Raw genomic sequence first — 238,314 nt, forward strand, 5'->3', positions numbered from 1 at the left:
CAGATGAAACTTCTCAACTATCTAAGCTAATAGATTGTGTAAAAAATGTAAAAAATTGCAAAACCAATAATTTCCTCCTATTAAATTCAGATAAGACAGAGATATTACTTATTGGACCAAAAAACAGTACACAGAATCTCGTGGATTATAATTTGCAACTAGACGGATGTACTGTTACGTCCTCTAAAGTCAGAAATCTGGGTGTTATATTAGACAACAACTTGTCCTTTGAAAATCATATTTCCCATGTTACAAAAACAGCATTCTTCCATCTCAGAAACATTGCCAAGCTTCGAAAAATGCTACCTGTTTCTGATGCAGAAAAGCTAGTCCATGCATTCATGACCTCTAGACTGGACTATTGTAATGCACTACTAGGTGGTTGTCCTGCATCTTCCATAAACAAGCTACAGATATTCCAAAATGCAGCGGCTAGAGTTCTTACCAGATCAAGAAAATAAGACCATATTACTCAAATTTTACAGTCTCTGCACCTATTAAGTTCCGTATCATTTACAAAATATTATTACTTGCCTATAAGGCCCTAAATGGTTTAGCTCCTGCGTACCTAACTTGTCTTCTACCACGCTACAATCCAACCCGCTCCCTAAGGTCGCAAAACTCTGGACTTTTGGTGGTACCTAGGATAGCAAAGTCCACTAAAGGAGGTAGAACTTTTTCACATTTTGCTCCCAAACTCTGGAATAGCCTTCCTGATAACATTAAAGACACATTAAAGATTAAAGACACATCTCTTTAGCCAAGCATTCACATAATGCATATTATAATCTTGTACTGCAGTTATATCTGATCAAATGTACATTATTATTATTCTTTAGCTTGGGTTGAACAAATCATTTTTGCTTAGATGGAACAGCAGCTATGCTAATCATGTCTCTGTTTGTTTCTCCGTTTCTATATGTATATCTGTATGTGGCCCTGATCGTAGGCGGAGGCCAGACACCTGGATGAGTGCCAGAGACAGATCCCCATCGAGGACCCTGCCACTTAGACAGCCATCGGGAAAGACCACTGGAACCAGCTGAGCCCTTACAATCTGACTTTGCTGGAGTTTGGAATTGAACTGCTGGTTTGCTTGGCCTGAGGAGAACTGGCCCCCTGACTGAGCCTGGTTTTTCCCAAGGTTTTTTTCTCCATTGCACGTTGGATGGGTTAAATGCAGAGCACGAATTCCGAGTATGGGTCACCATACTTGGCTGAATGTCACTTCACTTCACTGAACCCCTCTGTGCTGGATTCAGGGTTTATTCTGGTTCCTCAGTGTCGCTGTGTGATATTAAATGATAGAGAGACTCTCTGTATTAATGTAATATTTTGTCATTGCAACATTTTATTGTAATTTTCACTAGCAACTGCAATTGATTTATATTGTTTACCTAAGTTCACTGTTATCCCAGCTGTCACTATTGTGACCATCAACATGTATATATGTGAATTCATAGATTAATACTAGACACCCTAAAGAGGGTGTCATGTGGACCACAAATCTTTGTCATATCTTTATGTTAACATATTTTACTAGCCTTTTGTTTTGGAGCTTTGATGCAGTCATCATCTTCTCAAGATTCTGCTCTGGTCATGTGACAATCTGCACTAATCATGTGACACTGCACATATTTAAATGAAGAATTTGACACAGCAGCCAAACACAAATACAAGCCACAAACTCCATCAGACCTTCATTGTTGAGAAGTACGCGTTAAACAGCGTTTCATTCAGAATTCATCAAACGTACCTGTTCATGCTGCTGGCTTAATATCATCAATATATGTTTATTTGACTGTATTGTAGATCAATATTTCTGAAATCAGAGTGAAATACTACTCTTTCAACTCTTCCCATGCGTCGTGCTCCAGACGTATATGTCTTCAACAAAGACCAGGTCAAATCATCAGAAATGAGCTCAAGATATCTGTCCATCTTTCTCATATTTACTTCAGTATATTCAAAACTCATGAGACACGCATTGACTGTTTTTCACATCTACTCTGACTCTTCACCATTATTAATATCTAACATCTTTCTAATCTCAGTCGTTTTGTCTCCAATCATCTGTCTGTCATGTGTGGACTTTAATTAATCAATAATAAAAACATGACAAAAGCTCAGTTTTATTTCTTCATTGGTTAAACTACAAAATATTGTGCTAAAGGTTGACAGAACAATAATGAAATGTGATCAATAATAAAAATAGTCTGCTCTTTTCCTTCTGTCTGGTGCTGTTTGACCCTGTAAGTGAAATGAACAGCAGTAACATTCTTGGACTGAGCAGTAATTAAATAAGTAAAAGTTCTCATACTTATGTGAGTATGAGATTGAAGCTTCCCTTCTAAACTCTTCTGGAAAAAGTCAAGCATTTCTCTGAATAATGTCTTCTATATTCACTGTGTCTGAATATACGGTCATGTCTTGACTTCACTGTAAGAGCAGGACAAAAACACAGGATTTCCAGAGACATCCTCATTCTGACCTATAAAGAGAAACAAGGAACTGAAAACAGCTGAATACAGTCTGGATTTGACATGAATTGAGTTGATATTAACAACAAAAGAGAGAAAAACTGAATCAGAATTAGCTTTATTGCCAGGTATATTTGCACAAACAAGGAATTAGTTTTAGTGACAGTAGCTCCGCAGTGCGACAGAATGACAGGACACATAATAATAATTAAAAAAAAAATAAAAAATAATCATAATAATGTACAAATATACAAAATGGGCAATATGCAAAATAGCACAAACACAATATACAAAATAGACAATTCAGTATGTCCAGGTATGTTAGGTGCAAATTTGAAATGTAATAAGTATGTGTGTTAAATCAAAACATAAAAGTATGATAGTGTTGTGTGTTTCATGTTTATTGTTAAGAGTTCAAGTGTTCATGAGATGGATTGCCTGAGGGAAGAAACTGTTTCTGTGTCTGGTCTGTGCTCAGAGCTCTGTAACAGTTCAAAGAGGGAGAGTGCTGGATGTTGCTCTCTACTGAAGAGACTAGATTATATAGAGACCTGCATTCAGGTTTATTGATGCATTTCTGATCTCAATCCAGAAAGATCTGCTTATAGTTCCTCTCTCTAGTCTTCATCCAGACAGACTGAACAAGTACGCTGAAGAAACTAATATTTCCTGGTAAGCTGATGGGTGAGAGACTTTGACTAGTTAGTTGTCTGACCTGATGAGCAGATCATGTGTTTATTAAGAAACAGATCACAGCGGTTCCTGCTCCTAGAGTCTCTAACAATCAACTAAATAATACTACAGACAAACATATTTATCTCTGTATGTGTGGTTATTTAAACACTGAAGTTTTCTGAATTATGTCTGACAAATTCCTGCTGACTTTATTATCCTCAAAAGAATGAGATGAATGCAGAGTCCCTCGTTCATGAATCGCAGAGAAACTCAAACACAGAAGAAAAACATACATTTATTTTCACATTATGCTTGTTCATATCAGCATATGTAATAATTATTTCTGGTTTTCCATATTACTAGTGGTAAATGGCTGTGACTAGAGATGGGTCCAGTCCAATCAGAATACAGTCAATCAAATACATCTGTGCAGCTTTAAGAGAATAAGCATCATGAGTATGTTTCTGAGGATCATAAAGCAGCTTAACATCATAGATCCATCACTCACTTTAACATAGATTCTATAAACTAAGGACTATGAAACAACAAAATTCCGCGCATGCGCATTCTTCACTCATCTGAAGCGAAACCGAAAGGAAACTCGAAAAAATGCAGAAGTTTTAAAGACTTAAAAACTGTCATAAACATCACACTAAGGTAAGTTAAAATCTCGGCTTCTGATATAAGTTAATATTATCGTAGTTTTTCTCTGTCGAGTCAAATCCGATCTTTAAACTTGAACACATTTAGTGATTTGTGTCGCTTGTAAAAGTGGATGAAGCTGCACAAGTTCATCTTCAGGATTATAATGATATAGAGCTCTAGAGATTCTGTTTTTAGTGGAGATTATTTGACGGATTCTTTACAATCGGAAATATAGGTGATCAAAGGAGGAAATAAAGATTTAAACAGAAAACATGAGCTTCTGTAGATCAGCTTTACTGAGAGTTTGATTCTGACTTATAAATGTATTTCTGCTATAAAAACAACACACCCTCATTAAAGTGTTTGAGATATTTGAATGATGATGTTGAGATAACTTTTAAACTTTTAGGAGAGGAAAACATAAAATAAAAGACTTACAGTAACATGTTAATAAGCGTTCAGAATTTAACTTTTTCCAATATTAAATATCACTCAGTTTCTTTCCAGTTATGATACTGTGTGATATCTCAATAATTAGGATTGCTGGCCTCACAGAAATTGCTTTATTTATACAGTGGGGAAAATGATAATTTGATCCTGTGCTGATTTTGTAAGTACATAACCGTCAATCTCCCTTGGATTGGGGCTCCATGCAAGATCTCACCTCGTGGAGTTTCAATAATCATGAGAACAGTGAGGAATCAGTCCAGAACTACACGGGAGGATCTTGTCAATGGTCTCAAAGCAGCTAGGACCATAGTCACCAAGAAAACAATTGGTAACACACCATGCCGTGAAGGACTGAAATCCTGAAGCACTCGTAAGGTCCCCCTGCTCAAGAAAGCACATGTACAGGCCCGTCTGAAGTTTTCCAACGATTCAGAGGAGAACTGGGTGAAAGTGTTCTGGTCAGATGAGACCAAAATGGTCTTCCAGCATGACAATGACCCAAAACACATGGCCAAGGCAACAAAGAGTGGCTCAAGAAGAAGCACATTAAGGTCCTGGAGTGGCCAAGCCAGTCTTCAGATCTTAATCCCATAGAAAATCTGTGGAGGTAGCTGAAGGTTTGAGTTTCCCTTTGAGTTTCCAAGAGACAGCCAAGAAACCGTAATGATTTAGCGAGGATCTGTAAAGAGGAGTGGACCAAATCCCTCCTGAGATGTGTGCAAACCTGGTGGCCAAATACAAGAAACATCTGACCTCTGTGATTGCCAACAAGGGTTTTGCCACCAAGTACTAAGTCATGTTTTGCGAAGGGGTCAAATACTTATTCTTAATTTTTTTTTAACGTTTGTATGCTGCTTTTTTTCTGGATTTTTTTGTTTGATAATCTGTCTCTATCAGTTAAAATAAACCTACCGTAAAAATGATAAAACTCTTCTTTTTTTAAGTGGGCAAACTTACAAAATCAGCAGGGGATCAAATCATTATTTTCCCCACTGTATATAGACTGATGAATATAATATACAAATAAGAGGCACCTGCACCTTTTTCACAAAAAAATAAATAATAAATAATAAAATGTGCTAATAATATGATTACAGTGAAATTTGGGTTAACATAATTTGTATTATTAATTGTTTTACTGATCTTGTTTGTTTGGTGGAAACAGTGAAACTCATTGTGGAGGAAGAGCAGCTATCACACATTTGAGAAATATAATGGGCTGCATGTCTGAGATTTGAGGGGTTTTCAGCAGCGCTTCAACAATGAAACATCAGCTCTGAAAATAATCCTCATCAGATGTCATGATCAGTTAGTTGATATGTGTTACAGCAGCAGAAACACATCAAGCTCTGAACAGATTGATGCTTTTCTCCTACTGCTGAAGTCAAATATGTTCAGTAAGACACAAGAGCATTAGTGAGCTCAGATACTGACGATGCTCATGAGGATCACTCTTCAGATCTTCTTCACTACAGTCAGTAAAGCATCACTTTATGGATTCAGAAGAAAAGGATCCTCCACAAACTGCTGCAGCTGCTGAGTCTGAAGCTCCACATTCTTTTCAATCTCCTTGTGTGTGTAGTGTTAAGATGTTTTTTTCACTGCAATTACTGCAATAATAATCACAATATTATGTGTGTTTGTTCCCTTATGTTTACATATGCAGGTCTGAAGTCAGTTTGTCATTATGGAGAACAGAGAAAGCAGTGAGAGATCTTCATCTCCTGATCACAGCTGTGTGTCTCTGAAGAGTGACAGATCTATGGGTCCTCCTCCTAAATTCAGTGTTGATCCAGTGACCTCTGACCACAGGTGAGACACAACACTACTACTTTAATAATGCAGGGATCTAATAATTTACAGTCGATTGAGCTCATTGTCATATGAGAGTGTGATCAGTGGATTGTGAAAGGTGTTTGAATGAATGTTTATGTGCTGCATGTTTCGGAGTCACACACTCAGATCCTCTCATGACTCAGTGTTTTCAGACTGGATTCGTGTCCTACTGTCAGACTTTATTACAGTCGCATGAAAACCTTGTTCTGTAGCAAATGCTCAGGTTTTACTTCTCTTGTAGTCTAACAGTAAGAGGGAATTTCAGTGAAGATTCAAGATGGACCTTGCTGTAAAAACCACATTATAAAATTAGGGATGGGCATTTTTGGAAATCTCTCATTTCGATCATCAATAGGTTTCCAAAATGAATAATTTAGTATGTATATATATTTCCCCCACATACAGTGGGGGAAAAATATATATTTGATCCCCTGCTGATTTTGTACGTTTGCCCACTGACAAAGAAATTATTAGTCTATAATTTTAATGGTAGGTTTATTTGAACAGTGAGAGTAACTCACAGAATAACAACAACAAAATCCAGAAAAAGGCATTTCAAAAAAGTTATAAATTGATTTGCATTTTAATGAGTGAAATAAGTATTTGACCCCTTCGCAAAACATGACTTAGTACTTGGCAAAACCCTTGTTGGCAATCACAGAGGTCAGACGTTTCTTGTAGTTGGTCATCTGATTTGCACACATCTCAGGAGGGATTTTGTCGCACTCCTCTTTGCAGATCCTCTCCAAGTCATTAAGGTTTCGAGGCTGACGTTTGGCAACTGAAACCTTCAGCTACCTCCACAGATTTTCTATGGGATTAAGGTCTGGAGACTGGTTTGGCCACTCCAGGACCTTAATGGGCTTCTTCTTAAGCCACTCCTTTGTTGCCTTGGCCGTGTTTTTTGGGTCATTGTCATGCTGGAATACCCATCCACGACCCGTTTTCAATGCCCTGGCTGGCTTCAGTGCCCTGGCCCCGACAGTACATGGCCCCATCCATTGGCCCCTCAATGCAGTGAAGTTGTCCTGTACCCTTATCAGAAAAATACCCACAAAGCATAATGTTTCCACCTCCATATTTGATGGAGGGGATGGTGTTCTTGGGGTCAATGGCAGCATTCCTTCTCCTCCAAACACGGATTCATCGAGTGATGATTAACCATTATTGAACACACCTGATGTTAACAAGCAGAATCACCAAAGAAGAAAATCACGTTTTAAAGTCACCATTATAGTGTTCAGTGTTCACTTTAATTGGGCTCGTGACCCTTGAAAGTCATCAGGTGGTGGTGCTGATGATTATGTTTTAACATAATTGTTTTGGCTTGAATCACAGAACTCATTTAGAGTCTAATGTTTGAGTTAAATTTCCTTTATTGAATACAACAGCCTTGTGATTCCACAGCGAAAAAAAAAAAAATTAGGCACACACGGACATCAAGTATCAGGGTATGAATCTCAAAAATGGTGACAAACAGCTTATTTAGATAAACAGATCAACTCTGAACATCACAAAACAAGCTACTAAAACATCACATAAAACAGCAAAACTAAAAGAAATGAGTAAGAATAAAAGAAATTACAAAGAAAATTCTACTCATAATTTATCCATGATCTGATCCATGAATCAGTTTTGATTGGCTACAACATGCTTTTTTTTGATGGCCACCGTTGTTGTGATTCTCACGCTGATTCTTGATGTCTGTATGTCTAAATTAAAAACAATTCTTAAATTTTTGATCAAAATAAGTTTTAAAAACATCCGATTATACTGAAAATGCCAGATCTTCTGTTGTGCACAGTGTTGCCATTACCAACAAAGAAAATCTAAATCAGTTATTCAGGTCACTACAGGATGATTATGTCAAAATACAGTCATCAACAACCAAAGACTTTCACTCTTTGCTTGTCTGGCTGCTATAATTCAATTATAACAGCCAAACAAAATGTAATACTAAAAAGTCAAGGGTCAAGAGCACAACTAGAGTAAACACTGACCACTATAATGGTGACTTTAAAAATTTTGATTTTCTTCTTTGGGGATTCTGCTTGTTAACATCAGGTGTGTTCAATAATGGCCAATCATCACTCAGTGAATCTTTTAATAACCTCATTGATTTTAATGCCGCTGCAGTGTTACTTTTAACACTCTGTAGTGTGGACACATATAGACACAGAGCAGTGTTAATTTGATTTTGCTGTGCATGAGGTGAGATCTTGCATGGAGCCTCAGTCCGAGGGAGATTGACAGTTATTTTGTGTTTCTTCCATTTGCGAATAATCTCACCAACTGTTGTCACCTTCTCACCAAGCTGCTTGGATATGGTCTTGTAGCCCATTCCAGCATTGTGTAGGTCTACAATCTTGTCCCTGACATCCTTGGACAGATCTTTGGTCTTGACCATGGTGGAGAGTTTGGAATCTGATTGATTGATTGATTGCTTCTGTGGACAGGTGTCTTTTATACAGGTAACAAGCTGAGACTCCCTTTAAGAGAGTGCTCCTAATCTCAGCTCCTTACCTGTATAAAATACACCTGGGAGCCAGAAATCTTGCTGATTGATAGGGGATCAAATATTTATTTGACTCATTAAAATGCAAATCAATTTATAACTTCTTTGAAATGCATTTTTCTGGATTTTTTTTGTTGTTATTCTGTCTCTCACTGTTCAAATAAATTTACTGTTAAAATTATAGACTGATCATTCCTTTGTCATTGGGCAAACGTATAAAATTAGTAGGGGATCAAATACATTTTTCCCCACTATATATATATACATATATACAGTGGGTAAAATAAGTATTGAACACGTCACAATTTTTCTCACTAAATATATTTCTAAAGGTGCTGCTGACATAAAATTTTCACCAGATGTCGGTAACAACCCAAGTAATTCATGCATACAAAGAAAACAAACATATAAGTTCAGAATTTAAGTTCTGTGTAATAAAATGGAATGACCCAGGGAAAAAGTATTGAACAGCTTACTCAAATTTATTTAATACTTTGTACAAAATTCTTTGTCGGTACTGACAGCTTCAAGACGCCTCCTGTAGGAGAAACTAGTTGCATGCATTGCTCAGGTGTGATTTTGACCCATTCTTCCACACAAACAGTCTTCAAATCTTGAAGGTTCCATGGGGCTCTTCTATGAAGTCTGATCTTTAGTTCTTTCTATGGATGTGGGTGAGTTTCATGTAAAAACAACATTTTGAACAAAAAGCTGAGAAAACTGTGTTTTTGTCAAAGACTATGCCTGATCAGATTCAGAATGATGATCAAAACATAGATAATAATAATGTTACATGTTATATAGCACTTTTCTGGGTACTCAAAGCGCTTTTACAATGTGAGGGGGGATCTCCTCAACCACCACCAGTGTACGGCATCACCTGGATGATGCAACGGCAGCCATATTGCACCAGAACACCCACCACACACCAGCTTATTGGTGGAGAGGAGACAGAGTGATGAAGCCAATCACTGCATGGGGATAATTAGGAGGCCATGATGGTCAGAGGCCAATGGGCGAATTTGGTCAGGATGCCAGGGTTACACCCCTACTCTTTTTTTAATGACCACAAAGAGTCAGGACCTCAGTTTAACGTCTCGTCCGAAGGACGGTGCATTTTCACAGTATAGTGTCCCCATCACTATACTGGGGCGTTAGGACCCACACAAACCACAGGGTGAGCACCCTCTGCTGGCCTCACTAACACCTCTTCCAGCAGCAACCTAGTTTTCCCAGGAGGTCTCCCTTCCAGGTACTGACCAGGCTCAACCCTGCTTAGCTTCAGTGGGAAACCAGTCTTGGACTACAGGGTGATATGGCTGCTGGTAATAAAGATGGAGCAGATCACTTCATTAACACCCACAAAACCTCACAATCAACCACTTCCCATGAAAGAGTAATTTGTTTTGAAAATTAACCTGAAATTAATTAGAAAATGCACTGAAATAAAAATGTGTTTTGATTTACATTATGATTTATATTTTAATTTTATGTATTTAAATACTTTATTATACATTATTATTATTATCATCATTATTATGTTTCTGCAGATGGAATAGAGATGATCAGACTAGAGACCTGGATTTGCCTCAACCAGTGAATGATGAACTACAGAGAGTCAAAGAGCAGCTCAAAACCAGCATGAAGAACAAGTATGAGAGATTATTTGAGGGACTGAAACTCCAGGAGAATGAAAGCTGCCTGAACAGGATCTACACACAGCTCTACATCATAGAGGGAGAGAGTGAAGGAGTGAATGAAGAACATGAGGTTTTACAGAAGGAGAAAACAGCCAGAACACAACAATCACAAGACACTCCAATCTACTGCAATGACATCTTTAAAGCCTCAGCTGAACCAGGATGCGAGGAGAAAGACCAGATCAAGACTGTTCTTACTAAAGGCATCGCTGGAATCGGAAAAACCGTCTCTGTGCAGAAGTTCATTCTGGACTGGGCCGAGGGAAAAGCCAATCAGGATGTAGATTTCATGTTTGTGCTTCCATTTCGAGAGCTGAATTTGATCCGAGATCATCAGTACAGTCTTCACAGACTTCTGCTGGACTTTCATCCTGAACTTCAAGATCTGGACTCAAAGATTTATGAGGAGTGTAAAGTTGTGTTCATCTTTGATGGTCTGGATGAAAGCAGAATCACACTGATGTTTTCAGACACTCAGAAAGTTTATGATGTGACTGAGACTTCATCAGTGGGTGTGTTGATGTCAAAGCTCATGAAAGGAGAGCTGCTTCCTTCTGCTCTCATCTGGATCACCTCCAGACCAGCAGCAGCCAATCAGATCCCCTCCAAATACATCAACCGTCTGACAGAAATTCAGGGATTCACTGACCCTCAGAAGGAGGAATATTTCAGGAAGAGAATCAGTGACCAGCATCAAGCCAGAATAATCATCTCACACATCAGAAAAGCAAGAAGCCTCCACATCATGTGCCACATCCCTGTCTTCTGCTGGATCTCATCCACTGTGCTTCAGAAGCTCCTGGAAGAAGATCTGAGTGCAGAAATCCCTCAAACTCTGACTGAAATGTACATCCACTTCCTGCTGATTCAGATCAACATGAGGAACCAGAAGTATGAAGAGAGAAATCCAGAGAAACTCCTGCAGTCCAACAGAGAAGTGATTTTGAAACTTGCTGAAGTGGCTTTCAAACAGCTGATGAAGGGCGATGTGATGTTCTATGAGGAGGACCTGGTTGAGAGCGGCATAGACGTCACTGACGCCTCAGTGTATTCTGGGATTTGCACTGAGATCTTTAAGCAGGAATCTGTGATTCATCAGAGGAAAGTCTACAGCTTCATTCATTTGAGCATTCAGGAGTTTCTCGCTGCTTTCTATCTGCTTTACTGCTATTTAATGAAGAACAAGGAGCCACTGCATGAAGTCAGATTTTACAGATTTGATAAAGCCTCTCTGTATAATCTACTAGAATCAGAAGTAGATAGAGCCCTTGAGAGTGAGAATGGACATCTGGATCTGTTCCTGCGGTTCCTGCTGGGTGTCTCACTGGAGTCCAATCAGAGACTCTTAAAGGACCTACTGACACACACAGAGAACAGCTCAGAGACCATCAGTAAAACCACACAGTACATTAAATGCAAGATCAAAAATGAGGATGTTGATGATTATTATGAATGTTATCCTCTCTCAGCTGGTCAATCCATCAATCTGTTCCTCTGTCTGCTGGAAGTGAAAGATCAGACTCTGTCCAGAGAGATTCAGGAGTTTGTGAAATCAGACAAACACTCAGAGGAGAAACAGTCTGTTGCTCACTGCTCAACGATCTCCTACATGCTTCAGATGTCAGAGGAGCCGCTGGACGAGCTGAACCCCATGAAATACAACACATCAGCTGAGGGCAGAAGAAGACTGATACCAGCTGTGATCAACTGCAGAAAAGCTCTGTGAATGTTTCATCATTAACTAAACTATCATATTTAATAATGAATCTGACACCTTTATAATAAATGTTCCTAAATGAGAGATTTTCTCCTAAATAACAGGACAGAATCTTAAAGGAGTCTCGACAGGTCTTTTTAATCCAGTAGATAGTAGGGATGTGAAGATTCCCCGATTTGCTCGGTGCATCGGCATAAAAAGTTAAAGATGCGATGAAACGGTTTAAAAAGTGTGCAACGGCTACAAGATGGCATTTATATTGCGATGCACAGTGGTGGACTAAGTACCCAAATCAAGTACTTGAGTAAAAGTACAGATACGTACTATAAAATATTACTCCAGTAAAAATAAAAGTACTGCTTTTTCAATTGTACTCGAGTGAAAGTACAAAAGTACTAAATTTTTTATGTACTTAAGTAAAAAAGTACTGATAGATTTATTCGCAATTTTATATAGACTACTTGATTTAATTTTATATTAGCGCATATTTTTATAATCCTATTGCTCAAAATACCTGGGATTTTCCCAAAATAACAACTATATGGAGTCAAGAGATATATGTTGTTGTTGATATGGACTATGTTGACGAGAGTGATGTAGTCATGTTCACTGTGAATCTTATATTGTGATGTACCTGAGAGAAAACTGATCTGACCATCTAATTTTCACCAGTAAGAAAAAAGTGTTTTAAAGTTTGTTGTTTTGCAGAATGTCACAGTTATATATGACATGAGAATAAGGCCTGAAGTTAGGAAGAACATTTTAAGGAAAATATAATTATATTTTCATAATTACTTTTTTTCTTCTCAAACCTTGTCTGTGGTGTAAAAACACCCCTGGCCAAATGCCCCAGAGGGCATCATTTCCCACTCTGATAATTACTGTAGTTACCATGTTCTGAACATCACATCCTTTCTTTTTCCCTCAGATGTAATCTATCTAGGTGGTTGAATAAAAATATTTGGACTTTATATCTAAAAATTTCCTCAACTTAGCACCAGCAAGCTTGCTAGCTAGACAGTTCAGCTAACAATATTTACTTATTTTCAGTATGGTTATGAATAAACATTCATATCTGTCTACTCGGCTAGATGATCTAAACAATATAAAAATTTATACTGTTGATAAACAATATAAAACACAGGGCTAAATGTGTAGCATTTTAATAAAACTGCTAACGTTACAGCAGCGGGGAATATGAACGTGCATCAGTTATTTTATTTAATCTGTGTTATTTTAATGTTTCCTTTTTGGCCTAAAACAGAGACACTGTCATCGATCTGTTTGCATTCAAGCATTTCAGTGGGCTTAAAAAGATCACCCTTTACAGCAGATTTGACGTAAATATGATTTTCAGTTACAATAATTAATCCTAAAATTCGACATTAGTAACTTTTCGCAGCATCAGTTGCACTCACAAGATCTCTCGGTTCTTTCTTACTCGTGAGTTCAGTTCACTGGAGACTCGCTCTAAACGGATCATTTGAATCAGTGAGTTGTCGACTCGAGAACAGCTGCAATCGGATCGTTCCAATTCGTGAATGTTTCTAACATATTTGCATCAGTAAAAACAATTTATTAATATATAATTACTAGTGGATGCGCTATAATTTTTTTTATTTAGAAAGTGACCAATAATCTGTGACCAATATTTTTAGGGGTTCGAGCACGTAGTGCTGAAACCTATTGTAATTGTAAGGATGTTTTTTATTATTACTCTTCTCCGGTAAAACTGATCGTGCAGCCCAAACTATAAGGCCTAGAGAGCTGAAACTTGGTCAGATCGTAGTAGTATTGCTCGCTACTCAGATCCAAAGGCTCGCCCCAATCGGCCTAACGGAGTCGCTACAATGCAAAAAACTAAAATGTCAGACATTTTTGGCCGTAGCTCATAAACCGTTTGTCGTAGACGCAAAAACTTTACATCGTTGCGATCCTTGGAGTTTCTCTACGATTCACAGTTTTTCTGCAAAATTGACCTATATCCGAAACCTACTTTTGCGATCTAGTCCTAGGTTTTTCGCCCGATCGGAACCAAACCACTGCTGAAATGTTCTCTGAACACTGAATATCACTCTCTGGACACTATGAAAAAAATCTTTGATTCGCGCGAAACAGTGTGCCAAAAAGCATCTATGCTAACGTTAGCCAAATGTTAATTGAAACATAACTCTTGAACAGAATGAGATATCTTCACCAAACTTGGTACACATATGTATGAGCTCAATCTTTGGTCAAATAAAAAAAAATTGCGCAGCTCTGCCACTTCAGACAGAAATAAGACAGAGCTATAAGACAGAAAAAAAACATAAAATCAGCTATTACTAGGCAACCGTTGGTCCGATGGGCTTGAAAATTGGTATGCAGTGTCTTGGTCTAAATCGGCACAAGTGTCTATGAGGACATTCGCATATCTCAAAAAGCATGGCCGCCATTGGCCAAACAAATTTAAGCACCTATAAAACAAGGTTAACGGAGGTCGATCGGAACGAAACTCGGTGGGCATGTTTGGCTCATCGCCCTAAAGGTCTGTACGAATTTTGAAAGAAACCGGCCACTAGTTGAGTTTTTTGTCTTTGTAATCAAGTGTTGTTTCACACATCCACACAATATGCATATCATTTGATAGATCTCCTCATAATGCACAACTCTGCCTCAAGAACCATTGCCGTCAATCAAATCATTCATTAATTATTCACAAATATGTTAAAAACCTACTTTTGCGAACTAGTTCGCTCAAACTCGATCAAACTACTGCAGTAATATTCTCTGGACTCTCTACAATAATGATCAAAAAAAATTTGAATTTTGTCCTTTGGTTACCTTTATCATTTAGAAAGGGGGTGTGGTCAATTATACCCAGAAGCCGAAAACGAAAACGAAAAAAAAAAAAACTAAAATGAAAAACTTTACGAAACTTAGTGAAAGCATGTGGAAGATGACTCTTAACAGCCATGCAAAGTTTAATGGAGAATGAAACTTAGCTGGCACTATAACAGTTAAAAAGGCCTCAAAAATAAAATATTTGTATAGAAAATTACCTCAAATTGTAGAAAATGTTCATATATTCACACAAACACTAGATCTTCATATCATATGATAGAACTCCTCATTTTGAGCAACTTTGCCTCTTGGACTAATGCTGTCAATCAAATTGTTCATTTAATATTCACAAATATGTTAAAATCCTACTTTTGTGAACTAGTCCTAGGTTTTTGCTCAATCTCAATCAAACCACTACAGAACAATTCTCTGGACTCTCTAGATCAATAATGATCAAAAACTGTTGAATTTTGTCCTTTGGCTAGCTTTTCATTTAGAAAAGGGGGGTGACTACATGTACGTTGTGTGAACATGCTGTTACTGTAGTTCTATACTAAATGTGAATGTACATTAATTCATCTCACAGATGACAGATTTAGTATTCATCAAAATTAATTAAAACAGTGAAATTCAAACTCAGAATATGACGCAAACTGCAATAATTAAATATGTTAAACAACACAAATGTATCTAATCCCATTTTATTAACCAATGTCTTTGCTGCTGACCTTTGATTTTCCAGTTCAACCATACTAAGCAAAAATGACTTTAGATAAACTAACAATTGTGCTTCATTGTTTTTTTATTGCTGAAGAGTGTTGAACCTTCTTCTCCTGCGTTCTAATTTACAGACGTGAATTTACTTTTCCTTCAGCCTGAGGTTTATTCATTACACTTTTTGGTGTGAAAGGGCTTTTACATTTGCTATAATTAGAACTTCTTGTATTAAAAACAGTCAAGCCTTGCTCATATTTAAAAAGTAACGCAAAAGTAACACAAAAGTAACGTAACGCATTACTTTTTAACGTAATTAGTTACTTTTTTAGGGAGAAACACAATTTTGTAATGCACTACTTTTAAAAGTAACTTTCCCCAAAACTGTTTATCACACACCAATCAGAACCTTCGATGGAGATAAAAGTGCCAAAGTCAGCTTACAGTTTTTCTCAGCAGCTTTGGTGCATTTCTCAGATCAGAAATTAAATTCTCAAAACTACTTGTTCAACCTCCACATCATCTAGTCACTTGTGCACATCATAAAAATGTTCGCATTCTTTTGAACAAGTTGCGATTGCTTTGGTACATTCATGCAATTGATTATGTGCATTTGTCTGTGGTTTCCTACATCATCAGTTGCTATTGTCATGTTGCTCAAAATTTATTATATAGTTCTCTGTGCTATAGTCTCACCCCTCAAAACATCCAGTCTTTAGTTCATATAAGTCATTATGGTAAATGCAAAATGGTTGATCTAGTTGTCATAAACTGTCAAGCATATTTTCTACACATTTCTATTAGACGTTTTTTATAAATTATCCATGAATTGTTCAAGGGAATCTTGACTTTCACTAATGAAGAGAATATAGATCAACCAATGACAAAACAGTTCTCTGAAATAGCTCAAAGGTACATCTCAAGAACCTTCAATTGGAAAGTATATATAGACAGAGGACAAAACAAGAGTTACAAATTCTGACAGTGGACTTTCAAATTTTTATTTTCACCTTTGTGCCCATATTTCTTTTTCCTTTCTATTTCACAGTTATATTGTAATGTTTTTTTATTTATTTATTTTGGTCAAACCACTAGAAAAAGTTTAACTGTGAATCATATCCATTCTTTTTCAATCAATATCCCACATGCAGTAATGTGTAAATTTGTACTTTTGAAATGGATATATGGCATACATAATAAGTGCAGGCTTCTGCATTTCAGTACAGTAACTGTCATCCAAACTGTTGCCATAGTTTACAGCAGGTAATACTAACAGAGTGCACTGTTATATTGACAACATGACTAAGCATTTTGCCTATCTTATTTGTGAACAATGACACAAGGACTTTTCATTCTGATGGCACTGATATGTTCATTGACAGATACTCTTTTGAGAGATGAACTAAACATTTTGAGTAAGTTACAGGCTTTTGCAGGTAATCCCTTGTGTGGTGCTGTTTGTACGAATTGTTTTGAGAAATGCACATACTTCTTTGCAAATATTACAGTAAGGATGATTCGAGAAATGCACCAAATCGACAAACTGTATTCAGGTTTGAAATAATGGATCCAGAGAGACGTGAAGGAAGAGGTCAACCACAGAGGAGGAGAAGGAGTAGGGAGTAGAGAAAGAAATGAAGGAAGAGGAAGAGTAGGAGGTGGAGAGGGAGAGGGAGTACAGAGAGGAGGAAGAGGAGAAGGAGAAAGAGGAAGAGGAGGAGAGAAGGAGAAGAGGACGACAACATGGAAGAGAAAGAGGAAGGGCAAGAAGACAAGCAGTCTCAGATATTTCAGTTGATGCGTGCCAGGGTTGGATCAGGCATGCAAGAAGATTTTACCCCGCTGTCTGGCCAGGGCCAATTTAGCCTAATGTCCCAGACCAAAGACGGGATGCTGGGGCAGAATAATTATTTTTGTTGTTGTTTGCTGTATTCTGCTGTATTCATTAAATTAAGAAACAAAATACTTGGGGTGTACCACAAGCAACACTTATTACCGGTTTTTGTAGTATTGTTTTGAATTTATCTCATCAGTGTGTAAGACTGTGTTGTAGTGTGTGTGTTTTTGAGGGTTTGTGTGTCATGTCTGAAAGCAAAGTTTGGTTTTTCAGCAAGATTGAGTTGTTTTGAGTGGAGAGCTTCATTTTGACCTGAATATAGGAAGTTTGGGGAATTGAGTTAGAAGTTACCCAGATAGCACACGTACTGTACCAATTGAAGTTTGTTTTTTTAAGATGATCCAACTGTTCTCTTTTTACAGTGTATCTATCATAGACTATATAAAAACAGGTATCTATTTACAATCGTTTAAGACATTTACACTTTATAAATCAGTGAAATCCAAAAAAAAAAAAAAAATTTAAATATGGTAACACTTTCTATGAAGCCCATATTTATAATACATTATAAGGGTATTCTTAAGGCATTATAATGAATGAATAATGCATTATAAACAACCTTATAATAGGTTATATTGTGAATTTTAATACATTATAATGCTTACACATTTGTGCATATAACTTTTAAGATTATGATTATTTAGAACACAATGAACACCATATTAAATCTACTTTTACACTGATAATGGACTATATATCTTGACATTTGTTACGAATCCTGGCCATGCACTTCAGTTTACTCACCACCAGAGGTCACCCGCTCACCACATGGACTTTTACACTACACAAGCACATTGGACTCCATTTCCCACCATCCATTGCACTCCCTAATCAGGCACAGCTGTTTTCAATTATCACACCCACACCTGATCACCATTTCACAATCACCACCACTCACTACTTAAGCCTGGGACTTGCTCTTGCACACCGCCGAGTATTGTTAGCCTGCTACCTTACAAAGCGTTCCTAGTTTTCATAGTCTTGCCTTGCCTTGTTTTCCTTTCCGTGTCTGACCCTGCCCGTGTTTTCTGGATTTACCCCTTTGCCTTGCCGTTTGGACTGTGTTCGCTCCCCGTTTGGATTATTGCTTTCGTTTCTGGATTATCTCTCTGCCTTGCCCCTTTGGATACTGTTCGCCGATCGTTGACCCCCGCTTGCTCCGCGAATTGCTGTGTCTTGCCCTTGCCATACCTGTTTGCAACTGTCTGACCCTGCCTGTTTCTGACCATGTTTAATAATAAAGCTTTGCATATGGATCCACATGTCTCACGTCTCGTCAGCCCCGTAACAACATTATTAAAGATCTGCATAGTATCTTACTACAGTACATCTTGTAAGTGGTTAGGTGGAGTGTTATTTGTTCCCTGTGAGGCTAATATTAATTTTGATGTGAGCTAGTTAATAATTTCAACAGAAAAAAAACAAAAACAACCAAAACAAAAAAAAAAATGTTTATATGTTAGGTTACATTTTATTTTGATGTCCCCTTTGTCTATTGACTATAAGCAACTTTGCAACTACATGTCAACTAACTCTCATTAGAGTATTAGTAGGTTTAGGTTAAGGTTAGGTTGCTATAATGTTGACGTACTCGCAAAGTTGCTTATTGTCAGTTTGTCTGTTGGGGAACCATCAAAATAAAGTGTTAGCATATATTTAGCAGATAACATACTACTAATACTCCAATGACTGCTAGTTGACGTAGTTGCAGAGTTACTTAACAGCTGTCTAAAGGGTACCATCAAAATAATCAAACTGATATTAAAACAGAAATAGTTCAAAGCAATCTGATCTGATATCTGATCTTATGGCTTTTTAAGAGAGAGAAAAAAATACTATTATTATTACTATACCTATAAGTGGTCATTGATAGCTTTAGGTAAAATAGCATAAGAAAGGTGGCAAGATATGAGACTTATAATACATTATAACTATGAAAAATATGATCCATTGTAACTTAAGTGTATGCAACCTGTTCACTGTGTGTTATAAATCATCATACTCTTAAAAGCTATAACCACTAATAAGTAAATATTATAATACTAATACTAATATAATACTAAATTAATACATTAAAACTGTTCTTATATTCACAAGATGATATAACATATTATAAGGTTGTTGTTTTTGTTTTTTTATAATGCATTATGCATTCATTATAATGCCTTAAAAATACCCTTATTATGTATTATAAATATAGGCTCAATAGAAAGTGTTACCAAAATTACAATGTCATGCAATTCATTACCTGCTTATGGTCTTCGGTATTCATAACCTGGAGAGCAAATTTGTTGTATGTAGGAAAAAACAAGATATTGTCAGTCAGGCACATTACAGATTGTAAGCTGTGTGTGATACTAAGAAAACGTTGTACAAAAGCCACCAAGAAAATGCACTTTTCACAGCTTGTAATACTTTTTACAAAACAACTGTACATCACGCTTACCTCTTCCATTCATCTACCGTGCCATCTCTGAAAGATGACCGCAAAAAAATTCGCCCACTACCGCCACCAGGGGTGTGAACTGATACTACAACCCACATGACATTAAACAAACCAATCAAAATCATCTGTTGGTTTGTACAGCCCAGTTGCAGCTTAAGTCCCACCCACCTGCGGCTGGCTCCGACCTCCGTTTATTAACAAATCAATTGACACCTTTTTCAGAACCTATGTCTCGATCTTTATTCACCAAGCCTTTCACTTCCTATTTTCTCCGTGTTACCCATAATTCCCCCAGACCTCGTACGTCATCTCTTGTGGACAACCACAGGGAATAATAACAAGTAACCATTAATATAATCTACATCCCCCTTCTTAATGAGGAGTATATCTGGATATTTAACATGAATATAAAATTTAAATTGGATTAACAAAAGAAAAGATTTTAACAGCTATAACATGGTTTACCCTTAGCTTTACCTGCTAAATAAGTGACAGTGAACAGTGAAACTGGCAAACATTGTGCAACCTGACAGTGTATAAACTGACATGCATACCAAAACAGAATGCAACATTGTTCCCACAATACTGTTTTTTTTTTGTTTTTGTTTTTTTTCACACAGCCACAAGGAACAGGACTGCTGCGCTAAAAGTGGTATGAACAGTCTGAGCTTATCTAGTGTAGTCTTTGTATAGAGAGTTGGGCTTTGATATTCTCCCTGAGTGGGTGACCACCACAGATGGTTCCTGCACCTGTTCTTTTTGCGGCTGGTCAACGTTAGCCTGGGGTTCTGGCAGAGGTTCACTATTGGTATTAAGTGGGACCTCTGTTGTTGTAGGCGGGGTGTATTGTTCAGGTGTATGCAGGAGGTGGCGCCTGTTTCTCACATGTGTGGCACCTCCGGCCTGGACCTGGTAGCTGTTTGGCTGTGGTGGGCTTCCTATTACCGTGGCCAATCTGTCATATCCCTTGTCCGTCTGTATTCTCACTGTCTGCCCTGCTTGCAATGAGGCCAATGGTCTGGCTGACCTATCATAATGTGTCTTTCCTCTCTGCCTGGACCTGTGTTTCTACCTTTGGCACATACATGGCTTTGGCCATGGGAATAAGGGTCTTGGTGCGCCGAGAATGCAGGCGCTGGGCTGGTGAGGGCAGCCCATCTCTTGGTACGTTACGTAGACTGAGCAGTGCCGCATATACATCTGTTCGATCACGTGCGCATTTTTCTAACAGGTGTTTGGCTGAGCGTACAGCCCTCTCAGCTAGCCCATTTGATTGAGGGTAATGGGGGCTGCTGGTGACATGGAAGAAGTCCCATATGCGGGCAAATTCTTGGAACTCCCTACTTGTGAAATATGCTGCGTTGTCAGTCATTAGCTGCTGAGGAACTCCATGGGTGGCAAAGTGGTGCTTTAGCCTGGTTATAATGGTCGCACTGGTCATGTTTGGGAGCTGGTCTATTTCAAACCAGCCAGAGTACGAGTCTACGAGCACCAGGTGTTCTCCCCCCCCCCCACTCAAAAACATCGGCTGCTGTAAGGGCCCATGGCAAGTCTGGTATATCATGCAGCTGAAGAGGCTCCTTTGTTTGGTGTGGTCTGAGGGCATTACAAGGAGCGCACGTGGAGATTTCATGTTTGATGTCCTGGTATATGCTGGGCCAAAACATGGTTTCTCTGGCCCTGCGTTTTGTTGCTTCCAGGCCCGGGTGACCTTGATGCAGCTGTCTAATATAATAGTGTTGCAGTGAGTGGGGAATGACAAAACACTGACCACGGAACAGTAGGCCATTATCAACTGTGAGTTCATCTCTTATGGCATAGAATTGCCTGAGGTCATGTGGCAGCTTCTTTGATGAGTCAGGCCAGCCCACGGCAACGACCTCATATAAGCGCCTGCATACATGATCTGCCTGTGTTTCCTGTCTTAGTTCCTCAATTCTCCTTGAGGAGAGGACTTCCACTGTCATCACATCATAGTCCTCACTAGTTTCGTCCCAGTCAGTGGAGGGCAGGTGTGCACGTGAGAGCGTGTCTGCTAGGTATAGCTCTTTGCCTCTCTTGTAAATGACATTGAGGTTATAGTGCTGCAGCTTTAGCATCATCCGTTGAAGGCGTGCAGAGGCTGAGTGCAGTGGTTTCTTTAGGATCGTGATGAGGGGCTGATGATCAGTTGCTGATGATCAGTTTCGACGGTTACTGGACGGCCATATACGATATGTAGTCGTGGAATTTCTGACAAGCATAGACAAGGGCCAGCAGCTCCTTCTCTATCTGAGCATAGCGTGACTCAGTTTCTGTGAGTGCTCTTGAAGCAAACGCCACCGGTTTGTTGTTCTGGAGGCAGACAGCACCCAGGCCGTGCTGAGAGGCATCTGCAGATAACACCACTGGCTGGTGCACATCAAAGTACTGGAGTACAGGAGGACTTGTGAGGAGTTCTTTAAGTCTGGTGAACGCTGCCATGTGGTGCTTCTGCCAGCTCCATTCCACATCCTGAAGCAGGAGTTGACGGAGGGGTGCTGTGTTTTCACTATAGCCCGGGATGAATTTTGACAAATAGATTGTCATACCCAAGAACCTTTGAACATCATGCTTGTCCGCTGGGATTGGCATAGATCGGACTGCATCTGTCTTTGTGGGGTCAGGCTTTATGCCCTGGTCAGTTAGAAGGTGACCCACGTACGACACCTCAGACACCCGGAAACGGCATTTGTCAGGATTCAGCTTAAGATTTACGGCGCGTATTCTGTCCATGACCTGCCGGAGGCGCAGATCATGCTCTTCTCTTGTGCTGCCCCAAACAAGGATGTCATCAACAACGATTGCACATGGCTGTCCTTCAAAGAGCTGCTCCATACACCTTTGGAAGACTTCACTGCCCATGGATATTCCATAAGGCATTCGGAGGAAGGCATATCGGCCTACTGGGGTCATAAAGGTGGTCAGCTTTGAGGATTCCTCACTGAGTGGCACCTGCCAGAATCCACACTTTGCATCAAGGATGCTGAACACCTTGGCTCCTGGCATGTCAGCGATCACCTGTTCTACTGTTTTCATGGGGTGATGTGGTCTGAGGAGGGCTTTGTTGAGGTGTACGGGGTCAATACATAGTCTTACGGCACCATCTTTTTTACATGCAGCCACCATAGACGACACCCACTTAGTGGGCTCCTGAACTGGCTTAATGACTCCTAGTTTAGTCATTCTGTCGAGTTCTTTGATTATTTTATCTTTCATTGCCAATGGCGGCCGTCTGGGAGCGCATATTGTAGGGTGCACAGAGGGTTCCAGGCGCATGTGATACACTAAAGGCAGTTTGCCTATAGTGCTGCAGTCAAAAAGATCTTTGTACTCTGTGAGCTCAGGGGCCTCCTGTTGGAGAGCGTGCACATTCGGGCCAAGATGTACAAAGCCTAGTTTGACGCTGTCTCTGAGGCCCAATAGAGGTTTTACATCACTGTCAACAACATGGAACTGTAGTGTCCCGCATGTGAAGTTTACATCAGTAACACCTAAAGTCCTTATGATCTGACCACCATAAGCCACGAGGTTGACTACATGGCTGTGGTCGACATGAGCGTCTGTGTCGATGTGCTGGAGAATGCTTCTGGACAGTACATTGCACTGGGCTCCAGTGTCAATCTTCACTTTAAGTTACTGCCCTGTGTTGGAAGTGGACAGGATGGTAAATATCTCTCCTCTATCAGCTGGCACCTCTACACTTTCACAGTAGAATAGATCTGCTGGTTCATATGCAATCTGTGCATCAAGTTCACTTATTCTATGTGTCTCTCTTCCTCTGCATATGGTGTGGGGTGCTCTGCTTGACTGAGATGGACCTTGTCCTGGTCTGCTGTAGGTGCGTGTTTTGCTTGATCTGCAACATTTAGAGAAGTGGTTCCATTTTCCACACGCGTTGCAGCGCTTGTTGAAGGCTGGGCAGCTGCTGCGGTCAGATGAATGCTGGCCACCACAGTTAGAGCATGTAAAATATTGCACTGCACAAACTTCGCTTTCCTTCTTTAGTTCTTTGATGACTGCTTCTTTTTTATTTCTTTGTTTCCTTTCTCAGACTGCTCATGTAGCATGCATATTTCGATAGCTGAGTTTAGAGTTAGATTTTTTTCTTTCAGCAGCTGTGTGCGGATATTGTCATTGTGAATGCCACATACTAATCGATCTCTTATCAACTCGTCGTGCAGGGTGCCAAATTCGCATTTTCTGGCAAGTGTTTTTAACGTGGCAACGTACGACTGGATCGTTTCATGTGGCTTCTGGTTCATTGTATTGAATGCATGTCTGTCCATAATTACATTCTTTACAGGCAGGCAAATTTCCTCAAATTTCCTGACCAGTTCCTCTGAATCCTCCGGATCTTCCTCCTCCTCGAAAGTGAAAGTGTCATATTTATCTTGAGCATCAGGACCAGCGAGGTTGAGAAACGTGTACGCTTGCACTTTTTTTGTTGCTGCTGAAAGACCGGCGTTGCGGTATATGTGCCATTCGCGCTTAAACTTCGTCCAGTTTTCCGCAATATTTTCGTCAAAGACAAGGGGGTCAATCTTACGAAATCCTTGTGCCATCGTTACTACAGGCTAACTTCTGACACCATGTAGATGTGTATAAACAAATCAACTGACACGTTTTTCAGAACCTATGTCTCGCTCTTTATTCACCAAGCCTTTCACTTCCTATTTTCTCCGTGTTACCCATAATTCCCCCAGACCTCGTACGTCATCTCTTGTGGACAACCACAGGGAAAAATAACAAGTAACCATTAATATAATCTACAATCACGAAGATGAACTATATGTTTATACGTCAAATTCTGGATGTCGGATGGCGTCGCGTGGTGATGTAATGACACATGCCATTAATCGATCTATGTACTATAACATGTAAAACGGGAACATGACAGGATTATTCTAAAAGCAACTCATGTAAACACCTTAATCATAATATTGTCTTATTCAGAATAAAGTAAATAATTAGATTACTGATGTCCATGTAAACGTAGTCAATGTTAATATCTCTATCTACCTTAATAGATATAGTTAATATCTACCTTCTTGTTTGGCTCTGTTCGAAGGCGGTCGCATTTTTCTACCCTCCCTATCCTGAACTTCCCTGCTTGCTCTCTCGTATTGTCTTGTCCTTCTTAAGAGACTCTCGCTGCACTATTTTACAAAACCGAAATTATGGATCTGATCAACTGGTCTCTTAACGCAATTGACACCATCTTCTCGACTAGAAGATCGGGATCTGGAGGACCGGAATGTCCTGCTGGGACGTTTGCTGCTGGCTACACGATGGACGCATGGGAGAGATGGCGGGTCGTGTGTCTGGCGGCTCTCTCCGTGGAGGACATTGAAGACATCTTCTTATTCGGAACCATGATAACTGGGTTTCTGCTGTTTGGATTAGGTGTTGCCCTAAACTATCGGAAAATTAAGGAGACGGGATTGGCTATCCAAAACCTCTCAAAGCTGCCCGTCATGATTGAGGCTGTTGGCAGAGCGGTCGGCTCTGAAACAGAGTCGATTAACCGCAATATGGATTCGATCACGGCTAAGCTCTCGGCTTTGGAAAGGAAAATTGATGGACAAGGAGATCAGAATGGACAATGAGAATAGCTGTGAAACCAGAAGACAGCTGTTCGCCCAAAGTCAAAACAATCTTATCTCTTTCCGGCTTCCCAAAACAGAACGGCTTGGCAAGGCCGCTCTGGTATCAACTCTCCTGTGAATACTGCAGGGAGACGCTCTTTCTTCCCTCCCCCATCAAACACCTTGTTATTGTCGGGCACTTGGGCTCTGGCCAAGGTCGTTTCCATGGCAATTGCTATGTCGCACCATAACCTGCGAACTGAGACAACTGGTTTGGAGTACTGGCGCAACGGATTTCAAGGCATACGAACTCACACGAACTTACACATACACACACTCATACACCTCCCTACCCCCATCCCATGCCTTCGTCGCTTCATCCCGTCAGTTGATAACGGGTCTGCAGCCATCTCTGCAGGCCGGATGGCTGTTTCGTCTGAACTGGATTACTATGCAAGTTATGTTCCTGTGTTGACTGTGCTCTATGCTGAAGTTTTTGTCTGTTCTCACACTGCACTCTCTTTCAGGAGCGTAGTGTGAGGACTATTTTTTTCTCCTCTCTTTCCTCATGTTGTGCTGTATTCTTCTTCTTTATTGCATTTCGTTGCCTTGTACCTGCATGTGCAATGACAATAAATTGAATCCAATCCAATCATCGTGTCCCTATTGGTCAGTGCTAGAGGAGCTTAGCTTAGTCTGACAGTGTGCCTGCTTTAGATCAGGTTAGTTTCCCCAGCATAAGTTGCCACAGTGACTGAGCTTGATCTAGGCCTATGTTAAATTTGCTTAATGGAACCAAATCATTTGACAATGAGTCAGACTAACTGAAATAAGCCTGGCTTATTTGTTAAACTTGTTTTATGAAACAGGCCTTGAGGCATTAAAAGTGATCATATTTTCTGCATTGCATTGTATTGCATCGAATCGCATTGTGTTGAATCGAATTGAAATCGGATCGCACTGCATCAGTACATGCTTCATATGTATTTTCAGTGTATTGTATCGTTTGCTATGCATCGAAATGCGTATCGTATCGGCCTCATGAGATGCACATCCCTAGTAGATAGTGGAGTAAAATGTCTGTTATCACCATGGTAAACACGATGATAACAGATGATTTGGTTTGGTTATCGGGGGGCAATTCAGTCGCCATAAGCATCATTGTGGAGCTGAAATACAAAGCTGTGAATCACTGCTCTTTCATATGGAGAGTGTCTGATGCTGATGAGTGTTTCTAACTGCAGATAAGAGCCACTTCCAGAATTAAATCACTGAGCTGCTTCTGAAATTACTGAGCTGCTCTAGTCTTAACACACATCTATTTCCACATGCTATTTTTGTCCTGTTCATTGCTATGGTTATCACTATATCAATCATTTCAATATCGAGTGAATCCTGCAGATGTAATTCCTGAAACTCTGCAGTGTGTATGTGGCCGTTAGTCCTCTTAGCAGCATGAAAAACGAGTTTATACAAATTCTGAATGGATTATATCCAGCCTAGAAAGCAGACAAAGAGTGCTCCCTTTATAATCACTAAAAAGCTGTAACTCACTTCAGTTCATCACGATCGCACAGACTTCTGTAATAATCAGTGAAGCACTACACTGCACAATCAATCTCTTATTTACATCACATGTTGATTATAATGAGAGAACTACTGAGTTTAAACATGAGGACGTTTTATTAATCCTTTCCTTCTATTTAGTTCCAGTGTTTTAGCTAAATTGTGGCCATGTTTTATTTATTCATTTTTTAATTAAATAATGGGACATTTTTTATATATATTTATTTGCTCCTTTTCCATTTTGCATTTACCTGTACTTTCACTTTCAATATTTATACGTTTGATTAAAAAAACTTTTCATACTCAAGTACAATTAATATCACATACTTTAAAACTTTAACTCAAGTAATATTCTAGAACTTCTACAAAGTCATTTTCTGGGAAGATATCTGTAGTTTTACTTAAGTGTGGCTTTCAGATACTTTATCCACCACTGCGAATAAAAAAAAATATTTTTGTGACATGTTAAAATACATGCAGTATTATTAGCAGAATTATTAAATGTAAATATCAAACATTTGTATTTTTGTAAATAAAGGCCGGATGGCTGTTTCGTCTGAACTGGATTACTATGCAAGTTATGTTCCTGTTTTGACTGTGCTCTATGCTGAAGTTTTTGTCTGTTCTCACACTGCACTCTCTTTCAGGAGCGTAGTGTGAGGACTATTTTTTCTCCTCTCTTTCCTCATGTTGTGCTGTATTCTTCTTCTTTATTGCATTTCGTTGCCTTGTACCTGCATGTGCAATGACAATAAATTGAATCCAATCCAATCATCGTGTCCCTATTGGTCAGTGCTAGAGGAGCTTAGCTTAGTCTGACAGTGTGCCTGCTTTAGATCAGGTTAGTTTCCCCAGCATAAGTTGCCACAGTGACTGAGCTTGATCTAGGCCTATGTTAAATTTGCTTAATGGAACCAAATCATTTGACAATGAGTCAGACTAACTGAAATAAGCCTGGCTTATTTGTTAAACTTGTTTTATGAAACAGGCCTTGAGGCATTAAAAGTGATCATATTTTCTGCATTGCATCGTATTGCATCGAATCGCATTGTGTTGAATCGAATTGAAATCGGATCGCACTGCATCAGTACATGCTTCATATGTATTTTCAGTGTATTGTATCGTTTGCTATGCATCGAAATGCGTATCGTATCGGCCTCTTGAGATGCACATCCCTAGTAGATAGTGGAGTAAAATGTCTGTTATCACCATGGTAAACACGATGATAACAGCATTTACCTGTACTTACATTTATTCATTTAGCTGACGCTTTTATCCAAAGCGACTTACAATTGCTATATATGTCAGAGGTCGCACGCCTCTGGAGCAACTAGGGGTTAAGTGTCTTGCTCAGGGACACATTGGTGTCTCACAGTGGATTCGAACCCGGGTCTCTCACACCAAAGGCATGTGTCTTATCCACTGCGCCATCACCACCCCACTCCACTCCACTTTTACTAATAAAGTGGTAATTTTTTTGTTTTTTTGTTTTTCCCCTCAAAAAGAGCTTCACAAAATTTAGTTTAAACCACTGGAGTCACAGCTGATGAACACAGCTTGTGAACTTTTATTCACAACATGCACTCATTCAGGGCTCTTTTATTTCATTAACCTAAAATTTTAAAGGATTTGATTTCCATATAAAAGACTCTTTCTTCATTCTTCTGTCTCTTACTGTGAAGCTTAATCTACATATCAAGCATTTATTCAACACGTCTCATTTGATCTTGAATGGCTGTGACATTGAATAAAGTTAATAAAGCAAAATAAGGTACGGCAAGTTACTGAAGCACCAGATAAAAGGGAAAGTAAAAATATCGATCAAATGAACAGTTAAGCAGTAAGGATTTAAACTGCACAGTTTTATTAACTGCACAGCTGTCTGGACAATCTCTCAAAACTTATCAAGAAGGCTTTGCTACATTTTGCAAAATTTTAAATATTCTTTAGCTGAAGAAACAGTCAGGAGCTCATCTGATCTAATATATGAATCAATCTGAATGATAAAATGATCAGATTATCTCACTCTCAGGAGCTCATATTATTGTGATTCAATGTTCAGATCATGTCATCCTCTGTTCCCTGAGGACAGAAAACTGGCAACCCTCTGTACATGTCTTCATTGTTTTGTTAATTCCTAAATTTTATTTATTCTGTGTGTCTGTAGATGATCTGTCTGTGTGTGTTAATTCTTAAAATGTATTTAATCTCTTCCAGATTTTGTGGCTGTTATATCTCAGATCAGCATTGTGAAATTATGTCTTCAGCTCTTCAATCCTCAAACTCTGTCCTGAGAGAGCTGGATCTGAGTAACAATCACCTGCAGGACTCTTGTGTAAAGTTTATTTCTGATGGACTGAAGAGTCAAAACTGTCAGCTGCAGATACTGAGGTATTAAGAACAGTGGCGTCATGCACTGATTATTTTTGAGGGGGCACGAGTGTGTGTGTGTGTGTGTGGTGGTGGTGGTGGTGGGGGGGGGGGGGGGGGTTGTCATGTGTCACACAGCAGCCACAATAGCACTTTACTTTTTTTACTTTTTATTCAAAACATTCCTAAACGCATTAACTATATCATGAAATATCTCGATTCTCACCTTTATAGACTGTTAGTTGATCTATAGTGGTCGATGTTCAAAGTAACCCCATAATGTAATCTATTAACTATGCATAAAAACCTGTCAGTTTACTTAAGTAACAGATATGGGCATCATGCCATAACATAGTTTTAATACGACTGACATTATATTTAATGTGAATCTGACATTATATTTAATGTGAATTTAACATTGAAAGTTAGGCTACTTATCATAACACGTTCATTGTACAGAAAGAGAGCAAAGAACATTTACATTATCAAAGAACATTTCTAGAGTCTACAGTCTGCAGTTCAAGCACTCTCAAAAACTCTCAATAAAATCACTGAAGCTGTTTACACTATGAAATGAATATCTTACTTACAGATTCATACACACATCTGCACTTAATTGTTTCTAATGACAGAATCGCCAGAAAGAGGTATTCAGTCAGCGAACGAGTGAAGAAAACACCGGCATTTAAGCGATGACTCATCTGAACACCTCTAATTGGTCACTGCTCTCATAAGCTCAACAGCATCGTGTGTGATTGGTTATAATGCAGTGCTGTAAAAATGCATCTTTATCCGGCTCACCGCCAGCCAGCGAACACAGATTTTAATTTAGCAGCTGATGATATGATGCGCTAAATGATTCAATCACGCTGGTGTGATTTTATCAAATATAGAAAATATTATTCGGCTATTTTTTATCTTTTGGAAACTGCATTCAAAATCCACTTGGTTCAACAATCTGAGGGGGCACGTGCCTAGAGCCCTGCATTTCGGCCCGGGCCCGACGGGCCCCGACTTTTTTACGCCTCTAGGGCCGGGCTTCGGGCCAATTTCCACGTCATAGTTCAGACGCGGGCTGGGCATCGGGCCAGTTTTGGGTTTCTCATTTTATATTGTAGACATCCATCGATTAGTGATGAAAAAAATTGCCGCGCTGGTGGAAACAACGAGAGACCGTGCTGCCGCGACTGAGAGCAGCTCGACGGTGTTTAGTGTCCCGCAGCAGCAGCAGGCACGCAAGTGACTTCAGCGCAGATGAAGAGATCTGCGTTCAAATGCACGCAATAGGCTAAACCTTGCTGCAAAACCCCAGCAAACATAACCATGAATGTGTCTGCGGGAAATAGTAAGGAGATATTTGAATTATTTACTAATAAACTAATGTTTTCTGAGTCCATGTCGCAAGGATGAAGTTGCTGATCCTGTCAATCACCATTTGAAAGTAGGAGTACATTTCGTGAATTCTCAGCACTTAAAACTAAAATGGCACTTTGAGAAGCTTGACCCAGGGGCCATATGTATAAAGCCACTCAGAGTAAAGTTTTAGTCCTAAGTGTGTCAAAATTCTAAGAACGACGTAATTTTACTCTCATTCCTAGACTTGAGAATAAGAGTGATTCATAAAGGTTCCTAAGTGTTGAGACTAGGTCTCAGCTCCTAAATTATTTAAAAGAGCTGGAGAGGTTAGTTAGGAGTTAGGAGTAACAAGATGGCAGCAAAGAGGAGGAAACAAACACTTTCCAACAACGATATTACATATTGGAGTTACAGTATATGGTGATATGGAGTTGATAAAACGTAATTTTTTTTTGTAACTTACAAAGTAAGAAATTTAATAACTTCCTCCACTCTACAAATCGATGCTCTAACTGCAGAAATTAAAGTAGTAATACAATTTTTTTGGCTGAAAAAATGCAGCAATGCACCAGTGATGATACTATAAAGCAGGGTCTTACATATTGTGGCACTAACCCCACCAATCACAACAGTGGCCAAAAGTGATGTTTGGAGGGTTTTTTTATGACCCCCTCATTTCACTTAAACCATCAAAATATGAATAAATATGAAGGGAAAAAACACTGACCAGTGCTGCCAACTGCTTTTAATTGAAAGCAGCTAAAACAGTCGCTAAATGTTGCTAGATTACGTAATAATGGCGAGTTCACTGATCTATATAAATATAAATATAGATTGGTAGAAGAGTCTCGAAATCTAGATATGGTTGGGCCAAGAAATTGATTTTGATTTTGTTTAAAAAATTCTCAAAAGGGGTGAGGAAGTCACTAAATCTAGTGACAAAATCACTAAATTGGCAACATTGACAATGGCTAATCAATTATTAATATTGCATTGGTCCTCTCTTGTTTTTGCATGTGTTAATAATTTCTTTGTATGACAGCATTGCCAAAAATTATAACTGCACAATTTGGCATGTTTCATTATAACAAATAAAACAATTGACTCCAGGCAATATGCTTACAAAATCTTTAACACATTTAATTAAGGGTGAAGATGTCAAATTTCCTAGGCCGGACATCACTTTTGTCCACAAATATATGGTCCACAACTGACCATCAAACCATGCTGAAAAAACAAGCCACTTTTATGAGGATTGTGGGCTTTCCTAGATTTATTGGAGCCATGATTAATGGAACTCATGTTCACATCATTGCTCCAACTGTAAACGAGGAGACATACCAATAGAAAACAATTTCAAGGCAACAGTAATAATTTGTGATAATTTTGCACAGTGCAAACCATTAAAGAAAATATTTAAATATTTCAGTGTCTTAATTAAAAGATTGTATTATACATTAATTGGTGTTGTGCTGCTGTGACTTCACATGAGCAGGCTCGCTATTGGCTGTTTAAGAGGTTGAGGGCGGCCATTTTTGGTTGACATCATTATAGTCCTTAGTTCACAACACTTAAGTGTCACCTCAGTCAATACTTAAGAATCAGTCGTAGACTTTACTGAAAGTTGCTTTTAGCTTCTTTATAACAGTCGCCAACTTTTAGAAAAGTCCTACTTTTTACTAAGATTTTTTTGACACTTAAGTCAAAGCTTAAGTCTATTCTTAAGAGCATTTCTGAGAAGTTTTATACATACAGGCCCAGATGTTGATCTTTCAACAATGGTGACAATCAACAAAATGCTTCATGCTGCATGCTGGGTAACACCATTGTAAAAACTCCCACGTGCTCTGCAGTATGAAAAATTGTCACCACTGTTGAGGATCGGATGATAAGTGTTCATGTCTGAAAGCCTGAGCCAATATTTATTTCTTTTTTCATTATTGAAGCATTATGGCAGCATGCTTCATAGTATTTATTTTTTATTTTATTTTTTTGCTCTTCAGTAATACCTGAACGTCAGCCAATAAACCAAAAAGAGACATAAGAGTTATAAACAAAAAGCGTGAGTTAATCTGCTAAGGTTTGATTCAGCAATGCACACGTTTGCTGTGAAACAATATCGCAAATTACTTTGAATTGGTGAAAGGGTCAAGAGACCAACTAAAGTTGAATCTAATCTAATCTAATCTAAAGCAAACCTTGACCACGATTATGGTGGCATCTTATGTTTTTTTTTTTTTTTTTTTCAGTTGATTCCATCCAAGACTTTGGCTGAGGTCAGATGTAGTTCTTGTGTTTCTCTTTTCTTCAGTGATGTTGATTGTTAACAGCAGATGTTCATCACTAATGCTTAATCAACATTTAATTAGTCACTTAATTATCTCATTATCTTTAACTCTTTGAGGACTTGGGATATGACTTGAAGACTTGCTTGTGACTTGAAAGTCCCATCTCTGTTAATAACTGAAGCTGGTAATGCTGTTTGTGGAGTTGTTTAATCAGATCATGAGAGATTTAATATCTTTTATGTTCAGTTCATCTAAGGGTATGGCTGAAGAAAGTTTTTTGTATGTTCTTGGAATATTACAAATCAACGTTCCTAGATTGTTGAATTTTTTATCAAAAAATTAGATGTTCCTCAAACGTTCTTTCAACTTAATTTTATGTTCGCAGAACCAACACTGAATATTTAAAAAATTCTTAGTGTGGTGGCTTCTGCCACTTCTGTGAGGAATCATTCTCAAAGTCTGATGCCAGAATTTAGATTTTATTATCAGAGACAATCTCCCGAATCTGTCGAGTCTGCTTTCAGGAAGCGGACAGGAGGCATCCATTTATGTTAAAGAAGAAGCACCATCATATATTTTTTATAATATGTCTAATATCACAACAGGATGTGCAGTTTCAGCACAGACTGTATGTCTGCACATCCTCTTCTCATGCTGGCATCTACATACAGGCAGATACATGTTTATAATAGTAGAATAACTTGATACATAAATGGCTATATTCACATTGATTATACTTGATTAATATTATATTATCAGAATCAGAATGAGATTCATAGGCCAGGTCATACAATGAATTTGTTATAGTGACAGAAGCTCCACAGTGCAACAGAAAAACAGCAACAGGACAGGACACAGATAATAAAAGAATAATATACAAATAGGCAATGTGCAAAATAGCAAAAACACAATATATAATATGGACAATTATGCGTGTACACGTCTGATATGTGCAAATTTGAAATGAAAAAATAAGTATGTGTGGTGAATAAATAATGCATAATAGTGTTGTGTTCCACGTTTTATTGTCAAGTGTTCATGAGATGGATTGCTTGAGGGTGTAGGAAACTTTTTCCTCATCAAAGCAGAGACCAGGAGACGTTGGGATATCTTTCAAGCAGAAGTTACTCTTTATTGAGAACTCGCTGTGCGCCGCTGCAGTCATCCAGTCTGACTATATTTCAGCACAGTAGAGTTTATACCTTTCAAAGGGGCGGGATACATAGAGGTGGAGACAATCTAAACAAAGCATGCAAATGCAGTACAGAAATCAGGCCATTACCATAATTTCCCCAGACCTGACCTCATCAGCATAACCGTGTCATTCAAATGCATAGGTGCTAGTCCAATCAGCCTGACAGTATCGCCCATACCTTCACATTATCATAGAGACAAAGGCACAGCTGTGCCTGACCTTTAGCATTCACCTTAAACTTGGGACCCTGTCATATGGTCATGAAGTGCATAAAGACAAAAGGTTAATGTCTCAGACACCTGGGCTGCCTGACTTGATCTTCTTAGGATGTCATCTTTACCTCAAAATGTAAAACACAATGTTTCAGTTTGTATACTATTACATTGGAACCTAGATTTATAATTTTATAAATTTGTAATCCAACAGTTCCCCCTTTGAGAGTTCTAATAACTCTCACAAAATACAAATTTAGACACTTAAAAGTTCATTCTTGTAACCTGTGATCGTTACAGGCACATAGCACTTGCTCTGTGTTGATTGTCTGTAATGACGAACGGCATGCTGACACAGAAACAAACATGCAGCAAGGGTCCATGAAGTTCTTACGGGTAATAGTCTTTTCTGGTTGGAACTGTAATTTCCTCGTGATGGGCATGGGTCATTTGTTGAATGAAACACTTGATACTAACAGGTTTCCGAACCATGAAGAATTATCTTCAGTCATCTGGTGTAATTTTGCTGAAAGATCACGGCAATCTTGATCATGCTGATGGATGACTGAATTTTTCGTATGTGATTCTCTGCGTTGTGCATTTTTTAGTTTTGTTCTGTCTTCCGTGACAGTTGGCTCGTCAGTGGGTCTAGTTGTCTTTTAGAGGTTGTGGCTTCATACGCAGGTGAGGAGGTCAGTGCGTATGGGTCTCAGGACAGCCATCGAGTGGTATCTGCACAGAGTAAGAAAGAAAACAAAAGACGACAGAGCTGTATTTGTTGTAAAATACTGCAAACACTAGGGTTGTATCCTTTGTTCGATCTGAGTCTGCTATTGTAGTTCCTTCTTTCCCTATTTCTTAATTCCTGCGACACCTAAAGAACAGTGAGGTAAGGATTGGCTAATGGATGGGGAAAGCCTATGAGGGAGTCTTCACCTCAGGGTTGGCCCCCAAAGCCTGTTGCATTCAGTTCTTCCCTGGGCTCCTCACTGGTCCATGTGTCCAGTGGCGGAGCCAGAGGGGTGTCCAGGGTGCACTGGACACCCCTGACATCAGATCGGCCACCCTGGGTGCCACCCCAAAAATTAATATACTACGATTTCATTTTCTTTGTTTAATCGCACTGAAATAAGCGTTTATTTTAGCCTCGAACTCAAGGATGTGACACGTTTGGTGTTCCGCATCGCGCTTCGACTCGTCCATTTCCAGCCTCTCACGCACACAGTGAAAAACAGCGCAGAGCAGAGAGGACATAGACAACGAGCTGACGGACACGACAGAACAGGTCACTTATAATAACATGAAACAAAGTCTCAGCGTTCAAATTCTGTTAGTTTTATTAAGAATTTCAAACGATAAAAACTGTTTTGGAGCTGTTCAGTGGCTGGCGTGACGGATCATGCGCGCTCCCGCTTTTTAAGTTCAAGCGAAGCAGGAGTGCATTCTTATTAGCATGAAGTAAACATTTAATGAACGTCCGATCCATGTTGAAAGATACACTACAACTTACTGAATGTGTAGTGTCTCATGTAATCACTCAATGATTGTTACAACCGCGGAAAGATAGCAGCTAGAAAAGAAATAAAAGAAAAAGAAACATAAAAGAAAATCCACACAGTGTCCATAAAAAGAGAGAGAATTTTGCAAAAATTACATTTAAATATTTACTCAATTGCTCTTTTTTTATTATAATTAATAAAAATGAATAGATATAACGTTATTATAAAAATGGTCTAATATGAACTTGTATACAAACCAATTGTTACTTTAACCTTATCAATAGTTTAGTTTAGAAAACATGAGAAAAAAATAAAGTATACATTACCAGTCAAAAGTTTTTGAACAATAAGATTTTTTAATGTTTTTAAAGAATTCTCTTCTGCTCACCAAGCCTACATTTATTTGATCCAAAATGCAGCAAAAGCAGTAATATTGTGAAATATGTTTACTATTTAAAATAACTGCTTTATTTGAATATATTTTAAAATGTAATTTATTGCTGTGATCAAAGCTGAATTTTCAGCATCATTACTCCAGTCTTCAGTGTCACATGATCCTTCAGAAATCATTACAATATACTGATTTGCTGCTCAAGAAACATTTTTTTAATCATTATTATTATAAATATTTAAAACAGTTGAGTAATTTTTTCAGGATTATTTTAATGAAATAAGTTTTTTTTAGCTTGGTGTCAGTATAATTATTTATTTATTTATTTATTTTGGGGGGGTATTATAGAAATTAATACTTTTATTTAGCAATGATGATAAAGACATTTATAATGTTACAAAAGATGTATATTTCAGATAAATGCTGTTCTTCTGAACTTTCTATTCATCAAAGAAACCTGAAAAATTCTACTCGACTGTTTTCAATAATAATAATAATAATAAATGTTTTTTGAGCTAAAAATTCAGCTTTGAAATCACAGGAAATAAATTACATTTTAAAATGTATTCAAATAGAAAGCAGTTATTTAAATAGTAAGAAATATTTCACAATATTACTGCTTTTGCTGTATTTTGGATCAAATAAATGCAGGCTTGGTGAGCAGAAGAGAATTAAAAAACATTATAAATCTTACTGTTCTAAACCTTTTGACTGGTAGTGTTAATCACAGGCTTGTTAATTATTCATGAATAATTCTCACTCCAGGCTGCTCCAGCCACTGGTTAATGAGGTGAGAGAATTAAGAGAAATAAGTTTCAATAGACTAACATTTGAAGTTACGGTAGGAATGTATAGCTAATGTGTGGTAATGTGAAGTAATTAGCAATTGTATGATTTATTAATGCTTTTTTTATGCCAGGTTGTAGTTATAAACTGATTTTCTGTCATGGTCCATGGACCCCCTGAATTAGCCTTGACCACCCCCTGGCCACCCCATGTATAAAACTCTAGGTCCGCCACTGCATGTGTCCTATCCTATCCCTGTAGGTGGGGGGACAACTTTACAGTGTGATACATGAGTCCAGGATTTCCTTCCCTGACACAACACTGCAGCTGCTGTAATCAACATCACTAGATGTGGTCCGTGCCACTTAGGCTCTAATGGCTTGTTTCTGAATGACTTTATCATGACCCACTGACCTGGGATGATTGTGTGTCCACCTTCTGGTGGAGTCTGCCAACACGACTCGACTCTCTCTCTGGCACTCTGTACTGCCTTTGTGAGGTTTTCACAGTAAGTGATCAGGGCATCTGAGGCAATGTGTACATCAGCATTTTTAAGATCAATCACACCTGGCATCTGCATGGGGCGTCCAGTAATAATCTCATGAGGGCTCAGTCCTACTGATCTGTTAGGTGACGCTCTCATACTACACATTAACGCTGGCAGCGCTTCGACCCATGGTACTCCTTCCTGATGCATTTTGCTTAGCCTGGTTTTGATTGTTCTGTTTGCTCGTTCAACCTGTCCTGATGCTTGTGGCCTGTATGGGCAGTGAAGATTCCACTTAATCTTCAACATTTTAGACACTTCCTTGACTACCTGTCCTGTGAAGTGTGTACCTTGATCTGAGTCAATGCAATCTGGTAATCCCCATCTGGGAATGAAATCAGTGACAAGACATTTAGCAGTATGTGCAGCTGTAGCACGCCCTGTTGGATAAACTTCTATCCATCTGGAAAACATGTCTATTACATCCAAAATGTCAGTTGTTCTCTTACAAGGAGGCAACGATATGTAATCAACTTGCAGGTGATGAAATGGTCCTGGTGGTGCTGGGGTATGTGTTGCTGCTATAGTTGCTGTTGGCACATCATTATTTTTCTGACATGTAACGCATCTCTTGACTGTTTCGGTGGCTACATTTCTGAATTTTGGATTCCACCATTGATTTGAGAACCTGTGATTCATCGTTGCTGGACCACTGTGACCCAAATTGTGTATTTGTTGACCCAAATATGGCAGCAGTGATTCGGGAGCGACATACTTTCCCCCTTTGGTCCAGCAGCCGGATGAATCCACTGTGGCTCCTTTGTCTAACCATGTCCATGCTTCATATAGATTCAAGATTCAAGATTTTATTCGTCACATACACAATTATACAGCGTATAACCAGCAGTGAAATGTAGGTCAGGTCCGCTCCAAGGACAGTGCAATTATAAAGTATACTCTTTAGTTTTGCTCACATTCAGAGAGAGACAGTTGTCCTGGCACCATGATGTGAATCTCTCTACCTCATCCAAGTATGCGGTCTCATCGTTGTTGGAGATGAGGCCCAGAACCACAGTATCATCAGCGAATTTGACGTGGAGCTGTGAGAGGACACGCAGTCATGTGTGTTGAGAGAGTAGAGCAGGGACTCAGGACACAGCCCTGTGGGGCTCCTACGTTCAGAGTGATGGAGTTTGAGGTGAACTGGCCAACTTTCACCACTCGAGGTCTGCCGGTGAGGAAGTCTTGAATCCAGTCACAGAGTGAGGAGTTTAGGCCGAGGTCTGTGAGTTTAGAAGCCAGCTTGATGGGGACTATAGTGTTGAAAGCTGAGCTATAGTCAATGAATAGCAGCCTTACATAATTCCCATTGTTGCTGTCCATGTGTGTGAGGGAAGAGTGGAGGACGTGAGAGATGGCATCGTCAGTGGATCTATTTGGGCGATAGGCAAACTGAAGAGGGTCCAATGTATCAGGGATGGAAGAGCAAATGTGGCTCTTTACAAGTCTCTCAAAAACCTTCATGACTATAGATGTGAGGGCAACTGGGCGATAGTCATTCAGGCAAGAGGGTTTATTGTTCTTTGGCACAGGGATAATGACAGATTTTTTGAATGAGGTGGGAACCACGGAGGTAGCAAGGGACTCATTAAAGATGGAAGTGAACAAACCAGCGAGCTGATCGGCGCAGGACCTCAGAACACGGCCGGATATCCCATCGGTCCAGCTGCTTTCCTGACGTTCACTTTCTAGTGCGTCTATACAGATTATAAGAGTTTTTTATGGAAAAGCAGATCGCTTAAGTTACGCCCTGCTCAGATGACAGCTGCGTCACAGCCTGCGTCACGCGCTGTCTGGAGAGAGCGGCAAATTCAAATAAACTATATTCCGCTTTTCTGAGACTTTTTTTCCGTGTATGGTGTCACTCTGTTTGTAAAACTGTATGCTACAGCACCGTGTTTTTTTTTTTACCACCAAGACGCTGTTTTTGAGCGTAATTTATTCCATAACGGACGCGAACAATAACTCTCCTGAAGAAATGAAATGTAAACAAAGGAATATTCATCCTTATTACAACGTTATTGTTTCGCTGGACTAAAAGTGCTCGCTGGGATGTTGTTCTGTGGACACTTACCTCTCTAACTAAACTGGGATTTCAGCAGTGGACGCATTTGTGGCTCGTTATTACAATGATAATGGTACGTACTGCTTTTTTACTCTGCATGTTTTGATGTGTACTGCTTACACAAATGTAGCAAATACATTCCTTATAAGCTTTCCATCGAAAAACAGCGATCTGTCGTTGATGCTTGAGGCTTAGACCTTCAGAATGATATATAGTTTGTCAAGATTAACTTTGTCCCGTTTCATTTATTCTATTAGAAAACAATGACACATGCAAACAAAGAGCGTTCAGTGCGACATCACTCTGGCAAAGGTTAACAGGTTAAGGCTACTAGTTCTGCAGCTTGAGCTGAAAAATGATCTGGAAGACGACCTGAAGCTACCACTTCAGTGGTGGAAGTTACTGCGTAACCTGCTCGTCTGTTACCTTCAATGACTTGAGCTGAACCATCAACAAACAACTCCAAGTCTGCATTCTCTATAGGAGTTTCTGTTACTTCACTCGTAGGAGCGTATGTAAGCGTAACACAATTGTGAGTCATTTCTCCTTCATCCTCTAACACAACTTCAGTCATTGCAGACATCATACATGAGGATGGGTTCGTGACTGATGCACGCTGTAAAACAATGTTCGGGGATGTGAGGGTTGTTAACCAGTTTCCCCAACGAGAGGAGGTGACAAAAGTGACTTTTGCTTGATTCATTAGTGCGGACACTGTATGAGGGCATCTTATGTTTACAGTCTGTCCTAACACCATTCCTGATGAAGCTGGAAGAGCTATATGAACTGCCTGAACTGCTCTAAGATATGGGCCCATACCTTGAGCGACTATGTCAAGTTTACCAGAATAGCAATGAATTGGGCGTAAACTGCCCCCATGATCTTGCATTAGACATGCAGTCATAAAGCCTAAGTGTTCATGAACATAAAGCACAAAGAGCCTATCAGATTGTGCAATTCCTAATGCTGGTGCTTGACATAGTGCTCTTTTCAAATCATTGAAAGCTTTGAGATGAATTTCTTCCATACAAACAGTATCGGACTCTTTAACCTGGCCTTTCAACAAGTTATAGAGGGGCTGAGCAATCGAGGCATAGTTCTTCAATCCAAGGTCTACAGTAACCTGCTGTTCCTAAAAATGATCGGAGTGTTTTAATGGTAGTAGGCAGAGGTATGGCTTGGACTGAAGCGGCTCGATCCTGTGTAATGGATCTATTTCCTGTACCAATTGTTTGACCCAGAAATGTGACTTGGTTTTTAGTTATTTGAGCTTTGTGAAAGCTGGATTTGTGTCCTCTTTTCTGCAAATAGTCCAACAATGCTGCCAATTCAGTTTGATGTACCTCGTGATCTGTTGAGGCAATCATAATATCATCATCATATTGAATCATAGTGGACTGTTTGACTGGACATTCTGGGTCACACAAATCACATCTGACAGCCTGATGGTATATGGTCGGGGAATTCTGAAATCCCTGTGGCAACCGTGTCCATGGTATTGCTCATAGTCAACTGTGAAAGCTAACCATGTCTGGCTGTCAGAGTGCAAGGGTACAGAAAAGAATCCATTAGACATATTGATTACTGAAAAAACCTTACAATCTAATGGTAAGCCATTACAAACTGTAGATGGATAGGGGGGTGATTTTATCAATATGTTTATTGGCCACTCTGTATTCTATGGTACGTCTCCATGTCTCATTGGATTTCTTGATGGGCCATATGGGTGAGTTACAGGGACTGTTGGTTTTAACTAGCACTCCTTGCTTCAGCAATTTTTGTACAATAGGTTTGATTATACCCTGTATAGCTTCCTTGCTGATCGGATATTGTTTGGTAAAAGGAGGTGGAGTTCCTGTCAATTTGACTGATTCTACACCTGTCAAAAACCCCCAATCATCCTTGTCATTAGCCCAAATTGGATAATTCTGTAACAAAGCACACTCAGGAGTGGTTGCATTATTGGTAGAAACTTTTGCTGAGGAACTTTTTATGCTAGCAGATTCTGAGGACATGTCTAAAGTTAGACGCACTTGTCTCGGTAGATCCATGCCTAGAATTGCACCTGTATTTAATGGAGCACATAGAAATTTTGTAGTCAGAGTTTCCGGGCCTAATTGTACCTCTATGGGCGGGGTTTCATACAAAACAGAATCTTTACCTATTACACCAGTTAAACACAGTTTAGTTTTCTTGTACGGGATGTTTAAACCTTTAGCCAATTTTGTAGGAATTATTGTAATTTCTGCACCTGTATCAAGCAAAAAGTCAATCTCTTTCTCTTATATGCTACCTTTCACAAAAATTATTTTGTCATTGTGATGGATTACAGGGGAAAGGTAGCTACTCACAGCCCCAACAATTAGTTTTTTCCTGTATTGTTGTGCTCTTAGAATAGCCTGAGCTAGCTGTTGTAGCATTTTGATCAATCAGACACACAATTTTGCATTTGATTTAACAAATCAATTAGTTATTAGATTAACAAATGGTTACATGTCGATACCTATGCAACATATTAGTGTCCTAAGAATCTTTAGAAGTTTGTGCATTAACCCAGGCAAATTACCTATGCAAATTACCATGTTCAGAGAGAAAGGGTCATAAAACTTTCCCTCCAAAAATCCAGGACTCCATTGGGTATTTGACACCCCAGGGGTGTAATAAGCTCTCACTGAAGTGAGAGCTCTCAGATAAGCTCTCACTTCAGAGATGCCCAAGCATCCTCTTAGGATTGTTAGATCCTAAGAGGATGTGAGCTAGAATTTTTTCTGAACCCTCCAAGTTTTGTGCCGGGCCTTGTGGCCTCGTCTTTCCATTCAACCAAGCTCCTTGGACCTCAGCAGATCTTTTTCTTAGCTCCTTTTTCCATTCAATAGCCGGAAGAACATTTCTACCTGAGAACATCTTTGGAATTCATCACTCTTCAACCCGGAAGAACGTGATCGGGAGTCCAAAACTTTGAAACCATTAAGACTTTCATCTGAGACTGCATTCCGGACACTCAACCCGACCAAAGGCAGTGCAAGTATAACATTTAACTAAACGAAACAGAGGTTTTGTATACGTTATAGACCCCATTATAAATGGTTCTGATGGTTTTACTCAGGTGGTTAAATGACTTTCTGCATAACTGCATTCTTTGGTTTTCCTGATGGTTTCATCTATCAACGCTCATTAGCCTTTCCCATGTATGAGTGATTGTATGTTTGTTTGTTAGTTTGTTTGTTTGTTTGACTAGTCTGCGTTAGTGTTTAGTTAAATAAAAGTTGTGTGCACAAATTACATGAGTTTCTGATTCTGCCTTGCATATTAAATGTCCCTTTACGATTTTGACCCTTGCTACAATGCTCTAATGCATGAATAGGAAAGTATTTTCTGTGGCCAAGGAAATACCCTTTCTTAGAGTTGATACGAACTTACACTGAATGTTCACTGGACGGACAGATCAGCTGATGTCAATTTAATTCTGTGACAGTTATTACTGTCAGCCGATACAATTGTAATTAATCATAATTAATCGTAATTATTTATATACAATTCCCTTTTGAGCTTATAAATTGTTACACTGTCCTAAAGTTTCAGTGTACACTTGCGGAACTACTTCAGGGTTGTAGGCAGGCTGAGAAGGAGCAGAATTATGCATAGTATTTCTTCTACTATCTTGCAACTTCTTCCTACACTCTTTCTCCCAATGCCCCAATTTTCCACAGTAGTTGCATTTGCCTTCTCTTTTAGGCCATCTATTGCCTTGATTCGTTGTGCTATACGTAGCTGCTGCTACTCTCACTTTTGCCTTAACATCAGCATCTTTTTCCCATGTAGCTAACCTGTCTAGGTTACTTCTGAGAGTTCTGTTAGACCAAGTTAGATCTAGGAATGGCAAGGCTTTTCTGTACTCGGCTACAAGGCCATCTGACCAGATGCGGACTAGGGGTCCCTTGTCATCTAGCACACTTTCACGATCATCAACTATTCCACTATAAGTTACAGCTGATTGACAAAACTTATCAGTGTATTCACTCACAGTTTCTTCTTTCAATTGGACACAGTTAATGATTCTGGACCAGTCTATTTTGGGTCCCATGATATTCTTTAGAATTTTCAAAACACCCTCTCTCAAATTGCCTTTACTGGCATGTTGTAATTCAGAAGTAACAGCAGACTCAAAACTGTTGAATTCAGATTCAGTTAGAATTTGTGACATCGGCTGTGTGACTTCTGCTAACGACACATCGTAGAGACGCATTTTGCTGATCAATGCTCTTCTAAATTCAGAAAAATTTTGCGTGCTGTGGGTAAGCTCTGGGACTTTTTCCACATCAGTTTTTGCTGAAGCTTTGTTGCGGTTCAATTTCTTAGTCAAAGAGGATACTCTAGCACGGAGCTCTTTGTTCTATTCCTCTAGCTCTGAGTAAGCTGAGACTGTTGTGTAGCTAGCGCTAAACCAAATTCTCTGTGGCAGCAGATAATGCCTTTCACATTGTTCTTGCGAATACATGCTCCTAGTACTTTTTTACACTCATCTACTGACCAAGTCTTGTCTGGATGCATCTCATATTTCTGAGTTAGTTCTTGTCTAAATTTCTCAGTGACTATTAGGTTCATTTGCACTCCTAAGAGTGATTTGAATTCGCTATCTAGTTTTTCACTAACCACGCATAAACATTGATTTCTGAAAACACAATCATGTACATAAATGCTGCTAACATAATATTGTAGCCCAGTTTGTGCTGTTTACAGTGTTATTAGACTTTAGCCATTTATATTTTTATAAGCAACTGAAAACAGCACAAATGTCAGGGCATGTCGAAAGTTCTCCAGGCCCCCAAAACACCCTCAGGGCCATGAGGGTTAACACAGTTACATCTGTACACCACCTCTCATTGATGTAAAAGCACGTCCCGCAGCCGCGCGGTTTCCCCGTTGATTCCGCATCACGATCTGCTGTGATCAGCATGAAGTTGCATGGACGCCGTGCGGACCCCGCTTCACCTCCCTAGCCTCTCCCAAGATCGCAAGCAGGAAGTGTGGCAAGCCCGCCGGCAAAAAGTATGGCAAGCTCGCCTGCAGAGAATATGGCAAGCCCACCGGTCGTTGCTTTCCCAAACCCAGTGCCTGCTCCTCGACAGTCCCCCCAGAGTCCGCGCTGCCAGAGCGCCCTCCTGCGTCTCCTACGTCTCCGCTTGTCCCATCCAGCTCTGCACTTCCAGAGCGCCCCAAGTGTCTGTGCTTCCAGAGAGCCCCCAAGTGTCTGCGCTACCCGAGTGCCCCAAGAGTCCGCGCTTCCCGAGCGCCCCCAAATGTCTGCACTTCAAGAGCACCCCCAAGTACTAGATCGAGCCCCTACTTCACCCAAGGATTTTTTTGGGGGGTGGTAGTAGGGCCCCTGCCAAAGAAGCCGAGGTGGGGGCTGGGGCCGCGGTCTTAGAGGCAGACCCGCCATGCTCCCGGATCCGCTATGGCCTCCCAAGTTCAATATTTGTTGCAATATTTGTCAGACTTTGTTTACCTGTGTCTTGTGTTTCCAAGTGCTCCCTGTGTTTCCTTATGCCCTTATTTGGTTTTGTTCCTGTCCCCGTTTTGGTTGTTTAGTTTATTAGTCCCCAGCCCTGTGTTATTAATTATCTAGTTAAGTCCCCCCTTCATAAGCCCTGTGTTTCCCTGCCTCTGTGTCCGGTCTTATCGTCATTCCATGTTCCTCTGTGTCTCCAGTGATCCCTGAGTTTTGTAAATAAAGATCTGATGTAATTCAAGAAGTTCCTAGCCTCCACGTTTCCCTTCTCCAGAGTGTGTCGTGCCAGTATTACTGTAAAATGTCCTATAGCTTTTGAATCAAAATTTCTATGAATTTGGTCACCCAGTCTTGCTCTCATTCAACATTTCACCACACAAGTTATCTTTAGTTAGCTCAAACCCAAATCTCTGAAACTCGGTAATAGATTCACTTTCATACTGTCTCCCAGGGATAACAAGATACAAATTTGAGATGACTTCAGATATTAGATATAAAGTTTTAAGCATGTGCAATATTTTTATTCATCTAGTAAGACAAGTCATTAAATAAATGTATTTTAATTAATCTATTATTATTTAAATAATCTGCAAAGTCCATATCTTGGAACATCTTTTTAAAATAATATTCATACAAGTCCCTTTATTATTTAGAGCTCATACAATCATCCTTTGTCCCTTTTTTATTTATGGCTCATATATTCATTCACTCTTCTCGAGCGTAACACCAGCTGCACCCATCTCCGCTGCCTGACCACACTCAAATGATGGTCCAGGCGGAGTGCGCACCTTTTGTTCCACCAGATATAGAGATATAGATTTTATAGATTTACAAAACCACAACCATAGTCACAAATACACTCAGACATTGACACATACATTTACACAGACTACACTGCACCCTTCCTGAGTGACCTGTCAGCACTAATAACTCTTTCACTGATACACTTCCTCAACACAGTAAAAAAGCACCCTGCAGGAATTTTTGCTTACCCGTGCAGACCTCTGTAAAATTCCTTTATGCCAAGAGAGCGGTATCTGTAGGACTTTGCGCGCTTCCTTATACTTTATCTGCTTAAAGTTTACGTCATCCATCAAGGCCCTCTTGACAGTAAACAGATTTTTGCATGCACAATCTGCCCTAATTCACTATTATCAATCAAAGGCCCTCTTAACAGTAAAACAGATCTATGCATGCAATTATTTCTTCTGGACTCAAAATCCCCATTATCTGTTTGTTCTTTAAATTTGGAAGAGTAATTTTTAAGAGTCCTTACCACAAAGAGCTAACTGACAAACAAGACAAACTACTTATATAAACAAAAACTGCTTACCTTTAGTGGCCACAGAATCTGTGCCGTTTGCCAAGCCAGCCCAAAGTGGTCTTTCACCCTCTGCTCCTTTCCAATCCTGTTCATGACGCCAATTTGTGGTGGCTTCTGCCGCTTCTGTGAGGAATCATTCTCAAAGTCTTGGGGTTTTGATGCCAGAATTTAGATTTTATTGTCAGAGACTCTGCAGAGCAATCTCCCGAATCTGTGTGCACACTCTTATATACAGTTTTTTTTCCCTAAGGCGTGTTCAATACATTTGAAGCGGACAGGAAGCCTCCATTTACGTTAAAGAAGAGGCACCATCATATATTTTTTGTCTAATGTCACAACAGGATGTGCAGTTTAAGCACAGAACGCATGTCTGCACATCATCTTCTCATGCTGGGCTCTACACACAGGCAGATGCATGTTTATGGTAGTAGAATAACTTGATACATAAATGGCTATATTCACATTGATTATACTTGATTGATTTATATTTTGATTAATAAAACTTCTACATTAGCTGGGAAAAGCTTACGTGCAGGGCGTTGCATTCATATTGTGGGGTATTCTGCTTTATTAATAGTAATATTATTAAAGGTTATTAATATTAGCCTAATCATTTTGTTATTATCGAATTAGGTCTTCCAATGTCACCGTTTTAAAACATTAAGCCACATTAAGTGTTTTAGAATGTCCCAAATCGTGCCTTGAACTAAGCACTGATATTTTTATTTGAGTCCAAGTTCAAAATAAAACTCTATGAACCGCTCCATTATGAGCATACACAGCTGTATGAACCACTGCAAGCTGTAAAGTAAACAGGAAGAGTTTGTCCGAACTCAACTGGTTTTGTGAGAACACAAATATCTTTGCGAGAGAATGCAAACGTTTTCAGAGAGAATGCAAAAGTTTTGCAAGAGAAGGCAAAAGTTTTGTGAGACAATGCAAAACATTTGAAAAATATTTTTTCTTCCCACCCCAAATTTTTCCCACTACCATGGGAAAAAAAGGGCTCTGTACAAGTTCAATAAACAGTGCTTTTCAAGTTTTTCAACTCAGTCTAAAATAACTTTTCAGGTTCGCTACAGAAATTTAATAATCAAATGTAAAATAACTACATAGTCTTCACTGTATAAATTAAATATAGATTAATCATTTTTGATGTTATAAAGGTTATTTAGTCAGGAGCAGTGAGCACTTGTATTTTTCTTTGACAGCATTAGATTTATTATTAGTTTGCTTTCACTTTACGAACCAAAGCACTGATTTAATATAGTCTCTACTGATACACATGCGTTTTCTTTCTCAACTGTTTACTTTGAGACATATGCTTAACCATCTGTGTTTACTAGGATATTATCCAAAACGCGCATTTTGATGTAATTTTGTCTGTATTTATTCATCCATGCACAAAAAAGCGGAAGAGAGCTCAATTTATTATTCATGCGGTGCCGGTGTAGACACGTGGCTGTCTGTGTGCGTACGCTTCAGATGTGTGCGCAGAAAACTCACACAGCGCTCGACTGTTCCGCAAATAATCCCAAGCGTCTTTTATGCTCGCCTTGTGCCTTCAGGCAGTCCTTATATCGAGTCCTGTATACGCGAGTTTGAACGAAAATGCACGCGTTGGCGGTAATGCATAGATGGACATTATGTGAAAATGTGGTCAGTACCATAATAAAGATGCCTATTTATACTACAGATATCGATATTTTATGCTTGGTAACGATGCATCGTATCGTCAGATATCGTATTGATGTATCGATCCATCTCGATGAATTGTTACACCCCTAGTCTGTAGATGATCTGTCTGTGTCTGTAGATGATCTGACTGTGTGTCTGTAGATGATTGATCTGACTGTGTGTGTCTGCAGATGATCTGACAGTTGATGTGTGTGTTCTTCTCTCTTTTCAGTTTTGCTGGCTGTGATCTCTCAGATCAGCATTGTGAAATTGTGTCATCAGCTCTGCAATCCTCAAACTCTGTCCTGAGAGAGCTGGATCTGAGTAACAATGACCTGCAGGACTCTGGTGTAAAGTTTATTTCCGATGGACTGAAGAGTTCAAAATGTCAGCTGCAGACACTGAGGTATAAGGACATGTAAGAGATTATTTACAGTGAACTGGTCCCCATGTTGATGAGTGTCTGTAGATTATCTGAATGTGTCCGTAGATGATCTGACTGTGTGTGTCTGTAGACGATCTGTCTGTGTGTGTATTGTAGCGGGCTGATGGATCACACGACAGAGGGAAGTACAAGAAATGCCCCGGAGTGTGTATTTATTGAACATAAAACTCAAAAGGTGCAAGTGCTAACAAATCCAAAGTCTGTGCTGCGTGCTGGGTGCGCGGTTCCTTCTGTGGCTGCTGTGCTTGGTGATCCGTGAAACAGTGCGGGAGGAGTAGGGCTGACCGGTCACTCGCTGCTTTCTGCGGGAGAAAAGACAGGCTTGTTAGCTTCCTTGCTTCTGGAGACATTGCTCACCCGAGTGTGCTTCCACACGGCTTTTGTAGCCGTCTGTGAACTTGTCTCAGCTGTGACCGATCAGCCCGCGGTGATTGGGAGCAGGTGTTTCTCCTCTGTTGCCAGGGCGACGCTGATAGGTGCTCGGGACACGCCTCACAGTATGTAGATGATCTGACTGTGTAAGTGATCTGAATGTGTGTGTCTGTAGATGATCTGACTGTCTGTAGACGATCTGTCTGTCTGTGTGTGTCTGTATATGATATGACTGTGTGTGTCTGTAGATGATATGACTGTATCTGTAGATGATCTGACTGTGTGTGTCTGTAGACGATCTGACTGTGTGTGGCTGTAGACGATCTGACCGTGTGGCTGTAGACGATCTGACCGTGTGGCTGTAGATGATATGACTGTGTATCTGTAGATGATATGACTGTGTGTCTATAGACAATGTGACTGTGTGTGTCTGTAGACGATCTGACCGTGTGTGTCTGTAGACGATCTGACCGCGTGTGTCTGTAGACGATCTGACTGTGTGTGGCTGTAGACGATCTGACCGCGGGGCTGTAGACGATCTGACCGTGTGGCTGTAGACGATCTGACCGTGTGGCTGTAGATGATATGACTGTGTATCTGTAGATGATATGACTGTGTGTCTGTAGACAATGTGACTGTGTGTGTCTGTAGAAGATCTGACTGTGTGTGTCTGTAGACGATCTGACCGTGTGTGTCTGTAGACGATCTGACCGTGTGTGTCTGTAGACGATCTGACCATGTGTGTCTGTAGACGATCTGACCGTGTGTGTCTGTAGATGATCTGACTGTGTGGCTGTAGGCGATCTGACTGTGTGGCTGTAGATGATATGACTGTCTGTAGACGATCTGTCTGTCTGTGTGTGTCTGTATATGATATGACTGTGTGTGTCTGTAGATGATATGACTGTGTATCTGTAGATGATATGACTGTGTCTGTAGACAAAGTGACTGTGTGTGTCTGTAGACGATCTGTCTGTGTGTTTATGTAGATGATCTGACTGTGTAAGTGATCTGACTGTGTGTGTCTGTAGATGATCTGACTATCTGTAGACGATCTGTCTGTCTGTGTTTGTCTGTATATGATATGACTGTGTGTGTCTGTAGATGATATGACTGTGTATATGTAGATGATATGACTGTGTCTGTAGACAATGTGACTGTGTGTGTCTGTAGACGATCTGACCATGTGTGTCTGTAGACCATCTGACTGTGTGTGTCTGTAGACCATCTGACTGTGTTTCTGTAGATGATCTGACCGTGTGTGTCTGTAGAAGATCTGACCGCGTGTCTGTAGACGATCTGACAGCGTGTGTCTGTAGACCATCTGACTGTGTGTGTCTGTAGACCATCTGACTGTGTTTCTGTAAATGATCTGACCGTGTGTGTCTGTAGACGATCTGACCGTGTGTGGCTGTATATGATCTGACCGTGTGTGGCTGTAGACGATCTGACCGTGTGGCTGTAGACGATCTGACCGTGTGGCTGTAGACGATCTGACCGTGTGGCTGTAGACAATCTGACCGTGTGGCTGTAGACAATCTGACCGTGTGGCTGTAGACAATCTGACCGTGTGGCTGTAGACAATCTGACCGTGTGGCTGTAGACAATCTGACCGTGTGGCTGTAGACAATCTGACCGTGTGGCTGTAGACGATATGACTGTGTGTCTGTAGATGATATGACTGTGTGTCTGTAGACATTGTGACTGTGTGTGTCTGTAGACGATCTGACTGTCTGTGTCTGTATACGATCTGACTGTCTGTGTCTGTAGACCATCTGACTGTGTGTCTGTAGACCATCTGACTGTGTGTGTCTGTAGACCATCTGACTGTGTTTCTGTAGATGATCTGACCGCGTGTGTCTGTAGACGATCTGACTGTGTGTGTCTGTAGACCATCTGACTGTGTTTCTGTAGATGATCTGACCGTGTGTGTCTGTAGACGATCTGACTGTGTGTGGCTGTAGACGATCTGACCGTGTGTGTCTGTAGACCATCTGACTGTGTGTGTCTGTAGACCATCTGACTGTGTTTCTGTAGATGATCTGACCGTGTGTGTCTGTAGACGATCTGACCATGTGTGTCTGTAGACCATCTGACCGTGTGTGTCTGTAGACGATCTGACCATGTGTGTCTAGATGATCTGACTGTGTGTGTCTGTTGAAGATCTGACCGCGGGTCTGTAGACGATCTGACCGCGTGTGTCTGTAGACGACCTCCCAACACCTACCCTAACCCTACCTGATACTTCATTTTCAACCTTTTGGTTATTTCTTTAATTTTTATTAAAAATAAATGCCTTTACGATGTGATATGAGATTTGAAAAGGGAGAAAAAAAATTCGGCAAAAGGTGGGTTCAAACCCTAGTCGATCGCATCAAAAATACAACAGTTCGTGCTTTACCATCTGTGCCACTGATGCTGTTAGTTTATAGCAGCTTTTTATAATCTTGACAGTCCCAATCACACTTGGTGGGTGGAATTATTGTAAATAGCCTCTGCCAAAAGGTGGGCTATTTGCACTAAGTGTAAATAGACACTCCATTTACATTATCAAAGAACATTATCATTGATTTAGCCAGAGTTAAAGCACTCTCAAAAACTCCCATTAATCACTGAAGTTGCTTACATTGTGAAATTAATATCTTGCTTACATCGTATGCACTTCTGCACTTTGTTGTTTCTGATGAGAGAAATCGGCAGAGAGCAGAATTCATTCAGGGAGCGCGTGCACTGAACAAAACAGCTGTTTCAGCAATGACTCATCTGGACGCCTCTTATTGGCCATTGTACTCATAAACTCAACAGAATCATGTGTGATTGGTTATAATGCGCAGTGCTGTAGAAAAACGCGGATGTCTCTGGCTCCGTGCCAGCCAGCGAAGTTGAGCGAACGCAGATTTTAATTTAGCAGCTGATGATGTGCCGCACTGAATGATACAATCACACCTGTGTGATTGTTTATTAAATATAAAAGATATTCTTCTGCAGTTTTTTTTTGTTTGTTTTTTTTGTCTTTTTGGAAGAAATCAAAATCCACTTGCCTCAAAAATCTAAGGAGGCATGGTTGAAATCGCATTCTGGGAGTATCTGTATTTCGGCTGGGCCCCCCTCTGGTCCAGTGCCCTGGGCACGTGCCCAGTAGGCCCATGCGTTAATCCATCCCTGTGTGTGTGTCTGTAGATGATCTGTATGTGTGTCTGTAGATGATCTGACCGTGTGTGTCTGTAGATGATCTGACCGTGTGTCTGTAGATTATCTGTCTGTGTGTGCCTTTAGATGATCTGACCGTGTGTCTGTAGATGATCTGACCATGTGTCTGTAGATGATCTGACCGTGTGTGGCTGTAGATGATCTGACTGTGTGTCTAGAGATAATCTGACTGTGTGTCTGAAGATGTTATGACTGTTGATGTGTCTTTAGGTTGTCTGGCTGTATGGTGACAGAGGAAGGCTGTGGTTATTTGTCTTCAGCTTTGAGTTCAAACCCCTCACATCTGAGAGAGCTAGATCTGAGCTACAATCACCCAGGACAATCAGGAGTCCAGCTGCTCAAACACAAACTGCAGGATCCAAACTATAAACTGCAGATACTCAAGTATGTCAAACAGTAATACTGACATACTGAACGTGTGTGTGAATGATGCAGATTTACATTAATGTGTGTTTGTGTGTTTATAGTGTGAATAATGTAGGAGAGATCTTGATGACAGCAGGACTGCGAAAGTGTAGGTCTACAAACACACACACACACACACACGCACACATCAGGCACGGCGCCAGAATTTTTTCTCTACCGGGGCTAAAGGGGGGCTAGAGCAATATGTGGGGGTGCTAAGAAAATAATCCATATTCATAAAAAAAAAAAAGTTTGTGTATGAGCACAAATACACTGTATATACAGTCTGTCTGCACAACTGATGAACTTTACACTTACTGAACTGAATCAACACTGAACTGACTTGAGCTCTAGAATCACACTATTGGCTTGTTAGAGCTGCTTTACACAACACTAGTCTGCACTGTTTTAGGCCTGACAGGGTTTTTCACAGAGTTTTGTTTGGGCTCCAGAAGTCTAGGACCAGCACTGCTAGTGAGATCTGAATCACTAGTCGCTCTTCAACAGCTTTCACTATATTAGTGAACACATTTGTGAAGAGTGAGGACAGTTTGGACTTTAGCTGTAAACACACACAGACATCTTCACTGTTGTGTTGTTCTTGATGTTTCTCTCTTCTTGTGTTCAGATGCCTGTGATCTCACACTGGATCCAAACACAGCAAACACTCGACTCATTCTGTCTGATCAGAACAAGAAGATCACACATGTGAGAGATCATAAGCCGTATCCTGATCACCCAGAGATATTTGATGAGTTTCTTCAGGTTCTGTGTGTTGAGCGTCTGACTGGACGCTGTTACTGGGAGACTGAATGGAGCGAAGAAGTTATTATATCAGTGTCATACAAAGGAATCAACAGGAAAGGAGTGAGTGACTGTACGTTTGGATTAAATGACAAATCCTGGAGTCTGTGGTGCTCTGGTATCAGATTCTCTGTCTGTCACAACAAGAACATCACTGATATACCTGCTGACCATTCATTCTCTAATAGAGTAGGAGTGTATGTGGACGTGCCGACCGGCTCTCTGTCCTTCTACAGCGTCTCTGACACACACACACTCACACACTTACACACATTCAACACCACATTCACTGAACCCCTCTACGCTGGATTTGAGGTTTATCGTGGTTCCTCAGTGTATCTGAGTGATATTAAACGATAGAGAGACTCTCTGTAAATCATCTTTCTGATGTTCACATGCACACAAACTCATCAAATCTCACATCATTACATTTGTATTAATTCATAATTAAATAGTTTTTCATTCTTCATCTAGAAGTTATAAATCTAGATCAGACACATACTGTTCTGAATCTTAAACAGATGAATAAGTTTGCTTTAATATCTCTATTGTAAACTGATGATCAGCTGTAATAAAAGTGTATTAGTGACTGATTTAATGATGAAGTGGTTTCTGAATCTCTGATGTGAACTGATGACAGTATGAATAATGATGAATGTGATTGAGATCAGCAGAATGAAACAGAGGCTGAATTCACTCAGAATGAATCTGTCTCCTGATCGTCTGCTTTATTTTTCTGTCTGCGCTGATTTAAGCATATTCATTACTTACTACAAAACAGAAGTCAGAAGAACACAGACTGCAGGAAAGCAGGTTGATGAATGATGATTTGCATCAGTCACTGAACCACTGAGGAGACTGACAGGGCTGGCTTTAGTTCACGACTGATTATATTAAAATAATATCATTAAAACCTCAGTATATAAGTCTGCAATAGTGCACTGTTCTCTACAGCCTTGTAATGCATTGTATTTTTCAAAAATATCATCATTTCCTGTTCAGTGCTAATACAGTACAGTGGCATAGCCACGAGGGGGCCTGGGGGGAGCCTTCTTTCAAAGCGCTCTGTAGCTTGCGCTCCAGTGGTAGCACAGCATATTTATGTAGAATTCAACACAGATACGTTTTCTAAAGACACCAATCTCAGTTTACAACAATTAATTGAGTATTATGAAACCAAGGAATATGTTGTGAAGATATCCCAATGCATATTTCGTAACTTAAACAGAAGTCTGATCACCTTATTTCATCACAGAACAGCGAGAAAACTATACAACAACATATCACATTAAAAATCATTAGAATTAGCTAACGTTATGACTGAAGGCTGCATAAAAGGATTAAATTAAAAGTGTAGGGCAAACTTGTATTAAATATAATGATCACATTTTTCATGCGCTGACTTAATGATTTAAATAAGGAAATATTTCAAGCCTATAGACAATAATTAAAAATAAGTTAGATCATCTTAATCGAGTTATATTCTCCGTGACTGCGTGCAACGATTGAATGTCAATATACTGTGACAAGAACAGGAGGTTAATCACAATAAATATACTGAAAAAATAATATTAAAAATCAAATTAAATCAGTCTGAGTATTCCTCTGGCAGTAACTTGAGCAGTGTCTGGCAGTGACATCAACGCTGTAGAGAAGTAAGTCGCCACCACAATAAATTAATATTTTACCCTCATTTGTTTTTTCTAGGTTTTCTTATTTAAATTGTTATCTTTATTATCAATCATTAACTTTTTTTTTTTTTACTTTCCTGTGTTCTGATGACATTGAATATATCCTTGATACAAATTGTGTATTTCATACAAAGTTGTATGTCATTAATGTCATCCCTGTACTGTTTAAAAACATAATAATAAAAAAAAAAAAAGAATTCACTTTCTCGTGGAGATTAAATGACTGCAAATTATACACCATCAAAGTCGCAATTTTATGGTATGTTCATGATTATTTACTTCAAACTTCAAATATAAACACATAAATTTAATCATTATAATCTATAAACATAATATTCTGGGATATGTCATTCAGAGCTTTTACTTTTGATGGTGGTAAGAATTTTAATTAACACAGCTGACTATACAATGTGTGAATACATTAGCTCACAATATCAGACCATACGCGATATTGTTTTCAGGAGATGAAGTCATTTTTATAGCCTATTGTTTTCAAGAAATCAACAATGACAAAATATATGACAGGAAAATATTCTAATCACAAATTTCAAAACAAATGTTTTATCTAGGGCTGTCAGTAATAATTATTTTGTTAATCATCTGCTAAAGATTGTATTTATTATTATTATTTATATTATTAACAATAGCTTTTAGTACGAATTAAATACATGTAATAATGAGGCAATAATAATTGGTTGAAATAAAGTATCAAAAGTAAGTAGTCATATTGTTTTACTGATCAACACTATTAAAATACATTAAGAAATGTATAAAAAATAAACGTACGTATTTTTGTGTATTACAACAAATACCAGCAGAGGGCTCCAGCGGCCTGACGATTGTTAGAGAGATGGTAGTGCACTATGTGTCCAAAATTTGATTTATTGCCCCTCATATAAATTCCTCCCCCACCCATAACTGAACACCTGTTTGCACAGCTGTTTGTGCACCCCACCACCCTGTCTAAGTGGCCATCTGTTTTATCCACCCAGTGATCACAAAGAATTTATGACAATGTGTTTTGTGTGGGGCCATTGTTATGTGGTTTAAACTTTAAATGGTGAAAAATGTTAAATGGATAGAGGGGAGATTTTATTAAAGTTTTTCACATACATATCAAGAAAAAGCATCAAACATACACGTAAAATGAGCAACGGCTGTTCTTCCCTACGAGTCAAGACGAGCTAGTGTTGTTAAAATAATTTAAGACTAGTTAGAGTTTGTCACAAGTTAGAAAAGTTAAACAAAAATAAAAGCCCTGATCATCTTACGTTGATAAATCAATGAAAAGTGCTGTATAATATAAACAGTTTTTAATACAGAATGTTTTAATTTGCTGTCAATAATATTTTTATTTTTTGGATGGATATAAGGTGGGTATAGTACACATGTTCATATGTATGGAGGCTCGTTCACACAGTGTCCTGTTCACTGAAGCTCTGGGGGTTTATGAGCGCTCCGTTCACCCTGGTGCTGTTTAATTACTCAAGATACCGTTCCTTAGCACTTCACACACCCACGGGCACACTGTGTGAAATCATACACTCTCAGTGAAATCATCCTTAGGTTAATGTGACCATGAGCGGGTTTACTGGAAAGCGGACTGAAATACAGTGGTATGTTTAATAAATAACGTTTTCAAATGTTTAAATGGGTAAATAACCATAATTTCAACAGCTAATTCTACGTGCATGTGTTCTTTTGATTTATTTTTAATGAAGCGTGTGGAGCTGCATGTTTTTTATGTACCCGATGATCAGTTTGATCGGAGGTTGAATAAAGTATCAGCTGAAGCTGTGGACACTTTCATCTCAGCTGGATTTATCAGGTTAGTTGCTGACCTCGTCTACTGTTAGTCTGGAGCTAGTTGTTTCACGGTTTACACTATTTTTGAAAGTTATTTGGTCTTGACCATAAATTAACTTCATATTAAACCGTAAACATGTAAAAAGAATTGCCAAATCATTGTTTTAACCAGACAATTGTGAGAAAAATAATGCAAACCAACTTGCCATGTCCTGATATTTATGATGCTCTTGAACAGAGTTCAACTTGTTTAAAAATCTATCATCAAATATTTTATTCTACAATCTGGACTGTATGCCCGTGTGGATATTATATGATGATAATGACATTTTTATTCGCATAACAACAAATTACATAGAATTCACATAGCAATGGCCTACATTAGCTTGGTGTTTGAAAGTAACAAAAAATACTGCTTGGAAGAAAAAAAAAACTAGAATTTGTGTAATTTCGCTTATTTTCATAAATATGAAACATATATTTCCAGAACATTTTAATCCATATATAAATGTAAAGAGATACTTATTATTCTACCTTCATAGCCTTACTCAGATTGTTCATGTGTGAGTCTGTCTGGTTTAATTGCTTTTTGTTTCAGAGTCGATTCAGATGCGAGTCTGTCTGATCTCAGATCTGATCTTGGAACATTTCTTGGGCTGGACAGGATCGCAGATAGATATGTTTTTTAAATGTGTTGGCAGACGTTTGGCTCTTGTGAGTAGCTATCATTCCCAAATAATAAACAATTTAGTAACCTAAATGACTATAAGTGTACAACCAAAGGTTAGAGTTGTTTGCATTAGACTAAATCAAGCACATAGTGTGATGGTGATGATGACTATGATAATTAAAAGTTTGATTAGACACAAGACATAAATACAATGATTCATTTTCAATGCAGACAATCTACAATGGCAAAATATGAGATAATTACCCTTGAGTAGCACAGAAAAATTTAAAGCTAAAATAAATAACACTTTTTCCATTTGATCCCAGGTTCAGACAAGAGGGTGAACTGACAGTAAAATCCTTCACGCCACCATTTGTAAGTGCTTGTGAAATAAAGGCAATATAAGTTTAGTTGTATTTGCTGTAGTCAGCTGATTTAAGCTTCTTATGATTTATTGCTTATGCCTTGTTCCCTTGACCCCATTAGGCACCTTTTCCTGAGCTGTACCTTTTACCCGTGGGAGAGAATGACAGTGGCCTTTGCGCTAGCTCTCTGACCCCTGATACTTTAATTAGCAACACTGACCATCACAGTCACGATTTGCCCAGACCAACATGTGCACCTGGCAAGATAATAGAGCATTAAATTCCCCTCAATCAATAAAGGACATTTAAATATTAAAATAGCTCTTGCAGCAGGAGGTTGAACAGTTTTCTGGACAATGCTGTGAGAAGCGTTTAGTGAAGATTTTATGTGTTTCCACAGGTTCTTATGAGTAGACCAACCTCTCCACTCCCAGCAGAGAGAAGTTCTCCACTGTCTGTCTATTCCCTTGAACTTTATATACAACAAACAACCACTAGTAAGACAGTTACTAATTAGCAGTTACTAATGCTTGCTCATTCTTGCTCTTGTATACCATACTCAACATTTCATGCATTCAGAAAATAAACTGACAGAGGAAATCAAGCTACTCAAAGAGCAAAGGAAGGAGCTTGAACAAACAAGGCAAGAGCTTTTGAAAAAGGGCAGAGAGCTTTTAGCTTTTAACAGACATCGCAGGAACCAAGGTATAAAGTCATCCAGAATTAAATATGTTCTCAAATGTAAGTATGTGCCTTCCAGGTCTTGCCAGAGCATGTCAGTGAGGTTACATTTGGACTTTGCTCTGAGATTGTGTTAAAACATCACCAAACCATCACACTAACACCACTGTTTGTTGCTATAAAGCTTTTCTATGAAATTAAGCATTTTCTGACAAACAGGGTGCATGCCTATACCAAAAGATTCCACTTTTGATTCATCCGCCTATGAAACATTTTTTCAGAGTTTGAGAGGATCATCCAGGTTCGTCTAAGCAAACCTGGGAAGTGTTTTCATTGTTCTTTGAAATATATATTTTTAGAGTGCAGACCTTTTTGATCTTTTATTCTTTTGAAATATGTTTTACCTCAGCACCTGAAAAAAAGTTGTGGTAACAACCTTTGACTGTATTTTTCTTGGTTTCTGTCGTGCTGCTCTGCCATGGATCCCAATTGTTCCCATCAGTGTCTTTCTGATGTTAGAGTCATGTACTCGAACATTAAAGATCTTCTATCAGCCTGAACGCTTTGCAGAAGAAACCATGAAATAGCATAAAGCAGGAGACAAAGTGATGATAAAATGAGAGCAGGGTGTATGGATTTATTTAGTTAGTGGCATTTTTCAGTGCACAGACCTAATAATTATTCCAAACTCTAAACATTTTTGTCAAGTATAAAAAAATAAAAATTCTAGTAAATCACGAAAGACCAGAAAATTCATTAAAAAAGAAACAATTGGTTGAAAACCACTCTTCTATATATTTATTATGGGAGTGGGGAAAATTACTTGTGAATAATCTTAGTTTCATTGTCATGATCATCACTAGCTGTCTTTTTTCCTGTTTTGTGCAGATTTGGCCATTTGGGGCATTATAATTGTAATACAATCAGGAATACAATCTATAGCAAAAACGTTGTCTCATTCCGATTAAAACTTTGATTCTGAGAGCTGGAGAGTCTACTGTTGAATTTAATTATTTAAACTCTTCATATCGGGTATTTTAGGATTTCTGGCTCTCTTTAATCTGTCATATTTTTGGTGTGAAATGGGTATTACTGTATGTTAGGTTATGGTGTATGAAAGATATTTTTTTTCGTTTGCCTCTGAAGCACGTGACCGGTGGAAGAAAAAGTATGCTATTTATTCAGTTTGTGATAAAACAAAATAAACATCATAAATATGACAAATATTTAGAGTAAGCACAACACCTTCTGTCATTCAGACCAACTGTGTATATAGACAACAAGAAATGATGCTAGGGGACGGCAGCAGACTCCCTGTGTTCACTGGGTGTAAGGGCGTGCCACATGTCCATCGTATGTTGATGGGCGATTGGGTCACTACTGTAGTCCAAGAGATTTCCGTTCCACATTCCAATTCCTTTCAGACCATGTTGTGCCACATAGGCAGCTTTCAGAGCAATGCTTTCAGGGTCATCATACACACCTGATGGACCCTGCCTTCTGTGTCCTGTAAATAAAATCTTATAAATTTTAAGGAAATAACTGGTCTGTGAACAGTGAAACTGTCCACTTGAAAATGCTGTTTTACAAAAGTATTTCAGTAAGTATTGAACTTTTGATACAGAAGTGATACAGTACCTTGTAATTATAATATGGAGCTCGCTGGTTCTCATCCCACAGTCGTCCGGATATTGAGCTGTTGATCTGTTTCATCATGATGCTGTAGGGAATCTGTTTGCCGGATGCATCGCTACATGGAGCCCCTCTGAATGGCACTTTTGGAATTGTACATATTCCACCCTGTTATAAAAACAAAGAGCGTGCCGAACAGCATAGCAGTTAAAAATGTCATTTATTCTGTCTATTCTAACTCAACTCAACCTAATTTAAATACCATTACTTTTGTACTATATCAATGAATCAGAGATGCAGTGTTTTTACTCCTATACATGAATGTGTATTTGTGTTTAGTCAAGGGTCAGATTTGCATCATAGTCAATTCCTTATTGTTGTCCATCTGCAGGCAATTGTTTACTGTACGTTTGCGTGGAAATATTCTGTGTATGGTTCATTTAAAGCACACAACTTAAACTATTGTATAATGAGGTGTTGTGTGAATACGCCGAAATCTTGGCCAACAGAAAATATGACCAAAAACTGCATTACCAGATCTCATAACATAAACCTTTGACAGAAAAATTGTGAAATTTATAGTATTAAGTACCAGCTTGATATTTTTCTAAAAAAGCTGATGAGTCATGAGATTCATGTGGGAAATATTCAAGACAATGAGCACAGCTGCAGTCTCAGTCTCAAAATTTGATTTAGTTTGCATTTGCTATTCCAAAGTTTGCATGCACAATGTTTAACAGTGTTTGTATGTTGGATCTGGTCATAATAGTAATCATTTATGTAAAACTGTAAGAAGTTGTAGGAGCTAGGTTGTCTTACAACCCAAACCTAAACCTCACTATAATCAACTATAATATAAAAGTCATATATTTTGTATGATATCATACAATTTCGCCAAGAATGGTGAAAGAAATCGCAAGTGCTGCAGGTGCAGAAGATGATATGGTGCCAAAACAAGAAAGGTTGTTTGGAAGTATATGGGTTTTACATGCTATGACCATATTCAAAGAGAAATGGCTACTCAGAGAGGAAATACTATCTTCCCAAAGCAAGTTCTTTGCAACTTTGTTTATTCCATATATGCAATAAACTAGATAATGTATTTTAATCTAAAATGAAAGTTTATTGCACTGCATATCACAACTTCTTCTATTTCGAACAGCTCTAGTACTGCATGTCATTTCAAATCAAGTACTGAAAATATCAAAAATAAATTGTTACCTTTGTAAAATTCAGGCAGCTATAGTCATAACCATACCATGGAACACCCATCACAAGTTTCTTTGGCTCTATGTTCATGCGGATGTATTGATCATAGGCTGAAAAACAGATGTCTAAACATTAGGTGTGCATTATACAATGGTTTGTAACATGAAAACAGGCTTAAGTTTATTTTTGGCAATATTGTCGACTTGATTCCAAAGACACTATTGGAAGAGAACTGCACTGGCTGGATGATGACATTACTTAATCAACGATAAATTTTAACTGAAAAATTGACTGTTAACTACTGTCCTCTTTTTAGAGCTGCTCTACAGCAGAATTTTATTTTGTTTGCATTACTGATTACTGATTGCATTTTGTTTACTATTTTCTTGTTTAACACTGTACAGCTGCTTTGACACAATCTGTATTAGGTAAGTTGACTTGATATGTAATAATCTTATGGTCTAACCAACTGTTGTTCAATGAACATAAAGAGTGTGTTTCAAACGTTATGTGATGATTATGTGATGAGAAGGGAAATTTTGGAAATGTCATCAAGAAAGACATGTCAGATTTGACATTTGTGGAAAAGGGCAAACTATGTAGACACCGGTTTAGAAAAAAGTGTGCTCACAAGTACAAAAACAGGGTTTCCTTCAAGTTTTGCAACATGTACAAAAGCTCTTTAGTGTATTATTTTAATGCACATCCCCTATGAAAAACATTTTAACCATCACACACTAGAAAACACAATAGAATAAAAGAATGTCAGTTTGATCACTGATAGTCTGCTCATACAAAAAAAAAAAAAAATTTACTTTTTAGTTTTACATTTTGGCACATATTGCCTAGCACCCATTCTGCTAAAGACAAATGCAAATAATGCAGCTTGTTAAAAATCGTTAGTTTTTTTTTCTTAAAACAATTCCCTTTAGATATACACTAAAGGAGGGACAGTACACCCTAGAAACACCCTAGCAACTAAATAACAAGGCCCTGGCAATAACATACAATACCGTAGCATCATGGTGGTGGGCTTTGCAAGGAAAAGTGGCACACACACTGTTTAGAAAATGTAAAAATCTTGTTTGATTTGATATATGCCTATAAAATGTGAAACTTTGCTATATGTTCAGTCGAACCCTACCTTTCAGGACCACACAAGCTCCTTTAGAGTGAGCGTAACACTTGAGTTCAGCATCATATTCTCCAAAAGCTGCAACCGTTGTTACTTTGGTCCAGTCATAAAACTTCCAAGCCTTTTTCCTAACATCAAATACAAAAACCTGGAAAAGATGCATTAACTACCTGTGTTTAGCAGCTTTCGCTCAGTATAAAGATAATAGGTTTTGGTCTTAATTGCAGTGTCTTTATTGCATGATACAATGTGATAGAGAGTATTTTAAATTTAAACATTAAACAAATTTTATGTGGTTGTGCTAATAATTTATTAACTTCAAATCAGGCAACTTATCAATTGCTCAACAATACAGCATCCAGCAGTAATTGGTGATGATAAAATGTTGTGCCTGTTAAAAAAAAAGTAAACAAAAAATAAAAAATGGAAAAGCAAAGTTAAAAATATAGTTAAGCAGGTAGTTCACATAAATAAAATTTTGTCATCATTTACTCACTCTAAATTTATTCCAAATCTGTATGAATTTACTTGACTTCCATAGTAATTTTTCCATACTATGGAAATCAATGGGGACCATCATCTGCTGTTATTCACATTCTTTAAAAAATCTTCTTTTGTGTTTATTGATCAGAAGAAATAATTTTCATTTGACAGAATTTTCATTTTGGGGTGAACTATACATTGGAATTAATTAATTAATTAATTAAAAATAAACAAATAAATACTAACTTGCTTACAGCCACACTTAAAAGTGTCTGAATGTCATGGGTCCAGACTGACGGTCACTCACCTCAAACCCCGGCTGGGATCGGATGGGCTTGACAGAGCTCCTCAAGTGCTGGACCACACCTGCGCGGTCAAAGTTAGCACGAAGAGAGATACAGTAATCCACGTTGATGCTAAAACAGATGATAAATCACTGTAATGAAAAACATAACTCCTGTCTACAAATCAACAAGACAGAGACAATACTAACATGTGACACTACTGAATTTAAAAGGGATAGATGAGAAAAAGTGGGTGGGGTCAACTGAATCAGACTGCTTTCATTGGTTTGATTCGATAACATGATTTCCATCACATGAGACGTTACATGGTAAAGAAAGAAACTGTTTGATCCTTTAATGTATAATTCTAGTTTAATGTTTTTGCATATTATTTTTTATTAAAATGCGCAGCTATTCTAAGCGGATGATGTCATTAAATCTTATCAAATTATTTCATAAAGCCATGTTAATAAAACCGTTTATTAAGTGTTTATTCTGTTTGGTTTTAACTAGGCACTCTCTATTTCTATTCTACCTACTTGTTATCTTTTTATATATTAAAAAATAATAATAATAATTGACCCTCTAATGTTAGTAGGCTACTCTCTATTATATTTCTGTTTTATCTACTTGATTTATTTTATTATATATATATATATATATATATATATATATATATATATTTAAACTTCACCCTCTAACACATCACCTCTAAAGTGGACCTCAAGAGCCAGAGTTAAGAACCACTACTGTATTCTATTTCTATTCTATCCCTACTTGTTTTCTTTTTATTTAAAAAAAGACACATTAACACTAGCGTTCTCTATTCTTTTTCTATTCTTTCTACTTGTTTTCTTTAATTTTTTATTTAAAAAACCTTGCTACATATACTGTATTAGACTAACCGGGTCTTGTTACAGCACTTGCATATTATTGCCCTTTTGTTGGTTTTGACTGCTTCTACTCATTTGTTTGTCACTTTGGATAATAGTGTCTGCTAAATGATTAAATGTAAATATAATGTCCCAGTTCTTCTCCTTTTTATTTACATTTTTTTATGTTATGTTACTGTGTAAGTGAATAGCTGAGGATCATTAAGTGTAACAACCTAACCACGTTTCACATGATCCCTTTAACACACAACCCACACTGTAAAAAAAGTTGAGTCAACTTAATATTTTAAGGCAACCAGCTTCAGCAGCTTTTTGAGAAAACTCAAAAATCTGCTGAAGCTGGTTGCCTTAAATTTTTAAGTTGGCTCAACGTTTTTTTTTTTAACAGTGCAGCAGCAGCAACAGCAACTGAAGTGTGAATGGTGCTTCATGAGCCACAGTACGCCCTCTGTAGGAGAAACACACTTCTGGAGTCCCATGTATCTATCAGTCAGCCATTCTGCTAGTTTCAGTTCATTCAGCACAAAGAACTTCCTCATACATGCCAACAGGGAAGTTAATGACTTTAATTATACCTTATGACAACATACTGCCTTCCTGAGGTCATCTTGAGGTTTCAGTCAAAAAATAAAAATGTACACTACAGTCAAATGTTTGGACACATTTGTGACTGATAATATGCTTGAAAAGATAAAAGTTTGTTCAATTAACTTTTCTTTTTTTTTTGCCCCTGCACAGTAGAATATCAATTGTTTAGTCAAGAGTTTGTAGTCAAGAGTTGGTCATGGTTAGTCAACAGTTACAGGAAGTACAATAATAAATGAAAAAATACAATATGTAAATTCATAATTACATAACATGCATTGTTTTCATGCATTAATTTTATTTTATTTATTTATTGCCAAACACCTTAGTTGTTTGGAATTTGCTTTGGTAAGCTCATCAACAATAATAACAAACATTAAAATACAAACATAAATATATACATACATAGACGGCTATATATGTCCCATCAATTATAAGGAGTGAAATACAGATGCATAGACAGCAGAGGAATTAAGAGCGTGAACAATCCTACAATAAGTGCTGTTCAAAAAAACGTGTAGACTTAGTTTTATTTGCTCTAAGGCGTCTGCCTGAAGGAAGAGGCATAAAGAGGTGTCTGGCTGGATGTAAAGGATCTTTCTGGATTTTTAAGCCTTTTTTCTGCAAACGTGAGACATAAATCTCATCAATAGTGGGAAGATCATAACCAATAATTTTCAAAGCAACCCGAGTTATATTATTAATCTGACTTCTCTGCTGAGCTGTGGAGCTACCAAACCACACTATAAGTGAAAAAGTCAGCACGCTTTCAATGACAGCTCTATAAAAATTCAACATACCAACTTTAGATATGCCAAACTTTTTAAACTGTTTTAAGAAAAAAGCCTTTGATGAGATTTTTTTTGAAAATGCCTCTTAGGTTGTCATCCCACTTTAACGTTGCAGAGATGGTAGTCCAGAGAAACTTAAAACATTGAACATTTTCAATGTCCTGACCATTAATAGTCAATGGCAAAACAGCATTTGTCCTCCGTCTGAAATCAAACACCATTTCCTTTGTTTTTAGGACATTCAACGTCAAATTATGAGTGCAACTTCAATTAAACAGTATAGAAACCTCCCTTCTATAGTCCAATTCGTTATCATTTGTTATTAAACCAATCAATGTTGTGTCATCAGCAAACTTAAAAATTTGCACTGAATTACAATGTGAAACATAATCATTAGTGTATACAGAGTATAATAATGGTGACAATACACATCCTTTTGGGGACCCCACACTTATTGTCTTGAGACTATAAGTATATTATTAATTTTAACTACTTGGGTTCTGTTCTGCAAAAAATCCAAAATCCAGAAAGCAAGGGAGTGTTGAATCCCCAATTGCTTTAATTTATCAAAAAGTTTAACTGGAATAATTGTATTAAATGACGATTTATAGTCCACAAAAAGGACTCTGGCATAAGTATTGGGGTCTTCAAGATGTTGCAGAATTGAGTGGATACACAGAGCCACAGCATCATCAACCGACCTATTAGCCTTATAGGTGAATTGGTGAGAATCCAAACTGATTTTAGAAATTAGATACCTAAGCACCAATCGCAGATTTTCATAGCAACTGAAGTTAGGGCCACTGGTCTGTAATCATCTAAGCAACTAATATTCGACTTTTTCGGCACTGGTATTATAACAGCTGCTTTAAAACATGCTGGAACTCTGCATACTCTTAATGACCAGTTGAATATATCAGTGAATACTGGGGCAAGCATGAACGCACACCTCTTCAATGTTGCAGATGATATGGAGTCAGGGCCTGCTGCCTTTCTGCTGTTCTGCCTCTGCAGCAGATTCCTGACTTCATATTCCTCTATTTTAAAAGAAGGACTCATAGTACAGGGCCAGGAGGGCAGCATCGCCTGACCAGCCTGTGCCTCCATTGTGTTTTCAAAGCGACTGTAGAACGCATGAAGTTCATCAGGCAATGTAATATCATCAGAGATAACAAGATTTTATCTTATAGCATGTGATCTGCTCTAAACTTTTCCATACACCATAGGTGTCATTGATCTTCAACTTATTTTCTAACGTACACTTATAATTTCCTTTTGCCTTTTTAACAGCTTTTTCAAAGTCGCCTTTAATGATTTTATAAAGCTCTTTATCCCCACTGTTAAATACCTTGTGCTTCTCCCTCCATAATATTTTAATTTATTTATTAAACCATGGCTTATTATTGTTATATATAGTCACAGCCTTAGAAGGCACACACACTGTTTAAAAAGTCATAGTCACTTTTGTAAAGGGTTCAACTGGAAAAAAAGAGAAAAGTATAGGGTATAATAAATATGACTGTACAACAGTTGTTCTGGACCTCAGCTTTTGATTGGCCAAAGCTGCACTTCTATCAGCCAGGGGTGCGTTTCCCAAAAGCGTTGTAAGTTCCATCGTTACCAATAGAGTTCAGTGGAACTAACGACCATAGTTAGTTAACAATACTTTTGGGAAACGCACCCCAGGTCAGTATTCACGATATAAAAATCTGTTATTTCTAATTTCTAACTCTATGGCTACAAAAAGATGACAAAACTCAAAAATGATAGCACTGATAATGTTACAGATCAACTAGCAAAGAGATCTAAAATACTGAATACTAAAATATTGAAATAACTTTCACCGCCCCTATTTTTTAAACAATACGATGAAGCCCACATAAAAGATCCTTCTTGCCAATGAAACCTGGAACATTACCCAAGACCAAAAGCTAATTTAAATGAGCACTGTGGCGTTCCTATGACAACATGTGATATCACTAATGGGAATATAAAACCAGCAGTGGGAAGTAATCTGAACAGATATCATTCGAGGTACACATCCGTGCTTCTTACCACTGTGGAAATGAACAGAAGAATATAAAGAATTTAGATGTTGTAGACTAAACAGAACTGAAACAGTTGTTATTAAATCTAACAAATGTTGGTGTTGATGTTCAGATAAAAATTCAAGATTAATAAAAACAGTCATTTGTAACACTTTATTTTACAGTGTCCTTATTACACATTAACACTAACCTCTAGCGTTCTCTGTTCTTTTTCTATTTTATCTACTTGTTTTCTGTTTATTATACAAAAAATTATTATACACTTACATATTGTTGCTCTTTTGTTGGTTTGTTTGCTTCCGTTGTCCTCTTTTGTAAGTCGCTTTGGATGAAAGCATCTGCTAAATGACTGTAAATGTAGCAAAATCAAGTGTGCAAGCAAGCAATCCTAACCCTATACCTAGAGTATTACTAATAGAGTATAATTAGTATTACTCAGTACTTATTGTGTAATTACACTGTAACAGGGACACCTTAAAATAAACCTAATCCTTCAATAAATGCCTTATGAGATATTGTTGCATCTGTCTGCAGAAAAATTAAATCAGGGGACATATCAGCATATTTTGAGAGCTGTCCAAAATTTCAGATAAGAGTTCTGGTTTCTGTGGTCAATCTGGTGCAACTTTAATGTGTTGCTTCAAGATGTTTGACTCAACAGTTAACAGATTAAGCCAAATTGACACACAAGAGACAGCAATAGCACTGAACTGATGTAAAGAAGGACAGAGAACTACTTGATTTCATAAGGACTCAAGCTACAGTATGATCAGTATCAGACTCAAATAGATGACAACATTTAAAAGTACTAAATTGCTCAATGTTACAGCATTTATTTTCTGATGAGGAAACAAAAAGTTCTATCTAAAACACTTTCACATTTAAGTTTTAACATGATCTTGATATGCAAAGTATTTGCGCATGTTGCGCATGAACTATGACCATGCAGTTTATTTATGTAAACAAACTACATTATACTGTAAAAGTACATACCTGTAAAGTCGTATATTGTCTTCTGAAGCTGTTAAAATAACCCTCACAGTTGTGAATAGCTCACCCGAAAATAAAATGCTTGTTAAAGTAATTTCATTTGAACATGGAATGCAAAATTGACGTTCCCCATTCATTGACATGAGGATGATTAAATAATGACAGAATTCAATTTTTTTAGGTGAGCTAATCTTTAATCTAAAGCACATTTAAGGACAATAATGGAACATAATAGATGAATTAATTCTGTAACAAATCTGTTGATATTGGTACACTGATACCAGCATTTCCTTCAAAAAACCAATACAATCTCCATGTTTTAATGTTAGCAAGTGCTTAACGCTCATTTACATAATTGATTGTATCTAAATACATTCCTACATCAAATCCTATATCACTTTTGATTTATAGGTCTCAAAATTAGGAAATCCCAACCCTCATATGTCCAAACTCCGCATTACCAAGCTTAGCAAATAAATAATCTAGTGCATGACCGATCTAATGAATTGCACTATATAAATATGGAACAGATTGCATGGCATATGGTTTAACAAGAATCTTTCGAATCCTTGAAATACTTACAAAATAAACAAATGTTGGAGTCCCACTGCGAACAAATATTAAATGAAGTAAATAAATGTAGAAAACTACAGTATAACAGTCTCGGAATAGAAGTAATAATTGACCAACAGTAACAGATGGACACTTAGCAGGAGAGCTGCTAAACACCCCAAAATACAGCTTCAGGAGACCTTTCTAAGATGAAACTGCACATTATGAGCTTCGTAACTCTCAGGCTGAAAACCAACCAAATGTAAAGCTGTTTAAATAGCTCAAAACCTCTCGTTGGTGTTTTTGAATCTTGTACTGTGTACAAGAAATACAAAATATCATATTAAAAAAAAACATAACCCAGACAAAAATTCCTTATGCATTATGGCATTGGCAGCAAAGAAAGATGGTTGGTTATATCTTGGGTTTGGTCTTTGTTTAGTAGGAAGGTGGTCCAGGTTTGCCAGCCTCTGCAGAGCTGCCAGACTGGTCCTGGTGGTCAATGGACTGGTAGGCATCTCTGTTTTGAGCTATCCTTGGAAAACCTTAAATTAAAAGATAAAAAACGCTGAACCTTTGCATACTCAACAGTAATTTCAGTTTGCATTGTTAAAATATATTGTGACTATAAAATAAATCAAAATTACACTAGTTCAGAAATTGCATTCTAATAAAAAAAAGACTCAGACTGCACAAATGGAACATCGCAACACAGTCAGTTTGTAACTGTTTTACGTTTTTGCGAATTGGTAGCTAATTTTTATGAATACAATCTCATTCCTTCATTTTTGCACATCCCATTGACGTTTATGGCTCTGTTTAGAGGTGGACCTTCATGTCTTCATGCTTTTTTCTAAAAATAGTACTTTTTTAGTATGATTCACTTCATATGAATTCATGTTTTCCCATGAGATCGGGTTAAATATTCAGGCATGAGGTTATATGAATTAAACGCACTTATTGCTAAACGAGAAACATAAAGATTCCTATAATTCCTGGACAGCTGCAGCATATGCGATTTACTCGGGTAGCGCTGGAGCAATATGCGCCTAAACTTGTTTATTCAGCCTCGGGATTCCTTTTATGATAGATTAACTGAAGAAATCCCATCGCACATCAACAGAATACCAATGAAGAGACGGTTTCACTGCATTGTGAGCAATTCAGGCACAGAGGTAAATGTTTTCAATTACATTATAGGCCCAATATCTCAAGCATGAGAAAGTGCTTTGTAAAAACAAAACATCATTCAAGAAAAAGGATCAATTTGCTATTGCTTCCATTTATTAAAACACAGCTTGAGAAATCCAATGTCAATAAATAATTTAAAATAACACAATTCCTTTTATTGCGCAATAAAAACCCAGGCAAATATTGACTGCTAAGACAGTGCAGTAAATCAGCACTTCTGTGACCATTCAGGCAGAAAATACCACTACACCTAGAAAATAAAACCTTGTGTAACACGTGGTGTGGTTCTTAATAATGTTCTTGGAAGGCTTCAACACAGAAACGCACAACCAACCCAAAACTAGATTTCCCTTTCAACACAATAATATCTTACATTAACAAACAATATTATGGTCAACATAAATAAGTTTTAACCTAGTTTCTCAATCAAAGGTGCACTCTGTTTATTTTTATTTTTTTTATTTAAAAAACATGTATTGTCATACGGAGAAATCCTTGCTTTTTCAATAGATGTTGCCCTCAGTAGAGACAACTGAACAAACAATTTTAAGACTATGTAACAGGTTGTTATAAAATAATACTTCAAAAAAAGTATACTAAATATTTTATCCATCTGTTTTCCACACCACATGTCCTATGTTGAGTTGCGAGGATGCATGGAGCCGAGCGTTCCAGGCCATAGGCAAGGAAATTAAAATGATAAACAGTTAGACGTGCATTATACCGCTTATACCATGGTCATTTTTTCAGACAATGAAGTTGTGAGTTTAGTTACTTAAACAGCAATTTTAATTCCTTGTTGCTGAAGAATATAATGTAGCGATCTAGTAACTAAGCTATTTTAATAATACAAGTTGTGGGGCAGCATTGACAACACGTTTCTGTGCATTGTCCTCTTGTATTACTGAAACTATTTTTCTGTTGACACTGTAAAGCTGCTTTGATACAATCAATATTGTATAAAGCGCTATATAAATAAAGGTGATTTGTCTTGACTTGACTTCTGTGCTCCTGAATATTTTTTGTGTGTGCAGCGCAATCTCTCTCTCTCCCTCTCTTTCTCTCTCTCTCTGTGTGTGTGTGTGTGTGTGTGCGTCAATGAAAGCAGTGTATTAATATAGAACTTACATGTGCATACCTGCCAGCTAATCTAAAATCAGAATCTAGTATTCAGACAAACCATGGTGCAGCATGCAAATTATATAATATAATATTATTATCCATGGTGGTCCATGCTTTTGTAACAACTCGTTTAGACTATTGTAATTCACTTTATCACTTTATTTATTTCTCAGTCTTCCCTCTCTCGTCTACAACTAGTGCAAAATGCAGACATATCTATTCTCTCTAGCTTTCAGTACTCCTTGATCATTGGTTTAATTGTTTTTTTGTTATTGGTGTGTTTTAAATATGATAGTCTTGTTTTATTCATCTTATTTCTGAGTTTTTATTCTATTCTGTACAGCACTTTGGTCAACTTAGGTTAAATGTTAAATGTGATTGTAAAATTACTATAAACCTACAAATATATTTATAAACTTTCTGTAGTAAATTCTGAGCATTGTGTATTAAAATTATGACACAGAGACTTCTAACAAAATTGATTATTCTTCTGAAACCACATGTAAACACACACACACACACACACACACACACAAACACACACAGAGTAAACAAATGTAGCTATACGCATTATTATAACATCAAGCAAAAATAAATGCACAAAGAATGAAAAAAAAAAACACTTGCACAAGACATTAAAATGCAGGAAATAATATGAAGTGCTAAAAAACATAAATACCAAGACATTATGTGAAGAAGAGCAAGAAAATAAGTCGACATGAATTGCACCGCAGCAGCTCAGAGATGAAAACTCCTTGTTTTAGAGAAAGCTAAACAGGACTGCAGGAGGAAAAGGAGGGAAGGTTCAGTAGCGACGGCTGAGCAGTGTGCTATCAGCACTGTCTGTGGTGCAGCGACTGTCCATGGATGTTTCCAGGTCTGAGAGACAGAAGACAGCGAGACAGCAAGCAGGGCAGAGCATGAAGACAGGAAGTCACAGAAAGAGCATGAAGGAGAGGAACAAACACTAGATAAATAACAAACACACAAAACAGGCCTGAATCTAGAATTAAAAATGTGTCTTGAGTAAAATATCATTACTGGTTACAGTAAAACAATCAAGTAGAAAATTATTAACAGTCAGTCAGTATAAACCCCAATGGATTTTGTATCTTGAAATCTAGAGTTTCTGAAATACTCAAGATTGACTGTACACTGTTCTGATTATTGTACAGTATAGATACTTACCAACTGAATAAATGTAGATGAAATGCTGATTTGAGTTTAAATTATGTTTTATGTTTAAGCATTTTTTTTCATGTTTTTTTATGTTGCTGCCTTATGTTAAATTGCTTTAAATTGCTTTTTTTCCCCACATCAAGTATAAATATGAAATATGTCAGCCGCATACCAGATACGCTGTTTTCGTTCAAATCAAAGCATAAATATACATAGAAGGCGTATCCTTGTGGCGCGGCTGACTCTACAGAAGAGCTCTCGTCGTGTTCTCGTCGCTTCATTAAATTCAGATTGAACCACTGATGGCAGATGGACTATTCTGACGATGCTTTTCATACTTTTCTGGGTCTATAGACAATGTTATTTACTTGGCAGTCAATAGGACAGTCACAAGCCTCCCGGTTATCATCCAAAATATCTTAAATTCCGAAGACAAACAAAGCTTTTACGAGTTTGGAATGACATGGGGGGTAAGTGATTAATGACGAAGTTTATTTTGGAGTGGAGTAACCCTTTAACAGTGAGGAATCAGTCGAAACTGGCCTGATCCCTTTCGGCCCAAGCCCTGTTTTTCAGACTGCAGAAATCAGTAAAGCTGTCTGACTCTTTTCTTTTCTGTGGGCCACTCTGTCAGGCATCTGCCTTGTGACCAGCCCTAAAACTCAATTATCTGCTCCTCTTTTAACTAATTTTGCTTGCCATTCTGAATTAAATACTCTGCTTGTGCTCCACAATCAGTAACCTAAGAATTACAATGCCTAAAATAGGCTCAATAATGCTTTAAACAAACCAAAGCGAACAATGCTGGCATTTTAACCTCACAGAAAGACTTTGACATGCGTCAGAAATCAGTCTGGACCAAAATGAATCAGTCACCCATTATTCTTTCTCCCCCAGGCCTTCACCCACTTACCGAAGCTGACGTTGTATTCGCCACCCCGCTCACGGTACATCTGGTAGACAAAGAAGCAGGAAACAGGTTTGAGCAGCAGGCTCAGGATGGCCATGCCGCCACTAAAGCGGAACAAGCTGCTCCCAAAGTTGGCTTCAGCAGCCGCATAGAGCAGCCCAAAATGAACAATGTCAGTCAGGATGGTCACTGCCAACCCAATCAAGAACTGAATGAAGCAGAGCAGAGATCACATATTAGTAGACAAAAAATACTATGTGCAAACACATAAGAAGGTCAAAAAATAATCTCAGTATGCTCATGGGCCATCTTGTAAACTCTAATCTGATCGGCTGGCTTTAAACAACTGTAATTTCTTGCTTTACACGTCATTCAGATGCTCTTTTCCTGTCTAAAAGGGTTGTTTTTAACCGACAGTTAGCTGTAACTCTCAGTCAAAATTCTGGCTATGCAAGACTCAAGTTGTGGATTTATTATCTGTCATCGTGACCTCAAAATCATGTTCTTCTTGGATGTAAAAAAAGTCACACCTACCATTAATACAGCATCAATGGAGTCTCTCTGCGCAATGGCCCACACTCCCACTGCAAGAACACTCACGTTCCCCAACACATAAGAAGTAGGAAGCCAGGGATGCAAGCATGCCCTGCATACAAACATGCATTCAAATCTTTTAAGACTACTATTTTAATTAGGGCTGTCAATATAACTCAGTTTGCTAAAATAAATAAATAAAACTATAATGTGTGTGTGTTTTGTTTAATATAGCAAATGAGCACTTAATTGTCCTCTGATCCAAAAATACATTTTATAATAAGCAATTTTCTACTGTCAGAGCATTCAAGCTTCAAGTACCACCTAAATGCAAAGCATATTTCCGCAACCTCCAGTTGCTACTACAGACATTATGCCACACTAACTAAGAGAAGATATCAATTAAAATTAATTCAAAATAATCTATTGCATAATTTGTTTATACAATACAATATTTACATGGCTTCAAATATTTACATACACACACATTTACAGGCGTGACTTTTTTTAGCCTGAAGAAGAAATGTATTTCCATTTCTGCTGAACTGAGAACTGGTGAAATTCCTCAGGTTAGTGCGGGAAAACAGAAAAGAGAAAGGCAAATGCTCCATAACTCTCACCAGACTGTCAGTAACCAGTGAAGCAACACGATGGCCTGCAGAGAAATCACACACACACACACACACACACACACACACACACACATGTTGGTTTTTGTGGTTTATGGGGACTCTCCATAGGCGTAATGGTTTTTATACTGAACAAACTGTGTGTGCTATTGCCCTACACCAACCCTACACCTAAACTTAGCCCTCACAGGAGACTTTGTGCATTTTTAGATTTTCAAAAAAACACCATTTAGTATGTTTTTTAAGCCTTTTGAATTATGGGGACATAGGCAGTGTCCTCATAAACCACCTTCATATTGTAATACCTCTGTCATACCCATGTCATTATACAAATTTGTGTCCTCATAAACCACATAAACATGCACACACAGACACAGTGCAGCTCATGAGTAAAAGTACAAATCTGTTCCCTAGACATAGAGGCCATGACTCAGACCCGGTAAGTATTCAGTCATGGGCTTTTTTGGGCCTACATGCCCAAAAATCTTGCTCCACCTATGATCTGGTACATTTCTAAAAATCACTGTGCCCAGAACAAATACAAATACCTTTAATAAAGGCAATGTGTTTCTAAAATGATGAGGATATGAACCCATACAAAAGAACAATTCTGTCCAAAATGAAGAATATATATGTATTTACAACACTACTATATCCATTCAGAATATTGCTGGTTCCTGTTTATAACAAAATAACATTACCGGTTTTGAAACACACCCATTGACATACAATAGTAAGAAGTGGAATTAAAATCAAGGAAGTAGGAAGCCAGCTTGTAACAAAACTTTTTCATGATAAAAAAAGTACTAATAAATTATTTAACAAATGTAATGTTTCCTGTGTCATAAAGTGTAAAAATATTTTTAAATAAAAGAACAGTTTCCTTTTTTCTTTTGATCTTTAAAGTTTTTTGATGGATCATTTAGCAATGAAATTCTTTTTATCTCAATGTACTCACTATACAACACACATAGTGTAACTTAAAAATATTACCTTGAGATTTATGGCTGGTATTTCCATAGTATCACTGCCCCTTTCCGATTTATTGTCCCTCTGTAGTTTTCAGTGTTTCACAAAGGAAGCCTGAAACACTTTCATCGTAACTGTGTGCAACAGAAGTTTGCCCAGCTCTCTGAAGTGACTGCAAACATAAACCATGTGACAACAGCCTGACCAGAGCCATGTGACTACACCTCCCTCTACTCATTACTCCATCTGAACATATGAGAGCAGAAGTGGACAACCTGTGTGTCTATGCATTTATGTCACTGTAAACAATGTTTTAATTTCTACTGTGCATATTTACTATAACGTTTTCTGAATGTTATAACAGAGATCAGGGTATGTTGTCACATTTGGAAGTTTAACTAACTAGGAAATGTCTCAATACAGTAAAGGGTCACACGGATTTCAACCATCCATAGGGTTTTTTTTGTTTGTTTGTTTTTCCTTTTCCTTTATGTGTTCTGTCATTGTGCATGTTGTTTGGCACTAGAAAAATATAAATTCATCTAATCAGAGTTTAGACAAGTTACTCTTCAGCTCCCATTGATTTGTGGCTCATGTTATTTTAATACGCAGCCCTTTAAAGACTTGTCATAGCAGAAACAACCAAAATAAATTGCACAAACCTCTTGGCACATTCATTATATCTAAATTAAATATAGCCTGTGCTCATAAATGATTTGTCCAATGCTCCTATACACACACACACACACACTTATGGACATGAAATTACTAAATACAACAAAGCTGAATTTGATAGATCATGCTGCTGGTCCAATTAGCCAGCTGTGGTCCATGATTTTAATAACAGCTGGGACAGTTCATTGGAAGAATATGTCACTATCTAAGTCTGATGAATAGCCCAGATTTGCTCAATTAGCTTAGAGGAACCAAAATCTGCTTTGGAAGGTTTTCATGTCATATGGGAAATTAGTTCCTTTGTTGTTTGAGTGTCTGGAAGAAAGGTTCATCTTCCTTTTTGACCTCTGATATACATTACGCTTGTCTTCACAAATTACAGTGTTATGATGCACATAGGATGTAGTGTGTGTGTTTGCTGAAGCTAGTTTCACTATTAAGCCACAGTCACAACAGACTTTGAGCAAGCAAAATTTCTGTGGACATTGGGTGGTTTGTAATACATCTAAAATGTAAAAATATGCAATCTACTATATTTTACACAAATGCTGCAAGAACTAAAGGTTTCGTTATTTTATTTCTGCCTAGAGGTCACATTGATATATCAACCTCCTATTGGTCAGACATCTTCACTTGATGCAAATTTGCAGGACAGAGTTCAACAAACATATAATGCACCAAAATTCCCATGAACGTGCCTTTCCTATCTCCAGCATTGGAATATATATGAATAGTCAATGTAGAAATAGAAAAACCAATGTAACGAAAAGTGTAGTGTGACTGCACCTTTACTCTTGTTCATTCTTAGGGTATGAACAAACCCCTAATTTGAGTTAATTAGAGCATTTGTATGCCACTAATTCCAACTTGTTGGTGCTATGGTCATGCAGGATACCTTAAAACGTGGAGAAAATGTGCTATTCGTTTTCACTTATTTAGCAATGTCCTGTCAACCATGAAAAACACTGTAAAATCATGGCATATACTCCACTTAAATGTTCTACAGAATATGTTGAAAAACATACAATCTGCACAATCCTGTACTGATACACATTTGATGTTTAGAAAAAAGGGAAGAATCTTCCGGATGTGTTACAAAATGTACTGCTACCACGCAATACAGTAAAATTTCCTGTGTTACTTAAATCACAGATTTCTTACGTTGAATATCATCTACTAAATGTATATGAATTATTGAATATCATCTACTAAGGAAACATCCATTTTCTCACTTATCCCATGCATTATTGACTGTTTATAGTCAATGCAGCTCCTGGGGTAACAGTGTTGTGCAGTGGGTGTGCAATCGGGATGTGTGTGAATGTGATATATCATTTCTGTGGCCTCACTCAAAGACCAGCCAAGCCCAGTATGTATCAAGCTGTATCAAAACTGTATCAAAAATACATCAGCTCGATCTGCTTAAAAGCACAAGAGTGTGATGCTTTTTTTCAAAGCTGGATTACATTTGGTAAAGGAGTAAGGGAACATGTCTTTTGATTTTATCTTCATGGCAGCTACTTTTAAACAGTTCTGTATGCAGTAGATAATACTTTTTACATTGAATTAAAGTCATGTGGTGTGACCAACCTGCAGAAAACAACACACGTATAATGTGACCCTTTATACGTGCAGACCCTTATGTCCATAATTTGAGCCTTTTAAGACAAGGTTGTAAAATGTCAATGGTGCAACTCCTCAACAATGTAATTAATTAATTAATTATTGAAACAAAACAGACATTTTTACCTTTATCCTATTTAAATTGGATATCCTAGCTTTCGCCAGTAGGAATATATATATATATACAGTATACATATATATATATATATATATATATATATATACCTGTATGTGTCCGCCGACGATCAGGCGCCGATCCACCATCTGATCCGAACACAGACTGAGAAACAGATAAAGGAAGAAACAGACAAATATTAGAGTGGATGCCATTCTTCTTACGACGTAACGAGTACATCGTGTGTTATGGGGAGTATTCCCGGTTCCGGTTGATCTAATTAATGCAGCCTAACAATCCTTTAACGGATTTGAATGGCCCGTGGAGATCGGTATTGTGAACGACCTTTTGCTGGGACGAGACTGGCCGGGCTTTGAGGCCCTGCTCACCGCAGCCACACAGCCTGCCAGCCCAAAGGGGGTCCGCTGAGGCATCACACAGCCAAGAAACCTCGTCGCCGCCCCATTCTCCTGGCCTCCGTGGCGATGGTGAGTCCCCTTCCCAGAATCCTAACGTCTTTTATGATGTCTTTCAACAGGTCACGGGAGGGGGCTCGTTTGGCCGAGCCCAGCGGGAGGACGACCGCCTGAAACACTGCTGGTCACAAGTGTGTGCAGTGGAGGGAAAAGATACGCGGCCAAAACCCCATCCTCTCCCACATTTCATTGTTGAGAACGGCCTGCTCTATTGTGTCGCCCAGCGTAGGGGGGAGGAAAAAAGGCTACAGCGAACCCTCGTCGAGCATGTCGCCGAAATGAGGCAAAGGATAGATCGCGTCATGCCATTAGTCCGGGAACACCTGGCGAAGGCTCAGCAGGCCCAACAGCGCCACTATGACCGAGCGGCACAGCCACGGGAGTTCCAAACGGGCGACCGAGTGATGGTACTGGTCCCCACTGCAGCCTGCAAGTTCCTGGCCACCTAGCAGGGCCCCTACACGGTAATAAAAAAAATCGGTCCAGTGACGTACCGGGTGCGACAACCGGGGAGGCGGAGCCCGGAACAGTTATATCATATAAATTTGCTAAAGAAGTGGGTTGGGACCAGGCCACGGCACTCGCTGCCATGGGGCCCATGCTGGTGGATACTAACCCCGCCCTGTCCGCCGGACAAAAAGCTGAGCTACAACATCTGATTTTCTGAGCTAGAACATCAGTTCTCTGATGTGTTCTCCACGGTCCCCGGGCAAACTCACCTTCTCCAACATAACATCAAAACGCCACCAGGAGTCGTCGTTAAGCAACGGCCCTACCGAATACCTGAGGCTCGCCGGCAGGCTATTGAAGAGGAAATTCAACAAATGCTGAAGTTAGGGGTGATCGAACCAGCCCAATCATCCTGGTCCCCAAGCCAGATGGCACCCTCCACTTCTGCAATGACTTTCGTCGCCTCAACAAAGTCTCAGATTTCGACGGGTACCCAATGCCTCGAGTGGATGAGCTTCTGGATCGCCTGGGAAGGGCCCGGTACATTTCCACACTCGACCTCGCCAAGGGCTACTGGCAAGTACCACTCTCTGAAGAGGCCAAACCCAAGACAGCATTCTCAACGCCTAGAGGCAATTTGCAGTACCGGACCCTTCCCTTCGGGCTACACGGGGCTCCGGCCACATTCCAGCGTCTAATGGACATTCTCCTACGGCCACACCAGCAGTACGCTGCTGCCTACCTGGATGATGTGGTCATCCACTCGGAGCGTTGGGAAGACCACCTGGATTGGCTGCGGAGAGTGCTGATGGAACTTCGAAGGGCTGGACTCACCGCTAACCCTCGTAAATGTCATCTGGCGCTCTTTGAGGCAAAGTACCTGGGTTTTCTGGTGGGACGGGGCCTTATCAAGCCCCAGGAGAAAAAGGTAGAAGCCGTCCATGCCGCCCCGAGACCCGGCACGAAAACCCAGGTACGAGCGTTCTTAGGGTTGGCAGGGTATTATCGCTGCTTCATCCCTAACTTCTCCTCTTTAGGGTTAGGGTTAGGGTTCTGGTCAGCTTTCGCAGGTCTGTCAGGGGTCACTCCCCACCCACCCCCAGTCTCCCCCTTGGTATCACATCTTTCCCCCAGGACTAGGACAACGCTTAGGGTGGGGGGTGGAGTGTGGCGAGCATCCCGAACCCTCATCAGCGTTGCCCTGGAGACGGACGAGAAACAGCTGATAGCTGTTTGCCTGCGGCCAGATAAGCCATGTGAGGCTGGCTGGAAGTGAGTCTGAACTCCCTTATGCTGAGAACTAACGTACCTTCTCCTCTTGATTTCCAGAAGCCAGTGTGTGACCGATCAGCACCGCCACGAGCACCGCACGGAATCACCACTCACAGGAAACCCTCACGGAGAGCACGTATCCACCTCAGCGACCCACTCTGCACCTTACCACCCTTGTTGTGAATAAATCCACCCTCCGGGGTATTTATTTTGAGCTTTCCTTGTCATGTGATTCTTCCACCCCGTCACAAAATATATATATATATATATATATATATATATATATACAGTGCCCTCCAAAAGTATTGGAACAGTAAATACAAAATTGCTCTGTTGGCTGTGGAGTCAAGACATTTACAAACATGATTAAAAGATGAATATGAGACAAAACTACAGAATGTCACATTTTATTATTAGCCGTTTCAACACATACATGTTTTACCAAATAAAAAGAACAGCACTTTTAGAGTTCATCCCACTCACTGTTCAATACTTTTTTCTTCTCCTATTTCACTTCATTAAATATAACTTTTTTATGGATTGTAATATTCAATATTTTTTCTCTGTGTAGATTTCTTGAGTTAATACCAACATCTGGTCAAAATTTCATATGAATTGCTGCACTGGAAATGTGTTTAATAAAATATTTGTTCAAGTGTTGAATACTTATTTCCCCCACTGTATATGTATACAGTATATGTATATATATATACACACAGTCAGATCCGGAAGTATTCGGACACTGACTGAGTTTTTGTGCATTTGCCTTTATACACCACTACAGTGGATTTGAAATAAAACAAGATCAAGATGTGATAGAAGTGCAGACTTTTAGCTTCATTTTAAGAACTTCCACAAAAATATGACATTCACCATTAAGGAGTTACAGCCATTTTAAGCAAAGTACCTTCATTTTCAGGGGCTCAGTAGTATTTGGACAAAGTGACATAATTGTAAATACTGTATAAGCACAATTTTAATACTTTTAAATAATATAATTTGCAGTCAATGACTGCCTGTAGTCTGGAGTCCATGGTCATCACCAAATTCTGAGTTATCTCCCTGGAAATGCTTTGCCAGGTCTTCACTGCAGCCACCCTGAGTTGCTGCTTGTTTGTGGGTCTTCAGTAACTGAAAAGCATGCTCTACTGGATTGAGATCAGGCGACTGACTTGGCCATCAAAGAATATTCCATTTCTTTGCCTTCAAAAAGTCTTGAGTTGCTTTCGTAGTACGTTTAGGGTCATTATCCATCTGCATTGTGAAGCTGCGTCCTATAAGTTTTGTAGCATTTGGCGGAATGTGAGCAGAGAGTATAGCATTAAATACCTCAGAATTCATCCTGCTACTTCTGTCAGCAGTTATATCATCAATAAACACCAGTGAACAGGCATACATGCCCATGCCATAACATGTTTGACACTTGATGTGGTGGGCTTTGGATTGTGAGCTGTTCCTTTCTTTCGCCATGCTTTTCTCTTCCCATCAGTTTGGTACAAGTTAATCTTGGATTAACATCAATCCAAAGAATCTTATTCCAGAACATGGGAGGCTTTTTTTTAGATGTTTTCTGGCAAAGTCTAATCTAATCTTGCTTTCCTGTTCTTAAATGTTACCAGTGGTTTGCACCTTGTTTTAATTCCTCTGCATTTGCATTCATGAAGGCGTCTCTTCATTGTAGATTTTGACATTGATGTACCTACCTCCTCCAGAGTGTTCTTGATTTCTGTTGATGTTATGAAGGGTTTATTCTTCATCAAGGAAAGGATTCTGCGATCATCCACTTTAGTTGTCTTCCATGGTCTTCCAGGCCTTTTGATGTTGTTGGGCTCAGTGCTTTATTTTTTCTTAAGAATGTAGCCAACCGTTGATCTGGCCACACCAGGTATTTGCTAGCCCCTGAAAAATGGAGGTACTTTGCTTAAAATGGCTATATCTCCTAAACGGTAGACTAAATGTCATATTTTTGTGCAACCTCTTGAAATAAAGCTAAACGTCTGCACTTCAATCACATCTTGATTATTTCAAATCCATTGTAGTGGTGTACTCAAGTCAGTGTCCGAATACCTACGGACCTACATATACACACACACAGTATATGATATACAATATATATATATATATATATATATTAGTATATCAAGAAAGATGCTAGAAAGAATTTAATTGAGAAATTGAGAAGGAAAATATGTAAAAATATTATTTATTTATTTAGTCATTTAGCAGAAGCTTTATCCAAAGCGACTTACAAATGAGGACATAAGAAGCAATCAAAACCAACAAAAGAGCAACAACGTGCAAGTGCTATTACAAGTCTTGGTTAGCCTAATGCAGTACAGAGAATTTTTTTTTTTTAAATAAAAAGACATATAGATCAAATAAAATTAGAATAGAGAGTGCTAGAGTTAGAGGGTCAAGTACAGATGGAACAGATGAGTTTTTAGCCGTTTCTTGAAGATGGGTAAGGTTTCGGCTGCTCGGATTGAGTTGGGCAGGTCATTCCACCAGATGGGAACAGTTAATGAAAAAGTCTGTGAAAGTGTTTTTGTGCGTCTTTGGAATGGCACAATAATGCATAGTTTACTTGAAGAACGCAAGCTTCTAGAGGGCACATAATTCTGAAGTAATGAATTTAGATAAAGGGGTGCAGAGCCAGTGGTGGTTCTGTAGGCAAACATTAATGCCTTGAATTTAATGCGAGCAGCTATTGGTAGCCAATGCAAATTGATGAACAGAGGCGTGACGTGCGTTCTTTTCGGCTCATTAAAGATTAATCTTGCAGCGGCATTTTGGATTAATTGTACAGGTTTAATAGAATTGCTGGATGACCTGCCAAGAGAGCATTGCAATAGTCAAGTCTGGACAGAACAAGAGTCTGAACAAGGAGTTGTGTTGCATGTTCCGAGAGAAACGGCCTGATCTTCTTAATATTGTATAATGCAAATCTGCAGGCAGTTTTAGGTCTGAGAAATTCAGCTTATCATCAATCACAACTCCAAGGTTTCTGGCTGTTTTTGAAGGAGTTATGGTAGATGAGCCTAACTGGAAGGTGAGATTGTGATGAAGCGATGGGTTAGCTGAAACTACAAGCAGTTCTGTCTTAGCTAGGTTGAGTTGAAGGTGATGGTCCATCATCCAGCAAGAAATGTCTGTTAGACATGCTGAGATGCAAGCAGCTATCGTCGGATCATCAGGATGGAATGAGAGGTAGAGTTGAGTGTCATCAGCATAGCAGTGATATGAAAAGCCATGTTTCTGAATGACAGAACCTAGTGATGCCATGTAGACAGAAAAGAGAAGTGGTCCAAGAACTGAGCCCTGAGGCACCCCATTAGCTAGATGTTGCGACCTGGATACCTCACCTCTCCAAGATACTTTGAAGGACCTATCAGAGAGGTAAGACTCAAACCACTGGAGTGCAGTTCCTGAGATGTCCTTTCTCAATAGGGTTGACAAGAGGATCTGATGGTTGACCGTATCAAAAGCAGCAGACAGATCCAGCAAGATACGTAAAGATAAGTAATGAAGACTTGGAAGCCGCTCTTGCAAGTCTTAGGGCTTCAACAACAGAAAGCAAGGCAGTTTCGGTCGAATGTCCACTTCTGAAGCCAGATTGGTTACTGTCCAGGAGGTTGTTCTGTGTGAGAAAGAGAGAGACTAGGTTGAATACAACTCGTTCAAGTGTTTTTGCAATGAAAGAGAAGGATGTGAACGAGTGTATGCTTGCTGGTAAGATGTGTTTGATAGATTGTGGTGTGGAAAATTGTGCAGTGAGGTTTGTAATTTTATTAATGAAGAATGTGGCAAAGTCGTCAGCTGGATGCTGTGGAGGGAGGGAGGAAAATGTTTTAAAGAGCATGCGAGTCATGATAGTATTTCCTTTTAGCAGTGGAAACAGCAGAGAAGTCAGAGAGGAGTGATCGATATAAATTAAGGTCAGTATGATTTTGTGATTTGCGCCTTACCCTTTCCGCAGCCCTGAGTTTAAAACAATGTTTTTGGAAAACATCAGATAGCCAAGGGGCAGAAGGGGTGGTACGGGCTGGCTTGGAAGATAAGGGGCAGAAAGTATCTAAACAAGACGTCAGAGTGGAACAGAAAGTATCAGTAACACTGTTAGATTAGACTTGAGATCAAAAGGGGCAAGCAGAGTGTGGAAGTCGGCAGCCTGAGGTTTATCTAGGTGGATGTTGAAGTCTCCAAGTAAGACTAAGGGAGTACCATCCTCGGGAAAGGTTGAGAGCAATAAATCTAATTCTTCCACAAAGTTACCTAGTGATCCTGGAGGATGATAACAACTACAAAATGGATTTTTAGAGGGTTGGTAATAGTAACCGAATGTGATTCAAAGGAGCTGTTTATACTCAGAGATAGTAAAGGAGTAAATTTCCAATTATTAGAGATGAGCAGACCAGTACCTCCACCTCTTCCAGTCAAACGGGGGGTGTGGGAAAAGGAGAAATTATTGGAGAGTGCTGCAGGTGTAACATTGGCCTCTGGTTTGATCCAGGTCTCTGTCAGGGCCATGAGGTTTAACTTTCAGTGGTCAGCTGTATGCACCTAGGACCCCAGTGTTAAGTTTCCTTTTGCAGTCTGGAGCCATGCAGCCTGTGGCTTTAAGGCCCCTGGCATTCAAAGGCCTTGTGTGGCACTAGCCTGGTCCATTGAATAGCACTAATGTGCCAAAAAATTGTTTTGGACTCGCAAATATTGATATCAGGTAATATATTGAAGGTGAAAAACAAGAAACAGCGATCCTCAGGAAGGAAGTGTGACTTAGAATACACAAAGAGAATGGGAAGATAAATAAACAGCAAGGAAGGTAGAAGGTCACAAAGACAGCGAAAGCAATGTCACCTGCTCTGCAGAGAGCTTTCCAGTCCCTGGACAGAGACAATGCCACAGACTATTAGTCAGTTTAGAGGACACATCCATGCATTATAGAGCTCTCTGAGGAAGTTTTTTTCAGAGGCATCAAACACTGCATGAGGTTCTAGATTCAACGGCAAGCCCAGGCTCTACCACCAGTGTTCAACGTTTTGTGTCATTTTGCTAATAAAATTTTCATTAAGACATACATATAATGCATTTTTGATTAATATCAATATTCTTGTAGTTCAGATAAATCATGCGATTCAGTTCGAACTAATTATTTTGCAAACCATCCTGCAGCACAATTTTAAAATAAAAACCTAATCAAAAGTAATATGAATCTTCTTTATCTTCTCCTGCCTGTTTAGATAACATTGTTTCATCATCACGTTTCATTATAATTCACTGATGCGTTATATGAGAATGGTTTGATGTTTCAACTTATTATGGCCAGCATGGTCTGAGGATAAATTTGCACTCCAATGAGTGCTATAAAAGAAAGTATGTACACAAGGAATCTAATGCAATTATGTTTTTGTTTTTTTACAATTTTGTGACATATTTTGTCTACATTTTTTGTCAACTTCTCATGTACTCTCAGGGTATGGTGTTGATGATACATTTGTCACAAAACGTCAATGCATTGATAAAACAGCATTTTACAACAAAATTTAAAATGAAAACAATATGGCTAACCTAAGAGTGTGATGTTTTTTATTTATTTTTCTCCCTCACCAGTTAATCACAAACTCCATCATCGCACAACTAATTTTATTTCAACTCAATCGAGCAGTCACCTGTTCAGATTTGTTGTATGCATTTAACACTTACTGTAATTGCCAGCAACATCCTCGGCTTGATTGCACAGATACTATTTAAACTGAACCGAGCAGGGTATAACATCACTGAATTCAATGATGAACTACCTTTAACTGAAAATTGACTGTTTACTATTGTCCTTCTGCATTATTGACACTATTTTCCTATTTAATACTTTGATACTGTAAAGCTGCTTTGACACAATCTGTATTGTTAAAGGCGCTATATCACATCTAAGAGCAATGAATATAATGCTAAGAGTAAGATGGTAGTATGCTATCATAAAAAAGCCAAGAAAAAGATTAGAAAAAAAATAACCTATATTATTTTCAGCTTAATCATTGTTGCATTGTGGGATACAGTACCAAGCATAGTTTGCTTTTGTGTATACTGCACATATTAGCTAGTAAGTAAAGCCATCAGTGTATCCCATGCTTTTAGAACATAACTTTTGTCTTTACTAATCGCAGTTTTCAAAGGTTGTAGGGAAACTTAATATTTTTTGTGACCTAAATATTTGCAATAATATGTACAATATATCACAGTATGTTATCGTCTCAAAAGCATCTGTGATAGAGAAAAAAAAACTGTTAGGATCCTAGCGTCCTTAGTTCAGTTTATTTCTAGTGTATCAGTTAAAAATAATTGACAATTTATGGAGCTTGAGAAATTTCAAGCTGAAAACAAGGTGACAGAAAAAAAAAAAACTTTACAAGACTAAAGCATATCTACAGCCCCACTAACATAAAAGTCTAATAAACAGTTAAAACAAGACAGTGATGGGACACAGATGTGTGTCAGACCATAAAGAAGCTCAGTGATATAAGTCATCCATCTCTCCCTCAATCTCCTCTGTCCATCTCTATCCCTCTAACCCATACAGGTAGCAATCACTCACTCAACCATCCATCCTTCTGTCAGAACACACAGTCGTTAAAGAAGAGCACAATCCCTGTCCATGATAACATCTCTCAATAAAAGAAGCTGTTTGGTACTTGAATAAATAAAGCATATATTACAAATAAACCAAGCAAATCAATATCCATTAATACAGGAGTAGCAGTAGTTATTGACAGTAGTATAACAATAATCAGTAGAAAAAGGCTTCCTTTCAGACACAAATGATTATGTTCGAACTTAAAAGTAACTTTTGACAAACAGCAGGGTTGGGCAAAATTCATACTTTAAAGAATCGGCTTCCTTGAAATCCGTAAGTGTGAATTGCTAAATTCAGCTGGCCACAGTCACAATGTTGAATTGGTATTTGAATAACAGAGAGAGGAATTGACTGAATTGTAATTCAGACTAAAAATTTAAGTTTTATGACACGGCATAAATAACTGCATCGTCAAATTTAATCACTATTATTGTATAATTGTGCCTATTTAATCCCTGATACGCACAAATAATTGTTCTTTGAACAGACATATTTCTATAAAATGCATTGTTTAACTTCCAACCAAGGCTGTGTTTTATCTTGTGTTTCATGGAACTCATAGCTGAGCACTCTGCATCGTAAAGTGCAGTGCTGTACTGGGTGAGATACTGAGCAAGTTTACTATAAAAGCCATACATATGGAGCTGGTTATTGTGATGTCAAAAAGTATGTCAAAATGTATTTATTTACAAATCATGTGCTACGGTAAGAGCATTTTGAGGTTATGCTATATTACTACGCAAGGAACCACACACAAATATTTGTTTATTAATAGATAATCTGTCCCCATAATCATCATTTTGAAAATAAAAGTTGCTGCCATTTTACTGCCTCTAGTGTTCATTTCAGTTGGAAGCTGTGATGAATTATATGTAAAGGCTTTTAGAGTTTTGCAAAATTGTAGGTAGAGGCAGTTTTTTCAGATTTTAATTATGCCACCCTGCATCACAAAAACAAAAAACAAAAACTTTTTTATAAAAAATAAAACTGACCAAATTTGAATCTATCAATTAAATAATATATTGAGCTTATCCACACAAGTGCACTAATAATAAAAGTATATTAGAAAATTCAGTGGTCCATTAGTTGGCTTTGATTAATTCCATGGTCCAAAAAGGTTATTTGATTTTAATAGGTGGCATTTCAAAACTGTATAATTGATATAATCTAGTGTTTCTAGTAATATCCCATATGTTATGCATGTGACAACATTCATGGTTAATTCAAACTGAAAAATAAAATTCTACTTTCTGTTTCAAATTACAATTCTGTATACTGATTGCTACCTCTATTCAAATTCAAGAATTAAAAAGCCATTCTAAATTTAATTCTGAATGGTGCACAACCCTGACAGGCAGATGAACAGTGTATATACATTTGTACTATGGGCTGAGGACGTTTAACGTTGACCCACATTCTTCAAAGCTCAGTCCATCATCAGTCGCGGGGTATCTCTCTATATGTCAGATGGTGATGAAGGCTCCTTGGTTGTTGTTGGCTGATTCTGGCTCCACACAGCGGCCCCGTCTTCGGGTCACTCTCCTCTTGCGGTGGAACTTGGCATAACAACGCAGACCTAAAGAATTTTACATTTACATTTATTATGTTTCGTTTATTACATTTTCCCAGGTTAGGGCCCTGATGTAATGTCCAAAAAACTTTATAGTTCTTAAAAATAAACATTTATAAAAAAAGATTTTCTTCCATAAGAGAACCAGTCATAAGAGTCAATTTCTTTGAAATTGAGATTTATACATCATCTGAAAGCTGAATAAATAAGCTTTCCATTGACGTATGGTTTAAAGTTGCATATGTCCTTAGCAATGCATATTACTAATCAAACATTACATTTTGATATATGTATGGTAGGAAATTTACTAAATATCTTCATGGAAAATTATATTTACTTAATATCCAAATTTTTGGCATAAAAACAAAATCTATAATTTTGACCCATACAATGTATTGTTGGCTATTGCTACAAATATACCCATGCTACTTATGACTGGTTTTGTGGTCCAGGGTCACATTTATTTATTAGTGAAATACTGTATGACCCAGACATGTTCCTAGACAGGTTTTATGAGATTCCTTTCTACATTATGTTACCTTCTAAAGAAACCAAAAAAGTCATACCCACCCTCCTCACACATGCAGTCATCATAACACTTGTTGTTTAGGCCACGATTGTGAGGTTTGCACTCATGTTCTCTCAGGTCACAACAGGAACCTGGTCGTAGCACAAGATCAACCACAAATATAAACACTGGCAAGTATTTTATAGTATTTCTTGCTAATACATAGTTCATTGAAAAAAAGAAAAGAAAATTAAATTCTGTCATAATTTACTCATCCTCATATAATTCTAACCCAATAGGCCTATGACTTTTTCTACTGTGAAACACAGAAAATGTATTTTGGGGAAAAGAAAGAAAGAAAGGCCACACTTTTCTATAGAAGGGCTATATTATAGTGTTTTAGTTCATTAATTCCTGAAACCATTGTTCCAACAAACTTTTGCAAACATCATCGTAATGTTATGTGGTTGAAACTACTGAATAGCTAACTCGTGGTTAGAAGCATGTGGCATGTGGAATTAATGCTCTTGAGCAAAAAAAGACAGCTTTTTTATGTGTTCGTCATAATACAAACTTGGAAATGTTGTTTATTGTTTGTCACAGCAGGTTAGGATAAAAGATATATATGGAATAGGTTTTAGAAGAGAGCTTTTTAGTGCCTTGATGTAATGTAAAAACTTCTTGTTAACAGTACAAAAGTACAAAGCAAAATACAATTTCTTGTTTTTTTTCTTTTGATTTATTGGTGAAATGACCCAGACTTATTCAACAACACATCATACTAGTTAGGCAGAGAGTTATGTCACTGAACCCCAATCAGATTTGTGAAGGAACTATTCTTATTGAAAAGATCAGACTCAAAGTTTTTTTTTAATAAATGTACCTTCTGTGTTCCATGGAAAAAATACATACAACATGAGGAAAAGTAAATAATGACAGATTTGTAATGTTTGGGTGAACTATTCCTTTGATAATTGTAATATAAAAACAATCATAGCGGTGCACTGACCAGGGAGGCAGTCGAGATGATGGTCACATGGGTCAATAACATCAGCATCAAGTGTTGCGTTTCCATTACTTTTGTTTTTGCCACGACGTTTATCTTTATTGGGGAAATAGATAGACAAAGCCTCATATGAAATCCTTTATTCGGAAATCAGCTGTGAGTTTGCAAATTATTTACACTTAGAGGTTTAAAGATCTGGGAGAACTACATGCAAACTTATAAATCAAATATTTATCCAGATCTTTCAGTATATCTTGGCCTTATCACCCTAAAGATTTTGGTCTTGAATATCTGGAAAAACAAATCTGCTGCAGGAAAAAAATCTGACTGATTGTAAAATCACTGTTATTGATTAGACTTGAGAATGTACATTCATACCTTTTCTTTTGTTGGATGGCCAAGTGTCTACAGGCTTCATATCCTCATAATCAGTCCAGTCAAAGAGGGCCATGTCCAGAGTCGGCATCACCTCCCCTTGAGCCTTCCCTCGACCCGACTTCTGAATGAGACAGATTTAAAACATGGTTTTAGAAAGGTTTATTCTGGGTGATCCACTTGACGTCACTTTTAAGCAAGGTGCTAATTCAAAACCTGTGATATAACAACTATGCATTGATTTATATTACAGGATAGCTGTACTAACAACACTAAAATACAGCTAAGAAATTCTTAAGGATACTAAATAAATAGTATCCAGAATGCTAACTTCTGTGAAGTGACATATTGTGCTTGTCCTGGCTCACACACAGTCAGAAGAAGCGTCACATAGGCCAAGTTTAGTGACAGCGCCACCTTCTGGACAAAAGGCTTTTTGTAGTTTAGTACTAAAAGCATTTTCTTCATAATTCAAAAAGCAATATGCAGTTATGCCATCACAATCGATAAAGCTCTGTGCTTATAACTACAGTTTATAAAATCAAATCCCAGATGGGATGATCTTGAGATTGTTCCTCTGTTGAGACTGACTTTGTCTGGCATTGCATTTAGTGGAATGTAGCCTGTGCTTGTCTCTTTAATTGTTACGTACAACTATATTGTTTTTGACATTATGCACTGCTTTGGAAGCTTTAGAGATGGAGAAAGTTATTATATTTTGATAAGATGTTTTTAATATTTTATTTTTGAAATAATGTACACTGATAAATATTGCATGCTAACATTTAAAACCATAAATAGGCTCAATGTTGATATCATGTTGATATAATTAACAATCAACTGCCTGGCCTCACACCATTATTCCAATTTAAAGGGTTCTTAATGTCCAGTTTTCAAATATTTTTTTTAAATACAAGTGTATGAAAGACATGAAAGGTTCAATGTCCAGTCATTTTATTAGTCATCGGACCAAAATACTACTCCACGCTTTATAAGATCTAGGTGTTATACTGGAGAGCAAATTGTTTTTTCAAAATCATATTTTCCATGTTACCAAAACAGCCTTCCACCTTTGAAACAATGCCAAGTTACAGAACATTACCTGTTTCTGATGTAGAAAATCTCCATGCATTAATGACCAGATTACTGTAGTGCACTGCAGAGTGCCTGCCCTGCATCCGTAAACAAGCTGATTCAAAATGCAGCTCCTAGTGTTCTTGCCAGGTCAAGAAAATATTATCTTATCACACCAATTTTATAGTCTCCAGACTGGCTACCTCTCAAGTTCTGCTTTAGTTTTAAAATATTGCTACAGATGAAGCCCTAAATAGTCGAGCTCCTGTGTATTTATCAAATCCTCTATCTCATTACAATCCATCATGCTCTTTAAGGTCACAAAAGTCCACTATAGAAGCTTTTTCACATTTGGCTTCTAAACTCTGGAACACCCTTCCTGATAATGGTCGGGTTATTCTTTTCACTCAGTTTCAGTGTAGATTAAAAACATCTCTTTAGTCAAGCAATCACATAACACATCTCATAATACAGAATTCCAGTTATATCTAATGAAATTGTGACAAATGCACAAAATCTTTGTCTAAAATAACATGCACAGCAGTTATGCTAATCTTTTTGCTTCCTCGTTTCTAAGAAGCCCTGATGTTGCACCAACTCCAATTTGGGTCCAGCCTTGCATGTGAAGACTAACAAATATTATCCATATGTCATAACCATTACGATCACAAGCTGAATCATCACCTTAAGCGTGATTTTGTTTCTTTTCTTTTTTATTATAATTGCATCGCTGTAATTTATAGTGCAAATTTTAGTGAATTGTGTTAAATCCACCTAGGGTCAATTTGTACATAATTTTAGAACGTCAGCATAATACAAGGGTTAGAAAGATTAAAGCAGATGCAAGGAATTTAAGGAAATGTTCCCCATACTGTATTTATTAGATCCCAAAGACACTGAAACATGCATTTTCCGTAAAGCTGATTTGAAATTTTATGTATTGTGAAAAGCACTAAACAAATAAATGCAAGAAAGCACGGAAGAAAGAAAGAAACGCTACAAAATCAATGTGAAAGAAATAAATGTAGACCTAGATTTACAGTCTACAATATCCATATGACTGCAAATCCCATTTCTAAAATTCCCTTGGATTTTCCATGTCCATTGAAACCCTAAATAGAGCTGTATGAACATTCAAAATCTATGCTTTTTTAGATTTACTAAACAAGGCAATAGCGTGAGCACTGATGGGAAGTTCTGCAAGTGATCTAGTGACATTGCAAAATTAAAGAACACAGACGCAGCTAACTTATTTCCATAATGAACAACACGATCCAAAAACCAGTAAACTGACTACCACAAATTTTAGTAAAAACAATATATAATTCATTTAAATACTCTCCTCACATCTATTTTCCTAAAATCAGCCACAAAAGTGACTTTTCATTGTTAATTTTTCACTGCATGTCTTTAGCAAATGCTGACACTAGTTGTTTTAACCACCAAAAGAGGGTTTGCGCTGGTGCAAGCTGTTAGTAAATCTGTCCCCTAGATGTGTATAAACTGAAGCCTGCACTCTAAAGCTTCTGGCATCACGTGCTGATATGTGTGTGTGCTCCTGTAGAGTCTGTGTCTTTGCCAGCGGCTGGAGCAGCAGCGGCACTGACGCAGTGCAAGTGAACAGCATTGAGGACGGTGCTCTTCTGGGAGTTGAATGACTGGAGAGGAGAAGGACAGAGAGAATCTAATCAGAGTAATAACTGACTTCTGCTGCTCTTTCCCTCAGCAATACAAGCACAAAACCTTGTGTGCTATTCAAAATAATTGCTTTTCCATCATGTTTGAGAACTGGATAATTTATGACATGCCATCAAGATACCACATTCTCTCAGTTTCCCTCTTGAAATTTTATTTCATGATCAAAATATACCTTATAATTAAACTAGATTGAGTAGAGATAGATGGATAGCTATTTAGATTGTCTCTAAAGACTACAGTTGATCTACTAGAGGAATGGCAGATAGATTAAGTGTAAACTAAAGATCTGTCTTTGTATTTCTTTATCTAAGGCTGTTGGTGATCGAAGCCTAATTAGAACTGTCCACAGTACTTTAAGTCACTGAACTGCAAACCACAGCATTTGAGTAGCAGCTGGGGGTTTGTTTGTTAGTCTCAATTCTCCAATGACACAATCCGTCTGTATCCATACCACTAACACTTGTATACCATTTAACATTTTATAGTGCTAGCAATGCAATACTGTTTTGGAATTCTTTAGCATTTCTTCTTTTTCTTCTACATCATTTTCTGCAATTCATTCAGCCTGATCCACGTCAACAAAATTGACTGATAAAGTTGGGATCAGGGTAAAAAAAAAAACAAGGCCAATATTTGGATTTATGAAAATTAACAAACAAATGTGCACCCTCAGACCATTTTCCAAACCACACCAAAGTTTTAAAGTGAACTACATGCAAGAAGACCTTCTGGTGTGGTTATTTTGGTGTATTCGCATGATTTTGTTTTGTCTGAAAAGCTCTTGCACCACGTACATCAGTGGTTGTGCCACTGAGCTTCTCAAACATGCAGCTTTGACAACTTTTTTCTGTCTGTTCATCAAGATGTAATAAAATGTGTTTCTTCAAGCATGTCTGTTGCTTGTATCTGAGCAACAGCATTTCTTGTTAAATTTTCGAGATGTCTCGCAAGTCACACAACATAGTTGCCAAAAGATGAAAAAAATAAATAAAAATGACATAAGCAGAATTACAGATGTACCACAAGGTTTGACAGACGTAACAGTGTTTTGCTCTTATATTGATATTTTGTTCTGGTGTTTATAAAAATAAACAATAGTATCTATCTCACCTCTGTTATTTCACCATGAGTGGGTCCACTGACATGTAAATGTGTACCATACAGGTCTGTAACCATCACAGACATTAGATATGGCCAAACTGTCTACAACCATTGGCAATGCAACTGCTTCACTTTTCGGAAAAATTTTGCAGTTGTGAATTGAAAATATAGGCATTTATGTGAATCATGTAATTCACAACTGAATGTGAGAAGACAAGAAGCATTTCTCTATTTTCAACATACTATGCACACAAAACAGATTGCATGGGTGAATATTTTGAAATAAAATTATTATTTTAAAACAGTTCAATTTGATTACTTTACAAAAAAATCTTTTTTTTGTTCTTTCACTGTTCTTCTTTCTTTTTCTTTATTTCCCAAAAAATCAATTTATTTATTTAATTTAAATAAAAAGACCATTAACGTTGTGGTATTCTAAATAAAAAATGAAATAAAATAAAATAAATGATTCCTCAAGATTTAATCTATTTAAGATTGAAATTTGGAAATCACATATTGACTCAAATCATATCATTTTCACCAGTATCAGTTTATGCTCATCTCTGTGTCTCGTTCTGGCAGCTTACTTTCCTTTCTGGATTATTTTTTAAAACACTATTCTTTTGCTGCCTTGTAAGCGTTTGCATTTGCATTTCCTTAAGTGTCCAGGCCTAGTGATGCCTCTCAAGAGAATCTATATATATAAGGGGAGTGGTAAAAAAGATATCCAGGGAGGAGAATGGAGCAGAACAGATGGCTGTGAAAAAGAGGAGCAGGAGGATGGGCGAGCGACATCTCACCCCTCACTCACTCTGGTGACAGCTCCCCTCCTCCACCTCCTCCCCCTCCTCCCTAGTGCAAAGCGAGCTGGGTAATTTTACTCGTGTATGATCCAGCCCCAGGCGGCACTCAGTAATAAGCACGGCACAGAAGCACAGGTAAATAAATCTGTGTGATGAAGCGCTGCACACCACAAGGATGACAAGTACTACCTCCACTACTGGTTCCAAACAGCATTTCCGTATCTATATCTGCCACAGTGTGCGGTTCAAATGAAGATGTTCGTTTCTGGGATCTAACAACAAAATGACAGAGTGGAAAAAGACTCAAGGCAGTTTAACATAGTCTGAAAGCAGCAAAATGTCCCAAGAGTAATGCCACAGACTAAGTATTTCTAACAGTAAAATCAGGATGCTGGTGAAATGCTTAACAAAAAAAAGGAATCCAGGCAAAACAATGCAAAAATGCTTTTGTACATAGTCCTCTGTGTATATGAATAACAGCATTTTAGAAAACTAAACACTGAACAACACAACAGACCTTCATATTCAAGAAGGACGCTTCTGCTTGCCAGGGTACCTGGGGTTTGGTGGAAGCTGGGGACAGTGTTGGGGGATGCTCGTTGATTGCCGTGGTTACCAAAATGGGAAAGAGAGGGGAGGGAGCTTCAGTGAGTGGGGCATTGTCGTGATTGGGCAGAGAGGTGTACAAATCATCCTCAAATGCATTCATATCCTTCGACAAGAAGCCTAATTCTGGTTCAGGGTCATAGAGATCCCCTAGAAGAAAAAGAGAGAGAAACTATGGTCAATCTTTAATAAAATTAGCATTCGTAGTTTAGACCTGGCAAACATCTCATATGGCCACTTAAACGAACCCATTGTTACTCTACTCCATAGGCCTATTAAACATCTCAGGGCTTCATTGTTAAATATATTTAATACTATACGGTGTACTATATACACTACTGATCAAAAGTTTAGAATATTATGATTAAGTCTTTTATGCTTGCCGATTAAGGCTGCATTTATTTGATCTAAACAGTAAAAACAGTAAAACTGTGAAATATTATTACAATTTAAAATAACATCTTTTACATATACTTTGAAATGTGTAATTTTTTTTTCATATATTCCTGCAGTAAAGCTGAATTTTCAGCATAATTACTCCAGTCTTCAGTGTCACATGACCCTTCAGAAATCATTCTAATATTCGGATTTGTCACTCAAGAAATGTTTCTGATTATTATCAGCGTTGAAACAGAAAGCTGTGATACACTACCATTCAAACATTTATTATGTTTCACTGTTAGATATTTATTTTACTTTCTATTATTCAAAGAATCATGCTGTTTTTGACATTTAAGAATCATAATAAGAACCACTATTAATAACTGATCACCAAATCAGCAAATTAGACAGTACTGAACCAAGCAGTGTATGTAACAGACCTACATATGGTAAATAGTCCTTGTTCTTTGAATGTGGTTTGAAGCTGGATTGTGTTTAGCTGAATAAATTTGAAATTACTTGGGATACATATTCTATATCTACCTGCCAGTGAGCAGGGAAAGTTTAGATATGTCACTCTGCAAATATAAATGAATAAACCTCACCCCAAAAATAACAATTCTGTCATCATTTACTTTCTTGTGTTGTTCCAAACTAGAGTTTCTTTCTTCTGCGGAACACAAATGAGACATTTAGAGGAATCTCTGTTCTTTAAATAGTTATAGAATATTGTGAAAAGGTGCTGCCAAGCTCCAAAAAAACATCATGAAAGTAGTTTTAGGTGCTATATTACCACTTAAGTGTGTAATTACATGTTCATTCCTGTGTCATTCCTGCAGATAACAACTTTTTGGCCATTCTCTTCAGCTGACTTTAAGTGTATTTGTAAATGTCTTGACTCCACAGCCAACAGAGCAATTTTGTCTTTACTGTTCCAATACTTTTGGAGGGCACTGTATATATATATATATATATATATATATATATATATATATATATATATATATATATATATATATATATATATACACACACATGTACATACATACTTTTTACAGATTATGCATTTTTTTCAGATTACTAAGTGTTTACAAACCTGTTGTCAACTAAACAGACTTAAAAGACTACCTGCTGTTTTTTTGCCAAATGTTTAGCTTTTGAAACAGACTTTAGTAAAAGTAAAAATTGTTTCCATTTTTTGTAATTAGCAATGTTTTTGTGATAACCGAAAAAAGTCTTAGTTGATTCTTGTAAAGTCTTAACCCTTAAAAAACAACTATTGCCATTGGCACCAGTGTGATTCATTTGTCCTTTTTGCAAAGATGTTTAAGCAAACAGAAATATGGGGGATGATTTCTTATGAAATAAAATGCTTACCATATTGCTAATTGCAATGACTCATGTTAACTAAGAAAAAAATTCAGCAAATCTCAATTACCTTTAGCTTGACCTTTGTCTCTTTTGCCTCCCTGCTTTCTGTGATCAGCCTGATGCCCATGGCCATGTCTCCTGCCTTTACGATTGAACTCTTCCTCCAGTGGATGATTGCCTCGCCGCATATGAGCAGGCCCCCTCACCGCCTCATGAACCTCCGTCCTCATACTGTCCCCAGGCCCCATCTCCAGCCTTACAGGGCTCAGACCCTCCAGACTTGTCCCGTCATCCTCCAGTCGATCCAGAGGCCTTTGCGAGTGAAGCCCAACACTATCCCTGTCTTTACGTGGCCAGTGTCTCCGTAGTTGGCTGCCACCCAGAAGTCCCATATCTTGTTCTTGCTTGGAGTCAGAGGTGGAAGACCGGGTCAGACTCTTTTTGGCATTTTCAGATGGGATCTCAGAGCTGTACGAGGTGTAGGACAGTGTGATGAGGAGCACAGCCAAGAGACGACAAAAGCCGGGAGCCGCCATCTTCAAACACAGCGCCACCTGTTGTTTAGGACAAGATCAGGTCAGACTTTTACACTTTTGCACTTTGAATACATGCAAGTGTACACACCTTTATTATTTTGAGAAATGAAATTAATTTTTTTTCATATCATAATTCATTCCTATATAAATCATCAACACCACATGACATTTAGGTCACACTTTATTTTAAGGTCCATTTCTCACTATTAACTAACTATTAACCAAGACTTTTGCCTCAATAAACTCCTAATCACTGTGTATCAATGGTTAGTAAGGTAGTTGTTAAGTTTAGGCAGAGGGTGGGACTTCGTGAGCTTCGTTCGTCTTCGGAACACAATTTAAGATATTTTGGATGAAAACCGGGAGCTTTGTGACTGTCCCATTGACTACCAAGTAACCCTTTAAGGGACGTAGAATATGGTCATGCAGAATATATGCTTTATAACTACTACTAAGTAGCCAATATGCTAGTAATATGCATGCTAATCAGGGCAGTTGTGGCCTAATGGATAGAGAGTTGGACTTGTAACCCGAATGTCGTGGGTTCGAGTCTCAGGTCCGGCAGGGATTGTAGGTGGGGGAGTGAATAACCAACACTCTCTCCACCTTCAATAACACGACTGAGGTGAGAAAGTCACTGAACCCCCAACTGCTCCCTGGGTGCCGCAGCATTGGCTGCCCACTGCTCCGGGTGTATGTTCACTACTGTGTGTACACTTGGATGGGTTAAATGCAGACCACAAATTCTGAGTATGGGTCACCATACTTGGCCACACACCACTTCCCTTTCCCTAATAAGCAAGTCATTAATAGAGAGAATTGGTCCCTAAACCACTACTACAACATTTTACAACAAGAACTAAGTTTAGTGTGGTTGTAAATGATTTGATACTTATGGAGCTTAGTACAAAGGGTCTGCTGGGTTCCTCTTTGATATTTCCTTTTTTTTCTGTTGGTTGAACCATTTCTTTGTTGCACCACATTCCTCTTTGACATCATTTCCTTTTTTTCTGTTGGTTGAACCATTTCTTTGTTGCACCACATTCATTTGGCAATATTATGAATACTTAAATTTCATTAATATTTCAAATATTAAGAAAGTCCCCCACCCCCACCCAAAAAAAACAAATTACAATTATTTCAAAAATTAAAAACATGCTCATCATGTAAAAAGTATTTTTGGTGTATGTATGAATTACATTTTTTATATATTATTGAATAAATTAATAGATTAACCATCATTTACACACTGGCAGATAAATGATGTAAACCAAGTAAACCAACAGTAAACCAAGCCTGTTCCTGGCGATCGACTGTCCTGCAACGTTTAGCTCCAACTCTAATCAAACACACCTGAAGCAACTAATTAAGGTCTTCAGGATCGCGTGAAAATTAAAGGCAGGTGTACCTGATTAGAGTTGGAGCTAAACTTTGCAGGACAGGAACAGGGTTGGGCACCCCTGATTTATAACATCCAGTTTGTATCCATGACATAAAAGTTTGGCTATTATAGCCAATATGCCCTGATAATAATGTTTATTAAAACTTATCTTAGTTAGCTAAGCTTAAATTAATAAAAACTGAAAAAATCTGACAAAATTTCAAGGACTTTCAAGGAAAGTTTTACATTTTAAACCAGGACACAAACCAGAGCATCACGTTACACCCAGAAATATACTTTCATATTTAAATAATGGCTTTGCTTTGCTTTGACATGAAATAAACAAGCGCTCAAAGGCAACCTAAATGTGTTGAGAAAACTTGCCAGACTAAATATCAGGTTTGGATTCCCATAGGCCAAGAATAAGAGGATCCAAAGGAAGAATCTTTCCTCAGGTGGTATATCAAAGTTAAGCTCATGAGGAGGTTCTCAGCATGCAAATCAGTGACATGGGTCTTACTTTGATCATTCGAGGTCTGCTCTCATCCTCAGAAGCTCCCCTCAGTAAATCTAGCCCCCTTTACTCTGTCTTTTGTCCCCGAGAGCTGCTCACATTACCTCAAACGGCAGACATCCATCCTTGCATTTAAGACTGGCACCAGTGTTACTGATACAAACATGATCATTTTACATATAAGATGTCTTTAGATTTCTGATGATTTGTCATGTTTATGGATCAAGGCTATTCTCGATGGCTTCAAGTCATTGTATTTACAAGAATGTCCGCAGTAATTACTTGTGGGTTGCATTTATATGCATTTTGTATGTTGTAGATGAGGTATTGCAATGAGACCAGAAAATAATAATTTAGCCAGTTTATGATGTTTCTGGCTTGTGTGACCAAACCACATTTCCAGTAGTGATAACCATGCTCAAAGAGCAGATCAAGGTGCAAGAAATGCCAGTGTCATGGGTTTGATTCCCAGGGAATGCATGAACTGATAAAATGTATACCTGTGAATGTTATCGGCAAGTGAAAACAGCAAGAAATCTAAAACTGCCCAACTGCCCTTTTATTCCAAATGAAAATCACTTTACGCTAAAAGATTCCTTGCAGGTAGTAAGACTGTTTAGGCCAGTTCATGCATCAGATGTAAAACTGAGAAGATATCTACTAGAGATGAACCTGAAGCTCTTATTCAGAAGGCACAGAAAATAACTTCAAAACAAATAATGAATTTTCAATTAATTACTTTCTATTTAAGCCCAGTCCAGATCCAGTTTTATCTTCTATCTATTGTTTACGTTTCAAAAATGGAACATCTTTTCCATTTTTAACATATGTTTCATTCTGGTGCATGGCTGTCTTCTGAATTGCAGAGCTTTGCCAAAAGCTCTCTTCCGATTATGTCAGATTGAGGCTATGTAGCTGTTTTACGGACCAAATATTATGTGTGTCACAGCTTGTTTAATTGATGTTAAAGCAACATTTTACTTTTCCACTCAGAAAGTAAAATTATTATTATTATTTGTATTAACAGTATATAGTACCTCAGACGTCAGATTACTTAATCTCAACATTCTAGATATGACTGGACTGGATATGTGAGTGTGCATCATGTATTTCACAAAAGCACTATTTCTTTATATGCAAAATTTACTCAATAGGAAATGAATGAGTATAATTCCTATAATACATTTGGGCTGGATGAATAAAGGATCATCCTGATTCCATACAGTACATCCAAAATTTAAGATGCAAGTTAAATGATCAGAGGAGAACATTACTCTTCATTGCCTTTGCAACTGGAGAGCACATTAAGATGGCAAAACTTAAATTGCAGCTCCATCTCTCACCATTATTGCCTTATAATTGGTATCTCAGTGCTGTGATTTAGGTAATGAATCAAGCTCAATGAAATAAAGCAGAATTTAATGAGAAGGGTTTGGTACAACTGGGCGGTAATGAGGAGTGTTTGATATGCCATGGTTTATATTATCCATCTTTCACTTTCATAATCAGATTAAAAAAATGTCTTTCATGCACACAAAGCAAGGTTTAGGACAACTTTCTAGCACCAATCTTTTCTACATACTCTAATCCAGAGATATGGCAGTGTACATATAGGTTTTAGCGTTGTGTTAGTGCTACCATTAGCATTAGTATCAATTAGTGCTTGTGTTGAGTTATTGCCCATGCTTTTATGGACTTAGGGGTGTGTGCTTACATTGTGTTGGTGTCAGCATTAACGTATTTAGGTCTCTCTGAGACTTTCTTTAATGTGGGCGGGGGTAGTTCATCAACCTGGCAACCCGCTCTGTGTAGACAACAGCGTATGATAAATCAATGAGGATGGGGTATTGAGCTCGTGTGGATCGATAGTTGGACCAGCCTTATCAGCCACAGACACAAATGCACCTCACACCCTGCAGAGATCGTTATGTACGGTTGCTAGCTAGGGGACTTTATTGTGGGCCATTTAAGAACCCATCCACAAAGACTGAGTGAAGGAAATTGCATATGAGGCTGGGTAGCAAAACTCCAGCCAGACGAAATTTGTATCAAGATTGCAGGCGCTTCATTTGGGACACACACTGACTGCTTTGGGCTGTATCAGTCAGTTGTATGCACTGTGCACTTTTCACAACCAGAGAGAGTTTAGAGCGACCGCTAAGCTTTAGTCTCCACACAATTGCTGGTCTCTATTCAGTATGAGCACTCCCCCGTAGACTTTGTTAGTATGAAAAGTGTGTTCGTTGGTAGTTCATTAGTCTCTCATCCACCACACAAAAAACAACAGTAAAGATACCAAAAAAACAGTGTAAACAATAAACAAACAAATAAACCAAAATGTTTGGAAGCTTCTAAGACTCCTGAAAAGTCTTTATAAATGAAGGCTCTGGGTGATTTGAGTTCATGCTGATCCCATACAAAAACTGCCTACTGTCATGTGACTAACAGGTGGAGCTTTGAGGAAGCTGAATGATGGGATGAAATTAAGTCTTGAGATGTGGGAGCCGTGCACCCTGCTGGGCTTGGTCGGACCTCACCCACAAAGACCACACACTATTTAAATAGGAGCCATGGATAACATATACAACATCTGGCATGACATGGCAATATGCCCAGGGCTCAGGCTTAAGGTGAGATGCTGACCGTGAGATAACAAGAGGGGGTGGGGAACCTAATGTGTCCCACTGCACGATTTATAAAAATGCTGGGCTGTGCAAAATCAATAATACAGCAATTTGGCTAAAATGTTGCCTATTTGTTCTATATACAATGGCTGTTTATCAAAATGTGATTTCTAGATTTTGAAAAGGCCTTTATCAAAACAAGAGAGTAAACATGTATTTTTTTGATAAATCTGCAATTAATTTTTACTGTGACTGTAAGAAATAGCTTTACTGCTGATTTCACCTTTTCAGGAGAATGCTGTATGTTTTACCTAGAAAAGGTGAGTACCACTGGGTTCTTTGTGATTACAAGTGCGTTACTATCTTATGGTGTTCTTCTGAGTGGCTTATACAGTACCATGCTACTATGGTTAGGTGTTTATTATCATGTTGTTATGTGGTTGTTCAGGGTGGTTGCTAGGACGTTGCTGGTCAAAAAAAAGAAGAAAAACAGGTAACACTTTACTTTAAGGACCAGGTCTTGCTATTAACTAGTGTCTTTTAAGCATGAATATTACTAGCATATTGGTTGTGTGGTACTTATAAAGCACATATTAATGCCTTATTCTGCATGACCATATTTTATTAACTTATTAACTATTAATAAGCAGCAAATTAGGAGTTTGTTTAGTGAAAACTTAGTTAATAGTGAGTATGTCTTCCCTCTTCTAAAGTGTTACTATATATATAATTTATGTTTGTGGCAAGTAAAAACTATGAATTATCATATAATTTACAGTGCAAAACAGTGAAAAGATCCCTCACACATGATTATATTTTATTTCAGCACTTCTTATTTTTGTCAACAGTTATGTGCTACACATTAGATTGTTTTATGTTACATTTTGTGTTTAGTTTATGTTTATTGCATTAATTAAGTGTTGTGTGCATTCGTGTGGTGTTCGTCTTTGTTTGTATAACCCCGTGCACCAGGGCCGTTGCTAGTGGGGTGAAAGGTGGGGACAATTCTAGGGGCCCCCACCGCCCAGGGGGCCCCACAAAATCCAGGAATTATACTATAAAGGCCCATGTTGTGTGAATAATTCTAATATTTTAGTAGTTGTATAACTAAGATATTATGAAAACCACAAAAAAAGCATGCAATTTGGTTAAAGAAATTGTCTACCCTCTATCCTCCTGAAAAATGGTTTAGTCTGATACGAAGTATTCTCAGAAGTCCCACCCCATATAGTGAACAAGACGACCAATCAGAGTTGAGACCGGTGGGCCGCTGTACAATGTGGACCGGCCCTTTGCGTAATATATATAAAAAATTGGATTGTAGTAAATGTACGTACAGTCAGGTCCATAAATATTGGGACAACGACACACTTCTAACATTTTTGGCTCTATACACCACCACAATGGATTTCAAATGAAACGAACAAGATGTGCTTTAACTGCAGACTGTCAGCTTTAATTTGAGGGTATTTACATCCAAATCAGGTCAACGGTGTAGGAATTGCAACAGTTTGCATATGTGCCTCCCACTTGTTAAGGGACCAAAAGTAATGGGACAGAATAATAATCATAAATCAAACTTTCACTTTTTAATACTTGGTTGCAAATCCTTTGCAGTCAATTACAGCCTGAAATCTGGAACGCATAGACATCACCAGACGCTGGGTTTCATCCCTGGTGATGCTCTGCCAGGCCTCTACTGCAACCGTCTTCAGTTCCTGCTTGTTCTTGGGGCATTTTCCCTTCAGTTTTGTCAGGTGAGGTGATTGACTTGGCCATTGCATAACAGTCCACTTCTTTCCCTTCAAAAACTCTTTGGTTGCTTTTGCAGTATGCTTTGGGTCATTGTCCATCTGCACTGTGAAGCGCTGTCCAGTGAGTTCTGAAGCATTTGGCTGAATATGAGCAGATAATATTGCCCGAAACACTTCAGAATTCATCCTGCTGCTTTTGTCAGCAGTCACATCATCAATAAATACAAGAGAACCAGTTCCACTGGCAGCCATACATGCCCACGCCATGACACTACCACCACCACCATGCTTCACTGATGAGGTGGTATGCTTAGGATCATGAGCAGTTCCTTTCCTTCTCCATACTCTTCTCTTCCCATCTCTCTGGTACAAGTTGATCTTGGTCTCATCTGTCCATAGGATGTTGTTCCAGAACTGTGAAGGCTTTTTTAGATGTCGTTTGGCAAACTCTAATCTGGCCTTCCTGTTTTTGAGGCTCACCAATGGTTTACATCTTGTGGTGAACCCTCTGTATTCACTCTGGTGAAGTCTTCTCTTGATTGTTGACTTTGACACACATACACCTACCTCCTGGAGAGTGTTCTTGATCTGGCTAACTGTTGTGAAGGGTGTTTTCTTCACCAGGGAAAGAATTCTTCGGTCATCCACCACAGTTGTTTTCCGTGGTCTTCCGGGTCTTTTGGTGTTGCTGAGCTCACCGGTGCGTTCCTTCTTTTTAAGAATGTTCCAAACAGTTGTTTTGGCCACGCCTAATGTTTTTGCTATCTCTCTGATGGGTTTGTTTTGTTTTTTCAGCCTAATGATGGCTTGCTTCACTGATAGTGATAGCTCTTTGGATCTCATCTTGACAGTTGACAGCAACAGATTCCAAATGCAAATAGCACACTTGAAATGAACTCTGGACCTTTTATCTGCTCATTGTAATTGGGATAATGAGGGAGTAACACACACCTGGCCATGGAACAGCTGAGAAGCCAATTGTCCCATTACTTTTGGTCCCTTAACAAGTGGGAGGCACATATGCAAATTGTTGTAATTCCTACACCGTTCACCTGATTTGGATGTAAATACCCTCAAATTAAAGCTGACAGTATACACCACCACAATGGATTTCAAATGAAACAAACAAGATGTGCTTTAACTGCAGACAGCCAAAAATGTTAGAATTGTGTCGATGTCCCAATATTTATGGACCTGACTGTATATCCTTCCATGGGTCCAGACGAATGGCCCAGGGCATTCTAATTAATTCTAATTAATTTAGCATGCTCCAGCACAGTGCAGCGGCTCAAAAGCGCTCGTCAATGTCAAAATGTTTCAAACAGCCAATCAAAGTGTAGAAGGCGGGATTTACTGTTCACAGATGCTGAGCTGCGCGCGACTTGAATGCCAGCTGAGGTAAGATGTAAGCAGCTAAACATGACAAGACAATTCAGCAATATTTGCCAACCGTTTAGTTAAATAACAGACATTAATTTTTAGGAATGCAAACTATTACTGGCCTTTTCAAATGTCTCATATTTTAATGCCATTATTTGAATTGTCACCATGTAGGCTATAATGCAGTTTTCAGTCGACACGAGATAAGAGTTCTTGCAAATCTGCTTTGTTCCGTGATTTTACGTGTCTAAGAAAATTTTTAAATATCTATAAAAATCATTCTCAATCTTACTCTAGAACACTGTAAATCTGAAGACTTTTGCTTTCGAGTGCTGTGCATAGGAAAGTGATTTATTTTATAGGCCTAATAAAAATATAATTTGCTTAATAATTCACACCCATTAGCATATTTTATATACACACTGGTAATTAAAAGTTTGAAATAATTACGTTTTTTTATTTTTTTATTTAGTTATTTGAAAGAATATTGAATTTATTTGATCAACAATACAGTAAAACAATAGCCAAATATAATGAATTATTACACTTAAAATAGTGGTTTTCTGTTTAGGATGTTTTAAATGTAATTTATTGCTGTGATCAAAGTTGAATTTTCAGCATCATCCAGTCTTCAGTGTCCCTTCAGAAATAATTCTAATGATGCCTAATTTGCGGTTTAATTATCGGTTATTAATAATGGTTTTATTATTGGTATAATGGTTCTCAGTTAAAGAACCGCATTTATTTGAAATATAAGTACTTTGTAATAAGTGTAAATATATTTACTGTCGCTTAAATCAATTTAAATCAAAGTCCCTTTTTGTATTCTATAATCTTTGATTTAATGCAACATTGTTGAAGAAAAATATTAATTTATATTTTTAATCTTACCCAAGACTGAATGGTATCACATTTTCCACAAAAATATGAAGCAGCACAATAGTTTTCAACATTGATAATAATCAGAAATGTTTGTTGATCAGTAAATCAGTATATTAGAATGATTTCTGAAGATCATGTGACACTGAAGACTGGAGCAATGATGCTGAAAATTTAGCTGCAGATCACAGCAGTCAACTATATTTTACTATGTATTTGCATAGAAGACAGCTGTTTTAAATTGTAACATTATATATTTCACAGTACTGTTTAGTGTATTTTTCATCATCAAAATAATTAGTATACTCTTCTCCACAATTGGAGCTCTATTACTTATAATGATAGATGTCAAGCTCCTGCAAAAGGACAAATACTGTATATGACCAATAGAAAGGCCTATTAAAACAGTCCACATTCTGCACTATTTAAGTCTTCTGGACGATACCAGAGCATTGTGTCATTTGGACTGATAATATTGGTATTTAACTTTAGTGATATTAAACTGTCCCTTGCAAAAATTCTTTAAAATTCTTTACTATTTGCCATATACACCAGAAAAGACAAATTATAATGTCAAGATTATGCCACTCATTTATGGTGTGGTGTGTTGTGGACAGGGTTTGGTGGGTCGCTCTGTGCCAAAAAGTCCAGGGCCACTTTTTGGCCCCAGTCCGCCCCTGTATACATCTGTATGTATTGATGTGGGGGTCAACATCAATATTTTTTCAGGGGGCCCCCAATCCTCTAGCTACGGCCCTGCCGTGCACCATCCACAGAGATGCACTGGCCATATTTTATTCTTACCATTAATTCTGCTTTACCATCTGTTACGGTGGGTATCAGCACATTTTAAGGGGTAAAAAAAGCTGGGTTTGGTATTTCAAGTAAATCGGTATATTAAAATTAAAATAAGTTACTTAATAAACAACTATATAACTTAAAAAGTTGTAAAATACACAGGCGCCAATATACCATCCTGTAATACCTGAAGCATTGACACAATATTTTTAATAGAATTTTTGGAAACCACAGCTGCCAGTTTGTTGCCAAAAATATAACAGGATTTGAGATATCATGTCAAGTTTAGCCGTTATTACTTAGTAGTTAAATTAGTGTAAATGTTAACAGTTAGTAGTTAAATGTTCTTATTCCATGGTCTGTCTTAATACTCGATTCTGATTGGTTGGCAGGGGTTGATTAAATTCGTTTAACTGCACAGGTAGTTCCAGGTCAGTTTAATCAACAATCCATATTAATGCGCTGCTTTAATTGATGCACACTAACCAACACACATCATTCGCTCGCGCACACACACACACGGAGAAAGAGAAAGAGAGGTCTGGAGATCGCAGATTGCGCTGCACACACACATAAACTTGTCAACGCTTCCCCGTGATTTTTATTACTAAAATAAAAGACAGATACTAGATCGCTACATTATATTCCCCAGCAATGAGGTGGGGAAATGGTAAGGAAATGGGGGGGTAAAAATGTATGCTTATATTCAAGAAAACCGATGACCAGTCATAGAAAAAACATTCTTAAAGATTTCGATTTCAAATAAATGCGGTCCCCCCCTTAAATGCAGCCTTGGTAAGCACAAAAAATGTATATAAATATATATATACAGTCATGGTCAGAATTATTGGCACCCTTGGTAAATATGATCAAAGGAGGCTGTGAAAATTAATCTGCATTGTTAATCCTTTTGATCTTTTATTTAAAAAATTCACAAAAATCTAACCTTTTATTGGATAATAAGAATTTAAAATGGGGGAAAATATCATTATAAAATAAATGTTTTTCTCTACTACACATTGGCCACAATTAATGGCACCCTTTTATTCAATAATTTTTGAAACCTCCATTTGTCAGTTTAACAGCTCTGACAGTGTTTGGATTATTGTCCGGTTGGAAGATCCAAACATGGCCCATTATAAGTTTTAACTTGTCTATAATTTAGCAAATGACCATGGAATTCGCGTTGGGCGGTTCTTTGCCTCCTCGTCGTTGATTATCCCTTACATAGCCTATCACCCTAAGTATGAGCAATAATAGTGATGCTTAATAATAATAGTGATGTTTGAGTTGATGAAATGCTAATAATTCTTGAAATCATAGAATTTAAAGTTAAAAATAAATAATTGTGAAAATTTAAATAAAACACTTGAAATCATTTATTTCTTTACTTGCATGTCATGTGACTGACATTAAAAAAATCTCGAACATGTAACAAATATTAACATAATATCTCCAGTGTATAAATCAAGTAAATATTTCAGTTCAAAAGTCTTCGGCTGACAAAAAAGTTTGTTAAAAAAATCACTAAGCTAAAGTATATCTTGAATATATATTTTTTTATTTAATTTCTTTGCTATTTCCAGTCCATCCAACAGAAAAAAATCAAATACACATCCTGGAGGCACATTCCAATTACCAACTGATAGTCCTCTGTGGTATCACAAAAACAAATCACAAACACATGCTTCAGTGTCAGACACATACATATGAGATACAAGACACAGAAGTATAGCCAGAGGTCTCCGTGGATTCATGTGGTAGTACTTCTGCTGTTTGTGGAATAACAGCAGGCAAATTTAGATGATATAAGATATTCAGCAAAGGGTCACAACATGGAGCCCAGCATGGCGCTGGAAATTCAGCAAAAGACAACGAGACCCAGACCCAGAAAGAGAATGAAAAAAAATCCCAGAAAGAAAACAGCGAGGCGGTGGAGTTACCACAGAGGGTATGTGTGAGCACAACATGGTGTTCAGACACTTCAGATCCTACTACTGTGTGAATAACTGATAAAAGCCTCCACAAGCGACTTGGATGATACAGTGAAAAAGTTTGAAAAGAATGTGGAGCTCACTAATGAACTCACTGACATCTCAAGAGGAGGGAGAGCTTCCACTGTGAGGTCTTCAACATCTCCTCCTGCTGAGATCTGGGGCTTCATAAGCCATCTGTTGTACCCCTGCTACCTCCAGAAAGCAGAAGAATAAAAAAAAAAAAACCTTTTCAACAGGATGAAAGGTTGAAGCTTTTTCTCTATACATACTTTCTCAACTGGAAGATCTAAGAAGGTTATATCGTTCTGTAAGTTTTCTGATGCTGAATGAGGCGAGTACAGACCACGTACGGGACACAGAGAACATTTTCTCAGTCAATATCAGCTAACTCTAATTACTTTCTATTCCGGGAATCATATGTAGGTCTACCTTAGGTATCATGTTTAGGATCAGGTCATGTTTGGTGTGTAGAAGCAATTAACTGCACTCCAAATAATATGAGGGGATACTGCCCACGGCTGATTCACACCTACAAAATCTGCAGGTCCGCAAAGACAATCATAGCCATCAAGAAAGGATGAAAGGCCGTCTTTCGGATGAGACGTTAAACTGAGGTCCTGACTCTCTGTGGTCATTAAATATCCCATGGCACTTCTCGTAAAGAGTAGGGGTGTAACCCCGGTGTCCTGGCCAAATTCCCTCTACTGGCCCTTGTCTATCATGGCCTCCTAATAATCCCCATACACTTGATTGGCTCAATGACTCTCTCTCCTCTCCACCTGTAGCTGGTGTGTAGTGAGCGCACTGGCTCCGTTGTGCTGTGGCTGCCGTCGCATCATCCAAGTGGATGCTGCACACTGGTGGTGGTTGAGGAGAGACCCCCCCCCAATTGATTGTAAAGCGCTTTGGGTGTACAGCAATACACAATAAAGCGCTATATAAATGCATCATTCATTCATTCGTTCACTATTGAGAAGCATCAAAGATATTCTGTTACAAGCCAGCTGCCTTGCTCAATGCAAAAAAATGCCTTGTCTTCAGCCAAAATATCTAAAAAAACTTAAATGGATTTTCTAGAAAAGTACAAATTATTGTCTTGTTTTCAGAAAAACAAGACAAAATTAAGTGAGTTTTTGGTTAGAACAAGCAAAAACTCATTTATTAACGTTTTTTCTTAGAACAAGAAACATTTTTACTTCTTGATTAAGAATTTTTTTATATTTTAGCTGGAAACAAGACAATAAAATCTAAGAAAGAAAAGCATTTTTTGCAGTGCTGTCTAATAAAGCAGCATCTTACACACAGCACTCCTCAGGCAAAGAACATGGGAGACTTGACTTATATTTGATTTCATGTTAGCATGTTGCTAACAATAAGCTTCTGTTTAGCACAGCTCAGCACTTCATGCAAAGTGAAAGGACATGAAAGCAAATGCTGGAGTTTGGCTTTCTGTCTAATTGGAGTGTATTTGAGCTAATTGTTTATTGAATTATTTGTTGTTTTCTCTTTAATTACAATATATTTTAAGTTCTGGAACATAACTGGAAAATACGCCGAGATGCACCTTGATAATTTGATTATGCATTGATATATATTTGTTTTATTACAGAGTTATTAAATAGGTTTTATTGGCTTTTAAGGTCATTAGTTGTTCATTATATGACCCTGATTTAAAGATGAACTTAATCTGCCTAGCTATATGACAGCATTTTAATCATTAGATCTGTAATTGTGTCCATTATCATGCATATTTAACAGTTTACATACTGTTGTTTTGTATTTAGATACTGATTTAGTATCAATACTGAGGCACTCAATACTCAAATCTTTGGATTAAATGTGGTAAGACTGAAAAACAGGCACCAATAATATCAATGTTATACAAATATCATAAGTACAATGTCATACTCCATTCAGGTAAGGGGTATTGCTTTGTCACAATTTCTGTTTAATGGAAGTCAGATATTGCACTGCTGGTGTGTCAGTCTGTATAAGCACATTATATGTGACTAAGATCAATCAGAGGGAATAAACAAGTGCTTAGCTTCGCAAATTGCATCGTTCCAATCTTGCTCTGAGAATCTGAGATAAGGTTGGATGAAACATTAAGATTTCACATCAAGCAGCCTCCTAAAATGACAAAAATCAAACAAAAGACTGCTTCAAAAGATGGAAATAAACCCCTCTACACAAATGAGAGCACCCATCTCTTGACAAACAGTTTCAGCAATTTCACACCTCACATTGTTCGTTTTGGCAGCTCTAAAAGTGTCAAGGACACAAAACGTGTAACAACAGGCTAAGTGTTAAAACTGCCATAAGGAGGATCCATCTGGTGCCAAGAAAGCTGAGGGAAAGATAGAGAGAGATCCTGTCTCTGATGTGACTGCTTACAACACGAGGTGCTCCATCAAATATCGCTTTTGTTTCGCAGTATCACAACTGGCTCCCTGCAATGTGTCTCCTTATCTTCAAGCTGGGCATCCTGGCAGAATGCTCCTCATCCTCACAGCAGGGAAACCTCCTTCATCCTGTCCCAAGAGCAGTCAGACGCACAAGCACACACAACTGAGCGGGCGCGCGGTCTTTATAGGCACGTTGTGAGTTGTGAAGACAACAAAAAGAAGGGAACGTGGAAAACCACACCAAATGACATCAACCGTAAAACTAGACCACACGGAAACCTCTCTGTTGAGTCAAAGCAGTTTCCGTACAAGATAAGCGTGAGAGAAAGACAGTGTCTCATTTGTTAAGCAATAGACCAGCTGTCTCCTGACTGATTCCCAGTTAGCCAGCAGGAGATGGAGGCTGGAAAACAAATCACACAAAGGTCTTTATTGATCTGCTTTGAGGTCTCTTAATAGCCGAAACGATTGGAAGTGTTTTAGGGATGGTCTACATTTGGAGCGCCTGCTCTCTCTTAACAATCACCCTCAGCAAGAATCAGCAGAAGGTCATTCAGACTTCTTTGACATTCATTCAGCATTGTGCAGTCAATGTCTTGATACCACTGTATGGCATGATCAATAAAGTGTCATCTTTAAAAACATCATTCTTTAGGAGTGTGGCTCTGTAATTAGAACACACATTTGGAAAATGGTTTACAAAAATGCTGAAAACATTGTACCAAATGATGGAAACGTGTGACCAAGAATATCATATTAATAAGAAAAATATTTACGAGCTGTGTTAGTATGACAATACAGCCCGCATGAGATTCAAGCATTTATTGGGGCTTAAAAAACGCAAAACAATCTTCTAAAGTCACAGAATCACAGTCTTGCAGGACTGTAAAAAAATATTTTGGTTACATTTACTGTAGAAACCTGTGGTTGATGGTGGTGATGGTGTTATAAGTAGCCTACTACTGGATGGCATTTTTGTTCCTGCATATGTAGCAGTAGCTCATTAAATTATATCATGTTAATTATATCTACCTATTTGATCTATTAAAATCTGTTTATTACCATAAAATGGACTGACAGTAACACAATAGAAGACCACATGATGACTTAAAGTTCCTAAAAACTAACCACATTCCAGCAACTGTGGCCAAATAAAACAAATGATCAAATTAATTGCAACAATATTTGACTGTAAAAGTATTTAACTTATACACACTTAAAAAATAAAGGAGCTTCACGATGCCATAGAAGAACCTTTTTTTTTTGCCTAAATGGTCCCATAAAGAACCTTTAACATCTGAATATAATATAATCTGGTTCTTCAGATTATAACAAGGTAAGAAAGAGATGGTTCTTTAAAGAACCTTTGACTGAACAGATCTTTACCAAAAAAGGTTCTTCTATGGCATCTCTGTGAAGAACTTTTTAAGCACCTTTCATTTTTAATTTTTTTTATATATATAAATATACAAACACACACACTGTATGTGATAAGGCAACTTTACTTAACAGGTTATTACTATATAATTTTAAAAAATTATAGTTGTTTGTGAGTGCAGAAAGAGAAAGAGCCTTATTTGGAGTCTAATTGAAATTCATATATAATTGCATGCTTTCAAACTCAGCTGCCCACTCAATTCAAGACACAATTATGAACATCAAGACATGATGCACAGACGCACTCTCTTCCTCCTCATAAAATAACATGGAAATTTTACGGAAAATCGCTTATAGATCACTTATAAAGAAGAGATAGCGATTGCTCACGGGGTGTATCCTGCATAGACAAACGTGACAATGCTTATCTTAATTGTTAAGTTTTAAAAGAAAGCTGTTTTCCACAGTTTTTATGAGAGAACCATTATTTGAAATTTTAAAATAATACAAATAAAAAAACACACTTAAAAGGGAATACGGATAGAAAATGAAGAAGCAAAAGTTGTCTTTTTGCCATGATCGTCAATAATAACAGAAACCCCCGAGCGAATTGTACAGAAAAAGCTTCGTAAGGTTTCCGTCAAAATATTTGCGCAAACAAACACGATGTAAGATATTCTTTAAAGCATGAGAACGAGTATAAGAGCAGTACTGACCGTGTGTTATTCCGCTGAGAAGCAGCCGAGTGAAGAAGCGGATCACAGATGAACTGTCTCTGGCTCTGAAAGTCGAGCGCGCTCCCTGAACGCGCGCCGCTGTGAAGTCTGATGTCAGTGACGAGAGAAAAATCAGCTTATTATCCCACAGGAGAGAACATTAAACAAACATGCATTCCCACACATCTGCTCAGAAGTCAAACTGAAAAGGGGACTAGCAACAGCCCTCAAAACAGGGAACCTTTTTGTTGAATTACAAACTTTATAAACTAAACAAATGAATTCAGTTAAAGGTAATACATTTAGGCCTACTATATGTCACTTGCATTGTTTAACTAGTTGTTACCTTTTTAAAACAACTGTAATATATATTATTAATTTATATTTAAAAATTAATAACTTGCAGAAGTCAGCGGACCACAAGGTAGAGGTTTACATCTAGCAAATAATACTATATCATATCTAATAGTGTTATATCACTATATGTGGAATACCCTGTGCAGTACTAAGCACAAGCTTCTCAAAAGACTGCAACTGCAAGATGCTTTTCATTCAGTAAAAAAAAAAAACCTTTTCAGTGTTTGTACATTGTAGCAATGCCCTTATTCACAGGTTTTACCAAGCTAAAATAATTATTACTTGGCTGGTCATGTGATTCATGAGGCTGTCCAGGTCGAGGTTAAGATTTTGCTGGATAGCTTGATCCATCAAGCCCCTGTTGGTAGATGTTGTAATTACACCATATGGACAGCAAAAAAAAAAAACTAAAAACTTTCTCTACTAGATTTTTTTTTTATCATTAAAGTTAGATTTTTAAAAATCTAACTATTTTAAGGTGTCCTCGTTACACGTTACATGTACTTACTATTATAATTGCTTATAATTATGAATAATTACATGCAAGTAACCCTAAACCAAGCCCTAATCCTAACCTTAACCATATAGTAAGTACATGTAGTTATTTAATATTACTCAGTACTTAAATATATAATTACACTGAAACAAGGACACAAAATAAAGTGTACCATCTTGTTTTGCTTCTTATAAGATAAATGTTTTGCTACTAACATATAAATCAGATTTATTGCAAGATAGCATAGATGTTTAACCAGTGCTCTGCCAAATCCTTAGTCATTTCGTAAACGTAATACAAATGCAGAAATAAGACATCCGAACTGAGTGAAGACAGTGTAAAATATATTTGACATAGAATTATATATGATTGTCAAGTGAGCATATTTTTTTCTAAAATCTTGAGAATGCATCAAGATTTGCAAATAAACAGTACATTCTATGTACAAGTTTACGTTATATTTACAACCGATTTTACAAAATTTCACAGAGTTAATGCATTGGTAAAGTACGTTTGGCCAAATAATAAATGAGGACTGTACAATTTGAGAGAGATCCTTGTTTTCTCGACTTCTGTGACAAGCATATTTCAAATCTACCACCCAAATGAATGACTCCTACATATTCTAGACCATTAGTATAAAACCTTTAGTCAGAATGATGTAGAACACACTGTGTTTAAAATACTGAAATGACATATTATCCTGTCAATCTGTTAGTTTTTCTGGGCCACACACATGTACGCAATACAAACACATATGATACATGAAGAGAACCAACCAATCAATCAGAACGAAAAAAAAAGCAATTAACGTGCTTCTTACTCTATAACAGAGCCCTGAAATACTGTGCTTTAAAGTTTAGTCCTCACAAACTAATTGATTTATACATTCTCAAAGATTTGAGATTTTTCTTATTCACGCAAACACTCACACAAACTGTCGGTCTCTCTCAATCAGAAAGAGCTGTGATAGTGAGGCAATGCTGTGCTGTAGAGCCCTGAAATGGATTTTAGATTACATTTAGATAACTGCATCACACTTGAGGACAAATACATTACATTATAATGGTGCAATATCTGAAGCAGGCATTGCAGACTTAAAAAAAAAAAAAAAAAAAAAAGTATTTCACAATACTATCTGCCTTTAGCAAGAAATGTAACTGTTTTGGACCAATTATAATACAATACTGACATCTAGTGTTAATGGCTACTTAACCCATTATAAAAACTGCCTTTTGTCTCTTTATATCAGAGTATGTTCCAATAGTTACACCACTTTTTAATCACATCCGGACAGTGGCCATACAAAACAAAACAGAACAAAAAACTACCAGAACTGTTACTCAAAGGCCAAGTTTCTATTTTGTTCAAGAAGCTTTTGTTCTGTCGGGTGACCATTGCTAATGTATTAAAAGAACAAAATCATTGTCACTACAAAATGTTGTCATGGGAACAAAGGTGCTAGTCATTAAAAGACAATGCCAGCTGGATGAGATATGATTCAATATGGCAGTAATAAATGCAGTGAGTGAAATTAGAAACATACCAGCTTCATTTGAAAGCAGATTTTGTGTCAAAAATGAAAATACACAAAATATGCTCAATTGAAAACACTAAATGAGAGAGAAAAAAATCTGCTATGTTTTCAATGTTTCAAAAAAAAGGCCGACATTTAATAAAGAGAGGTTTATACATTTAAATATATTGTTAAATCCAGCAGGAGAAAAGCATAAGACCTCATTACTAGGACTAATTCAATTTGAAAACCGTTCATAAATGTTATATTTGTCATTCCAAGCCATCCTGAATCCAACAGAGTATCCATCAGCAACCGAATCTGGTCTGAGAACAATAGAATTAAATTTCATCAAAAAAAAAAAGCCCCTACAGCTGTCATCCAATTGTTATGAGGGAGGCTACAGCAGACGTGCACATTCCATTTCAGAGCAGGCACAGACGACTGCCCCCTTATTATTGATTTTGATTAAAATAAAAAGGAAGCAAAAGCAAAAGAAAACCCCCAAATACAATCATTATGTCAATCTCAGGAAAAAGCACTGAGGACCCTTGGTAGTGCAATTTCCTTTCAGCACTAGCCATTTTAGCTCTAAAAGTCTCTTAATTTCCCTAATGTTGCCCTTGGGCTTTGGAAGGGACCTCGTATTTGAAGACAACACTGAAGATCTTGCCTCCAAGACGCTCGGCCAGCCAGGAGTTCTTTATGACGGCTAGTTTAAGGCTCTCGCAGCTGAGCATGGCGTAGTAGTTGGTGTGGATGGCCCGACCCATTCCTTCAATGATCACCAGATCTGTGCCACGCTCCCTGACGACTGTGGCCAGGGCTTTGTCCAGGCGACTGAAGAATGAATAACAAAGGGAGAGACCATGGTTTTAAGCAGAGGGAACTCGCATAGCATTGGCTCTCTGTTTCACTCCAATAAATGAAAATACAAATACAGACAGAACGCATTATACCTCAGGTCTAAACAAGGAGAACTAGAACCATTCTGCACCAAAGCGAGTCTGTCCTCTTTGAGTGCAGTGCTGAAAAACAGAAAATAGAAACATGTTCAACCTTCTGTTACTGTTAGTTCAGCATGATGTAAAAAATAAGGGTGTATTGGTTCACAACATTATTATCTTTAACCCTTAAAGCCTACTGTATCATATTTGATACACAACATTCTATGGCCTCTAAAGTATTACCATAACAAATCAAAACGTTGCTGCAAAATCTGTTGTTCACAATCTTCTACCCTATTGCATATTTTTGTTCAGTTTGGTCCTCTGAAAACAAAAAATAAAGTTTTTTCTTTTTGCTTTCACAATAGGTCAATATTCACCATTAACCAAACGCTTTTCACCTCAAGATCTCTCGCTGTTTACACTCCGACTGATGCACGTGAGTGAACACAGTGCAAATCTAGGCATCGGAAATTCAAATGCTAAAGGAATTGTGATTCCATTTGAGTTTTGGCAGGTTACATGCACAACGCAGAGACGGTAAAAAATCAGACGATAATTAATATTGCTATTTAAATATGACAGGCTCACAACTTGTAAGACATGGGAAATACATTTGCAAATGGACTTTGCTTTTCCATTTGAAATTTGGAAGTCACTATGCATTCGCAATATTGCATTATATACAGTAATGCAAGATTTGAAATTACATTTGGATTATGTCACAATTTATGCATCCACATATGGAAAACGCAAGTGAAAATACAATTTGCAATTCCTTTTGAAAATTGTCCAGAATATCCTTCCATACATGTGCACAAAGGCTGCAGTTGTCATGTGACATATATACTCATATTTACCTTCTACAAAGGTGAGAGACTACTAGGGTTGGGTATCATTTGAATTTTATCAATTTCAATTTTGATTCTGCTTATCGATTCCAAGTTTTGATTCCAATGTGGTAAAAAAAAAAAAAGTAAAATATTTAATTGCTGCTGAATACCATGAACAAAAATCAGCCGGCTACATAAAAATTGGACTCAATTAAGCGCTGTCAAAACAGAACGGCACGATTCTGGATAAACTGAGACTCTTTTTTTTTTTTTTTTAATGGAGGTTGTAGTTCTCTCACAATTCTGAAGAAAAAAACTAAATCTCGTGGAGTTTATGAATGGAATGATTCAATGACTCATTCAAGATTTAATTTTCTTTACTGGATGAATCAGTGTTTTTGAATTAATCACTTGAATGACAAAAAAACAGCCCCTTTTCACCACCTAAAAAAAAGATGTGCACACATTTTGAATTTTACAACAAGGTTCCGATTCCTGACCTTAAGTATCTGATTCTGTAATTGGAATTGATTTTCGATTCCCAACCCCTAGAGACAACACAATCTTATTTTAACCATGGTTAAAGCACCAGGGTTCCTGGTGAGCACTCACTGAATGACAGGGTCCATGGCAGCTATTCTCTCCGTTAGGATCTGCAGCTCACTGTTAGTGACGTCATTGAGGGCAGGGCTTGAGTTACTGGCAAGAACAACCTAAAAGCCAACATAATTGCATATGTCACTAAAAATTTAAGAACACACTGAAAAGACTCTTATTAAAAGATTTTTAATAATTGTGTATTTTTGTTGACTTACCTCTGTGCCTCTGATAAGAAGTTCTCTAATGAAAGGGAAAACCCCAAGAATAATGTCTATTCCACTATTATCTACGAAAAATAATGCACATTTATGAGGAGGACCCTGTAAAAGAAAACCAGTAGGTACACCTTCAATCAAGACTTCATAGATTGTTCAACATGCTTTCAGACATAATAATACATTCATAGTATGCACAATGTCCTGAAACAGATGCAAAATATATGTTTTTTGTAAGGTTTAAAAGCAGGCCAGGGTAGACATTAGATGCAGCATGTACGTTCAAAAAGTTACAAACTCCACTTTCAAATTCCAAGCCAAATTGGAGGATAGAGTGTCAGTAATGTATAATAATAAGATGAAACACTCAATTTTCAGTTAAAGGCATTTTATTATTGAATTCAGAGATGTCATTGTCTAGCTCAGTTTAGTTTAAATAGTATCTGTGAAATCAAATTGACGATAATCGCTAGAAATTAAGTGTCCCCAACTGAGCAAGCCAGAGGCGACAGCGGCAAGGAACCAAAGCTCCCTCTGTGACAGACTGGAGAAAAAAAAACCTTGGGAGAAACCAGGCTCAGTCGGGGGGCCAGTTCTCCTCTGGCCTTATGTGCACCTAAAACGATCTTGGACAAAATGTTTGTTCACATAAATTTGCTCGGACCATCGTTCTAATGTTGATGGCTAAGTAGAAGCATAATGACATATTGGTTTTACTGATTACCTTTTAGTGAACTGGATTTTTGGAACTATTAGTTTTGGCATAAATCAATGCATATATCTGATGTTTTGTTTTTAATTCATCCATAATTCCTCTATATCTACAATTAAAAGTACATTTTAAAATTTAAAAAATAAATAAAATTAATCCTATTTTCACTCTCCCTTTCTTATACATTGAAGCTGAAAAAAATCTGTCAGCAGTATCATTTCTATTTTATAATGACATAACATCATCAAGATGTTATTATTGTTATTATCAACATATATATATATATATATTTATTTTGCATACGTGTTTTTGTTTAATATTGTATTTCATAAGGTTTTTATGGCTCATATGTACAATTCATTGCAATTTAGTGATTACTGAGAGATACACAAATAAACCTTCCTGAAAATCCTGTTGTGCCATGTTTAACATTAGCTTTTTAACATGAGAAAGAGAAAAAAAAATTAAACAATTTTTAGCATTAAAAAAATGATATATGCATAATCAAGAAAACACAAGCTGGTTCAGCCCAGTACATGTTCTTCTTGAATTATTACTAACAATATAAAAGTTATTCTTACATTCACATTATAAAAATGAAAGATTTCACAGCAAAAACACTCAACTTGATAAAAAGCAGTATCAATCAGAGAGCAGAAGGCACAAAGTAAATTGTGTACAACAGGTTTATCAGCAGTTTTGATCATGTTAATAATTTATAGGCCCTAGAAATTTGCATACCAAATGTGATACAGTAGAATTATATATATATAGACATTGTAATTATTGTTTTACACAATAATACAACAAATGTTTACTGTAAGTTATGAGAGAATAAAATGATGCTAAAATGTGGTAGTGTGCTTTGCCAAACAAGCATTCTGTTTTCAATCAATTTATACCCTCAAAGGAACGACGTATTTAAAGATTAAAATAAAATAAAAAAATTTTTTAAATAAACAAACGTGTGTCCTATAAGACGCAAAAATTCATTTTCTAATGTCTCTTTATGGTCTTGGCCTTTTTAGGGTTAAAATTGAAGAGATATTATCATATCACACCTGGTCAGGACAAAGTGCATGAATGCAGCTTAATATGAAGCTCAATATAGCATTTGAGAGGCCTGTTAAAGACATTGTCGATTTAAGATCTGACCTTCATTCTCTCGAGCCACTGGTTGTAAGCATCCACAAGCCATGGCCTCTCTGGGAATAAGAAATGTATATAGATTAGATAAAAATATAGGAAGAACAAATAATATATTATTATTCTTATTATATAATTTTAATAGTTTAAAATAAGCTTTCATACCTTGTAATTGCTGTTTTGCTTGTTCAAACCCAAACTCTGGATCTGATTCAAGCACGCTAAAGAAAAATTAAAGGTAAGAATAAACCCAATGTGTGTGAAAAAAATAAATAAATAAATAAAAATCTTCTAGCATACTCGTCAGTACACTCACTCTGACACGGCTTTGGCTCCCCAGTCAAAAACATTGCCAGCCAGAAGGCCTTTGACCAAAGTGAACTGTCTCTGTTCCCAGCTCAGCTCCTCTACAGACTTCACTACCTTCAGATAGTATTTCAGGGCCATGTCATTCTCCTTCTGCTTAATCTGCAGACAAACAGAGAATCAGACTGAGTCTGATAAACTCGATCAGCCACTAACATGGTTAACCACTTGAAAATAGACACACCGATGCATAGAGAGAGAGACTGAAACAATCTAATTAAAAGAAAAAAAAGTTTACAAGATATGAGATATTTAAATATGAGACTATGGGGAACTGATGTAATCTGAAGCACCACAGGTAACGTGAAGGATGATTCAAGAGTCAATGTAAACCTTAGAGTAGGGGTCAGGAAAGTTGAACTCGTTTAAACAGTGTTCTCTTGTGTCTAAAAGACTTCTGACGGTGAGGGATCCATAAGCACTAGAGATGAGAGGAGAGGCAAGCTACATTAGAAGAGAGAAACACTCACCCAGCAACACTCAAGCACACACACACTACAAGAGTATAACTCGTAAAACATCCTAATATCTACTAAGATCTTGATGAATATTAAGCGACAGATATATCAGTCCAAGCTGAAGAATGAACCCTTAATGAGCCATGGCATGGAGACTTAAGGTTCATGATTGCTCTTACAAAGGCTGGTGTCGAAGTGTCTGGAGTTTATGACGGTATTTCTGGCGAAACTTCTCCGCCCTTTCCAAAGCCTCTGGTTGATCTTTCTGGCTAGCTATGGCTCGCTTCACCACCTGGCGAAAAACAAAATGAGTTCATGAACATTTATGATTTCTTAGTTTTTCTTAAGTTTTGTTGTGGAAAAATCTTAGAATAGAAGCTATGAAATCTAACGATAACAGAGTCCAGGACTCCCTGGTAGAAGAGATATTGTATCTCAATGGGACCTTCCTGGTTAAATAAATAAATGAAATGAAATGAGAGTGCATCTAGTGTACAGCAAACCTGACACTTCTAACCTTAACCTCTAACTACACAGCACCAAACTGCTACACATTGTAATACTTGGAACAAACATCATGGATTTGATTCACAGAAACGGTCTCACTTTATATTAGGTGGCCTTAACTACTATGTACTTACATTTAAATTAATCATTTGATACAATGCACTTATTGTGTACATACATGTTTTCACATTGTACTTATAGTTTTAAAAATACCTATATGTAGTTACATCTGTAATTAATTTCTGTAATCCCTTACACCTTAACCCACCCTTAAACCTACCCATACCACCAAACTTGTCCCTAACCTTACCCATATCCCACCTCAATAGCAGTAAAAGTGTTTTGCAATCCAATAAGTACATTGTACTTATGGCCACCTAATATAAAGTGTGACCACAGAAACATAATTATTGTAGAAATTTATGTTGTGTCCACACGTTGATTTGGATCTTAATGGCTGGCTTTGTACAAAATTCAGGAAACAATGTAGGAAACTAGCCAGCTAACACAGTAATTTAAATTTTATGACTTACTATATAATGAAGTAACTAGGACATTGGATTCTCATAATGCCATTACCATCAAATTGCCAACTCCTACGTTATAAGATAACCAAGAATGTTCTAGTTACAGTATGTACAATATATTCATAATAAACCACATCTCCACCAAGCGCGAGCAGTGCAATATGACTAAAGACAACAGAACCCATTAATGATTCTGTCTAGAGGTCTTGTCGCTTCCTAAAATCTGTACCCAACCTGAATCACTTTTTAACTAAACCCGATGTGAATAATTTTTTTTTTTTAAAGAAAAACCTGACCTGAGACAGACCCTATAAAATTAGATCCAAGTCTGACCTGATGGCATTTATTTTCAAACCCAACTGGACCTGAACTTAAACAGCATTGACGTGCACAGCCTGAAGCCCTGCAGACAGAAAAAAACAATACTGACTGATTTGTCCTGCTGACTGATTTGGCCGCTGCTCCATTATTTTCATTTATTTATTTATTATTACTTTATTTTATTGTCTGCCTGATAGATACAAGTTATTTCTTATTTCTGGATTGAAAAAATAAACATGATCGCTTAATAAAAAATGAAATTGATAGCCAAAAATAAATAATAGATTCGCTAGTGTTGTCTGCAACGCTATTTACGTTGTGTTGCCACAATAAAAGTTTGGTCCTATTGTTTTTTCTGTACAACTTTTAATGTAATTATTTATTTAAGATTTTTATTAATGCTTTGGGGTAAGTGTTGTGTTCATTTTGATGTTTTTTTTTTTTTAAATACATGAAATTAATTAATTAGTCTGCATTCTTCATTCATTTCTCACAAATAAGCCTTTAAATTAGTTTGAGCAAATGAGGACATAAATGAGGTTAAACTATTGCATGTCTGCCCAAAGGGGAAAATAAATTTAATCCAAAAAAAAAAAACAACTACGGATCCACGATAATGTCACAATTACTAACTGACAGAGCATGTGAGCAGAGCGGGGTGGTAATATTTCCTCCAGAGCGAAGAGCACCTTTTTGACTCAATTAGTCCGCTCTGGGCCACTCTCTCAACCCAGAATGCTCTTTGTGATATGCTGGTAAAATAAACAATAGGTCTCAGGTTATGGAGCTCAAATATTGTTTTAATAAAGCTAAATAACCTAAATGCACAGTAAACATCAACGTCAGGATAGTCTATCTGCCATCAATGGATCTGAATTTTATGATGCGATGAGAATACTTTTTGTACGCAAAGAAAATAAAAATAACCTTTTTCCAACAATTTGTCTCCTCTCTGTCTCTCCGCGTCACCGTAACACCATTTTAGAGATTATCCACTGGACGCAAACTGCGTACGCTCTTCTGCATCAGCCGCAACACAAGGATGCGCAATTTTTTTCAAATCAAAGCGTAAATACACGTAGAATAGCGCATCCTTGTGATGGACTATCCTGACGATGCGTTTCATACGTTTCTGTGCCTTGACAGTGGTTACTTGGCAGTCAATGGAACAGTCACAAGCCTCCCGGTTTTCATCTAAAATATCTTAAATTGTGTTCCGAAGATGAATAAAGCATTTACGGGTTTGGAACGACATGGGGGTACGTGATTAATGTCAATATTTTCATTTTGGGGTGGAGTAACCCTTTAACGTTCTGCTTGAGCAGATGAAAACTGTATGAGTATGATAACCAGAAAATGAACGTTTTCATCATCATTGAGATTGGGGTTTAATGCTTAGGAATATTTTGCTGTTTTGTTTGGGTTTAGGAAATGTAATAAAATTAATTCTATTGCCTATCCTCTCAAGATAAGGATCTTCCTATGTTTTTCTATGGCGCTGAAACCTTAAGATGTCCGAGTTCTGCTTCCCGTGCAATTGATACTCGACTGCCATTGGCTCATCTGCATTTGAGGGGAGGGGCTTACCGATAGGTCAATCGCGCAAAGTGCACTGGAATAGAGCAGATTATTATGCGGAGCATCACACCTCTTTGCTTTGCTAACTGACAAAATGACACAAAGTTCTGGAAAAGAACTGTGTGTCATTCTTTTTTGGAAAAAAATTCAGAAATTAAATTTTTCCAGTTATGACAACGTAACATACAGTATCTCACAGAAGTGAGTAAACCCCTCAAATTTTTGTAAATATTTTGCTACAATGCAAAGTAGTGAGTGTACAGCTTGTATAACAGCGTAAAATAACTCAACACACAGCCATTAATGTCTAAACGCTGGCCACAAAAGTGAAAATGTCCAAATTGGGCCCAAAGTATCAATATTTTGTGTGGACACCATTATTTTCCAGCACTGACTTAACCCTCTTGAGGAATGGAGTTCACCAGAGCTTCACAGGTTGCCACTGGAGTCCTCTTCCACTCCTCCATGATGACATCCCGGAGCTGGTGAATGTTAGAGACCTTGCACTCCTCCACCTTCCGTTTGAGGATGCCCCACAGATGCTCAATAGGGTTTAGGTCTGGAGACATGCTTGGCCAGTCCATCACCTTTACCCTCAGCTTATTTAGCAAGGCAGTGGTCGACTTGGAGGTGTGTTTGGGGTCGTTATCATGTTGGAATACGGCCCTGCGGATCATGCTCTGCTTCAGTATGTCACAGTACATGTTGGCATTCATGGTTCCCTCAATGAACTGTAGCTCCCCAGTGCCGGCAGCACTCATGCAGCACCAGACCATTACACTCCCACCACCATGCTTGACTGTAGGCAAGACACACTTGTCTTTGTACTCCTCACCTGATTGCCGCCACACACGCTTGACAACATCTGAACCAAATAAGTTTATCTTGGTCTCATCAGACCACAGGACATGGTTCCAGTAATCCATGTCCTTGGTCTGCTTGTCTTCAGCAAACTGTTTGAGGGCTTTCTTGTGCATCATCTTTAGAAGAGGCTTCCTTCTGGGACGACAGCCAAGCAGACCAATTTGATGCAGTGTGCAGCGTATGGTCTGAGCACTGACAGGCTGATGCCTTCAACCTCTGCAGCAATGATGGCAGCACTCATACATCTATTTCCCAAACGCAACCTCTGGATATGACACTCAACTTCTTTGGTCGACCATGGTGAGGCCTGTTATGAGTGGAACCTGTCCTGTTAAACCGCTGTATGGTCTTGGCCACCGTGCTGCAGCTCAGTTTCAGGGTCTTGGCAATCTTCTTATGGCCTACGCCACCTTTATGTAGAGCAACAATTCTTTTTTTCAGATCCTCAGAGAGTTCTTTGCCATGAGGTGCCATGTTGAACTTCCAGTGACCAGTAGGGCTGGGTATCGAGTTCGATACTTTTTAGGCACCGACCGAATTTTACTTTACTTTACTTTTTTACTTTTGTCATTTAGCAGACGCTTTTGTCCAAAGCGACTTACAAATAAGAAAAAGTAACTAAAACCAAAAAGTTACAACTCTATAAATACTATCTACCCACATATTTAAGAAAAGAAAGAAATTAAATAAAATTAACACATGCATATAACAACAACATTTCAATAATAAACATATCAATGAAAAAATTAAATAAAAAGCTACTACTATCCCTTGCCGGTGTCCCTGCCCGGTGGAGTCGCACGGTAGAGTCGATGGTCTTTACACTCTTTGGTCTTCACACTAAGAGGGCTTCACACGACGACTGCCGCGACCGCTGCCGCGGTATAATAACCTTTATTATACCAATCTAACAAATGATCATTTCAATTCAGCTGGACCCACTTTCCTGTTTATCAACTACAAATGGCCAAGCAAGTGCACACACTGACAAGATACACAATACAGTACGAGACCAAACGCGATTTCAGCAACTCTCATCCTAGTAAACAAAATAAGCGTTTCCTAGCAACGGCAAATGCGCTAAACACTGAGACAAGTAAATACACTTACGAGCTGATTTTAAACTTCCACTGATAGACTGCTTCTCTTAAAGACCACTTCCATTACACTGCCTTCTGCTGGCGCTTGAACCCACTTTCCTGTTTATCAACTACAAATGGCCAAGCAAGTGCACACACTGACAAGATACACGATACAGTACGAGACCAAACGCGATTTCAGCAACTCTCATCCTAGTAAACAAAATAAGCGTTTCCTAGCAACGGCAAATGCGCTAAACACTGAGACAAGTAAATACACAAGAATTGCCTCGATACCACCGAGTATCGAAAAACGTCTTGTCGTTCGGTACCAAATTTCGATACCTAAGGGGTTCATTTCATTAACGTCAGTGAGCCAATAAGCCTGCAGCACTAGATGTGTTTGACTAGAAGTGACGCGGTGCTGATTGATCAATGTTTGACATCCGCGAGAGCAATTAGAAAGCGTAAGGAGCAGTCTGCTCTCTATATCGAGCAGTTTCGCTTACTTGACACAGACTGAAGCTCGCGTGACATTTCAGCGTCTGCCGTCTCACTAAATGAGGACATAAACACATGAACAGCTCTAGAACTGCTCTGAGAGTCACTTCATGAGCATTTTACCGTTTGATTTGAGTAAAACTTGCGTCATATATACACACAGAACTGTAATCCACTTGGGCATCACTGGGATTCCACTTCGCTGGTTTGAATCCTATCTCACCGGTAGATCCTTCAGGGTGGCCTGGGGAGGGGAGGTATCCAAACCACATCAACTGGTCACTGGAGTTCCTCAGGGATCGGTTCTTGGACCCCTCCTCTTCTCCACATGCACTACATCGCTGGGTCCCATCATACATGCACATGGCTTCTCCTATCACTGCTACGCCGATGGCACACAGCTCTCTCTTTTCAACCAGATGACCCAACGGTAGCTGCACGGATCTCAGGCTGCCTGGCGGACATCTCGGCATGGATGAAAGAACATCACCTACAGCTCAACCTGGCAAAGACGGAACTTCTGGTCTTCCCTGCCACTCCGACTCTACGGCATGACTTCACGATTCAATTAGGCTCATCAATGATTACCCCATCAACTTCGGTCAGAAATCTTGATGCAATCTTTGATGACCAGCTGACCTTCAAAGAGCACATTGCAAAGACTGCTCGATCCTGCAGGTTTGCACTACACAACATCAGAAAAATCAGGCCCTTTCTGACAGAGCATGCTGCGCAACTTCTTGTCCAGGCCCTTGTTGTTTCTAGACTGGACTACTGCAATGCTCTTCTGGCTGGTCTGCCATCAAACACAATCAAACCTCTACAAATGATTCAGAATGCAGCGGCACGACTGATCTTCAACGAGCCCAAAAGAGCGCATGTTACACCTCTCTTCATCTCCTTGCACTGGCTACCAGTGGCAGCTCGCATCCAGTTCAAGACACTGATGCTTGCGTACAGAACTACCACAGGTTCAGCACCCTCCTACTTCCACTCACTATTACGAACCTACATCCCCTCCAGAAGTTTGAGATCTGCTAGTGAGCGACGCCTTGTGGTACCATCACAGAGAGGCTGAAAATCACTCTCCAGAACATTTTCGTTCACTATTCCTGGCTGGTGGAATAATCTTCCCACCCCTATCCGGAACGCCGGATCCCTGGCAACCTTCAAGCAACAACTGAAAACTCATCACTTTCGGCAGTACTTGACTTTTTTTGACTTTACTGAAGAAAAAAAAAAAAAAAAACTTTCCCTCTATCTTTCTCTCCACCTACTAGCTTGTGCTTATTTGAACAATGACTGAGACTTGGTGTTACGAGCACTTCCTCTGTCTGATTGCCTCTTCAAGATTAATCGCTTTTTGTATTCCCCAATTGTAAGTCGCTTTGGATAAAAGCGTCTGCCAAATGACTAAATGTAAATGTAAAGGTATTCCCGGAAACCCGTCAAAATAAAAGTTTGGATTAACTTGGAAGACACTGCGGCAGAAATAAATTAATATTGTTCAGCAGAGTGTACATACTGCTACTACTAGGCTACTATTAAATTATTAAAACTCTTATTTTTTTTAATTAATGATCACAAAACATTTCTTCCATGTTTTAATTTTAATAGTAAAATTTTGTTTGCCAAAATAAATAAATAAAGTTTTATTTTCAATAATTTAAAAGAAAAATTAATGTTTTATGCCTTCATTTGAAAACCAGATACAGAACACAGAATTTCTGAGGAAAAAGAAAACATTTCATAAGGCTGTTTTATGAATAAATTTGAATAAACTAAGTAGTTTTTATGCATTCAAATAATTAGACATACTACAACATAGAATTTAATAACAATAAAACATTTTGTGAAAGAAAATAAAACATCCACTTATGAAAGTGGATAAAGATTTTTAATTTCTTTAAGTCTTTAACAACCTAGAATAAATGAATAGAAATGATGATTCTGTGCCCAATTTGGACATTTTCACTTAGGGATGTACTCACTTTTGTGGCCAGCGGTTTAGACATTAATGGCTGTGTGTTGATTGTTGTGTGTTGTTTTGAGGGGACAGCAAATTTACACTGTTATACAAGCTGTACACTCACTACTTTACATTGTAGCAAAGTGTCATTTCTTTGTCACATGAAAAGATATAATAAAATATTTACAAAAATGTGAGGGGTGTACTCACTTCTGTGAGATACTGTATGTTGCCATGACGAAAGACTGGTCATCATATTACACTGAAGTTATGCAACAGTTACATATCATATAGGTTAGGTGTGTAGGTACTGAGCTAATCACCTCAAAGCTGCAGTCCGTACGTTTTGCTTCTTTGTTGCAATCTGTTTGAAAACCTTCAATTGCAGTTTTTTACTGAATTATCTTCATTGCATGGGTTGTGCTCCGGCACAGCTCCAGCACGGATTAATCTAATGTTTTGAGGAGTATGTGTGGCTGTCAGTCACCGCACTGGTGTGGATACTGTACTTAGCAATCAAGCCTACGTCTTGGAATATATGACCCAAATAAGAATTTTCACCGGATATTGTCATCTAAACAAGAAAGTAGCAAGTCTACCACGTTTGTTCTGACCAACTGAGGAAAAAAGCATTACAACAAATTGCGCTACCAATTGTAATTAAATTTAACGATTGGTTAGCTTAGTGCTTCCCAAACCTGTCCTGGAGGTCCCCTAGCCCTGCACATTTTGTATGTCTCCCTTATCTAACACACCTGATTCCACCCATCAGCTCGTTAGTAGAGACTGCAAGACATGAATTAGGTGTGTCTGATAAGGGAGACATACAAAAAGTGCAGGGCTAGGGGTCCTCCAGGACAGGTTTGGGAAGCATTGGGTTAGCTCATATCACATCAAACCGTGCAAATGATTATTATCGTTATACTTTGCTCTCAAATTGCTAATGTTAACAACAACAGCATTGCGTGACTAACATTGTGTATATAGTGTGTATTACCATGTAGATTTCAATTTCTGTACAGTCTAATCTCTAATTGTCATACCATTCGAATTTCATATTAAGAAATTCTTTTAACGCCAAAATGCAATTTATTCTTCCTTCAAAATGGTTCTCTTTAAAATACAAATCTTGTGTAATCCCAGGCTATCTGTAACCAGATGCACATTTAAAACTGGAATATAATTTAATTTCAGTCACGTGTGTTTGATAAACACATAATCCTTTCTGGGTTACAGTCCGCCATCAAAATGATCAATTTAATTATTCCAGCTGCTGTGAGAAAGGGCTATAAAGGATCCGCCACCTGCAGCATCCTCACATGCGATAGCCTATTAGCTGGGACAACTTTATGTTTACAGACGTGACGTAATGATGTGGCAGCATGCTCGAATTTCCCGCGAATTCCAACGAGTACCACTCAAATTAGAAAACATTATTATAAGCTTACCAGTGTGAGTCGGGCTAAAGTAAGGACATAGTTTTGAACACTGGCTGGTTATATACTTGCTGAAATATTGATTTTGGATAATTTTTTACCAAAAAAAGTGACGGACTAAAGCTTTAATCACTCTTACAGAGTTTGCCAGGTTAGTGACATCAAAACATCTACATATCAACATATACCCAACCAGAAATTTATTTCTGTGACACTTCTGTGAAATTTATTTCTTCATTTGAACTAACAGAAATTCAAGTCCCAGTGGGTGGTTGTTGGTAAGAATAAATCCACGGTCACACTTTGAGCATGCAAAATTTCCTTGAATGCTGCAACAGTTGTGATATGATGTCATGCTCTGCAGCGTCTTTTTAAAAACTTTAATTCAACATAACATGTAATAATACACCTAAAATATAAAAACATACCATCTACTCCACTTTCCTGCAGCGCTGCAGCTTTAAATTTAACGTGATGCAAATTTGCAGGTCACCAAGCATGAACTTTGGAACGCAGTGAAATACTAAACTTTCACATGGGTTTTTGCGTTTCCGGTCTGATGCATTTGCATGCTTATGAATGGAAGTCGATGGAATGAAAAGCACAGTGTGAATGCCCCCACCTTTATGCGGAGTTGTGAGATTACATATTTATTTTCTAAAAAGTTAGCATAGCAAATTAATAATCAAAGTCGCAAAATGAAAGACAAAAATACAGAGCCTGGAGGACTTACCCCATCCAATGCGTCCTCAAAGCAGTAGAGCCAGTACTCCCGAGCCAATGCATCCTCAGTCAGGTCCATCGTGTCTGGAATATAAGAGGTCGGGTCCTGCAGCAGGGGGAGGTTGACTAGCTGCCTCTCCAGACGGTCCATCTCCAACATGTCAAACTGGAGACAATGAATAAAGAGGAGTAAGTACACAATGCATTGAATGGCAATTTGTGCATTCATCTGCACAGGAGAAGCTATAATTCCAAAGCAGACATTTGATGATACCAAGAAGAGGTTCAAAAAATAAAACAGGCATACACACCTAACTTAAGGGTTCACTCATGATATAAATATTCATTCTTTCCTATAGAATGCTGAAGTGATCAATTTTTGTAGGCCAACCCAGAAGTTATCATTACCTTGGATCTCTTGACAAAAGCCCAACACATTTACATTTATTCATTTAGCAGACACTTTTATCCAAAGTAATTGCGAAATGAGACAAACAACAAGCGATTCATCATAAGTACTAAACGAGAAGTGCTAGTAATACATTTCTGACATTGTTCAGAAAAGTATCAGCTAGAACAGGGAGGAATTAAGGAAAAGTGTAAGGAGAGGATTTTTTATTTTTTTTGCAGGATGCAGTTAGGTGCTCACAGAAGAGTTTTCAGGTGTCTCTTAAATATTATCAGGTATTCTGTGTGCCAGATGGGGATTGGAAGATCATTCCACCAGCAAGGAATATGAACAAAAACGTTTTGGAAAGTGATTTTGTTCCTCGCTGTGATGGTATCATGAGGCGTTGCTCACTTACGGATCTCAAGCTTCTGAAGGGGATGTAGCCTCATTAGAGTGAACGGAGGTAGGAGGGTGTAGAGCCCTTGGCTGTTCTGTATGCAAGCATCATCCGGTAGCCAGTGCAGAGAGATCGAGAGGTGTAACGTGGGCTCTCTTGGGCTCACTTAAGACCAGTCATGCTGCTGCTTTCTGAATCATCTATAGTGGTTTGATTGCACATGTTGGAAGCCCAGCCAGAAAGTTGAGCAGCATGCTCCGTCGAGAAAGGGCTGAGCTTCCTGACGTTGTGCAATGCAAACCTGCATGATTGTGCGGTCCCTGCAATGTGGTCTTTAAAAGGTCAGATTGTTATCAAAGATTACCCCTGAACTTGATGGGATTATAGTTGATAAACCTAACCTAACTGTATGGTGAAATTAAGCTTTACAGTCAAAGTGGCAGGGATAATGAGAAGCTCTGTATTTTCCAGGTTGAGCTGGATGTGATGTTCTTTCATCCAAGACGTCCACCAGGCAGCCTGAGATCCGTACAGCTACCGCTGGATCATCTGGTTGAAATGAAAAATAGAGCATAGCAATGGCACCAGAAACCATGTGCCTGTATGATGGTTCACAGTGCTGTAGTGTATAGGCAGAACAGGAGGGGGTCCAAGAACTGACCCCTGAGGAACCCCCGTGAGCAGCTGATGTGCTTTGGATCTCCAAGCAACCCTGAAAGACCTACCTGAGAGATAGGATTCAAAACTGTGAAGTGGAGTTGCTATGATGCCCAATGATGAGAGGGTGGGATGAAGGATCTGATGATTGACGGTGTGAAATGCGGCAGATAGATGAGAATGAGAACTGATGATTTGAATTCAGCTTTCGTAATCTGCAAAGTTTCAGTGTCCGACAGCAAGGAAGTCTCAGTTGAATGGACACTTTTAAAACCTGACTAGTTCTCATTCAGCTGATTATTTTTTGAAAGGCAAAGATGATACTTGGTTGAAAATAAATCGTTGAAGAGTTTTCTCTATAAATGGGAGGAGCAAGGTCTGTAACTGTCTATAAGTAAAGTGTTTAGTGTAGTTTTGTTTAGGCAGTGGGGTTACCCAAATCTGCTTGAACATGGTGGAGAAAGAGCCTGTGTGGAGAGATGTGTTGATGTGTGCGAGTGTTGGTAAAAGTGTAGGAGAAATGGCTTTACAGTGCAGTGTGAAGGGACAGGGGCTAGAGGGTAGGTGGTAGGATGATTGCAGAGAAGAATTTTAGATACTTTTGACTCTGTGAGGAAAGAAAAAGGAGAAGAGACTGTTGGCTGTAAATGTAGCTGGTCTGAGTTCTTGTGTGTGTGGAGCTGAAAACAAACTACTGGTGGTTATTGTTTTTATACGTGAAGAAATTAGCTAAACCATCAAGTGTTAAAGTGGTGGTGGGAGGGGGCAGAGGACAGAGTTGAATGTTTAGGAGTTTGTGTGCATTTGAAGCACTGTTAATCTTGTGGAAATAAGAAGTTTTGGCAGCGTGGACCATAACAGAAAAATATGAAAACAGAGACTGATACATACTCAGGTCAGCTGGATCTTTTGATTTGCATCATTTTCTCTCTGCAGCCCTGAGTTTGGACCAGTGTTAACGGAGAACATCGGATACCAGGGATTAGAAGGGGTAGTACACGCTGCCCTGGAGGATAGAGGACATATATTGTCTAGACAGGAAGTCAAAGTGATGATAAAGAGTCTAGCACTTTTCACATCTAGTGGTGAGAATTGGGTGGGAGACAGAAGAGAGGATGAGCGTAGGTTTTGTCGGAATGCAACTGGCAGGGGGTTGGTGGTGCATAAGAAGTTGAAATTAAAAGTAATAAAAACACAAGAAATGTGTTTTACCAAAAAGTTTTCTGTGATACAGCTGGATATGTAAATGAGGCTGAGCTGGTTGCCTGATTTTTCAATTCCTGTGGTGGTGAGCCATTTAAAATTGAAAAAGGATAGAAGAGAGTTGAATTTTGCAGCCTAAGGCTTCTCCAGTTGGATGCAGAAGTCACTAAAGACAACGAGTGGGCTGCCGTCCTCAGGGAATAAGGACAACAGCACAATTGACCAGGAAGGCAATAAATTACTACAATATGGAGTTTTACAGAACGTGTTACAGTAACGGCATGAAATTCAAAATAATTATTGCATAAAGAAGGGTAAGTTGAGTATTTCCAGCTATTAAAAATGAGAAAACTGGTGTCTCTGCCCCTCCCAACCTGACAGGGGGTGTGAGAGAAAGAGTTGTTAGAGAGAGCAAGCCCAAGATTGTGACTGAAGACAATGCAATTGAGTTAGAATAGTCTGCAAAACCACGATTATAAACACAATGAGGCACTGAAAATTGACTAATAAGTGGATGAGTTTTGCTCATAATTCATAGTAGGTATTACTGATGTATATTATGCCATAGAATCATTTTTTTTTTTTTTTTTTTAATCCTGAGCTTGTGTTAACCACTGATCTTATTTCAGGCATTTAACCAAAAATCCATTCAAAAAACTCATTGACTTCGGGACCATGGAACCAGAAGTCCTAAAATGGTTTCTGGGGTTTTGACCTACACTCTGCAGGGCACCGGCCCTCCAGGAACGAGTTTGGACAGCCCTGCTATAGACCATTTCAAGGACGTAAACAATAACAAAGGTGAAGGAACGCTACTGCGCATGTCTGGTCCAGAAGCATTTCCAGTAGCGCCATTTTTAAATGTCAGATCTATCAAAACCTACAGCACGTACATTTTAAGTCTTTATTACCCTTTAAATATGACTGAGGTGCAAACTTACAAAGAACATTAAAAGTAGTCTTCTGGACAGCTCAAAGCGGTTCTGATTGATGCTGCGTGTGTGTACACGAGAGATGGCGGTAAACGCGTATCGCAGTCTGGATGCTTACAATTAACTCCTGAGCGGAAAAGTTGGGATCATTTGTTTGTACAATGGATGACATCAGTCTTATGTTCAGTTAAACTGAAGCAAGACAAACAGTGTTACTTACAATCTTATCATGGTTTGTGCTAAGATGTTTTTGGTGGACATTTCACTTGCATTGCTGGGTCACAGTCTGTATGCCTACGCAAATATTCATATTTATTTGTACAGCGCTTTATACAAAACATATCGTTTCACTGCAGCTTTACAGAACATGCATATTACAATGCTAAATGAACACTAGTAAGCTAATCACTTCATGCCCTTATTGCTGATTTCATTTGTTTTAAAATGTGTGCTTAGTTTGGTCAAGTTTTTTGCTGTGGAACAGTGCTAGAAAGCATTTGAATGCTCTGAGCCATCATGTGGTCACAAATAAACAAGATAAATGCAATTCAATGCTGGCTACCGTGTTTTGCATAAACCTTTATTATTATTTTTTTTGTTTTTTAAGTATAGCGAACATGCAGATTAATAAATGCACACACACTACATACAGTATATATGTGGGTATGTATGTTTTTTATGCACATTTACTGTAAACACACATACAGGTAAAAAGTGTGGGCACTATTACTATTTTTTATGTTTTTGAAATAAGTCTCCAATGCTCATCAAACCTGCATTTAATTGATCAAAAATATAGACAAAAACAGTCATATTTTGAATTATTACATTTTAAAATAATGGTTTTCTATTTTAATATGCTTTAAAATATCATTTATTTCTGTGATCAAAGCTGAATTTTCACATGATCCTTCAGAAATCTTTCTAATATGCTGATTTATTATCAGTGTTGGAAAAAGTTGTACTGCTTAATATTTCTTTATAAACTGAGAATATTTTTGTATTCTTTGAATAAAGGAACAGCATTTACTTATAATAGAAATGTTTTATAACAACATGCACTACTGTTCAAACGTTTGGGGTCAGTATTTGTTTTTTTTTAAGAATATGAATACATTTATTCAGCAAGGATGTTAAATTGTTTTTTTTTTTTCAAAGTGATAGTAAAGACATACTGTTAGGATATATTTCTATATTTTTAAAATCCCTGCCAGGACTCAATTGATCAATCCTGTATAAAGTATCACAGGTTCCAGAAAAAATATTAAGCAGCACAATTGTTTCCAACACTGACAATAACCAAATATCAAATCAGCACCTTAGAACGATCTCTGAAGGATCATGTGACACTTGAGACTGGAGTAATGGCTGATCAAAATCCAGCTTTGCATCACAGAAATAAATATAAAGAACATTAAAACAGAAAACCATTATTTTAAATGGTAACATTTCACAATATTACTGATTTTGTCTGTATTTTTGATCAAATAAATGGAGGCTTGATGAGCATAAGAGACAAAACCATAAAAAGTAATGTGTCCAGGCATTTGACCAGTACTACACATAAACAAAAGACAGAAACTGTTTCCAGCAAATTTATTAACGTGATCAATGTCAAAAGAAGCAGGCTGACCATGAGCAGCTTTGAGTACTACATTGCATTTCATCCTCAAGTTCTCAAACACATCTGGGTGTTCATATGATCACATGTGGTTTGGCACTGTCCTGTCTCCCTGTAGCCTTGCAATAGGTGTCTTACATTACAGATGATGGCTTTCCTAAAGACAAAAGTAGAAAAACAATTATTTTATTTAATGCACAATATTTACAAATAATACTATTATTGTTTAATACATCAGTACATTTGGAATTAACATTAGACAAGCTTAAGTGATGAAAAATATTTACCATTAGCTTTTGTAAACTATTGCACTTAACTGTTACACTATACAACATCTTGAATGTTGAATTTACAGAATAAATTTCTATATTGTGTTACTCACTACATTTAACTGTAGACAAGATAGCTAGACAACTAATGTGAAATCATTTAATTATAGCCCACATATCGAATCAAATGGAAAAAACAAGAACTTTTCCTTACCTGAATAGAAATGTGCTGTATATCCTAGAGTTGCTAGTGGCTATTCTGCTTCTCGCTTCACTGCTGCAATCCAGGCGCGTTTCTTGTACATCTAAACCCTTTCATTTTCAATTATTTCTAAATTAATGATAGTTCCAGGCCAGAGGGAACACCCAACCACCGAGCAACAAGGATCTAATTTCAATTTTGACATTTTAAACAGCAGGATTAAATAAATGAATCGCAATCCCACGGTGCATCACGCGCCTGCCGCCATTGTTTTGAATGCGCTCGAACGCTAACCGGAAACATCCGAGGAACAAACACTTCCTTATACCGCCGAATATCTGTTGAAATTGTCTATAGCCCAAAAGGGCCATTCACACTGATGCAATAGTATCCAACTGCAGAACTACAGGGCTGCTAAATGGAGCCTTCAGACACATCTTTAAGAGCTTAACTTCTTTTAACTTTACACACAGTCTTTATGTCTACAGCCCTGAACGTCAGTGGAGATCAGGGCACCTAGATGAGCCCCAGAGACAGATCCCCAGTGAAGACCTTGTCACCTAGACGGCCATCGGGACAAGACCTTGGGAACCAGATGAGTCCTTTACACAATCTAACTTTGCTGATTTCCTGGTTTCTCCCATGGTTTTTTTCTCCATTCTGTCACTGATGGGAGTTCTGCTTCCTTACCGCTGTTGCCTCTGGCTAGCTTCCAGCGATATTGTTGACTTGATTGCACAGATACTTTTTAAACTGAACTGAGCTGGACGATGAAATCATTGAATTCAATAATGAAATGCCTTTAAATGAAAATTGAGTGTTTAATCTTGTCGTTTTATATTATTGACACTATTTTCCTATTTTGATATTGGAAAGTTGCTTTGACGCAATCTGTATAGTTAAAAGCGCTATATAAATAAAGGTGACTTAACTTGACTTATGTGGTGCTAGTGTGAGACACTGAAAAAACAATGACAAGTGGTGCAACAGTTAAAGATGTCTGTTTAGCGCATGTTTGCATTAGAAAACAAGTAAAAAGTAGCACAATTGGAACACAACAACGTGTTCTGTGTAAAGGGGCCCTTACAGTGCAATCAAAATGCTACCTTTATGACAAATTTCCCACAGCAGCAACTGTCAAACATTCCAGGCAGTGATTTCTCATCTACAACTAGATAATTTGCACCGTTTACACTCATGAGAAATAAGTGTATCACACTGAATAATATCTATGGCAACATCGCATTCATAATGATAATAAAAACCTTCTGAAAATGCTACCAGAGATTACTTTTTTTTTTTTTTTTTTTTTTTTTGAAAGGAAAGAGCATGCAGAGAAAACCACAAGAAAACCTGGTTGGAAATGTACTTACTGGAAACTGAAGGGAAAATATTAGGGTATAGATAGAGAAGATGGATGGATGAATGGACGGATGGAGAAGTGGAAAAGAAAAAAGAAGAGATGAAATAAGAACATTACAGAGAACATAAAATAGGTCATGAAAGATAAGTAGCATGCATCTCAATTGGCCAAATCCATAAATATAATGCATTTAAATTCAACTCCAACTACAATCGACTTTGTCTTTCAAAAAATATATGCAAAAAAAAAAAAAAAAAACACCGCAACAGCAAATTTACTCGAAGCCTCATCTTTTGTGCAAATTACCGTTCCACTACGAGCCCGCTGCACAGGATTCAGCTCCGGAGATACACTCATGAGACCAGAGCTGCCAGCATAGTTCTCTCCCCAGCTGTACTGGTTAGGATCTAACACAAAGAAACAAGTAGGTTAAACAAACTACACTCACTGCAGCAAATACTAAAGTTTGATTGTGCACACAACAATAGCTTACTGTCTTCTTCTGCCCCCTTCAAAAAGGCCCCAATAGCACCAAGATATCCTTCATGTCTTAGAAATAAAGCCTGGACCTCCCCCTACAAATAAACACAATTCTTTATCCAAAATGCTCACATAACACAGCAATATGTAATAAGATTTATATCCTGAAAATGTAAGCAGTATTGTCATTGTATTACACATGAAGAAAGAGAATTGGGTGATAGGAAATTGAGTACCTGAGGCAATGATAAACACAAAATATTTGACAGAATTTGACAATATTAATAATTGTATCAAACACTTGTGTAATTATTGATACAGTATTATACAAATTATAATTAAGAAAAAAAGGCTGGAGACCTTAGTGAAGAAATTGATGCTATAGGTGATGGTGTGCATGGTAACGGGATGTCCTCGTATGAAAAATCCTCCAAAATAGACCCTGGTAAGGTTGTGAAGTTTGGCATAGAGGCAGGCAAGCTGTCCAATGTCATTGCTTATCATGTGCAGTAGGCTCTTTGCCATGTCTTCTTTGGAAAACTCTGAGCAATATACAACAAAATGCCCAAGTAATTGAGATCTGCCATGTAAACTTTTTATTGAATTCATGGTGCAAAACACTGCAGATGTTACTTTAGATCTTAAAAAGTAACACTTCAACTCTGTTACACTTTCCTCATGTATGCCTTTGTGAAACCAAAGACCTTTGGCTTCATTTCACATTAATAACACTAGGTGAAGGGTCAAATGACTCTTCCTGGCTGAGGAAGACCGGCCATACAATAAACTGCCTCATATTACAATCAAACCACTTTTGTATTTATTCTTCTGCTTTACCTTTGTCTGTGGTGGCTGATTTCCCAAAGCTACTTGCAATGAGGTCGCCAGTTAATCCCAGGGACCCGTAAGCACCTCCATAGATGTCTTTAACAAGCATATCCACATTTGTGTGTTGTCCTTTGGATGCTAATTGCAAAAGCTCATCAAACCTCTAAGACAGAGAATGGGAAGGGATAATAATAAAAAATTAAGTGAAATAAAGAAAAAAAAACTAAAATGTAGAAATTCCTAGTAACACGTCACAAAATGAACCACCTTGGTTTTTGTAAGTAAAGCTCCAAGGCCCCAAAAAGTGCCACCACCTATAGAACTGCCACCAATACGCTCAAATTTGTCCTCTGCTTCAACCTTCAAAAACAGGACATGGGTGCTCCCTTTAGAAAGTCTGCAAACTCAGGATTTGTTTTGTTTTGTGTGTATAATGCAACAGAGGCATCTAGATCCAGTGCAGTACAGATATACCTTTACTATTGAGACTCCAGAGCCAATATTTATAAGCAGGTAAGGGAAGATGTCCGGATGTGTATTCTGGAACCGGAATTCAGAATCAGCATGTTTGGCATACACAAAAGCTTCATGGGGGATATTCTTCAGAACAAAGTTGCATCCCTTAATCAGACAAGTCATTTCATCCTCTTTGTCCACTCTAAGAAAAAAAAATGCAGTTGAATTACCATTACAATAAATCCTTGAACTCCAAGCATGTCTGTATCATCAAATTTCACTTACTTTAGCTTTAACTTCTTCTCTATCAGGTCCTTGAATTTGTGTGCCCCTCCACCAGTTGCTTTGATGACTTTGGTTTCTGTGTTGACCAGGTGGTCTTTAATGAAATCTAGGCAGGTTTCAATGTAAGCATTCTCAAACTTGATAAAGTGAAGACGGGCAGTGATCTCTTCCTGTACAGATATCTCATAAAGAGGGTCACCATCTTTTTCCTAGAAAGAAGTCAAATAAAAAAATATACAATTAAATAATTATAAACCTTTTGTTTTAACTAATGTTAACTAAAAGTAACATCCATGAAACCTTTTTATTCTATAAATTGTTCTTTACACAAAGGATTTTTTATTAACTCTTCAGGGTTCTTTGGGAAATCCAAAATAGTTCCTCAATGGCATTGCTTTTAAATTTTAAAATCCATTAAGTCATGATCATGAGAACGCTATGCAGTCAAAAAGGGTCTCCAATACATCCTGCAATACCTTGAAAGACATATGCCATATGGATCATATGCCATTAACGTTGTCTATAACAGTTAATGACCACTATGCTCTTTTACTTTTCATTGTGAGAAATTCTGTTGAGAAATACACAATAAAAATGTACATAATGTGCATACTTACATGACGTATGTTCTATATTTGGCACAAGTATTCAAGTGGGTGTTAAGACCACAAGTGTGTGTAGGACTTTTAAATAAACAATGGAACGCATTGTTGAAATGCAAGCAAAGTTTTGAGTTTACACATTGTGTACATGTAATACTTTGCACTTTAAAATAAAAATCTAAATTTCTGTTCATTAGTGAATGACCCAATTTAATTGCGGTGCTTCTAATCAAGTGATAAAAAGCAGTTCCAAATGTTTTACATAATACACATACACATCTTTGTAACAATAAAATGTGCAACACTTTACATTTTACACAAATGATGTGTGATATCTAATTAACTTGGAGCTTGTGAGTTCCTGAACATGATGAACAATGATGGGATACCACACCGAAGCTGTATTAGAAATAGTGTGGATTAACGGCACTGAGAATTGCCTTTTTTCTTTTTTTTTTTTGGTCATGTGCATGCGTTCTCGAGACCAAGACTGCAAGTGTAGGTATTGGGACAGGCCCAGAAACTTTTGGAGTGGACCTTGTGCTTTGTAACTTTGCAGATCGTTTTCATGCAAAAACAAAAACAAAAAAACAGCTACATTATGCACTAAAGGAAGTTGAAAGTGTAAACAAGAATAATAGGAGCCCTTTAAATCTAGTAAGATGTAATATTTGTTTTGTTTTACTTTTTGTATAGTACATTTGTTTTATTGTGTAACGATGTCTTATAGTGTGGTTTTCTGTATTGTATTATTTATTATATCTGTGAGAAAGTGCCTGAACTTATTCATTGAAACCTAATTTACCTACGGGTATGAAATAAAGAAACTCTGAACTCTGTACATGACTTTCTCATCAGATTTTCTGACACTGACTCCCTTGTCTCCAAAAAAAGGCCCCTAATGTTATGTGTAATCATGGGTTAAATGAAAAAAGTCTTACCTGCAAGCTTACCTTCGCTGAATGATCAAACGACCTGACTTTGGCAACTTTATGCTGGACAGTGGAGTAATATGCCAGTTTTGTCAAAGAACCACCTGTCAGATAAAATTAGGTAAATTATTTCTTTATTCTATGTTCATATACATTTAACATGGTCTTACACGATTACTATTATGTTATTAACATATTACATCAGGTTGTTTAGGTTTATTAAAACATATGACATGTTTGCACGTGCAGCCCAGTAGTACAAAAAAAACTGTCCTTGTTCCGCTCAGCTATATGTCTCTAATGAAGATTATTCAGTGGATATTTACAGCCTCAAAGTCTTCATAAATAATGTTAGTGTTGTTATTCCGCACGTGTAATTAGATTAGCAGCACACGCTAACAGGTTTGACCGCAGCCCTGCCCAACAAACTCTGACACGTCCAAACTCCACAAGTGACTGTACTACATTTGAGAAAAAAAAAAACAAGGGTACGAGTTTGCATGTGATAATACCTATATCTATAGCGAACCTCTTGGCATTCTCTAAATTGCGGAAAATTTCATCTGGGGGGAGTGTAATGCTCTTATCCATGCTGTGGGATCCTCTGTCCGCCCCGCCAGACAGCGCCATCTTACTGCGATTGTTTTGCAAACTGCTACGCAACGTTAATGACGCATCAACGCTCGAGAGACGGCGAAATTATACAATAAAAGTCCCATTCCGACGCAGTATAGAATAGAATATTCATTAAAACTGTTTTATTTAAAAAAAAAAAAAAAGTATTGCTTTTCAAACAAGTAAATAACCAACATCAATACCTTCATTAAAAGATAAGCTTTATAGATTTCTGAGAATTAAATGGGAACTACAGTATTTAATATAAAAAAACACTATTAGCATTTAAATAATCAGATTGCTATTTACAGTATATATTTTTAACATATTTACATGGATTTACATGTTTATATTTATAGTCATATAATTTATATTATATTAAAATATATTAAATATATAAATATAACATAGTTTTCTTAAATATATACATGCATGTGGTTGTATTTATATATACATAATAAATATACACAGTACACACACATATAATATATAAACAAAAACATTTATTTTGGATGCGATTAATTGTTTGACAGCACTATTATATATATATATATATATATATATATATATATATATATATATATATATATATATATATATATATATATATATATATATATATATATATTTATATATATATATATGTGTGTGTGTGTGTGTGTGTGTGTGTGTGCTCGTACTTAAGTATATATAACATATATAACATATGCTCATAATACCATAAAATATGTATATAGTAGTATAATAATACTATTATAATAATACTATAATAGTATAAACATAGTATAATAGTAGACTAGAAAAAAATGTGCTGTAGTTTCACTTTTTATATCAAATTTGTTCACAATATAGACTCGGTTTGTGACCCTAGGTGCATCTGTAAATTATTAATTAAACTTTCTCTTAGATGATGACAATTTGTTAATAAGTTAATAAAGTAAATAAATAAAAATAAACCTTTGCAATATTTAGACAAACTGACATTACTTTAATGTCATTCAGTGATTTAAAAACCTTTGGTTAAACAACCAGGTGAAACATCATTTCACTGTGTAAACATGTTAAACATAATAAAAAGGCAAATCAGATTGCATATGATGTTTTATGGCATATGGACTTTGAATAAGCCAGGGGACCATCTCTGTATCCCAATGTTCACACTATCCGTCCTAAATAGTATGTGAGATTAGAATTAGTATGTCCCAAAGCATAGTAGGCTATGTTGAAAAAAGTATGCCAAAAGTCTCCGGATGGATGATTAGATTGAGAACTACAAACACACGTAAAAGCGTTAAAAAACTACAAACATGGCGGATGTGCGCGACCGGTGTAGATGGTAATATTCAAAATTTAAACTGGTAAAAAAAATAAAAATTTAAAAATTTAAAAATTGTGATGTATTTATTTAAAAAAATATGTGATATATTTAATATGCAAAAACAATGTGAGCTTTATAAACATCCGTTTGGCCATGTATCTTTATGCAAAAAATATGAGTTCACCGCATAAAGACCCGCGGCTACAGATGAACGTGCTCCTTCTTTTCTCTCCAATACTGCGGGAAGTTGAATTAAATGAAATGTTGATAATGTTTACTGTGACAAGATGATTGACAGGCCAGTTTACAGTGACATTGTGCGTGTAACTGCGACAGAGAGGTATGATGTGATATTATGTCCCAAAGCTTGCCTACTCCACACTGAAAAGTGTGTAATCCTTCTTCACAAAAAATAGTATGTATCAGGGTATTCGGAATTTGTGTGGCTGTTGGCAAATGTAAAGTGCATTACCGCCACCAACTGGTAAGCAGTATTTGTTTATTTATTTATTTCGTAAGCAAAAATATATTATTTTATCTAACTCCGATGCCGATGCTTTCAAATATTGTAATAATAATAATTAAAAAAAAAAACATAGCCTTCATCTTTTGAATTCCTTTTCACAGTGTTTGTTTACTCACAATTCATTTCCCCCCAGTTTCACTTAAGCCTAGTCCTAGACTAAAATGTAAATCTGAGCTGTTTCAACTGAAAGAAACTTGCACTGACTGAGCTTAAAATATATCAGTGCCTTTGTTTTGTCTCAAGATGCACACCAGTAATGTTTTTTTTTTCTAAGCATGTTTATAAAAATGGCTTAAATGTCCTAATTGAACTACGGCCTAATCCTGGGTTTGTCTAAACTCTGTCTGTGAAACCGGCCCATAATTTACCTTTGTTTTAGAAATCAGATTCTTCTTTTCATTATCATATTTGGGACAGATTATCATCACAATTTCTACTGTCCCTTTGTCTATTTCCCTATGTCATGTTTCCCTGCACAGTGTAGGCTACTAGGAGATTTGTGTTCGAATCTAAATTTTGAGTTTATGGTTTCTTCTCTTTTATTCCTAATCCTGCATTTCTTTGAATGCCATAAAACCATCTACCTGTTCTGTCCTCCTTCAATTGTTTTTGCTCTTTATTTGTTGTTGATTTATACTGTTTGTTTCAGTCTTCCTATATTTAATAACATTGATGTTCATATCTCTTTTGTATATATTTTTCTTTGCACTCCTATCTCTCATCTTGTTTCCTTCTTTCCCCACATGAGCTGCTAATCATAAAAATAAAAAACTTTATCCCATCATCTGAATCCTGTAAAAGATTTGTAGTGTTTTAATCGAGATGTCTGCTCTACTTTCAGTATGTTCCCATGGGTTGTCTCTATGATAGCATAACCCTAACCCTGGGAACATCCAAGTATGTGTTTATGATTGGCATATAAATATAGGGAACATAGGATCCTGGGACCCATAGGTCCCTTTGTAATGCCTTCGTCGTGTGTCATATAAATGTGGGGGAACATGGGAACAAAGGAATGACCAGTTTCTAAAAAGTGGGCTTTATGTACTGAATGCAGGCAGATCTATGCAATGGTCTTAACTGTGGCTGTGTCTTGTCAAGTCATAGTGCTTTATACAATACTGAATGTGTCAAAGCAGCTTTACAGAGTCAGCTGGAAAATGGTTTGTCAATAATGCAAGAGGACAATGACAAAGTGTAATTTTTCCAGCTAAAGTCAGTTCATTGATGATTTAGTGATATCATCATTCAGTTCAGCTCTCTTCCAATAGTGTCTGTGCAATCAGTCAAGCGTCCCCAACTATTAGAAAGCCAAAGGTGTCAAGGAAGCAAAGCTCCATCAGTGACAGAATGCAGAAAACCCCTTGGGAGAAACCAGGCTCAGTCGGGGGGGCCTTGTCAGTAGAGAAGAGTTGCATTTACATTTTGATTAAAGGTCTGTTTTCAGTGACATGAATAAGTATGTAGGCTATGTATTTAAAGATGTAATAATGATCATGCATTTAATATATATGTATTTAAATATGTAACAATAATTTATATGTAATAAATATGTATTATAATTATTTATTTATTTTTTATTTTATTTTTTTTATTTTTATTTTTTTTGGGGGGGGGGGGGGGGGGGGGGTCTAGTGCATTGAATTCAGAAGCCATGGCTGTATATTTCTGGTGTATATATAGATTAAGATTGAGGTTAGGGTTAAGAATAGGGTTTGATCAGAGTTTAACCTTATTACAGTAAAACCTTTGTTTTGTCGGGTGGCGGCCCATGATTCAGCCGGACACCGGAAGCTGTCGCGAGACTCTGCGCTAAATCGCGGCGCTAGCTGAGCTCGCGCTGAGTGACAGGCGCGTTGTGTGAGCGGCTCGTGAGGTCGCATTGAGGGCAGCAGAGCCGTGTTTTTCCTATCCCAAAGCTCGTTTCGTGTCAGCCGCAGGTGCTGTTTCGTGGAATGACCCAGTCTGCTGAGGAGAAAAGGGATTGAGGTTGACTGCAGCTGAACACGCTAAAGTTTGTCGGGATTTTCCGGCGGGTGTGTGAAGGTAGGCGGCTAAACGAGCGCGCTAACAGACACTGTTGATAAGGACCGTTAATTAACGGCAGAAATTCACGAGGAGATATTAAACGAGATGTTGGTCGTTTTATTCACTTGTAGTCCATAACTGTACTTATAAGGTTTTACACCTTAAATATAAAGTGATATTGAGTAACGTTAGGTTTTTCCCGGCTCCAGCAGTCTTAGCATGTTAGCACAAATCTCACGAACTGAATTTCCCCACATCAGAAACTGACCAAAATAAACGCTTGCTGCCGTTGTAACACATTTTATAAATAATTTCTGTCTCACCTTGAAATAAATGTGTACAATTCTAGTCTAAATCGAAAGTGTATGGTTGAAATGAGCATTCTTGCCGTCATTAATCTAAATTAAACAGTCCAGTCAATGTTTTATGATGTAGTTCACTCAAAACAGGCCTCTCTAACAGGGTTCAGTAGTTGTGAGTCCTGTTGTATTACAAACTAATGTTCCCAGTTTCTGATGAATCAAATGCGAGCTGATTTTTATTGCCGCCTTGTTTAATAACTTGCTTCTGTCTCAGAGTTGAGTTTAGTAGCTCTAGATGACTAGGACGGATCAACTGCATTTGCTGAGCAGACGTAAATAGGCATTGGGTTGTTTTTTTTCTGACACCAATGTTTAGCAAAGCAGTTTTCAGTTCTCTTTGCTGGTTTTACTGTGAAATGATGTCTGAGTGAGGCTTCATTATTCTTATCTATGGAGTGAATCATTATTTTTTTTAGTTTAATACTTAGTTTTAAATTAGTTTTAACTAATTAGCATTATTTATTTTTTTAATACTTTAGATAACTTTACATTTACATTTAATCATTTGGCAGACGCTTTTATCCAAAGCGACTTACAATTGGGGAATACAAAAAGCGATTAATCTTGAAGAGGCAATCAGACCGAGGAAGTGCTCGTAACACCAAGTCTCAGTCATTGTTCAAATAAGTACAAGCTAGTAAGCGGAGAGAAAGATAGATTTTTTTTTTTTTTTTTTGAGTTTAGGATGAAGTGAAGTACTGCCGAAAGAGATGAGTTTTCAGTTGTTGCTTGAAGATTGACAGGGAGCCGGCGTTCTGGATAGGGGTGGGAAGATTATTCCACCAGCCAGGAATGGTGAACGAGAATGTTCTGGAGAGTGATTTTGAGCCTCTCTGTGATGGTACCACAAGGCGTCGCTCACTAGCAGATCTCAAACTTCTGGAGGGGATGTCATTTCGTAATAGTGAGTGGAAGTAGGAGGGTGCTGAACCTGTGGTAGTTCTGTACGCAAGCATCAGTGTCTTGAACTGGATGCGAGCTGCCACTGGTAGCCAGTGCAAGGAGATGAAGAGAGGTGTAACATGCGCTCTTTTGGGCTCGTTGAAGATCAGTCATGCTGCTGCATTCTGAATCATTTGTAGAGGTTTGATTGTGTTTGATGGCAGACCAGCCAGAAGAGCATTGCAGTAGTCCAGCCTAGAAATGACAAGGGCCTGGACAAGAAGTTGTGCAGCATGCTCTGTCAGAAAGGGCCTGATCTTTCTGATGTTGTGTAGTGCAAACCTGCAGGATCGAGCAGTGTTTGCAATGTGCTCTTTGAAGGTCAGCTGGTCATCAAAGATTACACCAAGATTTCTGACCGAAGTTGATGGGGTAATCATTGATGAGCCTAACTGAATCGTGAAGTCATGCTGTAGAGTCGGAGTGGCAGGGAAGACCAGAAGTTCCGTCTTTGCCAGGTTGAGCTGTAGGTGATGTTTTTTCATCCATGCCGAGATGTCCGCCAGGCAGCCTGAGATCCGTGCAGCTACCGTTGCGTTATCTGGTTGAAAAGAGAGATAGAGCTGTGTGTCATCGGTGTAGCAGTGATAGGAGAAGCCATGTGCATGTATGATGGGACCCAGCGATGTAGTGTATGTGGAGAAGAGGAGGGGTCCAAGAACCGATCCCTGAGGAACTCCAGTGACCAGTTGATGTGGTTTGGATACCTCCCCTCTCCAGGCCACCCTGAAGGATCTACCGGTGAGATAGGATTCAAACCAGCGAAGTGGAATCCCAGTGATGCCCAGTGATGAGAGGGTAGACAGGAGAATCTGATGATTGACAGTGTCAAAAGCAGCAGAAAGATCCAGCAGAATGAGGACTGATGATTTGGAATCGGCCTTTGCAATTCACAGGGCTTCAGTGACTGAGAGTAGCGCAGTCTCTGTTGAATGGCCACTCCTGAAACCTGACTGTTTAGCATCAAGTTTGTTGTACTGTGAAAGAAACTGCGAGAGCTGGTTGAAGACAACTCATTCGAGTGTTTTCCCTACGAATGGAAGGAGAGAGACAGGTCTGTAGTTATCTAAAAGTGAAGCGTTTAATGTAGGTTTTTTGATCAGTGGGGTTACCTGAGCCTGCTTGAATGCTGTGGGGAAGATGCCTGTGAGGAGAGATGTGTTGATAATGTGTGTGAGTGCCGGTAAGAGTGTGGGAGAGATTGTTTGGAGAAGGTGTGAGGGGATCGGGTCGAGAGGACATGATGTAGGATGGCTGGAGAGGAGAAGTTTGGATGCTTCTACCTCGGTGAGGGGACAGAAGGAGAAGATGGGAGTAGAGCAGTGGATGTGGTTGATTGGAGGTCCTGTGGAGTTGAGAACTGGTTACTGATACCAGTTCTCAACAGGTTACTGGTTAACTTCATGTTGGATACACCTGTTGAAATGGATGCAAATAAGCTCATATGAGTCGGGTATATATTATGTTGAGTGGGCAAGAGATTTATGAAAGTAAACCGCATCCCTGAGATCTTCTCGGGACTTTGGTTCGAAAGGTTGTGTTATTTGTGTCAGGCCTTGCCTAAGATTTTGCCCCCACTCCCTCCCCGCCTCCAAAAGCTAATTGCTGTTGTTGCTTTTGATTAAAATTACATTTGTAAATTTTTCCACGGTTTTCTCTGTTAACTGTGAACGTATGCTCTTTTTCGCATTGCACTTCTGTTGTAGAAATTTATATAATTTTTAGTGCAACAGTAGTTATTTTTAGTGCAGGTGTCCTAATATTATGAAAAAAAACTTGACCATCTAACACTGGCACTCACAATTTTGTTTCTATTCTATCTACTTGATTTCTTTTTATTAATTATATTTTCTGTTTTTAGATTGAGCAGTACCTCTGCAGTCAGCTGATGTATTGCTCCCGCAAAACACATTTGTTGTGTCTTAACAGATATTATGGCTTTATAGTAATTAGATGGATAAAGATTAATGACAGAAATGTAAACAATACTTATTAACATAATGTTCATTATTTTACACAAGTGGACTTTGTGAAAGTGATGCGAGGCCAAGTATGGTGACCCATACTTGGAATTTGTGCTCTGCATTTAGCCCATCCGAAGTGCACACAGCAGCAAACACACACACACCGTGAACACGCACCCGGAGCAGTGGGCAACCATTTATGCTGTGGCGCCCCTGGGAGCAGTTGGGAGTTCGGTGCCTTGCTCAAGGGTCTCATCTCAGTCATGGTATTAAGGGTGGAGAGAGCGCTATACATTCGCTCCCCCACCTACAATTCCTGCCAGACCTGAGACTCGAACCTTTGGGTTACGAGTCGGACTCTCTAACCATTAGGCCACGGCTTTGTTAATAGCCGCATGCAGTTGCTGTTATGCAAATTATATGATATTAATGTAAACAATTCATTAAATAAATTGGATTACTCTCTTTACTGTTGAGCACACAATTGTGTGCATTTTTATGTGATATTCCTTTAAGAATCAGCAGGCGGTGCATTGTTAGTGTGAAATTATAAATTAATAAATGATTAAATATATATATCACTTTAAAAAAGTGTACAGACCAGTTATCGATTGTCTAATCCTAAGATCTTTTGACTTCCACCTGATCCATTTCACTTGTCTTCAGACTAGGGTAATGCTCATTTCATTGTTTTTGTCTGCAGTATGTAGTAATTTATACGAATATATCACAGGTAAGCCCTGCTATAATCTTTCATCTGGTAGTTTCTCATTCATGTGAGAACAGCATATTTCTCACCTCTTCAGCCTGAAAAACGGAAGTCCAACCACATTTCTAGATATGATGTTGTCTTTTAAATTATGAGAAGAGGAGGATGGGGAAATGCAAGTTTAACGGTTTCGTATACTGACTCATTGTTTTTTAACAGGACATATAGGTTAAACTCAAAGCAGCACTGTCCAGAGGTGGCAGTAGTTCTATGAATGTCTTTTAATTAGATTTGTGACTTTTATAGTCAGGTTTGATCTTCCTTCCAAAAACAAAGGATGTGGTCTTTTGTATGTTGCTGATGAGCTGGATATTTTGACAAGAGCTTGAACCAGGTGGTTTTTTTGTTTTTCTTGTATTTTCTTTGATCATTTTTGACTTTACAGAGGATGATCAGTTTTCAGTATTAGTATGAAAACATTCTGTTTTGTTTCATAGATCACCTTGCACAGTTAGTGTGATGATTTAAGAAAAGCTATTGTCACATTCCCCGATGAGGTTGACTTTTTCAATCCAGGCTCTAGATTTAGTTTCTTTGTAGTGTCACACTGAAGCTGTGTTGCTCAGTCACCATCAGACTATTCAGTTAGCTAAATTCCTGAAAATGTAGTTTTATGATGATCAGTGGGATGAAAAATAAGTTGGACAGCTGATGTTTCAGGGCTTGAAGCTGTTTGGACCATAATAATTTTGTAAAATTCTGTGACTGTTAAGAGCAACAAATTAATCCAGTTAGAATATAATAAACTGACAAACCGAAATCCACTGAGGTTAAATAACATGTTTCGTCTTTCTTAACTGTGACTAAACAGGCTGTGAACGGCAACATTCAGTTGAGAAATTGTGGTTAAGTGGCATCAGTTACGTGGCAGTGACACATTCTTTGTTCAAACTTTGTGCTTTTTCTTTTCATTTATCACCTGATAACACAGTGAGTGTTTGCACTCAAGATGTGTTGCCAGGGATCCGTTCTAATCAAGGGGTAATTGTTTTCCTGGTTAGCATGATCTCTCAGTAAATGCTATAACTTCAAAGAAACATTTTATTCTTTATCTCAGAGAGAGAGAATACAAGTATTGATGCAATATTATGGAAAAAAAATTACGAGTGATTGTATCAGCACAGCCTTATGATGGTATTCAATTTAATGATAGCAAATGAGACATTCATAAATTATAATAAAAAAATGTGCAGCTTGTTTCAAGTGAGTTCTGCCTTTTTTTTTGGTTGGTACACAGGAACGTATTTTTTTTCTTTATTTTTCCTTTTCTCACCATAAATATAACCATGGCATGGTGTTAAACGATAAACAAACATGCATCAGTAAATTCATATTTTGAACTTCTGCTCGACATTGGAGGTCATGATAGTATTTCGTTAGCTCTTAAATTATAAAATCGGTTGACTTCGAGTACTTATGTTAGACACAGCAAGTCTAGTTTAATATGGTTTAAACAAACTGTCTTTGTCAAATGTTTGAGCTTGCTGAAGTATTGTGGGTTTCATCCAACACACTAGGGCTGAACGATATATCGTTATCGTATCTATATCGAGATATGAACTTTCAAGATATTACTATCGAAAAAAGCAACGATATAGACGATATAGATTTCCCCTCTCCGCGCTCGCCCCGCCCTGCATACAACTCTGGCAGTCACACAACGAACATCAGTTTTACGAGTGCCCTTGAATGCACCGCTGAGGTCCCTATTCGACCGCAAACTTGTATGGTATAGCTCTGGAAATTCAGACACACAGAGAATCAGCTGTTCATCCATTTTGTGTTCGGTGCTTGTTTGGATGCCCCGTTTCTATTGGCCGCGCGGGGAAACGTCACAGAGCGCAGCGGCAAAAGTTGAACTATTTTGAACTTTGACCAAAAGCTCGCCGCTGGTGCGCTCCGCTGTGCGTGCGCTTTGGTCGGCGCAGCAACTAACCGCCCTCGCGCAGCGCAAGCCATTGAAATGAATGGGTTTCATAGCGCAGCGCATGCCGCGTCCTGTGTGAAAGGGCCTTTACGCCGTACGAGTCGACGTCCACCAGTGAGTTCTTAAAAATAAAACTACACTTTCCAAATTTTTTTGTATTATGATGTTTTTATTTTTCTGAGAAATGCTTGGTTTTCACCGAACCCGTAGTCATATCGTATCGATATCGAGATATCTGGCATGAAAATCGAGATATGAAATTTTGTCCATATCGTTCAGCCCTACAACACACCCACCCTCCATGGCCCTCAGGCTCTCTCTGAACCTTTATTTGCAGTCTTAGTTGAAGTATTATCCTATGACTTCAAAAGACTTTCATCAGAGCAGCTGTTATGGTCCACAGATTGTTCAGTCTGCCTTTGATGATCAGGGAGGTTTAGCTGTGTTCATGCTGTGTGGAGGAATCGGCCTATCTACGCCATCCTTACATGGAAAGAACCATCTGAGTGAATTCGGTAATGATACCATAATTGAGTGGGCAAGGTAAATATTAGGGCTGGGTATTGTGACCAATTCTGCGATTCGATTCTTATTTTTATGGTTTCGATTCGATATCGATTAGCTATCAATATTTCATTTAAAATGTTAGTTTTGCAGACATGGGATCCATATTTTGATATAAATGCTGGTAACTGAAACTCTCCTACTTAAGTTTATTACTGAAATACACATCTACATTAATAATAGGGTGCACACAGTTGTTTTTTTTAGTGGAGCAATCCGAAAGATGGTGACACCTTCAGGACGAGAGGTGAATATTCATTTTCTCTTACGTGAAGCACGCGCATTAAGAATCGATTCGGGGATTTCCCGAATCGATATCGTTGCGTTAAACTGTAGATCGATTAAAATCGGAGAATCAATATTTTTTTACCCAGCCCTAGTAAATATTATTTTTTTGTTGTTGTTTGAATGTCTATTTTTGTCCTAGGGAAACAAATGGAAGAAAAGGAGAACAAGTGTTTCACTGGCTTTTGAGGACTGACATGCAAAAATGTGCTTGTTTTCGAACATAATCTGAATTATTTGGAGTTGCAGCTTTTTTTGGGAGCCAAAAGGTGTGGTCATGCGCTATATCTCTCCATCTTGTTTGCGTGCAAGTGTTTTTTCCAGACATCATGAGTGACTGGAAGTCGTTTGCTTCTGAAATGCTCCTAATCACATCTGAGTTTTAGTTCTACATTACCTCTGGTCATTTTCCCTCTCGGGGGCCTCAGTTTGGCATCTGATCGCCTTTTCTACACTGCCGTTACCATTTAAAGGAAGAAAATTCTCCTGTCTGCATGCCGACCAATCCTGCAAAAGCAGAAATGGACCAAAGCTTTCAAGCAACAGCACCTATGAACCTCTCCAAGTAACACTGGATGAGAGTAGTGTTCCTTGAGTGCACACAGCCTGGCCACTGTTTGGATTTGGCCCCTCACCACAGAGGCATCACTTCAGAAGAATTGTGTTTGGCTGCATGTGTGTTTACTATATGAAAGCCAGCAGAATGGTTTCCCTATGACACCTTTTCACACAAAAGGGATTGTCATTCTGAACAGGTCCCACATGGTTGTAGCAGCATTTGGAGACGAGATTAAGTTGTTGATTTAAATAAAGTGTTCGTTCAAGGTCTGTTGGAGTAAATGGTTTTTTGCTGATCAATGTATGTGGCATGCTTTGTACTAGGGGTGGGAGAAAAATCGATGCATTGCGATTCTCTCTCCAACGATTCTGGATCGATTCTGAGAATTTCAGAATCGATTCTGATCTTAGTTTTTAACCAGATGTGCGATGATGCTGAGTTTGCTTTAGAAACACCCGTGTTCTGCTTGCTTCCAATTCCACATACACCACTCGAACCTTCTGTAAAATAATCTTTCATAAAGTTCGGAAAGATTGAAGCGAATTACAACGACATTCACGGACTTGCACAGTGCACCGGATGTGCTGTGAGAGACGCACGCTTTGTTTGATGTAGTGTTGTCACGATACTGGAATTTCTAACTTCGATACGATACCTTGAAAAATATCGATACTCGATACCATTTTCGATACCATGGTGAAAAAAAATGCCACAATATTAAGGGGGTAATCTTTTTTAATTTAAAGATAAAATGTAACAAGTCGAGAACATGCGGTATATTTTACATGAACAAAAAATGTCTTGAGGTACTCCATTTGTTGATTTATTTATTAGTCTTTTATTAATCTTAGTTAAATGTTAATTGAAACTAACGTTTACTAATAAATGTACTAATTAAAATCCAAAGTTCTATTTGTTGATATTCTCATTTGCTTCATAACCAAAATATTTCCAGATATAGGGCCCTATGAAATCCGTTTTATTTTTCCACAAATTCCGTTTAATTTTTTTCTACATTCAATTTTTTCCATTTTAATTTTTCTGGACTCTTATTTTTTAATGGTCAAATTAAATGCTATTAATCTAAAAGCATGTCTAATTCATTAAAATCATGAAAATTATACAATTTAACATTTAATTTATTAAAAGTGTAACAAAAATGACACGTTTAGGGCCGTATGAAATGTTTTATTTTTTTCTCACCTTATGTTTTATTGTTACCAAATTCTGGTTTTAGCATGTCTATTATTTGAATGCATACAAACAATTTTTATTTATTCTTACAGTAGCCTTATGAAATGTGTTTTCCCCCTCAGAAATTCTGTGTTGTTTTCCCCCTCAGAAATTCTGTGTTGTGTATTTAAATTTTACTGGATATCAGATGAAGGCATAAAACAATTTTATTTAATGAAAATTAAACATTTACATTTTTGGCAAATGAATGGGATTTACTATTAAAATTAAAATATTTTGTGATTATTTCTTTAAAAAAAATTAACAGTAGTAGTATTATGTACATTCTACTAAATAATAGTAATATAGCCTATTTCTGGTCTTTAATAGGCTAAGTTAAACCGAACTTTTATTTTGACGGGTTGCCGTGAATACTTTTAAAGTTCTGTGTGTGTATGATATGATGCTAGTTTTACTCAAATTAAATGGTAAAATGCTCGCAAAGTGCCTTTCAGATCAGTTCTTGAGATATTGTTGATGTATTTATGTCCTCATTGAGACGGCATACGCTGAAATCACCGCGAGCGCCACATTAGTAAACAAAACCGCACGTGCAGCACATTCACACAGAGACGCGCAGAACATGCAGGATTCATATTTAAATCCACTTTTGCAGCTTAATATTTACAGATACTAGTCCATATCGCGATTTGATTTAAGTGTAATGACCTACTTTTGATTAATTCATCCAAACTTTGACAAATTCTGTGACATTCCGCGTTAAACTGTAAATTCCGTGTTTATGACTGGATTCCGTGCGCGTTCTCTGCATCGCGGAGATCATAGATCCCTACAGATAGCGCTCCTGCTGTGTTCTTTAACAACCAGAGCAGTCATCTTTCTATTCACTTCACTTTTGCTATTTAACCAGAGCGAAGGAGACGAGTGCGGTCACGTGTGGTGCTTGTCCACGTGCCTTTGGAGAGAAGTGAAAGTGACAGCTCGGCTAGTATCGGTGTATCGATACTTCGGGAAATTAATATTGGTACCGTTCAGATATTTCAGTATCGATATTTATCGAAATATCGATATTTTTGACAACACTAGTTTGATGTTACACTTGAAGTGTGTGGTCTCGCTCGTCGGTATTTACAAATACTCTACGAAGTCATCATTTATGTGGTTTGGAATGCAGTGGACTAATATATTTAAAATATGAACCTCACTAGCTGCTGCTTTCAATTTCAAATGCTGACGCGCGCTTTGTGTAGACTGCTGCGGCTGTGCTCCGTGTAAGTGGTTTAGTGTAGCCTATGTTTTGTAGCTTGTATGTTTTGAAGTTATATTAGTTTAACATTCTTAACATACAACTGTTTGAATTATTTTTTTTTTAATATTTGTAATTATTTAAAAAAGTACTTAATTACTTATGTAAGTATATGTAAATGTAAGGATTTTAAAATTCTCAAGTCGGTAAACAAATTAATTAATAAGGGGGAAAAACGTAGATCAAGAATCGTTCTGGAATCGGATCGTGACTCCCAGAATCTGAATCGGATTGGATCGTGAGGTGACTAAAGATTCCCACCCCTACTTTGTACATTAAGCTATTCAGACTCTGGTTTATTTACTTTAAAAGCCAATGGTGGTTAACTATTATCTTGGTTACCTTTTCCCACGCAGTAACATAAATGCACATTCGGTCCTGTTAAATAACAAACTTGGGTTTTTATGTTATAGCAGATTTAATTCCTCCACCTTCCTCTTTCCTGTCATTAATTTGCAGCGTCCAGATCAGTGTAGGCCTGCTGATATGGGTTAAATCTATGTAGACCCAGAGGCTCAGCAGGCCTCAATCCTGGCTCTAGATTGCACACTTCCATCCAGAACCCACAGCTGCTTTGTGTTTAAGAGGTCATGCTTGCAATATCCCCCACCTGGGCTACGAGCCAGGATGCTCTGTACACCGCACACACAAACTAACACGTATCAATATTTGGAGACTCATTCTCTTGTTTTATCTTGTTTTTAGAGCACTTAGGAGTCTGGTGAAGAGACCCTGCCATGCGTGAATACAAGCTTGTGGTGTTGGGCTCTGGCGGTGTGGGCAAATCAGCCCTGGTAAGTACAGTATACCATATCATCTTCACCAAACCCCAGAGCAGCTTTACTCTGCTCAGCCAAGCAATGATGTTGATCCACAGTAATGATCAGTAGATGATCAGTAGACCATGGCTTTGGTTTTCTGTGATTGTCATTTGGTTCTATAGCTGTAAAGGTCTTCAGAAATCATTCTAGCATGCTATTATTACTGGTGCTCAATTATTAATCATGGTAATTATTAAATTAAAAACAACTGCGCTGCTGTAAACAGTGGTATTTTTCTTTTTTTTTAAGAATTCTTTGAATAGGAAGTAAAAAAACAGCATTTTATGTGAAATAGAAATCTTTTGTAAAATTATGGTTGGCTTTTGGCCTTTCCACACTGAGCGTGATGCGTAAAAGGTGATTTGACACAGAACGTGAAATGATTGTTCGCCTTCTGCTAATTCACGCCTGCACGCAATACAACAATTCATTTTTCCTCTTTTCCTCAGATATGTCACGTATATGGATTCAACATTGTCTATTTGCTTTCATATGTTTCACACTTTTTTTTTTTTTTTTTTTTTTTTTATAAATACGGAACATTTAAAGAGCGAACACGCTCTGACTCTAAAAGTCCTCTACTTTGGTGTTTTTACACTCGTGCTCAATGCAGTCTTCTGAGATTTTAGTGCCACCGAGTCAACCTTTTGGGTAACAGCAGTCGCTCTTGGCCACGTGATGTAATGCTCAAATCTTATTGGATGGCCCGTGTTTTCGCTTTGCGAAACTAAAAAGATTCGTCAGACTGGTTAAAAAAAAAAAACATTTGCATTTTCAGTGCGTGAATGTTCGCAGTCTATGTGGAAGCATCCATAGGAATCTGTTGTATTATTCCAGCACGTCATCGCATCTGATATTCATTTAGTTTTTTCGCGCTCTGTGTGGAAGGGCCTTTAACTGTCACTTTTAATCAATGTAATGCGTCCTTGCTGAATAAAAGTATTAATTTTATTATCTGACTTTAGCCCAAACATTTGAATGGCAGAGTTCTCTACATTGATGATAGGAAATTTTTCTTGAGCACCAAATCAGCATATTAAAATAATTTCTGAATAGTTACGAGATATTGGAGACTGCAGTAATGTTAAAGTGCAGGCATGAAAATACAGGGCTCAACAACAGGATTTTTCTACTGGCCCAGTTGGGACAGAGGTTAAAATGTTTACTAGCCCTGTCTAAATCTTCCAGATATTCGTGGTGTTCTCTGAATTCAAGTGCTTCCCAATGGATCTCACAGCACTGCTCGCGTGATCAAGACGATCAGCAAGTATTATTAAAAACAGTAATCTGTAGGGATGTAACGATTCATTCAACTCATGATTCGATTTCCGATTTTGATTTCACGATTCGATTCCCGATTTAACAAAATGAGATATAAGACAAATTATAAATGAAAGGTGTCCTTTTATTATTGCTTGGATAAAATGCTGCACGGTTTTTTTTTATTTTTTTTTAGAATAACGATTCACGATTTTATCACGATTCTTTGTCATGTTGGTTTTACTATGTTGCAAGTTGTCTGAGCATTACAGCCAAACTAATTTCCCTATTATAAAGACAAAGCCTTTCAAGGTAAGACATTTTTTTTTTTTTTTAAATGGCAGATATTTAGGCCAAAGCGGGCGAAGATAAAAAATCTTTTTCATTATTTTATCGTTCTTATTAAAACATAAGAACAAAGAAACACATTACAAATACACATAATATACAGATAAAACAAACAGTGCTGTATTTTCAGGTGCAATAGGTGTATTTAGCAGGAGCATTCAATGAAATTGAATGAACAAATATAAAAATAAAACACTATATAGACTGATTCCTAAAGCAACTGTATTAAAGTTTTTGTCAAGAGTAGTGTAATTTTTCTCTTTACGTTTTGTTAACGTTAAAGGAATAGTTATAGGTAAAAGGTAAAAATTCTGTCAATTGTCATAGTGTTTTATTTTTATACTATCATTTACTCAAAAGTTGTTTTAAACCTGAGTGAGTTTCTTTCTTCTGCTGAACATAAATGCTATTTTGAAGGTGGAAAACCAAACAGTTGCTGGTCCACAGTGACTTCCATAGGATTTTTTCCTACTATCAAATTCAATGTGGACCAGCAACTGTTTGGTTACCCACGTTCTTCAAAATATCTTCTTTTGTGTTCAGCACATGAAAGAAATTAATACAGGTTTGGGACAACATGTGAGTGAGTAAATAGTGACAGAAATAAAATTTTAGGGTGTTCTATCCTTTTAATGACAGTCTGTTTAGTTCTGTCCCTTTAAGACCTGCACGCATCTAATATATAGGCACGTATCCATTTTTCTCTTAACTGTTTACTTTCATTTTAGACACCACCAACTGAGTCAATATGTGAACCTTGTGTTTTGACAGTATTAGCGCAAAAGATAACTTAGTTCAGTAATCAGGTGCTGTTTGAAAGGGTTTTAGTGCGCGAATGAAACATTTAACCAGCGAGCCTTGTATGCAAATAAAGTACTTTTGCGATCGCGAATAAGTGCAGTGTCCTGTCAGAGTAACTCTACTGCTGTATGTCGTGTTGTACAGTATATAGAGACGGAGACCAGAACTGTATTTGACATAATGTGTGCTGTAGCACGATACTACGATATTTCTTCAAAAGCAGATCGTGGAGACATTTTTATCATCCACGATCAAAAACCGTCACATCACACACCCCTAAATATAACACTATAATAATATACTAATATAGCACTTGCGTATTATTGCTCTTTTGTTTGTTTTGATTGCTTCTATTGTCCTCATTTGTAAGTCGCTTTGGATAAAAGCATCTGCTAAAAACAAAATGCAAATATAATATAAATGTAAAATAACAAAGCTAAATTGAAATTTAAAAAAAAAATCAAATAAGTAACACAAATACAAGAAATCTCTTCATATAAACAAAATAATGCTTTGTCTGTGCTCTTTCCATTTAAAATTGGAGGCAACCACTGCATTTTAATCATGATCCAAAGAAAGATGCTGCATACATACAACATGAGCAGTTTTTAATCTAAATTAGGTTGTATAATGTCGAAATTTGAAGCAAAAACAGAATGGTCTGACTTCAGTTTTGTGAAACTATACATAAAATATATCTGCATGAAACGGAAACAGCAGACAAGCTGAATGAGATGCGGATTCACTCTCTGCCAGCAGGTGGCGCTTAAAGCATTTCCTTGGTTTCCGCTGTAAACAAAGCAGCTTTAATATGTAAAATTACCTTTGCCTATTCAGAGGCAAGATAAAAAGGGAAAAAAACATCTAAACTTTTCTAAAGACTGTAAGTTCCCCTCAGACATGCATTCATATAAACTCCTACCCCTAATTGAATCCGCTTAGCATCTCAACCGCTTTAAATCGTCACACATTTGAATCGATTTTCAACCTGCTCGCAGTTAATCATTACATCCCTAGTAATCTGCTCACACCAAGCTGATAATTGGTCCATTGGTGGTGCCATTAACGCTGTTTCATTCTGCTTTTGGAACCATTATATTGAACATTTATCAAACATGTATTATCGTTCTATCAAGGGAAAAATGTTATTTTTAACGTTATCGAATTATTGCTCAGCCCTATTATGACATCACGCTCTGTAGCTTCAACGTAAAACAAATATAAAAAAAAATCAACAAATAACAAAATGCTGCAAACCTGCAGCTTTAAAGTTTATCTTTTAATTCAAATAAGAGGTCATGCCAGGGGTACATTCTTGTTATGTGGATTAATCAGTTGACGATTTGACATGATCCAGGATTGTCAAGTTCTTCAAAGCTCATCCCGGAGTTGCTGTCATAGCAACAGGTCCGTTAGCTCTAACCTGCTTATTTCATGTGAACAGGATCTTTTTAAGTGTAGGTGATACTGAAAGTCTGTCCCAGTCACTGCTAATTTCTGCTTCCTTATTAACCCAAGACAAAAAAAAGAAAAGTGATTTTGCAAATAATTAAAATGTTGCGTAATCTATAGATGATAATAGACACAACCAATTTTACTCATTGATTGATTTATTCGGTAAGGTAATTATCTGAGCCATGCATTAATTTGAGCAGTGAGCTTTTATGCAGGTGGCTTCGATGCATCGCAGGAAATCTCATCAAATCTCAAAATACTTTTATGATGCACAATAATTTTAAATACAGTTATGTCTTAAGAAATTTTAAATAATTACGTATAACAAATCAGCTTCAAAATTAAATGAATTGCTAATTACAATACTCTTGACATTTGAAAAATACAAAGCCTGTATAAATTCAGAAAAATGAAAAATAATTGAGAATAATAAAAAAAAACGGTTTCACATTTTATGTATTATAATGTATTTTATGTATTTTATTCCTAGTAAAAAAGTAATACATTTAAAATAGATTTATTTCATACTAAGTATAGTTCAAATCTATTAACATTTATAATAGACATATAACTGGAGACTTACTGATATAAAAATTATAATTAAACTATATTAGGAGTACTAGTTGTGCACAATGCACATTTTTGTTTTATATATTAAGCCTAAAATGTCACTATTGATGAGGATTGTATGATCTTTGAATAATATCAGTCTTTAAATGCAAGATATTTAAAGAGCACCTGAACTATACTTTAGCACGATCAAGAATACTTAAGTATATCTTTAGTTGGACTTCAGCACTACTTCCCCACAATTAAAGTGCATTAAGTACAAAATTAGTTGTTCCAATTTAGCTGACTTTAAGTTTGCCAGTTCAGCGTACAGTTGCGTATTTATAGTAAGTACATATGTAAATGTATTTGTAGTATACTTAACACAAAATAAATGTATTTCAAATCGTTTTAAGGAAATATATTTTCATTAGTGATGCCTTTTTACTCACAAGGCCACGTGATTTTAATTTTTTAATCTTAATTATATGATGTCATTTATAGGGATGCACCGAAATGAAAATTCTTGGCCAAAACCGAAAAAGAGGAAACCAAGGCCGAAACACCGAAAGAAATTATGCCAATTATTAGTACCATTGCATTTATGGCTATGACTGTGTACTAACTTTACTAAAATCAAGGCATTGCAATTGCATAAATTAATATTAAAGTTTCAAAGAATAAATCAATTACAAATAATGCAAATATTTATTTAGCACATTGCAACAATGCACAGTATAAAATAAAATTCAAACTAAAATGTTTAACTTGACCCCACTCATGTGTACATTAAATAATAATGTACAGGCCTACTGGCCTGCTGAAAGGTTGTAAAATTAAATGTTCTCTCATAAAAACAAAGTGCATTTAGGTCAAGTGCATTTTCAATTTTTCTCTGTAGGACTACTACAAGAAAGTGCATTCAGAACAAGTGCAACTGCTTAAAGATACAACAATATTTTCTCTGTAGGCCTTCAACATAAGTGTATCAAAACAAAGACTGCCATAGCCCATATGTTAACTGTAGAACTTTAACAACAACAAATGCACCAAGAATTGCAGATGTGCAAAGTGGATAATAAATATTTAAACACTAGACAAGCCCATTCTACTTCTTGAGGTAAAGTGGCAGGTTTTTCTTGATGAAGAGTAGCTCCTCTGCTTTATCACAGTGAAGTCTGTTCCTCTTCTCATCAAGAACATGAGCTGCTGAACTGAACAGTCTCTCGCTGTCAGTGCTTGTGCACGGAGCAGACAACTTGTGTGCCATCTTTGCCAGGTCAGGTGATTATTTCTCCAGTAGGCAAGAGGGTGATCACTTCTGGGGATGGGGACTTCAGACAGATAACATCTAGCTGTTGAGCTTGTCATCTGCCTGACATTTGCGAAAGATTTGAGAGAGTGTATTTAAATAGGGCCAGTGCATAAATAAACATTTTTATCAAATTAAAAAAATATCTAGCAGAAATATGGCTACAATTGTATAGTTACATATATAGTAGCCTAAGAACAGAATAGCCTACCTATTATTTGAGGCACTTTCTTGCAGGATTTCACTGACAACGAGGGTGCATGCCCCTCATCTGGTGCAGAGAGACAAGTCTTTTTTTCTGCGCTCTGATCTCCTTCTCCTGCGCTGTTCCGTGCGCTTCTCCGTCTCCGGGTTCTCCGCATCCATCGCGGCCTGGATCATTTCTCGTGCGCGCTGCTTTATTTCCGCATCCAAGTAATGGACTTTATAACGCGGATCAAGTACAGTCGCGATGAAGTGCAGAGGATCCGAATAGATCTCAGTGAAACGTGTGCTGACAGACTCTAAGAGTGTACTTTTCATTGTTTTCGGCCGTATTGTTTTGGTGATAAAAGTCTTTCGGACGAAAACGCACTTTTGGGCCATTTTCGGCCGAAACTTTTCGGTGGCCGAATATTCGGCACACCCCTAGTCATTTAAGTTGCTGTCTTGAAGCCAGCCAATCACTGCGCTGCTGATCATGGTTTTGAGTATCGATAACCCCTTTCCAGTGAACATTAACAACACAAAGTAATTTCAGACAATTTAATAAAGATATTTTAATCGAATCTAAATAGTTTGAAGAACACAATTAGCCAGAGATCACTTTTCAGGATTAAAAGATCTTGTGTCTGTCAAATCATCTCCAATGTATGAAGTGAGGTATGAAGAATGGACCCCAGAACACACAGATTTTCTATTGGTCAATCATCATGTGATCTATAAATTTGCAGATCAAAGTTCACCAAAATTTGGAATGCAGCAAAATTAAGAAATGTTCATATAAACTTGTGCCTCTGGTCTCCCACATTTGCGTATGTCAGAGGGACAAAAAAGTGTATCGTGACCACCCCTTCAGAGAATATATAGTGGTTGTTGTTTTTGTTTTTTACTTTTGACACTGACTTATGTACAGCTTTAATATCTGTGTCTCTTGCAGACGGTCCAGTTTGTCCAGGGAATTTTTGTGGAGAAATATGACCCGACAATAGAAGACTCCTATAGGAAGGTAGAAATTCTGTGCTCAGTAGCCTTTCCTGTATTTTGTTCAATACCTCAGTGAACAATGGTAGCTTATTTCTGTTTCATTTCTTCTCCTCATGCAGCAAGTGGAAGTGGATAGCCAGCAGTGCATGTTGGAGATCCTGGACACAGCAGGAACAGTAAGTCCTTTTGGCCTCCCTGTTTCCTCACTTCAGCCAGCAACAGCTGGCAACGTACTGTAACCACATTAGCGGAGAAAAAAAGATTTCACAGCTCTGTACCCAATTTTGGATGGACCCAAATCACTTCTTATCCAAACCTGACGTGCAAAAATTCATTTTTAAAAAAGGACCCAAATGCAAAAGTTGTCCACGTTTGCACAGCTTGCAGCCCTACATGCCAGTGGTGAGTGGTGACAACTGGGTATGACACAAACCTACCTCATTTCTCTATTAAATTTATTCTCTGATCCTTCTTCATAGCATTTGTTACCTATATATTTTTAACCCATGTTGCCAGATAATGTAAATTTTCCTTTTTTTTTTTTTTTGTATGCCTGTTTTCTGTGGAATTTCACATTTTGTTTCAGGGGAAAAAAAGAAGAAAATCTACAGTAATGCTTACATTTTTGTTAATTTGATTTAGTTGATTAATTTTGGAATCACCAATTGCATTTAGATTTTTTTTTTTTTTTTCTCGGCAGAAGTTTTCTGCAAGCAATTCCAAGCAGATAAACTGCTTATGTTGCACCTCAAATGACAAGGAATTTATATTTGTGTTAATATTAACAACTAAATCTCCTGCCTTCATTCTCACGAATGGCTCGGGTACATTGCATAGTGCAGGTTATAAGGACCACATAATGCTGCTGGTTTGGTCATTTACACACAGAAGCATAGATTGACTGAAGGATATAATCTAATTATTGAAATGTATTTGTTATAAATAATAAAATATTGTTTAACGGTCAAAACAAAAAATCCTGCTGTACCTATGGTACGGCTGCAAAGTTCCTTGATTATTACACCGGAACAAGAGTATATATCAGCCTAGAAAATAGCAACTTTAAATTTTCCGTCGTTCTTCTTACACAATGTAATTACAGAAGAGTAAAAGTTTTAAGTAGGAAAATTATCGAAACTCTTTGGTCATTTTTGAGCGAGATGCTAATGGTCTAATCCAATTCAATGATCTATGCTAAACTAAGCTAATAGTGCTACTGCCAGACCCGGAGATCGGCTGAATGGATTCAAAAATGGTAAAACTCAACTGTTAACTCTAGGGGAGTTGTAAAATGAGCCTATTTTCAAAAAAAGTGGAGTGTTCCTTTAAAATCACCCGAGACCCAAAACAACTAATATCATACCCAGCTCGTGTCTGATGTTTTGAATCAGAATCAGGGTTAAACTGTGTGTTTCCAGATTCAAGTGGACACGTGAAGACCTCTAGCTCTCAGAGATTAGACTAGAGGTCTTGAAAGTCCGTAGCATAATAGCATGATGTGATGTTTAATCATGTGAATTAGTATTTGCAGAGAAAAGCCCTCAAGTAATGCAAGACATTACATCAGATTATATTGAATTAAAAAGAATATATTTTTAACAAAATCTGAGATGTTTCTGTCCCTTCACTGAAAGTCAGTTCACCCAAAACTTTGACGCTTCAAAAAGTTTAGTCTTTTTGAATTTTTTGAAGTGTTGGAGTTTACAAAGTAACTTTTTTTGCTTTTTTTTTTTTCATTGTGTACTTTTTACCTCTTTCTCTTTCAGGAGCAGTTCACAGCTATGAGGGACCTGTATATGAAGAACGGTCAGGGCTTTGCTCTTGTGTACTCAATCACAGCGCAGTCCACATTCAACGACCTGCAGGACTTAAGAGAGCAGATCCTACGAGTAAAGGACACAGAGGATGTAAGTATGAGAGAAAACATTGCTGTTGAGTGGACGTTGATGTATGGATGCATGCAAAGAGAAGTACTTACACAATTTAAAGTTTCTCTTTCTTTCTGTGTCAGTAACATTTAGAAAATCAAAGATTTTTCTTCCTGTATACATTTTGTATAATGGTTTGCTGATTATTTGTATTAAACAAGTGAGACAATTTAGTGTGCAATTTAGTCTAATGACATGTTGCATGGAAATTGAATGTTAAAATCATAGCAATCTATCACAAATATGCTAAACTTTATATTGTCTGCAATATTGTGAATATTCTATAAATTTCCCAACTCTAAGCAAAGCAAGAGTACTGATAAAATGAGTCTGTTATCTCATGCGTCTATACACCATCTCTGCAGCAGCCCACCCTCAACCCAAGTCTTCTGGCTTCCCTCTGTTCTATGTCAGTCGTGGGAAGCCCTTTTTTGGACAAGTGTAGAAAGAACACTGTGTGTGTGTGTGTAGTGTGAAGCACTGGCCCAGGGGATCACAGCCATGAGCAGTTAACATCCCTGGAATGTGTTTTGATTGGCCTTACACCGTGTACGTCTCTTTCTGTCTCTCTCATGACACTGCATCTGCGGGTTGGACCGCACTATAAGTCCAGATCCCCAGCAAAGGTTCAGATCTATTGTGGCTGGAAGGCATGAATGGGCCACACATCAGTTGAATACATCTATTTGAGGCCAGCTGTTCTCACTAAGAGAGTATGAGTGAATTCCTTGGATTCTGGTTTTATCTTGCGTAATAATTATACTTAATGATTCCGGAATTACATTTGAGGGAGCACCCATAGTTAATCATAAATAACTGAATGTTTGTTGTTAGATGCAAATGGCAAGGACAAAGCAATAAAAAGTTGTCATCTTTGTTTTTACTGTTTATTTTGTGGCTCCAGTTTTGTCATATTCAGTTCAGACTGCTCATAGTTCCACCAAAACGTAATTTCTTCGATTAAATAATGTCATATTATTTTATTATGATTTTCTCCACATTGGCTGTTTTTGAATCGGTTTTAAATTTTTCTGTTAAACAAAACAAAGCAGAACAAATCCACAATATTTCTGGTAGGTTCTTTTAAAAAATGGAACCAGTTCTGATTTGCTCTTGAGTAATTTTTTTCTACAACCCGACTGATGTCTGATGTTGGACATAAAAGTCAAAAGAAGTCTGTACAATGTTTGTCTGTTGTTTTGGACCCGATTGACTTTAATTGTATGGACATAAATGGTTGAAATATCTTTCAAAATATCTTTTGTTTTCCACAGAAGAAAGGTTCTGTTCACACAGCAGGGCTTTGCTGAAAATACGGTTGTGAGTTCTTTTAAGGTCTGGGTGTGTGTTTGTTAGGGGTATAACGGTACACAAACATGACGGTTCAGTATGTACCTCGGGTTTGTATGGTATCTACAGCAGGATAAAAAAAAATTGCATTAAAGTTTTTTTATTATTATTATTTAACAACGGTTTACTGAACAAATTGCTTTTTCTTTAAATCAATTCAATTATAATTTTCTTGGGGATAAAAATATACATTAAATAATTAAGACATCACTAACAAGTAAATATAATGATGTATAGTCTAATTAGAAAATTTCCTCACCGTCACAACCCTAGTGAGGGCTGAGATGTCAATTCATATTTATTTTACGTTAAACTAGTAATAAAGAGGAAGGGATGATCGCACTGCCATTTGACTGAGGCGTTAATGCCAAAGCAGCATTTATTGTCTGAATTTCCTTAAAAAAAATTGAATAATTTGTACACATGCGTACCGAACCGAAAGACCCGTACTGAAAATTTTCGTTTCAAATAAGTGTATTGTTACACCCATAGTGTTTAGTTACAGAATGCGGCGGTCAATCCTGTAAATAACGAACTGTGTGTGAACGTAACTGTATTAGGGAGTCAAACACTGGACTGACAACCATATTCTTCTGCTGTGTGAACATAGCCACGTCACGCAGTTTGAGACAATGTGAGGTTAAGTAAATCATTACACATTTTTTTTATTTTTTTTAAGTGCGACTGAGTTGGTTTATTATTGCTTTTATGCTATCACTCTCATATAGGTCTGTCCTTGTCCCCAGCTTTATTTGGTGTCATTTAGTTTAAAGCTGGAACATTCCTAGTTCTGTTTCTCTACAGAGGCTTGTGCTGAAATATCTGCCCTGACCACTACCTCTTCCTGGTTTGTTTAGATTTTAAACCTTTTCCATCTGGCCAGTCCAAACATGGCAGGCTTCTGGTGCTTGAAGGGTAGTCTAGTGAGAGAAGCGCTCTGTGTGCTCTCCACTGTTTAAGGCCACAGAAGGAAATGGGAAAACTGAGAGTGTCCTGCATCTTTATAGGTGGCTTTAAATCAATTACCTCTGCACTCGCACACCGTTTTACTGTAGACACACACACTATAGCAGACTGTTATTGTCCATGTGTACTGTCTTTGTTCAGTTTATTGGTTACTTGCTTATAATAAGCAACGTGTCTGGTAAAAGAACAATGTAACTTGTAGCAGCTTATAGACCGACTACAACAGCTGACCAACTTGGTGAAAATATTATCAGAAAGCTCAGTTTTTCTGTTCTTCTTAGAGATTACCATAATAGGTGCTTACTGAGGTTTTAGTTGCGGCTGGTATGATTGTGCACATTTAAATCATGTCATGACAAGTGGTTTGGTGACAGCTTCAGGTATAAAATTGAGAATAACGTTTGGCATCTTTCATCTTCACTGGTCTAATAAACTGTAAATGTTACTAAACTAGCCTACAATGCATTCATAAATGTTGCATAACTGTTTAGTTTCCATGGTGAACTGGTAGATCCACATAATTACCTTTTGTGTAACTTCCTTTTTCTCCTCCTCTCCAACTGCAGGTGCCAATGATCCTGGTGGGAAATAAATGTGATCTGGAGGATGAGAGGGTGGTGGGGAAAGAACAGGGGCAAAATCTGGCCCGGCAGTGGAGCAACTGTGCCTTTCTAGAGTCCTCCGCCAAATCAAAGATCAACGTCCTTGATGTGAGCATGTAACATTTACTCACACTTGACATTTCCTCCATTCAGAACGTATTCCATAGTTTCATGTTTATATTGAGTACTTTAAGAGTATCTGTTTGTTTTTCTTCCCACATTGCAGATCTTCTATGACTTGGTCAGACAAATTAACAGGAAAACACCAGTGGAAAAGAAGAAAGCGAAAAAGAAATCCAATTGTATCCTCCTGTAGAGCCAGCAGCAGCTCATAGCCAGGTCTGTCATCATGCCACAGTTATATCATCCAACATTGATTTATTCATTATTTATTCAAAGCTTCTCCCAACTACATCCTTTTCCATAGACTTGATTATATTGCTCAGGCCAAATAATTTCCCAGTATTCAGAAATCATATTCAAGAAAAATGTGATATGTAATATATTCAATATGTGCTACAAGTAAAAATCTATTAAAATTAAAACATTTAAAACCTGGAATTATATAACCAAAATACTACAGATGCTGCGTACCAGATTTGTACAGCCAAAATAGATCAACGGTCTTGATTGGCCGATACAGTTTTTATTTTTGTTAAGCTTTTATAATTAGCTCTGTTATAACTTGTTATAGCTAAAGTCTCTTCTCATTGTCTGTAACTGAATTAATGTAATGACAAAAGTTTACTCATTGGTTAAAGATTATTTATAAATATTTCTTTTTATATTGAATTATTTGGTTTTCATTTAGTTCCTTTCATTTATGTTGTTGCTCATTTTATTCTGGGCATATCCCAGTTTTTTTTTTTTATAAGCTTTGTATTATACTCTACCTTTCAAACTTGCTATTATTATTTTACTTGCTGTTGATTGGGATTGAAGCTGCTGATAGCAGCTGAAACCGATAGCAGATTTTCCAGGCCAACTCCCTGGTATCACACACTAAACGTGTCGTTTTGTACTTGCATGCCCGAGGTGGCAGTCCAAACATTAAACGTAATCTGGCAAAAGTTTGCATTGACAAGTTTAAAGATTGGTGTTTAACAAAAATGGTGCAAATGGGAAGTCAAAGTGTGATCTATGACATTTCTGTTTATGAAGCATAGACTTTATTCAGTCCTCAAAACCATGTGACGTAAATGTGGGTATACAAACATTTCATATTTGCTGTCTCTCTGTGTGCAGATTGAACTCTTTTGCAAGTGCGTACACACACACACCAGTTGCTTACCAAGTTTAATCTTTGCTTTATTTACTGTAAGGCCTGTTTCATACCACACACACAAACACCATATTTATTATGGTGCTCTGAAGGTTACAACATTCATCACTGCAAAAGTGTGTGCAAGTGGCGTTTCAGTGCAGTGCCCTTTTTTGCTGGATGAACTCAGCTGAAAAGGCATTATATGAGTGCAGTGTATAGGCTTTTATTAATCCGCATTCCAGCAAGGTGTTCAGCATTTAGGTCTGGTCATGTGAAGCCATGTATTTGCTTGTGCAATTTCCATAAAATCTTCAGTAAATTGGTTTACTTAAACGTTTCCACTAGAGGGCAGCATTTGTTCAGTCTAAAGCAGTTAGAAAGACTTGTGTTGTACTATGTGGTAAATGTGCTTCAATATGAGTGTTTGTTTTTATCGGATTGTTTTGTTTTGTTTTTTCTGTGCAGAATGCTGTATTGAAGAACTGTTAGCTTGTTTGGATCATGCCAGCATTCCCATCCTCAGTGAGTGATTCAATGGAACAGCTGACTGACTGACTCAAAGCAGCACCGGAAATAGCAAACGAGAACAACTCTTTTATTTCCCTTTTATGTTGGCAGTAAAATTTGAGGAAAAACTCAATTTCCCAGAAGCAATTTCAGTAGAACTGATAACATCTCAACATTTCCCAGACCTTCCGGACTTTTTACGTCACTGACTGTGGCTGATGAAGAAATTAAACTAACCTCATATTAACATAATAGTGAAAATTAACCTCCATAAAAGACACATTTTTCAGTTACTCTACCAAATGAATCTTAGGGCATAATACCTCCTGGATTTTTTATTTATCTTTCATTTCCCTTTTTGCTGAAAATCTGGTGGCAATATATAAAATCCTCCAACTTCCTCTAAAAACCCATGGATACATCTGTTCAGAAACTTCAAGACCTGCACTGTCAAGGAGAAAATCACAGAAATTTCACCACGAATGTGTTTTTAAAACTCTTTCCCATAAACTCTTGAACTCTGTGCTTTTCAATGGCCTCATCGCCTGTTGAAGAAGCAGGACGAGAAATCCGAGTTAACAGTATTCATTTGCGCAATACTGCATGTTCAAGGACATGAAGGATGACGGCGTTTAATATCCAGTTATCAGCAGACAGCATGAGCATCTTTAAGTGTAGATGTTGTAAATGATGTCAAGTTCAGTTGTTTTCTCTCATAAGTTGTACTTCCATTTATGATACAATGTGTAAATGTCTATAAATGACAAACATGTATGTAAATGTTTTGCTGACAACTATGGACTCGTTCATCAGGAAGTACTGCCCCCATTCCCAATGTGACATTTTGTATTCAGTCACTTGGCTTTCCTAGCTCATGTATCATATTCTAATGCCGTTCTGTTTCTTAAAGACTGTTTCATAAGTAAACAGGCCTTTTATAGTGCAAAAAGTGGGGTAAGGAATGATCGATTTCTGTCTATCGAGACTGAAATATATTGTACTAAACCAACTGTTTCCTCTTGGGTTTTTCTGTCAAAAGATCTGGCTTTTAAAGATTATTAAATTTTAGTACCTTTTCATTATTTCTGCCAGTTTGTATTTTATTGGATTAACAAGATGTTTCTCCTGGTATGTTCTTAAAGAGCTAATTCCTCATATTGATGGAATGGTCTGTAAACCAAAGTGCATTTTTTGACCCTTTTTATTCTGACAAAAACATTGACAGTGGTAAATGAGGCAAAAATGTGAACCTAGCAATTCTACAATTGACATCAAAGATTTAAGAACTGGGGTTATATTTACATTTTTATAAACATACGGGACTGAATAACATCAATATCAGTTTTCATAGTCAAAAATGATCAAATTGTGAAAAAAATCAGTAGACAGATCAGATCAGCACATATATAACCTCAGTATTAAAACGAATTAATGTGCATTTTGTTTACATTCAGAAATGTCTCTTTCAACATTTTAACAATATTGTAATTACAGTAAAACAACACTGCCAACATGGAAAAAATTCTTAAGTATCAAAGAAATTGAAGTATCCTGTATTTTGTGTTTCTTCATGAAGAAGGCTGCGGTCAGCAGCACAAATGAACAGAGATTAAACGAGTGTAATTCATTACATTTCTTAAACGGTAGTTTGGCCATTCATTTACCATTTTGTCATAACTTCAAAAGTGATAACATACCAGTGTAATAGTTTTATAGTTTATATAATTTATAGTGTTTTTTAGTTTTTGCCATTAATGTTAATATATTAATAGAGTTAATATTCATCATGTTCATTCATTTTAGTCAAAATTTTAGTTGACAAAAAATTATAAATTAAATAATATATTAACACACGCACATAATGTGTGTGTGTGCGTGAAATATATTATTTAATTATACTGTGATTTAGTGTTCCCTTAATTGTTTTGAGCATTATATATATGTATATATGCAGTGTTGGGGGTAACGCATTACAAGTAACGCGAGATATGTAATATTACTTTTTTTCAAGTAACTAGTAAATTAATGCATTACTTTTTAATTTACAAGAAAATATCTGAGTTACTTTTTCAAAAAAGTAACGGCAGTTACTTTTTTCCCATTTATTGACTGACAGTGCGCTGTGAGAACATGCTGTTACTGTAGTTCTAGACTAAATGTGAATGTGCATTAATTCATCCTACTCGCAAAAAAAACATTTAGTATTCATCAAAATGAATTAAAACAGAATATGACGCAAACCTGCAATAATTAAATGTTAAAAACAACACAAATGTATTTAATCCCATTTCATTAACCAATGTCTTTGCTGCTTTGATGATCCAGTTCAACCATGCTAATAAGCAAAAAGGACTTGAGATAAACTAACAATTGTGCTTCATTGTTTTTTTATTGCTGAAGAGTGTTGAACTTCCTTCTCCTGCGTTCTACTTTACAGACGTGAATTTACTCTCCTTCAGCCTGAGGTTTATTCATTACACTTTTTGGTGTGAAAGGGCTTTTACATTTGCTATAATTAGAACTTCTTGTATTAAAAACAATCAAGCCCTGCTCATATTTAAAAAGTAACGCATTACTTTCCATAAAAAGTAACTACGTAACGTAATTAGTTACTTTTTAGGGAGTAATGCAATATTGTAATGCATTACTTTTAAAAGTAACTTTCCCCAACACTGTATATATGTATAGAAAGAAAACAAACTTTGTCTGCATCTCGCACCTCAGCCAGGTTTAGCCAGAGATTGTGTTTCTGGACTGCAAGTGTAGACATCACCTGCCCGAGGGACCGAGCCATGACTTTTGTCGCCTGAAGTCAGATGCTGTGTGCAGCTCCTGCATCAATGCTGGGGCAGAACTGCCCTCATACAGCTTTTTTATTGCCTTGGTTTTTTGGACCTGCAGCACTGGAAGCTTTGGAAGCAAGAGCTGACATCTCCTTACAGCAGGGCCAGTGAACTGCATAGTTTACTTCCAACCCCTCTCCATCACACCTGTTCATCATTTTTAAATAGTCCTGAATACTTTGATTAGCTTGGTCAGGTATGTTTAATTAGGGTTGGAACTAAACTCTGCAGGACACCGCCCCCCCAGGAGCTAAGTTGAAGAGCCCTGCCTTACAGGCTTTGGACGGAAGCCGTCGAGGGCAGTGAGGACGGAAGAGCTCTTTAGTGAGCAGAGGTGGGAAGATCGTCATTAGAAGACCCTTCTCGAATGTTTTGATAGACCTCTTGTTCTCTTTAGGAGCCTGAATGAAATACTGGGTCCGCCATGGGATGGGACCGGTACCAACACCACTGAATGTGCCATGTTCAAAGCCAGAGAAAAGGTCTAACTATAGTACTTGTGCTTAGAGGCAATAAGATAATACAACGACTCTGCTTCAAAGCAGAAATCTGAATGAGTGGATGCAGCCCGCTATCTTATATGTGCAGGGAGTGGTTAAACATGCAGATTCCATTCAACAATATTTATTGGCTGTTTCTTGTATTACTCAGAGTCTTCTAGTGAGACCTCAATTCATCAGTATTGACCTAACATTGAACATGACTGACTGAAAGGGGATTATAATAATTTTTTATGAAATAATCAGTGCTGAACTAATATGCTGTGGGCTAATAATATGAGTTTTCTTAAATTCTTTTTAATTTTTATGTATTGTACATATTATATGGGTCATTCCTGGGAATCGGATAACATTTCAACTTGGAATATACTTTATTTTCAACTACATATGATTAATTTTCTAAATATCCCACATCATTAGGCACATATTAGACCTCCAAAAAACACATTTGCCCCACCTTAAAGAGCTTTTATTTTTTTCTCAACCCCGTAATGGACAAAATGGGATTGGTTTAAAAAGGATTTTACACAGACCTTGTTATAAAACAAACATCTACATACTGCTCAGGTGTCCCTCATAACAATTTAATGATAACAAATTAACATTTTTCATAATTTTCACATTATTATAGGACCGAAGCTAAAAAGTGAGTGTCTATGGTCTCTTTTTATTTTTGTAAAAATATTTTTAATTTAGAAGTTTAAATAAAACCACAACTTTATTGTTTTAGTCTTTAACATGTCAGATGATAATCAGCAATAAAAAAATATATAATATTATATACACGTATATATGTATATATATATATATATATATATATACATTTTATATTTATATATATAATATTTTTAATATTTTATATGGCAACAATAAAATAAGTACATTGCCTATATATTAAAATAAAATATTTAAAAATAATTATTCTCATGTGACAGACTAGTATAATAATATAAGACTATAATACGCCTCAAAAATATGAATAAAAAGTATGAAACTACTAACCATTTTCTGCACCACTATTAAAGAGACCAGAATGACGTTATTTCTGGTAAATGATGTCACACGTGTGGAGATTAAATTATTATGGGCATAGGATGGTTGAGTTCAGACTGAGGGACATATCTTTAAAGTATGTTTTTATAAAATATCTTGCATTTTTTTTTAGAAAAATCATTTTTACAAGAAAGGAACACGAATAAATGTTTACATTATTGCCAAAAATATAGACTCTATAAAGTACAATGCCTCAGGGACATTACAAAATGCTTGGTTTAAGATAGATATAATACATTATTTTATGCAAAAATAAATAAATAAAATGCAATAATTATTATTATTCATTATAAGGGGCTTGCCAGAGTATTGTGAAAAGCTTTTAACAATTCATTTTGGTGGAAAACCACTTTAAAAACTCTGGGGGACTAAAATATTACCAAAATATTTTGGATATAACTTAATTATAAAAAGGTTCAGTGAACAAATCTCGTTGGTGAACAAAAAATCTTCACTGACTAGTTATTACAAATTATATCACTTTTCATGTTGGGTTATCCTGTATTTGATTGGTTGAAACGAGGACTGGAAGCGGCCAATCAGAAACAGACACAAAGCAGCACACACACCTTCCGTCTTTTACCGAGGAAGAGCATTTTTATTTCTAATACAAACAGATTGTACTCTGTACGTGATCATTTATGAAAGGTTTTGATTTTACACTATTATATATAACACAAAAATAGTTTGGGAGTCCACGTTGTACCGTTTTTCATTCATTTTTACATGACTTGGCTCACACCACATGAGGTCCGTAGGGGTAATTTGTCCCTCAGTGTAATGTCCATGTCATAAATTTTACATATTTACTAATGTTTAATTTGATAAAATACATGACTTATATTGTGCAAACAATATATATAATTTGGGTATTAATTTTTAATGTTTGCTGTCTATTATTAGATCAAATGAACGCACGTGTCACCCTACATTGGTGAAATAAGTTTCATCCGCATGACCCGGAAGTTCTCTGAGCTTTTGGTGACGGTGCATTAGGCGACATGGCTCATCTCTGTAAGTAATATTTCTGCATGTTTTATGCTTTTGTTGAAGATTTATGTTTATTAAATCAGTGTAAGAGTGAACAGCGAGGCGTTGCTGACATGTTTAGGCGGACTTTGTGAATGCAGTTTGTCTGAACAGTTGTTCTTGCAGCCAGTCAGTCACTTCATTTATTCTGATGTTAGTTGATATGATGTGTTTATTAGTATTCATCCAGTGTCAGGTGAACATTTATATTGCATTTTATAGTTTTGTTGAGTCATATTATATTAGCAGTATGTTATTATAGCTTCTGTATTTGGGAGCTTTTGCAAAGAACATGTAAATTTTGGTGTTTATATCTAAACTTATTTATATTTAGGACCTAAAGTTTCCTTTTCTCCCTCTCTCTCACTCATTTCTGTTGTGAAGTTATAAAAGCACTTCAAGATTACAGCTGAGAATTTGTAATATTGTGACTTTAGGCCTGGAAAAGACCTGGACATTTCTGTAGTGAATATAAATTTTAATATTAAGCTCAGCTGTAAAATATTAAATCAGCTAATTATTAAATGCCATTAAATGATTATTTAAAAATTAAATGACGCTTCCGGACATCCAGTTTTCAGTATTTCCAATTGATTCCAAACAACCCGGCTCTTTCCACACCCTCAAAATGCATTGTGCTTTCCTAGGAATCAAATGCTTCCCTTAAGTGCAGTTACCTTGAAATACTTACGTATGCGTCTTCATATGAACTGCATTCTTTGTGCATGTACCCATTTGAAGGTTTGTTTAGCCTGTTGGTCCTGTCCTTGGTTCTCGGGGCCCAGGCCCTGACCCCAACCCATCATCTGACCACCACTGATGTAGCCAGACTTCAGGCTGTATTGAGCCAACCCTTCACTGACCTCAAGTCTGCTTATTACTCTGTTGTTGGACTTAGCAAGTTGGGAATCTTTGTTGCGGATGCAGATGTAAGAAAAAAACAACAGCTTTTTAAATAACTAATATTAGTGTTTACCTTTGTGTCTAATTTTGTCTTACCTGTCTACCTCAGGAGACATGCAGGCTTATCAAGTCAAACCTGGATCCCTCTAGCGTGGAGTCACTCTTTTATGCGGCAGAAGCCAGCCAGGCTCTGTCTGGATGTGAGGTAAAATACATCTTCACTCTCCTTTTTGTCTTGATCACCGGTTGCATGTTCTGATTGAGATACACCGTCTCTTCATCACAAGTTGAATTGGTCTCATCTGATATAGGTTCTTTGTATGCCTTATTGTTTAAAAACATTCATACCTCAAGTTAAAGTTTTTGGGCATAGTCAAAAAATTAGATTTTGTTTTTTAAAGACTGCTAATTAGTTTTTTTGTGTTTTAGTACAGTATACATATGAAGTTTTTTTTCATGCCTCCATATGCATAATTACTACAAAATTAACACTGAGTTAAGTCACCTTTATTTCTATAGCACACTATGAAACATTGTTTCAAAGCAGTTTCACAGTAATAAGAAGGAAAATGGCAGAATCAATTATGGAAACTCCGTTATGGAGACTAATTAGATTCTGCTGTAAAGCAGCTCTAAAAAGACAATAGTATCATTATTTAGCTCAAGTCTGTCCTAATTAATGCAGTCTAACAATCCTTTTATGGATTTGAATTATAGAAATGTGAAAGTGTGTTATGTGTATTCTAGGCTATAGAGATGGGTCTTTAATCTGTGCTTAAGCTTACAGAGTGTGTCTGCCTCCTGAACAGTGCTAGTTGGACAAGTTTCAAAGTTTGGGTGCTAAATGGGAAAAGGATCTACCACTTACAGCCAATTCTGATATTTTAGGAATTTTGTGACTGCAAGAAACGTGAATGACTATAATGTGAAAGAAACTGAGAAGCTGAACTATTCAGGGTTCAGAAAGAAACTGTATATTTTTATGTATACACACGTACAGTATATTTTGAAAATATTTACATGTATATACATTTATATTCTTTTATTTTATATGATATATAAATATAACATTGTTCTTAAATACATGCATGTGGTTGTATTTATATATGCATAAGTATACACACATACATGTTTACATATATTATGTAAACAAAAACTTATTTTGGATGCTATTAATCATGATTAATCGTTTGACATCACTAATTTATATATATAGGCAAAAAAGGAAATTCTCTATTGTGAGTGCTTTAAAGAACAATGACATTTAAAATATTAATGTTATAATAAATTATATAGTATTGTTATTTTCTGTTAAACATATGTTAAAAACACCCAGAATATTTTTGTATAATTAATTAGATATTCCTTTAAGGTTAGGCTACTTAAAGAGGTAATCCAATCGGAGTTATATAAAAAATTGTCCTGCTATTCCAAGCGTTATTATTGCTCTTTAACCGTCCAAAACACATTAAATAAAGTGCGCGCATCCATAATAAAACTTGCCTCACACGGGCATGAATAAAGGCCTCCTGTAGCGATTTCATGCATTTTTGTAAGAAAAATATCCATATTTCAAACATCATAAACACTTTTCTCTCACTTCTGGTATCTGTCGTACGTGCAAGCCGTTCCGGGCGGATGATGTAGGACGTATGCGTCGCGCACGCGACTCTGAGATATGAGTTTATAGGAGCAAAGGAAGCAAAGTTTTGTTTCCTTTAGCAAAGGAAAACCAGTCTCCTGTTGGGTTATATCGAAATCCTCTGACATTTTTCTTTACAAATCCTCGTTTTGTACTTCTAATTCATGAGTTTTGTTTTGGTCTCTCTCCACATTCGTCACTAATCACACAACGCTGACATCCCACATCATCCGCCGGAACAGCTTCCGCTTATGACAGTCAGATGAAGGGAAGTGACATACTGCCAAGTATGGTGACCCATACTCGGAATTCGTGCTCTGCATTTAACCCATCCAAAGTGCACACACACAGCAGTGAACACACACACACCAGTGAACACACACCCGGAGCAGTGGGCAGCCATTTATGCTGCGGCGCCCGGGGAGCAGTTGGGGGTTCGGTGCCTTGCTCAAGGGCACCTCAGTCGTGGTATTGAGGGTGGAGAGAGCGCTGGACATTCACTCCCCCCACCTACAATCCCTGCTGGCCCGAGACTCGAACCCACAACCTTTGGATTACGAGTCCGACTCTCTAACCATTAGGCCACGACTTCCCCTGAAAGGAAGAGAGATGTTTATTATGTTCAAAATATACATTTACATTTATTCATTTAGCTGACGCTTTTATCCAAAGCGACTTACAATTGCTATATATGTCAGAGGTTGCATGCCTCTGGAGCAACTAGGGGTTAAGTGTCTTGCTCAGGGACACATTGGTGTCTCACAGTGGATTCGAACCCGGGTCTCTCACACCAAAGGCATGTGTCTTATCCACTGCGCCATCACCAAAAATATAGATATTTTTCTTACAAAAATGCATGGATTCACTACAGGAGGCTTTTATTCACCCCCGGAGCCGTCTGAGGTGCGTTTTATTATGGATGCGTGCTTTATTTAACGTGTTTTGGACTGTTGAACAGAAACACGCCCACTGCAATGATAGAGCTTAGACAAACCAGGACAATTTTTAATATAACTAAATTTCTTTTTTGGGTGAACTAACCCTTTAACTCAGAAATGAAAATTCTGTCACTCACCTTCAAGTTGTTCCAAACCCATTCATTTTTATTCGTTTCATTCATATTCAAAACACAAATATCAATATATTTTGGTAACGCTTTATTTCGATAGTCCACTTTAGACATTCTACTAACAGTAAGTAACTTTGCAACTACATGTCAACTAGCAGTCATTAGAGTATTAGTAGACTGTCTGCTTAATATCGTCTAACACTTTATTATGATGGGTCCACAACATACAACATACTGACTATGAGAAACTTTGCAAGTATATGTCAACTTATTCTACTAACCCTAAACCTATCCTAACAGTCTACTCTGAGAGTTAGTAGACATGTAGTTGCAAATTAATGAGAACTAGTTGACATGTAGTTTACGTATTTACAAAGTTACTTATAGTTAGTAGAATGTCTAAAGTGGACTATCGAAATAAAGTGTAACCTATATTTTTAATGAAACTGGACTTTTTTTCTTTTTTTTTTTGTCTCTCCATTGAAAGTCCAAGCAAACAAACTTTTATGCTTAAATGTTTGTGTTGTGAAAATAACGTAACCCATAAGAATTGAGCAGTTTAATATAAAGTCTTCTGACGATCATTTTATATGATGATAAGATGGATGGTCAGATGGAGCTCATCAAATATGGTAAACACAAACTCAACAATGCTTGCTTGCTTTGTTTTCGTGTGTCTCGCAAGCTTGTTCAAGCTTCCCCAAGAACCAGTGAGGTTTGTTCTGGTGTGTCAGGCAAGTATAGGTGAGCTCTGCGTTTACTATATTTGATGTTTTCTATGTATGTGCTATTATATATTAGAATAAATGAAATATGTTTATCCTATGATATGAGGTGATTTTGTATCTCCAGAAGACGTATCTCCAGTCTTTTTATATGGATTAGTTTTAAAATATTTTTTGTACTTTTTACTACATGGAAATTTTGATTGTTTGGACTTTCAATGGCTGAAAAAAAATATTGAAAATATCTTCATTGGTATTCTGAAATTTAATGAAAGCCTTAAGGGTTTGGAACAACATGTAACAGGTAAGTAAATGGTAACAGATTTACATTTTTGGGTGAACTAACCCTTTAAGTTCAAAGACCTGTTTTTTTTTTTTTTTTAAGCTCCTAAAAACCTGTTTAAACATGGTTTGATTGACTAGTTTAAGCTAGTCTCCTTGGCCAAGCTGATGTTTAGCTGGGCAGCCTAAAAGTCACTTTCAAATAATATGTCACATGGTACACAGTAATTTTCACTAGCAAATCCACAAATTGTATTTTCTATTTTAATCCTGACAGATTCCTGTGTCAAATGACACACGTGATTTGCTTTTGGCCACTGTCAGTGAGGACTCCACTGCCTCTCAGATCCATCAGTCTGTGAGTGCGCTCAGCGCTCTTGGGTTACCTCTGGCCTCACAGGAAGTGGTCAGTGCCCTGAAAGCTCGCATTTCCAAAGAGGATAATGTCTTGGCGTAAGTACATGTCCTTAAAATGTTTTGTTTTAACTTTTATTAGTTTAATTTTGAGACCTAACTCTGATTTTCTCTTTTCCTGACAGAATCATTTTGGCCCTGCAGACTGCGTCTCGTCTCTCTCAGCAAGCTGAACTTGGAGATATCCTTGAGGAGATTGAGGTGAGAGATTAGTGCGTCGCTTCAGATTTATTAGCCACAGAACATTCAACTGTAAGCCTAAACTAGACTACAGAAATAATAAAATATCTGTTTAGGGATTTTTTTTGAGTTCTGGAAAGCTCAGGAAAACAATCAATTAACTGAGGGGGCTGGGCTATACGAGTCCTGGCAAAAATAACAATTAAGCTATTTTAATCAAATGTATTGTTGATGATGGGTAAAACACTGCTAGTTTTTATTGCCAATTCATTATCCATAAGTTTGAAAAAGAAACATGATAGTTTGAAATAATCCAATCATAGTCAAATAATTGTGGGCATTATCATTTGAACTGAGAGCTGAAGCTGACGAGTGAATGAACACCTGAAAACTGAAGCATGTTACTAGTGTGTTAATTATCTTGTCCAAATGCATCCTATATGAAATTAGTCAGATAAATAATTGTATTATAATAGTTTGCTAATTAAAATGTCATGTACATATTCTGTGACGGCTTGGTGTCGCACATCTTTCACTTAATTGCACAACTGCATTATCAAGTGATTCGTCTCTGCGGTTTTTTTGACGCCATGATAAGAAATCATTTTAAATTGAAACATAGTGTTGAAGAAAATATGAACAGGAAAATAACCATATTATTAATAATAACATTAATATGTTTAAAAGGGATCATCTAGAAGGAATATGATGCTGCTGTTTGAGCTGTGCTGAGGCTGAACACCAGTAATTAATTGAAAGATTATTTAATTCAGCCAAATGTGTCCTATATAGAATTTATGAGATACACACAACATGAACCTAAAATTACAACTTGCATTTGCACAAAAGCTCACACGCTAAAATGCACAAAGGTGGTGCACAAAGAGTTTACAACATGCATTACAACACTGTTTTCATTATAATATATGGCAGATTGGTTTTGTCATTCTTGCACTTAACTACATTATCAAGTGATTCCAGGCATCACTGTGCACTTTCAGAGCCATACTTTCACTTTGTTTCTCAGGTCTTGACATTATGCAGTCCCATGGCTAACCTGTCAGACCAAATTATTATTGTTTGCATCAATTATCGGTTATCAAGTCATATTTAAGTGCTCAGGTACATAAATGCCTTTTATTTACAGTGTAATTCAATTAGTATAACAATTTGACTTTGTGTAGGCTATTTTAGGGTAGTGAATTAATTGAACAATTCATGTTTTGATTGTTACTATTGCTGCGTTCAAGTCCTCCTGGGACATTCGTACTTATGAGTTGACAAGTTGTAATTACGACGACAGGTGCGTTCAAGTCACTTTGGTCGGATTTAACTTTGGCCGATTTAACTTTTAACACTGTCACGCCCCCAACTCGGAAACTCGGAGCTTAAAGAAAATTGAGTTTCACACTTGTAATAACGACTTTGTGATGGCATTCATGTGCATTCAACTAAATACGTAAATACAATCTATCCGACATGACTTGATAACACGATAACTGCTTATGGTGAAATCTCACACAACATTTCCAGGGTCACATTTCATACCAATTTTTTAAAAATAGAAGTAATATGCTTTATTATAACAATTATTTTTGCAAAATGCAAAAAAAATTCGTAATGGTCATAAAATTAGTAACAAGTTTTATTAACAATCAACTGAAGACAAATCTACTTTGCACTGTTTCAAACTTTTCTGATTTGTCTCATTTGCACTGTGTAACCAGCTGTTTATTTGATTATTTTTTGGTATTCTTGTGTGATTTGTAAATTTTTCTTCATTGTAGGATCTCGCTGCCCGTTTAGATGATCTGGGTGGAGTGTATCTTCAGTTTGAGGAGGGGCTGGAGGCCACAGCATTGTTTGTTTCTGCTGCGTATGCCCTGTCCGATCATGTGGCCATGGAGCCCCCCCTGAAAGAGGTTCATAGTTTAGCCCACTCAAATAAGTATATAACTATTTACAACAAATACTTTCTGTAAGTATTTGAAGTGCTGTCTCAAGGTAAATGGCTCCTCCACTTGTCTATCACAGGATCAGGTAATCCAGCTAGTGAACTCCATCTTCAGTAAGAAGTCTTGGGAGTCTCTCTCAGAGGCATTCAGTGTGGCTAGCGCGGCTGCATCGCTTTCCAACAATCGCTTCCATGTGCCTGTCATTGTCAGTGCCCAGGGCCCTGCTGCCGTATCCCACAGCCAGCCTATCCTCCAGGTAGGCCTCAATTTTGAGTGTGTACTCTATATTTTTTAAGAGACCTGAAATAATGTCTGTGTTTGTTACTGCAGCTTCAGGTGACGGATGTCCTTTGCCAGCCCCTCAGTTCAGCAAGTGTGCTGGTGGAGTCGGCCAGTGCTGTGTCCTCAAAATCTGCCATCCTAAGCCAGGCACCCTTCACCCTCAGAGAGTATGTGCATTGCAGATGACAACTTTCAAATAACGAAAAATGCCATACAAATTTTAAAACAACATGCTACTAAACATACTTCCTTTAAAAACTAAAGAGTTAGTCTGCACAAAAAAGAAATTTCTACTCATCCTCATGCCTTTCCAAACCCGCAAGCCTTCATTATTCATCCTCGGAACACAAATTTAAAAACTATTATTTATTTTTATTCTCTCTCAATTTTTGACCATCCATTAAATTGGGTTTTCAAGCCTCAAAAAGTACATAAAGACATTGTAAAAGTAATCTATATGAATCAGGTGGTTTGATCTAATTCACACAATCACATTATATGATGAACATATTTAATTTAGGCTTTTAATCATATAGAAACATTAATCATCATACATACAGAAAGCACATTAAATATGTTTAATGACAGTTCAGACGTGCATGCTTGACCAGCAAGAACGAGTTTTATTCTTGCGTGTCAATTATGTATGCTTGGGCTTCTATATCTATAATCTGTATTTATCTATAATACATTTAAACTATGCCTTTATGTAGTGTGCACAGTCCTTGAATATTTTATTCTGTAAAAGAGTTCCATGCTCTGAATAAGTAATGTAATATGCCTGAAACACAGTGATAATTTCATTTGGAAATATTTATTTTGTCTTAAAGACTGTCCTTTGTTTCACAGTGGGGTTTTTGAGCTGAATTTCATGTCCAGCCAACCAGCGAGTGGCTACTATCAGTTCTCTGTTGCCATTGCTGGTGACAGCAGATTTGTTGCCAACCATGTTGAGGTATTTAACTGAATCTTTGAAATGTGCTAGCAAAATCAAAAGTTTAGTTGTTCGTAACTGTTTATCTTATAGTATTTGTCGTGACCTCAATGAGTTGACCTCAGCGTTGAACTTTTTTTTTATTGCAGTGAACTGTGATTCATTTCCTCATTCACGTTTAATTGGTCTAGAGTGTGTTCATTCACATTGTAGCTATGTAAAGAATAATTGCTCTGACTGTTCAGTGTACAATTATAAGGTCAAAAGCATGTCACATTTACTGTGGAGATTTTCTGAAGTCATTGGCCTCTTTCACTGAACAAATTACAAAAAAGGCACAATTAATGTAATTGCTGGAGTTTTTTCTTTCTTCCAGCATATTCACACTTACGAGCGTCCATTTTAATGGATTGAAATAATTTTTTATTGTGATGTGACTTTCTCAGCTCAAAGTAAAGGTCTCTACCCGAGTTGCCATCAACAACATGGATTTGTCTGTCGTGGACAAGGACCAGAGCACTGGCCCCAAAACCACCAGGTAAGATCAGCCTCTATCAAGCTCTGTTTGATTATTTTCTTTTTATTGTATAATTAAGCCAGCTTGTGTGTTGAACTGTTTTTCAGAGTGGAATATCCAACTAAAGCCAAAGCATCTTTTATGGCAGACAGCCATCAAAACTTTGCCATGACGTTCCAGTTAGTTGATGCGACCACAGGAGTGGAACTCACCCCTCACCAGGTGATTATCCCATCCAAAATGGTTTTCTGTTATGCCTAAAGCATGACAAGTGAATACATTCTGCCTTCATTGTATAGTCTTATGTTTTTGCCTTCATTAGTGAGACGAGCCTTTTTGTGAGGTTTGCTCTTCAAAGGGGACATCGGATGCAAAATTCGCTTTTACATGGTGTTTGCATATAAATGTGTTTTAGCAGTGTGCAGACACAACCACTATACAAGGGTTGAAAATCCATTCGCTTTTTTTTTTTTTTTTTTTTTTTTTTAGATCCCCAAAAAACCTTAACAGTCTCAATTATTTCTGAACAGTATGACGTCATACTGCCCAGGCCCTGTCCATGACCGCTTGAGGGATTGTCCCGTGTTAGTATATTTCTACCCTTAGCCAGTTGTACACTGTCCGCCATTTTCTCCGCTCTCGAACAGCTGTAGCGACTTGACTCGTAAGCAATGCAGGTGTTTTGTAGTTGAATGTAAACGTGTCCGGTTTCACACCGCAAACATGAGCAGCTGCTGCTGTGACGCTATTCAAAGACTTCCAGTTAAGCCAAATACAAGTTTGAGTTTTTAGCAAAAATAAATGATAAAAACATGATATAATTCAGCCATAATATTTCTCGCCATGAAAATAGCCATAGAAGCTGGAATGGCATTAAACGCAAACATGCTAACCCCCCAGAGGACCTCAGATGATGCCAACCCTCAGACAACATACAAAACTACCAAATTTTGGTATAAGTTTGTTCGCAACATATAATCATTGCTGTTAATAGTGTTCACCGTCTGTTTGATTACTAAATATAATGTAGAAACTTAAATTTTTTGTAAAGCTGCTTTGCAACGATTTGCACCGTGAAAAGTGCTATACAAATAAACTTGAATTGAAACAAACAAACAAACAAACTCGCGAGTGGGCAGCTGGAGCGACGATAAAGTTACTCTGAGGCAAAGCTTAAGTTTGCGGTGTGAAACGGGCATAAATAATTCTCTCCCAACATCAGAGCCACTGAGGACAGTTTTGTTTTTGATGGTAACACGCCACCATATACACAAAAACGGAAGAGATGGATGGGGTGAGCAGTAACTCATTATCATTTAAAGAGACATGCACCGAAACAGGTGTAAAAAAAGTGTTGTTTTACACAACCATTGAGAAATTTTAACCAACGTATGTTGCAGACATTTCATGAAGACCCTAAAGATTCATACCAACTTGGGCATCCGATGTCCCCTTTAAAACCTTGGATAGGGATGTGTGATTGACCACGTCATCAAAATCTCACTCCAAGCAAGCAATGTTGGCAACCCTATTTAAATGCACTGTTAAAAAACATTTGAATGAACTGATAGAAGTCATTGCTTTCAGACTTTTGTGAGGTTACACAACCAGAAGACAGGTCAAGAGGTCGTGTTTGTGGCTGAACCTGACAGTAAAAATTTGTATAAGTTTGAGCTGGACACAGCTGAGAGAAAGGCAGAGTTTGACTCCATCTCTGGCACCTATGCTCTTTACCTGATGGTGGGAGACGCTACGCTGGAGAACCCCATTTTGTGGAACGTGGTAAGGCAGTTATTTTCATTGGAGAACTCTGGGATCTTGAAATAGACTTTTGCAAGTGCTGTGTTTTTATTTTTTTCTGACATGTTTGGAAATGTTGAATTGTCATTGTTCTTACTAAAAGACATGGATTTAGTCTTAAATTAGACTTAATTTTTCTCAAAGGCTGATGTTGCGCTGAAGTTCTTAGATGAAGAGGCACCTGCAGCAATTCAGGCTAAAACATTGTATGCACCCAAACCAGAAATCCAGGTAAGTGCTCCAGTGGTACTCGGGGATGAAAGGATATTCTGAAGAAAATGCCAAATTTCTGTACAGAGAACATAATTTTTATTATTAATATAATTATTATTAATAAAAACTTTAATTTATATATAAATCTGGAATTTGATCTCGTTTAAACGCACAAATCAACATTTTAGGATTAAAAATAAATCAAACAAAGCATGAAATAATTTTCAAAAATATTTCCAATTCTGCAGTTTTTCACATTGACTTTGTGGACATTGTATAAAAGGACAGATTTTCCTCCTTCCACTGAAGCATAGGATGCTATTCAGAACATTGTTGTATCATAGTGGATAGCGTGGGTCATCATCATTTTTAATTAATTCATTTTTTGTTTCATTAATAATATTGTTTTTACAGCATCTTTTCAGAGAGCCAGAGAAGAAGCCACCCACAGTTGTATCCAATGCATTTACTGCCTTGGTCCTCTCTCCGTTTCTGCTCCTGCTCATACTGGTAATGGTCTTCTGACCCATTATGGGTGCATGTAAAAACTGACATGCGAATAAATGAAACTATGTAAATTAATGTTGTGATTTCTGTGGCTTTAGTAAAGATGTATATTTGGTCTATCATTCTCTCATTCACTCTGTCATGCTTATGTTTTTCCCTCTTGCCTGTACAGTGGTTTAAACTTGGAGCCAATATGTCAAACTTCACGCTGTCACCCAGCACTATTCTCTTCCACATAGGCCATGCAGGTAAGACTGACTTTTATTACAAAGTACTCCGCAGTATTTCAGCGTGATCAATAGAGTTAATAGAGTGCAACAATAGGGTTCAGAAAGTGAGAATCTCATTTTCTTCACAGAAAAATAGATTTTTTTTCCTCAATGAAATATAAATCACTTGTCAATGTTTGTTCCCTTTAGAATTTAAATGTTACATTGGAAATGAAATCAAGATCCAGCACAGTACAAAAAGAATGTCCTCAGATTGAAATGGATTATGAATTAATTAATTAAATAACTAATTAATAGTTTTTTGGTGAAGTTTATCATATGCAGATTTGCACATTGAATTTCCAAATTAATGTACAATCGAATAGAAAATGTTTTAAAGTAATACTTGTATGATGGAATATTTAACTTAAATTGAGAAGCAGAAAAAGTTATCCATGTATGAATGAAGCAAAGTAACTGCACAATTATAATGTTTGCCTTGTTTTTTTCCACCTTTCACTGCTCTTAGAATAGACCTGCATTCAATTTAACTTTTATAATGTGACATGCTTCTGAGAGAAAATTGAGAATTTTTTATCTCTTCTCTTGCAGCTATGTTGGGTCTAATGTACGTGTACTGGACTCACTTGAACATGTTCCAGACTCTGAAGTATTTGGCTATCGTAGGCAGCCTCACATTCCTGGCTGGGAACCGCATGCTAGCACAAAAAGCTGTGAAAAGGTACAGTAACTGATATTGCCTCTATTGTCCTTTGCTAGCACCCGAATGGAAAGCATGTTTAGACTGTCTAATTCATTCACTTATTTAGTGCACTGTGCCGTTTATTCACTATATAGAAAACTGAAGAAGTGACTGATTTCTGCTGCAGTAATAGCATCTTTTTTTTTAACAGATTTTGAATGCATGTAACCTCTAAATGCAAAAACTTTGCCATTGTTTTTGAGCACACTAGCTAATGGATAACCTTAACACTAACCTATTCAGATATAAACAGCATTCACTCTCACACAGGGAAACTTTGCTGGCGAAAAAGGTGCAATGTTAAGTGTATGTAAAAGTAGCATGTACTAAAATTTTTTTTTTAGCATCATGGAGCTAGGCTTATGCACTTTATGGCCAACCTTATTGGTCATTCAAGCCACTGTGCTAAGTTGCTTAATTTTATATCGCCTTCAAAATTATATATAGATAACGAATATTTGGTATATCTTTCAGTCTTATTCCTGATGTGGTAAAAAGGCAGCTTTGAATTGCACCATTTGACAAAATAGAGGCATGGGTTTTATCTCTGTCCCCTTTGTCTTCACTCTGAACCTTCTGCTGAACTTGTGGGTGTGTTGCCGTCTCTGAGCTCTGTAGTGAGTGCTTGGTTTACTCAGAAGTGGTTTCCTCTTCATTTTCTGTCTTTTGGGACTAGATTAATTTCACAGATTTAGAATGTACCTCCCTGAGTATGCCCTGCTAATTAACAGCCTTTTGTGGACGATTACTCACCCAATTAATCTGTAGTGCCTTTAAAAAGACCTTAGAGAGAACATAAGTGTCCATTCAATGTTTAGTTTTAACCTGAAATGTTTTTTTCCTAGGTCCAATTCTGTACGGATAAATTCCTTTTAATGCATTTAATGCAAGGTTGTGACTTCCACTTGTCTAGAGTTCCATCTCTTTTTCCAAAGGGACATTTGTACATAAAGCAATCAGCAGCGAAGTGACCTAAAATCATTATCTGTAAGAGCTGATGTCTGCTGGCATGATTGACAGCTGGTGATACAACAGATGAGAAAAGTTTCAATGGAGCTTCAACTTTTTTTTTTTACTGCCAATACATGTCATTTGTTTCCAGATTTTCAAAAGCTATAACCAATTACACAGCCCACCAATAATATTGGGGCATCTAGTTGTTGAAACACCTACTAGCAGCCAACAATACAGCAGTCTTTTGACTGCCAGGCCAAGGTGAATGGAGCATCAAGGGACGTTTATACCACTATAATAACTATAACATTTTAATAATCACTCTTATTCTATAAGAATAGTGAAGTCCACACCATCTACAAAAAAGAACAATATTATTGGAATCTTATTAAGAACAGTTTTTTTTTTTTCAGCTGATGAGCAAAAACAATTCAATCAGAATTCAAGTGACTTTAAAGTGCATTTAAAGGGGCAGATGGCATAAATAACGTTATTGTCCATTGGTGTGGAGACTAATGTTAGTGTTATAGTTATCGTTCGTGGTGTGAACGCACTTTGCCTCAGTGTTTGTTTCTTTAACCCTTCTGTGTTTTTCCATTCCCTCTTTCTTTACCCTTCCTTTAGGATTGCTGCAGAACAAAGTAGTAGGTTGGCAAAATATAGGAGTCTGCGATAAATGCCTGAATGTTTTACAAAAAGGCCAGTCTTCAGGCTGAAGTAAGGCTTGCTGTTGCCACCTGTGCATCCCATAATATGGCATCAATATTTCCATGACAACATCTACTACTGCATGGCTATGTTGGTGTGTTTGAGTGAAGCTCACAACTTCCTTTGAAACAATGCCATTTGTGACTGTCAAGCCATATTTTTCATGTCATGCTTTTTATTGATCAGAGTGTTGTGATCACTTGTTTTTGTTGGCTTGTTTCACTTCATTAGTGTGTGCAGTGACAGACCGCTGGACTACAGTTTAGGCCCTATGTGATGAATTGCTTGTCTTGTTGTCACTTTGAAAATTGCTCAGTTGTGGAGTTTCCTGATAAAGTTCTGTATGAACAACTACTCTGAAAATAATAGTTTAGTGAATGCTTGGAATTTATAGTGTAAACGTGTTGCTATATAAATAAGGGGCATCACAGGGCTTCACTTGGTTCACAAATAGCAGTGCTATATGCCTGGCACAATTAATATTTGCAGTGTTAATAGAAATACATATTTACAGAACAACTTGTAAAAAAAAAAAAAAAACATCCTAAATACAACAGCTAGGCTACACTGCTATCAGTTTTGTAACAGGTGGTAAAGAAGAATAAAAGTTAATCACAAGTAGCCTTTCCACAAGTTGAGGTCAATTCTAATATATAGTTGATGCATGGTATCTTAGACAAAAATAATCAATATACATATCTAACAAAAACGACCAATAAACAATGATTTAAATGAAATCCAGTCGAATGTGAAGTGTCACAGGGAATTCTGGGAATGCCAGTTTGTGTCAATATTTAAATGGCACATTTAACAGTATTTTACTATAAAATGACAAGATTAAGAGTAAACAAGATCTATGACAGTTTTGTTTCCTGTATATGGTAAAGGAACCTACCATTAACCAATTAATAGGTGTTTACTGTAGCATTTTTACAGTCAAAATTACAATATTTTTTAGAGTGCAGATTGTTGTAGTCTGCTGCATCCTCTTTAACCTACACTGTAAAAACAAATTCTGTAAAATTTACGGTAAAAAAAGGCACCTTTGGTTGCTGGAATTCTACCGTTAAAAAATACGATAACTACATTTTAGGTTTTAACTTAAATTTACAGTTAAAGATCATAGTTTCATTAACTGACATAATGTTAATATACCAACCTTATTGAAGTACTGAAATCTGTTTTGTACCTTTGAAATACACTGAAAGCCACCATATGCAGGTGTGGTCATGAAGAAAGTCACATGATGAATCAAAGCCCATCACAAGCAGCTTTTAAATAATAACACATATAGAAGGTGTCATTCACTCAAGCACTAAACACCATCATGGTGAGACTCATTAAACTGAAATATGCAATAAACATTATTTAACAACATTAGATGTAACATACAACCCTCATAAACATGACTGATAAGAAAAAAAACTAAGAATAAACAGTTATTTCAAAGAAAAAAAACATCAAATTCAAACAAAATTTGAAATGCATCGCATGGAATTCTGGGAACGTCAGTTTACAGTTAACTTACCGTTAACCATTTAACAGGTTTTTACTGTAGCATTCTCACAGTTTTTACCGTTAAAATCACGGTCATTTTTTACAGTGTAGTACTCATAACTGGCCTGCTTAAGAGGCACTGTTCTGTGCAAACTGTGTCAGATATTTGCCCCAATACCTAATTTGCATGTGTTTTTGAATCATGCTGAAGTACTGCAGACATTATGCATGCTAATAAACTATGCTCAATGCATGCGATTTTATTCTTGGTAAATTCCCCTTCCTAAAATTTTGAATACTGAGTGGATTGGTCATGATTCATGTTATACAGTATTGCATTTTAAATAATCACTTTTTTAATTATAGTAATGGCCTTGCTTGCAGTGCAGCACTGTATTTGTGTTTGTCAAACATTCTGTTTAGGGTTTGAAAGTGTTCCTTTAACTTTGTTAGATTTTAGCATTCAAAAGATAACAGATGATGTCATGTGGATATTTGCATACTGTTTAGTGATTGGTCTTTCCCTACATCTGTTTAACCAACTACAGTGTGATTGATGACAAATATGTTAAATGTTGCATTGTAGGTTATGAAAAACCGAAGTTTAAAACCTAAGCTTTTGCTACCTTGCAAGCACTGCTATTTCCTACTGGAAGTACAAATTGTTTTAATCAGTACTTTGTTCTCTTTTTCAGACTTGATGGAAAATGATGCTGGCAAAATCGAGAAGACCATGGATGTTTCATATTCATGTTTTTTCTTTATTTAAGAAATTTGGGAACAGAAGTATTGGTGGTGGTTTAAAAGAGAAACAAAGATGCAGGCCGGAATGTTCTGGAATTTTCAAAATTACAGATTCAATTTGACAATTAAGAAAAATGCAGTTTTCTTTTTTTGACAACAAATCACTGTCAGATGAATACGTTGAGGATATGTGATGATTGTTGCTTGTACATTGAATTGTGTTTGGTGGTAATGCAAATGAAAGTTTGTTATATTCTACTGCTATTTCCTGTTTTTGGAAGGATGTTCAATTGATTGCTTTTGAATACAGATTCCTGTCCTCAGATTTTTGTGATAAATAGTGAAGCATGTTCCTGTTTGGAAAGGGATTTTTTTTTTCTTCTTCTTTTTTTTTTTTTTTACTTTTTGTCATACCATCAGAGCAAGAGGTTTTGTTTGTCATCAACTGAACAGAAATGTGGAATCATTCTTCCAGTCATCACCACACAGATGGCTAACACAATGTTTTTTTTAAATAAAACAATTAAAACACATTTGCTTGTTTTGTGTTTTCTAGTGGCCAATACTGGTTTTCAGAGAGCAGGGTGGCAAATATAATACTGAGCACACCTAGTCATTCTTTACTATTCTAAAATGTAGAAAATATGAAGATTTTAAAAGTATGAAATACAATTATGGGGATTATGTAATAACCAAAACATGGTAAAGAAATGAAATCTAGCCATTTTGAAGGGTTTCACATGTATGTTGGACACTTGTTGGTTGCTCTTAACTTTTTGGGTGCAGATCGTCCATTAAAATATTATATTTTACTTTGTTCCATGACCAAATTAATTTAAATTTCATATATTTTGTCACATTGCTAGTCTAGCACTGACCAAGTGTAAGATTGTAAAACGAATTACTAGCAAATGCAGAACAAATTAAAGTTTTAAAATCCAATCTAATTAAATATAAAAGCAAAACAAACCAAAAAAATCCCTCTTTTCTCACCTGCTTAAAAACACAAAATACTTAATGATGAGAGTAGAAATGCTGATGACTTGAAACTGATTTCAATGTAACGGTTTAATGATCTACAACAATATAGAGCGAGATTTGATAAGCTATTAGTTAATATAATACTGATTTCCCACTAGAAGTAACATCAAAAGTGGGAAAAGTTGGTCAGAAACACACAATTACACACAAACTGTCCGCAAAACGCAACTTTCAGATGCCATCTTTCTTTATTTTTAAGCTCATCTGTCACGGAACAAGAAATGAAGGATACATCTATGCAGCCTTCAAAAATCAATCAGATGAGGGCTTTTCAGGAGACAGGAAGTGAATCTGACATTAGATTTGGATGTGCTTTGATGACTTCCTACCTTGGAATGCTTCCTCCGAAGGCAGCATTTTTTAGTCTTTGGATGCAGCCACAGTCTTTAGGTTCAAAAACAAGAAGGTGTTCAATTACCGTTCATTCGGTGATTGGTTGCTTGGTGTTTAAACAATATTTTCTTGGTTCATGCATTGGAAATCACAGGTGTGCTCAATTTTGTTTCAATGATTTTGTTACAGGTTTTCCAACGTGTGTGTTCGTGATAACAGGTGTGTTCGCTTAATTGTTATTCACTTCATAAGAATTCATCATTCATCTTATTGTTGCTTTGAGGTTCTACGTTGTATTTTCTATAGTCTTTCTAAAGTGTTTGTAATTATTCATGTCAACTTAGAAATAATGCTATTAGTGAGAGGAGAAATTTTTCTTTTTCAGTATAATTTTGGCAAGCGTTCTTGAGGTAGGATTTGTCATCAGTGCTTTTAAGGAGTGGCTAAAGGAATGATCAGTTATACCACTATACAACCATACTTGCTTGTGTTTCCTGTTTCCTGTGGCAGATCTTCTGAACACTGACTGTAAAAATTCACTGTGCACTGTATGAAGGGTGAGCTGAGTTTTAATAATCATGTATAAAATGTGGCAAATGCATGTATAAAGATTGTTCACAGTTTTTTATTCATGTATAATCAATGTGTAACTACTGAGAACTCAAGTCTTTGTGGTTCTCTGTAACTTTGTTCCCGCTCAATGACATCCATACCCACATCTTGCTTGAAGGTGTCTCCATATATGCCCGACTTGCGTTTCACATAGTTTTGAGTTTCTGGTCTGTTGACAGAAAAAAAAAAGATTTAAACATCATGGGACACACCATTATTAAATTGTGTAGTTAAATCATGAGATTAATTAGCAGAATGGAAATAAAAAATAAAAAAAGGGGATCAGAGACGGGCTACCTAAAACTAAATTATTTAATGAAAAACAATAAATTATTTAGTTATAGTTGTCAAAAAAAAAAAAAACATACCCAAGTCTTTTGCCCATAACTGTTTGAAGAAATTTTCTGGCAGATATTTGACCGAGAACTTTTCGGTAGCTATTGGTAAAGATGGCATCGGCATGTCTTCCAAACCTAAAGATGGTGTTTAAACATCACACAGTTATGACAGAGTTAGATGACTTCATTTGAAGTCAGAATAGACTATTTCTGACCGAGGATGGTATTAGGATTCAACCACTGGCCCAAAGTACAGTGCAAGAATTTACCAGTTACATGCTTGTTGGTGTGACATTGCTGCATTTTTATTAAGTCTTGCAGTACAGTTAGTTAAGTTTTGTTAAAATTGCAAGGATGATTTTTGATCGTTTGGAAGCATCAGCAAAAATTGGATGACAATATAGGCAGTACTCAGTGTATGCAATATGCCATATAACTGCATGCCACCATTTTGCAGCCAAAGTGTATTTATAATTGTTTTGGCAAATTAAAAGCCTAAACAATGTTAAAAATGAATAATTTTTTTAGCTAAATAAATAACATTTCAGATAAAATATGTATATTTATTTCTGATATATATATTTCTGACACATGCATGCAAGTGGCAAGTGAAAATGTCAGGGAAGAGAAATCTGAACTGTTGCACAGTAGAAAAAAAACGTGTTATTGTTGAGCACTAGGTGAATGAATGAATGACTGACCTAAACTCAGCATCTGGTGTTTGGGATGAAGTATCTGCTGGCAATTGCATTGGATCCTCAATAGAGGAGGTCATCAGTATCGCAGCTGCTCTCTGACCGAACCTAAAAAAACACATCAAGCACGGTCACATTCGTAAGAACAAGTTCTCTTCTACATAGAACAGTCAAAACAAGATGTTTTCAGACAGGAACGGGTTTAGTCCAGTTTTCGGTAGAGGAGACTACCGTGTTATTTTTGGCAGCCAATTTCTGACAAGTTTTTGCTCAAAACCAAACCACTACTGAACATTTGATAAAAGATACAGTGCACTTTATACACAGGATGGGTTCATGACTGTGACAACTAGCCCCAGTCTCACCTCAGTTTAAAAAAAAAAAAACATTGTTATTACATTACAAATTTAATGTAAGATAGAGAATTAAATAATATGCTCTCAAAAAGCCGTGGACTCAGTTCTTAATGAGAAGCCCTGACCCTAGTTAACACAACAAAAGCAGAGTTCTGTCAATTAGGGTAACGTGAACGTACGCTCAGAAGCAGCACAGACCTTCACGCTTCTCACAGGCAGCTGTTCTTTGTTAGGACCATTCATACCCTACTCTCTGCCCATGTGTTTGTATAGAAGTGTATAACCATAGTGTAAAAATGAGTCATACACTGTTAATTAGTTGTATCCTAACAAGTGCTGCAAATGTCATGTACTGAGAAAATCAGAATGCTATGAGAATGGTTTGCTGTTACATAATACTGTTGATGATTTCAAGTAGTTTCTCATTTGAGGATTTGTAATTATAAATGATATTATTTGTTATGTTTGCTACAAAGAAGATTAAAATTAAATTAAATTAATATCAATTATTATAAAAAAACTATGTAATCACAATTGTTTTTGGTCTGTCTTACCTCAGTGGATAGACTGGAGAAGATGTTGCTGACAGTAACAGACAGCAGAGCAATAGCAGGGCAGTTCTCTGCATCATTCTCACTAAAAACACAGTTCACATTATGATTCAAACCCACTGAAGCTATATACAGTCAAACCAAAATTTATTCAGACACCTTCAACATTTCTCATTTTATCACAGTTTATTCGCTACAGTTTAGGAAATGGTAATAAAATATGACAAGGACTCAGAGTTAAACTGTCAGACCAAATTCATCTTGATAATGTCAGTTAACTTTGGTAGAAAGGTATGTAATGAATTAGGTTGAATAGCTGTCAGCTGTTACATTTAAATATACAATTAGATAATACCAATTTTAGGCCAACCAATTACCAAGAAATGCTTAATTTTGTTCAGTCTGTTGTGTAAAAAGTTAGCAATTAAAGAAAAACACAAACAAAAAATGGTCAGGTCAAAGTGTCTGAATATTTTTTGTCACAAATTTTTATCAATCTTACTGGTAGTCCATTGTATGAAGAATTTTTGGGTATAATATGCCACCGTTTACTTTATTTTGCTATATCCTCACTTACATACATGAACTATAATGTCCTGCACCCACTAGTAAAAAGATATCAAAAAATTATATCTGGTGTCTGAATAATTTTTGGTTTGACTGTGTAATGTATGTATATATATTTATAAACTCCAGCTTTTCTATTCTATTATTAATTATTATTATTATTATTTAATAATATAATTGTAAATTAATACATTTTATTTAAAAAAATATTGTAAATGAATTTTACAATTTAGATTAATAATAATTGTTGTTACTAAAACTTCCTATTTCACTCTTGAACAAAAAAAGTTCCATTTAGAACCAAAAAGTGTTCTACAGTGAACATTCCTAGATTAACACAATAATCTGGTGAACAGATCTGAAGAATGTGCAATCTAACATCAAGAAGCTTTAAGACTCCAAAGAAATATAGGCAGCCAAAAAAGGTTCTTGATGATAAACCTATACAACAAACAACCGTCTAAGTATTTTTGCTTTCTAATGTAAAATAATTCTTAATTCCTAAATTGAATAGTCTTTTAACAGGAGAAAGATTGACGAGTTTACCTTGTTTGGTTGGTGATGTGCTCCTCTGACAGTCTAATGAACAAAGACATGAGATGTTGGTCACTCGTACTCAGGGTTTGGGTTCATTCTCGGTGATGCTGAATAAGAGAGTTTAAAAAGATTCAGTTAGGCATTTTGTACCCCTCTTTTCTACCTCTTGTTTTATATACCAAAAATTCCCTCCCTCCCCCCCTCCCTCTCTCTATGCCGCAACACCCTCTCTCTCTCTCTCTCTCTCTCTCTCGCTGTAATTTGTCATATAATTATTTACTCAACCGCATTTGTTCCAAACTACTGCTTTTTTTTCTGAAAGACAGAATTTAAGAATGAATCTTTCCATACAACACCTTTCCATGCAAGTATATAGTGACCATGTTTGGGTCCAAATAAAAAAGTACTTCATGCAACATCTGCACAAGTCTTCTGAAGACATTTAGGCCTTGTTTCACAGACAAGGGCTTAGACTAAACAAGGATTAGGCCATAGTTCAATTAGGACATTTAAGTAATTTTTACAATTGACAATTATGCATTTAGCAGATGCTTTTATCCAAAGCGACTTACATTGCATTCAAGTTACAGTTTTTACATTTTATCAGCTCTTGCTTTCCCTGGGAATCGAACCCATGATCTTGGCGTTGCTAGCGCCATGCTCTACTATTTGAGCTACAGGAAACTCAGCACCAAAAAACGTGCCTTAGAAAAAACATTACTTGTGTGCATTTTGAGACAAATCAAAGGCACTGATTTACACTACACTGCCAAACGTATTGGGTCACCCCCTTCTAATGAACATGTTTGACTACTTTAGTAATTTCTATGAGAACAAATCTTAATGTTTAAGCATATAATGATATTCTAGGGAATTGTGTGCTTCTAATTTTATAGCAACAGTTTGGACAGAACCCTTTTCTATTCTAACATGACAGTGCCTCTGTGCATAAGACATGGTTCAAAAAGAAATGATTGATTCAGTCAGCCGAAAACTCATCACCAAACACCAATGATTTGTACATACACTATATGGACAAAAGTATTGGGACACCCCCTTCTTTAGAACAGAAGAAGGTACTTCCAAAACTGTGGCAACAAAGATGGAAGCATAATTCACGTATTTAAAAACTGTATTTCCATCTCTGATGGAACAGTTTTGGACGTGTCTAAAATGACTTTACCCATATACAAGTCATTGGTGTTTGGTGATGAGTTTTTGGCTCAAGGTCTGCATTCAAAGTCACACCAGAGGTTTTCAGCTGGGATCAGGACTTTGCTTTATACAGACCAGTCAAGTTGTTCCACACTGGCTTTCATGTCCACACCACAATCATGTCTTTTTGAACCGTGTCTTATACACAGAGGCACTGTCATGTTAGAATAGAAAAGGGTCCTGTCCAAACTGTTGCTATAAAATTAGACAAAAGCGTCTGCTAAATGACAAAAGTAAAAAAGTAAAGAGTGCAAAGACCATCGACTCTACCGTGCGACTCCACCGGGCAGGGACACCGGCAAGGGATAGTAGTATCGCTTTTGATTTAATTTTTTCATTTATATGTTTAGTATTGAAATGTTGTTATATGCATGTGTCAATTTTATTTAATTTCTTTATTTTCTTAAATATGTGGGTAGATAGTATTTATAGAGTTGTAACTTTTTAGTTTTAGTTACTTTTTCTTATTTGTAAGTCGCTTTGGACAAAAGCGTCTGCTAAATGACAAAAGTAAAGTAAAGTAAGTAAAGTAAAATTAGAAGCACACAATTCCCTAGAATATCATTATATGCTTAAACATTAAGATTTGTTCTCACGGAAATTACTAAAGTAATCAAACAATATAGTGTATTTTAAGATCAATCAGATTAAGTTTCTTTCAGTTGAAACAACTCAGATTTAGAATTTAATCTGGGATTAGTTTTAAACCTTGTCTGTGAAACCGGGGGACAGTATAATAGATTCTAAATTTTACATTTTTAAATGTATATTTAAATCGGTTTCTTCAGTGGTTGTAGTTGCTTTTGTCATCATACAGTCCACTTTCTCATTCTTTAGTTTGTTAGTATATTTATTTAGTCTAATGAATGTCATGTACAGCATGGTCTTGTGTGGCTGGTAAAAAAAAAATTCTGTTTAATATATTTTGTAAGTTAGCTCTTCATCCTGTGGTTATAAAACCGTTTAATTCCAAAGATGAAGCACATGCTTCAGGTAATATACACTTGTCCAGATAGGGCATCGGTGAACTCACTCAGAGGATTTTCCACACAGAATCAAGTGTTTCCGAGTTGCCATGTTGCCTGGTTTTCTTTCTGTCAGAACCAGGAATATGGATTTATCTTGCTATAGCTCGCTGATATAGCTGTGATCATTTGTTTTGATTCCAGTTGACCAAAAAAAAAAAAAAAGTCTTTAAACATTTTCACAATTGAGAGTGCCTGAGTCCCAAACATGGCCAGGAATGCTATTTAAACTATTAGGAGCCAACTGGGATAAGGCTTTACCAGCTGGTTGTAAAATTTCACTTTTCTTTCCAAAGGTTTACATTTTCTCAGTAAAAAATTCATAAATTACATTTCTGCAATGTCCTTTAAAGAAATATCGGTTTCTTTCATAGTCTGGTTTCTTCTCAGTCTAGCCACTATAGCTACTGAATAAAAATATGATTGTTTTGGTTATGTTCTGTGTAATATGCAGCTTTCAGGCTGTCCGTAGCTAGAAACATTTCCATGCACTTCTAAATTTATTTTATTTATTTACAACCCGATCACCCGATAAAGTGCGTATAAATAATACGCCAAAGTCCATTTTTGCGTATCAATACCACGAGTTTTAATTTTTATTGAAAAATAAAAATTATACTTATACGCACACAGGTAACACTTTTTTGATGGTCCCTTTTGAGCATTCTGTTGACTATAATAAGTAACGTTGCACGTACATGCCAACTAACTCTCTTTAGAGTATTAGTAGACTGTCTGCTTTATATCTGCTAACTCTTTATTGTGATGGTGTCCCAACAGATTCTACTTACTATAAGTAACTTTGCAAGGGCATGTCAATTTATCCTAACCCTAACCCTACCAGTTTAATACTACTCTACTAATGAGAGTTAGTAGGTGCAATGTTATAGTCAACAGAATGTGTTAAAGGGACCATCAAAATAAAGTGAAACCACACTTTGTGACAGAATTAAAACTTGTGTGTGACTATGGCAATGAGCCAAAGTTGAGAATGCAATGCTAATCCCAATGCATTGTATGCAAAAAAAACCTACTGTATGCAAAAGTTAAAATCTCCTACGATTATGATTTTATCCTTAGAAAAGCAGAGATTTATCTGACAATGTCACAGAAGCACAACCACCTTAAAATAATTTTACTTGACTTCTGAGTGACACCATGTGGTGAATTGTGTCAATACCTCCTCCATTACCTTTTGGATGGGTCTTATGCTTATAACCATAAACTGGTACTCATTGACTATGTGCAATCTCAAACACCACAAAAACATAAACTCTTGAGTGGCCTGACCGGTCTTCAGATTTAATCTCATTAAAAATTCGAGATTTTAAGATAGCAGTGGCAACATGAAAACCAAAGATTATAAGTGATCTCAAAGATTTTTTCAAGTGAGGAATGGGCCAAGATACCAGCAGAGAAATAATTAATTACAAAATGAACAATTATGATGAACTAATGAAAAAATAAATGAACAGTAAGGGGAAACCGGGATTTTCAAATATACAAATTTAAACAGAACGAAAGAAATAATAATCTTAGTCTAAATTTTAAAATAATTTGAAATTGAATTTAGATTAAGGACAGAGTTTAAATCAAATTGAAACTAAATTCTAATAAATTAAGTGAACTTTACAGATGTGCGAGTAAAAGACATACACACAGTGTTTCTTCGCCTGTGCCACTGGATGCTGTCCTTAGGCAAAAGGGTGGTCCATACCACACCAAAAATTATGAATCTAAATGAGAATTCGGTGAGGCCAGAAAAAAACCTGAAAAATAGTCCAAAAACTACAAGCAGTTAACTTTTCTAATAGGGGTGATATTTTTCCCCTTTGATTTCCAGGGGCAATTTTTACCTTTAAAAGGGCAACTTTTCAAACATTTGTTAAATTCCTGCATCCCCGTTCATGTAAATTCTTAAAAGTATTTAATAAATATGCAATTACAATAATAAGACACTATAGGACTGTTGCTAGTCAAATTAAATCAGCATTAACAAACAGTTATGTCCAGTTATATATAATTATATATAATATGTATATATTTTTCATGGATTTTAAGTTGGTTTTCCCTCAGTCACGCTTCCTTTGTTTTAGTTCCCGCCACTTATGTGTTTTCATTCTCTCATTTTTATTTAAATTTCTATTTTTCCACCTCATATTTGTCTGGTATTGTTTGTGTCGGATCATACATTGATGTTAACCTTGCTTTTGGATTGCCTAAGTCTTATATGAAAGCCTTTTAACCTTTCTCATCATCTTAAGTGGCATTTAGATGTATTTACAAACTTTTTTTCCCCTAGTGTTTTTCAATTTAATAATTGCACTTAAAAATAAGCTTTTATCCATTTGCATGAACAGCTGGGAAATTAATTCCATTCTACTGTTTTTTTTTTTTTTTTTTTTTTTTACGATTAAGCCCACTTATTTTAAATACATTGCTATCAAAAGTCTATGTAAAACATCATGAACTGCACAAAACCTTTCTCAAATAAAATGGCTTGAAAAAAAGGGAAGCATTTTAACCCATTTTTTGGAGACAGCACACAACAATCAAAAACAACAAACAAAAAATAATAAATAAATAAGATATTTGAAAGATGCTCCAATATTATTTCTTTAATCTGTAACAGTAGTAGCTGTGATATTTTATTTGATACTTTTATAGCTTTATAGTCCACGAAACTATTGTAATCTTATAGCCTGGCTTTTATTTTGAAATATATCTCTCTGGCGTCGCCATATTTAAATCGTCATTTGCACATGTACTCAGCTGCTTGACGTTTATAAGCTATTTTACGTCTTTTCTTCGTTTCACTAGATTTGTTGGCGTAGTTAATTGGGGTAAATGTTTATGATTAGTGGCATGGTTCAGTCATGCGTTTATTTGTTTGTTTTTAGCTGTTAAGTGTGTTGAGTTAAGTGAGTGAAACATGAACATAAGCAGCAGTTTCAGACTTTGTAGATTTACTTTTTGGAAATGTTTGTCTCGACGCCTTCAAGGAGACATATATGACCGATATTATTGCTCTAAATCGTCCTCTAACGATCAGACAAGAGTGATGCAGTTGAAGAATAAACTGGCATGTGGTCCCAGTTTCCAGGACTTCATCAAGAGCTCTGACAAGAGTTATGATGCTTGCAGTGATGAATATGAATATGAGGAGTACCATATTCCTGAATGCACTACAGCACGATCACAGAAAGGTCAGGACCTCTTTTCTAGAGATTGACAGATACTGTATTACTGTCTGATAAATTATATGCAAAACTATTTTTCAGTTACTGTCTTATTTCTTTGTTACAACAGCAATAATTAAATAATTACTAGACTACAGCAATACAAATTCATTATTCATTTTGGGCTATATCTAAAAACTTAATTAACTATTTGTTACATTTATTATTATTATTCAAGTGTAGCTACTTAACAGTGTACTTTAGAAATGTAATGGGTTACAGATTACAAGTTACCCTATTTAAAATTTAATAAGTTGTGTAACTATTGAAATAATTTATAGCAATCCTTTTCTAAAATTATAATGTTTTCAACTGTTAATCATTTACACCAGACAGGGTAACATTACAGTAGTACTCAACAACACTCAAAATCCTCCATCACTTGAATTAAGATTATAATAATTTAATTTTAAAGCACAGCCACCACAAAATCAGACTTTAAAACCTATTTTTACTTTGAGATTGTTCTAAGGTTAAATACAGATTTAAAATCATAACAGGATATAGCAATAGTCATGATACTGCTTTTGAAATCAAATCTTTGAATAGCTACGGCAGGTAACAGTGGCATCTAACAATGCCTTGGGAGGGGAAAAAAGAAGTTAATCTTAAAAAATAAAGCATATACATTAACCCAAATGGGAAATAAAACAGTTAGGCCTATTGAATAAGCATGTGTCCTAAACTCCTAAAACACTGGTGTCTGATATTTTAGAACAGTCAATGCAATTTATTAAAGAAATCAATTAAATCTGTATGTGGGGGTGTGTGTGAAAAATTCAGATGTAACCCCCTTTGTAATCTTTTTTTTTTTTTTTTTTCATTTTTGTATATAGTAACTAATTTAATTACACATTTTTTCTCAGTAACTGTAATTGATTACAATTACATTGATCTTGTATTTAAATTACATAATTCCGTTACATGTAACTAGTTACTTCCCAACACTGCTTTTTAAATTTTATTGTATATAAGAATAATACACTATATTGCCAAACGTATTGGGTCACCCCCTTCTAATGAACAGGTTTGACTACTTTAGTAATTTCCATGAGTACAAATCTTAATGTTTAAGCATATAATGATATTCTAAGGAATTGTGTGCTTCTAATTGTATAGCAACAGTTTGGACAGGACCCTTTTCTATTCTAACCTGACAGTGCCTCTGTGTATAAGACACGGTTCAAAAAGACATGATTGATTCAGTCAGTGTGGAAGAACTTGACTGGTCTGCATAAAGCAAAGTCCTAATCTCAGCTGAACGCCTCTGGTGTGACTTTAAATGCAGACCTTGAGCTGAAAACTCATCACCAAACACCAATGATTTGTACATACACTATATGGACAAAAGTATTGGGACACCCCCTTCTTTAGAACAGAAGAAGGTACTTCCAAAACTGTGGCAACAAAGATGGAAGCATAATTCACGTATTTAAAAACTGTATTTCCATCTCTGTTGCAACAGTTTTGAAAGTGTCTAAAATGACTTTACCCATATACAAATCATTGGTGTTTGGTGATGAGTTTCACCTGTTCATTCAAATGGAGTGACCCAATACTTTCGGCAATATAGCGCATATGTACAGTACATACGATACATTAAGTACTTTACTTGTGAACACTTTTTTTGGGGGGGTACTTTTCTTTCTTTTAATGTTGCCACATTACACTGATTTTGAAGTCTAAATTCTTTCTTGGTATAAAGTATTTATGCCACATGATGTTGACAAGTGAAATGTCTTTCAGTGTATTTTGAGACGTACGGCTGTCAGATGAATGTCAGTGACACTGAAATTGCTTGGTCCATTCTTCAGAAAGCAGGATATTCACGGACACATGAGCTGCCAGAGGTACTGCAAATGTTACCCGATAAAAAGTCATCGTGGAAACATCTGTAGAAACTATGATTTCCATGGTGAATTTTTTTAAGGGCTGAGATAAGTTCAGAATAGCAGAATATGGTTAATGTCCTGTCATTACATTAAAACTTTAATATTGTTCGTCTGATATTCTTCTATAGGCAGATGTAGTACTGCTTGTCACTTGCTCTATAAGGTAAGAAATACTTCTTTTTTAACCATTAAATAACAAGTATACTCAATGCAGTTTGCTTTCAGATTTAGGTTTTAATTGTTTTTCTCCTTTGACAGAGAAAAGGCAGAGCAAACAATCTGGAACCGACTCAAACATCTCACTGCCTTAAAGAAGAGGTGTCAAAAACCCAAGCCTTTATTAAAAATAGGTGTCCTAGGTAACTATTATGACAGTTCCTCTTTATTTTCTTCTGCTAGAGAGAAAAAATGTGCTCGTGGCTCAACAGAAAGGAGCAGTGCAGGTTTTTTCCCTACCAATATGTTGTCTGGAAAAAAATTCAAATTACTTTGTAGCAACATATTTCGTATTAGTTGTATTAGAGTTGTTGGCAGAGATGCAGTTCCTGCCCTGATTGGGCAAGTTACAGTTCCATCAACTTCTTGTCAAGCCCTGGTGTACGTATCTTATGTCCTTCTGTAGGTTGCATGGCGGAAAGACTAAAGACCAGATTACTTGAGCAGGAGAAGTTGGTGGATGTTCTGGCAGGGCCAGACGCATACAGAGATCTGCCCCGGTTGCTATCTCTTGCTTACGGAGGTCAGAGGGCCAGTAATGTGTTGTTATCATTAGAGGAGACTTACGCTGATGTCATGCCTGTCCATCAGACTCCAGAGGGACACAGTGCTTTTGTGTGAGTAATGCCCTGTTTTATGCTAGCTTTTGTAGAACATCACAATATTGCTATTGTATTTCACAAAAAGTGAAGTCGCTGAATAACACTGCATTTTTGTCTCATTGAAATGCAAAGTTTAAGTTGGGATGCTGATGTAAATTAACTACAAACCATGAAACAGTGAAAAATAGTAAGTATAAAATGTAAAAAGTACTTTTTTTAAGACAGAAAATACAAAAATGAACTGGATTCTGTCCATCTGACTCTACAGTTCTTAATAAAAATGCCAATATTATTCCATAGAATCTTACATTTATAGGTCATGGTAACATATAGGTCATTTGTCACTATGGAGTTAAAAAGTAACTGTATGACATCTATAACACCTGTGGTATTTGTTATGAAAAACATCATTTATTAAAAAAGCAAATGCAAAATCTGCCCAAGATTCACAACAAACATGACTGTAATTACATTTCCTTACTCATATATGTATTTTTAATGCAATATACAATAAGATATTTATAATATATAATAGCATGAATGTACCATTATGCCAAAATTACAAAATTCGGCACCGACTTCAAACCTGTTTCACTGGATCTCGCAGTGATGTTTTTTTAAATTCTTTAAATTCTTCTTAATATTGATTCTGGACTGAATTCAGTCGTTTCTCACTGAGTCTTGGAGTACTGTTTAATAATGTTGTCTGTGAAGACAGATCTGTGTGTAAGCGTAAGCGCACCAGCTAACTCTGTGCTGTCTATTGGGCTGCCGCTGAGCTCATAAATGGTCTGCTCTGCACATTTCAAATGAGTAGTGTTTTTAGGTGCAGTCCGGAGCCCTGTTAATGAAAAAAAGGAAAAGATCAAAGAATCATATCTAGTGAATTGGTAGGAAACAATAATTTTGTGTCAGTCAGAAATAAATAAATAAATAAATAAGTTTCTTGTACATGTATATTCTGCATCCTCAGCTCCCCAACATTTGAATAAATGAAATAAAACTCATACAGCAATGAAAATGTGACATACTGGGTTTGTATTCCAGGTCTATCATGCGTGGCTGTGATAACATGTGTAGTTATTGTATAGTGCCTTTCACTCGTGGCAGAGAAAGGAGCAGACCCCTGTCTTCCATATTGGAGGAGGTCCTCATGCTCTCAGATCAGGTAAAAGGGTTGAGTTTACAATACTGTGCAATATGGATGTAACGGTTGCACTTTATTTTACAGTATGTGTACTTGCATATACTTACCAAAGAAAGTACCGGTAATATAAGGTAACTACATGGGTTAGGGTTAGGTTCAGGGTTAGTACCTAGTTACTGAATTACTACAATAAGTACATAGTATGTACATGAGGAACAGGACTGTAAAATAAAGTGGCTAACACTTTATTTTAAGGTGTCCATAATACAGAGTATTTACCTAGTTAAGTACTTAGTAGTATCCGTTGTACTTGCATGAAACAAAATGTACTTACCATGTAACTAAGTTATGGAACACACTCGGTCTGTAACATATGTGCAACAGTAGCTGCCTATTACATGTACATAATTACAAACCGTAAGTACAGGCTGTTCTATAACTTAGTTACATGGTAAGTACATTTTGTTTCATGTAATTACAAAGGCTACTACTAAGTACTTAACTAGGTAAATACTCTGTGTATTATGTATTATGGACACCTTAAAATAAAGTGTTTCCATAAAGGGCTACCGATGTAACAAACTTAAAATAAATGCCCATGATCTGTGATGGTGAGGTAAAGTGTGTATATTTGTTTATGTGCAGGGGGTGAAGGAGGTCACCCTACTGGGGCAGAATGTGAACAGCTATAGAGACTTGTCTGAACAGCACTATATATATTCTGAGGGCAGCGCTCAGCTCAGCCGAGGCTTCAAGACTGTGTACCGCACAAAACAGGGAGGCCTCTGCTTCGCAGACCTTTTGGACAAAGTGTCCCAAATTGATCCAGACATGAGGATACGCTTTACCTCCCCACATCCTAAAGACTTCCCTGATGAGGTAAGTACTATGGAGTCCCCACATAATGGGATATTCTAGTCAGAAATGCATTCTGCTTTTCTAGAAGCATTTTTAACAATTCTACTTATGTAGGTGTGATTCTTAACTTCTGATTACACAGTCAGGTCCTTGTGAAGATGTTAGTCTAAAAACAATTATTTACTGAAATACAACCCCAAAACTATTTACATTGACTATATACATTGACATGACTATAGTATGCATGTAATGATCATAATTAAATGGTTTGAATTATGAGGAAAATATGATAAAAATTATACAGCTAGATTATTAATTATGCATCATCATTGTTTCGGAAAAAAATAAGGAAAATAATTTTTTTAAATAAACCATTGATCGTCAATAGTGTTGGTCATTGCTGTTTGAGCTGAGTGAATGAAAGCTGGTAAACTGAAACACTTTGCTTGCAGCCAAACACACCCTATTTGAAATCAGATATATATGTTATTTAAACCTAATATTTCAACTTAAATATGCACAGTAACATGCAAATGCATGTTGCACTCTTCCTGTGACAGTGTGCTAGAATACAGGCAACTAAAGCACAAAGAACTCACATCGCACATCTTCCACATTTTGCACTTGACTGTATTTTTCTTATCAGAGTCATCACTGTGCATTTTCAAAGCTATAGTTTAGAACAGTCAGACCTCAAGGTACCACCCAAAATGTAGACTGCACATTATCCTGCTTAATAAGCGTAAAGCGTCAGTGAAGAGTAACAGTTCCTAGCAAGCCGTTTTAACCAAGACAAACAAATTTAAAGTACTCTCTAATATGTTTTGTTCACTTAACATGTTAAAATGTTTAAATAGTGCCTGTAAAATAGAGCCTGATATGTGAAGAAATGGTTATTTTTGAGAAATATCATGGTGTTCTGAGTATAATCAGTAAAGATTTTAGTCAGCAATAACTTTGTAGTGCTAGGCCATGACAAGTAATTTTTGCACTTACCCTGTTTGCCCTCTGTCAGACTTCTAAGTAGATTCCTTTATGATTTGGGTTCTTGGATAAATTTACTGCATTGATCCCTCTGTAATGGTGATATTTGTTTATTGATAGTACATTTTGCCCGTAATTATTGTATTTAATCTAACGCTATACTTTTTTGTGTTAAATCAGGTGTTACAGTTAATTCAGGAGAGAAGGAACATCTGCAAGCAGATCCATCTGCCAGCACAGAGCGGCAGCAGTCGGGTTCTTCATGCTATGAGACGAGGGTAAGAACTGTTCATAGGATTGCATATTGTCAGCTAAACTCAAGATGCACATCACAATGCAGACAAAAGGGTTCTAGAGGTAAAATTTTGAAACGGTCCTACTGTGAGATTAGTAATTTGCTTAATTAATCTGTCTAGAACCATAGGTTCTGTGCTTATAAAGCAGGATGTTCCCCCAAACATTCATTCATTATAGCAATATGGGTTGATGAGTAAATTAATCTACATAGATCAAATCAATGATTTGAAATCTTTCTGTCAGACTGCAATTTCACAGACGACTCAAGGGAATCACCGCTACTGCCTCCTCTCTCTTAATACAGTGCAGAAATCGCTTTACATCATGCACTGCAAGTGACCTGCACTCTGTGATATAGATTCAACAAGGGGCCCAAACATGTGCAAATCGCTTCACATCACAACATCATAGGCCAGATTTACTAACAGCTTGCTCCAGCATAAAACCTCTTTTGGTGTTAAAATAGTACTGTCAGGTTTACAAAAGACAAGCAGTGAAAAATTAGCGATGAAAAGGTGTGGACACAATCCTTTTTGCAGCTGATCTTATTGCATATGCATTTGTAGGAGTTTCCCTTTCAGATGCCAGATTTATGTGAGGAGAGTATTTAAATGAATCACACAACATAATTTACTAAGGTTTGCACAGTAGTCAGTTTACTGGTATTTGTGCCATTATTTACCACTCAAAAAAGCATGTCTTAACCCGCTTTGCGCTTGACATGGCAGAGAACAGAGAGTGCATGGTCAAAGGGAGAGTTTTTTTATTTGTGTGAATTTATTTGGAAATGCTAGAGGATTAGCACCATCACCAGCTTGAACCGTTGCTACAAGTAAAGATGGATCTAAGCTTTCATTGTAGACTCAAATTGTAGACTCAGTTTCTCAGTTTGTCAGAAGTGACACCTGGTGTGGTCTTCTGCTGCTGAAGCTCATCTGCTTCAAGGTTCAACGTGTTTTCCTTTCAGAGATGCTCTTCTGCGTACCTCAGTTGTAACAAATGGTTATTTGAGTTACTGTTGTCTTTCTATGAGATCAAACCAGTCTGGAGGATGTTTCATAGCATCAGTCTTGTTTCCTACTCAAGGAACCATGGTTAGATATGCAACCAAAACACTCTCTCTTGTGCCTCATAGAAGTACCCTGAGAAAAAACAGTGTCAGAGTTGCTGATTATTTATAAAACCTGTTTTTTTTATAACTGAACTCATGGGGCATGATGTGAATGCAATAATAAATAAATATTAATGCAAGAATTTAATGTCTGTTTTGAAAAACCAGCCCTATCTGTTTATGGCATGCTTTATTTATTGCAATTAATCTTTTTATAGCATATGTACTTCATTTATCTTCATTTTTATTGAAATCCAAGACTTTGTGGATGTACTGTGTAATTTAATTTCCTTCAATCTGTCTTTTTATTCTTTCTCAGTTACACCCGAGAGGCTTATCTTGATCTTGTGGAAAATATTCGTGAAATAATTCCAGGTAGGCTGTCATTATAAAATATGCTAATTGATAATCACTTATTATTATTATTAGTACTGGGACAGAAATACTTACAAAAACGTTCATGTCCCAAGGAATTATTTTGTATTATCTGTCAAACATGTTCAGAGGTACTTGCTATCTTTGTTTGATTTCAAATAATTGTCAAATAACTGTAAATAATGACAAATCTATTTTGCAAAGTTTTGAATAAATTGACAGTATAGGATGATTTACAACTGACTTTTTTTTTACTCTTGTAAGACAAGTAGTCATTTGTTTTTCGTTTTAACCAGATGTAGCAGTCTACAATTTTTTTTATTTAAGATGTTCACTGGAATTACTCTTAATGCTGTATCCAGTAACCTAGTTAACAAAATATATATATATTTTTTTATCATATTTATCTATATATCATATATTCTTGTCTATTTGCACCCACTGCTTCATATACACAGAAATAAGCACAGTTAGAATAGCAAAATAGGTGGGAGAGCATTTCTGTGGTGTGACTAGATTATATTGCAATAGATAGCACTTCAATGTTAATACTGAATCAAAACTAGTTTATAATTGAAAAGGTCTAATAACAGTATTTGGTTATGGTTACACTTGAATTGGTTACAAAATAGAAGAAGCATATGATAAAACATACACATTAATTGTTCCCTGCATGTACAGGTATGTAGAATGTTACCTCAGAGAGAGAAAGACATTGTAGCTTTTTAAAGGAAGAGAAAGACAGAGGCTGTATCCGAAATCGCCCCCTATACCCTCAAATAGTGCACTATTTGAGGGGACAGCCATTTTAAGTGGTGTTCGAAACCTTAGTGGATGTTCTCGAGTGCACTCATTCAATCCCACAATGCACCGCAAAAACGAGTGTACAAGCGATGTACACTCAACGGCTAGAGAATCCCCAGAATGCACTGCGAGAGTCGCGCGACGAATGAATTCCCGCGTCTCACCAGAAGATGGCGCCCGCAGCTGAATCATCCATTCATTGATTTTAGAAGCGCTCGTCCACGGCGTAATACAGTGGAATACAACAAAGGTACACAATTAATTGTAAATTGACTATTAGTGTTTATACATAATTTCCGTGACAGAGTTCTAGATAAATCCTTCAATCTTACTATTGGAGCTGCCTGTATCAAATGATTATTTAACAGGAAGCAAACTATGCAAAAGCGGCAGTCCTTCCGGTGCACTTAGTGTCCGAATTCACTCACTCGTTTTCATTCACTCCTTCAAGTGAACTATATGAGTGGACTAATGTAGGGAATAGTGAATGAGGGTATAGGGGGCGATTTCGGATACAGCCAGAGATGCTATTGACGACATGAGTCAGGCCTTTTGGCCTTTAATATCTCTCTCTCTCTCTCTCTCTCTCTATATTTTTCTCTCTATTTCTCTCTCCCTCTGTCAATTTCAATTCAATTTAAATAGCTTCATTGGCATGACAAATATACATTTTGTATTGCAAAAGCATCAAGACAACAAAGAACATGGTTTAGAACATCTGGACATTAACACTAAACATTTTTAGCTGGTGAAAATATTAGTGTTCTAGTATTTTGCCCACCACTGTACACACACATATGTATAGGGGAAGAAAAAAACCCATTATAGTACAGAAGTTTTTTTATGCCTAAATATTTGTATAAACATAAACAATTCAAATGTAATATTTTGCTATGTTTTTTTTTTTTTTAATTGAGGAGTTTTTAATAAAATATTAGCAATTGTTACAATTAGACATGACAATACGTCAATGATAGAAGTTAAGATAAAAAATTATCTGACCGCATTTTATGAAGTAGCATCATGTAGAACATGTCACTAGTGCTTAGCAGCTATACACACAGAATGCATTTTTACAATGAAAAACACAAGACTGGGGACATACAGTATATATACCCCAATCATACTTTAATCCAAGTCTTGGCAATATTTTTGCTGAATATTGTATATGTACACAATAAAAAACATTATCAAATTGTATAATGTAAAAGCATAGTAGTTAAACACACTTAATATAAAGTGAGACGAGAGAGGTATATTTTTCAAGTGAACTCTGTGTCAAGACATGATAGTAAATGCTTTTCACAGGAATACATTCAAAATAAATGTATATACTGTTTTTATTTAATTGTGGTTTGAGGTCTGGTGGTTTTAGCGTTAGCGCGAAATAATGTCTTAATTTTGACTAAATAAAGAGTTAATAAGACACAAGAACATGTTCCAAATAACAGTTTGAAAACTAATGGCTAGCAAAGTTGTTTTCATATGAGATGATGTGAATTAAATAAAGTGCAGTGGTTTATGATGTTCCTCCCTGTTTCAGGAGTTAGTCTGAGCAGTGATTTCATCACAGGATTCTGTGGAGAGACTGAAGAAGACCATCAGCAGACCCTTTCCCTTGTAAGGGAGGTGGGCTATAATGTGGGATTTCTCTTCGCCTACAGCATGAGGAAGGTCTGATCTAATTGTTGCTCATCCTGTCACATTCATCAAATTTTTTGATGGTACATCATTGTAATTCATGGAAATTAGTTCCAAGTGGTGGAAATGTCTAAAGTGAATATAGTTGAAGTTTTACTCTGCTCTAAATCATTTAATCAATAAGGTATTGTTTTTTTTTTTCCTGAGTGAATATGTAGAGTAAATCCATCATGATATTGTCAGTCACTTAGGGTTTTCATTAGAGATGTGTTTTCACTAATAAATATAATTATATTTGCTGGTACAAAAGAATGGGACATAGTCCGATAGCAAAATGTATAGAATAATTAAAAACTGGGATAGGAATAGGTATTCTGACATACGAAGGCATTTATTAAAATTAGTATGGCTTTTTTCCATTCTTATCTCTCTCTAGAAAACTCATGCATATCATCGGCTGCAAGATGACGTTCTTGCACCAGTGAAACAGCGCCGTCTGGAGGAACTCATCTCTGTTTTTAGAGAAGAGGCAGTTAAAGTCAACATGGCTCTTATTGGCAGCACACAGCTGGTGTTGGTAGAAGGAGTGAGTATAACAGAATACTTCAGGATGTTTTGCCTCATTTTCTCCACCACTTGTAGCGTTGCTTGGCCATAGAAAAATGCTAAACAGATATCCAGTACATATGTAGATTACATGTGTACAGGTATGTGATTAGTGTGATTAGTTCTTACAGAATTCTTTCTTGATATTTTACAGGAAAGTAAAAGATCTTCTGATGAACTTTGTGGTCGAAACGATGGAAATGTGAAAGTGGTTTTTCCTAAAACAGATTTGCCGGTTCAGCCAGAGAAACCTCATAAGGTCCCCATTACACCTGGAGAGTATGTGTTAGTCAAGGTAAACTATGGGCAACAGTTTATCTAATATTGAAATAATCATTTTATTTTCAATGTCAAGTCAATTGTATTTGTATGGCATCTTTCACAATACAAAAGAATGTTGTGGTTGAGTGTCAAATGCATTGCTAAGATCCAGGAGCACTAATAGAGAGCAGGTCATTTGTAACTCTGATGAGAGGAGTCTCTATGATACAGTGTGGAAATCCTTGCAGATCCTTTAGAGTCGCAGTTTCCACTCATGGCACCACCATTGTGTTTTTGCAAGTGACAATATTGTATCAGTTCTAATGCCATGACGAAGTTCCAGCAAAGATGCATGATTTCAACATGATAGACAACTATGGAGTAAAAACAACGCCACATATATATTTGCAAGAGAATTTAAGTATTGCAAAAGAAAATAGTTTTGCAAACGAAAATGAAAGTATTGAGAAAAAATAATGTTCTTTTTTAAACCGAAATAAAGGATTGCAAAAGAAAATGAAGTATTATGAGAAAAAAAGAAGTTTTGCAAATAAAAATAAAGAATTGCAAAATATAAATGAAACAGCAAAAGCAATGACTTTGCAATACATATTTTTCATGGCCATATCTACTAATTTATTTGCAACACTGCTTTTATATTGCGTTTCAGTTCAAGTTTGAGCTTGCGATACCGTTTTTCCCTTTGCGCTTCACGTTTCTGCGCATCTCACTTTGTGGCACTGTTTTGACATGGAGGAGGAGTCAAGGGACGGGGGCGTGTACAACAGGCCTGGGCATGCCAACTTATTTTTTTCTCACAATACTTCATTTTCTTTTGCAATTCTTTATTTTTGTTTACAAAAAGCACATTATTTTTTCTCAATACTTTCATTTTCGTTTGCAAAACTTTTTCTTTTGCAATACTTAAGTTCTCTTGCAAATATATGCAGCATTATTTTGTCTCCATAGACAACCAAACAGATGTTTTTTTAGCAGAGTATCAGAGGGCCAAGCTGTAAAGACACAGCCCTATCCTGGAAAAGGGGGCGGGGAGCAGCAGCTCATTTGCATTTAAAGAGACATGCTGTTTCCACTCAAAATAGGCATTTTCTAAATGATATAATAAATAATCTGTGGGGTATTTTGAGACACCTGAGACTTGCATTACAAATTGTAAAAAGGGGCATAATAGGTCTCCTTTAAATAAAACAGAGTTGTCAATATTAAGAGGCTTTAGGAAACTTTTTCAGTAGCTTGGTTGAGTATAGGTTTTAAAAAAAATTCCACTTGGTAATGTGAGTGAATAACTTGCATTGTAGAGCACTGAAACAAAAGTGGTTGCATCATTTTCAGTTGCTCTGTTTCATAGAATGTCTCTAACTTTTAAATGTTCCAACAGATCACATCAGCGAACTCCCAGTGTCTGAGAGGACATGCTTTGATCCACTCCTCCTTGACTGACAAAGAAATCTGAGCATCTTCTGAGCAAACAGACAATATAATGCTGACCCTAAGATAACCTCATACTGCCGTTCTTATTTCACTGTGTGTATGCTGTAAAAGTTGATATTAAAATACAATAACTGAGTAAAGAAATGAACAAAGTAAATGGAAAGAAATATAGAAAATGTCATGTCTTGTGCAGAAAAATAAAGTGTTTCTTTAAATGACCTTGGTGTATAGGGCACTCATACTGACAACAAACCAAAGAGCAGTATTTATCATGTTATATATGTGAGTTTACAGTACTTTAAAAAACCTGTTGTCAGGTGTTTACAACAGGGTTCCCACTCTAAAGCAAATGTCAAATTCCCTGACTTTCACTGACTAAAAAGCTGAATTTCCATGACCTATAATGAATGGAAAAACAGGCCGCTGTTGTGCTGAGCCTTTTTTTCGTTGTTGTTGTTGCTTTTTTTACCATTAAATGCTCTTTGATATTTTTTACACTTTTTCTTTTTAAACTCAGTCTTTGAAGAGGTCATTTTGTAGCCAAAGCTACAGTGGCCGAGAGAGCTCAACACGCTGCAACTTCAGAAAACACATGCAAATAGAAAAAGCACCAGCAAATCAAGAAAACGTCTTCATCAGTTTGACAGCAGGTGGTGCAAATGCTCACAACACAAACAAAGAAACACACTGCAAATGCTCACAACACAACCAAACAGATTTTATTTGCAGTGCGTTTCTTTGTTTGGTTGTGTTGTGAGCATTTGCAGCATGTGTGTTGTCAAATTGAGGAAGTTGTTTTCTTAATTTGCAGGTGTTTTTTCTATTTGCAATGCGTTGAGATCTCTCGGTCACCGTACAAAATTTTCATTTTCTGGCATATTTGCCTTTGTTAACCGGTACAGCCTGGTGGCCTGGTGACTGCATTTGACATAGTGATAGCCAGTTGACGAGCGGGAAGGGAATAAGATGGCGCTGAAAAAATAGCCCAGGGCTCAATGCTAAGAATTTTTTCAGTGGTTAAAATTATTACTTGCCCTGTTAATATTTTCACTAGCCTTGCCATAAAAAATAAATAAATAAAATAGTTGCTGTTATCAACTTTGATCTTTGTATTCTAATAAATAAACTTATGACACCAATATTTTAGATACCAATTTTTTTTTTTTACAAATCTCGATTTCAATGTTAATACCACAGCAAAAAAAAAAAAAAAGTATATATATATATATATATATATATAAGTTCAGTATCTAATATAAAGTTCAAACATCATTAAAGATAAATAAGAACAAATGAACAAATTGCAAGTAATAGCTAAATTACATATATAGCACAAAGATAGAAATGAAATTTTGCTTAAGTTTTTATGTTTGTTCAGGTACAGAAATTGAATAATTACTTATAAAATAACATTTGCATATTCTTCACTCTGTGTTGCAACTTGATTTTGCATTGCCATTTGAAATTAGTGGCAAGGCAACCACTGCATTTTAATAATGAATCAGTCCAAAAAAAAAAAAAAAGCAATGTTTTAAATTTATTTTAGACTGCATAATTTCAAAATCTGAAGAAACAGAATGGTGTGACTTTAGCTTTGTGAAATGATGCTACGTAAAACAGAAACAGCAGATGGGCTGAATGAGACACAATTTCACTCTTTGACAGCAGGTGGCGCTTATGGAACAGTGATAAAGCATTTCCTTGGTTACCACTATAAACACAGCAGTGCTGCCAGTATTAACACAAATGCATTATACAGAGGCAAGATGAAAAGAAAACGCTGTGTAAACTTTTCTGAAAACAACCAGTTCCCCTCAGAAACACATTCAAATAAAATTCAATGTTTACGATTCCTATATTTCGCACATTTTGAATCTTGTTCTGCCTGATATGGTATTTTCTCCTCTTTGCGTCCGTCTTCAGCATCTCTGGACTCTGTTAATGGCCGTTTACAGACTAATTAAATATAGATTAATCATTGTTAAAGCTACAAAGTCCATTCAGGCGCAAGAAAGATGCTGTGAGAAACTCAATTCAGGACTCGCGCGTGTCCGAGACACTGCTGTCTGTACACGCTGTTTACACAGGTCACAGCTCGCAAGTACTGAATGGAGTTGACGAACAAAAATCCCTGATATTCCATGACTTGGACAAAAAATATATAAAATTCCCTGACTTTCAATGTCTGGAATAGACCTTTTAAAATTCCATGATATTCCAGAAATTCCATGACCCGTGGGAACCCTGTTACAAGCTGAGAGGGGAAAAGTTCATGAGTAAATACAGCATGTCCCTTTTTCTGTTAGTAAACATTGTGACGTTTTTCTGTGGGCGGAGCTTAGCTGGAGGCAGAAAGATTCCACTTTTCCTCGAAGCATGGACGATCTGACAGGATTCCCTCCGGTTGACTGACTCACATCTAACCTGTGTAGTTAAGACAGACTCACAGTGTCTATCTAGTCATGAAGATGTATTTTCAATTTCAGCAGGCAACTATTTTTACAGAAACATTATTATTAAGCCACAATTACTCATAACAATACAATTACAAATGATTAAGCTTATAAGTTTGTTGTTTTAGACACATGCACACAGATTTATTATTTCATACACAACATAATCGTGAGATGCATAAGAAATCTATAGACGCACTCATAACAACAACAGACAATACTTTATTGAACCTTTTCTGACAAGAAGTGTGCGTTGCAAACGCGAGCATTTTGACGGTCGTTCCTGTCCAGTCCTCTGGTTTTATCGCGTTTTAATCACAGTCGTCCGTTTTTGTCTGGCAGTGGCAGCAGGTAAGCAATAAAATTTAAAATCAGTGCCTGTACTATGTCGATTCTTGCACCCAACATCACAACAAGACTATATTTAAAGCTCCTTATGTTGCTGAATCTGCGCTGGTTTGAATGGGCCGCCTCCAGTTCTCCCTCTGTTTTGCCTCCAGCTTGTGCTGTGACGTAATCGTGACGTCGACTCAAAAAGAGTCTATATTCTCCAGTGTTACATTTTTGCCTTTTTCAGATTATTTTATCGAAAGCAATTCACAGTGCATGCATACATTTTTCCAGCTCAGAATGGAAATTAAACTAAAGGCATTGGGGTTCCCTGCTAAGGAACCCAGGGTTACATAATGAGAAGTTCCCTTTCATAGATTTACTTTATGCTACTCCGTAGCTGACGCTATAGGAGCCATTTCAGCACATTAAACACACTACAGTTAAAACAGGTCAAATCTTTGTTTATTCAAAACATGTAATGCAAATTTAAATTTCAAATAGAAATGTTAAATAATTTCTTTAAAAAAAAATCATTTAAAAATATTGTCTCCTGTAGTAAATCAGCATTTACTTTGTATTTATTTATTTATCCTTTGCCAATTCAGGTGAGATTTATCCTGTAAATTGAACATCTGTTCCAATCAGCAAGTAGTCCTGTGGGATACAAAAGAAAAAGAAACATATTATATTTTTATATTACTACTACAACATAGTCTCTATATAAAAAAGTATTACATTAATATACATACAACCTTACCTTCAGAACCTGGAGTTGACTGTTTACAAGTTGCATCTTTCCAATGGCAGGAAGTGGATAACCTTCCTGTAAACGAGCTGAAAAGAGTACATAATAAAAATTAACTTTTGAAGTTTTTCACTTAAAATGCCAATAAGAAGAAATAACAATACAAATAATAAACTCTTACCGTTAACCTTGGGAATGACAGCAACCTTCAAGATTATTGTGAAAATATTGTCAAGAGATGCCACCTGTCGATTTAAATTTTATGTTAAGATTCTGAATTATTGCTTTCAGATCAATTTTAAACAATTTTCCTAGTTTTTTTTTTACCTGGAATGGTCCCACATAGCTTTTTGCTAAGCTCATATCAATTCTGTTCAAGAGAATTATAGTTTGTACCAATCCTTTAATAAGTTAAGAACATAAACACACATCCAGCTGTATACTATATGTATAGACTGCATTTATGGCTCCAAAACTCACTTGTTGAGGGTCACATTTCCTGCCAGTTTGAGCTCAGTCACATATATGCGAGTACTGACACTGCCCTCCTGTTGGTTGAAGGGAAAATCCATTATAAAACAATTCTTACCTCATTTAAATTCATTTTTGGTTATTCCTCCTCCTGGTGCAATTTACCAGATTGAGGACAAATAGTGGAGATAGTGTGCAGTTGGGCTGAATTGCGTAAGCTGTCACAGTACTGCTGGCCTGAACAGTCATGTTGTTCGGTTCAAATGTAATGAGGGGATCCTTCACTGTCTCAACCAAAAGTTTCATCATCAGACCAGGATACATTTTCTCAATCTGAAATAAATAATTTTGAAGTCAGTGTTTTGAATTGAATGACTGAACATGTCTATTTATTTTCATACTTGAGGAATGAATGTTCCAAATGTTTTTGTGTTTAGACGAATTGGAGAACCAGAGGGAATCTGCAAAAAAACAAAAACAAAGTAAGTTTTAGCTGCACTGAACTACCCTTCTATGAAGAACAAGCAAGCAGATCAAAGTTCTGACCATTCTAGTTCTGTCATCACTGTAATATATAAATGCTGTATATAATGACAGTCTCCAAGGAGATCCCTGATGATGCAGTGAAAATTCTTAAAAAGTTTGGAAGGAACCAAGGTGGACCACGAGAGAAGGAAGCTTGTCAAGACAACATTTTTACAGGGTGGTCCCATCTTGGACATTGCTGCCAGACCATGTGTTGTGATCAAGTAAATGGGGTGGGTGATGACAGAAAGAATTACAGTTATCATGTAATTCAATAAATCATGTTTTAACCTTATATTATTTTCCCTTTACATCATTAGTGTGTTAAATAGAGAAATATGCAAAAAACTGTTTGTCCCCAAAACACTGCTTGCTGATTGAGCTGACACTCAACCCTGCAAGACCATACTGGTGAACCAGCATCACCAGGCCCATTTTGCTACAGAACAGCATGAATATGCTGATCCACCAGCTAGACCAGCACTATACTAGCATAAACCAGCCTTAACCAACTCTATACCAGCATAAACCAGCCTGGGCCAGCTTGGAATCCCTGGATTTTTTCAGCAGGGTAGATTTCCTTGAACTGAAAATTTTAGTCACTTTAGTTATGATTACATTATCAATCATTGAAATGTTTTACCAGTTTACCAGTGACAAAGCATAAAAGGAATGGTCTCTTAAACACAAATATGTTACAGTAAGTTAAAAAGAGTTTGTGTACATTGCACAACAAAAACATTTAGAGATATGAAAAAAGAAAAAAAAAGAAAAAGCCTAATAGAAGCTTAATCATAAGCAGTTTGTTCAATAACGGGTTATGAGAAGAGCTCTTTCAATGGGCCAGTTAATTTGATAATGAAAGTTAAAAACTGAAAGTTGCTGTTTTTAAAGACTGATACTTATTTGGGAAGTCACTTATGTCGAAATCCAGCTGTCAGCTGATTTCAAAAAGTGCACATAATAAAAGAGGATGATTTTACTATGTGCGGTGAAATATGAAATATTGTTGAAAATAGTGATAGTGTGCCCTTTCGACAATTGCTGAAACAGTTAATTCAACCAAAGTCAATGGCCAAGTGCCCAACTAAAGGGAACACTAATCACCATAATGGTAACATACTTCAACAACCTTTGTACCATATAAAAGAAAGAAAGCTAAACTTGTTTGTATAATTGAATATGGTAATTCTGTTTTTGTAGTTGTTTAAATCATCCTCTGATGAGATATTGATTTAATCTAAGGCTGTGTGGCTGTAAGTCAGTTGTAGTTGTTTTGTATTTGCTAACCTCTTCACTTTTTTCTGCTCTTGCTGTTCCTCTTATCCTCAGTGATTCTGTTTGTTAATCGCAGGTGTCATCACTAATGCTTAGCCATCACTTGTAGAGTGAATCTACTTTTTCACTAACTACTGCTTCAGTGTTACTTTTACTCTCTATGATCAGGACCATATGAAAACTGAGCAGTGTTTGTTTAACACTGGGGATTTTACTATGTAAAGATGTAACCAGCAACATGTGTTTTTATTTATTAAATTTATTAAAATTAATATGAAAAGTTCTCTTGGTCTTGAACACACACTAAAAAGCATGATATGTAACACATACACAAGTTTTGTTGTGGTCTTGCTAGGATCATACCAGCACTCAAAAGACAACAAATGCTGGTCCACCAGCACACCAGCTTCTCAAGCTGGTCCCAGCCTGCAAAACATACCATACCAGCAATGCTGGATTTTTCAGCAGGGTAGTCTTGCTGGACAATATTGCTAGTAGAATCAAAATCCTGCCACAATCTGATCTCGTGACTACAAGAGTAATTGTAGAAAGTTCTGCAGGTGTGCAAGATGCACTTCAGTAAGGGAGAATGTGTGGAAACTGACATTTATACAAACATTAAAGTGCTATGCATGCCAAAGATGGAAACAGCAGCTTTAGGGTTGCCAAAGTGTTCTATGCCAGTAATCGTGCATATTCATTTAACTACAAATAGTGAATGAATCATGTGATTGACAAATAGCCTTTTTTCATAACTATGCTGAAGACATTAAATCAGCTTTGCACTGTCACAAATGCTATTTGGTCCAATTCTAAATGATGGTGCTTAAAGTTAGTCAATGAAAAATCGCAAATCGCATATAGTAGTGCCCTTAACACACATGCTTTGGAGCAGTAATTCAAATATGCACCAGACCCATTTAGCTGCACAATTTGCTACATCTTCTCCAATTAAATATATTCATGCAAACAGCGGCACTGATATGTGATGATACAATGGATTATTCAAATGAAGACAATGATGAAAACACCAAAATTCAAAGAGGAATAGTCAGACAGAGAAGTTTCTAAGCATTTGCTGTTCTTGCTTAAGTGTGTTAAACCTTGGGTTATTTGTTCATATTCATTCAGTTTAGGTTCAGATATTGTTATTTTTTATAATATTTTGGTGTTTACAAAATTTAAATCAGGCTTACTTTTTTTCTGTTCAGATTACAGTGTTCAGGCATGTATAGACATGACACTTATTTTTAATGTTTGTTCTTGAATTTGTAACTCAAACTGTAATATTTGTGTGCCAAAATAATGAAATCACTTCCTGACAATCTATCAATAAAGACTAAGCTATTGTACATCTATTGAACTTTCAGGTTTGAGTGACACTTCACATTTCATTCATCTCACCATGTCATCAGTGATGTATAGGCGAAGGGCACCAGCTCTGTTGTACACAAAGCCTGCTGAGTTGATGGTGAAGGCAGATACTCCGATGTACAGCATGTCTGTGTCCTGAGACGGCAATGAGAAAGGTGTTGGGGAAAAGGGGGGTTCCTTGTGTTGTCCAATGTTGTAGAATTCACCCTAAAAATTTTGAAAAACATTTAAATTCAGTTATTTTGTCAAGTGTCTCAAAAAATATCACACAGTAGTGCTTAAAGTTACCTTTAAACCCAAGTCAATGGAAGTATTAGAAATGACAGGAGACCCCACCATGGAGTATTCAATTTCAGCATATTGATCTACTTTGGCTAAAACTGGAGAGTCAACAACAGAAATGTCAGTTTTTTTGTATGTACTAAAAAATGGTATTGAATGATGTTGATTTTCATACCAAGCCCGAAATGCCAATAATTAATAAATAATTAATTATCATATCACCATTTAATGTTTTCAGGTGGGGGTTTATGTCAGCAATGGAATCAGCCACCAAAGGGCAGATCTGAAACAGCAGATAGATTGAATGTGAAACTGTATGTCTTACATTGCATCTCAGTTTTTGTTTTGATAGCACACATTTTAGTCGCGGGCCTAAATTCCTTACCTGTTTCTGCAGAGCATTGCGTAAAGCCTTATTAATGAAGGAACTGAAAAGGTTATACAACCAGCTGTCATGAAAACAGGAAATAAAAGTGAAAAAATTTTATGTTTCCTCTTACACAGTCATTGAGTGTAAACTGGCTTTCAGTTGTTTAAATCTTTGGTCAAATAATAACATGGATTTTTTTTTTTTTTTTTTATTAAAAACTAATGTCATTCAGCGCTAATCCCTACTCCTAAATTATACTGTAGCTTAACTGCTTGAGGTGGACAAACATTTCTGATACTTGTAAGAGTATATTTGAAGAGTTCAGATGCAAAAGCCTCTAAAAGTGCAACTTGAAATTTTCTTCTAAAATTAGAACTTTTCTGCTCATATGTTTATGTTCAGTTATTTCATAATTACTAAACCTACACATGAGCCTGATAAAAATGCTAATTTTAGAAGAAAATTTCAAATGGCACTAAGAGGCTTTTGCATCTGATCTCTTCATTTAAACTCATAAATCCTGCCATTGTTTTGCTATTATCACTTGCATCAGTTAAAAAAAAGCCAAGGATTCACTTCCTCGGAGATCTTCGTCTTTTTAAATGTTGCATAATATTTGTAGAGAAGATTATTTGTACAGCATAGCTATTTTGTGGAGTGGCTTCTTCTGCATTAAACATTTTTAATTAAAAATGCATTAAACATAAACAAGATTTTCAATTTATTTGAATTGTGACATAAGATGACATAATATGATCATTTCGCTTGAGTAGTAGATATCCCATGGCAAATTACAAAAATGATTTATGACCCTTGATTTATGGCTTTTACACCTCCCCCACACGGCCCACCCACGTTGTGTTGACCCTGTGACCCCTCAAATGTGACACAGATGTTGCAATCGACATGCGTGAAATTCCGACGTCATCTGTGGATGAGATATTGAGTTTGGTCAATCATGCAGCGAGTGAAAACGAGAACAAATGCAGTATAAGATAATTAAAGGAAAGTCAAGAGAGTGTTTAAACTGAGATTGTGGTGTACAGATTACTGGTCTGTCTACAAAGAGGCCACGCGACACAAGGCCTCAATCTTTCTATTCCGCTGTTACATGTTTTAAGCGAAAGCGATGATTCAGTCCGTTTTAATCAGTCGCTGTGTTTTAGGCATCCACCTTTTAAGTTTGTTCCAGGAAACAGGTACGACTGTAACTGAGCGTTGTCATGTCTGTCTGCTCTTCTTTAAGTAAACATGCAGCCGGCAGTTTTTAACAAGTCTAAATTCTCTTAATTTTTCACAATTGCAAATGTTTAGCTTAAATATTAGTTGTTGTTTTTTTTAATATTTTTTATATTAGTATCTCACAACAGTGTGACAAGGCCTAGTGCCGTTAGATAAAGTCAAGATATCTCTCAGTTTTAGATGTACTTACCAGGGACCAGTCTGGTGAGTCAAAGAGTTAGAACAGAGTGTTAACTTTTAGTTTTAGGTATTTTTTCTTATTTGTAAGTCGCTTTGGATAAAAGCGTCTGCTAAATGACTAAAAGTAAAAGTAAAGTAAAGTAACAAGCATTTGTGTTTGTGATGTTAGATTATGGCAAGCCGTTTTGACTTTTATTCCTTCTCAGGATATGAATTCTTGATATCAACAATTAAATTTTTACTAGTTAAAATGCTAATTCTTGATATCAGCAATTACATTTCCACTAGTAATGTTAATTCTTGATATCAACAATTACATTTTCACTAGTTAAATGTAAATGTAAATGTCTGTAAATGTTTGCCAGTTCCCGCCTCCTCCTTCCCGTTCTACGAACTTTGTTACAATAAGTATCTTAAAGTTAAAGTGAAGCTCCTGACAAACATTATTTGGCATAACTTGTATTGTTTGTATATTCATATCTGAAAACTCTAAAATGCATTTCACAAACAAACAAACAAAGTGTAGCTCCTCACTCCTCAGTCCTCGCTCTCACAACGACCCTCTGAAAAGACAACAAATAATCAACCACTGTGATCAACCACCTTTTTCAGTTAAAACAGATGTTTCTTGTCTTTTTAAAGATTGTATTTCCAATTAAAAATCAAGAATATCTTAAGACTTACCCATCTTGCTCTCCACTACGTGACTTCACAGAACAGTTTCCTCCTGTTACCGATTAACCACTCTGACACTGACTTTTCTGCCTCTTTTCTGGTAATTTGTAAGAGATTTTTTTCAAGCTTCCTGTAAAACACAAAGAGCAAAGTTAGATTAAACTCCATATTTAAGCCCTTGCAATAAATAAGCAGTCATCTCCATTTTTTAAAATTTTTCAGGAAATACAATAATGGTATCGGATGTAATATTCTATCATAAATTATTTCTGTGTAAACAAGGGCACAGGGCAACATTTAAAGGCATAGTTCACACAAAATTAAATGCCTCATTTAAATCACAATTGTAAAAATCTGTCCATCTGAAATTCTTTTAGACAATTATAATTTTTATCAGGCAAATATAAGTCCTTTTCATTGCCATTACAGTGAAATAACTGAACATAAACATAAGAGCCTGATAAAAATGTTTTTAGAAGAAAATTTCAGATTTTTTTTGCATCTGATGTCTTCATTTATTCTTATTTTAGTATCACTTCACTTGTATTAGTGTACACTCTACAAAATGCTGAGTTAAATACAACCAAGTGCTGGGTAAATATTGGACCGAACACATGCTGGGTTGTTGAGCAGTAACCCAACCGCTGGGTCTAAACAACCCAATCAAGGGGTTAATCCAGCATTTTTTGCGAGTGTACTTGTTTTTAATAAAGTTTGAATTTTATTATTTATTATAAACTGAGTTTTGTGATCGCTACACCACAAATGAACAGTTACTTATCACTAAAATAAGCAGTACACCAGGGGGTGTATTACAGAAAGATCCTAACTTTAAAATCTTATCTTATCTGTTTGGTAACCATGGTAATTTCAGTTAGGACCATATTTAGGACAAACGCTATAACAGAACAGCATTTCCTAAGTGTGTTATCTTATCTTAACTACAGATAGGAAAGGGGTATTAAAGAAACCTCCTAACTTGACAAAAAACCCTAAAAACTGTCTTAACTTTAGGACAACCCCACAGCTGTCCTAACTTCAAAATTATTTGAAAGCTAACGGAAAAAAACGCTTACAACTGTGCTGTCCGACAATGGTATTACATTTATTAAGAGTTGAAAATTAAGAACTAAGATGTTTAATGGTAGAAAGTCTCTTGGAGACTTACTAATTTGCAAAAAGTCCTAATTTAGCATATCATATCTTAAGTTAAGACCTAAGATAAGAAACTTTCTGTAATACGCCCCTGGTCCATATTCTCATAATTTGGGGTATTGTTTGTCCAAGTATGGACAATTATTTGCATACAATCAAACTCATTTGATTCCACTGATTTATGAAGAACAAACTCAACTCTACCGAAAAACCTCTGTTTGCACATGAATGTTATAAATAATCCAACAGCAAGTAAACATACCTTATACAACCTCAAGCAGTTTGAGCCCCCGAAACTCTCGCTTTCAATGCCGGCCAACAAAATTGAACTCTCTTGATAAGGTGTGGTCCAAAAGGAAGGCCATCATTCTTCTTGTGGCTTTATTCACAGTACTCCCTCCAATTTCTGCCACCACAGCAACCTAACGGAAAACAAGAAACAGTCCTAATGGAGACAACACAAAATAATTAACCTGAATAATTGCAATTACATTTCCCCCCAAATCGTGCAGCCATAGGTTAATCGATGGTGCACTGCTATTTTACACTAGAAGTTGTAATCTACTGTGTGCAACGAGTCCATATATATATATATATATATACATACACATTACTCAATTCATATGGAACGCTCCTATAATTCCTATGCAGTTCCCTCTGTAACATATTTTACACTTGTACTACAATTGTGTTGCCTGCTGTACAAAAATATTCTGCCTCTGTAGCAGAAAAGCTACAGGACTGTGAAAATGTCTTAGGCCACCATTATATTTGTTGTTTTAGAAATGGTATAATGGCTATATCATTTTATTAGAATACAACCAAAAAATACAGGAAATTTATAGGCAGTATTAAAAAACAAAGAAACAATGGTGGCCTAAGACTTCTGCACAGTACTGTAAGTGCCAAACCGTTACCGTTCAGCCCTGTGAACCTGCTAAATGGTCATGTTAGAACATACCTCTTGTTTCTGGAAGGTGGGGTCTGCCAATTTCTACTCCACTGCATCAACATCCGAGACCGGCCAATTACTTTCTGTAAGAAAAATGCTTATGACTTTAAAAGAAAAAAAAAAAAAACATTAAATTATAATTTAGGCAATTTGTATGATTTGGAATAACACCCAAATGCTAACTTATGCAGATCTATATAAGGCAGAAACTCCTGTTTGCATGATAAATATTAAATATTGTTGTAATATTGTATTTTATGTATTGTTAAACGTACAACAGCCTTATTGTTTACTCTTCAAATCGAGATCTGTCCCAGGCTAACATACCAGTTATTAAAAAACTGAGGAAAATGGCGGCGCGCACAGACGCAGCGGCTTCTCTCTCTCCCGACAGAACGGTGTTTTCTTGTTTTTTGTCTTGTAAGTCGCAATGTTTTTGTACATCTTCGTCTCGTCTACCTGTCTTTAAGCGCACATACAGTCGTGAGTTTCTGCTCGATGTCGGCAGAATCACATTTTTTGAGTTAAACTCCGAAAGCCTCCGAAAGCCTATTCCATCACCGACAGCCACTACTGCATCTCGCCCACAGCAGAGGCGCTACAAGCGGCGTGAGAGGAAGCAGAAGAGGGGTAAGCGCGGAGGTATCCGAGCTAGGCTAGCGGCCAACCCACACAAGCCAGCTATCCCCACCATCGTACTGGCAAACGTACGCTCTTTGGACAATAAACTGGACTACATCCGACTACTCCGCTCTACTCAGAGGACTGTAAGAGACTGTTGTGTTTTTGTGTTTACGGAAACATGGCTTAACAACAGCGTACCGGACTGCGCCATACAGCTCGACCAGCTAACATGCTATTGAGCTGACAGAGCTCTCGTCGAGGGAGGTAAGATCCGCGGCGGTGGGCTTTGTGTTTACATCAATGATGCATGGTGCCGCGACGCTGTTGTGGTCTGCAAACACTGCTCACCCTTGGTGGAGTTTATGATTATTAAGTGCTGGCTGTTCTATCTACCGAGGGAATATACAGCTATACTGCTCGTTGCTGTATACATCCCTCCCAGCTCCAACAACAACAACAGGAGTGAGGCACTAAATGATCTGTACCAGCACACCAGTGAGCAGCAGACAGCCTACCCAGATGCTTTTCTCATCTTGGCTGGGGATTTCAACCACGCAGACTTAAAGAGTGTGTTCCCAAAAATACATCAACACATAGACTTTCCAACAAGGGGAAAAAATACCCTGGACTTTGTTTACACCCCCCAGAGAGGAGCTTACAAGGCCCTCCCCCGAGCCTCAGACCACATCACTGTCATGCTAATGCCTGCATACAGACCGCTCGTTAAAGTCATCAAACCAATACACAAACAGATTCAAGTGTGGCCGGAAGGGTCGTCAGAGGCACTTCAAGACTGTTTTGACACCACTGACTGGAATATGTTTAAACAGGCTGCCACATACAACAACACTACAGACCTCCAAGAGTACTCGGAGACTGTCACTGCCTACATCACCAAGTGCATTGATGATGTAATGGTCACAAAGTCCATCATTGTCAGGGCCAACCAGAAGCCGTGGATGACAGGGGAGGTCTACAGACTTCTGAAGGCTCGGAACGCTGCCTTTAGAGCTGGAGATGAGGACGGCCTGAAGACAGCTAGGGCCAACCTATCCCGCGGCATCAGAGAGACCAAGAGACAGTACTCCAGGACGATAGCCCATTGTTTCAGCGACAGCAGAGCCTGTGGCAGGGGATACAGACCATTACGGACTACAAGCCCCCACCACAGACCTGTGACAGCACCATCCCCCTGCTGAACGAGCTGAATGCCTTCTTTGCTCGCTTTGAGGCACAAAACAGCACCACTGCACAGAAGACTCCACCTCCTCCCAGCGACCAGGTGATGACGCTGTCCCTGGACAGTGTGAGGAGATCCCTCAGCAGGATCAATGCACGCAAAGCTCCGGGCCCTGACAACATTCCTGGGCGTGTACTGAGAGACTGTGCAGTGGAACTCACTGATGTCTTCACAGACATCTTCAACATCTCGCTAAATCAGGCCATTGTCCCCACATGCTTCAAAGCTACCACCATCATTCCAGTCCCGAAGAAGTCATCTCCATCCTGTTTCAATGACTACCGTCCAATAGCACTCATTCCTATTCTCATGAAGTGCTTTGAACGGCTAGTCATGCACCACATCAAGTCTGTCCTCCCCCCCTCACTTGACCCCTTCCAGTTTGCATATAGGTCCAACCGCTCGACCGATGATGCCATCGCCACTGCCCTCCACCCAGCCCTCACACATCTGGACAAGAAAGACTCATATGTCAGGATGCTGTTCATAGACTTCAGTTCAGCATTCAACACAATCATCCCTCAACAGCTCACTCACAAACTGGTCCAGCTGGGGCTCAACACCTCTCTGTGCAACTGGCTGTTGGACTTCCTGACCGGGAGACCTCAAGCAGTACGGGTTGGCAGTAACACATCCAGCACCATCACACTGAACACTGGGGCCCCCCAAGAATGTGTGCTGAGCCCCCTCCTCTTCACTCTGCTCATCCATGACTGCACACCATCACACAACTCTAAGCTGTTCATTAAGTTTGTAGTTTGACACAACTGTGGTGGGTCTCATTAGCAACAGAGATGAGACAAACTACAGGAGCGAGGTGAGCCGCCTGGCCGGGTGGTGCAGTGACAACAATCTCTCTCTGAATGTGGAGAAGACGAAGGAGATTGTTGTTGACTTCAGGAGAGTACACACTCAGCATGCCCCTCTGACCATCAACGGTGCGACTGTGGAGAGAGTGAGCAGTACCAAGTTCCTGGGTGTGCACATCACAGAAGACCTCTCCTGGACTAACAACACTGTAGCACTGGCCAAGAAAGCACAGCAGCGTCTCTACTTCCTCCGCAAACTCAGAAGAGCCAGAGCCCCGGCCCCCATCATGTGCACCTTCTACAGAGGCACCATCGAGAGCATCCTAACCAGCTGCATCACTGTGTGGTATCGTTGGTGTCTCTCTCCCCTCCCTCCAGGACATTTACAGCACCCGTCTCACCCGCAAAGCCCTCCGCATTGCAGGTGATCCCACCCACCCGACACACAGCTTCTTAAGTCTGCTTCCATCAGGGAGGAGACTGCAGAGTCTCCAGGCGAGGACCAGCAGACTGAAGGACAGCTTCATACATCAGGCTGTCAGGAAGCCCCCCTCCCCTCTTTTACCCCATGCAACACTGAACTCTGACTCTATGAGCCCCCCCCCCCCCCCCCCCCCAGCTCCCCACACCCCCAGGGCCTGCCCCCCCACCAGCTTAAAAACTGTGACCAGCACCTGTCACTTGTGCAGCATTGGACTGATCACTACCTCATCCAGCATTGACTGCAAACTACCTCTTCGGATAGTATGATATAAGGACTGTTCTCCCTACTGACAAGCTCTTCTTGCACTACACATATATCTGCACAGTTTTGTTTTTAACTGGTTTGCACTTCTGTTCTGCCATGCGCCTTATGCCACTTTATCTATTTCTTTATTTTTCTACAATGTCCTCATTTGTATAGCTGTATAGTTGTATGTACATATGTTTAAACTGTATTATCTGTATTTGAACGTGTTTAATGTTAACTGTATGCACCAAGGGTCTGAGAGTAACACAATTTCAATTCTCTGTATGTATGTGCCGTACATGTGGAAGAATTGACAATAAAGCAGACTTGACTTGAATAATTTACACTAGCTTCTGTTATTTTAGCCATTTGACCTCATTGTAATCTTCCTGTATGGTGAGCACACAGCCCGGTGCCAAACTCTGCAGTTTAAATATGAGCTTTTTTAGTGTCTTTTACTTTTAGAGGGCGTAGGAAACACAAAGACATACAGCATTATTGTTTAGGCATTGGCGCCAGAAATAAGAGGAAAATATGACGCAATCTGAGTATGATGTCTAAAATATAAAGAGACAAAAATCCAGACTATGTTTCGGTTAACATATTGGTTGGTAAACAATATAATTACATTTTCAGTTTTAAAAATTGAAATTCTTACCTTGGATACACTGAAGGCAAACGTCTTCTCCAGAAAATTAGTGAGTAGTAATGGCGCCGGCGCGATGAAGTGCGTGGGGGATGGGAAATGTTGAATGAGTAGTTTGATGTCGTGGGGGATGAGATCTCGCGTGTCAGCACAATTAAAGTGGCTGAATTTTATTTATTTTATTGTATTTTTTGCTAAATGTCCGTGGAAAATTTGGTAGAAATGCATGAGTGTTGGAATCATAGACTGTAAAAAAGGAGGGGAATTTTTTTTTTTTTATTAAATTAAGTAATCCAAGTGTCAAAATAACAACAAAAATAATTTTAAAGACACATATGTGCACTATAAATCCATGTAATCACCCTATATGGGATTAATTATGTTTGCACTTGTATATTTGATAAAACAAATAGGATCCCGTGTAGCCCATTTTGAGCACACATTTCCCATTAATGGGAACCCCATGGGGAGCCCACATGGGTGAACATGGGTCCTAGCTTGGTCACCAGGGTGGGCCCCAGATAAGATGCCCATCTTGAGCCCATGCCCACTCTGTACCCCTGTAGCCCATGTGAAACCCAAGTGGGCCCCACATTCACGTGTTTGCTGGGGTGGTTATTATTAATGTTATAATGAGGTCACAAAGGTCAAAGCAATTAATCATATTGGCATATGCCGCCGGATATCTACTACTCGCTTGCAACATTAGCAACTTTAGCAATGAACTTTGACTTGACAGCTGTGTGTTAGTTGCACAGTGTTACCTGGCCCCACCATGAAATTTGACGTTGACACTTCCCACAGTTGCTGCACAGTTGGTCATGCTGACTGTTGGACGGCCAGTGTCATCACTCGTGACTGCAATAGTGGTGCTAATGGTCAGATCACTCACTGCTAGATCAAATGATCCACTGTCTTTTCTGTGTACAAAGAGATCAGATATTATAAAGCATAATTTACATTATTCCTGAATCTAATGAATTCATTTAGTGTGAATTAGTAATGAGGACACTCAACTTACATGATTCTGAGGTATTTGACTCTCCAGTTTCCATGCAGATTGATGTAGGCATTGCCAATTGAGAGCATGACTCCTGTGTCAGGAACTAACCCCAGTGCTGATTTGGGAAGTCCCAGGTTTACAATCTGCATCCTAAAAGGTATATCGGTGAAGTTTACTATATGCTATTATAAGAATATTCCCAACAATCCAATAACTCATCTCCCCTTATCGTCAATGCCTCTTTGTTTTATTACAAATGTGGCATCATGCATTTTTTGGGAACTAAATTTTGCAAGGCCAAGTAAATATCTCTATTAACACTTGATCTTATTTGTTGTATTTGTCATTAGGGGACAATCCTAAAATATCAACACTGAAAAAAACACTTAAAATCATGTGGCGAATACAAATCAAATGGAAATCATGTGTCATAGAATTACTCAAAGGTCATTTTGAATGAGTCAACTAAGTTAAATTTTTACATACTAGGAACTTATAGAACCATGAATTAAAAGGGATAATGATCTCACCCTGTAAAACTATATTGGACTTTTCCAATAGGATCCACCTTTTCTGTGCCACTTATATCCGGCACTTTAATAGTTCTGAGTTTCTGCTGGATTGAGGCAATTCCAATCTGTCGACCTGCAATCAAAACAAAGCAACATTTAGAAGCTGTACCTCAGAATGAGTGCCCTGAGATCTGTTTCGCAAAGCATGTTTAAGTAGCTACCTCATATTATGATTTCCCCCCTCTCAAGTTCACACCCATTTTACTGTACAGTACACACTGTCATATGCATACACTGATTACCTAAGTTTCATAAAGTTTGTTCAACTTGCATTTTGAGACAGGCCTCTGGCCTATCCACCCTGATATCTTCATTAAGGCATGAGAGATAAAGTGAGAAGGCCAAGCTCTGTATATACACATGATCTACATGTTCATTCAGTTGTGTTTTTGAAACACTGTGGTAACAAGTTTTTGTTCCATTTTTAAGTTACAAGAAGTATTGTTTTGCTTACCATATTCAAGCCCCTTCTGAGTTAGTCTGACTTTAACTCCTGCATTGGTGCCTGTAGCCACATATACCAGGTTCACAAGAACCAGAACACACCAGAGGAACATCACTTTCAATCTAGCCTATGAGAAACACACATCATAGGCATAAGAATAGTTGTTTTCGACTGTCAGAATAGAAGACCCATGTCTTATCTAATCCAGTTTTTTTCTGTTTTAAACACAGTGACACCATTAATACAACTGTATTTTAAACTCCTATCCTGTAAAGCCAATTCAGCACCTCAAAAATCAACAGTCAGCTTTTGTTTTTGTGCCTACACTACACATCTCCCTAAACAAACTTGAAACTGGCAAATAAACTAATTATTAAGAAACTACTCTTTTTAAAATCATTTCTGTTTTCTATGTCTTCCTCAAAGTTTTCTACACACAAAAAATGTTTGGTTTTCAACCTTTTTGCCCCCAAGGCCCCCCTATAAGGAAATATTCTAGGGCCCCACTTTTTCGGGCTTCAGACATTTTGACCTCAGAAAAGCATAAAAGTGATTCAAAACAACTTTTGCCATTGTAGTAAATTCCCATTCATACCAAACATGTGAGAGGGCAGTGACATCTAAAATCTAATCCATTTGACAAAGGTACTGTATAGAACATTTAAAGATAAGTGCTATATGGCACTTAAAGTGTTCCCCTATATGATTACAAGCCAATGAACTGCTTATGGTGCTATTTAGCACCATTTTTTTTTTTTACTAATCTACCATATGACTTTGTTTGTTGGTCTGACCCAGTTGAATTGATTTTCCCAAGTTAAAATAAACATCCTCTTTTGTTCAACACAGCTTCCCAAAACTTGTCTTAACAGGTTCTCTAATCCCTTGGTTCTCTAATGCACAATGTTTGGCATGATGACTGAAATAGTCAAAAGTTAGAACACACTTGACTACAATTTTTCTCTCAAGGCTTATGCTTGAAATGAGCTGTGTCCAAACATTTGAATGGTTGTGTACATGCATAATCTTTATTAACCCACTGATAGTTTTCATGTGACGTCACACCCTTATAGGAACGCCCACCTGACGGGCAAAACACAGCTTTGCATCTAGTAATAATGTAGTAAAACGCAGATATTAAAAGGCTAGATTCAGTGAACACCTTGTTGATGATGTATATTTTGTACAGACAAGAGGATGAGGCCAGAATATAAACGCAATGTGCAAAGTTTCACATTAAATGGCTTCCCATAGAAAACCATTAGAAGGACTGTTAAGTGATTATGCTGATTATGATGTTGTTTTGTTGCACTGTTTATGATTTAAATATTGCCGCTGGTGCTTAATATGGATTGCAAATGGCCAAAACTTGCATTTTGTTCAGAAATACCTTTGTTTTATTCTTTTGAGAGGATGAAAAAACAGATGAAAAATTGATACGCTTGTGCAGCAGCTCTATGGACGTTTTACCCTCCAAGTCTTCGAGCCGGTCACGTGACTGAAAACTATCAATAAGTGTTGTTATAACCCTGTGGTTGTTCTGTTTTTTCTCTATTGTGTTGGGCCTGTCTGTGTCTGTAGTCTGTGTAGGAAACGTCATCTGCAAGACCTCAATTTAAAATACAATAAAACTTTGTATAAAAATATATTAAAATATCGAACTACATAATACTATTATTGTTAGAAATTGCAACAATATAAAAATAGAAATATAATACATTTATACATTTAAAATTTTAATTAAAACAATAAATAAACAATAATATCCTGTTATCGAAAGTGGTGTATTTTATTTTATTTTATTTTTGTAAGGTAGAGGTTTAAAAACTAAGAACATTTTGTTTGTTATTTTGGCCTTGTCAGCTCCCAAATTTAATAAATTAATTACTCCCAATTAAATACTCCCAAGGAACTTGTTGCAAATCTTTTGTCCATGCAAGCCCTTTCATGTTGCGCTAATTCCCTAGACGGGGTGTAACTACATGCTTAACATGCTAGTTGTGAATCTGAAATATAAAAGCTATATCATACAGCCAAAGTTAGCTTTTCTGAAACTAGTTACAATAAGTTCCCTTATATTTACAGTGCGTAACATATTAAGTGACCACATAGCCTATCATTTGACAACTACAGGATCTCTGCTTTTGCTAGAGAATAAGGAAATGGCTGAGACAAGCAATGCCCTGATTTGTTATGTTGCCCTGAAAGAGACCTTTGTCTTGCAGTCAGATGAAGCCACATGACTGTGAACAAGTTGATGCTATGCTTACATTGATTAAGGCCAGCTAGAATTAAAGGAATGCAGATAAGACACTTTGCAGGAATATGTCATGTGACTTGGGTTTATTTCCTGATCTAGAAAAAAGTATAAAGTATACAGTAAAGCTCATCTTTTACCAAGTTTGATATTTACATGTATATTTTGTATATCAAAATGAACCATATGTAACACAATACACAATATATACACAAAATGAATATTGGTTAACATAGATGCCCACCCTGTTACAAACCGAGGACAACGGATATCAACAAATATCTACCATGTTACTTCTCTTATGAACACAAGCAAAGCAATTTTGAATATAAATGACACAATCTGTAGAAAACACTTTCACTATCATTACAGATCAGACCTGGGCAGATCAGAAAAAAGAATATTACATTTCACACATACACTGAAATGATGTAGGCGTTGTTCAGTGTGTGTGTGTGTGTGTGTGTGTGTGCGTGCACTGTACCTTAAGCTGTTGTGAATACTATATGCTTTGTCTCTTCCTGTCTGGATGCATGAACAGTCTGCTTGCTAGCTGGCAGCAGCACTGAGTGAAACTGGAAGAGTGACATTCAACTCTAATTCAAAAGCAACAGGAAGAGGCTCTTCTCAAATTCACTTAAATAGTGACATGCTCTAGTGTCCATACACAACCTGAAGAGACAAACCATTCATAAGTTAACATTGTTATTTAGAAATTGTGGTTTGTGAACTTTTTTTTCATTTTCCCAATAAACATTCAGAGTTAGAACCACAATGTTCCTAATCCTCCTAATCCAATGTTTCTATATTGTATGCCACATCACTTTTCTGATCACTTCTTCCCAATTAGTTAGGGTGCTTTCAGGCTGAAGAGTTTTCAGTTTGGTAATTACACTAGTCTTTAAATATGGTTATACGAATTTAGTTTCATATAGTTATTTTATATATATATATATATACATATATTCATTTAGCAGATGCTTTTATCCAAAGCGACTTACCAATGAGGACAATGTAAGCAATCAAAATCAACAAAAGAGCAATGATATGCAAGTGCTATGACAAGTCTCAGTTAACTCAGTCTCAGCCTAACACAGTAAACGTAGCAAGGTTTTTTTTATTATTATATAAAAAAGAAAAAGAAAACAGAAAGAAAAGAGCAAGCTAGTGTTAAAAGCCTTTTTTCCCCAGTTGCTTCACTAAATGAATTTTAGGATATTTCCCTTTACACTAAAAATCTGGTGGCAATATTTAAAATCCTTCAGCTTATGCATACATATATGCGTGTACATATATATACGTCAAGATGAAATTGAAGTGCAGACTTTAAGCTTTATTTCAAGGGGTTGAACAAAAATATAACATAAAATTCTTAGGAATTACAATATTTTTTATACACATTCCCCCCATTTTCAAGGGCTCAAATGTAATAATGTAATCAAATATAATCATAAATAAAATTTTGCTGAGAATCCTCTGCAGGCAATGACTGCCTTAAGTCTGGAATTCATGGACATCACCTGAGACTGGGTTTCCTCCTTTGTGATGCTTTGCTAGGCCTTTACTGTAGCTGACTTCAGTTGTTGTTTTGTCTCTAGTTTTGTCTTCAGCAAGTGAAATGCATGCTCAATCGGGTTGAAATCGGGAGATTGACTTGGCCATTGCAGAACATTCCACTTTTTTTACCTTCAAAAACTCCTGGGTTGCTTTTGCTGTATGTTTTGGGTCATCGTCCATTTGTACTATGAAGCGCCGCCCAATCGGCTTTGCTGCATTTGGCTGAATCTGGGCAGACAGTATATCTCTACTCTATACACTTCAGAATTCATCCGGCTGCTTCTGTCTTCTGTCACGTCATCACTAAAAACCAGTAACCCAGTGCCACTGGAAGCCATGCATGCTTATGCCATCACACTGCTCCACCATGCTTCACAGATGATGTTGTATGCTTTGGATCATGAGCTGTTCCAAGCCTTCTACGTACTTTTTTCTTCCCATCATTCTGGTACAGGTTGATCTTAATTTCAGCCATCCAAAGAATGCTTTTCCAGAAGTGGTCTGGCTTTTTTTAGATATTTTTTTTGGCAAAGTCTACTCTGGCCTTGTTTGCACCTTGTGGTGAACCCTGTGTAACCCTTGCTCTTGTGAAGTCTTCTCTTGATTGTAGATGTTGACAGGGACATGCCTACCTCCTGGAGAGTGTTGTACACTTGGCTGGATGTTGCGAAAGGGTTTCATCCACCACTGTTGTCCTCCATGGACGTCCAGGCCTTTTTATGTTGCTGAGCTCAAAGAAACAAATTTGTGTGTGTACCTAGTATTCCCTACGTTATGGGGACCAAATGTCCCCACAAGTAACAGTAACTTTTTATGTTGTGGGGACATTTTTTGGTCCCCATGAGGAAACAAGCTTATAAATCATACAGACAGTTTTTTGAAAGTTTAAAAATGCAGAAGGTTTTGTGTGAGGGATAGGTTTAGGGTTTAGGGTAAGGGGATAGGAAATACAGTTTGTACAGTATAAAAACCAGTATGAGGGTGTGTGTGTTTGTGTATTTAAGTGCATTGGTGAAATCATTGTGGTTGTGGAATGTTGTGGAATTGTTAAATGCATGTAGAAGAGGTGAGTCTTCAGCTGCTTCTTGGCTCATTCCTCCAGAGAAGAGCAGAGAGGGGACAGTGACTTTGTGTCCTGTTGTGAAGGAACAACAAGGCACCATCTGTTCAGTGATCGTAACTGGCAGGAGGGAGTATACAAATACATTTGTAGGGGTGAACTGAGGTAGGGAGGCGCCATTTTTCAGAAAGACTCAGAGAGAAGGTAAACGTTTACATGGTATTTATTCAGTAAAGTGATGAGAGATGGTCGTGAGTTACAATAATTCATGTATAGTTGTATAGAAAAGTTCTTTGGCAGAGGCCCGTCATTAGTCCAAATCCTGGGGATGCAGAATTGGCTGATACTGCCTGAAGATGGGGGCAGGGGCAGAGCCTACCCCCTATGGATGGACAGGGCCAACCTGAGGATG

General features: G+C 37.3%; 8 protein-coding genes and 2 pseudogenes across 17 annotated transcripts; 5 read left to right on the forward strand and 5 right to left on the reverse strand.

The window, feature by feature from the left end:
* Window positions 1–3,720: 3,720 nt before the first annotated feature.
* Window positions 3,721–54,124, forward strand: LOC306856650 (NLR family CARD domain-containing protein 3-like). 2 transcript variants are annotated; one of them, XM_079396011.1, is made up of 8 exons: window positions 3,773–3,812; window positions 5,917–6,062; window positions 10,152–12,023; window positions 29,288–29,461; window positions 48,525–48,698; window positions 52,530–52,703; window positions 52,787–52,833; window positions 53,353–54,124. In XM_079396011.1, exons 2-8 carry the CDS (start codon window positions 5,938–5,940, stop codon window positions 53,886–53,888), a joined length of 3,102 nt encoding a protein of 1,033 aa, XP_079252137.1. In that variant the 5' UTR covers window positions 3,773–3,812; window positions 5,917–5,937; the 3' UTR covers window positions 53,889–54,124. The 2 variants fall into 2 exon arrangements, with proteins under 2 accessions (XP_079252138.1, XP_079252137.1); XM_079396012.1 differs by lacking the exons at window positions 29,288–29,461; window positions 48,525–48,698; window positions 52,530–52,703; window positions 52,787–52,833; window positions 53,353–54,124 and having other exon boundaries at window positions 3,721–3,812; window positions 10,152–13,218.
* Window positions 54,125–56,934: 2,810 nt separating this feature from the next.
* On the forward strand, window positions 56,935–60,031 carry LOC306856984 (spermatogenesis-associated protein 1-like; annotated as a pseudogene). Its single transcript has 7 exons — window positions 56,935–57,047; window positions 57,624–57,743; window positions 58,022–58,070; window positions 58,182–58,396; window positions 58,640–58,765; window positions 59,888–59,909; window positions 60,001–60,031. The product of its transcript is annotated as a spermatogenesis-associated protein 1-like (transcript).
* Window positions 60,032–60,033: 2 nt separating this feature from the next.
* On the reverse strand, window positions 60,034–66,860 carry LOC306856985 (di-N-acetylchitobiase-like; annotated as a pseudogene). The gene is made up of 6 exons: window positions 66,703–66,860; window positions 63,508–63,616; window positions 62,727–62,865; window positions 61,595–61,692; window positions 60,380–60,541; window positions 60,034–60,248 (listed from the first exon to the last, which is right to left on the reverse strand). The product of its transcript is annotated as a di-N-acetylchitobiase-like (transcript).
* Window positions 66,861–68,602: 1,742 nt separating this feature from the next.
* agtrap (angiotensin II receptor-associated protein) lies at window positions 68,603–76,066 on the reverse strand. Of its 2 annotated transcripts, none has more exons than XM_079396277.1 (5): window positions 75,902–76,066; window positions 74,900–74,934; window positions 74,280–74,391; window positions 73,749–73,953; window positions 68,603–69,888 (listed from the first exon to the last, which is right to left on the reverse strand). In XM_079396277.1, the coding sequence occupies exons 1-5, from the start codon at window positions 75,926–75,928 to the stop codon at window positions 69,782–69,784; spliced, it is 486 nt and encodes a 161-aa protein (XP_079252403.1). In that variant the 5' UTR covers window positions 75,929–76,066; the 3' UTR covers window positions 68,603–69,781. The 2 variants fall into 2 exon arrangements, with proteins under 2 accessions (XP_079252403.1, XP_079252404.1); XM_079396278.1 differs by having other exon boundaries at window positions 74,767–74,934; window positions 75,902–76,022.
* Window positions 76,067–86,780: 10,714 nt separating this feature from the next.
* draxina (dorsal inhibitory axon guidance protein a) lies at window positions 86,781–114,054 on the reverse strand. 2 transcript variants are annotated; one of them, XM_079395843.1, is made up of 7 exons: window positions 113,971–114,054; window positions 97,677–98,163; window positions 95,808–96,007; window positions 90,579–90,699; window positions 90,204–90,296; window positions 89,257–89,346; window positions 86,781–88,692 (listed from the first exon to the last, which is right to left on the reverse strand). In XM_079395843.1, the coding sequence occupies exons 2-7, from the start codon at window positions 98,143–98,145 to the stop codon at window positions 88,580–88,582; spliced, it is 1,086 nt and encodes a 361-aa protein (XP_079251969.1). In that variant the 5' UTR covers window positions 98,146–98,163; window positions 113,971–114,054; the 3' UTR covers window positions 86,781–88,579. The 2 variants fall into 2 exon arrangements, with proteins under 2 accessions (XP_079251969.1, XP_079251968.1); XM_079395842.1 differs by having other exon boundaries at window positions 87,174–88,692; window positions 95,769–96,007; window positions 113,971–114,037.
* Window positions 114,055–115,033: 979 nt separating this feature from the next.
* On the reverse strand, window positions 115,034–142,409 carry pank4 (pantothenate kinase 4 (inactive)). 4 transcript variants are annotated; one of them, XM_079396679.1, is made up of 19 exons: window positions 142,269–142,409; window positions 141,749–141,843; window positions 140,206–140,414; window positions 139,939–140,122; window positions 139,732–139,824; window positions 139,474–139,627; window positions 138,997–139,178; window positions 138,650–138,731; window positions 138,463–138,563; window positions 131,132–131,287; window positions 121,796–121,908; window positions 121,492–121,579; window positions 121,109–121,260; window positions 120,958–121,013; window positions 120,802–120,851; window positions 118,935–119,039; window positions 118,732–118,832; window positions 117,299–117,367; window positions 115,034–117,179 (listed from the first exon to the last, which is right to left on the reverse strand). In XM_079396679.1, exons 1-19 carry the CDS (start codon window positions 142,276–142,278, stop codon window positions 116,951–116,953), a joined length of 2,229 nt encoding a protein of 742 aa, XP_079252805.1. In that variant the 5' UTR covers window positions 142,279–142,409; the 3' UTR covers window positions 115,034–116,950. The 4 variants fall into 4 exon arrangements, with proteins under 4 accessions (XP_079252805.1, XP_079252804.1, XP_079252803.1 ...); XM_079396678.1 differs by having other exon boundaries at window positions 115,036–117,179; window positions 141,761–141,843; window positions 142,252–142,394; XM_079396677.1 differs by having other exon boundaries at window positions 115,146–117,179; window positions 142,252–142,406.
* Window positions 142,410–145,984: 3,575 nt separating this feature from the next.
* On the forward strand, window positions 145,985–172,091 carry LOC306856891 (ras-related protein Rap-1A-like). Its single transcript, XM_079396428.1, has 8 exons — window positions 145,985–146,244; window positions 156,804–156,892; window positions 163,783–163,851; window positions 163,949–164,005; window positions 165,596–165,736; window positions 168,640–168,783; window positions 168,902–169,014; window positions 170,405–172,091. Exons 2-7 carry the CDS (start codon window positions 156,836–156,838, stop codon window positions 168,989–168,991), a joined length of 558 nt encoding a protein of 185 aa, XP_079252554.1. The 5' UTR covers window positions 145,985–146,244; window positions 156,804–156,835; the 3' UTR covers window positions 168,992–169,014; window positions 170,405–172,091.
* A 3,654-nt stretch (window positions 172,092–175,745) lies between these two features.
* Window positions 175,746–192,702, forward strand: LOC306857036 (dolichyl-diphosphooligosaccharide--protein glycosyltransferase subunit 2-like). Of its 2 annotated transcripts, XM_079396681.1 has the most exons (18): window positions 175,799–175,856; window positions 176,613–176,800; window positions 176,884–176,979; window positions 180,770–180,945; window positions 181,032–181,107; window positions 182,874–183,008; window positions 183,121–183,297; window positions 183,372–183,490; window positions 184,173–184,278; window positions 184,704–184,795; window positions 184,882–184,996; window positions 186,362–186,556; window positions 186,719–186,805; window positions 187,202–187,297; window positions 187,467–187,542; window positions 188,116–188,245; window positions 189,845–189,937; window positions 192,121–192,702. In XM_079396681.1, the coding sequence occupies exons 1-17, from the start codon at window positions 175,844–175,846 to the stop codon at window positions 189,894–189,896; spliced, it is 1,929 nt and encodes a 642-aa protein (XP_079252807.1). In that variant the 5' UTR covers window positions 175,799–175,843; the 3' UTR covers window positions 189,897–189,937; window positions 192,121–192,702. The 2 variants fall into 2 exon arrangements, with proteins under 2 accessions (XP_079252808.1, XP_079252807.1); XM_079396682.1 differs by lacking the exon at window positions 189,845–189,937 and having other exon boundaries at window positions 175,746–175,856.
* A 9,468-nt stretch (window positions 192,703–202,170) lies between these two features.
* Window positions 202,171–215,419, forward strand: cdk5rap1 (CDK5 regulatory subunit associated protein 1). Its single transcript, XM_079396266.1, has 13 exons — window positions 202,171–202,645; window positions 204,425–204,528; window positions 204,699–204,733; window positions 204,829–204,929; window positions 205,193–205,403; window positions 206,436–206,556; window positions 207,181–207,414; window positions 208,558–208,655; window positions 210,105–210,160; window positions 212,508–212,638; window positions 213,042–213,191; window positions 213,366–213,506; window positions 214,872–215,419. The coding sequence occupies exons 1-13, from the start codon at window positions 202,372–202,374 to the stop codon at window positions 214,944–214,946; spliced, it is 1,731 nt and encodes a 576-aa protein (XP_079252392.1). The 5' UTR covers window positions 202,171–202,371; the 3' UTR covers window positions 214,947–215,419.
* A 2,161-nt stretch (window positions 215,420–217,580) lies between these two features.
* LOC306856741 (bactericidal permeability-increasing protein-like) lies at window positions 217,581–235,899 on the reverse strand. The gene is made up of 16 exons (XM_079396174.1): window positions 235,770–235,899; window positions 233,038–233,155; window positions 232,542–232,656; window positions 232,030–232,161; window positions 231,773–231,928; window positions 222,771–222,834; window positions 222,608–222,668; window positions 222,392–222,483; window positions 222,134–222,310; window positions 219,328–219,387; window positions 219,092–219,259; window positions 218,936–219,003; window positions 218,783–218,825; window positions 218,637–218,700; window positions 218,468–218,544; window positions 217,581–218,364 (listed from the first exon to the last, which is right to left on the reverse strand). The coding sequence occupies exons 2-16, from the start codon at window positions 233,138–233,140 to the stop codon at window positions 218,323–218,325; spliced, it is 1,422 nt and encodes a 473-aa protein (XP_079252300.1). The 5' UTR covers window positions 233,141–233,155; window positions 235,770–235,899; the 3' UTR covers window positions 217,581–218,322.
* Window positions 235,900–238,314: the final 2,415 nt, after the last annotated feature.

The sequence above is a fragment of the Barbus barbus genome (genome assembly GCF_936440315.1).
Source record: "Barbus barbus genome assembly, chromosome: 37".
In the NCBI taxonomy this organism is placed as follows: Eukaryota; Metazoa; Chordata; class Actinopteri; order Cypriniformes; family Cyprinidae; genus Barbus; species Barbus barbus.

Bases quoted from the DNA above. Each gene is read 5' to 3' on its own strand.
- LOC306856650 (XM_079396011.1), top strand. From the start codon at position 5,938: ATGGAGAACAGAGAAAGCAGTGAGAGATCTTCATCTCCTGATCACAGC. The intron at 6,063-10,151 runs GTGAGACACAAC...ATGTTTCTGCAG, and splicing joins CCAGTGACCTCTGACCACAG to ATGGAATAGAGATGATCAGA. The intron at 48,699-52,529 runs GTATAAGGACAT...ATGTGTCTTTAG, and splicing joins TGTCAGCTGCAGACACTGAG to GTTGTCTGGCTGTATGGTGA.
- agtrap (XM_079396277.1), bottom strand. From the start codon at position 75,928: ATGGAAATACCAGCCATAAATCTCAAG. The intron at 74,935-75,901 runs GTAATATTTTTA...ATTTCTCTGCAG, and splicing joins TACCAGCCATAAATCTCAAG to GCCATCGTGTTGCTTCACTG. The intron at 74,392-74,899 runs GTGAGAGTTATG...GTTTGTATGCAG, and splicing joins CACTGGTTACTGACAGTCTG to GGCATGCTTGCATCCCTGGC.
- draxina (XM_079395842.1), bottom strand. From the start codon at position 98,145: ATGGCGGCTCCCGGCTTTTGTCGTCTCTTGGCTGTGCTCCTCATCACA. The intron at 90,700-95,768 runs GTCTGTTGTGTT...TGTCTCATTCAG, and splicing joins CGTCCTTCTTGAATATGAAG to AAGTCGGGTCGAGGGAAGGC. The intron at 89,347-90,203 runs GTCAGTGCACCG...TGCTACGACCAG, and splicing joins TCATCTCGACTGCCTCCCTG to GTTCCTGTTGTGACCTGAGA.
- pank4 (XM_079396677.1), bottom strand. From the start codon at position 142,369: ATGGCGCTGTCTGGCGGGGCGGACAGAGGATCCCACAGCATGGATAAG. The intron at 138,564-138,649 runs GTAAGCTATTGT...TCTTTGTGTTAG, and splicing joins GAAGGGGGCAGAAGAAGACA to ATCCTAACCAGTACAGCTGG. The intron at 121,580-121,795 runs GTAAGAGCAATC...TCTCATCTCTAG, and splicing joins ACACTTCGACACCAGCCTTT to TGCTTATGGATCCCTCACCG.
- LOC306856891 (XM_079396428.1), top strand. From the start codon at position 156,836: ATGCGTGAATACAAGCTTGTGGTGTTGGGCTCTGGCGGTGTGGGCAAA. The intron at 164,006-165,595 runs GTAAGTCCTTTT...TTTCTCTTTCAG, and splicing joins TCCTGGACACAGCAGGAACA to GAGCAGTTCACAGCTATGAG. The intron at 168,784-168,901 runs GTGAGCATGTAA...CCCACATTGCAG, and splicing joins CAAAGATCAACGTCCTTGAT to ATCTTCTATGACTTGGTCAG.
- LOC306857036 (XM_079396681.1), top strand. The intron at 181,108-182,873 runs GTGAGAGATTAG...TCTTCATTGTAG, and splicing joins ATATCCTTGAGGAGATTGAG to GATCTCGCTGCCCGTTTAGA. The intron at 187,543-188,115 runs GTAAGACTGACT...CTTCTCTTGCAG, and splicing joins CTTCCACATAGGCCATGCAG to CTATGTTGGGTCTAATGTAC.
- cdk5rap1 (XM_079396266.1), top strand. From the start codon at position 202,372: ATGAACATAAGCAGCAGTTTCAGACTTTGTAGATTTACTTTTTGGAAA. The intron at 204,529-204,698 runs GTACTGCAAATG...ATTCTTCTATAG, and splicing joins GGACACATGAGCTGCCAGAG to GCAGATGTAGTACTGCTTGT. The intron at 204,734-204,828 runs GTAAGAAATACT...CTCCTTTGACAG, and splicing joins CTTGTCACTTGCTCTATAAG to AGAAAAGGCAGAGCAAACAA.
- LOC306856741 (XM_079396174.1), bottom strand. From the start codon at position 233,140: ATGTTCCTCTGGTGTGTTCTGGTTCTTGTGAACCTGGTATATGTGGCT. The intron at 222,484-222,607 runs GTGATATGATAA...TTGACTCTCCAG, and splicing joins CCACCTGAAAACATTAAATG to TTTTAGCCAAAGTAGATCAA. The intron at 219,004-219,091 runs GTAAATTGCACC...TTCAACCAACAG, and splicing joins CACTATTTGTCCTCAATCTG to GAGGGCAGTGTCAGTACTCG.